The 288,358-nt window shown below is 46.0% G+C and overlaps 1 protein-coding gene across 1 annotated transcript; it reads left to right on the plus strand.

Moving 5' to 3' along the window:
- Positions 1-70,903: 70,903 nt before the first annotated feature.
- ZFPL1 (zinc finger protein like 1) lies at positions 70,904-208,207 on the plus strand. Its single transcript, XM_085625458.1, has 8 exons — positions 70,904-71,075; positions 98,832-98,956; positions 100,554-100,665; positions 101,610-101,803; positions 176,998-177,073; positions 194,675-194,854; positions 202,851-202,974; positions 204,905-208,207. The coding sequence occupies exons 2-8, from the start codon at positions 98,855-98,857 to the stop codon at positions 205,089-205,091; spliced, it is 975 nt and encodes a 324-aa protein (XP_085481584.1). The 5' UTR covers positions 70,904-71,075; positions 98,832-98,854; the 3' UTR covers positions 205,092-208,207.
- Positions 208,208-288,358: the final 80,151 nt, after the last annotated feature.

Below are 288,358 nucleotides of genomic sequence, written 5' to 3' on the forward strand. Positions count from 1 at the left end.
CCTCTTGTGTTATGGTGGAGTCTGCGTTGCCTAAAAAGACAGAAGGCACTTTGGACCCACAAGAAGAGAACTTCGGGCTCAATGGAGGAATTATCAAGTCTGGAGGATTTTGCTAGGTCAAAAATACGAGCCAGAGGACCGACAATATTCAATCATTTGTATTGACAAGTAGACTAGGCCTTTCCAATTCCAACTCCTTTACAGCAGTCCCTCCCAAATTTTGAAAATAATGTAAGCAAAGCGGGGTCAATGGAAGGTGTAACCATAATTTTGAAAGGGGAGAAGGTCGAGGACATTCCGATGCAAATTTGGCTCTTGCCTATTTGTCCAGAGGCAACACACTCGCCCGCATGTTCCACTGGAAACAACTCGAAGTTGGGGGTCAAACATGGGATCCCCCTCTGAGTCTAGTACTGTCTTGGCCTTGAAGGGACCATAAGAAGGGGAGGCCAAATTAGCTTTTTTAGAGGAAGGGGTTGAAAAAGGATCTACATCCCCAAAGCCATCTTGATCATTGTCTGAATCCAAGTTACCTGTATCATTTATCTGTGATATTACAATAGGAGACGATGGTACATCAAATGTTTTGACATTGTTTTACATTTGGTATTAGTATTAGTATTGATATTGCTCTTATTGTTAATTCTATTCCCCTACTTAACAGAAGGCCTGAGAGGAACCACATCCTCTGCCAAGAGTGAGGAAACCTCACCAGACTGTAGTGCAGCGGTATTTTTTGAATTGGGTTTAAAATTAAATGTCAAAGGAAAACCCATCGCTTTGCTCTTTCTGCTTTCCCCCTCAGAATGGGCCAAAATCGTCTTAGACATTAAATTTATGACATGATTCTCAATATTATTAGTACCTTTGTCCATAGATGCTGCAACAGCCTGTTCCACAGAAGACTGTATAAAGTCATTTAAATTGTCCTTAAGAGACTCCTCTTCCTCCTAATTGTCATATGGCAAAGGAGAGCTAACCATCTCCAAATTCAAATATGTAGGAAAAACAGTAAAAGTCAGAACTCGTTCACTGAGCATTAAAGAAATAATAGGAGGGAGAGAGAAACTAGTCTCCTCCTTATGGGCAAGGGCAGAGGCCAAAATGCCGAAAATGAGAGAAAAGAAGCTGGAACTAATGCCACACCTGTGGGCTGTCTAAGAGCTTGTGTCAGAGAAGGACACCGACCGGAGCCTGCGCGGAAGCTATAATGGCAGGGAAAAATGAAGAAAGGAAACTGGTTTCCAAATACCAGCAAGGCAAGGTAAAGCGGAGCTGAAGAGAGAAGCATGTGCCTCAGACTGTGCTCACAGTGGTGATCGCGGTCTGAGGCGCACAGTGCAGGAGTAACAGAGAATGAGGAAGAGAGCGGTCGAGGCAGTGCTGCAACGTGCCGAAGGGGGAACAATAAAACAGTAAGCGTAAGCAACAGCCCATAAAATAATGGTAACAAGCACTCAAAAACTAAATATATATTATAATATATTATGTCAACAAAGAGAGAGTGAGAAATACTTATTTTGACTGTGAGCAGCAAGAAAAGAGAACTGTTTGCAATCAAGCTAAGTAATATAGGTGTTGCTAGGTTGTTATTGGCTGATTATTGGACTACGTTCTTTATCCCATTGGCTGTTCCCTAAGCCTTATTGGATTTGTAGTTTTTTTCTTGATATCTTGACTGCTGCTGTTAAAAATAAAGCAAGATTAGAACGAATAATAGGAGCCTCCGGTTTTGCTGTTAAAAAAAAAGCAAGATTAGAAAGCATAATAGGAGCCTCTGGTCTTGCAATAAAATCAGGTCTAAAAGGTTTATAGATTGGGAATGCCAAGGGACCAGCAGATGCCAGATCACAGTGCAGAAGGGACTTGACACCTTATTTGGTTGTAGGTCTCTATATGGACTACAGAATTACAATGCTACAACAATATCATAGCAAAAACACAGACAATCAAAATATTAGGAGGTAAGTATATATTGGCAAGTATAGATCTACTATTCTGAACTCCAAGTCTATGTACACTAAATATCGAGAATCATGACTATGGCCAACAGGGAGAGTGGAGTGGACAAAAATGTGGCAAAAGGGATTTTGAAATTGATGTGTATGTCCATGACAATAAGAGAGAGATTATGTTTGGGGGCAGTGAGAGGGACTGTGTGACAGGTCAGGTTTCTGAAACTGAAGGGCAGATCATAATTCTTAAAACAAGGGGTAGGCTCCAATTCAAAGAAGAAGGACATGTTAACCCTTTTTTGCAAGCTTTTGTGAATCCTAATGGTACTGGAATACTCTTTGTAGCTGTATGTCAACAACTGGATCCCTTAGGAATAATTTGTGTCTCACACAGGAATCAACTCTGTCACCAGGGACTGAAGAAAGCCAAAACCTCCCTTTTTTATTTCCTGCAAAGGATATCTGTAAAGGTGTATATTTAATTTACTAGTTGTCTGAAGAAATGTATTTGAATTGTAACATTTGCCCTTGCAGGCTACAAAATATTCTTTAGAGCAGGAATCATTTATCAAACCACCATTGAAAGGACGGGACTCACTCAGTCTTTTTACTTGTTCAGTTATAAGGACAAAGTGTCTCAGATTTGTCCAACAAATATATTTGTAATGATATGTACCAGAGGCCATTGCGTTTAGACTCCCCTCACAAGTACATGTACAGCTTGACCTGTAATGTCAGTGCCACTGAAACCCAAAGAAAAGGGTTTCCCGCTCTCATGTGATCAGTCTGGGTAATCTTGGCACTAAGACACATAGTAAAAGCATGGCTGATGATCGTGAAGTAGCTGTAAAGCAGGATTTTGTGTGCGATGTCCCCCAAAATTCTCCACTTTTCCTGCTGTGTCACTCCTCTCTTAATATAGAGGTACCAGAGATAATGTTTCTCTGAGTGTGTCAAAGTTGCATGAACCTAGCTATCCAGATCTAAAAAGTGTGACACTAGCATCTTCTCATCTCTGAACCTACTGATGACCAAGCAAACGATGTGCAAGCCAGTCAGTAGTAGATTGTGGGAAACTGGAATGGCACAAGAGAGAGAGAAAAAGAGACACTATATATATCTTCACCTCGCCTGATCAAGGTATGGATATCTACAACAAGAGAATACTGTTATAGGTTGGCTAATGCTTAGGGAGGACAGCTGAGACAACACATCTGGAGGTACATCTAGATTTGTCAAGTTCAAATTCTTAAAAATTAATCAAGAAAAGGAGCACTAGAATCAGTGTTTTGCTTTTTTGAATATATGTTATATCATGCCTGATTTTGTAACACGTTTATTTATAATCTACATTGAATACAAGTTTCTGTGATGTATTATATTATTGATAGTGCGTTGTGCATTCATTCCATGTTTGTCCATTTGTAGCATTTGTTGAACAATTGTAACAAATGACGTTACCATTTGTAAAGCAATCTGACAAACCATGAGTTTGGTCCATGCTAAGTAAAATGATCATAAATAAATACATATTTTTCTTTAGCTCACAAATGTCGTTTTTGCACAATGTATTATTTACTAATTTAAAGAAATATGTATGTTCTAATAATGTGAGTCCTAAGACTGAGGCAGTTGGCATCTCTGATCATACAATAAATTTAGCGTTTCATGTACAAAGCGATTTTACAGTTACAAAGGTTCTGATTTGCAAAATCTGGCCTTTTGTGACGCAAAATAGCTTTTCTGTACGCACAAAACCCAAGTTGCCTTTTGGTAACAAGTTACAGAATCATAAAATAGGGTTTCGGGTACATACCAAATCACAAATTGGAAGGGGAGTGATTGGAACATCCCTTCCAATTTCTAATTTCTTAAGGTATGTATCAATGGCTTGCAACCACAATTACAGTAGCAAACCATTTATAGGTTACTGACACATTAAAAGAGGTGGTAACCCATTCGTAAATGGGATGGGGTACTTAGGAGACCCGTTCCCCTTTGTAAATGTTATCATTTTTGGGGAGTAGGCAGATGGATCACTACCTACTCCTAGAAAAGTTTGTAACATTTTTTGCTTTTTTAAATGTCATTGCTTACTCCTATAAAATGGTCCATTTTTAAGAATCAGGCGGTGGTCCAATTTTACTGAATGCATGCCCTTGGTTCCCTGAATCCCATTGACTAAACCTAGATGGAAAATCAAAAAAACAATGTCGAGAAGGAACATAATGAAGAAAAATGCTAGTATCACAAATTATTTTTCTGTATAACAAAATTAAAAATAATTTGCAAATTTTACTCCTGGATGAACGTAATGGCATTTTTACAGCAACAGCTAATTCTGTCATGTCCAGTGAAAATAGTTTGGGTTAATCCTAGTGTGTCTGATTTTGAGAAGCAAATTGCCAGTTATGTGCACTTTTTCCTATCATTCAAAGACTATGATAATGTGTTTCACTCCCATAAGGTTGGTTATGAATACAACTCTTTGCTGAGCTGCTTATTTTGTTTTTCAATACTTCTTTATTGGTGTTTTTGGATACATATTAATATGTACAAGAGTAGTAATTGCAACTAAGCTTTAAAACAAGGCAGCCTTATTTAGCTCCTTCAATGCAACCTTAATTCTTCAAATTCCTAAACTGGATCCAAATTGTGCACTTGTTACCAACTTCCTATGGTATGGCACCTGAATATGGACTTAAAAATGTTGTTTGACCATAGTATAATGGTCCACATATCCAGAACACACATATATCGAGGGACAACATGTATAAAGTGAGTATTTCATTTTTTAAACAATAGTAGCAATGTTTAAATATTGTTCATTAAAATATTGCGGTACTTAATCAAGTTTTGATTTATTTCACTTCGTTCTTTTTTATATTTATATATAAATATTGGTAAATTATTTTTTTTATATGGGGTTTTTTTGGGTTGCAAGTTTTATTGGGGGATTGGTTGTGTAGAGTTTTCTTATAAAAATGTATTAGTGAATGTGTACTTATGTGTGCAATTATTATATTAATGTTGTTATTTTCTTTATATGCTTATTATGTTATAATAAAAGGAATTTAGTTTTAATTTTTTAAGGTTGTGGGATGTATTTGGACATTGGTCGAGTAGTGTTTTATTTAAGAGATATATTAATTAATATTATTAATTTGATGTTATAAGTGAGTTTCATTTATTTGGATCATTTATAAATGTATTCATAAAAATATTGGGGTTCATTGATTTGTATTTTGTAAGTTTTTTCTAATATAGTAACTGGTTGTGTATTTTTAGGAAATTTGGTTGGCACTTCATTACTATTAGGTGATTATTGTTAGGTAAAGATTAATTTGCATAAATGTTGGGGAACTGCACTTATCTTTATAGTTTTGAAAAGAATGTTACAAATAGTGGTTCATGATTTAATTTAAAATATGCTGGTGATCTAATTCGTTTTGCTTGTTTTCCTTTTAGTTTCGAAATTGAAAAAAATAATTTAGGAACCCCATAATGATATAAAGATTTTAAAAATTATCAAACATGGTAATTTAACATTAACATATTTAACGGTTAAAGAGGTTGTCCTCGACGCTGGGGAATCAGGTTTGAGTCTCGGCAGGGACGCTCAACATGCTGTGATTCTGGACAAATCCCTTAATCTCCCTGTGCCTAACAAAAATTAATGTATCCATCTGTAACGTAACTGGTACTCATGTAAAGCACTCTGATACCTTCAAGCTGAGTTCGCGCTATATAAAGCTCCACACAATTCTTTTTTTATATAATGATAATTATCGAAATGATAGGATTGCTGTTAGAAGATTGATTTTTTATTTGCCTGATGTATATTTAATTTGGGACTGGAGTTGGCATTCTAAATCTATCTCCAAATATATGTACATTTCCTAATATTTGTAGGACTTGAGTTAAGATAAAAAATCTCACCTCCAATGTTCGCACATTCCCATTATTTATGAAACTGGAGTTAGGATACTAAAACTGTCCGCCTCCGAATGTATGCACTTTCTTCAATGTTTCTGGGACTTGAGTTAACATATTGACTATTACCCCAACTTCCGTATAAGTGCATTTTACCCAATGTTTGTGGGAATGGAGTGTCTATGGTATGTCATTCACAAATATATGCAGCTTCCCCACAGTTTCTAGGACTGGAATTACAATAGTAAATGTGACTTTTTTATTGATATGATTTCCCCAATTTCAGTCGAATTGAAATAGTAAGTCTCACCTCATTGAAGTATGGACTTTTCCATATGTCTGCTAGTTTAGAGTTTTATCAGTTAACAGTACCCTCCATCAAAGGATGTGTTTAATTTGAGCCTGTGCTTTCCCATCAAAGGATGTGTTTAATTTGAGCCTGTGCTTTCCGGTGCTCAGCACCGGCACTTAAATGGTTTCCAGTGCTCGGCACCGGCACCTAATTATCAACACCATACTTAGAACAGTCCACCACATGGTGGCGCTGCTCATCTAATTTAGAGATGAGCAGAACAACCGTTGTTTAGGAATACAATATACATTAAAATTGCTAATGCCTGCCTTCCCAGCCATTCCTTTAGCTATGGGGACCTGGAATAATCTGAACTGTTACATTTACATGCGAGAGAGATGGTTAGTAGTTGTTTTGGTAGAGATTGCAAGGGTGATGGGTGGTGCAAGCTGCAGTGACCTCCTGGTCAGAGCCCTTGAGGTAATTCAGTTTCCGATCTCGTTTTTATTTAGCCACCATTTTGTGTCTGTCTGCCATTTTGTGTTGCCCTCACTCAGGCGGCACGGTGAACGAAGAGTTGTTTTTCCTCATCCTACTGCAACGTGTCAAATAACCTCCTGCCTCTGTTTATAGCTGGTGTCAGGGTCCGGCCGACTCCACTAATCCTCGTCTGGCCTGACTGATCCCTGTTTCAACTATCTGCTGGTTCGCACCATTCTTTCCTGACTTTATCTTATCCTCTGGCCTTCGCTATTCTTTACTCGTATTCTCTCATTTCACAACTGTCCTCTAGGCCATATAAATGTGTCCTGCCACCTGCAAGTCGACTTATAAACACTACCATTGATTAACTTGTGGGGAAGGGTGACAAACACTGTTGGGAGAGGGGCTTAGTTGAGTTACTTAATATCTTGTTTTCTCATTCTTCTCATTGGTTGACCCTGTATGCATTGGGAGTGTTCTTCGTGAATATGTATGTTATTAAAGATTGTGCGCCACGAAGTAAAGCTGCAGTCTCCTGAGAACATACCGAGTGTACTTCTGGGACAACTGTACTTAGCTGCAGCAAATAAACCCTATCTTCTACGCCTCACGGAGTGTCCCGTGTCTCTGTTTGACAAAGCAGGTGAACTCAGGAGATTAAGGCGTACCCTGCACCGCCAGGCCCCTAAGGTTCCGGTTCTTCAATTGGCGCCCGAACGTGGGCCGGCTTCAGAGGTAGCAGTTCTGCCCGAGGATCGTGAGGAGCCCCGCAGGAAAATTCTGGAGAAATCGCGAACCACGTCAAACGACCCCTGCATGTCGAAGTGGTCCGAAGGTCTTTTGCAGCGCGGTTTCTCCTTTCTGACGGCTGCTGACGACTGCTGCCCTGACTGCTGCCCTGCTTTGGTCCCTTTAATGATATTTGGTATCGCGAGACATTAGACGGGCCTCTGTTGGCGTAAGAAGACACTTAGTTAAGTATTGGTGGGTAGATCCCACTATTTTTGTTTTGATTTGGGTCTTTGATTCGGGTATTGCAAAAGCCGAAGCCGAGGGGTGAGTACGTTTGTGCTATAGTATTTGAGTTAACCCCTTGATGTTTGTAAACAGTCCAGTGAAATAACGATGCCTGTTCTGAATAAGTTTAAGAAGTTCTGTTGCTTTGGTTGTAATAGGGATTCCCGGCTGGAGGACTCTTGTCCGATTCCTCCGGTTGGAACTCCCACCTATGAGCTTTATTCAAAACATGGTGTCGGCCCCATCGCCTTTAATAAGGCATGGATCCGATACACAAAGAACGATGGCGTTCTACAGTGGCCACTAAATGGTAGTTTTGAGCCTGACATATAAGACAATTTGGAAGCGATATTGTTCAAAATACAAACCCGGCCGGCAATGTTTGACTCTTTCCGCCTCTGGCGTAAGGAAGCCAAACAGAAAGAAATTAAGCAGGCAAAACGAGATAAGAAAACACAAAATATGACGATTATACAGGCTGCCCAGCACTTTAAAGATAATGAGATTGATAATGCAATGGAAATTTCAGAGAGACAGCATCGTATGGCAATAGATAGATGCTATCCGGTATTGCCTAATTCCCCTTCTGATAAAAGTAAGGATCTGGAGGAAGACCCTTTGATGTCTCATCTATTGAGATTGCCTCCACCCTATGTACAAGGTGCTAATGCAACCCCTTTGTTACAACCTGTTCAGTTGCCTGTTGTCCCCCCCACCTGTTCTGGTTCTTCCATTTTTGCCCCTTCCGGTATTGCCACCCCCACCTCTCGTGCCACCGAGTCCTTTGTCTCCATCTCCTGAACCTCAATCTTCTTTGCCTTTGGCTCCCCTTATAACTGCCAGTTCCTCTCCTGTATCGCCTAATACCTTGTCCCCTGTCCTTATGTCTAATTCTCCTACTGTGCGCAAACGAATATTTGGTTTCTTGTCCCTTTCTTTGAGACTCTGAACATGTCTCTGGCTTTTTCTCGAAGACAGTCTCGTAGTCAACTTCCAGGTTCCGACGAACGGGTGGTATTGGACTCTCTCGCTCGCAAATGGATCGAGAAGGGGCCCCAGTATAGTGTGAAAGATATCATGGCCACCTTTCATCAGTGGGAGGCACCCACGCAGAGCTATGTGCAACACTCTCGCTAAAGAATGGGAGGATATGGATTTGGGCTTACTTCCCCAGGGTTTGTTGGATGTTCAGGCTAATTTCGATAAAGGACTCATTGTGGGTTCTAAGGTTGAGGACGCTGTAAGGACACTTGTTACTTTTAGGTCGTTATTTTATTCACAAACTTTTCTTGATCCTGGTCCTGCTGTTCGGCAGACATTGATACATTACCCAATGAGAGAGGTTCCTCCGATATGGAGGGAAGAGGTTGCGCAAGCAGGTAATAATCCAGCTATTGCCGCTCACTTCCAGCGTATATGGGTACATGTGCCCTGGAAGAGATCTGATGTTTTGGCCCTCAAACAATCTTTACAGGATCCCCGTAAAAACCCTGCTGGTTACTATAAAGAATTGTCTCAGACTGTTGATGCCTGTATTATGAACTTAGCGGATATTGACATGCTGATGGGAAATGTAGTCCCACAAGCGTTATGGGCTCAGATTCGTAGAGAGGATCAAGCTCAAGAATTGGGTGGCACATGGAATGCTATAACTGCCTCGGATAGAGCACAAGTGGGGGGTGCTAAGCCTGATGTTTTGATCACAGAACTCCCTGGTAGGATTATTACCTTAATGAAAACAATGATGCCCGCCTTACGAGTTAATTGGGATAAATTAGCCGCGTGTAAACAGAAGAAAGATGAGAGTGTCTCCGATTTCATCACTCGTTTTGAGGAGACGTTTATTGATCACAGTGGTCAGGATATGACTACGGAGGGTGGACAGCGATTATTTGTAGATAAATTCGTATTTAATTTGCTCCCCGAGTTGTCACATAAATTAAAAGACTCTGAAAGTTCATGGGCTTCTTCTTCTTCGGCTCAGATATTGGCTACTGCCCAATATTACGAAAACAGGGACAAAGAGGAAAAAGACAAGCAAGAGAAAAAGACTAAAGAATTAAAAACGAAGGTTCTTCTGCAACAGGCTTATCCTCCTCGCTCTGCTCAGCGCCAGTTTCAACAGCCTCCCCAGTTTCAGAGGGTGTTTCAAAAACCTGAGCCCTATATTCCGCGGCCTTTGTTGGGTCCCAACCAATGCGCCTATTGTAGGGAGGAAGGTCATTTTAAGAATAGCTGCCCGGTTTTATTACAGCGTAATGGAGGACTATCTACTCCATGAGGTCGTGGTGGTTTCCAGTTAGCGCCCAGGGGTAGAGGTCGAGGTATGTCGCCTCAGACACAGCGTTCCCCTCCACCTCCACATTCTATGAACTACTTTGATCAACAAAATACTCAGTCTACACAGTATTACAATGATGATTACTATGTTGAAGGTGAGAATGACGGTCTTCACGCTAACTAGGACAGCCATAGACAAAGTAAGGGAGTTGTATCGATTCCAGTAGATCAGATTGGGCCTTATGTTAATGTCACTACAATGGGTGTTTCAGAGCCATTTCTTTTAGATACTGGTGCGATGAGAAGTTCTATTATTCACTCCAAACTCCCTGAGGCACCTTTGTCTGGCCTAACAAACGTATCCGTAGGATTTTCTGGCGCCCCAGTTCATAGCCCGGTCTCTTGTCCTCTGCCTATTTCAATTGGTTCTTATGATTTGGAAGCTCCGCTTCTTTTAACGACTGGTTGCGGCGAAAATCTGTTGGGTTTGGATTTATTGAAAAGACTGCATGCAACAATATATTGTTCTCCTTCTGGTGTACATCTCGTTTTGGGGCAGAAACTGACTTCCCCAATGTATTTGTCTAAAGATCAATTTCCACCTGAATTGCTCTCTCTCCCTACAACACTTTGGGCTACGGGTCCAAATGATGTTGGTTGTCTTGAGATCCCACCCTATGTTGTTACCCTCAAGCCCAATGCCAAATTGCCACACATCCCTCAATACAAAATTACCAGGCCCCTAAGGTTCTGGTTCTTCACCCTGGCACTCAATATTTCACAAATTAAGCACTGTATCAAGGTATATATTTTTAAAAGTTTGTAGGATTGTAATTGATAAATTCTATTTTAGAAACTTTGTTGTAGTTTGACTTTTAAAAGAATGTTATAGATGTTTCTATAAATTAGGAAAGAATATTGATAAAACATTTTGATTCGTAATAAATATTGTTCATGTTATTTAAAGTGGTTTAATGAATCACAGATTGTGATGAGGTCCCCTTAGCCAAAACACGTCGGTGAGCTCTAATGAAGGAATAACACTTAATATAGTGGACATCACTCACAACCTGGAGTGAGCTAATTTATTGTCATGCGAAAGCGGCTTTTTGGTTTGGGATGATGTCATAACCCCTTGAACTAACTCACACAGGAGCAGAAGGCCAATAATTCCCAATGCCTTTAGCTGAATCCCTCTGTTGTCTATATTTACAGAATGACATGTGTGCCCCAATGGGAGGAAGAGGGTGAGGAAAAAGAGGAGACTACCTGATTCTCTCTGGTCTTCTAACTTCTTGTGGACGCAACTGGTCTTCTAACTTCTTGTGGACGCACCCTATCTTCAGACACAAGCCATTTGTAGTTTTTACTTGCTTCTCTTTAGGTTGTTGAAGTTATAAACTGTAGGAAACACAATTAAACATTTACACAAAACATCTGTAAATTGATATCTCTTAACTAAAATAATAATCTTGATGCCATTACTACATACCCAGAGTTAATCAGGAATGTGCCTATTTGATGTATTGCCACTATTTATTATATACAAGTGGAAATAATTTCTCTTTTATTATCCAGGGAAAACAGATGATAACGGTTTCTGTTAAATTGCTCGATAACTCGTTTCCTAAAGGTAAGTCTTTTTTTACAATTCTTATTATAGTTCTTTTTTTGTTTTTAGAGTAACTCAAGCATAACACCAACCATCATTTTTTTTACAGAATTTATAATAGCTTGAGACATTTAATTGTCACTTAGCTTTCTGCACGAAAACGCCTAAAAAATGTGGCTGCTTGAGTTTCCCGAATGCCCCTGCTGCTCCTGGGTCTTTTTCGGTCTTCAGAGCCTGAGGACACTCAAGAACACTGGTCTTGTCTTTGGACAGCTGCAAAGATGAGAGACACTACTAACTGGAGACTTAGAAGGAGACACTAGCGCTTTGGTAGACAGAAATTAACCGCGACTATGCCCTACGCAACAGAGGAGACTTGCTACAATGGGCCATATGTATCAAGCCTTTTCCCCGTTTGCAAACGAGCAGATTCTCAGAATCGTCCCGTTTGCGAATTGGAAAAAGCCTTTTGGGATGTATCATCCCAAAAGGCCATCGCAAAATAGAGAATTGCAAAATTTGCGATTCTCTATTTTGCGAATGCAATTAAGGAATTGTAAATTGCGATTCCTTAATTGCAATTCTGGAAGCACCAGAAATTTGCTATTTGGCCTTAAGGAATTGCAAAATACCACCAACTTCAAGTTGGTGGTAATTTGCGATTTTCTTTAAAAAAGCACTATTTTTATTTTTTCAAAGTGCCATATGTCGCACATACATGCCCTTAGGGCATGTATGTGCGCAAAATGTGCACACATGCATATTTCAGGGGTGTAACAGGGTGTCCTTTTGGCACCCTTGAAACCCTGAAATTGCATTCTCAATTTGCGATTCTCTAATTGGTAATTGCAAATTGAGAATGTCTTCCCATTCATTCCTATGGGCCTCCTAGCCCTTAGGAATGAATGGGAAGGTATTCCTTATTTTCAAATCTCAATTTGCGATTCACAAATAAAGAATATGTAGGATTCACACATTTTTAGCAAATCCTACATACATTGCATTTTGCGATTCTCTAATTGCGAATCACTAAAAATCGCAATTTGAGAATCGCAAAACTCTTTTTTAATACATATGGCCCTAAGACACTAAACACTTAAGCAGGTAACTACCCTGACTAGGCCTTAACTTAGGAACTAAAACGACACCTTAAAATGACGTCTCTACCTTAACTGACTAACTCAATGAGAAAAACAAGAATTCCTTCCTCACGGGGGAAAACCTTAGTGAAGTGTGCAGAGTAGAATTTTTCCATGCTGAACATTCCACTCTAGGCTTCAGTGGAAAATCTTGGCAACACTAGAGTGGTTTTGTACTGTGTGCATTTTGGCAGTAATTTTGGAATTCCTCCGATTCCATTGAACCCTCCATTGGTTTGATGTAACCTTCCCTGAAGCGCCTGATTTTACTTGAAAGAGGATTGCGTTGAATGTCTAAACTCGGTTTCTAGGTGTCTTGGGGGATAGTTGACAGTACCTACTCGCAAAGGGGATCCTACCAGTCAAGGTTTGGTTGGAAACTTTTGATAAAAGGCCTTGATCTGAAAGAAACACGTTAGTTAGATTCCTCACCTTAGAATATCCCCAGGCGTCAGACTGGATCCGGAAGATTTTTCGTCAGCAATACCCCTTGCGCGTCGTTAGGCGTCGTCTGCGGCTCCACGTCCATCGTCGGCGTCGTGCGTCGGAATGACGTCGTCGGAGTACTTAGACGCCGCCCTCGCGCGCTGACGTCAGTTCTTCTTTTTTCCGCGCCAGTAAGCGCAGATCCGGGAGAGCTACCCCTTTTAGTCTTTTTTGACTACGTTTTTTTTATCCTTTTTGATCTTGTCTCGACTCCGGTGCCGGTAGGATGCCTGGTTTTAAAGCCTGTGCTGACTGCAACCGCTTGATGTCGGTTACGGACCATCACCGCCGGTGCCTTTACTGTTTGGGCCTCGACCACGACGCGGAGTCGTGTTCGGACTGCAAGGCCCTGACCTTGAAGGCTAGACGGGAGCGGTCCCGTAAGCTCCTCGAGATTCGCCACTCGGCTCCGCGCCCCTCTCGATCCCGGTCCAGGAGGAGGTCCAAGGATCGGTCGCGGAGCCGCAGCCGACGTCATCATCGATCGTCTGGCTCCTAGTCTTCGGGTAAGTCGAAGCACTCCAAGAAGTCCAAGAGGCGACACCGCTCTTCGGACTCCCCTCGCCGGTCGCGCGACTCGGCCGAGGGTCAGGGTGGTTCCACCCCCGCGGCTCCAATGGAGCCGCAGGCACCGCGCAAGTCCCCATACCCGCCGGTCCCTGGGACTGACGCGACGCCGGCGGAAGTCAGTGCCTTCCTCTCGGCCATGAGGAACCTGGCTCCGCCGTCGACGCCCGCTGGCGCGCCTTACGGCCCCGCGGACCCGACTGGGCAACCTTGCCTGCCGGCGGCTCCGGCCCCGGCGCCGTCGACGGCTCCAGCCTTGACGCCGCAAGTGCCCGAGGGACCCATTCCCGAGTCCCCGCCGACGCCGGTCGACCTCATCACGCCTCCTCCGCCGGCGTCGACACCGGTACCACCTCCGACGCCGGCTCCGCTCGGCGTCGAGCCCCAGTTCAGCCCCGCTCCGGGCCCGGCGCCGTTACGGCGTCGATGGACGCCGCGTTCGGCGCTGCTGGAGACACATTATGTCTATCGCCCGGCTCCGATCCTTCCTCCTGCATACCAGGAATCGGATGACGGGGGCGAATGGGAGGGATCCGAGGATCCTATGGCCGTTTAGGCTCAGCTGTCACAGGACTGGGCAGATGAACTGGGGGAGGCCAGTGGTCTGGATACCTCTCCAGACACTGGATTCATCTCTCCTCCGACTGTGGCTTCGGAGGAGGGTGCTGCTTTCTCTGTGGTGCTGCGCAAGGCAGCCGCAGCCCTTGGGCTGGAGCTACCTGCCGTGGCTGTGAGGACTAACGTCCTCACTGAGGTGCTTCAGTCTGCAGCAAGCTCCACTGAGCCTCTGCTGCAATTCAATGAGGCCCTCATTGACGTTCTGCAGGGCACCTGGTCCAAGGCCTCCACAGTTCCTCCTGTGGACAGTAACGTCGCCAGGCGCCACCGCCCTGCTCCGGGCGACCCCAGTTTTCTGTCCCAACACCCTACCCCCGAGAGCCTGGTTATCCAGGCCTCTACCTCCCAATCCTCCTTCCCGACCGCTCCGCCGGACCGGGATTCCAAGAGACTGGAACAGTTTGGCAAAAAGCTGTTCTCCTCCCTTAGTTTGGGCCTGCGGTCCTTGAACACCGCCTGTCTCTTGGACCGTTATTCCCACTCTCTGTGGGATACGGTGGAGGACGTGCTGCCCCTGTGTCCGGAGGAGGTCCAGACACGACTTACCCAGGCTCTGGCCGATGGGAGGGATGCAGCGCGACATGCTATCCGATGTGGGCTTGACACTATGGACTCGCTGGGTAGGGCGATTTCTACCACGGTGGCGCTTAGACGTCACGCCTGGCTGCGGTCCACGTCCTTTTCAGGTGATGTCCAGAGCACTCTCATGGACATGCCCTTTGATGGCACTTGCCTTTTTGGCGAGAAAGCGGACAGTGCGCTGAATCGCTTTAAGGACTCCCGGGCTACGGCCAAGTCCTTGGGCCTCTCGGCCCCGCGGTCGCAAACTTCCGCCTTTCGCCCCTTTCGTGGCCAAGGAAGGGGTGCCTCCTCACGTACGCCTAGCCACCAGCCGCAGAACCAACCTGCGCGTGGTCGCGGACGTGGTTTCCGCCGAGGCGGTTCTGGAGGACGACGCGGTCAGCCCACATCCACCCCGGCAGCATCCGCCTCAAAGCCTTCCTAGTCCGAGCTTTCAGGCCCATTCCACGCCAGTGGGCGGCAGAGTTTGCCATCACCTGCTCCACTGGCGGTCCATCACATCGGACAGGTGGGTGCTGCAAATCGTCCGAAGGGGCTACTCCCTCCCCTTCGAGACGACCCCTCCAGCCATGCCACCGCAGCACCACCGTATCTCGGGGGATCATTTGAATCTTCTCCACGAGGAAGTTTCGGCCCTCTTGGCCAAGGGGGCCGTCGAGCGCGTTCCGAGCCCAGAAGTAGGTCGTGGTTGTTATTCCCACTACTTTCTGGTTCCCAAGAAGGGTAAAGGGCGCCTACGCCCTATCTTGGACCTCCGGATTGTCAATGCCTTCCTCCGGAAGGAAAGGTTCAAGATGTTAACTTTGGCTCAAGTTCCAGCTGCCCTAGACCCGGGAGACTGGATGGTGGCGTTGGACTTGCAGGACGCATATTTCCACATCCCCATCCTGCCGGCCCACCGGCGTTACCTGCGGTTCACGGTGGGTCAAGAGCACTTTCAGTTTACCGTGCTCCCCTTCGGCCTTACTAGTGCCCCTCGGGTGTTCACGAAAGTGATGGCGGTGGTCGCAGCTCATCTGCGCAGATCAGGGGTTCCAGTCTTCCCCTATCTCGACGACTGGTTGTTGAAGGCAGGCTCGCCCCAGGCAGTCGTCTCCCACCTCCAGACTACGGCGGATCTCCTGCATTTGCTGGGATTTTCCATCAACGTGCCGAAGTCACACCTGAGTTCCTCTCAGAAGCTCCTCTTCATCGGAGCGGTTCTCGATTCTGCGCAGTTCCGGGTCTATCCGCCGGAACAGCGGGTCCGGGATATGCAGGCCCTGATTCCCATCTTTCGGCCTCTATCCTGGGTTTCGGTCAGGCTAGTGTTGCGGCTTCTGGGGCTGATGGCCTCCTTCATCCTACTAGTGCATCATGCCAGGCGGCGCATGCGGGCTCTGCAGTGGGACCTGAAGTTTCAGTGGGCCCAGCATCACGGCAACCTGTCCGACCATGTCTTGATCTCGGAGGGCACTGCACAGCAGTTGCAGTGGTGGCTCACGGACCGCGATTGGGTCAGGGGCAAGAGCCTCTCCCTTCCCCAACCGGAGCATGTCGTAGTGACGGATGCATCCCTCCTGGGATGGGGTGGCCATATGGGAGAGGCAGAGATCAGAGGCCTCTGGTCTCCGGCGGAGTCTCGTCTCCACATCAACCTGTTGGAGTTGAGAGCGATCCGACTTGCACTGAAAGCCTTCCTTCCCTCTGTCAGGGGAAGTGTCGTGCAGGTGTTCACGGACAACACCACCGCCATGTGGTATTGCAACAAACAGGGCGGGGTGGGGTCGTGGACCCTTTGTCAGGAGGCTCTGCGCCTCTGGACATGGCTGGAACACCAGGGCGTCACCCTAGTGGTTCAACATCTGGCGGGCTCTCTGAACGCCAGAGCAGACGAACTCAGCCGCCGGTGCATGTTGGATCACGAATGGCGTCTGAACTCCGAAGTGGCGCAAGGTCTCTTTCAGCAGTGGGGAGAGCCTTGGTTAGATCTATTCGCCACTGAAGAGAACGCGCAATGTCAGCAGTTCTGCGCGTTGGAATTTCCAAGGCGGCACTCGCTCGGCGACGCTTTTCGTCACGAGTGGAGTTGCGGTCTGTTGTACGCCTTTCCGCCTATACCACTTCTGCCCAGAGTGCTGAAGAAGATCAGGCACGACCGGGCCCAAGTCATCTTGGTGGCTCCGGATTGGGCACGAAGGTACTGGTATCCCGACCTACTCAGTATGTTGACCGATCCTCCGATACGTCTGCCTCTTCGGGAGGATCTTCTGTCGCAGCAGCAGGGGACGGTCCTCCATCCGAACCTGTCCAGCCTCCACCTCCATGCGTGGAGATTGAGCGGCGGCAGTTGATGCCATTTGACTTGCCTCCTGAAGTCTGTGATATCATTCTGGCAGCCAGGCGTCCCTCCACAAAAACGGTATACGCCTGCCGGTGGAACAAATTTGTGGCATGGTGCACAGCAAAGGCTGTGGATCCCGTTTCCGCCCCTCTTTCTGAGGTTCTGCTCTTTCTTCTTTCTTTGTCCCGGCAGGGCTCTGCCCTGGGCACCTTGAAAGGTTATCTTGCTGCCATCTCTGCCTTCTTGCGGCTTCCTGATCAGCCTTCTCTTTTCAAGTCCCCTGTAGTTACACGCTTTCTCAAAGGCATTACTCACACGTTCCCTCCTGTCCCTTTTGTAATGCCTCAGTGGGACTTGAATCTTGTTCTCACATTTCTAATGTGCGCTCCCTTTGAGCCTCTTCATAATTGTCCTCCTCGTCTGCTGACATTCAAGACTGCTTTTCTGGTAGCCATCACCTCGGCTAGACGGGTGAGTGAGCTCCAGGCTTTATCCTCAAAGCCTCCTTTTCTCTCTGTTCATCCGGACAAGGTTGTCCTTCGGCCTCGTCCCTCCTTTCTTCCGAAAGTGGTGACCCCCTTTCATCTTGGGCAGTCTGTCACCTTGCCCACCTTCTTTCCGCCTCCGCATCCTTCCAAAGAGGAAGAGAGGCTCCACCGTCTGGACCCAAAACGTGCGCTCTCCTTTTATCTGGACCGCACAAAGCAGTTCCGGGTGGACGACCAACTTTTTGTTGGATACGTGGGTGCTAAGAAGGGGAAAGCTGTGCACAAACGGACCATCTCTCGGTGGGTCGTTTTGTGCACCAAAATTTGTTATTCCTTGGCAAAAAAGGACCCTCCTATTGGGCTGCGCGCCCATTCTACTCGGGCCACGGCGGCTACTACTGCTCTGGGACGGGGTGTCCCTTTGCAGGACATCTGTCAGACGGCAACGTGGGCTTCGCTGCACACGTTTGCCAGGCATTATTGCCTTGACAGCCAAGTCCGGAGGGATGGCTTCTTTGGCCGTTCTGTCCTCCAGGACTTTCTGGTGTGATCTTGGTTCGCAGACCCACCACCGGGGATGGTATTGCTTGGGTATCTATTCTAAGGTGAGGAATCTAACTAACGTGTTTCTTTCAGATGAACAAGTTACTTACCTTCGGTAATGATGTATCTGTAAGAAACATTAGTTAGTTAGATTCCTCACCGACCCACCCATCCTCCCCGTTCAGCGAACTGACATCTAGGGTTAAGGTTATCCTTTTCAGGCCCCTAGATTTTATTTTTGGCACCAGTGTCGGTCTTTGCATGGCTCTGCGTTCCTGGCGCGGAAAGCTATGTACAAGAACTGACGTCAGCGCGCGAGGGTGGTGTCTAAGTACTCCGACGACGTCATTCCGGCGCACAACGCCGACGACGGACGCGGAGCCGCTGACGACGCCTAGCGACGCGCAAGGGGTATTGCTGACGAAAAATCTTCCGGATCTAGTCTGACGCCTGGGGATATTCTAAGGTGAGGAATCTAACTAACTAATGTTTCTTACAGATACATCTCTACCGAAGGTAAGTAACTTGTTCGTTAACCTGGGAGCATGCACATCAGAGTGCAACTCCCAAGACCTCGCTTCTGGACCATAGCTCTTCCAATCCACCAAGTAAAACACTTGACCGCTCTCTTCTTTTGAATCCAGGAATCGTTTCACTTCAAACTCTATTCGGCCCTCTATTTGTATTGGTTTTGGAGGTAGAATTCTTCTTACATTCTGAGATACCTTCTTCAATAGTGAAACATGAAACACAGGGTGAATTTTTACATGTGGAGGCGAGGTGATTCGAAATGTTACTGGATTGATGACCTTCTCAACAAGATATGGCCCTAAAAAACGAGGTTGAAACTTCCTCTTATCTTTGAGTCTGAGATTCTTTGCATTTAGCCATACCCTGTCCCCAACTTTTAAGTCTAGCGCCTTTCTTCTTTTCGGCATAACATTTGTATTTTTGTGGCCTGTGCTGGCTTTTCAACTGCTGATTTGTGAACGTTAGGTGCTGAACTATATCTTTAGCTGCAGGGACTGGGAGCTCTTGAAGTTCAACTAATGAGTTTGGATGCCTACCATAATTCAGATAGAATGGGGAATAACCCATAAACACATTTTTGGCATTATTATGTGAGAACTCAGCTGAAATTGTGGGGCATCTATGAGCTTAAATTGCAGATTTACCTTGTGCCCTTCACGCAAGAGTAGTTCAACTTGTTCAGTATGACTTATAATGGGATCAGATGACAAGTTTGTCCCATCGACTGCTCGAACAGCCTCACTTCTTGTCTTCTTGCTGGCTACCAAGTCTATCGTCTGAGCAAATTTTAGATCGCAAAAGTTTCCGGTAGCCCCCGAATCGACCATTACCAATATTTCAGATAAGGTGATTTCACAAAACTTGAGTGTCATACTGAGGACCAGATGAGATGATGACTGCAAGGTATTGGCCAATTGATGGGCCTCTTGGTCGCACTTCTCAGTCAAACTTCTCTTACTGATGGTGCCTCAAGTTTTCTTTCGGGGATTGTTTTGGCTTCTTTGGGCATGCATTCACAAAATGTCTATTATCTCTGCAATACAAGCATTTATTATTTAGCCTCCTCTTTTCTTTTTCCTCTTTTGATAGAGGACCTCGTAAGGCTCCTATCTGCATTGGCTCTGCACCATTTTGGGCTTCCGAGGCTCGTGAACCGTCCAGTTTGCCGCTGTCAAAACTTGATATACTATAACAAAATTATTTTCTTTTCTCTCCTCTCCTTTCATGTTGCTGAAAATCTCTAACACCAAATCTATTAATTCAGAGACTTCTGTTGGGAAGTTCGGAATTTGGGCCAATGCATCCTTTGACTCATCTTTCAGTCATCTATAGAAAACTACTGCCATCTTACTTTCTGGGCACTCAGTTTCTACCACTAATTTATTGAATTGTGCAAGGTAAGCGATCAGTTCTCTAATGCCTTGTCTCAGTTCTAATTGCTGTTGTCAGTCGGCTGCTACAATCCTACTCTGCTGACCAGCTGGCCATGCAGTACTTACCATAATTCGCTCCATGATTAAATAGGTGGAAACTACTGTGAATTCCATTGTCTTCCCAAAGGTGATTATTCCTGGCTTTTATTATTATGTAAATTTAGTCACTCTTTTTTTCTCTTTCTCCTTTCATGATTATGTTTTTTTATGCCTCAGGCTATATTGTCAGCACTGAATGAGGTTCAAATTATTGATGAACCCCCAGACTTGATTTATTCATCACCTTATCAGGCAAGCACTGGTCATCTATTCATTTAATGCAGGGTGTTTGGATTTTGAGCAATTTCTTAAGCAGAATTTCTCCTTTAAATTTTTAGATACTGGGCGCTCTTGCTCTAGTCCTGATGATGACCTCAAAGTGATAGAGGTTGAAATGCCAGTGACAACAGACTAATATAGACTACAATGACAGTGGAATATTTATATAGATAGCACTCATATGTTTTTGTAGTCTTGATGCATGTGGTTCTGCTTCTTCTAGAACTCTGCACTGTGCCTCTTTCCTTATTCACAGCATGAGCACCAGATCGCTTTCTTTGATGAGAAATAAACTGTTTAGATGATCCACATAAATGCATTTATTTGCTAAAGATTCTTTCGCTATTGGGCCTGTTTTACGTGCCTCTGTAAAAAATATTTTATCCGTTGGTTGTCTTCATATTTTCGAAGACTTTTTCACTTTGTTTAAAAACTTATTTCCCAGTGAACCATTGTTCCTTCTAAAGACTGACGTTGTTTTGGTCACAGGAGAGAGGAGAGGACGGGAAAGGGGAGTAGAGGAGAGAATGTGGCAGTATGGCCACAACTGCCAACTGAGAAACCAGGATCATGTCCTGGCGTCCTCCCAGCAGCCTGTGATTCTGAGCAACTCACTTTATCACTCTGTAATGAAAAAAACAAATGTGACCTTGTATAAGGCAACTGGGCTCATGTAAAGTGCTCCAAAACTCATTATGTAGCACTATAAAAAAAATAGCAAAAAGAGCATTTTTGTCATGGGCGAGAGGAGAGGGGGCTGTGGGGCTATAGTGGGGAGGATGTGGTGTTATGTCGAGACCTGCGGACTGGAAAACTAAGCTCGAGTCCTGGCGTTCTCTCAGACGCTTGTGATTCTGGGCACATCACTTACTCTCACATGACCTTGTGTAATGCAACTGGGGCTCATGTAAAGCTCTCTCTCCAATCCTGGTTGTGTAGTCCTATAAAAAATGTACACAAAAAAAAGTCAGGTTGTGCTGGGTACCACAAAACAAAGGGCAGTTGAAAGGAAGGGAGCCAGGTGAGATAGGTAGGTAAGCAGACAGCCTGGCACAAGAGGAGGGCCCTGTCAATTTCCAAGGAATTAACAGGTTAACAGACACGCGACAGAGGAATTTAACACCTCTTTTGCCTGGTAACCTGTTGCTTACCCTCCTATTATTGGCTCAGCATAGCAAAGAGCCAATAAAAGTAGTATGGGCATCAATGCTTTTTTTTTCCAAAAACAGATTTTATTGCGTCTTACAGCCATACACAGCTAGGTGGCACATGGAATATTGACACATATATATATATATATATATATATATATATATATATATATATATATATATATATATATATATATATATATATATATATATATATATATATATATATATATGTTTTCCCAAAAGTGTCCTGTGCACGAGGGAGCACTCACTCAGCAGTGAATTCTTCCGAATTATTTTTCATCACGGGAACCAGCAAGTAACATTCTGAGTTCATAACCTGCCGACGCGTTTCAGAGCCCCTGGCTCCTTTGTCTGAGGCTGCCTGCAGTTTCAGCAAACACAAGACCAAGGTTAAATCACGTTGTATAAATCAAATTTATTACCCTTTGATGGATTTCAGGTGAGTATTTACGCGAAGGATGCTGGTATCTGTAGTTAACCTTGTTCGTTTTCACCCTTTCATTCGGTTGTGTGCAGCTGCAGACACAGAATTTAAACCCTCCAGTGGGCCTCAGGGTGTCACTTATTTAGTCCATTTTAAAGCGCTGCTGTGTCGAAAAAGTCAATGAATAATTCTTTGACCTCACGCCCCATATTCATTTGATGGGGGGTTCTCTCCTCCACGGCCGGACTGCCGTTTTATTAATGTTTTCCCAAAAGTGTCCTGTGCACGAGGGAGCACTCACTCAGCAGTGAATTCTTCCGAATTATTTTTCATCACGGGAACCAGCAAGTAACATTCTGAGTTCATAACCTGCCGACGCGTTTCAGAGCCCCTGGCTCCTTTGTCTGAGGCTGCCTGCAGCTTCAGCAAACACAAGACCAAGGTTAAATCACGTTGTATAAATCAAATTTATTACCCTTTGATGGAATTCAGGTGAGTATTTACGCGAAGGATGCTGGTATCTGTAGTTAACCTTGTTCGTTTTCACCCTTTCATTCGGTTGTGTGCAGCTGCAGACACAGAATTTAAACCCTCCAGTGGGCCTCAGGGTGTCACTTATTTAGTCCATTTTAAAGCGCTGCTGTGTCGAAAAAGTCAATGAATAATTCTTTGACCTCACGCCCCATATTCATTTGATGGGGGGTTCTCTCCTCCACGGCCGGACTGCCGTTTTATTAATGTTTTCCCAAAAGTGTCCTGTGCACGAGGGAGCACTCACTCAGCAGTGAATTCTTCCGAATTATTTTTCATCACGGGAACCAGCAAGTAACATTCTGAGTTCATAACCTGCCGACGCGTTTCAGAGCCCCTGGCTCCTTTGTCTGAGGCTGCCTGCAGTTTCAGCAAACACAAAACCAAGGTTAAATCACGTTGTATAAATCAAATTTATTACCCTTTGATGGATTTCAGGTGAGTATTTACGCGAAGGATGCTGGTATCTGTAGTTAACCTTGTTCGTTTTCACCCTTTCATTCGGTTGTGTGCAGCTGCAGACACAGAATTTAAACCCTCCAGTGGGCCTCAGGGTGTCACTTATTTAGTCCATTTTAAAGCGCTGCTGTGTCGAAAAAGTCAATGAATAATTCTTTGACCTCACGCCCCATATTCATTTGATGGGGGGTTCTCTCCTCCACGGCCGGACTGCCGTTTTATTAATGTTTTCCCAAAAGTGTCCTGTGCACGAGGGAGCACTCACTCAGCAGTGAATTCTTCCGAATTATTTTTCATCACGGGAACCAGCAAGTAACATTCTGAGTTCATAACCTGCCGACGCGTTTCAGAACCCCTGGCTCCTTTGTCTGAGGCTGCCTGCAGTTTCAGCAAACACAAGACCAAGGTTAAATCACGTTGTATAAATCAAATTTATTACCCTTTGATGGATTTCAGGTGAGTATTTACGCGAAGGATGCTGGTATCTGTAGTTAACCTTGTTCGTTTTCACCCTTTCATTCGGTTGTGTGCAGCTGCAGACACAGAATTTAAACCCTCCAGTGGGCCTCAGGGTGTCACTTATTTAGTCCATTTTAAAGCGCTGCTGTGTCGAAAATGTCAATGAATAATTCTTTGACCTCACGCCCCATATTCATTTGATGGGGGGTTCTCTCCTCCACGGCCGGACTGCCGTTTTATTAATGTTTTCCCAAAAGTGTCCTGTGCACGAGGGAGCACTCACTCAGCAGTGAATTCTTCCGAATTATTTTTCATCACGGGAACCAGCAAGGAACATTCTGAGTTCATAACCTGCCAACGCGTTTCAGAGCCCCTGGCTCCTTTGTCTGAGGCTGCCTGCAGTTTCAGCAAACACAAGACCAAGGTTAAATCACGTTGTATAAATCAAATTTATTACCCTTTGATGGATTTCAGGTGAGTATTTACGCGAAGGATGCTGGTATCTGTAGTTAACCTTGTTCGTTTTCACCTTTTCATTTGGTTGTGTGCAGCTGCAGACACAGAATTTAAACCCTCCAGTGGGCCTCAGGGTGTCACTTATTTAGTCCATTTTAAAGCGCTGCTGTGTCGAAAAAGTCAATGAATAATTCTTTGACCTCACGCCCCATATTCATTTGATGGGGGGTTCTCTCCTCCACGGCCGGACTGCCGTTTTATTAATGTTTTCCCAAAAGTGTCCTGTGCACGAGGGAGCACTCACTCAGCAGTGAATTCTTCCGAATTATTTTTCATCACGCGAACCAGCAAGTAACATTCTGAGTTCATAACCTGCCGATGCGTTTCAGAGCCCCTGGCTCCTTTGTCTGAGGCTGCCTGCAGTTTCAGCAAACACAAGACCAAGGTTAAATCACGTTGTATAAATCAAATTTATTACCCTTTGATGGATTTCAGGTGAGTATTTACGCGAAGGATGCTGGTATCTGTAGTTAACCTTGTTCGTTTTCACCCTTTCATTCGGTTGTGTGCAGCTGCAGACACAGAATTTAAACCCTCCAGTGGGCCTCAGGGTGTCACTTATTTAGTCCATTTTAAAGCGCTGCTGTGTCGAAAAAGTCAATGAATAATTCTTTGACCTCACGCCCCATATTCATTTGATGGGGGGTTCTCTCCTCCACGGCCGGACTGCCGTTTTATTAATGTTTTCCCAAAAGTGTCCTGTGCACGAGGGGGCACTCACTCAGCAGTGAATTCTTCCGAATTATTTTTCATCTCGGGAACCAGCAAGTAACATTCTGAGTTCATAACCTGCCGACGCGTTTCAGAGCCCCTGGCTCCTTTGTCTGAGGCTGCCTGCAGTTTCAGCAAACACAAGACCAAGGTTAAATCACGTTGTATAAATCAAATTTATTACCCTTTGATGGATTTCAGGTGAGTATTTACGCGAAGGATGCTGGTATCTGTAGTTAACTTTGTTCGTTTTCACCCTTTCATTCGGTTGTGTGCAGCTGCAGACACAGAATTTAAACCCTCCAGTGGGCCTCAGGGTGTCACTTATTTAGTCCATTTTAAAGCGCTGCTGTGTCGAAAAAGTCAATGAATAATTCTTTGACCTCACGCCCCATATTCATTTGATGGGGGGTTCTCTCCTCCACGGCCGGACTGCCGTTTTATTAATGTTTTCCCAAAAGTGTCCTGTGCACGAGGGAGCACTCACTCAGCAGTGAATTCTTCCGAATTATTTTTCATCACGGGAACCAGCAAGTAACATTCTGAGTTCATAACCTGCCGACGCGTTTCAGAGCCCCTGGCTCCTTTGTCTGAGGCTGCCTGCAGTTTCAGCAAACACAAGACCAAGGTTAAATCACGTTGTATAAATCAAATTTATTACCCTTTGATGGATTTCAGGTGAGTATTTACGCGAAGGATGCTGGTATCTGTAGTTAACCTTGTTCGTTTTCACCCTTTCATTCGGTTGTGTGCAGCTGCAGACACAGAATTTAAACCCTCCAGTGGGCCTCAGGGTGTCACTTATTTAGTCCATTTTAAAGCGCTGCTGTGTCGAAAAAGTCAATGAATAATTCTTTGACCTCACGCCCCATATTCATTTGATGGGGGGTTCTCTCCTCCACGGCCGGACTGCCGTTTTATTAATGTTTTCCCAAAAGTGTCCTGTGCACGAGGGAGCACTCACTCAGCAGTGAATTCTTCCGAATTATTTTTCATCACGGGAACCAGCAAGTAACATTCTGAGTTCATAACCTGCCGACGCGTTTCAGAGCCCCTGGCTCCTTTGTCTGAGGCTGCCTGCAGTTTCAGCAAACACAAGACCAAGGTTAAATCACGTTGTATAAATCAAATTTATTACCCTTTGATGGATTTCAGGTGAGTATTTACGCGAAGGATGCTGGTATCTGTAGTTAACCTTGTTCGTTTTCACCCTTTCAATCGGTTGTGTGCAGCTGCAGACACAGAATTTAAACCCTCCAGTGGGCCTCAGGGTGTCACTTATTTAGTCCATTTTAAAGCGCTGCTGTGTCGAAAAAGTCAATGAATAATTCTTTGACCTCACGCCCCATATTCATTTGATGGGGGGTTCTCTCCTCCACGGCCGGACTGCCGTTTTATTAATGTTTTCCCAAAAGTGTCCTGTGCACGAGGGAGCACTCACTCAGCAGTGAATTCTTCCGAATTATTTTTCATCACGGGAACCAGCAAGTAACATTCTGAGTTCATAACCTGCCGACGCGTTTCAGAGCCCCTGGCTCCTTTGTCTGAGGCTGCCTGCAGTTTCAGCAAACACAAGACCAAGGTTAAATCACGTTGTATAAATCAAATTTATTATCCTTTGATGGATTTCAGGTGAGTATTTACGCGAAGGATGCTGGTATCTGTAGTTAACCTTGTTCGTTTTCACCCTTTCATTCGGTTGTGTGCAGCTGCAGACACAGAATTTAAACCCTCCAGTGGGCCTCAGGGTGTCACTTATTTAGTCCATTTTAAAGCGCTGCTGTGTCGAAAAAGTCAATGAATAATTCTTTGACCTCACGCCCCATATTCATTTGATGGGGGGTTCTCTCCTCCACGGCCGGACTGCCGTTTTATTAATGTTTTCCCAAAAGTGTCCTGTGCACGAGAGAGCACTCACTCAGCAGTGAATTCTTCCGAATTATTTTTCATCACGGGAACCAGCAAGTAACATTCTGAGTTCATAACCTGCCGACGCGTTTCAGAGCCCCTGGCTCCTTTGTCTGAGGCTGCCTGCAGTTTCAGCAAACACAAGACCAAGGTTAAATCACGTCAAATTTAATACCCTTTGATGGATTTCAGGTGAGTATTTACGCGAAGGATGCTGGTATCTGTAGTTAACCTTGTTCGTTTTCACCCTTTCATTCGGTTGTGTGCAGCTGCAGACACAGAATTTAAACCCTCCAGTGGGCCTCAGGGTGTCACTTATTTAGTCCATTTTAAAGCGCTGCTGTGTCGAAAACGTCAATGAATAATTCTTTGACCTCACGCCCCATATTCATTTGATGGGGGGTTCTCTCCTCCACGGCCGGACTGCCATTTTATTAATGTTTTCCCAAAAGTGTCCTGTGCACGAGGGAGCACTCACTCAGCAGTGAATTCTTCCGAATTATTTTTCATCACGGGAACCAGCAAGTAACATTCTGAGTTCATAACCTGCCGACGCGTTTCAGAGCCCCTGGCTCCTTTGTCTGAGGCTGCCTGCAGTTTCAGCAAACACAAGACCAAGGTTAAATCACGTTGTATAAATCAAATTTATTACCCTTTGATGGATTTCAGGTGAGTATTTACGCGAAGGATGCTGGTATCTGTAGTTAACCTTGTTCGTTTTCACCCTTTCATTCGGTTGTGTGCAGCTGCAGACACGGAATTTAAACCCTCCAGTGGGCCTCAGGGTGTCACTTATTTAGTCCATTTTAAAGCGCTGCTGTGTCGAAAAAGTCAATGAATTAGTTCTTTGACCTCACGCCCCATATTCATTTGATGGGGGGTTCTCTCCTCCACGGCCGGACTGCCGTTTTATTAATGTTTTCCCAAAAGTGTCCTGTGCACGAGGGAGCACTCAGCAGTGAATTCTTCCGAATTATTTTTCATCACGGGAACCAGCAAGTAACATTCTGAGTTCATAACCTGCCGACGCGTTTCAGAGCCCCTGGCTCCTTTGTCTGAGGCTGCCTGCAGTTTCAGCAAACACAAGACCAAGGTTAAATCACGTTGTATAAATCAAATTTATTACCCTTTGATGGATTTCAGGTGAGTATTTACGCGAAGGATGCTGGTATCTGTAGTTAACCTTGTTAGTTTTCACCCTTTCATTCGGTTGTGTGCAGCTGCAGACACAGAATTTAAACCCTCCAGTGGGCCTCAGGGTGTCACTTATTTAGTCCATTTTAAAGCACTGCTGTGTCGAAAAAGTCAATGAATAATTCTTTGACCTCACGCCCCATATTCATTTAATGGGGGGTTCTCTCCTCCACGGCCGGACTGCCGTTTTATGAATGTTTTCCCAAAAGTGTCCTGTGCACGAGGGAGCACTCACTCAGCAGTGAATTGTTCCGAATTATTTTTCATCACGGGAACCAGCAAGTAACATTCTGAGTTCATAACCTGCCGACGCGTTTCAGAGCCCCTGGCTCCTTTGTCTGAGGCTGCCTGCAGTTTCAGCAAACACAAGACCAAGGTTAAATCACGTTGTATAAATCAAATTTATTACCCTTTGATGGATTTCAGGTGAGTATTTACGCGAAGGATGCTGGTATCTGTAGTTAACCTTGTTCGTTTTCACCCTTTCATTCGGTTGTGTGCAGCTGCAGACACAGAATTTAAACCCTCCAGTGGGCCTCAAGGTGTCACTTATTTAGTCCATTTTAAAGCGCTGCTGTGTCGAAAAAGTCAATGAATAATTCTTTGACCTCACGCCCCATATTCATTTGATGGGGGGTTCTCTCCTCCACGGCCGGACTGCCGTTTTATTAATGTTTTCCCAAAAGTGTCCTGTGCACGAGGGAGCACTCACTCAGCAGTGAATTCTTCCGAATTATTTTTCATCACGGGAACCAGCAAGTAACATTCTGAGTTCATAACCTGCCGACGCGTTTCAGAGCCCCTGGCTCCTTTGTCTGAGGCTGCCTGCAGTTTCAGCAAACACAAGACCAAGGTTAAATCACGTTGTATACATCAAATTTATTACCCTTTGATGTATTTCAGGTGAGTATTTACGCGAAGGATGCTGGTATCTGTAGTTAACCTTGTTCGTTTTCACCCTTTCATTCGGTTGTGTGCAGCTGCAGACACAGAATTTAAACCCTCCAGTGGGCCTCAGGGTGTCACTTATTTAGTCCATTTTAAAGCGCTGCTGTGTCGAAAAAGTCACTGAATAATTCTTTGACCTCACGCCCCATATTCATTTGATGGGGGGTTCTCTCCTCCACGGCCGGACTGCCGTTTTATTAATGTTTTCCCAAAAGTGTCCTGTGCACGAGGGAGCACTCACTCAGCAGTGAATTCTTCCGAATTATTTTTCATCACGGGAACCAGCAAGTAACATTCTGAGTTCATAACCTGCCGACGCGTTTCAGAGCCCCTGGCTCCTTTGTCTGAGGCTGCCTGCAGTTTCAGCAAACACAAGACCAAGGTTAAATCACGTTGTATAAATCAAATTTATTACCCTTTGATGGATTTCAGGTGAGTATTTACGCGAAGGATGCTGGTATCTGTAGTTAACCTTGTTCGTTTTCACCCTTTCATTCGGTTGTGTGCAGCTGCAGACACAGAATTTAAACCCTCCAGTGGGCCTCAGGGTGTCACTTATTTAGTCCATTTTAAAGCGCTGCTGTGTCGAAAAAGTCAATGAATAATTCTTTGACCTCACGCCCCATATTCATTTGATGGGGGGTTCTCTCCTCCACGGCCGGACTGCCGTTTTATTAATGTTTTCCCAAAAGTGTCCTGTGCACGAGGGGGCACTCACTCAGCAGTGAATTCTTCCGAATTATTTTTCATCTCGGGAACCAGCAAGTAACATTCTGAGTTCATAACCTGCCGACGCGTTTCAGAGCCCCTGGCTCCTTTGTCTGAGGCTGCCTGCAGTTTCAGCAAACACAAGACCAAGGTTAAATCACGTTGTATAAATCAAATTTATTACCCTTTGATGGATTTCAGGTGAGTATTTACGCGAAGGATGCTGGTATCTGTAGTTAACCTTGTTAGTTTTCACCCTTTCATTCGGTTGTGTGCAGCTGCAGACACAGAATTTAAACCCTCCAGTGGGCCTCAGGGTGTCACTTATTTAGTCCATTTTAAAGCACTGCTGTGTCGAAAAAGTCAATGAATAATTCTTTGACCTCACGCCCCATATTCATTTAATGGGGGGTTCTCTCCTCCACGGCCGGACTGCCGTTTTATGAATGTTTTCCCAAAAGTGTCCTGTGCACGAGGGAGCACTCACTCAGCAGTGAATTGTTCCGAATTATTTTTCATCACGGGAACCAGCAAGTAACATTCTGAGTTCATAACCTGCCGACGCGTTTCAGAGCCCCTGGCTCCTTTGTCTGAGGCTGCCTGCAGTTTCAGCAAACACAAGACCAAGGTTAAATCACGTTGTATAAATCAAATTTATTACCCTTTGATGGATTTCAGGTGAGTATTTACGCGAAGGATGCTGGTATCTGTAGTTAACCTTGTTCGTTTTCACCCTTTCATTCGGTTGTGTGCAGCTGCAGACACAGAATTTAAACCCTCCAGTGGGCCTCAAGGTGTCACTTATTTAGTCCATTTTAAAGCGCTGCTGTGTCGAAAAAGTCAATGAATAATTCTTTGACCTCACGCCCCATATTCATTTGATGGGGGGTTCTCTCCTCCACGGCCGGACTGCCGTTTTATTAATGTTTTCCCAAAAGTGTCCTGTGCACGAGGGAGCACTCACTCAGCAGTGAATTCTTCCAAATTATTTTTCATCACGGGAACCAGCAAGTAACATTCTGAGTTCATAACCTGCCGACGCGTTTCAGAGCCCCTGGCTCCTTTGTCTGAGGCTGCCTGCAGTTTCAGCAAACACAAGACCAAGGTTAAATCACGTTGTATACATCAAATTTATTACCCTTTGATGTATTTCAGGTGAGTATTTACGCGAAGGATGCTGGTATCTGTAGTTAACCTTGTTCGTTTTCACCCTTTCATTCGGTTGTGTGCAGCTGCAGACACAGAATTTAAACCCTCCAGTGGGCCTCAGGGTGTCACTTATTTAGTCCATTTTAAAGCGCTGCTGTGTCGAAAAAGTCACTGAATAATTCTTTGACCTCACGCCCCATATTCATTTGATGGGGGGTTCTCTCCTCCACGGCCGGACTGCCGTTTTATTAATGTTTTCCCAAAAGTGTCCTGTGCACGAGGGAGCACTCACTCAGCAGTGAATTCTTCCGAATTATTTTTCATCACGGGAACCAGCAAGTAACATTCTGAGTTCATAACCTGCCGACGCGTTTCAGAGCCCCTGGCTCCTTTGTCTGAGGCTGCCTGCAGTTTCAGCAAACACAAGACCAAGGTTAAATCACGTTGTATAAATCAAATTTATTACCCTTTGATGGATTTCAGGTGAGTATTTACGCGAAGGATGCTGGTATCTGTAGTTAACCTTGTTCGTTTTCACCCTTTCATTCGGTTGTGTGCAGCTGCAGACACAGAATTTAAACCCTCCAGTGGGCCTCAGGGTGTCACTTATTTAGTCCATTTTAAAGCGCTGCTGTGTCGAAAAAGTCAATGAATAATTCTTTGACCTCACGCCCCATATTCATTTGATGGGGGGTTCTCTCCTCCACGGCCGGACTGCCGTTTTATTAATGTTTTCCCAAAAGTGTCCTGTGCACGAGGGAGCACTCACTCAGCAGTGAATTCTTCCGAATTATTTTTCATCACGGGAACCAGCAAGTAACATTCTGAGTTCATAACCTGCCGACGCGTTTCAGAGCCCCTGGCTCCTTTGTCTGAGGCTGCCTGCAGTTTCAGCAAACACAAGACCAAGGTTAAATCACGTTGTATAAATCAAATTTATTACCCTTTGATGGATTTCAGGTGAGTATTTACGCGAAGGATGCTGGTATCTGTAGTTAACCTTGTTCGTTTTCACCCTTTCATTCGGTTGTGTGCAGCTGCAGACACAGAATTTAAACCCTCCAGTGGGCCTCAGGGTGTCACTTATTTAGTCCATTTTAAAGCGCTGCTGTGTCGAAAAAGTCAATGAATAATTCTTTGACCTCACGCCCCATATTCATTTGATGGGGGGTTCTCTCCTCCACGGCCGGACTGCCGTTTTATTAATGTTTTCCCAAAAGTGTCCTGTGCACGAGGGAGCACTCACTCAGCAGTGAATTCTTCCGAATTATTTTTCATCACGGGAACCAGCAAGTAACATTCTGAGTTCATAACCTGCCGACGCGTTTCAGAGCCCCTGGCTCCTTTGTCTGAGGCTGCCTGCAGTTTCAGCAAACACAAGACCAAGGTTAAATCACGTTGTATAAATCAAATTTATTACCCTTTGATGGATTTCAGGTGAGTATTTACGCGAAGGATGCTGGTATCTGTAGTTAACCTTGTTCGTTTTCACCCTTTCAATCGGTTGTGTGCAGCTGCAGACACAGAATTTAAACCCTCCAGTGGGCCTCAGGGTGTCACTTATTTAGTCCATTTTAAAGCGCTGCTGTGTCGAAAAAGTCAATGAATAATTCTTTGACCTCACGCCCCATATTCATTTGATGGGGGGTTCTCTCCTCCACGGCCGGACTGCCGTTTTATTAATGTTTTCCCAAAAGTGTCCTGTGCACGAGGGAGCACTCACTCAGCAGTGAATTCTTCCGAATTATTTTTCATCACGGGAACCAGCAAGTAACATTCTGAGTTCATAACCTGCCGACGCGTTTCAGAGCCCCTGGCTCCTTTGTCTGAGGCTGCCTGCAGTTTCAGCAAACACAAGACCAAGGTTAAATCACGTTGTATAAATCAAATTTATTACCCTTTGATGGATTTCAGGTGAGTATTTACGCGAAGGATGCTGGTATCTGTAGTTAACCTTGTTCGTTTTCACCCTTTCATTCGGTTGTGTGCAGCTGCAGACACAGAATTTAAACCCTCCAGTGGGCCTCAGGGTGTCACTTATTTAGTCCATTTTAAAGCGCTGCTGTGTCGAAAAAGTCAATGAATAATTCTTTGACCTCACGCCCCATATTCATTTGATGGGGGGTTCTCTCCTCCACGGCCGGACTGCCGTTTTATTAATGTTTTCCCAAAAGTGTCCTGTGCACGAGAGAGCACTCACTCAGCAGTGAATTCTTCCGAATTATTTTTCATCACGGGAACCAGCAAGTAACATTCTGAGTTCATAACCTGCCGACGCGTTTCAGAGCCCCTGGCTCCTTTGTCTGAGGCTGCCTGCAGTTTCAGCAAACACAAGACCAAGGTTAAATCACGTCAAATTTATTACCCTTTGATGGATTTCAGGTGAGTATTTACGCGAAGGATGCTGGTATCTGTAGTTAACCTTGTTCGTTTTCACCCTTTCATTCGGTTGTGTGCAGCTGCAGACACAGAATTTAAACCCTCCAGTGGGCCTCAGGGTGTCACTTATTTAGTCCATTTTAAAGCGCTGCTGTGTCGAAAACGTCAATGAATAATTCTTTGACCTCACGCCCCATATTCATTTGATGGGGGGTTCTCTCCTCCACGGCCGGACTGCCATTTTATTAATGTTTTCCCAAAAGTGTCCTGTGCACGAGGGAGCACTCACTCAGCAGTGAATTCTTCCGAATTATTTTTCATCACGGGAACCAGCAAGTAACATTCTGAGTTCATAACCTGCCGACGCGTTTCAGAGCCCCTGGCTCCTTTGTCTGAGGCTGCCTGCAGTTTCAGCAAACACAAGACCAAGGTTAAATCACGTTGTATAAATCAAATTTATTACCCTTTGATGGATTTCAGGTGAGTATTTACGCGAAGGATGCTGGTATCTGTAGTTAACCTTGTTCGTTTTCACCCTTTCATTCGGTTGTGTGCAGCTGCAGACACGGAATTTAAACCCTCCAGTGGGCCTCAGGGTGTCACTTATTTAGTCCATTTTAAAGCGCTGCTGTGTCGAAAAAGTCAATGAATTAGTTCTTTGACCTCACGCCCCATATTCATTTGATGGGGGGTTCTCTCCTCCACGGCCGGACTGCCGTTTTATTAATGTTTTCCCAAAAGTGTCCTGTGCACGAGGGAGCACTCAGCAGTGAATTCTTCCGAATTATTTTTCATCACGGGAACCAGCAAGTAACATTCTGAGTTCATAACCTGCCGACGCGTTTCAGAGCCCCTGGCTCCTTTGTCTGAGGCTGCCTGCAGTTTCAGCAAACACAAGACCAAGGTTAAATCACGTTGTATAAATCAAATTTATTACCCTTTGATGGATTTCAGGTGAGTATTTACGCGAAGGATGCTGGTATCTGTAGTTAACCTTGTTAGTTTTCACCCTTTCATTCGGTTGTGTGCAGCTGCAGACACAGAATTTAAACCCTCCAGTGGGCCTCAGGGTGTCACTTATTTAGTCCATTTTAAAGCGCTGCTGTGTCGAAAAAGTCAATGAATAATTCTTTGACCTCACGCCCCATATTCATTTAATGGGGGGTTCTCTCCTCCACGGCCGGACTGCCGTTTTATGAATGTTTTCCCAAAAGTGTCCTGTGCACGAGGGAGCACTCACTCAGCAGTGAATTGTTCCGAATTATTTTTCATCACGGGAACCAGCAAGTAACATTCTGAGTTCATAACCTGCCGACGCGTTTCAGAGCCCCTGGCTCCTTTGTCTGAGGCTGCCTGCAGTTTCAGCAAACACAAGACCAAGGTTAAATCACGTTGTATAAATCAAATTTATTACCCTTTGATGGATTTCAGGTGAGTATTTACGCGAAGGATGCTGGTATCTGTAGTTAACCTTGTTCGTTTTCACCCTTTCATTCGGTTGTGTGCAGCTGCAGACACAGAATTTAAACCCTCCAGTGGGCCTCAAGGTGTCACTTATTTAGTCCATTTTAAAGCGCTGCTGTGTCGAAAAAGTCAATGAATAATTCTTTGACCTCACGCCCCATATTCATTTGATGGGGGGTTCTCTCCTCCACGGCCGGACTGCCGTTTTATTAATGTTTTCCCAAAAGTGTCCTGTGCACGAGGGAGCACTCACTCAGCAGTGAATTCTTCCGAATTATTTTTCATCACGGGAACCAGCAAGTAACATTCTGAGTTCATAACCTGCCGACGCGTTTCAGAGCCCCTGGCTCCTTTGTCTGAGGCTGCCTGCAGTTTCAGCAAACACAAGACCAAGGTTAAATCACGTTGTATACATCAAATTTATTACCCTTTGATGTATTTCAGGTGAGTATTTACGCGAAGGATGCTGGTATCTGTAGTTAACCTTGTTCGTTTTCACCCTTTCATTCGGTTGTGTGCAGCTGCAGACACAGAATTTAAACCCTCCAGTGGGCCTCAGGGTGTCACTTATTTAGTCCATTTTAAAGCGCTGCTGTGTCGAAAAAGTCACTGAATAATTCTTTGACCTCACGCCCCATATTCATTTGATGGGGGGTTCTCTCCTCCACGGCCGGACTGCCGTTTTATTAATGTTTTCCCAAAAGTGTCCTGTGCACGAGGGAGCACTCACTCAGCAGTGAATTCTTCCGAATTATTTTTCATCACGGGAACCAGCAAGTAACATTCTGAGTTCATAACCTGCCGACGCGTTTCAGAGCCCCTGGCTCCTTTGTCTGAGGCTGCCTGCAGTTTCAGCAAACACAAGACCAAGGTTAAATCACGTTGTATAAATCAAATTTATTACCCTTTGATGGATTTCAGGTGAGTATTTACGCGAAGGATGCTGGTATCTGTAGTTAACCTTGTTCGTTTTCACCCTTTCAGTCAGTTGTGTGCAGCTGCAGACACAGAATTTAAACCCTCCAGTGGGCCTCAGGGTGTCACTTATTTAGTCCATTTTAAAGCGCTGCTGTGTCGAAAAAGTCAATGAATAATTCTTTGACCGCACGCCCCATATTCATTTGATTGCGGGTTCTCTCCTCCACGGCCGGACTGCCGTTTTATTAATGTTTTCCCAAAAGTGTCCTGTGCACGAGGGAGCACTCACTCAGCAGTGAATTCTTCCGAATTATTTTTCATCACGGGAACCAGCAAGTAACATTCTGAGTTCATAACCTGCCGACGCGTTTCAGAGCCCCTGGCTCCTTTGTCTGAGGCTGCCTGCAGTTTCAGCAAACACAAGACCAAGGTTAAATCACGTTGTATAAATCAAATTTATTACCCTTTGATGGATTTCAGGTGAGTATTTACGCGAAGGATGCTGGTATCTGTAGTTAACCTTGTTCGTTTTCACCCTTTCATTCGGTTGTGTGCAGCTGCAGACACAGAATTTAAACCCTCCAGTGGGCCTCAGGGTGTCACTTATTTAGTCCATTTTAAAGCGCTGCTGTGTCGAAAAAGTCAATGAATAATTCTTTGACCTCACGCCCCATATTCATTTAATGGGGGGTTCTCTCCTCCACGGCCGGACTGCCGTTTTATGAATGTTTTCCCAAAAGTGTCCTGTGCACGAGGGAGCACTCACTCAGCAGTGAATTGTTCCGAATTATTTTTCATCACGGGAACCAGCAAGTAACATTCTGAGTTCATAACCTGCCGACGCGTTTCAGAGCCCCTGGCTCCTTTGTCTGAGGCTGCCTGCAATTTCAGCAAACACAAGACCAAGGTTAAATCACGTTGTATAAATCAAATTTATTACCCTTTGATGGATTTCAGGTGAGTATTTACGCGAAGGATGCTGGTATCTGTAGTTAACCTTGTTCGTTTTCACCCTTTCATTCGGTTGTGTGCAGCTGCAGACACAGAATTTAAACCCTCCAGTGGGCCTCAGGGTGTCACTTATTTAGTCCATTTTAAAGCGCTGCTGTGTCGAAAAAGTCAATGAATAATTCTTTGACCTCACGCCCCATATTCATTTGATGGGGGGTTCTCTCATCCACGGCCGGACTGCCGTTTTATTAATGTTTTCCCAAAAGTGTCCTGTGCACGAGGGAGCACTCACTCAGCAGTGAATTCTTCCGAATTATTTTTCATCACGGGAACCAGCAAGTAACATTCTGAGTTCATAACCTGCCGACGCGTTTCAGAGCCCCTGGCTCCTTTGTCTGAGGCTGCCTGCAGTTTCAGCAAACACAAGACCAAGGTTAAATCACGTTGTATACATCAAATTTATTACCCTTTGATGTATTTCAGGTGAGTATTTACGCGAAGGATGCTGGTATCTGTAGTTAACCTTGTTCGTTTTCACCCTTTCATTCGGTTGTGTGCAGCTGCAGACACAGAATTTAAACCCTCCAGTGGGCCTCAGGGTGTCACTTATTTAGTCCATTTTAAAGCGCTGCTGTGTCGAAAAAGTCAATGAATAATTCTTTGACCTCACGCCCCATATTCATTTGATGGGGGGTTCTCTCCTCCACGGCCGGACTGCCGTTTTATTAATGTTTTCCCAAAAGTGTCCTGTGCACGAGGGAGCACTCACTCAGCAGTGAATTCTTCCGAATTATTTTTCATCACGGGAACCAGCAAGTAACATTCTGAGTTCATAACCTGCCGACGCGTTTCAGAGCCCCTGGCTCCTTTGTCTGAGGCTGCCTGCAGTTTCAGCAAACACAAGACCAAGGTTAAATCACGTTGTATAAATCAAATTTATTACCCTTTGATGGATTTCAGGTGAGTATTTACGCGAAGGATGCTGGTATCTGTAGTTAACCTTGTTCGTTTTCACCCTTTCATTCAGTTGTGTGCAGCTGCAGACACAGATTTTAAACCCTCCAGTGGGCCTCAGGGTGTCACTTATTTAGTCCATTTTAAAGCGCTGCTGTGTCGAAAAAGTCAATGAATAATTCTTTGACCTCACGCCCCATATTCATTTGATGGCGGGTTCTCTCCTCCACGGCCGGACTGCCGTTTTATTAATGTTTTCCCAAAAGTGTCCTGTGCACGAGGGAGCACTCACTCAGCAGTGAATTCTTCCGAATTATTTTTCATCACGGGAACCAGCAAGTAACATTCTGAGTTCATAACCTGCCGACGCGTTTCAGAGCCCCTGGCTCCTTTGTCTGAGGCTGCCTGCAGTTTCGGCAAACACAAGACCAAGGTTAAATCACGTTGTATAAATCAAATTTATTACCCTTTGATGGATTTCAGGTGAGTATTTACGCGAAGGATGCTGGTATCTGTAGTTAACCTTGTTCGTTTTCACCCTTTCATTCGGTTGTGTGCAGCTGCAGACACAGAATTTAAACCCTCCAGTGGGCCTCAGGGTGTCACTTATTTAGTCCATTTTAAAGCGCTGCTGTGTCGAAAAAGTCAATGAATAATTCTTTGACCTCACGCCCCATATTCATTTGATGGGGGGATCTCTCCTCCACGGCCGGACTGCCGTTTTATTAATGTTTTCCCAAAAGTGTCCTGTGCACGAGGGAGCACTCACTCAGCAGTGAATTCTTCCGAATTATTTTTCATCACGGGAACCAGCAAGTAACATTCTGAGTTCATAACCTGCCGACGCGTTTCAGAGCCCCTGGCTCCTTTGTCTGAGGCTGCCTGCAGTTTCAGCAAACACAAGACCAAGGTTAAATCACGTTGTATAAATCAAATTTATTACCCTTTGATGGATTTCAGGTGAGTATTTATGCGAAGGATGCTGGTATCTGTAGTTAACCTTGTTCGTTTTCACCCTTTCATTCGGTTGTGTGCAGCTGCAGACACAGAATTTAAACCCTCCAGTGGGCCTCAGGGTGTCACTTATTTAGTCCATTTTAAAGCGCTGCTGTGTCGAAAAAGTCAATGAATAATTCTTTGACCTCACGCCCCATATTCATTTGATGGGGGGTTCTCTCCTCCACGGCCGGACTGCCGGTTTATTAATGTTTTCCCAAAAGTGTCCTGTGCACGAGGGAGCACTCACTCAGCAGTGAATTCTTCCGAATTATTTTTCATCACGGGAACCAGCAAGTAACATTCTGAGTTCATAACCTGCCGACGAGTTTCAGAGCCCCTGGCTCCTTTGTCTGAGGCTGCCTGCAGTTTCAGCAAACACAAGACCAAGGTTAAATCACGTTGTATAAATCAAATTTATTACCCTTTGATGGATTTCAGGTGAGTATTTACGCGAAGGATGCTGGTATCTGTAGTTAACCTTGTTCGTTTTCACCCTTTCATTCGGTTGTGTGCAGCTGCAGACACAGAATTTAAACCCTCCAGTGGGCCTCAGGGTGTCACTTATTTAGTCCATTTTAAAGCGCTGCTGTGTCGAAAAAGTCAATGAATAATTCTTTGACCTCACGCCCCATATTCATTTGATGGGGGTTCTCTCCTCCACGGCCGGACTGCCGTTTTATTAATGTTTTCCCAAAAGTGTCCTGTGCACGAGGGAGCACTCACTACACAAAAAAAAGTCAGGTTGTGCTGGGTACCACAAAACAAAGGGCAGTTGAAAGGAAGGGAGCCAGGTGAGATAGGTAGGTAAGCAGACAGCCTGGCACAAGAGGAGGGCCCTGTCAATTTCCAAGGAATTAACAGGTTAACAGACACGCGACAGAGGAATTTAACACCTCTTTTGCCTGGTAACCTGTTGCTTACCCTCCTATTATTGGCTCAGCATAGCAAAGAGCCAATAAAAGTAGTATGGGCATCAATGCTTTTTTTTCCAAAAACAGATTTTATTGCGTCTTACAGCCATACACAGCTAGGTGGCACATGGAATATTGACACATATATATATATATATATATATATATATATATATATATATATATATATATATATATATATATATATATATATATATATATATATATATATATATATATATATATATATAATGGGATTGCTGATAGTTATATTTTCAGGTTCAACGATAAAACAGACAGAAACTAGCGCCATGCCATTAAAAACATTACCCAATATCATCTTCCCGCTGGCCCCACCCAGTCTTTGCAACTGAAGATATGAACTAAGGATGCCTCCCCCTCAAACACTACTCCATTATCTCTGCATCCTGCGAGATGAAGGCGACCGGTTCCAGATAGAGACCTCGGTAATCAGCCCATTTTTTCCATATCTTAGAATGTTTCTGAGGACATCCTCTCACTTTAAAAATTGGTAGTTTCAAGCCCATACAGAAATCAATTCAACTCCTCCACACCTCCACCCGGGGAGGGGATGTGGCCTTCCACACCCTGGTTATGTCTCGCTTCGCCACTGTAAGGACAAAGAACAGTAAGTGACTTGTATACCTATTGCCTCCTATACCTTCTGTGATGTGCAGGAGAGCTAGTTTTGGCGAGGCGGGCACATCCCATCCCAGAAACTCTGAAAGGGAACTTAAGACCTTCTGCCAGAACCTCTGAAGTGCAGTACACTGCCAGACTGTATGAAACCAAGTGCCCTCCCCTGAATTACATCTCAGGCAAGTAGGGGAATCCACCAGGCCGGCTCTCCACAGTCTGTGCCTAGTGAAGTAGACACGGTGAAGGTATTTAAATTGTATGAGTCGAAGAAGTGATGCTATTGCTGCACCACGCGGGGACTCTAATGCTTCCGTCCAATCATCCCCATCTAACGGTCCCAGGTCACTCTGCCAGGTCTCTCGAAGTGTATCTAAAGTGGTGTGGCTGTTGGTAACTATTGTATTATATATTTTGGTAATCTTATGATCGGCTAAGTCTCCCATCAAAACCTTAGCTTCGATGGGGTTGAACTCTGGAAGGGCGTACAGGTGTAGAATAGAAGGTGAGAGGGCATGCCGGAACTGAAGATATTTATAGAACTGTGCATTGGGCATACCAAATTACCGCTGAAGGTCCTGGAATGATTTTATAATTGGTCTACACATGCCCATCCCCAGTGTGGAGATACCTATGTTCTCCTATCCACTGAATCCAGTCAGTGTCGAGAGTTGAGGTAGAAGATCGTTATGCCATAGGGTAGTCTCTACGATCAATCACCCCCACTATCCCAAGCGGCGTAGGACTAGCCTCCATAGTGTGAATACAGTCCTTGTCGCCGGCGGGAGGGCTCGAAGTGTCGCTCCTGAGTAAAGAATTGTGTGTAGTGTTGTATCACCCATTAGCCAGCGTTCTACCGGGTCCTGTCTATCGCCATACCACCAGTCAATCAACACCAGAAGATGGGACACTGCATAATATGACTGAATATCTGGAGTGAACATTCCCCCACAGTACGTAGATTGGAAACAGGTTCTCAGGGCAACCCGGGCGGATCCCCCACCCCAAAGGAATTGGCCCAACAATGCATTCATCTGCCTGAACCATGCGGTCGGAATTGTATAGGGGTGATACTGTATCTGATACAGTAAGCGAGGGAGGGAGACCATTTTAAAGAGTGCAGATCTGCTGAATAGGCATAGGGGCAAGTGAGACCAGGTTCTGATCTGTGCTTTAGTCTGCGTCATCAATGGGGCCAAATTTCTGTCGCATAAGTCAGATTGGGAAGGAAGTCAGAAACACTCCCAGATTTTTGAACCCCTCCATGACCACCTCTCTGGACCAAGTGCCCAATTCTGTCCCCCCCCCCCTCCCCCAGAGGCCAAAGGAACGATTTGCAGGCATTCATATAGAGGCCAGATGTTTCTCCAAAAATCTGCATGATGCGAAGTATCCTAGGCCCTGACCGAATGAGATCTGTGAGGAAAAACAGCACGTCATCCGCATAGAGCGCTTTGCAGTCGGAGACGCCCTTGGTCCATTCAAAGTCTTGAAGTTGGGCATCTATTCTGACCCAGCGGCTCCATAGCAAGAGTAAACAGATATGGGGAGAGGGGGCACCCCACCAATGCTTTTTTGTTACAATTTTTGAAAGCACTTTTGTAAAAAAATTAATCGCAAGACTTTTACAAAAGTGCTGATTTCGTCATTTGTTTGCCAATCAAAAATTGCGATATCCGGGGGTGGGTGGGGGGGGGGGGAACTATTTAGAAAACATTCAATGGTAAAGGCTCTTGATCAGCAAAATATCACTTTCCAGCTATTGATTAGTGGAATCTAGAGAAGACTTTTGTCAGGGGGCAGTAAGCTGTATCCAGGGTTGTGGCAAGGTATTCTGTTGTTGGGGTATTTTTCAGGTGCCTTGGATTTAACAGGGAGGTAAAGCAGAGATTTCAGTGTGGCCAGATGGCGTCCTCATACACTGCTTCCCCTCTACTAATCCTGTAGCAGTGTGCAGGATCACTTAGAGATGGGAGGTTGGCTGTCTGAACAGTCCAGGGTATAGCGAGTTAACTTATTTGGGAGAGCAGGTGGACTACTCTCTGACTGGCTTCAGGAGAGAAGGTGTCCTTGAAGGCAGTAGAAGTGGGAACATCTAGGTGTCAAGAATAATTTAGGAGTCAAGAATGACTTCCAATGTTTTCACCTAGGAACAGGAGGGGGTGACTGACTGGCCAAAGTTAAGTGCAGGGGATTTAGTTGAGTGGACGGTGGTAGTGTGCTTGATGCCAAACAGCCGAAGTTCCATTTTAGTTCCAATGACTTTCAGAAAACTCCATATCATGCATGGGCCAGTGCCAGTCAGACAGGATTCCTAGGCATGCAACTGGGTTTTTCTTGCTTGTGAATCCCCAGAATTGGAAAATATCAGCACTGGAGTGGGCAATTCAATCAGTTGGTACACAAGAGGGGAAATTTCAATGGGCGCCACTACAAGGGGAATATTTAGAGACCACTGGGCCTTAATGCTCCTCCCTCACCAGCAACAAGAGTGCAGTAGAAGGAAATTCAAGGAAACCCTTTCTTGATCGAGAGGAACTGCCAATCCATATGTCTATTGTGCACTTCCCTCGCCGAAGGAAGTGAGCGATGCCGCCCTAATCCACTGCATCACAATTATCAGTTACATTTTGGTTTGTGTGAGCTTCATATTGAGTTTCATGGTGCGTTTCCACATTGGTGGGTTTACAGGAAAGGGTTTCACTTGTGCGTGTAACCTGGAGAACATTTTCTTGTTTGAGTATATGTGGTTCATGTTTCCCTGTTTTTCGTGTTTTTGGATTGCAGGATATGGTACCTTATTGGTGGTTGACCTAGAAAATATTTTTGTGTTGGAAGTTTACCTGGTATATATTCTGCAACAACAAGGGAACCCATGAGAAGTTGACCAGGGACCTTGGCAGACAATTGTTTTCAACAACAGCGGTCCCCAGAAAGTGAAATGGAAATCAAAGGAATGAATATAGACTCAATCGTAGCTATATTTAGTGGACTTGTCCAGCCGGACAGAGGTCTGATATTTACTTGTAGGTTTAGGATATAATCATACAAAACAATACATAAAATGTGACACAATCCTGTGTCCTACTTAGCCAGTAGAGTACATAAACAAGGGAAAAAACGAACAACAGGGGGCTCAGGCAAAGCTTTTCCGGTTTGTTACACAAGGAGGATATACAGTGTTACAAGAACAAATCACTACAAAACACCTTTACAGTAGAATGAACTAAAGATTTTTTGTGTATAAGGTGTTTTAGGGTGTCGACGGCGTTTCGATCCGTTTGAAGGATGAGCGGATCATCATCAGGACTTAAATAACATGCCTGTTAAATAGAGCCTCATTAGCCTGGGGGAGCAAGGGGGGAAGGAAGATAAATAAGCGAAACAGTTAGGAGGATTACAGATAACTAGGAAACTTAATAGTGGCAACGCAGTGACAAAAACATGCATTTCAGACTCTGAAAGTTCTGGTTAGCATGCATTAAGATACGAGAGCCACATAGGAAGAGGTAGGTTGTGAGTAGTATTGGACGTGAAACAGGGCTGGTGTGCTCAAGTGGTATATGGACCATGTATATAATACGATGTGTAAACAAGGTGTGGTGGTTAACCTAGTAAGGTAAGGCCACGATGGGTCATTGAGAAGAATGGTTAGATAAGTCGTTGCGCCATGCTAAATAGTTAAGTGCACAGACAAGCGTATGCAGGAGTGTCAAACAAGGCGAGTGCAATCGCTGCGCAATAGGTAACAATCATGAGCCATGCTGAATAGCTAAGCGTACAGACAAGTGTATGCAGGAATGTCACCCAAGGCGAGTGCAATCGCTGCGAAATAGGTTAAAACACGTGCTAATTAAAGAACTTCAGTACAGTATAATTTCGAGATTCCATTCTGGAATTGCGGTAAGACATGACTCTATGAGCCCTGTTGCGTGTTTTTCTCCTCACGTTAGCACCTCCCCCTCACTTCTGATCACTTCTGACCACGCCATCGCTTATACTTATGTACTGTTCTCTATATGCACTGGCTATTCTCCATAATCCTATTGTTGTTAATGTTGTCATCTCGAAATTATACTGTACTGAAGTTCTTTAATTAGCATGTGTTTGAGACTATGTATGCAACTGGCTATTCTCCTTAATCAAAGTGCTTCTAATGCCGCCATCTCGAATTTTCACTGCACTGAGTTTCTTTATTTAGTATGTAACTGAGCCTATGTATGCAACTGTCAGAACGTTACAACCGTTCAATTGTTTCTGAATTACTGCCTAGATGCTACCTGCGCACTATTTTACCCTCCCACAGTCCTTGGTTAGACTCAACATCACCGCGGATACTATCGCACTAAGACACCTGACTAATTATGTGACCAGTTCCTACTCAGCCTTGCTGCCTCCAATGTATAATTGAGTAACCTCCACAGTCCAAGCATGTTCAACAATCCCCCACCCTCACTCGTCATAATTTTAACCTATTTCGCAGCGATTGCACTCGCCTTGGGTGACATTCCTGCATACACTTGTCTGTACGCTTAGCTATTCAGCATGGCTCATGATTGTCACCTATTGCGCAGCGATTGCACTCGCCTTGTTTGACACTCCTGCATACGCTTGTCTGTGCACTTAACTATTTAGCATGGCGCAACGACTTATCTAACCGTTCTTCTCAATGCCCCATCGTGGCCTTACCTTACTAGGTTAACCACCACACCTTGTCTACACATTGTATTATATACATGGTCCATATACCACTTGAGCACACCAGCCCTTTTTCACGTCCCATACTACTCACAACCTACCTCTTCCTATGTGGCTCTCGTATCTTAATGCATGCTAACCAGAACTTTCAGAGTCTGAAATGCATGTTTTTGTCACTGCGTTGCCACTATTAAGTTTCCTAGTTATCTGTATTCCTCCTAACTGTTTCGCTTATGTATCTACCTTACCCCCTTGCTCCCCCAGGCTAATGAGGCTCTATTTAACAGGCTTGTTATTTAAGTCCTGATGATGATCCGCTCATCCTTCAAACGGATCGAAGCGCCGTTGACACCCTAAAACACCTTATACGCAAAAAACCTTTCGTTCATTCCGCTGTAAAGGTGTTTTGTAGTGATTTGTTCTTGTAACACTGTATATCCTCCTTGTGTAACAAACCGGAAAAGCTTTGCCTGAGCCCCCTGTTGTTTGTTTTTTCCCTTGTTTATGTACTCTACTGGCTACGTAGGACACAGGATTGTGTCCCATTTTATGTATTGTTTTGTATCATTATATCCTAAACCTACAAGTAAATATCAGACCTCTGTCCGGCTGGACAAGTCCACTAAATATAGCTACGATTGAGTCTATATTCATTCCTTTGGTTTCCATTTCACTTTCTGGGGACCACTGTTGTTGAAAATAACGGCAGTTTACCTGGTGCACATTTCCCAGGTGTTTACCTTTTGTTGGGTTTCCTCACTTACATTTCAACAGAAGCTTCTATCCCCACGGGGTAATGCGCAGCATAAGTGTTCCTGGTGGTGAGCTTCCTGGCACACATTTCCTTATTGGTTAGTTACCTTTAGTGTTTTCCCTGTTGGTGGTTTATAGCATGTTGTAACCTGATGAAAGTCTTCACTGGCATGTGTCTCATTGCGGTTGGGTCCCTGGGATGAATGTTCCCTTTGGTGGGATACCTAGTATACCTTTTTCCCGTCCGTGGTTTCCCTACATTAAACTACAACATAGATAAAGGTATGGGGTTATATCCCAGTTGGCTACTACCTGGTGCACTCAACTGTTTGCCAGTTCTCTGGTGCTCCCTTTTAGGTTAGGGGGTTTTCTGGCTCAAGTTTCTGGGTGGGCATTTCTCCATTGGAGGTACTACGAGATCATTTCCCTGTTGGAGTTTACTTGGGGAGTGTTCACTCTAGCAAGTTACACAGGGAGAGACTCCTTTCTAAACCACAGTCCTCAAGCTATCCCAAGTGTGTATAATCCACTAAAAAACTGTTTCACGTCCACAAAAGTGCTAGAAAGGAATGCAGGCTCAACTGGTAATGTCATGTTTTTTAAACTTGAAGTAAGTCCAATTACAGAATGTTTGCACAGAACTTCTATGCATTATACAATCCAAGGACATCGGCTTATTTTAACTTGTGCCCGAGTACGCCATCTATGTACATTTTTTTGATTTTTTAATATCTTCCACAGATATGCATGTAAAACTGCTCGAAAGTAATTGATGAAGTATTACATACCCCTAAGCATTAGTCATTATATGTTTCCAGTTGGTTATCCCATTGAAATGAGTGACCGGTTTCTTACCAGTAATATTCATTACTTCGAGTCGTAGACCTCCCCGTCACAGTCATTAACGCATGAGAAATAGCTGCTCCCACAGAACTTCAAAGCAAAACTCCCTTAGCCCATCACTACCCTCCAGGCCACTCCCACATCCTGTGGCTCATAACCCCTGACCCACGGCAGCACATCCTGTACCACCAAGCACAAGAAGCTGAACAGGGAAGGACAGATGGGAACCAGGACTGTGACGAGGAGGTCTACGACTCGGAGTAATGAATATTACAGGTAAGAAACCGGTCATTATCTCCTCGTCAGACCTCCCCGTCACAGTCATTAACGCATGAGCAGATACCAAAGGAAGAATCGGCTTCACCCTAGAGCAGGAAAAGGATTTTATTAGCACAAGTAGAAAGTCACACCACCTGAACAGAATGCAACACAGCGTCCCCAAAACCAGCAGACTCTGTCCCACCCACCACCAAACGATAATGGGACATAAAGGTGTGAAAAGTACTCCAAGTAGCTGCCTTGCAGATCTAAGTCATAGACGCCACCTGAAAACAAGCCAAGGAAGCAACCACATCCTGAGTCGATCTCCCTTGCAGCGAACCAGGCACCCGCACCCCACTAGCCTCATACACTTCCCCCACAGCACACCTCAGCCACAGACAGAGTCACACTAGAAGGCTTCAGACCCTGGCCCGCCAGGACAAAGGTCACAAAAAGAGAATCCACCTTACGAAAAGGTTTAGTACGAACCAAGTACACCTCAAGAGCCCCCTTAACATCCAAACTGTGTAGGCGCACCTTTTCCTCCGAAAGAAGATCAGGACAGAACACATGCAGAACCAGATCCTCCGAGCAGTGAAATGAGGAAGGGACCTTGGGAACAAAGGAAGGATCAGGCCAGAGAACGACCCGATCAACAAAACGAAAAACGCAAAAAGGGCTCAGAACCAAGCAAGGAGCCCAACTCCCCAACCCTCCGGGCCGAGGTAATAGTGACAAGAAAAACAACCTTGATTGTCAGAAAATGCAGAGACACCTCTGCCAGAGGCTCAAAGGGAGCAGACTGTATAGCCCTAAGCACCAATGGAAGATCATAACCAGGCAAAAAGGACTTAACCCGGGGGTTTTTGAGGAAACAACTCCTCAACAACCGGGACACCAAAGGAACAACAGGCTCACAGACCAGAACCCGAAAGGCCCTCACCGCCGCCCACTGAGCCCGCAAGGAGGACACAGCCAGACCCAAGTCAAAGCCATCCTTCAGGAAATCTAAGACATGCACAGGATCCACCTCCATAGCAGACCAGCCCCGATCCATACACCAACCCTGAAAAGACACCCAATGCCGAGCATATGACTTAAGAGTCGAAGGGCGCCGGGACTGCTGGATAAACTGAGCCACATCAGGGAAACACCCCATAGCCACGAGGTTCAACCTCTCAACAGCCTCCCCGGCAGATGCAAGTGGACTAGACAATCCCTGGACAGAGGAGGATATGACAGGGGACAGGGAACCACCGGCGACGGCCAGCAAGGGCCCACTGCCAACCTCAACAACAGAGGGAACCAAGGCCTCTGGCTCCAAGCAGGCGCCACCAGGATTACAAAAGCCCGATCCAACTTGACCTTCAGCAGGACCCTCGGAATCAAAGCAATCGGAGAAAAGGAATACATCAAGCCCCTCTCCCACCGAAAGGACAGCGCATCCACTCTCCAAACCGAGTCGGACTGAACTAGAGAGCAATACCTCTCCCTCAAGGCGTTTTCCGGGGCAACAAACAGGTACACCACAGGGACTCCAAACCTCTGCATCAGCCCCCCAAACACCTCTGGGGTCAAGCATGTGTCTGACAGGGAGGGAAAAAACCTGCTCAAGCGATCCGCCTCAGAATTCAAAACCCACGGCAGATGCAACGCCCTCAGAGACAACAAGTTCAACTCTGCCCACTGGCAAATCTGTTGCGCTAACAAATTGATGAATGCCACCTTCACACTCCCCTGGCGGTTGACATAACACCACCACCGAGTTGTCCGTCCTCACCAGCACATCCCGCTGTAGGACACAAGGAAGAAAATGAGTCAAGGACAACTGAACCGACTTCAATTCCCTCCAATTGGAAGACGCCCTAGGACCGACCGTATCCTTGAACAGACTCCTGGGCCAACAGAGCCCCCAACCAAACTCGCTGGTATCCATAGTCAGCACCAACCATTCCTGGGACACAAAGGAAGAGCCCTGCAAGAGGTTCTGATCCTTTAGCCACCAGGACAATTCCCGGGAAATTTCCACACTCCCCGAAATCAACTGTTCGTAATTCTGAGACCCCGGACTCCAATGCCCCAGAACATGATTCACCAGAGGGTACAAGTGAAATCCAGCCAAAGGAACAATCATCACAGTAGCAGACATCAAACCCCGAACCCATAACCACTGCCGAGCCGTTGAAGAAGGGGAGACCAACACCTTCCTCAGCTCACGCACCAGGGTCAGTCTGCGAGGCTCTGACAGGGAAACCCTCCCCAGATTGGTGTAGAAGACCACCCCCACCCAATGAACAGCAGTTCCTGAGTGAAGCACAGATGGGACGTATCCAAGTTCAGAATCCACCTGAACTGCTGCAGGAGCTAGCAGACCTCCCGGGTATTTGATTGAGCCTTAAGGAAAGAAGAGGAAAAGATCAACCAGTCACCCAAGTAAGTAAACAACTGGATCCCCTGAACATGCAATAACCCCGCCAAGGATGCCAATACCTTAGTAAACACCCTAGGTGAGGCAGAGAGACCAAAGGGCAAAACCTGGAACTGGTAATGATCGATGCCCACACAAAACCGCAGAAACCTCTAGGATGCCTCTTGCACCGGCACATGAAAGTAGGCGTCCTTGAGATCCAGAGATGCCAGGTAATCCCCACAGAGAGGAAGGGCAGAATCATCTGGAGGGACACCATTTTGAAGTACCGATGAGGGATGCACAAATTCACAGCCTTCAGATCCAGAACAGGACGGAAGTCCCCATTGGGTTTTTGGATCAGAAACAAAATTGAGTAAGCCCCCCTGACCCTGCAGACCCACAGGCACCCTTACCACAGCCTCTTTGGAAACCAGGTCCTGAACCCCCCCAAAAGAGCCCGACACTTGACCGGAGATCTGCGAACAGGGGTAGCCCAGAACACGTCCCTGGTGGCTCCCCAAATTCTATTTGATATCCCAGTCTGACAATCCGGAGGACCCATTGATCCCTGACGAACTCCTCCCAGACTGGAAAAAAAGACCTGAGGCGACCCTGAACTGGAGCCCCTCCGAACTCCTCCCATAGTCATGATTTGGAAGGACCCGAAGAACTGGTGGCACCCTGCTGACCCCGGGATTTGTGAATGGAAGGGACACCCCAGCCACGTCCCCTACAACGAAAGGGCTGGGCAGCCATCTTCGATTGAAATGCCTGCTCAAGAGCCCATTTATAACCCACAAACTTCCCCTTCTGCGACGAGCGGACCGGAGCCAACAACTTTTTGTCCTCCCCTGTCTTTTTTTATCAAAGCTTCCAACGGTTCCGCTAACAGCTTGGAGCCAGTAAAAGGAATGTTCATGAGAGCAGCATTCTGTGCAGCCTCTGCTTTCCAAGGCTAAGCCACAACCGTCTCCTAGCCACCACCGAGGCACCAGCTGCCGCAGCACTAAGCGATTCAAAGGACTAGTCAGCCATGAAACGCAACTGCTGCTCCAACATTGTCAAAGACTCAGAGGGATCCTGCTCCTGCAACAGCTGCTCAGAAATACCCTGACATTCCTTCAGCAGAGACTGTACCAGATAGCTAGTGTAAGCGGCAGAACGAACCACAAAGTTGGAAGCCGCATAAGACCATTTTAAAGCCCCTTCAACACGCCTGTCCCCAGAATCAGAGGGAACAACATCCTCTGTAACCACTAGGCTCTGAGACACCAGTCCCGCCAGCAGGGAATCCACCTTCACCATAGAAGGAAACTCCTCCAAGAACTCCTGCAGAGGATATCTTTTATTTGCAAAACAAAAAGAGAGAGAGGGATTTTATTAATGGAACACCATTAACAGGGGGATCACTCCCAGTCCCCTAATGATATACTATCAAACAAAATAAGGGAGTACTTCCCAGAAGGCAGAGAACTGTCTATAAGATATTGGCATGAGGAGTAGGTGAAGAAATAATCTTTCTTTAGAAGACCCCTCACTCACCAACCTGGTTGGTGACATGCTTCATCATCGGGGTCCCACCCAGATAGCCGAGTGCCATCCGGGTGTGCTGCGACACCTGACTACAGTGGAGCTGGGTTTTTTTTTTAGTACATTGGTGCGGTAGCGACTCCCTAAGCACGCTTAAGCATGCCTGATTCCCCTGTATGTACATCTTACAATTTTTCTTCTATCTAGATTTGAAATCACAAATCGAGTGATCCCGTCTCCCTTGAGGTGCGCAATTCCTGCTCTCTAAGTAAGCGCACTCCCCTCCCCCTTCTCACTTTCGATCGTGGGTTTATCACAATTTTTTTACGTTTCACCACGCTATGCGATCTTGGATTTCACGTCGTTTTTAGCGGCACGCCCTCCGCATCAAGCGACGTTGTGGCTTGTTACCCACCACTATATTTTAGTTTTGCGTGGGTTCACTGTAACCATGGCTATCGGGATATTTCCCGTTTTACCCTATGGTTTTACTGGTGCACTAGTACACTCTTACTCTTTTTAGAGTATATAGACACCCACTCCTTTGAGACTCGTATGAGTGGGTTTGAATAGTTGTGTCTGATCCATATCCACTACTGTTCCTGATGTGTGATTACTGATCGCCTGCGTTAATTATGTTTGTGATTGCGTGTAAACACAAACATTTACCATCGATGGAGTTCGTCTAATATTTCACGTATGTGGCATCGAAACGGTTAGTATTGGCAACTAATATGAGTACTGATTGTGCGAACAGAATGACGACTGTATGTATTTTTATGTGTTTGTCTTGTGTTCGTCTGTGCTTTCTTTACAGATTTTTCCCTTTCAACGACTTGGAGAAAGTTTTCCTAACCGTGAGTAACAGGTTAGGTTTCTACTACTGACCGTGGACAGGGCACACCTTAGCGAGTGTGTACCTCCCGGGTCATGTTTTTTATGGTCCTGACGAAAACCTTAGCAATATCGAATTAATGGTTGAAACATGTAGACCTGCAACACACTTTTTTCACAATTTTTATTAAGATACCATAAGTCAATCTAACCTTTCGTGGTATCTTCACTAATTTTTAACCATTGTCCAAGTTACCCTAGAATAAATTATTTTTAATTGGGTTAAATCTGGCCAATTTGTATTCTAAAAATTCACTGTTCACCCCAAAAAAAAACCAGCTCCACTGTAGTCAGGTGTCGCAGCACACCCGGATGGCACTCAGCTATCTGGGTGGGACCCCGATGATGAAGCATGTCACCAACCAGGTTGGTGAGTGAGGGGTCTTCTAAAGAAAGATTATTTCTTCACCTACTCCTCATGCCAATATCTTATAGACAGTTCTCTGCCTTCTGGGAAGTACTCCCTTATTTTGTTTGATAGTATATCATTAGGGGACTGGGAGTGATCCCCCTGTTAATGGTGTTCCATTAATAAAATCCCTCTCTTTTTGTTTTGCAATTAATGGCAGCGCACAGCTGTGAGAGCTTTTCATTTTTAGTGTGATAAACCCTTCTATTGAGACGATGGGGGAGAATCAAGGACTATTGTATTCCTCTGAGGAGGTAGAAGCTATATTAGGAGATCCCTCTTTATTTGCTGATGCGAGCATCGCACAAACCATCTCACAGACTACTGATTGGGAAAAATTATCAGAAATGAAAAGAGACCGTATAAGAACAATATTACATGGGACAATATTAAAAGAATATCTGAGAAACAACATGGCACCCAAAGGCCTCCTTGTTACAAACGCTCCACGTATTTTCCTCGATGATGCAACATTCAGGAAAGACTGGGCCCAAATCGCGTGGCACTGTACACGCGATTGGATTGTACTGATTATTAAGACAGCTCTACGTCTGTCGGATGCAATAATGATTGAGATACAATTAACAGAAGGACAGATTAAGACCACAATATCTGGATATAAGAAACGACTGGATGAACTTAATAAAGAAATCAATGAGTACAGAGATCATCTGACTCAACAAAAAGTACAAAAGTTCCAGAAAGATCTTAAACGTTTCTCCTACACGAAGGTATATCCCTATTCAGACCCAGACTTTATTCCTTCCACGAAACATGAACAAGATCTAGATACTTCAAGTACCGACTCTACAGGTAGTAGTAACTCAAGCACAGGAAGCGGGAGACAACGGCAAAGGGGAAGAAACAAAACTCAGAACAATTGGCAAGGGTTTAATCCACATACGCCCTTTATCCCATCAGGATTTCAGGGCGCATTTAACCCACATCATGAACCTTATCCCGTCTATGGTTGGCAGCCTCCATTCCCGCAACCACTATTCCCTCACACTACCTACAGACCGCCTTTTTTAGGCAGAGGCAGGAGGGGAAGAGGAAGGAGAAGAGGCACGAGTCAAGTGCATTGGGAAGAAGACGATCCGGTGGGGAACAACACCAGAAGCAAGACACAAGCACCCCAGCCAGGACCGAGCACCAGCAGAGTCTAGTGACGAATCTAGCAACTAGACCCCTTAGCCCAGTTGAAGAAATGGTTTTGAATAAGGGACTCGGCTTTGTCCCAACCACACGATTTGACAAATTTCACCTTCATTGTGAACTAGCCGCTTTCTTTAGGAAGTTAAGATTGAAGGCTTTTTTCGAAAAAAAATGACTTGTCAACCAACACAGAGGAGTATAACGAAACAGGACTACGGATAAAGTCCACATTTATTCCACCTCCCCATACCACCCCTGTCGAATTGGCAGCATTCGAACAAGCAGTTTACAAAGACATTGAACAACTCACCGTGAAGAGACCTTTTACTAATATGAACAAAGAAGATCAAGCGTTGAAAAATTTGAAATCCTGTGACACAATAGTGATCAAGCAGGCAGATAAAGGCGGTGGAGTGGTAGTCCAAGACAAAGAGGCCTACCAAGCTGAGTGCTTAAGATTACTATCTGATAACAGGAATTACCTGCCCATTCGATCAGATCCTACTAATGAGTTGAGACAAGAAGTTTCCCTACTGGTAGAACATGCCGAAAGAATGGGTTTCATCTCAAGACAAGAAGCTACTTTTCTGACTAACAGTGAAGGCAAGATCTCATATTTCTATATCCTCCCGAAAATGCACAAAAATAAGATTCCACCACCAGGGAGACCAATCGTGTCAGGAATAGGATCCCTCCTGGAACCCCTTTCAAGATTTTGTGACTACTTCTTAAAAGAACTGGTACAGGAGACTTCAACCTATCTCCAGGATACAAAGAGCCTACTGAGACTGCTCGAAGACTTAACTGTGGATGAAGGCACAATCTTGGTCAGCTTAGACATTGAAAGTCTTTATACGAGTATCCCACAAGATGATACCTTGGAAGTCCTTAGAAAATCTCTTGACATGGCTACATGGACATATAGAACTCCCAAAAGTTTTATATTAGAATGTGCCAAACTAGCTCTGAAGAAGAACTTCTTCGAGTTCGAAGGGAGCCTATACCTACAGACAGGGGGTACTTCAATGGGAAGTACCTTTGCCCCTAGTGTGGCGGGACTTTATGTGTTTGATTTTGAATCCAAGTTCATATTGACCAACAATAACCCTTTCCGATCACATATCATTTTTTGGAAGAGATATATTGACGATGTCCTTGCCATCTGGCAAGGACCAACTGAACTTTTGAATGACTTCCTCCGTTGGATTAACACTTGTGATATCAACCTCAGGTTCACATACAATGTGGACCCTAAGACAATGATCTTCCTAGATGTGGTCATAACGAAAGAGAATGGCCGTCTTCAAACAAGAACTCATCATAAACCAAGTGCAAAGAATAATCTGTTAAGATTTGAGAGTTTTCACCCTAGAGCACTTAGGGAAAATTTGCCTTATGGTCAGTTTTTAAGATTAAGTAGGAACTGCAGTAAGATCACGGACTATCATAGTCAAGCCAGGGATCTGACTCAAAAACTCACTGAAAGAGGTTACCCTAAGAGAATCATCTACAATTGCCAAAAACGAGCAAGAAACCAACCGAGAGAAATCCTCCTGCAACCAAAGAATCTCCCAGAAAATGAACTACCCTTGACCTGTGTAACGACTTACAATACAGCATCTAATATGATGACAAAATCCATCAACAAGCACTGGTCAATTATCAACACTGGCAACTTACATTGGGAGAAGCCCCTTTTTTCATTCAAAAAAGCAAGGAGTTTAAAAGATACGTTGGTGAATACTCGTCCAATTACAACTGGAAAGTTGAATCCACCAACTGTATTGAATGCCTGGGGACTACCAGACATCGTAGGCCACTATCCGTGTGGTAACTGCAGTGTTTGCCACCTAACCAGTAATACAAAAACTCTCGATTTGGAACAAGGCAAGACTTGGACTCAAAGGACGCACACGAATTGTAACAGTACCAACGTGGTCTACCTGATCAGGTGCCTGTGCGACCTCAGATATATTGGGATGACAACAAGGAAGGTAAAACAGAGAATCTGTGAACACCGTAGTAACATTAGGTGTAAAAGGGTCACGACCGAGTTAACAGAACACTTCCTTGCGAATAACCATACCACACACGACATGCGATGGACCATCATCGAACAAATAAAGGATGGTTGGAATGTACAACAGAGGCTTTTTGAAAAGGAACAAAGGTGGGTATGTAGGTTATCAACCCAAACGAATGGCCTTAATGAGAATATTCCCTGGAATACTGTACTAACAAGATGAGTATATAGACTGCTATATTGACTTATGTTATTTGCTACTCAACTATTACACGTGTCGCTTAACTATTATCTGAAGTACACTACTCTAGTATATGATTCCTAAGTTCATTCTGGTATGAAACTATTTTCACAGGCTAAGATGCGTTAGACTGGACAGTATATATACACCTTAGAAACAACAAGCCATTCCACTTGGTTATTCTATGCATGGTTTAATTGTCCCAGATCACCACCAGTTGTGACTGAACGGTGTTGGATCTCCCTCCTCATCTGTACTATATGGTGTGCTGTAATTTTTATATTACACCCCTGTAGTTGTATTGCCATCCAATTCTGAATATTTTTCCTGTAGTATTGTTGAGTTTAGCCGAGGACTTCGGTAATTTTACATGGATTTACTTAATTCCTTGTTGGATCTCTAAAGACTTTCCCATCTCTAAAGACTTTCCCTTTATTTGTGTTGAGTTAAACATACTATTTCTCTTTCCCAGCTTTAGTCTTGTTTCCCAGCATGCAGAATGTGTTATTATCGAGCGTTTCTGTCATGCTTTAGAACAATTGGTTTTTGACATCACATATACGCTTTCAACCTGCCGGGTGTACAAACAAGCAGTATCACTCTTGTTGATTTACCTCCATTGCTGAAGTACATTCCTTGCTGTCAATAGTATATTGTAATTGTAACTTTATTGTTCGGCTTCACGCTACCTAAGACAAGCGGCTGACTTGTGTACCACATGACCTTTACGCAAGCGTCCCCCCACGTGACCCGGAACTATTCCCTCAATAGTGAGACGCTGTCCGGGGATTTTTCCATCGGGGGACTGAACTGATCACCGCTAGGCTAATACGCTTTTCGATTTGTGGGTCTGAGTGAGTACATTGGTGCGGTAGCGACTCCCTAAGCACGTTTAAGCACGCCTGATTCCACTGTATGAACATCTTACAATTTTTCTTCTATTTAGATTTTAAATCACAAATCGAGTGATCCCGTCTCCCTTGAGGTGCGCAATTCCTGCTCTCTAAGTAAACGCACTCCCCTCCCCCTTCTCACTTTCGATCGTGGGTTTATCACAATTTTTTAACGTTTCACCACGCTATGCGATCTTGGATTTCACCTCGTTTTTAGCGGCACGCCCTCCGCATCAAGCGAGGTTGTGGCTTGTTACCCACCACTATATTTTAGTTTTGCGTGGGTTCACTGTAACCATGGCTATCGGGATATTTCCCGTTTTACCCTATGGTTTTACTGGTGCACTAGTACACTCTTACTCTTTTTAGAGTATATAGACACCCACTCCTTTGAGCCTCGTATGAGTGGGTTTGAATAGTTGTGTCTGATCCATATCCACTACTGTTCCTGATGTGTGATTACTGATCGCCTGCGTTAATTATGTTTGTGATTGTGTGTAAACACAAACATTTACCATCGATGGAGTTCGTCTAATATTTCACGTATGTGGCATCGAAACGGTTATTATTGGCAACTAATATGAGTACTGATTGTGCGAACAGAATGACGACTGTATGTATTTTTATGTGTTTGTCTTGTGTTCGTCTGTGCTTTCTTTACAGATTTTTAACTTTCAACGACTTGGAGAAAGTTTTCCTAACCGTGAGTAACGGGTTAGGTTTCTACTACTGACCGTGGACAGGGCACACCTTAGCGAGTGTGTACCTCCCGGGTCATGTTTTTTATGGTCCTGACGAAAACCTTAGTAATATCGAATTAATGGTTGAAACATGTAGACCTGCAACACACTTTTTTCACAATTTTTATTAAGATACCATAGGTCAATCTAACCTTTCGTGGTATCTTCACTAATTTTTAACCATTGTCCAAGTTACCCTAGAATAAATTATTTTTAATTGGGTTAAATCTGGCCAATTTTTATTCTAAAAATTCACTGTTCACCCCAAAAAAAAAACAGCTCCACTGTAGTCAGGTGTCGCAGCACACCCGGATGGCACTCGGCTATCTGGGTGGGACCCCGATGATGAAGCATGTCACCAACCAGGTTGGTGAGTGAGGGGTCTTCTAAAGAAAGAATATTTCTTCACCTACTCCTCATGCCAATATCTTATAGACAGTTCTCTGCCTTCTGGGAAGTACTCCCTTATTTTGTTTGAGAGGATATCTTTTAGCCAGAAACCCGGGGAAAGGTATGTTTGTTCAAATCTTTCCATTCCCCCTCCAGCACATTCCTCACTGACTTATGAATAGGAAGGCACTCAGGCTCTTTTAGTTGATAATTGGCAAAAACGTCCTCAGACTCATCACCTTCCGAGGGATCAGGGAACCCCAAATTGTCCCGCACATGTTGAAGTATACTGTGAAGGTCAGCCCCTTGGACAAAACGACCCTTCACCTCCTCATCCGACTCCTCATCTTGATCAGGGACTGCTGGGGCAGCCAACTTTTGCCTTTTAGGTCCTTTGGATTCCCTAGCCAGAAAAGTCGCTGCCACTGCTGCTTCAAACAATTTCTGCACATCAGACAAGGAAGGCGCAGTGAAGGCCCAGCAACCAGCACCTCCTCCTCCTGGGTCTTACTCATCTCTGACCTTCTCCCATGATGAGCTATGGCCAAAGGAGCACACACCATCCATATATACAAACCAATCCACAACAGAGCCAGCAATAGCCAATCCGAGGCAGCCCATCCCGAAACTAGCCAATCCCAACAGGCCAGTGGGCTAACCACAGAAGACAGCCAACTTGAGTGGCCCAAACAAAAGTAAAACCAACGAGAGAACCAGGCCCAGGCCCTAAGTGTCAGAGGAGAGCACCACACGGACCAGACATGCTAACCAGCAACACCTGGGAACCACACGTAAGTTAGACTGGAGCCACCGTTAAGCAACCAGAACCCCGCTGAATCCAACCAACAGGAGCAATAGCTCCACCAATAACTAACACCAGCCCAGCGGGAATCTCAGACCGCAGCCTTCCCACAAGCCCTGAGACAGCACAACTGCTCCCGCAGACCAGCCCCTAGAAACGGTTGTGCCCTACGGAAGCCTGCTCACTGGTGCTCGTGTTCTCCAAGGAGCACCCCCACCAGAAAAACACCAATGGTGAGTCCACAGAGGAGGGGCCATCCCGCCACACCCCAGGTGTGCCTGGAAAACACAGCCACAGCCGCAATTGCTGTTCGAGCCGGCAAGGAGGCTCAAAACCCATAAAACCCCCCAGGTGGTCCCGTTAAAGCAGGGACCGTACCTGGAAGGAGGGAACCCCCCAGAAGGGGCCCAGGCATGCAATAAGAGGGCAACAGGCAGCCCAACAAAGCAAGCATAGTCCCGCTATAGCAGGGACTTGAAGCCTAACTCCCACACAACGGTCGCTATAGCAGACCGCTGCATACTCGCCTGAAAACATGAACTGAAGCAGAAATCACCTCCAGGAGAGAGTCTTGCACAGACCAGTCCGCAGAAAAAAAACCAACAAGATGTGCTATAGTGGGTCAGGGGTTTTGAGCCACAGGATGTGGAAGTGGCCTGGAGGGTAGGGATGGCCTAAGGGAGTTTTGCTTGTAGGTTCTGTGGAAGAAGTTATTGCTCATGCGCTAATGACTGTGACAGGGAGGTCTGACAAGGAGGTAATGGCCATGACCAATTGTTTTTTAGGTCTCGCCTAGGCAGCGCGCAAGCGCTGCTCTAGGAGATGACCTTTAGAAATTGGTCAGCTCTTTTCAAGCACTCGTGCTTGTGCTGGCATCCACCTTGCGGGAGCGAGCAGCGGCGCACGCGTTAATTGGAAACAGATGGCCCGTGCGCCGCTGCTCACTCCCGCAAGGTGGATGCCAGCACGAATGCTTGAAAAGAGCTGTTTGCATTTGCCTGCTCTTTTTTTTATTTCCACTGCTTGTCTTGGGGCCACTTCTAGCGCACGATACGTCTTCCAGTGTCACCGGCAGTGCCAGGCCGGGCACACTTGTGCTTACACAGCCTCGGCCTGATGACATCCGAACACCTCAGTAATGAGCGCACGCAAGAGAGCACAGACCCGTCTCATTTCCACACGCTCTGACACGGCTCTCTTCCTACAGTCTCTATCACTTGTAACTCCACCCCTTCCTCTCTCCCTCTTTCGCGCCCATACACCTGTCTCTCTAGGTCCCCTCTTTATCTCTCTCTCCTCCCCTCACCCCACCTCACTCTCTCTGTGGAAATCAAAAATAATTGCTGTTAGCATGAGCTGAAGCCATCTTGATTGTGGTGTCCATTTTGTTAGCCATGTGATTCTTCCGTCTTCACTGTTGCTTGCCTTACTATTCTGCTTGAGTCATCAGCTTTAGTTAACTCCTTCTATTCTAAGCTCAAGCAATGTATGAGCTCAGAGAGGCCTACAGCTGCTAGAATGCACCTGTTTGAGAATGTAACTGTCCATCATGTCTTACTGATGTAAGCAGTTCTGTTTCCCCTTCCACTTTGCTGACTAAGTGATTTCCCACTTGACCATGTTTGTCGGTAGTTATTCTTGTGTAGGCCTGTACCTTCTATTTGTAACTACATGCTTACTCCACAACAAACACAGTATATAAGCACTATGGTATGTGTATTCAAGCCACTACCTCTGGGAACACTTGAGGGTGTTGTATGGACGTGGTCTCACTCATGGGTGAATAAACTTGTTATTTTGCATTCCAGCTTCAGTGCCAGTCTCTTCTTTGTTGGTTTAAGGACCCGTGGACCGATTAAGGGTGAACCCCTGCACCGGTGGGCCCCTAAAAAGCCTTATTTCCACATCTCTACTGCCCTTTCCACCTCAATCTCACTCACACACACTGCACATTTCCCCAGTGTCAGCGGCTTTATAAGCATCTGTAATGTCCGAGGGCTTCTCTGATCTTTCACAAGCGTGCTCGCTTTGAAATAATTTTACCCCCTGCTTGCACCCTGGTCACGGAGACTGACCGTATCCAGGGGATACGTGCGTTTTCAGCTTCCTCTCTGACTCCTCAGCACTGCTGAGCATGCATACCATCGGCAACTGGAGGGTCGACAGCGCACTCTGCTGGCCATATTTCGAACTTGCTGCCCAGCACATTTTGCTGATGTTCTTCTAATGCTTTCTAAAATAAAAATTCGGATTGGCAAAGACAATTGTCTCTCCTGTTGTTTGTCATGTAGACCTATTATCTTTGCCAATACTTTTTACATATGTAGTGCAGCATTGGAAACAAAAGCTGAAAGTGTATTTTACCCTCACAGCTAGAATGACACACGTACATGCGCGCATCACAACTCATGAGCATACATACGAAATGAGAGAGCCTCCATTTTGTTTATTTTTAGGTCGAGGACCGTCCGGTCTGCCAAAGGCAGAACCGGAAGTCGGAGATTTAATGTTTCTGAGAGTGGCTCTTTAGCCCGCCTCTCTTTTTGCCTCTCCTCCTTTGGCTGGCTTCCTAAACGGAGGCCAGCCATTGGAGGAAAGAGCCGTCCCTCCAAATAGGCTCCGTCTTTTTCAGATTCGGGGGCGTGTTCCGTGCTGTTCTTTCCACTTTTTAGCCACGCCCTTTTTTAGGCGTGTTTTTCTCTCCTCCAGCCAATGGCAAGAGGAGAGAAAAAGAAACACGCCCCCGAATCTGAAAACGCCACTGTGTTTCTCCGAGGCATTTCTGCTTTGCCTCGGAGAACGGCGGTGGTGTGCTCGTCCTCTCCCCCTGCTCTGGTCTCCCTCGGTGCTCTTGTGTCCGGCTGCTGCTCTGGTCTCCTCCGCCTGTCCTCTCCGGCTGGCTGCTGTAGATCAGCTTGTAACAGCTCACGGGTGGCACTATCTACCAGGGCAGTCCTCTGTTCCCACCCTAAATAATGTTGGCATCATGCTTATTCTTGCCTGAGGGTGTTCAGCGCTGCCTCCGTGCTGCATACTTCGAGCTAGGCAACAGCATCGAGCACTAGGAAACTTCTGCGAGCGCCCAGCATGGCCACGTCGTATTTCACAGACAGAGGCGTCGCATTCCTTCTGGTTTATGCACGCCCGAATGCAGAAGGGTTCATGTGTGAAGAAAGGCTCCTTGGCATGAGTACTTTGCACGGTCTGATTTACTACCCGCCGCTGTTTGCAGAGCCCAGAGCTGGCAGGCACTGTTGTAAGGAGCAAGACAAGAGAATAACAGTTCAACTAATCAAACAGATCTGCAACAAATCGAACACGGAGAACGCGCATTAGTAATGATGACACGAGAAAAGTAAGAGCGCGTCAATAACACAGACTTTTAAGATTTTAATTGGGGGCTGTTAGATATATAGAACATGAAGCTGGACACGGGGGCGGTCACCCCAGTGAGTTAAAATGCAATGTGTTGGTGGGCGGTTCCTGAGTGGCCAGGGAGTGGTTTAAAAAGATGCATCAAAATATTGTTTTGCAAAACGCAAGTGTTATCTAGATAACGACTCGAGAGTCTTGGTAATATTTTTTTCTTGAGCTAGCTTTTCCATGGAGATCAGTCTCAGTCAGGAGGGGCCCTGGTGCTATTTTATTGCAAGGGGACGGAGGGTTCGTATATAACGAGAAGGTTAGAGGCTGAGCCACAAATGAAAATTGTATTTCTGAGAATACCCAAAGAGAGGGGAGAATATGCCTTGATCGCTCCCCGTCATCAAATGTCCACCATTTACCCTCGTTTTCGTCACACAATCAAAGTGTAACTCACAGATAATTATCTTGAAACCAGATGTGAATACATTGTGCTGTATTGTCAACCTCCAGGAGGGAAATTCGCCTGCCGTCTGGAAAGTGAGTCATTTTATCGGCCCATCTCTATGTCACTATCTACCAGGGCAGTCCTCTGTTCCCTCGTGTGCCCCTTCCCAGGGCAGCTCCAGAGGCCCCACCATTAAAATCAACAAAACGAATTACAGGGCACAGGGCTGGTGGGCAGGAGGCCGTCTGAGAGGTTAGGAGACATGTTCAGCTGCAGTACAGGAGTGTGAGGGGCATAGTGTTTTTCAGGAAACTTTGTTTCCGTTTCCTTTTTAGTCACTGTCCGTTGCTTGTTTTCTTTCTTTACCAAGGCTCCGCCCGTCGCACTATATGTTTGCCATTAATCACCTCATCTCCCCGTGGCATCCCCCACCACCTCCTGCATGTCGCTGCTGTTCCGACAAAAGAAATCAGATTGTATGTGCCCCATTTGAATCCTGAATCACGTACAGAAAATAGAATGTTGAAGGTTTTGGTAAATTGGTCCCTTTTGGAAGTGCTGCTGCAGAAGGAAACAGGCAGAGACCATTGTAAAATGCATATTTGCAGGCCCTGTTTAAACGTCATTTCACTTTTAATTTTCAGCCCCACTTCATCACAGTATGGCGGACGCTTCAATAGGCTGCGCACCTTTCTGTTTTTTTCTGCACAGCGCCTGCAGCTAAACTAGAGCAGGCTGCCTACACTGGCTTCCCCGGCTGCCAGCAAGGGAACAAGCGCTTTCACTTTACATTTTTATCCGTATTTCATCACAGCATAACAGCTGCTTAGGGAGGTCGCATACCTTTCTTTGGTGGTTACAAAGTCGGCAAGCTCCTGCTGGGTCCTGGGGTCCATAATATGAAAAATCAATAAAAAGTGTTTTTAAAGTGGCCAGATTGGTTTTATTCAAACCCCAAAAACATTAGCGTCACTTTACTGAGTTTTGCAGTGAAGCGCTGTTCAGGGACGGGCGGGGAGCAGAGAATGCCGCTGCCCGCGTCCCACGCAGTGGGACATCAGCAGGGCAGCTTTCTAGTGGCCGCCCGTCGCAGCCTTCCCCCTCCCCCTTCTTCTGCCTTGTGCGCGAGGCCGCGCCCAGGGAGGAGATCTCCCAATGCGTGTGCAGGTGGAGGCGGGTCGTTAAGGGGGGCGAGGCTAGCCCCCACCCTACATAGGCGTCCCTCTCGCCCAGTTCCTCCTCTGCTTCCTGCGCGCCGCTCCTGCCCGGACACAAATAGGCCTAGGTTGATGGTGATTAGGATAGTCACATGACATCAGATATTGGTTAAATGTTTGGATTTGGACTACCAATGTTATTATTGTGAGTTCCACGCTTGAGTCAGGAGATGCTGCTGTCTTTCATCTTTGCCTGGCTAGCCGAAAGCAGCTGGTGTAATGTTTTCTTTCAAATCACAGTCATAGCTTAGTCTATACGGAAAAGTCAGCAGCCTGAGCTGTTTTGAGACAAGCTGAAGGCCTGGGTTTGTGTCATACATAACATCTTGAAGGTAGATACCTTTCTTGATATATGGAGTCCGTAACAAGATATTACTCACATAGTTTCAGTATGAGCAGCCCCCTGTGCCAGCCGGTTAGTTGATAGCCCTAGCCCGGACTGACACAGCTAGATCCCTGCAGCAGCCGCCTGTGTCTCCAAAATACCGTAAAATAAGTCCTGTTTGACACCATAGGTGTGTGGGGGCAGTATTGTATTTTCGGTGACTGTTCTGTGCTGGCCGAAATATGCGGGGGTAGCGAGCTTGGTCTTACTAGATCAAAGTTGGAGACGGGTGTGTCAGGGAGGGCCGTGACACACTAAGCTAAGTGTGAGTGTGTGTGGTTCTTGGTGGGCTATGAGGCGGTAATATGTTTTCATTTGTGGAAGGGTTTTATTGGAAACATTTTGAATGAGACAAGTATTGGTATAGATACAGGTTGTTATTTGCAGGTACGGTAGACTGGCTACTTTTACCACCTGTTGTCGAACATAACGGCTTGCCAAAACAGCATGGTTTTCAGAGTCTGATGTAAGATATATAGGCATTGTTGTCCAAACATCATGCTCATATTGGTACCTGTAATGTAATTCGTGTTGCTGGTGGAACTACAATCCATGCAAGCAACCATGGGGCAGCTTCCCAAGCTCGAGTTGAGTTAGTGGTCTCTCTTAACTTGGAGGATGTTTCACTCCTGAAAGCCCTGGGCCTGGGGCCACCACCACTATTCACACCATTGTCCCCAAGCTCTCCTTCGATTCATGGCTTCATGTTTAAAATGCAGGGCTTTATATGTCAAATGTACTCTTTTGCGGGCCACTTGCCATTTTAATAAGGAAGTAGGCCTAGGCTGATGGTGATTAAGATAGTCACATGTGATATAACTTTGGTTAAATGTTTGGATTTGGAATACCGAGGTTATTATTGTGAGTTCCAAGTTTGAGTCAAGAGGTGCTGCTGTCTTTCATCTTTACCTTGCTATCAGAAAACAGCTGGTGTAATGTGTCCTTTCAAATCACAGTCATAGTGCCAGCTTAGGCTATACAGAAAAGTCAGCAGCCAGAGCTGTTTTTGAGACAAGCTGAAGGCCTGGGTTTGAGGGTCATACATGACATCTTGAAGGTATTTATTATTGGGAGTTCCACGCTTAAGTCAAGAGATGCTGCTGCCTTTCATCTTTAGCCTTGCCATTCGGAAACAGCTGGTGTAATGTTTGCTTCAACTCACAGTCATAGTGTCAGCTTTGTCTAGACAGGATAGTCATCAGCCCGAGCTGTTTGGAGACGAGCGGATAGGCCTGGGTTTGTGTGTCATACATAGCATCTTTAAGGTTGTTCTCCCTGTTCCACAGGGAGGCAAGGTAAAGCCCAGAGTGACATGGGGCCGGCCACATATTCCTTTAGCTCCAGCATGCTTTGCTGAATCAATTGATTAAATGAATAAAGTGCATGTTCTAGCTCAAACAGAGCAACAGTTACTAATCGCAATGCCATGGGTTCACATGCACTGGAGAACCCCCCCTTTTGCATTTATTCCCTGGTATCTTTGTCCCAAATTCAGCATTTATTAGGGTTATCCGGTACTAGGGGGGAATCTCTTTGGCATTAGTTCCATGCCTGAAGGGACGAAGTCATGTGTCTCAAGTGGTGCACCAGGATAAGGGAGAGTATGTATATATAGATATGTTACCTTATTCACAGGGAGGCCAGGGAAAGCACAGTGACATGGTTTACCGAGACTTAGCCTGGCTTGCCGCTTCTGCGACCTTGTGAGGTTGTTTATGTATTGTATGAAGGTGGCAGAGCCTGTCACTGTTGTTCGATAGGCACCAGGGCCAGGTGACATTTTTAGTGCATTGTGTGCTGGAAACTAAGGAGCGGGTCCATTTAGTAAGCACAAGGAGTACGGGGGGTGTTTCCAGCTCCAAAAGGGAAGTTTAGACAACCCAGTGAAGTTTCAGTGCAAGGCCACTTCCAGGCGTAAAGCATTCAGCCAGCCAGCCCTGGGAATTAGGCAGGCGTACGATTAGCTAAGATTTTGTTCAAACGGAGGGAGAGCATATCGACCACAATTAATTGTGGAACCAGAAAAGGCTTTACAAAACAATGCTTTACAGTTCCGGTAGAATGCTATATGGATAGGCTTCAGGGATAAGGCCATGACCGTTCTGGAAGGGGCATTCTTCTTCGACCTGTGTCGAACTGGGAAAGGAAGTAAGGCGGGCTGGATAACGCTTTATTCTACCCGCGTTGGCACATCTTGCCAGGAGTGATTGTCAAAGTTTTTGCCTTCAGCCAGCCTAGGTTAACACCCATCCACTCCAAGCTAATTGTTCATGGTGATATTGGGCCGCATTTACACAGCCCAGTATTTGGCCCCTGGGGTTGTCAGTGTCGTGAATTACTATTTCACTGAACTGGAGGTGTAGCCGGGTTTTACACTAGCAGAAGTTTGGGAGTGCAAGCCTCCACCTAGGGGGTGGCTGGCTGAATTTGATGAACTACTTCAAAGTTTCACAGCACTGCACATGGGAGAGTGGCAATGCCCTGTGCATACTTCAAACAGACACCCCAGAATGAGTGTCAATTACCTGTGCATACTTCAACCAGACATCCGGGAATGGCATGCCCTCATCTACATGGTAATAATTGAGAGAGCAGACAGCGACCATACCTCTTGAATTTTGCACTTGAACTTTCTAGTAATGGAAAGGGCTTAACACCTTCTGAAATAAGCATGACCAGAGTTGTGCTGCTCTCCACTGACATTTGGCAGGTTAATGGGCAAGGCTAGCAGAAAAGCCAGATGTATTGTCATGATTTAAGGCGGACGTGACCGAGGTATTGGCAAGATAGAGATACTGCCAACTATGAGGATATGAACGAAATCATAACTGGGGCTCACAACAAATTATTTGATAAAAATAAGAAGTTTCCTTTTCAAGCCACGATGTCGGTGCCACGACTTACCTATAGCACAGCAACACCGGTATAACAAGGACTGTAGGCAAACCTATAACTCCTTTCAGCAGCAATAAAGTCCAAAGCTAGCTTCTATTCAACAAGCAAGGAAATTGGATACGCTGTCCCAGTGGAGAGTAAGAAAAGATTGGGATAACAGCGGGACTAGTATAAGACTCTATCGTCCAATTTAAGGTAACTTAATTTGCAAGTAGAGAGGCTAAAACGAGGAGATGTGGCTAAGATATGGGTCAGTTTGTAGTAAACAATGGACTAATACGATGTGAAAGGAAGCAAATTTAGGTAACCGTGATGTCAGCTTGTGTTTATATACGTAGGTGAAGTGGTTAACTCACACGTTACCTTCACCCTGCTTATTGTGCTGTAGCTGTTGGGAACACAATTCCAAGCCAGGTGGCACCTAATTTGGCCAATTGAAGAATCTTAATAGGATTGCAGGTCCATAAGCGCCTATTATTGGCTTTATCCGGAGTCATGAAAAAAGAATACGTCCATTTAGCAGTTACGTAAAAATGTTTTGTCCTGCTAAAGAAATCATGCAATCCCCGCAGCAGCAGCAGCAATTCAGGAACCATGACGCTATCTATACATCACCTTTGTAGACAAAGTGGAAATTAACACCTTTGTGCTAGGATATGAAGGGAATCGATGGATTGACGAATTCAGCTATGGTTCAGTTCTGGCTCCATATGTAGGTGCTAGATCTTCCCATAATTACGTTAGGAAGATCTGCAGTGGCATCGCTAAGAAAGCTAGGAACTCCAGTCACGTCTAAGCTGAGCGGCAGTGGGGCCAAAAGACATTCTTTGCTAGTCTGCCCTGGGCTTCTGAGTAATGTTGCAAATTAATGCCGTATATTTACGGGTTACAGAACAGGACCCATAATTTAGCCCACTAAAAGCTGGCTCGCAGGGGCAGGGCACCTATAAACAGCGAAGGGAGGAAGGGGGGCTCTGGCAGCGACGGTAGCCTCCCCAGAGCTGTGGCGGAGTTACAGGGCGATCTGGAGGCAGACGGGTACAGTAAGGGTACCTCTGCGACAGGCGGTACAGTAAGGGTACCCCTGTCCGGCACAGTAAGGGTGCCCGAGCCAAGGTCCAGGAGCCGAATGGGGTTCTGGGAAGACCGCGACGGCGCCCCGTTAGTCCTTCGGGCGGTTGGGGGGCCTGACCAACCGGGGGGGTGCCACAACACGCTCCGCCCCTGTCAGAAGGGGCGGGAGTAGGAGACAGATCACGTGACCCAGTGGATGATCTGAAAATAAATATGTGCCGCACTGCCGGGCATCGACCCACCGTGCGTGCTGGCTCACCAGGCGGGCGGAGCAGCGAGGGGCTGCTTGCCCTGGATCGCCTGTAAGATAACCCATTTATCGTCATACTTATGTTGTATGAAATAAACCTGCAGCAGTTCTTCACCCACAATGAAAGTGTCAGTGTAATCCTTGGGTGAGGTCTGTGCATGCGTGTTGAATGAAGCGGATGACGGTGTGGTCACTATGCCGCTGCCCGCGTCCCACGCAGTGGGACATCAGCAGGGCAGCTTTCTAGTGGCCGCCCGTCGCAGCCTTCCCCCTCCCCCTTCTTCTGCCTCGTGCGCGAGGCCGCGCCCAGGGAGGAGATCTCCCAATGCGTGTGCAGGTGGAGGCGGGTCGTTAAGGGGGGCGAGGCTAGCCCCCACCCTACATAGGCGTCCCTCTCGCCCAGTTCCTCCTCTGCTTCCTGCGCGCCGCTCCTGCCCGGACCCGCGTATTCCCACCCTTTCCGCTTACCCTGCGTGGCAGAGACAGCGCGTTATTGGAATGTTTTAATGTTTTCTTTTGCGTTGCAGGCGGAGTTACAGGGCGATCTGGAGGCAGACGGGTACAGTAAGGGTACCTCTGCGACAGGCGGTACAGTAAGGGTACCCCTGTCCGGCACAGTAAGGGTGCCCGAGCCAAGGTCCAGGAGCCGAAGGGGGTTCTGGGAAGACCGCGACGGCGCCCCGTTAGTCCTTCGGGCGGTTGGGGGGCCTGACCAACCGGGGGTGTGCCACAACACGCTCCGCCCCTGTCAGAAGGGGCGGGAGTAGGAGACAGATCACGTGACCCAGTGGATGATCTGAAAATAAATATGTGCCGCACTGCCGGGCATCGACCCACCGTGCGTGCTGGCTCACCAGGCGGGCGGAGCAGCGAGGGGCTGCTTGCCCTGGATCGCCCGTAAGATAACCCATTTATCGTCATACTTATGTTGTATGAAATAAACCTGCAGCAGTTCTTCACCCACAATGAAAGTGTCAGTGTAATCCTTGGGTGACGTCTGTGCATGCGTGTTGAATGAAGCGGATGACGGTGTGGTCACTAGGAAAAGGTCTCCGTCTCTTGCTTCCTGCCTGGACGAGACAAGGAAGGTGTCCGCTTCTGCTCTGCCGCTGGCAGCTGCCCCCCCCCCCACTCTTTCTTACTCTTATTCCCTCTCTAACTCCTCCTCACTTACCGAAAACCATGACTCAAGAAATGGTTCTCACCCTCTCTTTCTTCCTGTCGTTCATTTGTTCCCCTGTGAAATGGATGCAAAAAAGAAAACTTTTGCTGGAAATGCCGTTTGTACATTTTTCTATTGCAAAGTGCAGCCTCAGAAATAAAAGGTTCATAATATGAAAAATCAATAAAAAAAACAAGACGGAGTGTTCTTAAAGTGGCCAGATTGGTTTTATTCAAACCCAAAAAACATTAGCGTCACTTTACTGAGTTTGCAGTGAAGCGCTGTTTTTCCCTGGTGGTGAAGTGCGCCAAACCTGGAGGTACTGCAATACCTGGTTGATGGGTGGATTGGAAAACAAAATGTATACGGCGGCTTTGTGTTCACGAATGTGGTCTTTTTAAACCATACTGCTTACATTTTGTAAGCATATAAGCAGTGGACATTGAAATGGGTCCTTTCTAGGCCCTGTAGTTTTCAGGCAAAAATACTCGTTGATTTCTGCATTATGACTGTAAAAGCGTTAAGTTCACCATGTTGTTTCTGCTTACATTTTACATGCTTTATTTAATTTTTCATTCCCTATGAGTGTTTGCTTTTTCCAAGATGTTGTTTCTTTTTCTTTTAGACAGCATATTGCTCTTGCCTACTGCGTAATTTGAATTGAGTCGCATCCAGTTGTTTATAGCAGGTCAAATTTTGCCCAAAATAAACTTTTCTGCTAATTCGACCGGAATACTTCCACGTTAGAATACTGATAGCGGCCATCTTGGATTGGAGCATTTTTATGGTTAAGGCCGTACTTGCACCCATTTTTTTGAATTGTACCATTTTCTCAATTAGTCTGACATCTCTTTCTATGCTGTCAGTATCGCATAGAGGTTGATGGACAATATCTCAAGCGGAGAATGACCACACAACGCGTGCTTGCTTCCCTGATGGCCAGACTCAGCAACGTGAGGTCTTACCAATGTGCTTTGCTGTTAGCTGCTTTTGCTGCTCTGCTCTATGGCAAACGAAAAGGGCAGGAATGCACTATACCTATCAGATACGACGCATTCCTGTCCTTTTCCCCTGCACTGGGCCATGATGGGCTGCCGTGTGCCAACACAGGTACCTTTGTACCATGGTGCAAGGGTGCCTGCGTTGAGGGGATGATTATTTTTGTGCAGGAAGTAAACCTGCACAAAAATAGGTCTCGCATTTGAGAGAGATTAAGCTATTGACATTGTAAATAACAATGCCGTTTCTTTAAATGTTTTAAAAACAAAAACATAAAAAAAATAATGTCATGAGCAATGCCAATAGCTCTAACTTTAACAATGCCGAGACCATTGCATTGTAAATGCTTGTTTATATTTACTAATCCATTACGGTAGGCACCAATCTTGGAACGATGAATAAAAATAAAACGAGCCTTTCCAAAAATGCATTGTGTAAAAGAAGAAACCCGGCAGCAAACTGCAGTTGGCAGGCCCTCTAAAAAATAATAATTAAAACAAGAATTGGCATAGCCAATAGGTCTCGCTTTTGGGACCTTATTAGTATTTAGTTATGCATCACAAAATCCTTGGCGCAACAAACAACATCAACCGTTGCATGGCTAAACACATATAAAGTACCAAAGGCAAGACCTATTGGCTATGCCAATGCTTTAGATAAGGCAAGTAACCCAATGAATATTGAAAGTACTAAAAACATAGCATATTGTGAGGGTGAAATTGATTCCACCGCCACGGCACCTTATCTACACACTTGAAATCGTGGAGTAAATACACTGAAAAGGCTATGCACGAGAATCCCCACATTACGAGCTCGACAGCAACAATGTGCTCTGAGATCTGCTACTTCTTTTTGTCTCCGAAGAAGACAAGCAACCGGGGGATATACGAAATCCAGCCAAAATGTGGAAAAATCACTAAACGGCGAGGCGTCGGTTTGCAACAGCACAGACTGGTCCACCCCCGTGCCCTGTGTGACCCTTTCCCATGGAGCGGCACCCGCAGCTGCGCTTTCAGCATAGAGTCGCAGCGGTTGTTGTCTAACCCAGCCCGTGACGTCATCTTTACGAGCCGTTCCCGGAAGAGACGTGGCAGGAGCTGGTGAACGGTGGAATGCTGGTGTTTACGAAGTACTGGTGGGAGTCAACCCACCTCTGATACCGGAATCAAACAGAGCAGCGCCCCGGTAAAAGGAGTGTCAAGTCGCGGCCGCCCTCGGGTCTGAGGTTAGTATTGCGTCCCTGTCTGACAGGGGATCAGTTGAGACAGAAGAGTCGGATTGACACTTGCACAGGAGTCTTTCACTATTGAGCCTGGGTAAATTGTGGCAGTGGCATCTGGTGCTAATATTGATTAACCCTCAGGAAAATCTTGATAAAAAATATTTACCGAAGTACGCACCCAGAACCAAAACTGTATTGTAAAAAGAAGCACTCTCATTGGTATCGTTTGAGTACTGTGGAAGATGTCAAAATACATTAGTACTGAAAAATATGCCATGCAGAGCCCTGCATATGGGGAGGAGAGATAACGCTCTTATGTAGTAATGTGACAACTAATAATATCACTGGCTTCTAGTATCAGGAAATGTAAGTGATGTTTCTGGAATGCAGGTCCTGGTGAAATGATGATCCACTGTTTTCTGTCAGATTAAATAATGCCAACCAAAATACAGTTCCAGCTGTCTAAATGCTGATCCTCTAAACGGTCCCTTCTCGGAATAGTGTTCGATAAGTAATATTGCCAACCATAATGTAGTGCCAGGGAAAAATAAACCTTTGGGACGCAGGGTAAAGATAAAGAATGCCTCTGAAATAATGAGGGGTTGCTGGCGGTGGGAAGTAGGTACGTTTTACATGTACAGTTCTCTGCATTTAAAAATAATACCCAAGAAAAACACATCCTGAGTGACAACCATCATTTTAATTTTAAAAGGTCAGTTAGAGGTGAATGTAAACCACTATAAAAAGAAAGCTGAACATGAATTCAATCATGAAATATGTTAATAGTTAACATATTATTGACCTACACAATATTAACTTAGTGAATGTGGTCAATTTTATTGGATAACCAGATTCGAGTTTCCAACATGCCTCTCCATACGTGCGTTCACATGGCGCTTAATGTCGTATTTCTACCTTTGCAGCATATTCCTGATGTTGATCATCCCAGAATTCTTATTGTAGATTACAGGGTGCAGAGTTATGTCTTTTAAGGAAATATATCCCTATGTACTTATGTCACTTCTGTACAAGATGTTCACTGTTGTACATATCTTTGATCCTTGTAACTGCTCCCTGTAATTTGTCTCACTCTGTACCGCGTGTTTCTGAATTATCCTTATGTACTTTTGCTTCTGAATGATCTCTGAATTTCTGTTTCTGAACTGTGCTTCTCTGAATATTTTCTTTTCGCTCCTCTAATTAGTTGCTTAGGCAGGGTGTTTTTCTTAGTTGTGTTTTTGTGAACTCTACTCCTTTAATTGTTTCAATCATAGTGCTGAAGTCACATCTGTATGTACATTTCACCCTTCTTGTGTTTCTCTCTGTTCCTCTGAACTATGCTCACAGGACCTGCGCTCTTTGAATTATTGCCTCTGATTTGCTTACTTGCTAGTTGTATCACATCCTGTCTAGCATCTAGTTCGGGATTACGTTCTAATGATATTTCTTTTTGTATCGCATAATAGTGTTCATTTGATTGTGTTCTTCTGAATTGAATAGAAATTAATTGAATCAGAATAGTTTGCATTATTCCCTTAAATTGTTGCTTCTGTAAATACTGCTTCTCTGAATGGTTTCCCCAGCAATGTGTTTGTGTCTGATCTGAGCCGACCTATACATCATAACTGTGTTTTCTCTATGTTGTTTTAACTTTCTACTCATGTAGACTGTGTTTTTCCAAATGGCCCTCCTCTGATATGTGTACCTGTGAATTCCTCCTAGCTCTTGAACTAGTATCATATCACAGTGGGTTTGCTCCTCCTACACGTGTTTCTCTGAATCCTCTCTTCCCAGATTATCTCTATCTTTATCACTTTCCAAGCTGAAGTGTCACTGCATCACATTCCTTTATTTGGTCTCTCTGCGATTTTTCCAGAGACCTTCCTCTTCTTTGTCTGTTCTCTGCTTTTACCAGTGTGGGTCTTGGAACCTGTCTCAACTCAAATTAAGCGCCTCTTGTGCTGGCACCTCTGCAATTTCACAGGGATATTTCTGGACTCCACCAAATTGCAGACAGTTTCTGTGAATCGTGCAGACACAATTTATCCTTCAGGGGTGTGGAATTTAATAAAATCTCATTATGTAAGAGCTCTGATATAGCCTCTCTGATTATTCCAGGGCTCATATCATTGTAGGGTTTGACTACTAGCAATATCCTTATGTTTCCACATATCTACATACTGGTGCTGAAGATAGTGGTAAGCAATAGCTTCAGGGTTGGCATGCCCTTTTGAGTTTATGAAACCTACTAACTCGCATGTTTTAAGGGTTTTACCAACTCTTCTCTTAACTTTTCCCATACTGAGAAAGGTTGGAAATTTACTCCTGACAATGGCAGACGTAAAACCTCTTCCAGGGCAAGGAAAAAAAGTGGCTGGAGGGAAAGTGAACTTGCAAACACTGAACAGATTTTCGTATGAGCAACTCTACACATTCATATTTGCTCATGCTAAAATGCAGTTCACAGATATTTTCTAGGAGTTCTATTTCTTAGCCTACTTATGTAAATTCTTGTGATTTCACGAAAGCTGTAAATCTGCACTTAATGCAAGGACATATACCATGGGTGTACTTTTAAGACTTTCTTTAATAATTGCACCCCTAATTAGGTCTGGCGTTAACCATGACCTTTTGTATTTATGACCTTTTGTGTTTATTAAAAGTCTCTCTCTCTCTCTCTTTTCCCCCTCCCATTTTTAGGTCTCGCTTAGTGTTGCAGCGCGAATGCGCTGCCATCGCTTTGCGAGGCATGCAGTATACACTATAGTGTGGAAGCTTTGTGGAAGCTCTGCCCACTCTCCGGCCCATCTTCTTCATTGGCTTAGGTTATAAATGCTGCCTTCCGATTGGTTTTAAGCTTGTTTGTCCCTCCCCATGACAGCCATGTCAGTCATATGTGTCCTTCCACGGCTACGCGAATGCGCTGCCATCGCTTTGCGAGGCATGCAGTATACACTATGGTGTGGAAGCTTCGTGGAAGCTCTGCCCACTCTCCGGCCCATCTTCTTCATTGGCTTAGGTTATAAATGCTGCCTTCCGATTGGTTTTAAGCTTGTTTGTCCCTCCCCATGACAGCCGTGTCAGTCATTTGTGTCCTTCCACGGCTACTGGCCCCTTCACAGCACAGACTACATTCTTCCCTATTGCATTGCCAATGCTTATTTATCTTCTCCTCCCACTTGGTTTCATGAGAAGGCTGGCTCTCCTTAGGAACAGCTGCTTACCCTGCCTTTCCGTTTTAAGTGCGAGTGAAAACAGGCCTGTATATCTTTTCACAGCGCCTTCCTCATGTTTACCATTGTGTGCCTTTAATTTGATCAGCATGGTGCCCTACAGCTGCTCCAATTACCAAAGGGCTGAATGCTGTGGAGACCGGCTGATTTAGCTGTCCTTGAAGAATCTTTTCTTCCGATGGAGCGTGCACTTCACAGTGCGCCCGGGGCACCAGCATGGACCAACTAGAGTACTCTCACATCAGCAGGCACGCTACGGTCCCCCCCCCGGGGTACATGCAGGGGCAATGGAGGCTGCGCACTAGTCTGCAGGCAGGAAGATGCATTATCAAGTCATTAAACTAAATGGTAACCCTGCCACTAAGAGCGTTACTGGTGCGACTCGATCGCCTGTCTGACAGTTCACTGATTTATGATCCACTGCCAGAGCAGTAAATAGGAGGGAGAGGAATTGTCTCTTTTCCCCTAGACTGCCCCTTTAAGCAATCTGGAACCTTGGCAGCTGTGGACTTTACACCTCGTTTTTAAAAAAGCGTTTTCATGTTTAAATTATAATTTCTTTATTTACTACTCCAAGATTAGCCTTAGCATCTTGGAACAGTTTTTGTTTGGATTAAGTGCGAGAGTGAGATGGTGGATAACTGTTGTGGGCCTTGAAAACGCGGCTATGGCTTTTCTCGTGCTTTTCTGTTTTTTTTGAGCAGACAAGACAGTGCCTGGGTGCATGTTTGCTAAAAGAATTTATATGACCATCACGCGGGGATCAGATAAAAGATTGGCTTGGATTCTCATCTCTACCAGCAGGACCATTCGCGTAAAACATTACTTTCTGATTTGGACGGAGATTTATTGCCTTCTGCTGTCCATTTAATGCAGACACCTTTCAACCAAAAAGAAATTAGAAGCAGTAACTGAAAATAATAGTCTGTTGTAAGTGGCACAAGGCATGCGTGCCATATTTGATTTAAAAGTAAAAACACTTTCATATCGGTCTGGCCTGCTGAGCTTGCGGGGAACTACTACATTGTATAAATCTGTTAACGTCCTGAAGCAAGCAGCAACCAAGTCACTATGTCACAGGTGACAGCGTCTATATCCAGCAAAGCACATAAAGTCTCTCCAGAGAATGAGTAGGAGGTCTGTCAATAAGGATCATTGACTGCTGCTTCCATATTTCTACAGGCTGTAATGTGCTGTGCCGGACACGCATAAGAAGGATATGTGTCAGGGGAGGGTTTTTCATTTTAAGGTTTTCCAAATCTGTTGAACTTTGCACATTCTTGTCTGTGTAAGTGCCCTCAACATCTTCCTTTATTTAATTTTGGGTTTTGTAAAGCGGTGCGTGCTACTGTAACACATCTCATCTTTTTGATTAGAGGGGATGCAGTTAGGTTACTTAGATGCATCACGTAACTTTCAACCTTACACATAATTGCATGTGCCAGTGTTGCTTTTTCAAAATTACTACATTGGTACACTGAGTCCATGGTATGCATCAGTACCTGGGACTTGTTGGAAAGGGAGACTCAAGACTGGTCCTTCATATATTATCCCCAGCTGGGTAAGAAGGAAGGTTTGGAAAGAATATAGAATGAGAACCATCAATGCTGCATACACAAGGTAAATCGGAGGAGAAAAATCACAAAATGAACCGGTGCTTCTCCTACTCAAAATCAAACATGGGAGAAGTGTTTTCAGTTGTGTCTGGCACTTTTCTAGGTCACTTTTGAGTCTGAGGTGATGGAGAGTCTAAAAGAGTGTGGATTCTCAACGCTGTATGGATCTGTCTCTGAATTTTCTGCCTCTTGCTGGTCAAAGGGCACGCAGATTTAAATGTGACCAACCTCATATCCTAGGTGGCTGGCATAGCTGGTGATCCCAGGAGAGATTTGCAAGAATGTAGGCCTACAGTATCTTGTACGCTAGGCACATGGTCATGTACTGCACTATCTGTCTTTCTAGGAGCCTTTACATGTATTTCAAAGCTGTTGCAATATTCTTGTGCCGCCTCATTCTAAATATTGTTAGGGAAGAATCTGCTTAAAAGCACACCCTTAAAGCAAAATAAGAGTAGGGATATGTCAAATACATCAAAAAGACATTTCCTTGAAATGGATCTGCAGGTTGTACTCGTAAAAGTCTTTGTAGATTTCACAAATAGCAATGACCAAACAGGATGCAGAAGTTGGCAAGATTTCCCCAAAACTCCTCTTTATTGATTGTGGACCGATTTTCAGATAAACGTCCAATATCCAAGGCAACAGACGTTTATGTTGAAGTGTGCTGGAATGTATCTACGGTGAGCACTAAGTAATTTATTGTTATTTTTCAGGGGCCCTAAGTTACCCTTCGAACTTTTGAGTTGCAAATGATGGTGTTATTTGGAGGGAGGGTGAGGAAACTGAGTTGTGGTCTAAAGACAGCATCTCAGCTGGTGTTATCGCTTGTAATCTAACCTTTTCTTAAGAGAAACCCTTTAATAGGCTAGTTTTCTTTTCTAATGATTATACAAATACCCAGTCACATTACTGACACCACAGCTAGTTCCTTTAGACATAGTCCAACATTAGAATGCTGGGACAGCGGCATGGATTGACTGTTCTCAACGGCCTGTTAAAACCTGTTGGCCAGGAGATTGTAGTTGCAAGGACAAGGTAACAAACTGTAGGTGCTAATAACATGGATCTGCACCTCCTATAGGTGAACATGTGTGAGGTGTGTTTAGGCCTCTTTCTGCAATGGGTTAATCGGTGTAATTTGTAGTTGCTGGATGGTGGGGTCTGTGATGGAAAGGACAAGGACAGAGGTATTGGTTCCCCTAATAAAAATCACAGATGGGCCTCTCTTCCCAGAGGAAAGGGCCAGGTCTATGTCCCGCCTCAAGTCTGCTTAAACACATCTTAATCAACATTCTATTGGCAATTACAAGCACAAATCTTTATTACCTACAAGTGAAATGATGTCATGATTGTTTTGAATTCACAGCCGTAAAAACTGCTTACCAGCTACAGCATTATTACTCATAGGTTTAGTCCCTACTCGAGAGATATTCATGTAGGCTGCAAGTCACTACCTGAAATTCTAGCTCACCAATACACCTTCAATTCTTTTTTTTTTTTTTTAAAACCTTTATTTGTGCATAGTGAAAGAACAAATACGGGCCTACAACCATCAGGCCGGCCACAATACGGTTGAGCACAGAGACAAACAATACATCTCCTGTGCGGCAAGGTCAAGATTAGCAACGATTCAGGGTTCATACACTGGAGGGATCCTTGACACCGAGGGAAGGAGAAGTGAAGGTTAATTTTAAGGTTTTCAAAAAAATTTTTTATCGAGAATAAAGTCAGTAAAGGATAGAAACAAGGAGATTCGAGTCCGCAAGTCGGCTTCATACACTGGAGAGCAGCAGCATCATTAAAACAGCCATAGAAAATCTCATACAGTAAGGCGATGCAATTAGATAACAGGATCATCACAGTAGCAAATACGCACCCCCTAAAAGCCGCCCCCACTCAATCCACCCCACACCCGGACCCCGAATCGAAACAAGTATAGCGCAGAGACATGAAAGAAAGAGGCCCATAGAACTAAAAAAACAGTAAATTACCCCCCCACCCTACACCAATGCGGAGGCTATGGCCTACCCCCCCCCCAGCATAGTGCCTGTCGCCCAATGAACCCGAAATATAGACGAGAGAGAAAGTAGGAATAGAGTAAAGAAACTAAGAGAAGAAAGAAGAGAGGAGGCGGGGAGGAGCCCACGTATCCTCAGGAGCGCCCGACACCACCGGCCAACCAAGCCTCCACACACTGAAACCCCACTACACCCGAAGGCGGTCGTGGGAAGATAGCATGTAACACCACGGAAATGAAGGCAGACAGATCGCGACGAGTGCGCACAACATAAGTAGACAATTCCCGTCCCAGTCCAGCCCGGCCGTGAAGCCATGATGATAGAAAGTAATCTAGCCCTGGCCCGATCGCGGGCATACGATTAGACCCGCCCCCTCGTGAATGCCCCTCATCCCGAACAGACAAAGACAATATGGCCACTTGGGAGAAGATGGAGAAGTAGAGTCACAAAATGGCCGCCGATCATCTATGGAGGTCCCCTTGCACACCATATAAAATCCAGACCTGGCTTGTAAAGTACATGAGTTCCACATAAAAGGAGTCATAGGCCACCGTGGACGGTTACTCGAGGTCGTCAGGTGTAGTTCAGCTGGAAACTCCTGCGGGCACGGTGAGGCAGGCAACAGCAAAGCAGGCAGCAATGACCGGGGAAACAAAGTATCTGCCATTGAGCAGGAGAGCGATTGATCCCGGGCGCCGGGAAAGCCAGATGCAGACACCAGTGTAGCACCGTTATACCCAGTCGTTGCTTCCCCGCAGGAGGACCACAGCACTGGCAGACTCACGTCTTGTTGATCACAAACGGGGCGCTCACGGCCCGCAGCAGACAATGTAGAGTCGAACCGCTCACTCAGCGTTTGCAAGCTGACACACAATTGCAGACGAAAGTCCCGCAGGGCAGCCAGAACGGAGCCGTATGTCAGCGGAAGCTGCGTCCCCCCAACGGCAGCAATCCGGGACGGCACTGGGGAGCTGGAGTCTGGTAGAGGGAGGGCGAAGCGGGCAGCGGGCGAGACCGGAGCATCTCCCCCCAGCAGCGAGCAGGCAATCAGCGCCATGTTTTACCGTTGAACGGTACCGTGGCCAGGGGGGGGGATCGTGACAAGGAGGCAATTCCCAACAGGTCTGCGCCGCAACAGGTGAAAGCCAGCAGTCTCTTCCCCTCCCTCGGGCTCTCTTTGCAGCCGACTAGACCATAGAAGAAGGGGGTCTGCAGCCTTCCACGACGTGGTCCACAGAGCGGGGTAGGAGACCCGCCACACCGGGGCTTACCCTCTGGCTCCAGCCCGTCAGATGCAGGGTACAGGAGGTGTCCGGGCGTCTCTCTCCCGGCTCTTCTGGCGACCGTACGTGGCGTGAGGCGGGATCGGGACCTCGGGCTCAGATTTGCACCAGCGGGTCCGGTGACTGCGACGCTTCCAGGGGGCCGGCCGAGGCCACAGTAGAGCAAGGGTCCAGGGCGGGGAACAAAGGCACCAAAAACTCCGGCATCCGGGCGGGCTAAGACTTCGGGAAAGCGGCGGCGCAGTCAGCGCGTCGTCGCACGCGTTGCACCTCGAAAATCGGCAAGGATAGGAATCAGGATGATAGTCCGAGGCCAAGGGCCGACGGAGCCGGGCGCTCAAGCGACTGCTCCGGTCGCCATCTTGGCTCCTCCTCACACCTTCAATTCTTGAGCTTGTGATCATCCTCCATCCCTCCACTATGCTTATCTATCCTAATAACATACAAACATATCCACGGCTCAAATTAATGTCATATTTCACTATACTAATTCACCACTAACTCTTTATGGGTTCTGGAGTAGAGTGTTACTCACCGAAAAAGGGCTTTGACGCCAAGTTATTCAAACAGTGTAATGCCACATGTGTCATCAGCCTAGCCAATGGGGCTAAGTAGCATCGGTAGTCATAACATAAGTTCATTATACTATCCCTACTTTCAGGCCTTAAAACCCCCCAAAATCCCGGAAGTGCCTCAAAGGAGCATTGGTTGTGCTGCATTCCGAGTGTACCTATGCAGTGTCTGCAGATCGTCAGACTGTCACTGCAGCAGGAGGCCACCACCATGGAGCATTTTCAAGGGGCGTGACAGGAGCCCATGCTACCAGGAGGGAGGTGGCTTTACCTTTCAGCTCTATGATGAGGTACAGCTGCTGCACTTTCAATTTATAAACTGAGATGCTGTCAACAATACTGTTATTGTAACACCCAGTGGTTGAAGTCGGATGCAGGAGGGGTTGAGTTACTACTGTCCGTGTTTCAGTGTTGTCGGAAACAGGTCAGAACTGTTTACTTTCGCTTTGAATTAAATAATCTTTGGAGAATGTAATGCAGCCAGCGCAGCAATATACCATGGCTAATACGTGGCCCAACATAGCATGATCTTGCAAAATAAAACCAATGCAGCATGCTATCGGGTGCGTTTGGAAGGAACTGTGCTTGTTAACTTCTGGCTAGAGTTTTTAGAATGTAGAGGGAGAAGGCATCCTGGCTTTCTTGCTAGATATGTGCTAAGATTTGTATTGTGTGCAATACCAGCTTTTTATTTACCTAGCGGTCAATTGGTCCCATAATCCCAGAGTGACTTCCAGGCAATCCTGTCTTTTTCAGGCCCTTCATGTTTAATACATTATCTTTGATACTCACCAGTAAATGTTCTAGCACCCAAGATAATATGGTGCATAGCTAAAAATGTATAAGGTCCCAAAGGCGAGACCGGTTGCATTGCAAATGCTTGTTTTTCTTGGCTGGCTTCGCTGTGAGTAACAGTATTCTGCTTTTTCACAAGGAGCCTAGCGGCACACAAAGTAGTTTTATTCAGTGCCAGGAACTACTGTGACAATCTATGCTTTTTGAGACCAAAAACAATTTTTGCTTTTGCCAATGTATGATATAATGGTGAGGGCCCGGCAGCTCCCACACCAATAAGATTTTACAATAAGCATTGAAAATGCAATAGGTCGCGCCTTTGATTAAGTTAAACGCCATTTGCTTTGCTAATGGTATTGTATAGCAAAGCAAATGGCTTTAACTTAATGAAAGGCGAGACCTATTGCATTTGTAATGTTTTTTATTTTTTTGCGAGTTGTTCCGACTGCATGCATGGTACCTGCCAAACCCAGCCGTATTCCTCAGAGAGTTGGTGAAACGGATGCCGTCAGTCTTTCTCATGAGGACGAAAGTGGCTTGCTGGTGACTACATTGCACCCGCTGGAGTATGGTAGTAAGAAGGGGAAAATAATCTGTCAAATTTTGTGCCCTGATGTGAAAGATTTTTACGCCAGATATGTTTTTTTTACAAGAATGCCATTACAGTGCAGCGCCAAGCACTGATGGAACGCACACAGGTACAGCGCCAAGCACTCATGGTAATAACACACCTTTGTGTTAATTGCAAAGTGATGCAAAGTTTTATATTTACCAGTTTTCAGTCAATCCTTATCCTGGATATTTTGCAATAATGAAACGCCGAGCTTAGCAGTTCCATGGCCTGCAACTGTGTTACTCAAGATAAAACGTTACAGAACACAGGCTTTGAAAACAGTTTATCTTTTCATATGTACTCTCGAGAAGAGTCGCAATTGCTCCAACTTTTATCTCTTCCAATACAGAACTAATGCTGTAGTTTGATTGTACCAAGCTTCAATGTGCTCATGCAAGTAAAAGACGTCATGCACGAAGGTGCGCTGGCTATATATGTATAGTGTAAATGTTTAACCTGCTGTATTGCACTGCAAGCATGGGGAATAAATGAGGGCTTGTATTTAGTCAGTAGAAGAAACCTACAAAGAGAACTTAATTTCCTATCCACCATCTGCACAGAAAGGGACGTCACTGGATTTCCGATCATCCATCCATCGTACAGGAAGTGACATAACTGGTTTCCGATTCCCGCCCACGGCACCCTGCACTCCTTCTCTTTCCCACAAACTACTTAATGGCAGCTGCAAAACAGATGATGAAAGGATGCGTGCAGCAGGCACAGCTGTGCCTATCTGCAACTGCACCGTGTCCAGCACCAGGGACCCTGGTTCTGTCCCAAGCCCTGCTACCGTGCTGCAGTCCTCTGTGCTTTCAGGCCCGGCTGCCGCTCACCGCACTGCTGCCACACTGCACCCCACAACGTTGAACATGTGTCTCCTGCAAGCTCTTATGATCAACCACTCCTACGCCAACAGCATCCAGCAGCCCACTTGCCAATAGCTCCAACTTGCGAAACGCGAGACCTATTGCATTGCAAATGCTTGTTTTTTCAACTATGGCAATTACAGGAAATTAAAGAGAAGAACTTTTTAATTAAAAAGTTGTTAAGAAAAATACAATTTAATCTTCATCACCAAATATGTATGTAGAGCCCCAAGAGATACAGTGGAGCAGATCTGCCACAAAGTACAATAACACAACCATTTGCAATGCAATTGGTCTCCCATTAGTGAAAGTTGAAGTTAATGGTGTTGTAAATGACAATGTCTTTTGTTTATGGAGTGGATGTATGTAGTGTGGAGTTTAATTATATGGATTGGATTGAACTTGTTAGTTGTGGAATTGTGTGGGGTGGAATAGTGTGTTTGTGTGTGTGTGTATTTGTGTAGTGGAATTATGTGGATAGTAATTATGTGGTATTAAATTAGCTGGAATTATGTAGAATGGGATTGCGTGTTATGGAGTGTAAATATGTGTATTGGTATGTTGTCTTGTGGGGTGGTATGGAGTGGAATTTAATAATGTGGTGAGGTGTTGAATCGTGTGACATGATGTTGAATTTTGAGGTGTGGATTGGATGCATTTGTTGTGTAAGTGTGTTGATTTGAATTATGTGGTGAGGTGTTGAATTATGTGGTGCAGAATGGCAGTGTGTGGAGCTGAATTGCATGGCGTGGAACTGTGTGGTATTTTGAGTGAAATTATGCTGATCGGAATTATGTGGCATGGTGTAGAGTGTATTTGTATGGATGGTTGCTATGTGGCATAGCGGTTTTATGTGAGATGTATTTATCTGGTATTTAGTAGAGTGTAATTAGGTGGCAATGATTAATGTGCACATATGTGCAAAGGCTATATTGAATGTACTTTATTATCCTTTATGAATAACGGTAAAAACAGCTGTAGGAGGACTGTCAAAATTATATGTGTTTGCAGGGCCTGTTTTAGCCTTAGTAAGTTGTTGGATGCAAAGTTACCAGACAGAAACCGCCACAACATTTCCAAAAAATAAATAAAGACAGATCCTGGAGATGCTGCCAGAAAGAGTACTTAAATGAAGAGTTTCAGGTGATATTACAATTTGGATGCAGCACTTTGTTTTTTAGGTCTCGCCTGACCCAGCGCATGCGCTGGTCTGGCGAGACTTATTGAGAGGGCTCCAAAAAGTGCTACCAGGCCAGCCTAGAGCTACAGTGCATGTGCGCGGGCGCGCGCGCCGCGCTTTACACCGATTACTTTCACTTTCGCGGCCCCACGGTCGCTTTGATGTTTGATCGCGATCACTTTCACGGCCGGCCGCTTTGCATAGCCAGTAGGTCTCGCTTTTGGGACCTTATAAGTATTTAGTTATGCAACTGTTGCATGGCTAAACACTTATAAGGTCCCAAAGGCGAGGCCTATTGGCTATGCCAATGCTTGTTAACAGTTCTTTTTATTAAACATCATTGACATAATTCACCATTGACATTCACGAGCAGTAAACCTTACAAGTTCCGAATTTCCAATCTGGTACACAGTAAATCAATTCACATTTCACAATGTAAGACCGATCAAGGGGTCTCAAGATTCTTCAGCTCCATGCAAAGGAGTCGGTGGAGTACAGATATCACCTCTGTAGTGGTTCCATGGCCCCCACACTCTATTCCATTTCCCAGGGCACCCCCTTACAACATAAACCAACCTCTCCCTGAACATACACCAGTCCAGGTCCTCCTTCCACCTCCCCAACGTGGGTGATTGACGGGCCCCCCAGTGCTGTGTGATGTTCCTTTTTGCAATCATTAATGCCAGAGTTGCCCATTGTGTAGCATAGGAGATGAGATCAGTGGGTTCCCAAATGTTTAAGAGACATCTGCGGGTCTCGGGCTGCAGGTCAATATGGTGTACCTCCCGTAGAGTGCGATGTATGGCTTGCCAGTAAGACCGTATGTGTATACAGTCCCATATGATGTGTATAAACGTGCCGACCTCCCCACACCCACGTCTGCACTCCCCATTATCTGCTCTGCTCACTGCCCATGCGTACCAGGCGCGGCTCCGTGATGTAGATCCTGTGCAGAATTTTGAGTTGTACTAAGCGTAGCCTTGCCTGGACTGCTACTTGTCTCGGGGAGAAGACCGCAACCTGCTAGTCTTCCTCGTCCAGTTCTAGACCATCACTAACCCATTTCTCCTTCAGCGATTGTAGCGGATCTTCCATGTTATTAATCAGTTTTTTGTAAATCAGGGAGATGGTCTTCTCTGGGAGATGGCCATCAAGTAGGGGGGAGGCTTCCGGGAGCGTGGATTTGCACTTGACGTGTGTGAGCAAGGCGTGCCGTATTTGAAGTTACCGATAATATTCGGCATCCGCCAATCGATACTGCTGTTGGAGGGAGGCAAAAGGAAGAATAGTCTCCTTACCCCAGATATCGTTGATCTGTGAGATTCCGATCACGTCCCATTTGTCAAAGCACTTGAATTTCCACAGGTTTCCCAGCCTCTCAGAGTTCCACAGTGGAGTTGCCAGGGTAAGTCTGCTATCCCAACCCAACTGTTTGTTTGCCACATGCCAAACATGAACTGAATGAGCAGTCGGTCCTGTGAGAGGGTACCTGCGGGGTCTGGCATAAAGCCATCTGCTGTACTCTATTTGGAAAGCTGGAGACTTGCGGTTGTTGACAACGACCTGGGCCATGGGGCTGGAGTACAGCAGGCGGACGCAGCTCTTAAAGTTGGGACCAAATCCCAATTTGTCCAGCACGGCGAAGAGATATGGCCATTCGACCATGTCCAATGCCATGGTAGCGTCTAGGGATACCAAGATGGCGGACTCTAGGATGGTTGGTACTCTGCCCACCACACCATGTAAGCGGCGTAATTTGGGATGCAGCACTTTAAACCATCCCTTGCCCATGACTTGGAAAAGAAATAACTTTTTAAACATAATTTAGGTGGTGAATGCAGATTTAATGAATAAAGCTTCAGCAGCATTTCAAATGTTTACAAATGCAAACTCTAAACATGTTTCTTGAAATAGGATTAGAACTCAGACATACAAAGTGCACAGAAATCTAAATACAAAGTCTTGATCTGCTGGTGTGCTGGGTTTATGACACTGCCCTGGTGACATTACATGTGAAGTCTAATGGCTCACTGTAGGAAGGTGGAGTAGCAGACGCAGCCATAAATCTCGGCAGGGAGCTCATTTATGGAAAAGAGCCACCTAGCGAAGCAAAGAGGCCCAGCTCGGCAGGTGCTCATGTGAGAAAATAAATAGTTGTTGTGTGTGAAAAGTATGGCATAGCAGAAAGAATACAGAGTAGCAGGACAGCATGCCAGGTCCGTCATGTGGGGGAAGTGCAGGGAGCATAGAGGCACACTGGCGAGAGAGCCATAAAAGCACAGATTTGGGGGGGAAGAGCAACAAAAGGGAGACCTCTGAAACAGCCCTGCCGCTGCGCATTGGGGTTGAACTAACGCCAATTAAGTCATTTTCCCCTCATTCTAGCACAAAAATGAGAAGCATTGAGCAATAGATCTTACAGGCTATAAATAAATGAATAGTGCGTTAAACACAAAACATGTACAACAAAAAGCACCCGTAAATGGTGCCTGAAAATGAAGTGACCGTTACGTTTAAAAATCGGAATGTTTTTATTTATGTAGCTAAAAGAAAGCCCTGCTTTGTTAATTTGCACACGCGCAGTGGCACACAATAATGGGTGCAGACTGCAAATAAACAGCGTGGTGCATGGTGAAATTTTGAAGAGTGCTTCACGTTTGCATTTAACCTCGAGACAAACGCTTTCGAGGAATACGAACCGCTGCAGTGCTGGGGCCAAGGTGCCCTCTGTTAGCCTCGGTCAGGGGCACACACGAGTGCACCATTAAAGACCCCGGCAGTGGGGTAGCAGGGGGGGAGCGAGGATCTGCAGCATGCAGCTGAAGTGCTCCCTCGAGTCAAAGTGCAGCAGCAGTAACCTGAAAAGTGTGAGGAACAGCGGCTACTTGCTCAGGCACACGAGGTTTTGCGTGCAGCTGGGGCCGGGAGAGACGCCCGAGGAGCCGGCCCAAGTACTAGGAGATTGAAAAGAAGTGGCACAGCAGGCCGCCCATGCGCAGCATTTCGCTCGACTCCTCTAAGTAACAAGATGAAAACACAAAACACAAATGTGAAACCATGATGGAGTAGCGTTTATTGCAGTTTTATATAGTGCCAACTCCACACAAATATATTGGATCACTGTGCATAAGCACCGGTTAAATTACACAAGATCACATTCATGTTTTGAGGCACGGGATGAAGTGATGTGCCCAGAATCACAGGATTTTGAGCACGCCGAGATTCAATCATGGTTCTCAAATTCCAAATTCTGCAGTTCTGGTTGTAACGCCACAGTCAACCCTGCAGCTGTACAGACATGGAGATTAAGACGCACAGCGCAATTAAAAAAGCGCGGTCCCGAAAGTGAAAGAGGACCGCGCTTCAGCCGGAGCATTGGGATCTCTTGTCTTTATGGGACTATGTGTTTCTAATTAGAAATATATCACCAGGAGGACAAAGTTCCTACAGGCGGGTGCAAAAAGTCACCCTAGCCCTAAAAGAGGAAAAAAGAGAGTGAAAGAGTTCCTAGTTAAAAACCCACTCAGGTCAGTGGAAGACCACTCTATGTCCTCTGTTGCCCTCACACACCCCGAAAGGTGTCATGCTTCACCTTTGAAGCATGACACCTTTCGGGGTGTGTGAGGGCAACAGAGGACATAGAGTGGTCTTCCACTGACCTGAGTGGGTTTTTAACTAGGAACTCTTTCACTCTCTTTTTTCCTCTTTTAGGGCTAGGGTGACTTTTTGCACCCGCCTGTAGGAACTTTGTCCTCCTGGTGATATATACTTAGTCTAGGGAGCATGGACACTGGACCTTTTTTTAGCTCCCAGATCCCTCCTCTTTTTTGTGATTTTTATTTCTAATTAGAAACACATGGCCCCATAAAGATAAGTAAGTGCTTTGCGACAGCAGCAAAGCAGGCGACCCAGTCCGGATCGGAGGGCAAAGGGCATCCACCAAACACCCTAATTTCCAATGGCAGGCCACCGTTTAGTATACACGGTGATGCCAGCCAATAGAAATAAGGGGCAGGGCTTCAAGCCCTTTTCTCAAACTCTTCATTAACAATAAATCTCAACGAGTGAGCAGCACATGCGCTGCCATGCTAGGCGAGACCTAAAAACCATGCCAAAACAAAACACACATTGACAAAACCAAAAGGGTGACCGCCAACTTCAGACTTACTGGCTTTTCCAAAGCTTGCTTATTTTTATGTTATGCTGGTATCTTTGAGACCACAACAACCTATATATAGGTCTTTTACCAATCCAGTGCTATAATTTTATGCCAGCTAATTTTATGCTTAAAAGACTTTACAGTAGAAAGGGCAAGCTAATTTTGCTGCTTTCTAGCTCAGTGTGGATGGCACTGTGCTTATCCTATGCTTAAAAACGTTACTAAAAAAGCAAACCTACGAGGTGAGCAGATTCAGAGTGTTGCTGATGTTGCAGGATACTCTATGTAGGAGCTGCTATCCACCTACACTTGAGATCTACCCAGAGTTCCTTGCTTCATTTTTGTATAATTTATGTGGCACTCTAACCCTTAAAGGCTATTGTTTTGATATGTTCTACTTCTTTCATTGTGGCTGTGTGGTAGCAGGGAGTATGGAGGTAGTTATTTTATTCAGGTGATCTTTGGCATTTAGTATTGCTCAAACTGATCTGTTCTGTTGGGACATCATTTTGTGGATTTGCACAGGGGTGAAGGTCATATTGGTGTCGGTTTATATCCCTCCTCAGCTACAAAATGTTCACTGGAAGGGATGGGAGGATTCATTAAGCAACTACCTGGGTCCTTACTTGTGATTGGTTGGGGAAATAAAGGAAAAATGTTACATTACTGGTAAATTGATGCTAAATAAATCAAACCTAAGTGTGGAGAATCAAAGAAGATTAAGTGAATCAAAATATTCTAGTCTCTTTATTACTTAATTTAAAATTGAGTAATTCCAGAGAGTTTTCCCTACAAAGTATTCGTATCTTATTTGTAGTTTTATGGGAAGCCCTGCAACTTTGCTGACTGCCGTTATCGCTGGGGAGAGGAGGAGCGGGACAGGACCACAGGTCCCAGGCTCCCCTGCGGCCGTCACAGCCGCCGACGATTGTTCCACGTGCCCGGAATCGCTTTAAAAGCACTACAGGGCTCCCGCAGGGCGGGAAGCGCTTCAACTTTGCTGACTGCTTTTATCGCTGGGAAGAGGAGGAGCAGGACAGGACCACAGGTCCCAGGCTCCCCTGCGGCCATCACAGCCGCCGACGATTGTTCCACGCGCCCGGAGGCGCTTTAAAAGCACTACAGGGCTCCCGCAGCACGGGAAGCCCTACAACTTTGCTGACTGCCGTTATCACTGGGGAGAGGAGGAGCGGGACAGGACCACAGGTCCCAGGCTCCCCTGCGGCCGTCACAGCCGCCGACGATTGTTCCACGCACCCGGAGGCGCTTTCAAAGCAATACAGGGCTCCTGCAGCGCCTGTGCAGATGGGCCCGGTGCAAAATTCTGGAAAAGCAACTGGGCTCCTCCTTATTATACTCAACCCACATTATGGTAGAGTGGTGCTCATGGTTCTCAATGGGGACGGAGAAAGTAGTCACAGAAGTGTTACATGCACTTGGAATTCACAAAATTGGAGACCTCTTTGAAGACAGTATTGTCACAAGTTGGGACATAGATGTCCAAGAATCGTCTGGATGGACCGCCCTAACTAGTTTTCAGTACTTCAGGATCCATCAGGCCTTGCACGCTCTGCTCAGCGACAAAATGCGGAAACCCCCGGAAATCCCTGCACTATCACGTCTTGTACACAACACTGTCCTAGAGAAACTAGTCTACAGGCTCTATGCTTTAGCACAGGAGGCTAGACGTCCGGCAATGCTCAAGGCATTGATAAAGTGGCAGAGAGACCTTGCGGTAACCGTAGATGACAAAACATGGCAATACTGCTGCGCTAGGAAAGATCTCTCTCAATGGTAGACATAGACTGATTCATTTTAAATACATAAATCTTGTTTACTATACACCTATGAGATCACATCACTATGGCCTACATGTTTCAGCAGGGTGTCCCTGTTGCCATATGCCCGATGCAGATTTTTCACACACTGGATGGCTTTGTCTACACGTCACTGCGTTTTGGGTAAAGATATTTCACGAACTGTCGATCATCACTGGAAAATTGTTAGACCCCGGTCCACTTCTAGCTCTGTTAGGGCTAGATAGAGATATCAGCAAAGGAGTGAGAAAATTGGTGGCTATCGAACTCCTCTTAGCTAAACGCATGGTAGTGATGAGATGGTCACGTGGCTCCCCCCCCCCCCAACTTTAGAAGCATTGCAAAAAGACATGACGTACTGTAACCCACAATCAGATGCTTACAATGCCCTCCTCCCCGATGCAGAGCCATCCTAAGAGTATTTATGGCCCTTATCAGGCTTATTTAGTAGGAAAGGAAAAAACGGTGGTGGCGGAGGGAGAACTGGAGGAGGTGCCAGAGGATTAAGGTGCTTTCTCACAGACACCATGCTATTGAGTACGATAATTTCACTATTTGGGTATTTCTACTCTTAATTCATGGTGGGGTCTAGTTGAGATTGGCTCAACATGGCTGTTAGACTGTGGTTACCTTTTGCAAATGGGATTGCTTTGCAATATGTTATCCAATTCACCTGTTCTGATTCTAGAACTAAATATTTGATCAATGTCTAAATGTTGTGACGCTCCTATCAATTGCTAATTGCACTTTGTTACCCATTGAAAGAATGAAGTTAATAAAATAAAAAGATTAAAAAAAACTAAAAAACTTAATTTTAAATATTATTAACCTGGGGAGTGGCTGAGTGGGCTTAGATGGTTGATGTCCCAGAGTAAGCTCTCAGATCCTAGGGAGATATTGCGCTGATATCCTGGTTGCTGGCTGTTATTTGGGTTCCACCGGGACAGGGAGGCCCCTGAAATCCTATTGGGAGGCCTAGAGAAGAGACAGATGCTGGTGAGGGGCGCCAGAGTTGAGCGGCCACAACTGAACGGGAATGAGAAAACACCGCGCAAAAAGGCGGCTGTCGCACAGTGTGCAACCGGGGGAGCAAGGACTTCCTGGAGGGTGGCGGAGCGTAGAAGGAGGCCACTTGCATCCTTGAAGCCTGGCGGCTGGTCCCAGGAACCTCGGTACTCTGCAGTATCCTGCAAGAAGGAGGATAGCTGGGGACTGGCAGCTTGGTCAAAGGGGCCCTGAGACAGGCTGGGCCTTTAAGTTGGCGTGGTAATCTGAGGCGGTGCAAGATGCATCCCGGAGGCCAACTGGCAGCACCTTTCACCTGGTGATCTTACGCATTGGTGCTAATGAATGGTGCACTGGGGTTCAGAAGCCGCATCTCAGTGAACTTCAGCGTATTACATGTGGTGCCCCCCTTGCCTCCTCATAGACCACAGAACATAATTCAATGGTGAGAACCAGGGCAGAGTAGAGGGACCAGAGCCCTAAACGATGCACAGGAGCCTACCCAGTTGGCCATATTACCACGGGAGGGCAGTAGAGGCTGCTTTGGAGCGCACAGGATGTAGCAGGCTTGTTAGTGGGTTGCCCTTGCAAGAATATTTGCAGACATAGCGGCAGATCAAAGGGAGGGCTTGGCTGCAGGACCCCTGTCCAGTGACTAGCCCGACTGCTCGTGCTACCTGGAATAGGAGCTGGGTCCTGGGGCAAATAGGTTGGTACCACAACCCACTGTGACTGGAACAAGGGTGACCTGCTGGAGGTGCAAGGGCGTTGAAAACTGAGCAGAGGGGAGTGGACCCTGGGTGGATTCTATCTGGATGTTAGCATTGGTTATAACAAATGCATCTGGCTAACGAGCCCTGAAAGTTTGGGTAGATGTTATACCCTATTGACACAGGACCTACACAATGCCATGAAGAGTGTCGGCCTGAGGGGCAAATTTTCCAAGCTGCAGGATACTGTTGCCACCCTCTGGACCTAAGTGATATGCATGACAACTATCTCCCAATGCGAAGGTGCTATTTGCACTTTGTGGGCTTCCCTGAGGGCTTGGAAGATGACTCACTGGAGTACTTACTTAACCAGTGAATCACAACGTAGTTACCCAAGGAGCAACTCCAACTGCATCATCGTCAAAAGGGCGCACAGATCACTGACACCTGAACATCCTCCAGAAGCACCTCCTTGTCCTTTGATTGCAAAGGTTCTGAATTATAGGGATAGAGACGGCCAGGAAGAAAGAGGTATTCGTGTACCAGCCCTCTAGGATTCTGATATTCTCAGACTACTCGGTTACAGTTGCATCACAAGTCATTTGATAGCATCAAGTAAACACTGAGGGCAATGAAACTGCAATATATTATCCTATTCCCTGCAAAGGTCAGGGTTATACATGCATCTAAATCCTTTTATTTTGATACCCCGAAGGCAGCCTGTGAATGGGCAATTGAGCAACGCCTCGTTCAATGCAATACCCTCCCATCCCAGGAAGGCCCTAGGGAGGAAAACGGGGACCCACCAAGAGCGAGTGCCAAGAGGCGCACTAAACGACGAGGCCCACAAAAGGAGAGAGATCCATAGAGGTTCATCCAACTTCTCGGCATCGGACATGAATCGCCCAGCTGCAAGGAAGAGACTCAGTCCAGTGGCCACTGGAGTCAACTGCTCTGTGTGAGACTTGGCCTCCAGCAACATACTAAGGGTCCCGGAAAGGGATTCCCTGAGGCTTAGGCTTCTCACTGACTCTACTTTTGCCGGTTCCCTTTTGCAGGAATGGGTAGAAGATGGCCAGATTGGGATATGGCAGGGACCCCTGCAGACCACCATACTTCTCAGAACTAATTTACACCCCACCATGAGGGTCTTAAAATCTAGTTCTAGGATTCATGAGACGCCGTTCACCAGATGTCCTTCTATAACAGGTAACTCACTTACTGGGTACAAAGTGCTCGTCTCTGGCTAGCTATGGCTATGACAGGTTGCTCCACATGGGTTACTCGAGGGGCTTCTAGGGGTTGGTGATCCTCTTGCATAAGCGGCTAGAAATGGTGGTCTCCCTTGTGGAGTCGGACACTCAGGGGCAGTATTTTGTATTCGAGGTAGCATTTGCTGGGGAGTTCTGTAGCTTGATTGGTTAATATGTACCTTCTCAGCTGAGGGGCCTATGTTGAAGGTGGTGCGATCAGTGGCTCTGTTGCTCCCACACGGGATAACCATTATTGGGGGAGATTGCAATGCGATAATGGCTACCCAGGTGGATTTCTCGAGAATCACTGGATCTGCCAGGGGTGTGAATTGAAGCTTACAGCATGGTCATCAGGTCTAGGATTCTGTGCATCTGGAACTGGTCAGCGATGGAGTACACTCACACATCCGTGGTTCATAAAATTATGTCTTGCATTGATCTCCTCTTTATGCCCGCTACAGATATGCTCCGTACAACAGGTACATATCTTCTACCTAGGGAAACCTCAAACCATTCTCCCATAGTCCTGCACATGGGAGGCCCGAGCCAGGAAACTGCCCGATCTGCCGACTTAGCGCATTATATTTGAATGACACGGCGGTGACCCTTTTCCTTTCACAGGAGTTGGGTGCCTACTTAGCGGGCAGCGAAAGGTCAGTGGAGTCCTTGGGGATCCTGTGGGCATCTGTCAAGGCTTACATGCGGGGCATAGCTAAATCTCACCTTCGAGTTGGAGAGAAACAGAAACAACAGCAAATAATGGTATTAGAGCCTCGTATTGTCTGACTGAAACAAGACTCAGAAGGCAAATGAAACAGAAAGCCGTCAATTAGAGATAGACCGAGCATCTCTATTACACCTTTGCCTCAATGGGGCACGCCAATGCTGGATCGCTTCAACTAGCAGCACATATGCGTAACCACAGAGGGAGATGGATGCTGTGCCTTGATTGCAGACCTGCTCCTACCAACTTTAACCATGTCTGAGAGAGAAGAACCCCCCCCCCCCCCCCCCCAGTTACCATCTGTCTATAAAGATGGGGATTGTGAGAGGCGGCATTTGATTTATATAAAGCAGGATGTCCCCTGGAAGACTGTGTTCCCTACCATCCTATTTCCCTTCTTAATAGCAAACTCAGAATTTATGCCAAAATATTAGCTAATAGGCTTACTACAGTGTTACCAACGTTGGTCCACCCAGGCCAATACTGCTTCATTCCTCAACAAAGCACCAAGCACTGTATTCACAGGTCTCATGCGGCCATAGCACACCAACATCGCCTTATCAGTCCCAACCTGTTCTTGTCAATTTTGAGAAGGCCTTTGACTCCATTGCTTGTGACTTTCTCATGAAGGTGCTTTCTCGCCTATAGTTTGGTCCCCATTTCATTTCATATGTGAGGATATTGTATGCCTGTCATATAGCTCAAGTACATGTCAGTGGGTACCTTTCCACACCTTCCTTATCCAACATAGCACCAGACAAGGTCACCCACATCCCCCCTGCTATTCGCCGTAGCAGTAGAACCCCTGGCGGCGTGTGACATGCAGGTGTGGAGGTATCTGTGGGGGCTGCATAGTGGACCGCATTGCATTATATGTGGATGACCTACTGTTCTTCCTGGCATGCCTATAGGCTAAAGGACTGAGACGCTTCCCGATCCTGGATCTCTATGGGCAGGCCTCATGTCTACACAGTAACTGGGCTAAGTCCCTACTGGTTCCCCACACGGGACATGCCGAAGTGACATCATGGCAGTCTAGGGTGCCCATTCGCAGGCCGAGCTTCCAATACTTAAAAAATACACAAACTAAGTCTACTTTCACCCCTTGCCTAGTCCCTTAATCTTGTGCCGGTGGTCTCCCAAATGCGAATGGATTTTCAGAAATGGGCCCACCTGCCGCTCACTATCCTAGGACGGTCGACCCAGCAGTAATTCGCTGAAGTTAAGGCTAAAATAATGTCCTTCCTGTGGGCGAATCAAATTTGGCAAATGTGTCCCATCCACCTTTGACGGGGGGCATGGCAGTTGCAGGCATGTGACCATATTAATGGGCTTCCCAGCTGATGGTCCACAATAACTGGATTAATGATGAATGGGTAGACCCAGCATTCAGAACCGAAATAGCCTTCATGGAGGTCGAATCCATCGTGGGCATGACCTACGGGGAGCCTGTTTCACGCTCCTTTCCGAACATCACTAGGGTGGTGTTCCTGGCCTGGCTTAGAGATTGGGTTTACTGTGGATTAGATGGGAGGGAAAGATTACCCTTGAGACTCCCTTCTGGAGGAGCCGTTGGTTAAGACAGTAGCCCAGTTGGACGGCTTCAGAAAACAGGACTTTCCAAGCCTGGACGTTTGCATATCTGCCCTCATTATTGGCCTGGGGTGGGACAATGGACTTGTGCATGAAAATGGAGAAACCCATTTATGTATCGTGATGCTGCCCCCACAAACCCAAGAAAATCTGGTAAATGGTGGGACTACTATGGACTATTATATTTGTTACTGGATTATAAACTATCTGCTACAGATGGACGTTCTTAATGTGTCTGCTTGCGAAGCACTGCTTATTATTCACATCTATACAATCAATAAAAGCAGATTTATAATAAAAAAATCATCCCTACATAGGCTAGGCCATGCAGCCCACAACGAATGTGCATAAAGAAAATTAATGATACAATCTCCATACAGTGACAGGACCCAAAATAGTGTGTGCACTGGGGCTTGCTATCCTATGTAAAAAACCAGAGCAAACATTAAACTAAGACTAGAGTATCTCAGTACGAGACTAGCTAGAAAAATAATTAAATTATTGTAATGGTTATTAAAAATCCAAATCATCGGTGACGTTTGATATTTGATAAGTATTGAGGCAAGGTAAGTTTTAGAAAGTTACCCGTTATGTGCAGTAGCCGTCAGATGGCTAATTGGCATAACCTGGTGTGAAATAGATATGAAATGCTTCCCAAGAGCAAACAATAGGCTGACCTGAACGGGCATAGACGACTCCTGAACACCACAAAATGTTCAGAATGTGGCCTAAATGCATCCTTTGACACCACATTGCAAATCCTCCTACAGGCCTGTTGAACCACATGTAACAATGGGGGCATACTTGAAAGGTAGAGAACAGGATGCCAAGACAATTCTTGTAGCTTCCTTGTCTGGTTTCTAAAGGACCCTGCTTTTAACTTATCAGATTAATGTCTCTAGGTTTGTTGCCAGTTCACTACCTGCTTCAAACTAGGTTTTAGTGTTCGATGTGGGAGGGCATTAGGATTACCATAGTACACCGCACACATTCCCCCCCCCCCCTCCCCTTCTAAGAGCCCAAGTGTAGGGTGGCAGAAGACTATTGCCATCTGGAAAATGCCTTGATGCATGTCATTTTGGGCCTGCTTGCATTAAGACAAACTGGAACTACTGAAAAAGTAGGTAGGTTTGACCCCAGAACCTTCACCCTGGCCTTTTGCCCACTAGTCACCTCATCCATTAGCTGGCACCAGCCATAAATGTGGCGCCCCCAGGCACTCTTTTAACAATTTATGGACCTGCGGAAGATTAGCGGAGCCCTGCTGGACTGGACCTTCTCCCTCTTTATGCAAGGCAAAGAAGTGGACTCCAAGGGTGACTTTTCAGACCTCCTGTGTGGCTATAGACAGACAAAAAGCTCCAAGAGGCCTTTTCATTGAGGTACCCAGCTGACCAGTGGCAACTAGATCTGGACTGTATCCTGCCTCTGCCTGGCCACTTTTGAGTCTCTAATGCACTCCCCTAAGTACCTGGAAGTATACACCTTGGGACTTAAAAGACTAAGGGGCCGATTTAAATCCTGGCAAATAGCCCGTTGTTCCACCAGGGTGACGGAGTAAATAACTCTGTTGTCCTGGTGAAGGGACCGCCCGCCATATTTATAAATGACTGCCAAGCTGGAGGTAATTTATAAAGCATTGTCAGGAACTGGCGTTATAGTGCTTTTTTTATCAATGCATTTCGCTGTTTGGTGCAGGGCTTTGTCAACATGAAAGAGCTTGGACCAGAGCTCGATACCAGACACTGTACTATGAGCATAACATGTAAATAACAAACATGCCCACTTCAACCTGATGGCCTCTATGAAGAACCTTCCTCAAGACTTCACACAGTGACTAACCTGAAAATATTCACATGGTACTCATTTTCTAAAAACAAAATATGATAATACAGGAACTCCTGGATAGACTTAATCTTACAAAGAACAATACGAGTTTTACAGAAAAGAAATTCTGTTCCAGTTTACGGAAACACGACTAACCAGTATTCACAATAGATTTTGAATCAGTCGAATTTAAGTTTATTCTTTTTTTTTTTTTTAACTGTTTTTATTGTTTTGTGCAGCAAAACATTACATTACTGATATAAGCATGTAATGACAGACATAATACAGAGGAACGAGGATAATGTCCGTGTCTCTCAAAAGCAATGTATTGTACAAAGATGCAATAGTGCAGTCCATAACGACTTCGACATTCACGTTTGGCACAGAAAGCAACAAGGCAGGTTTTAAAATACAGAATGACATTGAGCATGGCATTGACCATACATGAGGTGAAGAAACGAGCAGTAAAACACTGTCTGACAGCAACATCACAATACTAGTATATTATGCAGTGCATTGTATCACTAGGCATGTCATAAAAATAGATGAAATGTAGAAGGTATTCCAATATATGCCCTGCATACGTCCCACTCATTCTTTTACATTAATAGCACTATGGCGCCTCCGTTTCTGGAGTGTCAGTCGGGGCATCTTGTGGGTGCGCTAATAGGTAGTTTTTGAGAGGGTCCCAGATATCCTTAGGCCATGACGCCCGGGGGAGTGTTTCTGTATAGTTAGTCAGTTGCTCTTGACAATATATTAAGTCTCTAAGCCATTCTTTAAACTTGGGCGTACATCCTCTGCCCCATCGACAGGCCACGCAGCATCTAGCCAGCAGCAGAGCAGTATTGAGATAGCGGCAGTATGGTTTGGGGACAAACTTGGTGTAGCCTAACAAAGCTGTCAATGGAGTGCGCTCTAAGGAGATTGTTGTCATCTGTTCCATGGCCTCAAAGACCTGTCCCCAGTAATCACTCACCCCTGGACACTCCCAGGCCAAGTAAAGGAAGTCAGCGCCCGGGGTGCCGCATCTATCGCAGTGATCCGAGTTTTTTAATTTATATTTATACATTTTGACAGGAGTGTAGTGCAAGCGTTGTAAAATTTTTAAATGTGTGATACGCAATCTGCTACTTGCAGATATTTGCTCTGTTTGTAGACAACGGTATGTCCATTGCTCATATGTCAGTTCACTGCCTAATTCTGAGTTCCAGCATGCACGGGAGGGGCAAGGAGACTCCCCCTGTTGAGTATGTATGGTATGATAAAGCGTGGAAACCAGGTGTCCCGGCGAGGTGGCCTGCAGTAGCATATGCAAAGGGACGAGACTGAGGGGTTCCTGAGGGAACTGATAGACCTGACGCCTTGGCGGGGTCGTGTGTAAAGAAAGATATCTAGAGGAGAGAGTTGGAGCTCATTAAATATTTGATCTAGCGATCTAAACGTCCCGTTGTGGTAGAGATCCCCCCCATGTTACAATTTTGGCCCGTTCTAGAAGATTGAGAAACCTTTGCTGTTGGAGCAGTTATATGCGGGGTGGTATGAAAGGGGAAGCAGCGGTGAGTACAGCATGGGGTGTTGTAGAATAGCCAGAATGCGATTCCAAGCATCTATCGTGCATGTAATTGTGGTGGGCGCTTTATCCCTAGGACGAGTGGTGGCGCAGAGCACGCCAGCTAAAGGTATGGGATCTGCCAGCCACTGCTCTGCCGCGACCTGAGGCATATATCTAGGGGGGGTGGAACCAATAATAAGTATAATGGGCCTGCGCACAGGTATAGTAAAGCTCAAAATTCAGAATATCAAATCCACACTGCGCATAGGGCTTAGTAAGTATATTCCATTGCAGGCGCGGTTGTTTGTGCCCCCCCCCCCCCCCCATTTAAGTTTATTCTTTCAAAACACTGTCGACACAGAAAAAAGACAGACCTTATTTCTGTGTGAATTTACACTGAGATTTTACCTGCTGTATTTGAAATATATGTAATGCATTTTGACTGTCTTTTAAAGTAATAACCAATATTGCATGAATGTTTATTCACATTATCACTTTTTCTTTTTTTTTAATGGTTTTGGTTCTTTGCACTTGGGATTCTTGCCTAATATCTCTTTACCACTCACCTGACTGTTGACTAAGAATTTATGAAGGAATAAACCTAGATTTGGCTAAATTGAACTTATTGAGACGACTGTTTGGTGTTTCTTGCATTATCATATTTTGCTTTTAGAAAATGAGTTCCATGTGAACACTTGTCTCAAGTTATACACTTGATACCCATGTTCACAAGTACATTTTGGGTTGTGTGCTTGTTAATTTGAACCTAACCTGAAAATATAGCATGAATCCATCCCTCCTGAACCTGTGTTGAACACCTTTGCTCTAGGGTGTCACCTCTGTAAGCTACTGTTTTATAGGACAGCCTTCTCTGCATAGTTTTTCATATTTCAATATATTCTCTGAAAAGCCTTTACAGTTTCTTTTTGTTGCCCAGTCTAGCAGCATAACTTAAACAAAATGGGGCTATGCAAGTGTCCCAAGAGGAAAGTGACCAATCTGTTCTGTTTCGAGCATCGTGTCAACGTGTGCGAGCACTGCCTGGTGGCCAATCACTCCAAGGTAAGCCGATTGACACCAAGTATATCATTACTCGCAAAATACTCTGCAGTGGCAAATGTTCCCCCAAATGAACTGCTTGTATGCTCATTTTATCCACTGAGCTTCTCCAAACAGGTGCTTATTGTTGTGGTGGTTTTGTACCATACCTTAATGATTAAAGCAAATATCTTTGTACGTAGAGCCTTGTCCATTGCTTGCTCAAAAATAATTGTCCACCTGGCCAATTCTGAAAGTGCACTTTTGATCTTAAACCACATTTAGCCTGATTCCAAGTGTCCCATGTCAGATGTGATAATTATTTCACCAGATAAAATACAACTCTGATGTGTTTGATAATGAACACCTATTCTGAGATTAGCCGGCAAAATTGGGGCATAACATGTTTTTGGATCCTTGTGTCCCAGGTGGAATTCTACACCTATTAAATTTTTGCCGTTGTGAGGATCAAAATGTAATAAGGGTGGAAACTTTATTGCACCAGGTGTACTTGTGATCGCTGTGCAAATAGTTGTTTACACAGGTATGAGTATGTACTGAAATACATATAATTTGGCTCTTAGTGATTAACAGGACTTTAGGGTGCAGGATGAATGCAACTCTGTTCAAACCATAAACTGTGAATGGACAGATTTTTTTAGAATCTTTTAATGTAGAGCACAATTTTCATATTACATTATTTTCTTTAACACCAGCAAATAATGTTCACTTTTTTGGAAAGGGCAATGGACACATGGCATCTATTGATCACCCCCCCCCTCCCCCCTGGTGGTGTGTTTGTGGATTCATGCACTCTTCTGCATGGATAATGAAGTACTGCACAAACATTTACTGATAACACCAACAACCCAAAGAATGAGATGGGCATTGGAAGGGAGCACCTCTCCTTTGTATGTGGGCAAATATCAGCTTCGATCAAGCCACTTTTTTGTAATCATTTGTTCCTCTCTGCCACGTAACATACATGCCACATCTTTCATCCAATCTAAAATGGCTTGTTTTTATCAGGTCACATGCAAGTAATTGTAATAAAGCAATGACCAAATAGGCATGGTAACTGAGCAGAAAAGGGGACCTTTTCATCTGCCTTTCCCATTACTCTTTGCTCATCTTGTGGATGCTATCAATATCTCCGAAAGCTGCTTAGGAGTTTTCTGTATCTACTATGTCATGCTTCACTCTACAGTCCGATGAAAGTTTCCGAGAAACAAGACTTCATCGAACTGGACATATATGTTGCTTTTTCCCTTGGGGTAGTTGTTGGATAAAAAAAGTTCTCCTCCTGCTTGTTTACTCAGGGAATTCTTCTCTGAGTGTAAACTGAGATGCAGATAGGTCTTTGCTGCATTGTGGTTTATCTTAAGTGCTGCGCTCTCACCACTTGAAAAAATCTGAATTTGCTTCTGAATCGTAATTTCTTCACTGAAGCACATTATTCGGAAAACCTTAGTTTCTTTTGACCTCTGCGATTTCATAGGCAACTGGGCCCTGCCAATTGCTTTTTAGTGAAAATTGATGACAAGCATTGTTTTGCCTTTTTTTCAGGAATGACAATCTGCAGCTCATCATAAAGAGAATCAACTGTTCTGTTTTTTTTCAGTGCATTGTCCAGTCATATCTTCAGTGGCTGCAGGACAGCGACTACAACCCAAATTGTCGACTGTGCAACACACTTCTGTCCTCGAGAGAGACAGCACGACTAGTCTGCTATGGTAATCTGGCTTTTTTACTTCAGATCTCTTTGTTTGCCTATGCACTGCATCACTAGATTAGAACAATGGCTTAATCTATCAAGTGTTACAGGCTCAGACTGCTACTTCTGGAATCTGTCGTAACCACCTGCAGAGTGTAATATTTGCAACATATTCAACATTGTGATGGCAAATGTAACATGGTGTACATATACATCCAGAGCACTTGGATCATCTCTCCTACAGGCAGTTAGAGGCCAGGCCCTATGAGGTGCTCTCTCCACGGCTTTCATAAAAAGAATTTGCAGCAAATAACGAAATCGGAGTATCAAATGCACACAGCTTCTCCTTCCTGCTTATCTGAAAGTTGGGAAAGTTGTTTAAGGCAAATATTGGAAAGCGTAGGGCCTTTTCTAGTTTACAGTGAGCCCAAATTCAGTTTTCTGTGACTGAAAACCTACTTTGAAAAATGTATCTGTGATCTTAAAAAGAGAAGTGTTCTCTACAGAATGTTTATAGGAGTGAGAGATATGCATATAAGTTTTGATATTTATGCTGATAGCTATGTGCTTTTGTACCGACCAAAAGGCTACTGATGAATTGCTTTACAAATTTCTTTGGGCAATCTTTGGGTATTATAGCATTCTTATTTTCCCACTTATGTTCCTGGGTGACGTCTCTCATCTGACTCGCCACTGTTTTCTGATATGCTGTTACATTTGTGCTATTTTTTATTTCCCTGACTGCTTATTTTTCCTTTTTTTAAATGAGAGGGAGGAGAGAGTGGAATTTTCTTTATAGCTAAAATGATGTGGGTGTACGATATGTCATGGTACTTTAAGAGTATAAACATGAGTACGTTTTTAATGCTGAGTTTAAGAATTTAATGTATTCAGGACTCCTAGACCCTTCTGTATTTTAGAGAAATTCATCTACTCAGCCCCGTCTCTCTCCTTTTCTCCTAGACTTGTTTCATTGGTCATGTTTGAATGAAATGGCCAACCAATTACCGGAAAATACTGCCCCTGCTGGCTACCAGTGTCCAAGCTGCCAGGGTCCTGTCTTCCCTCCAGCCAATCTGGTGAGCCCTGTGGCCTCCTCACTACGAGAGAAGCTATCTACTGTCAACTGGGCCCGGGCTGGTCTAGGCCTTCCACTGGTGAGTGTTACGACAGGGCTACTTGTTATGTACACATGGGAGTCATAGTATTTGGTGGGTGGGGGCAATTTTATATACTCGGACCCGTGCTGTTTTATGGCCACATTAGGAGTGTTAGTCTGTCTTTTGCCTGTTTCCTTGCCAGTCGTATTTCTATCTCACATGTGGTTCAGTTACAGCATCTCAGGCTTGTTCTTAGGTTACTTCCTTTCCTTGCCTTGCTGATTGTATGTTAAGTTCATGGCTAGATGTCAGGGTTATTTATATGTTGCTATCAAGGCAGTCACAATTACGACCTTCCTTTTATTGGCTTCGGTGGTTGATTTCATGATACTGTTGAGAGATGCTGTATTTGTCACTAGTGCAGCCTCGTGTAGAGGCCATGGGACCCATTGCAGCAGCATATGTGCTGTGCGCTTCCAGTCCTTGGGTTCAGGCTGCCATTGGTTGTGGCAAATACAAGCAAATTAGATAGCTGCTCAACTTAGTTTCCCAGGTGCCAGTACAAACCTGGTGTTTTACTGTTACAAGGCTGCACAGCCACAAAGAAAGAGCGCATGGTCTGTACCAATGTCTGCGAACAGGTTCAGCCTTTGTAACTATCGAACCACCACTGAGCATCGTACGTCATGAGCTGCAGATGCTTTATGTCCGTTTAGGCAGAATGTGTGTACACCTGCTTGCTGCTTACTTCATTGAGCCATTATTTGTCCTTGGAGGAGCTAGTTAAGAATAAAAGCCTCTAATACCATGTACTGCATTCATGTGCTTGTTTTGTAACTATAAATTAACTCCATAGCACAAAGATCTTCTTTGGAGGCCTTAACTTGCTAACACTGACCTCTCCCACCGCCATTGCCAGTTTACTGCTGGCGCAGAGTATATATGCCAGTGCCTTCAGTGCTTGGCTACTAATGGCAGACTGTGGTGTAGCTGCCAGTGCTACCAGCACCCAGGGACTGCTGGTGATCTTTTAAAGCGATGGCGCATTATATATGCTGCAAATTGCAGCGAGGGAATGAGCCATCCCCACTTTCTAATGGAGCGTCCAATGAAAGGGTGTGAGGGGTAATGGAATTCCTCTCCTTGATGATTAGTTAATAAAATTAAGTTAAATAGTGCATTCTAAAACACATTTTTCACTTACGTTTGCTACTCAGATTTATGTTCTGAAGCTGGGTTTATTAACTATTTCATTCCTTTCCTGGTGTCATAACCAGTCCTGATAATACCAAGGAGTGCTGCAGGTGCTCCTACCTGAAGATAATTTTCAGAAAAAGGTGGCAAAACTGAGCATTTTCATACCATATCTGTAAAAAAATAAACCAAAATAAAAAAAATGGTGGTACTGATAGTTCAAAAAATTCAGTTTCACAAGACTAGCATTTAACGGCATTTCAATATTTAACTTTCGTTCATTTTTCCACCCTACATCTAACAAGTATATTCTCTGCCATATATTATGTTTACTGAGGATCAATCCTCTTGAAAAAGACAGCTTCAGCACTTTTAATTTTACCCTTCTGCGTTTGCCCGCCCAAACCAGATCGCCAAGCAAGGCAACCAACCTCCATAGTATTCTGGAGGATACAAAGACATTCTGGAAAAAATGCCATCTTTGCCAACAAGGTACAACGCATGATGGACACCGGGAGAGTCTTCCAAAACTCAACTGAACAATGCACTGAACTATGCAAACCTGCTACCACTCTACCTATATTTCGATATAACTGTGTTTTCAGGTCCCCGGATACCTTTAGCCCCAGATATCGAAATCCATCTGGGTCCCAATGCAAGCCTAATGCAGGTAGTTGAAAAACTGGAGTGCATGCCAACTGACCAAGCTGGAAAATACTTTACTTATATGCATTTGTGGGTAGCCCAGACAGTCTCACAAATCCTTATGGTTCTGTCAGCGCACATGGCACTGACTGCGCAGGGTCCCTCAAATATAGCAACGCATCATCGGCTTAGAGAGAAACTGTATGTTTCTTTGCCAATTAAGCCGATCCCTCAGCCAAAAGGCATATGGGAGAATGGTGATTCCTGACGTGTACCACGTTTTAGGATCCTTGCATCCCAGAACCATGCTGCCTGTCTCTACTCTAGTCCGTGGGTCCATATGAAATAGTTTAACCCAGCTAATAAAATAGCGAACAAGCGCCAGGAGCACCGATAGATATGTGCATCTACATTTAAAAGCACGCTCCACGTACAGAGCGGCCATCCTGTAGTCCTACGGGATTGAACGCTGTCTGATCCTCATGCACAAGGGACTGAATAACTCCCAGCAGTCTCAACACTCAATAGATTGACATCCATGTTTAACAGCGAGATCGGACGATAGGATGATATCTGGGTGTGGTACTTACCCCCTTTAGGAACTAAGACTACATAAGCCTCCTGCATCATAGGTGGCAGTTGTCCAACCTTTTGGGCCTCCTATAGTACCTTCAGCAGTTTCTCCAGGAGGAGCAAGAGCATTTTCTGATAGAGGCCTGCTGAGAGACCATACAACAACAGGGTTTTACCTAGGCTCATCCCGGCCAAATCTCCTTCACCTTAAGCAACCCAAGTGGGGCCTCAAGGGCCTCCCGCAGTGTGGACAAAAGCCACGGCAGCCATAACCCAGCAAAGAAGTTGCTATCTTCCTGTTCATTCACCATAAATCGATTGATTCCCCCTCTCTCTTAGTAATCCTTACAGAGGTTGTTAATGTGCTCTCTAGACCCCACCATGTTCCCATCACTCGCCTTTAGGGATAATATGCGAGTGTGAGGTATCTCCCAGTTTAACAGCCATGCTAGAAGGTGTCATGACTTGCCCCCCTCCCAAAATAGCCTGTGGCACCTACAGGTGTATATATCAAGCTGATACCAGGTGTCTTCAATCTGACGTTTAGTATCTAACGGCTGTTTTGAACACTCTGGATCTGTTAAAGCACGGAAGTCTAAGCCAGCTAACTCTGTGTCCAAGCCTAACAGGGTTTTATCCAGGCGATCCAGCATCCAAAGATCTTTGATATACATTCTCCTTGAAGAGCAACCTTATAGGACTCCTACTCCACTGCTCTACTCTCTGCAGACTCCAGATTTTCCGGGAAGTAATGTATAGTGAAGTCTTTGGTATGTAAAAGGAATGCCACATCCGCTAAAACCTCCATTCATAACCACCACATGGGTATCGGAGGTCTGCGCAACCGTATCACAATGGGGAAGAGCAGCGGAGATTGATATGATAGGTATCTATTAAATATAGTATGGGGACAAACCTCTCAATTTCTGCATGCTTGGTGACCACAAAATCTATCCTACTGTAAGTATCATGCACTGAGGAGTGGAAAGAATAAATCTTGTTTGTAGGGTACCAGTACTTCCAAATATCTAACTGATCAAATTCTGTGGAGATTTTCGAAAGGGCTGCCTCCATGTGAAATTTCAGTTCCAGCCTAGTGGTATGTTTACCCAATTTTCAGTCCTGTACACAATTAAAATCTCCTGCCCAAATAAATAGTGTGTCAATGTACCGAGAGGTAATTTGCATAAGAGGAAGGAAAAATTGTACATACCTTCAGTAGGAAGCTGGCTTTTTATATATAATACCAAAAGAGATATACTGTGCAAATACTCCAGGTATTCCCTTTTTTAGCGGACAGGGGCTTGATCTAGCAATCCCAAGGTGCCCTTTTTAGAGGGTAGTGTGGTTGAGTAGCCTCAGGCTTATCAGAGAGGAGTGTTAGACATCTGCAATACACACACAGTCAATAAAAGATACACACAACGCAATAAGGAGATAAACACCAATTTTAAAAAAACATGTGTATTTGTAAAGTGCATGTTCACCCGATGGTATCTAGTCGCTGAATAACAAATGTTTATTGTTACCCAACTCAATGGTACTCATTTTACTTGTAGCTTTTGTGGAGAAAATGCAAACGTCAGATTTTATACACCCACTTCGGTGATATTGTAATACTTCTCAATATTCTGGTCAGAACAGTAAATATCCGAATGTAAATTCTTTCAGGTAATGCATTTTGTCGGTTTCAAACTGTGTCTGCTTTATTTTAGATTGAAAACAAAACGTTAAATCACTGCTGTTCATGCGAGGGCTTCTTGGAATCAATACGGTTCCAGAAGTCGTGTCTCTGCTCCGCGTCGTTTTGCGTCATGGATTATGCAAAACACAGTGTAATGATTGCACCGTAGCCATTTTAATCCCTCCTGGTTGCCACCCTGTCCGCTTTTGGTTCCGCCCACCGGGATTAGATCTTTTACTGGCGCCGTGACACTCTCTCCTTCATTACTCGGTGTATGCACTTTTTTAGGTCTCGCCTGAGCCAGTGCTTTAGCGCTGCTCTGGCGAGAGCTTTAGTAAACTGAGGATTTGGAAGTGCAAACTAGTGCTTTTCGGCCTCCAAATGCAGTGCATGTGCGCCGGGCGCGTGCACCATTTGGCAGCCCGCCTGATCACTTTTGCGGCCGCTTTGATGTTCTCAGTGAGCCGCGCGGCCACTGAGAACATCAAAGCGGCCGCAAAAGTTTTCACCATTTGCCACCCCCTCCCTTATCCCACTTCCTGCGTGTTTGTTTTGTTGTTGTTTTAAATCTCAATTCTCGAGCGGCGCAAACAGCCCTCAACTCTTTGGCCATTTACTGCATTAACTTGTCTATAATATTGGTTAGACCATACCATCTCGAATTAAGCATTGCCTCTAAGAATGCATTCGCAAGGGGACATATCTGAAATTAAATTAAAAACAAAAGCGATCACACTTGAAAGCTTTTTTTCCAAACCCGAAATCATGCCATATCTTTTACGCATGTGGCTGGTTTGTTATCTAAAATGTGTCGAACAATTCATCGACCGTTTCACAATTTCTGAATGTCTGGTTTATGTAGCGTTTTTCTCATAGAATCGTCTTAAAATTCTTTCACTCGTAAAATGAAATCAATATTTCTGTTTATTTGAAAAGCGGCTGGGCTGTCGCAGTTTTAGACTGTTTAAGGGTGGAGAGTCGGAAGATGGTTGTGCAAGTGTGTCACCATTTTAGTAAAATTCCATATAACTGCGTGCGTCACACTTTTACTCCTCCCACAAGCACCCCCTCCCCCAAAAAATGAAGAAATTGTGCTAAGACATTATTTGTCACTTCACTTTGCTCAAGAAAGGAAGGAATATAGTGCACAGGGAAAAGTTTTGCACGACATTTTTAATATATTTTTGGGGAAAACTGATCTTTTTAGTGACGATGGCATGTATATTCCTTGCGTGTAAAATGCATGCATTTGTATGATTCTGATACATGGGGCAGTGGTGAGCGCGCTTGTGAAATTTATATTAATAACATAAATTGGTATGAGCCCCTGCTTCCATTTGTCAAAAACTTTGATGCACTTGCTTTTGTTATGATGTTTGTGTTAAGTGTACCAATAATATAAATAACATTATTGTGATTGCTTCAATATTTATTACTGCAGTTTTTAATGACCTTTTGTAATTTTTAACCTTCTTTTACGTCCCTCCATGTATTTTTAATTGTTCTGGATTGAGCTTGGGTATCATTTATGTTGTCTAACCCATCCAGTCTCCAATACCCATCTATTGTTACAATTCCTACGTATTTATGTTTGGAAATCTCTGGCAAACCTCGTATCTATCTAAAGTAGATATTTACGAATTGCCAAGCCTGATTGTGTAGGTTTTAGCCCTTCCCAGCATGTTTGTGTATTATCTGAACAACTCCCTGCAGCGTTTATGCAGTCTCTTTGCAGTGGGTGGATTTGTGGTTGTGTTCCTGTGTATTGTCTTTTCAAAATGAAAAATATTGTTTTGGTTCAAGACGACCAACCCAAGGAGCTTTAACCCTTTCGCTGCGGCGGGGGGCAGCGCGGTGGCGCTGTGCTCATGACGGAGCCGCTCCGTCATGAGCCACGGTTGAGCTGTGCTCATGATGGAACGGTTCCGTCATGACTCCGCCCATTTGCGTTGTCCCCCCGCACAGGCGGGGAAACAGCGCCGCGTAGGCGGAGCGGCCGCCAACGGCCGTGACATGACGGAACCGTTCCGTCATGAGCACACGGCAACCGTGGCTCATGACGGAGCGGCTCCGTCATGAGCGGGGAAGGGGTTAAATCCTAGAATGACCATTTTGAGTGAATACAAAGAAGGTACTTCTATGTTAACTTTGTGGTGTTTTGCTACCTCTTTCTTACTTCTAACCATGGACCACGATTAATTATCGGGCATCAAGCTGTCAATGTTAGCACATGTATGTAACCTGCTGACAGAAGTGATCGTCTACCAGAACGGTGTAGCTTTCTTGAATTGGGCTTGGTATACTTATTTTTTGGTGGAAGATGTAACTTGATTGATTTTACTCTATTTGGCAGCTGTAGGCGTACATTCTATCCATGTAGTTGGATGCTGTCCATGGAGACACAGGTGGAGGTTAATAAAATATCCCAACTCCACCTGTTTGCACATACAAAGTTGTTGGTAACAGAAGATTCTGAGCTATCGTTCACCATAGTAGAATAAAATAAAACTGAATTATGTAGGCCTTTGATCTAACATTCAGTGAGTGGCTTTTGTTGGGTTTGCCTGCTCAAAAGGTGAAGTGTCAAACATTCAACTGTTTTCATACCTTTTGGACTAACTGAAAAACGATGGTGCAGTGCATTAGCCAAATAACGTGATCAATTGGAAGTTCAGCATAGTGGGGGTATTTGTAGGCTTGGCCTCCCCCCGCCCCCCCCCCCCCATGCCCCCCATTCATTTGTAACATCAGGGTTGTCGCAGGAGTCTAGAATGGGGAAAGTACAAACCTATTTATATGAAACTTGCTGATGCAATGTACTTGTCCAGATTTGATTTCATTGTTCTGTCTATTCTGGATTAAATCACAGTACAAGTGACATGGCTCTGAAACAACTTTCGTGAATAATTTCTGATTTTAAAGACGTGTTTTAAGTTTGATACATTTAAATATGGAATGCACAGCTTTCATTTGAAAGTATGGTACCACATGTGCACATACATCGATTAGTATGTAAATGGTAACCAAAGAAAAAGTAGAATATTGACGCCTTATTTCCACATTTTGCATCAAGTGTCGACTGAGCTCAACTGCAATCATGTCGACAATGATGTTCAATATTGGTTGGAAAGCAGATGCGCATTCCAATAGGACTCACTACTTTTTGTGACTTAACCAAGCAAGCGTCTACAACTTTTCTCTCCCTGCATGAATGTCGCGCTGTGTTGCTCTTCTGACCTCTGCATCCAGGACAGGCCTCCTTGTTACCTTTGGTAGGATCATGGTCTCATTACCATACACAAGTGTTTGTGAGTTGTGGCGAAGATCCTGTTGGTCTAGATTTGTGCCTTTTGGCCCCTAAACTCGAACTGAGGGCAAGATTTAAAACACACTTGCCAATAAATAGCTTTCTCTTGTACCAACAAGTCTCACTATCGCCCCCTGCTGCAGTGTGTCAAACCCTACAGAAGTCTGAGAGCTTTACAAACTGAGGCAAATATAATTCTCGTTTTATTCAATTTTTTTATGATACTATGAACTATTGTATTTCTTTATAGCATAGCAAGGAAAGCATTAATGATAGACAAGTAAGAGCGAGTGCAATTTAAACTCTCCTTTGCATGCTGAGATAAATGCAATTTCGTGTTTCACGCTTTGTGCCCTGTAAAATTTCCATGTTTTATTTCATTTTTTTTTCTGTTTTTAATGTGAGAAAACGTCTTGCCTTTTACGTTTTGGTTGAGCTTTATTGTATGGTTACCTGGTGATTTACTAATGTCTCTTGTGTGGCTAGTGAATAAAATACCTTCAGAAAGCATTGCTTTGCTGAGCGCTAACAGAGCTTCCCTGTGTTTTTGTGGCTCCCCAACGTTGAACCTTGGCAGCAGCTGGCAGGCAACTGACAATAAAATCTAAATCTAAAACCCGTTCATGGGCTTTTTCTCCTGTGCCCGAGTAAAAGCTGCTCGCCTGGTCTTTGGAGCAGCAGGAAATAATTGAAGTATTGCTTAATTGCTCTAACTTCAGAGCAGTGAAAACGCGGATTGTCTTGACCTGGCTATGCTCTATCCACCAGTATCCTAATGAGCTAAATTGTAGACTTAGGAGGTATGGTGTTTTTTTTTTGTTGGGGGGGAGGGGGGGGGGGGGGGGGGTTGGAATATAATATATTTTAGGATTGCCCGGAAAAAAGGCAGGTATACATTTGTGCTGGCTTTTTTGAAGAACGTTGTTTAATGCAGACTGACTTTGTCTGAAGAAATGTTAATATTAGCCAATCAAAGTAGTTCTATCCTCTTGCTGTTTTTATTCGGGGATGAATTGCCTAATGCCCAATATTTCTGCTGCTTTTCTGGTCATTTTAGGAAATGACACATTCTGTTTAGCTGAAATTCTTCACCAGACCTTCAAGCTATCCACATCACTATCTTGATCCAGTAGAAGGTGCCTTTTAATTTGCCGATGACCGCCGTCATCACCACCTGGCCCTTTAGTAGTTGTAAGAATAAACAAGCATTGGCATAGCCAATAGGTCTAGCCTTTGGGACCTTATAAGTGTTTAGTTATCCATCACAATATCCTTGGTGCAGCAACATCAACTGTTGCATGGCTAAACACTTATAAGGTCCCAAAGGCGAGACCTATTGGCTATGCCAATGCTTGTTTTGGAGAGTGATGTAAACCAGCGTCTGCCGTTCCACAATGGCGACAGCTTGTTTTTTATTTTTTGTTAATAATTGTTTGATCGGCGCTGCTCCCGGTTCACGAGCGCCGCGCTGTATTTGCTTTTATTGTGTGTTCCCAGCACGCCTTATGTTTCACCGCTCACAGCGCTCAGAAGAAGCGGCATGCAATGCAATGGACCCTCGAGTATGTAAAAGTTTTTTACCCACAGCGCGCCACACGCTTTATCTTTAACATGGCTCCCTTGCGCCTTTCTCTTGTTGTACATGGACGCACACAGTCAACAATGCCCCCACGGCTGAAAGACCCTCATCCCGCCTCCAGGCGCCACGCTTTAACTTTTAGCACATCTTGCGCTTTTAGATTAATGACACGGCGCCGTGCTTAATATATCAGCAGGCACTTGCTTTTATTATTCATTACCCACATTCAACATGTCCGACCCGTGTCCTACTGCCTTTTCGCTGTAGCCTGTAGTTGTTCACGCACCTCGTTCCTGGCCTCACAGCCGACGCTCTCCCGAAGCTGTGGGCGGGGGCAGCGTAGGGCTCAGTGAATGCTGTAGCAGCAGCAGCTCCTCGTAGTTCTGAGCCTCGGCAGTACGCAGCACCTTGTCAGCGAGCACCAGCCTATGTTTCAGTCCTTACTGCCCTCAAGTATATCATTCCCTTCAACATCTGCACACATCTGTTCCCCCAAATGCAGAAGGTTGGCTTCCTGCACTTTCAATCCCTCAAATCGCTCTGTTTTCTGGTTATAAATCTGCTCAGTGTTTATCTTCACCATTTCTACACATCTAAACAGGGCTTTAAGTAGGATGAAATAACTGTGGGGGGTTTTCTCAAAGGGACGTCGCCAATGAATTTAAGGGTGTCGCTTAAAAACAGGTATGCTAAAATTCTGTGTTTAAGAATAGTATGCCGACCGACTTGTATTTTGCTACTTTTCTCATTACACCCAATCATTTGCAATGCAATAGGTCTCACCTTTTATTGAGTTAAAGCCATTTGCTTTGCTATACAATACCATTAGCAAAGCAAATGGCTTTAACTTAATCAAAGGCGAGACCTATTGCATTTTCAATGCATGTTAAAGTTTCTACCCTTCCCCACCATGTTATGAATTTCGGTGACCAAGAATCCAAAAGTTTTGTGATTTTTTTTTTTCCCAAAGTTACCTTTTCGTTATGATGCAGAGTATCATTAATATTGCAACCAAATTCAATCCCTAAATATTTGATATATCCCGATTGCCAAGCCAATCCCAAACTACCTAAAACGTCCCTGGTGCAATGTACATTCAGGGGTTTCACTTCTGATTTGTCTCTATTAAGTTTGTAGCCTGAATGTACGGAATATTCTGCAATCGTAGCTATCAAGGCAGCAAGTGAAGGACCCAGATTTTCAGTAATAATTAGGATATCATCAGCATAAGCAGCTACTTTAACCTGAATGTCTTTGAAGCCTACCCCCTTTATATCCGAATTCAACTTAATGTCCTGAATTAACGGTGCCAGAAAGAATAAGGATGGAGACAAGGGGCAATTCTGTCTAGTTCCTTGTTGAAGGGTAAAAGAGTCCGAAAGAGATCCATTAATCACAATACGAGCTGATGGTAAAGGGACATTACCATTTTTATATGAGTCTCCCAAATTAAACTTATACATAACACAGAATCTATCGAAGGCCTTTTCTGCATCTAAAGTAATAGCAATAGCCGGATCTGGTTTAAACGCAGCATTTTCCAAAACATGGCACAACAATCGAGTGTTGTTGTTAGACATGCGACTTTTAAGGAAACCTACTTGAGAGTTACTTTTTTTTTTTTTTTTTTTTTTTGAAACCGTTTATTACATAATCCAAAAAATATACAAAGATGGGCCTACAACCTTCAAGCCGGCCGCTAGCAAGCAGAAGGAGCATGTGATACAGACAATAGCACGCATGCTGCGGCAGAGGGAAAGTCACAGGAGTTGGAAAGCGTTGGCAGCCACACCATCCGGACCCCACATAACGGTTTATTTTTAATATAAATAACAGCAAAAAACAAATCCACAAGGCAACCCACAATCGGAAACAGCAGCATGTGCTCCCCGAGGAGGGGGACCCCACTAGTCCATAGGAGTATCGAGGGGGGGAAGAGGTCAGGACGGGGACTAAGTAAACTCATTACCCAGAACCGGAAAGACAAACTGGCTAAGGAGACGGGGCCGGTGACGGATCGGGCAATAACGGCGGGGTACAAATTCCCCCACGGTAGGCGTTCCAGGGGCCCCACACTTTCACCCATTTCCCAGGCTTACCTCTCGCAACATACACCACCTTTTCCCGGAACATGCACCAATCCATGTTATCCTTCCACGCCGAGACAGTCGGCGACCTCTGGGAACCCCACAGTTGAGCAATGTCACGTTTGGCCACCATATATCCCAGAGTCACCCACCACGTCTGCAGCACCGAGTAGTCGGTTGGCTCCCACACATTCAGAAGACATCTCCTCGCCTCGGGCAGCAGCGGCACACGCGTAACTACCCGCAATACCTCATGCACTCCACTCCAGAATCGCGCCACATCCGGGCATTCCCACAAAATATGGAGAAAGGTCCCCAAAGAGCCACACCCACGCTTACACAACCCGTCCACAGCATAGCCCATACGCATCAGCCTCGGCCCCGTAACATAGACCCTATGGAGTATCTTGAGCTGGACGAAGCGAAGGCGGGCCGGTATGGCCACCTCTTTCGGGGAGGCCACCGCAGACACCCAGTCCTCGTCATCCAGCTCCAGTCCATCGCAACCCATGCCTCACGGAGGCTAGTTAGCAGTCCCGAACGGTCATTGATAAGTTTTTTATAAATTAATGAAATATTGCCGTCCGGTACATGCCCATCCAGCACTCTATCTTCTAGCGGGGAGCACACCGGGATGGAGGCGACGTCCGGAAAAACAGAGCACAATGCATGACGAATCTGCAGATATCGAAAATACTCCCTGTCCTGCAGCTGGAATTCTGTCTGCAGCACATCGAACGTCTTGAATCCCCCCCTCGTCCAGAGGTCGCCCACCCTGCTGATGCCTATCATGTCCCATTTCTCAAAGCCCTTCGAGGTCCACAGAGAGCCCAGCCGCTCAGATGTGTATAATGGCGTCGCCCTGGTCAAGCGATCCTTCCACCCCATCGCCACGTTAGCCGTGTGCCACACCCGTACCATGACCCCCGTGGGGCCCGTCAGCCGCGCGTCATGCGAGCTATAATAAAGCGCCCGAGTATAGTCACCGCCCGGCAGCAAGAGTTTATCCATCTCAAAGGCCGGGTTCAGGGCGGGCCCGTAAAGGCAGTGATTGATCGCAGCCAGCTGGGAGGCCCAGTAATATCGCTTGATATCTGGGAGGGCAACCCCCCCGTCATACCACGGGAGCGTCAGCTTCGCCAGGGCGATACGCGGCCGACCCTCCCAAAACAGTCGGCGCTGCAAACTCTCCACCTCGCGAAAGTAGCGCGCCGGGACAACGTCCATTGTATTCTGCAAAGCATACAGGAAACGTGGCAGCGACATCATCTTAAACAATGCCACCCTGCCGAGCGGCGAGAGCGGCAAGCGCTTCCAACGCGCGACGTCCTCCTTCAGGCGCTGGAGGGGGGGAAGCAAGTTCTGGCTATATCGGGCCTCCGCGTCCAGGGTAATGAAGACACCCAGGTACCTAAATCCCCGCGGGGCGATCTGAATAGGACAACCCCGCGGAAGGATAGGATCCTCCCCAGAAAGGACATATACACACGATTTAGCCCAGTTGATGACCAGGCCGGAGTTGAGGCCAAATGAGTGCAATACATCAACCAGTACTATCAGTGATTTACGTGGGGAAGCCAGGTACAGAAGAATATCATCAGCGTAAAGAGAGACGCGGTCCTCATACTCGGGGGACCATCGGAGACCACGAATAGAATGTTCCCACCGCAGCCACTCCGCCAGGGGCTCCAGGGCAAGCGCGAAGAGGAGCGGTGATAATGGGCAGCCCTGCCGCGTGCCCCTGCCCAGCTCAAACGGAGCCGACACTCTACCGTTCACAACCACCTGCGCTAGCGGCCCCGAGTACAACAATTTCACCCAACCGATGAATCCCGGGCCAAACCCAAACTTCGCCAGTGTCGCCCAAATATATGGCCACTCAAGTGTGTCAAACGCCATAGTGGCGTCCAGGGATGCCAAAATGGCCGGTTCCCGTATAAACGGGACACGTGCGAGCACCCCATGCAAGCGCCGCAGGTTAAGCGCAGTGTTGCGATGAGGGATAAAGCCGGACTGATCCTGGTGAATCAAGTCGCACACCACGCCAACCAGTCGAGTAGCCAACACCTTGGCGAAAATTTTGGGCTCCGCATTCAACAGCGAGATAGGCCGATAGGATGTGACCCGGTCCCGCGGCCTCCCATCCTTATGAATAACCACAATAGTAGCCAGACGCTGGTCTAGCGGGAGGGAACCCGCCGAGTGGGCCGCGAGGAACATAGCACGGAGATGCGGCGCCAGCGTATCCGGTCGCAGCTTGTACAACTCGATGGGAAGACCATTAGGACCCATGGCCTTGCCGGAAGCGACCGAACGTATGGCGAGGGCAATTTCCTCAGATGTTGGGGCGGCGTCCAACGACACTCTGTCCTCCTCCGAAAGGGAAGGCAGCGCGATATCTCTGAGCAGGGCATGGGAATCCTCTTCCGAGCGGGAGGACACTGGGGAATACACCCCACGGAAATATTCTGCAAAGCAGTCAACAATTTCTTCCGGCTCAGTAACACACACACCATCCTGTTTCTCAATCGTTGGGACAACTCGACTCGCTCTCTCCTTTTTGTCCAGCCACGCAATCAATTTACCAGCCTTATCACCCACATCATACAGTCTCCCCTGTTGCTCTCTACTGAGGCCCCTGGCCGCCTCCGTGACGAGGGCCTTATAGGCCGCTTGCTTGAGTCGGAGAACATGTAATTTGTCATCCGTCACCCCACATTCTAGATCATTCTCCAACTCGGTTATCTCAGTTTCAATACGGGTCACCTCCTCCCGCTCGCGCCTCCGGGAATGGGAAATAAGGGACAGGGCCTCCCCCCGGAGTACCGTCTTGAAGGCCTCCCACAGAGAGACCGCCGATGACACAGACCCCACATTATCGTCAAAGAATCGCTTAAGGGATTTAACCAACTCTGCGCGAATGGTGGGGTCACGCAGGTACCAAGGATTAATCGGGACCACCCTACCCTCTCCCCTCGGGAGAATATCAAAGTGCAACAAGAGTGGGGAGTGGTCTGAAATACCCCGCGCCAAATGGCGCACCTCCCCTATCCTCCCCGCATGCGCCGCCGGCACCAGGACATAATCTAGCCTTGAGAGACTACCATGGGCCCCAGAATGAAAGGTGTACTGTAGCTGCGTGGGATGTTTTAAACGCCAACAATCCACCAGCCCCAAGGTATCCAAGAGGCCAGACAACCACGCTTGGGCACGGGGGAGATCCCTAGGGGGGTGACGATCCTCCATTCCGGAAACCACCGCGTTAAAATCCCCCCCAACCACTAGAATCCCCTCCGGAAGGCCAAGGAGGAGGCGTCCCAAATCCGCAAAGGTGGTCGTCTGCAACCCTGGCGGGACATAGATAGACACAAAAACGACCACTCTGCCCTCCATTCTACCCACCAGAACCGTGTAACGTCCCCTGTCATCATGGAGCACCTCATCAATTTCCAACGGGAGCGAGTTCTTGACCATGATGCCCACACCCCTTGAACCAGACGTGAAGCCCGAATGGGCCACAAGGCGGTAGCCCCGTCGATTCATAGCACAAAAGGAGTTACCAATGAGGTGTGTCTCCTGCAGAAAAACTATATCGGGTGAAATTCGTTTCAGGAACTGCAGGACCACACCTCGTTTTATCCTGTCCCCCAGTCCATTAACATTCCAGGACAAAAGACTCAGTCCCCTACCCCCATCATAAACGAAAGCAATCACCCCTCCCCCAGAGAGCACTTTAGAAATAGCACACCGATACTTTTGCCTTGTGGTGTAAACGAACAACACCCCACCCCAACCCAACCGCCCCAACAAAACTCCCCCCTCCCTGCACCCCTGCATGAGCCCAGACAGCCCCCCCAACTTGCAGTGTGCCTGTCGCCCCTATATAATGAAACTAGCTAGACCCCCTAGAGGAGGAAAGAGTACCCCTTCTAGACCCCGCACCACCTCCAGAGGAGGGAAAAACTAATACAGAAGAACGAAAAACCCTAAGCTTGGCCGAGAGTGGCATCATATCCGTCCAGAGTGAGGCCCAGTATCAACACCTCAGTGCCGGCCCAGTGGGCCTTCTCCTCCCGCCGCCCCCCCCCCCGCCATCCCGATCACGACCCCCAGACAGAGTGTCCAGCCAGTCCCCGGCCACTTCAGGACGATCAAAAAAGTGTGTGCGACCATCCACCTCTATCCGCAGCCTGGCCGGGAAGAGCATGGCGTATTTTAAGTTCATGTCCCGAAGCCGCCGCTTGACGCCCAGGAAACTCAGTCTCTGCTTCTGGACCGCTTGGGTAAAGTCAGGACAAAAGTTCACCTCCATGTTCTCCAATTTAAGCGGCCCTTGCAGTCTGGAGGCTTGCAGAATCGCGTCTCTGTCCCGAAAGTTAAAAATACGGGCAATGAGAGGCCGCGGAGGGGCTCCGACCTTCGGCTTTCCCCCGGGAACTCTATGAGCCCTCTCCACGGCAAAGAATTTACTCAGTCCCCGAGGCTGGAGATGGGTAGTGATCAGGTCCTCCCCAGTCTTGCGAGTCCTCCTGAGGCGGAAGCCGGGAGCAGACCTTTAGCAATTTTACCTTGATCAACAGAGAGAATTGTGTGTATTTTACTCGTGTACTTGCTTTTAATAAAACCTACTTTACCTGCTCATTTCCGGTTCCCCGCGCAGCCGATTCATCGCTGCGGCGGGAGGTCACCGACCTTTGGACAATACTTCACGCCACTTTGGCGAGCGCCGAGGCCACGCCCCCTCTCGGAGGCCACGCCCACTTTCAGCGCATTTAAATAGACGCTGTTCACGAGCGTCCTGCCCAGTCTTGCGAGTCCTCCTGAGGCGGAAGCCGGGAGCAGACCTTTAGCAATTTTACCTTGATCAACAGAGAGAATTGTGTGTATTTTACTTGTGTACTTGCTTTTAATAAAACCTACTTTACCTGCTCATTTCCGGTTCCCCGCGCAGCCGATTCATCGCTGCGGCGGGAGGTCACCGACCTTTGGACAATACTTCACGCCACTTTGGCGAGCGCCGAGGCCACGCCCCCTCTCGGAGGCCACGCCCACTTTCAGCGCATTTAAATAGACGCTGTTCACGAGCGTCCTGCCCAGTCTTGCGAGTCCTCCTGAGGCGGAAGCCGGGAGCAGACCTTTAGCAATTTTACCTTGATTAACAGAGAGAATTGTGTGTATTTTACTCGTGTACTTGCTTTTAATAAAACCTACTTTACCTGCTCATTTCCGGTTCCCCGCGCAGCCGATTCATCGCTGCGGCGGGAGGTCACCGACCTTTGGACAATACTTCACGCCACTTTGGCGAGCGCCGAGGCCACGCCCCCTCTCGGAGGCCACGCCCATGTTCCCCTTCCCTCAACTCCCATAAATCATGTGCCATTACCGGACGCGCAGCGGACGAGCGCAGCGGGCGCGCCGATTGCGCGCTGAAGGTGCGCTTAAGGCAAGCCCGTCTGCGCCCGTCCGCGACCAAACGCGCCTAGGGCCTAGGCCCCTTCTCCTGCCCGGCCCATTACAATACTCATCGGCACAGCTACTCGCTCTTCAAGCCAGCAGGCCCATTGAAGCCTCCCTGACCATCCATATCAAGAATCTGGGCATCACAGCCGCAGCAACTCCGATCGCCCCTCTCACTCCGCCCCTCCCTCCCCCCCCTGCCCTCTCCTCCCCGTCCTAATCCCCCAGCCGGCCCCAGTCAGGTCCCACTTATCATATTCTACCTCAACACGCGGTCCGCGGTTAAGCATTGCCACGAACTGTCAGTTTTGCTTGATATCCATAAACCAGACCTCCTATTCCTTACGGAGACCTGGTTCCGCGACAGCTCCCTCCCTAATCTCCTTGCCTCCCTTCCAGCCACCTACTATGCCCTCCGGGCTGACCGCCCAATGGGTAAATCCGGAGGGGTTGTCGCCCTGATCGCCAGAAAGGATCTACCATTCCAACCTATCAGTTTTCCCTCGATAGGCACGGCCGACTTCTTAGTCGCTCGCTCTCTTTGTTACCATACTCCCCTCACCTGCCTTCTTATGTACCGTCCTCCTCAACCGTCGCCTACCTTCTTGGACGGATTTCAAGAACTGGTGGCCTCCCTAGCTGTAAACAATTCATCCGTCCTGCTCCTGGGTGATTTTAATTTCTGGCCTTCCGACCCAGCTGAATGCTCCACTTCCAAGGAATTTTCTGAAACCTTACGCTCTCTTAATTTCATCTCGCATATCAATACCCCGACCCATATTCATGGACACACGCTCGACCAAATCTGGTCTCTGAACTGCCCTATTTCTTCTCTGTCCATCTCTCCCTGCCCCTGGTCTGATCACTCATTGATCTCTTTCTCCTCTCAACTCGGACCGCCTATCAAGTCCTCGCACCCCAAAAACATCTGGGCCCGTTCCTGGGGGCGGGTAGACCTGGCTGCCTTAGCCTCCTCTCTCTCCTCCTCCTGCCCCGATCTGTCCGGCCTGCCCTCAGCGGATCAAGCTAATTCCATCAACTCGTGGCTACTCTTAGCCTGCGATTCCATCGCTCCCCTGAGGCGCATTTCCTCCAAACGGACTAATGATTCCAACCAGTGGTTCAATAACGATCTGAAGGCACAAAAACTAGCGGTCCGCCACGCAGAACGAGCATGGAGAAGACAGTACTGCCCTCAGCTTAAATCACACTACACTTCCCTTTTGCAGCAATATAAGAAATCCATACTGTCCACCAAAAAAGAGTACTTCTCCTCCAAAATCCTAGTTGCGGAGAACAAATCCAGAGAAATTTTTGCCATCATTAAGAAACTCGCATACTCCGATCGAACCACCCTCACACCCTCCCCCTCTCAACCTCTTTGTGATACCCTGAACTCCTACTTTTTGAACAAAATTGCGACAATCAGGGCCAATATTCCGAGTCCCTCCTTGTCCCCCGATAGACGCCCGCCTTCACTCATTCCCTCCTTTAACAGAAGATTCTTTCCTTTCCCTCCTCCCTCTGGTCAAATCTGGCTCCCCTCACGACCCTTGTCCTGCTCATATTCTTGCTCATGTCTTCACCAACTGTCCGCTACCCCCCCTCACCTTTCTTAACAGTTCCTTGGCCCAAGGCGTGGTCACCCCCGCTCTCAAATCTGCCATAATCCTGCCCATTCTAAAAAAACCTGGATCAGATCTTTCCGTCCCTGCTAACTACCGCCCCATCTCCCTCCTCCCCTTCCTAGGGAAAGTCCTGGAGCGGCATGTCACCAAAGCACTATCTTCCTACGTGGAAGCAAACCGAATCCTGGCGCCCCGTCAGGCCGGCTTTCGACCGGCTCACTCCACCGAGTCGGTCGTGCTTTCTGTACTGGACAACCTTAGAGAGGGAATGGACACTGGCATCCCCCAGGCCCTGGTGCTACTCGATCTCTCGGCCGCCTTCGACACGGTAGATCACTCCATCTTACTCTCCCGTGTCGGAGCGGCGGGGATCGGAGGCACCGCCTTGGTCTGGCTGTCCTCCTTTCTAAGCGGACGCACCCAGGCAGTTCGCCTGGGGGATTTCTGGGCTGAACCACGGAAGGTAGCGTGCGGGGTCCCCCAGGGCTCTTCCCTTTCCCCCCTACTGTTTAATTTGTATATAGCCCCCCTCATCTTTGCTCTTCAACAGATGGAGGTCTCCGTATACAATTATGCGGATGACCTCCAGCTCATTTTTTCTCTGTCTCACTCCCCTGACTCCAAATCCAAATTCCAATCCACCATGCTTTTCATCCGGGACTGGATGAATCACAACCACCTGAAACTAAATCCAGATAAGACAGAGCTTGTTCTGACAGGTGGTTGCTCCAGTCCCTGGTCCCCCCTCTTCTGGCCCTCCTCACTTGGTCCTCCCCCACCCCCTACTTCCTCCGTCAAAACCCTGGGCATAAAAATCAATGATCAACTCACTATGCACTCCCAGGTGAGCTCGGTGGTTTCCTCCTCTTTTCTATCCCTCCGCACTATCCGTAAAGTCTCCCGCTTCTTCTCCTTCACAGCCCTGAAACTTATTGTACTGGCCATGGTCATCTCCCGCTTGGATTATGCCAACGCTCTTTACCATGGCATGCCAGCCTATAGCGTACGTCGTCTCCAGCTGGTCCAAAACCAAGGGGCCCGCCTGGTATACAACCTGACGAAATCCCATCACGCCACTCCCCTTTTGAAATCCCTGCACTGGCTCCCTGTGCGCGAACGCTCCCTTTTTAAAGTGGGCTGTCTCGCCTTTCAGGCCCAGCTAGGCAGGTCCCCTGCTTTTATTTCCTCGGAGATCATACCTTATGTCCCCCCCAGGGAACTTCGCTCCTCTTCTCACCACCTACTCACAGTTCCTCGCTTCCGTCGTAAGAAATGGGGAGGGTCTAAATTCTCCACCCTCGTCCCTGTGTTCTGGAACTCCCTTCCGATGCAACTCAGAACTTCCAATCAATACCAGCCCTTTCGAAAGGCCTTAAAAACCTTTCTTTTTTCCAAAGCATTCCCCTCATAAATTCTCCTCATTTTCTCTCCCCGCTCCATGACCTCAGAGACTCTGCCTACTGTAGCGCCATGAAACCTTTGGGTGTACGTGCGCTGTATAAATATTTTAAAATTCAAAGAGATCCGCCGCCGCCTCCTCCCGTCCCTCGGGTACTCCGATGATGCGGATGTTATTCCTCCGGGCCCGACTCTCGGAGTCCTCCAGGCGCCAATCCATGAGCGCACTCGCCTGACGAAGTCGGTGCACCTCCGTTTGGAGGGCCGCCACCTCAGTCGTGAGGCCCGACGCGGTGTGGGCCAAAGAATCGACCCGGTCGTTGGTCTTGGAGAGATCAGCCCTCACCAGGTTGACATCAACTAGGACCGCGTCGATTTTATGGGCTAAGGTGTCAAACCGCTGGCCCACCGAGGCCTTCATCTCAGCAATGGCGCCCATGACGTCTTGCAGAGTCAGCTCTGTGGGCAAATCCGGGGCATCCGGGGGGCACTCAGAGGACTTGTGCGGTCCACCGGGAGATCCCTTCGGGAGGGTGTAGCGGTCCATGACGTTGGCCTGATGTGCTGCGCCACGCCGGGTCGACTTGGTCTTCAACCGATTGCCATCTTGTTTCGTGGCCATCGTCGCGGGTCTCACACCCTCACCAGCCACGCAGTAAAAGGCCAGCAATCAAGGCCACGGGCTCCGGGGGGTCACCCCAGGACGGCGGAGCGGGCCACAGCAGGCAGGCAGGCTGGATCACCCAGCGAGGCCACCCCAACACAAAGAGTGCCGCGATCCCACCTGCAAAGACGGCAAGGGGGCGCGAAAGTGAAAGTGAAAGTGCGGGGTACGCGACTCGCCAGGCCCAGCCCGCCGTTGTTGTTCACTTTGCCACCAGGTCGCTCCCAAACGCGAGTCCGGGGTCAGGAGCAAGGCAGGCCGCAAACTTCAATCGGTGCTCACTCCGGCACCCGAGGTCCGATTCGAAAACGGGAAACGGGTACCACCTCGGCTCAAGCTCACCGACACAGTCCCCTCAACCGATGCAGGATGAAGACAGGATAAACGTAGGAGGTCACGGAGGTCCTCGGGAGCCTCGCACCTACGTGGCCATCTTGGTTGCGCGCTAGGCTCCTCCCCCAAGAGTTACTTATTAAATGTGGCAGAACAATGTTAAGTCTTGTAGCCAAGATTTTTTAATAGATTTTGTCATCAACATTGATGAGAGATATTGGTCTATAGTTCTTCGGGAGCAGGGGATCTTTCCCTTCGTTAGGTATGACAACTATATTGGCCTCTGTCATGGAGTCCGTAGTACGCCCTTCCCTTGCTATGTTATTAAAAACTCTCAACATGGTCGGCTGCATTTGGACTAAAAAGGTTTTATAGAATGTGGCAGAAAATCCATCTGGTCCCGGAGCTTTATTAACTTTCAAGGTTTTTATCGAATTCGCAACCTCCTCTGTAGTGATTGGTTTCCCTAGCTCTAGTCTGTCATGTTCAGTCAATTGGGGTAGTCTAAGTCTATTCAAGTATTGTGTACAGTTCTCCAAGTTAAGGTCCTGGCCCTTTTTTACAGAGATCTCCATAGAAGGATTTAAAGGTGTTTAAGTTATCTTTCCGTTTTGTGTGCACATGATCGTTGACGTCCTTGATGGACGAAATAACATTCTGGTTCTGTTTATGCTTAAGATATGAGGCGAGTAGTTTACCTGCCTTATTAGCTTCACAAAGATTAAGGGTTTTGAATGTATTTACCCATACTCCTGCCCGTTCGCTCAGAATTTTATTGTATTTATATTACTTATGCGTTAAGGATGTGAGGGTAGAATTATAATTTAATGAACTGGCATGGGAGGACTCTAGGGTTTTAATTTCGAGGTCTAATTTAACTAGTTCGGCATTAATGCGTTTGTTTATTTTCGCTTTAATTTCAATAACTATTCCCCTAATGGTGGCCTTCAAAGCATCCCATAGGGTATTGATGTTAGTATCTGTAGTGTCATTATGTTTAAGATTATCCATTATAACCTCTTCAATTTTCTTTTTGTCCTTGTGGTCTGATAGAACATCATTATTGAAGCGCCATCTTTTCGGAGAAGGTTCATTGTGGCTGCCCGCCAGTTTAACACTAATGCATGAATGATCCGAAACCAACTTAAGGGATATATCTGAGTGTTCAATTAAATGTGTGAATGAGCCTGAAATGAGGCTATAATACATTCTAGTATATGAATTATGTGGAGCAGAGTAAAAAGTATAATCTCTGGCATTAGGGTATTTAAGGTGCCACGCGTCTTTGAGATTAAATTTAGAGCATATGGTGTGAACTATGGCATGCGATCTGGTTGGGTGGTCTTTGTAATTGGATTGTCTGTCAATTATTGAGTTGAAGGGAATATTAAAATCTCCTCCAACTATGAGTAAATCCTCCTGAGATATATCCTCTATAGTTTTTGATATATTCTACCAAAAATCTGAATCCTCAATGTTGGGGCCATATATATTCACCAAGTGTATTGGGTCTTCTCCTTTCTTTAAAGGAGTAACTAATAGTTTACCATCACTATTGTGAGTTTGTGATTCTAATGAAACATTTGCTTTTTTGGCTATTTATGTGATCACCCCCTTCCTCTTGTGGTCTGCCGGTGAGCAAACAATTTGTGAGATCCAATTATACTTAATAAAAGTGATATCTTCTTTGGATAATTTTGTTTCTTGTACTAAAATGATGTCCCCTTTGGTTTTAGCTAAATAATCAAATGTTTTTCGACGTTTAATTGGGTGGTTAAGCCCTTTAACATTTAAGGAAATTACATTTAGATCTTCTGCAATATTGTGTGACTTCGCTTGTGCTAACATAAATACAATTGAGAACATGTGGCACTGAAAACGTAGATTATAAAAATAGTTACTGACTTCCGCATTAAATACTAAGTTATTTTGCGATAACCCAATCATGACAAAGAAGTGACTTGTCATGGCTGTACAAAAACTATACGTATCAACCATAGTTATGTATGAGATCTCACATAGGAACTCTTGTCTAATAGGGCCAAGACAGCCCGACTAATAATAGAGAAAAGATAGTGAAGAAAAGAAAAAGAAAGAATATACAAAATAATGGACAACAATAGAGGAATCCCAAAAAACCATACACATCCCAACTAATAACATTCCTCATGATCTGGGGTTCCCCCAAAACCAAACCCAAACACCCCTCACCCTCCTCCCTCCCCACCCATTCCCTGCAAACCTCGAATGTAGGAGGTGCATCGACAGGAGTGTCAAACTGCCTAGCGGATATCAAATAACATCAACATTGTCAAGATTTCCCAATATTTGCATATAAAACAAATCAATTTGAGTAGGACATCAAACATCCTAAAGAGCAATCTGGCCCATAAGCAAGGTTACTGATTAAGGAGAAAATAGAATGATTCCCCTTTTTGAACTAACTTATGATGTAATAAGTGTAGCACCTATAATCAAGCCCCTTGTTTGAAAAACACGTCTGAGAATAATTTTATGGAAAACAAGATTCTCAACCCCAGACAATCTAAGCAACCAAAACAACCGAAGTTGCGTTTATACAATGCTACAACCACTGACCAAACACGAACGGACATAGCTGTTATCCGGTTAATAAAGGATATGTAAGTATCATGATTTCCTTTTATTGGAGGAAGATTGGGTAGAGTCCACGTCCTGAGGAGGGGACCCTGCTAGAAAGTTCAGCAAGTCTTTAGAGTCCGTAAAGTAGTGACGGCGATTGTTGGCTATGATTCTAACTTTACTAGGGCCTACAGAGGAGAATTGAATGTCGTTAGCTCTGAGCTTGTCTTTCAGGATGAGAAATCTCTTTCTGGTGTCCACAGAAGACTTGGAGAAGTCCTGCGTGAAAATTATTTTGTGCCCATTCCAAATCAGTTGACGACTTTTACGAGCAAAACTGAGGATAGCTTCAGTGTGCTGGAATCTCAGTGGCTTGCAGATAATAGGACGGGTTATTTGACGTGAAGAACAATTAAAGGTAGGCACTCTATGTGCACTGTCCAACTCAAAAGGATTAAAAGAATGTATACCAGTAAACTGAGGTATCCAGTCCTCCAGGAAAGCTATACAAGAATCCGCTGAATCTTCGGAGCCTTCCGGAACACCTAAAATCCTTAAGTTATCTCTTCTATTTCTGTCTTCAAGTTCGGCTGATTGTTTCCTAAGATTGGCCGTAACATCACTGAGGAATTTCATCTCTTTGTTAGTTTTAATAGCAACATCCTCAACATCACTGATTCTCTGCTCAGCTGCTGCCACTTTGGAGTTAATTGCACTCATGTCTGCTTTGATTGCCGTGAGTTCTAACTGCATAACATCTGTATTCTGTTTGGTGGACTTAGCGAGATCATGTACATCTGCAAGCTTCTTAAGAATCATATCCATTGTACTACTCATGTCAGCTTTCGCTTTAATAGGAGAATCAGATGGTGAAGGTTCCCCTTTATTTTTTTAGGTCTCGCCTAGGCAGCGCGCATGCGCTGCTCTAGGAGGGCCTTTTGCCATCTGTCTTCACTTTTCAAGCACTGCACTTGTGCTTGTGGTGGCATCCACCTTGCGGGAGCGAGCAGCGGTGCACCACTAGCACGAGTGCAGTGCTTGAAAAGTGAAGACTGCTCTCCCGAGCGCGCGCGCACCACTCACGGGCTCACCTCCTGCTCCCCCTGTCTCTCACAACCTCTTCCTTGTCCTAAACCACTCCCTCCAGACAGGACAGGAGATGTGCGCGGACAGGAGATGTGCACGCGTACGGCCGGCTGGCTTTGCGTGCTTCCAGTTTCATTTTTTCTATTTCAGCATGCCATGCGAACTTTTAAGTTTTACAATGGCGGCATCCACCGCACATACCACTCGTGGGACGCTGCCCTTGTTTTCATTGTTTTGCAGACAAGCACTGCGATCTGAAATATAGTCCTGATGATGACATTATAAATTGAACTAGAAGGTTGAAACACTGTTGACATTTTTATTTGGCAGCCGGCAGACAGTCTAGTGACTATGCACAACGCTTGTAGCATACAGGAAATAATTCTGGGGACTACTAGTACAGCCTGTGCCTGGTCATCTTTAACTTTCATCACCCATGCACTTTGTAGTCACTATGTTCAGCACTTTACATTGTCTGACATGATGAATTTAAATATGTTTGATTGCCACCTTTGCTGGTTTTATTTAGCAGTGTTCTGAAACAATAAGTACATCTGTTATACGGAAATATGATAGTGTGGTATCTATATGCAATGTGCTGTGGGAAACAATCCTTTCTTATAAGTAAAGTATGACTATTTACAAATGAGTCCTTTCTGCCCCCCCCCCGTTTTGCATACATATAGTTTAACCAGGTTCACTATAGGAATGTTGGGTTGCACTTGTTACTTGGACAATAGTCTGCTAAGTGCTGGCACCTCCGTGTGTGATGCTCTACAAATGCCCTGATTAAAAGTACTCCAAGGGCGGTGGTAGGAGATCATTATTACACCCAGATAAAACCTGACACCCTAGGATTCAATTTTTATGAGGCGCGCCAATAGTCGCTTATTGTGGGTTTAGGCCTTCAAAATATGGATAACTTGCAGATTGTGGTGCTTTCTGAAACAGAAAATACATTTCCCATCATTTATCAGGCACGTTTCCCCTGTATGATCTGGGATTTAGACTTCATCACACATTAATTCTTGAAAGTGGTAAACCCCACACAGCATGTAATTCAGATCCTTCTGTGAAGGGGTCAGAAATAAACATTACCTTCAGATAAATATTCACATTCATTACAGGTCAGGGGAGGATTTTAACTGTATGTACCCAGAGTGCCCTGCTCTGTATGCCACTCCCAACCCAGCCTCCTCATTCAGCCTGAGTTACGACCCAGCCTGAAGGCCAGTCTGTTCTCTCTCTCTCTCTCTCTCCCTCTCCCCCTCTCCCCCCTCTCCCCCTCTCCCCCCTCTCCCCCCTCTCCCCCCTCTCCCCCCTCTTCCCCCCTCTTCCCCCCTCTTCCCCCCTCTTCCCCCCTCTTCCCCCCCTCTTCCCCCCTCTTCCTCCCTCTTTTCCCTCTTCTCCCCCTCTCTCCCTCTTCTCCCCCTCTCTCCTTCTCTCTCTCTCTCTCTCACAGCAAGTCATGCCCTCACACCTCTCCTCCCACTTTGGGGTCTTAGCTTAGATCCTGTTCCTTCGCCTGCTTTCGCTAACCCTCTCTTGCAATTCCCGTCACAGTGGCCCCTCCCCCACCCTCAGATATTTGGTTTCAATTGTACCGCTTCCTTCATCGCTCTCTGTCCGCCTTCTCCCTCCTAAATACCTTCTCTTAGTTTTTCAGTATTAACTGGGAAAGCGCAAATGTTCGATAGAATTTCAAAGAAAGTATTAAAATATTGGGACTTTAGTATTTCAGAGTGCACAAGCTCAACAGGGGCGTGTGTGGTGCACGTAGAGGGTAACTTGTGGCATTAGAGGGAGACCTTTCAGTTTTATGGTTCTGTGCGAAAATAACAATAACCTTTTAGCAGCTTCCTACTTGAAAGCTAATTAGCTATGCCCGCTCCCTGGCACTTTGTCTGACAGTTCTGCAGCAACAAGCATTTACAATGCAATAGGTCTCGCAATCAAAAAAACAAGCATTGGCATAGCCAATAGGTCTCACCTTTGGGACCTTATAAGTGTTTAGTTATCCAGCACAATATCCTTGGTGCAACAACATCAAGTGTTGCATGGCTAAACACTTATAAGGTCCCAAAGGCGAGACCTGTTGGCTATGTCAATGCTTGTTTTAACTGCATCCTAGACTCTTTCTCAGCCATTATACCAAAAGGTAATCGGAAGAAAAAAATTCTCCTCAGTTTAGGTTTTATTCGCACAAGAGAAACTGTAGATAACAGGGTGGTGTTAATAAAGCCCTGTGTAACAGATCAATACCCACTTTATCGCTCTACTGAAATAAAGCCACTCTTCAAAGCATGTACCCCACTGAATCTCACAATTAGTAAGAAGGGGGTGATCTGACTCCGTCGGCCTCCTTTATAGGGTAAGAGACATCAAAGGCTATTTTTGCAAATGTTCCAGAAGGAAATCAGTATATGACCAAATGCAACACACCCTTGCAAATCAGAAGCATGGTCCTGGTTTAATATACATCCCCTCTCTTATCGAACATGCTAGCCAAGGAAAGGAACAAGCACAAATTAGCTCACCATTTGATAACGAAGAGCTTCAAACAACTAACCTCTCGTAAATGCACCATGTCTAGATGAGGCATTAAACCACATTGCAGTAGTGAGTGCTACAAAGTGGCGCCTCCCAGAAGTAATTCAGAGGTACGTAACCAATATTCACCCAAATCAGCTCACCATGACCATTTTCTTTACTTGCAGCATGTCCGTGCTCTTAATTCGGCAGTCATCACAACCGGTGTCCCCATACACACTCCTCTCTCCTCCTTGTCACTCAGCCACCATCGCTCAGCCCCACTCACTGTGTCGGAGCCAAACACTCACCCTTCTTCAGTTGTGAGTGCTCGCTGATGGAGGGGAAAACGAGCGCTCTACCGTCTCCTCAAGAAGCTTATAACCTGGATCCAACGCAGTTAATCACCAACAGCTAAGAGGAGCCGGGCCGACCACTTATGCCGTTTGATAGCAGATACGTCGTCTTCCCGTTGCTGCTATGCTGTTGTCGTCGCTCCGTTCTGCAACTGCGGCTGGGGAACAAAGAGTCTTCTCGCCGAGTGCTTCATGCCGCCATTTTAGAGTCAGGCTGGAGAACGCGCAGTTCCATAATTAGCCCTTCGGCAAGAAATAATCTACAAATGTCTCACTGTACTTCACTAAAAGTTGTAGAAGTGTGGAGCCGATCCTCGGCAGGGCTCAGAGTTTCATCATCTGTCCGCCCTGAATCCATCCGACGAGCGGCTCCATCCGCCATTTTAGGTCACCGCACCAGGAAGCTCAAACACGGTCCGATGTCGTGATTCTGCCGATATTAAGTCCATATAAAGGCAGTGTTAGATGCCGGGAGTGCTCTGATCTCGATTCCCATTATCACCAAGACTGGGGAGTGCCGCCATTATGGGAAATCAGGCGTTGAAGCTCTGCACCCGACAGAGCGACGGGATCAGGCTGCCATCGGCTCTGCCGTCCAAGCCACGCCCCCCGAATATCTACTTTCTGACATGTACTGCAATCACCATCACACACTTTGAGAAAGTTTGTGGGGCCGACCTTCAGCCCTAATGGTAGGACCATGAACCAGAAGTGATCCTTGCCTACCACAAACCTCAGGAATTTCAAATGTTTCTTTACTATCAGGATGTGAAAATGGGCATCCTGAAAATCCAAGTCACACACCCACTCCCCCTTTTGTAATTGAGGGTAAATCTGGTGTAAGGTCAACATCCTGAACTTCTCTTTCCTTATCCGCTTGTTTGCAGTTCCAAGACCAAGCATGGATCATGACTTGGAACTTTCCTTTGAACCAGAAAGTATCAGGAATACATTTGTGTTCCTTTTCTGTGATGAAGGACCTCCTTTTTTTATCTGGAGGCATCTCTAATAAGGTGCTCACTGCCATTCTGAGTAAGTCTTAGTGATGCTGATCGGCTTCGGAAGTACAGCAGGATGAGGAGGTTTGAATCTTAGAAAATATCCATTCTGAATACAAGTACCATATGTAAATTGTTATCTTCTTCCACTCTTCCAGATGAAATACATCAATCTCTGTTAGTCATTCTGTTGGAGAGAAGTAGGAGAAGTGATATGTCGCTGCTAAGGAAGTGGCTTCCCTGTGGCTGTGGATCGTTTCTGGCCTTCACTCCCTTTTGTTAGTTTTCCCTGGTAGTTGGCCTGTCTCTGTTAGTGCTGTTGCTGTTGATACTATCATTGAGGGACTTGAACCACCTATGAGAAGAAATGTTCCTGACTTCATGCTAGTCACTTCATCATCGACATGTGAATCAAACAAAAACTTTCCTAAAAAGGGAGCTTCAGGATTCTTTGTTGAGCTACCAGTTTGCGTCTAGTAATTTTCAGCCAGGAACTGCACCTTAAGCATTGATCATGACGGTACCTATGGGCTGGCAAGTCAGATGAGTCTGCACCAGTGAAGATGACCTGGTTTGGAAACGAGCATTCCTTCTTAAAGGATTTCTTGGAAATCCTAAATATCTTTTCTCTGCAACTTGCCCGTGAATCGTTGTAGAGAATACCAGAGGGTTCTTGTGTAAAAGCCCAACAATGCTGTAGCACTATGACAGAACACCTTCATCTCACCCCTCTGACCTTCGTGAAGCTGCCTCCCGGTGCCTCTCATGTAGGCAATCCAACCTGTTGTCCTGCCCTGCTTGGCCTTCAGTGTGCACTTGGATGTCTTCAGGCAGTGGCTACAGTCATCAGGGCAATGGTCTTCTAGAAGGCATACTGTGCAGAGGTCATGGGGTTCTGACTGGACATTTTTCCTGCCACAGGTCCTGCAATTCTCTGAAGAAAAAAACGGAAATTCCTGTCTCATAAGCACAAAATCATACTCCTAGCATATAGGGCAGTGAGTGAAGGCACTCAAGCAAGGTTACCAAAGGGAAAAAAGCCAAAATGTCTGAGCTCAGTTTTCTAGGATGTTACCAGGAACTAGGAAAATTAACTGAACAAACTTTCACCTGCCGTGCATGATGGAGCTCAAGACGAAGTGTAAATCCCATAAAGGCACAGTGCCAGTTTTTACTCTCATTTTTTATGGTAGGCTATCTGTTACACAAACATTTTTTAAATGAAGGTTAATGTTAACAGGTTTCCAGTCACTTTTTGTTAATGTAATTAATTTTTTTGGTTTAATTTCCTCTTATTTTTAAAGTGAAAAATGAAAGAAATGTTGCAATTATTAGCCTATCAATAGGCTGCAAAGCGTTTTTTCCCTATTTAAGTGCACTTCTTTACTAAAATGCATAATGAACATGTATATAAATGTGTGTGTGTGTGTGTGTGTGTATGTGTATATATATATATATATATATATTCACTTAAAAAAACCATAGGTTTCACACATGTTATAGTTAGGTGGATATTTCACTCGTAAAACACCAATGAAATTCCCCCGTTATAGTTAGTTCAGATAACTATAACTTGCGCGCCCGCAATCCACTGCTCATGACGTCACATATTACATCACTCATGACATGGTCAGTGGCATCACTCATGACATCACTGATGACATCATCCTTGTGATAGACTGGCGGTCGCGCGAGTTATAGTTATCTGAACTAACTATAACGGGGGAATTTCATTGGTTTTTTACGAGTGAAATATCCACCTAACTATAACATGTGTGAAACCTATGGTTTTTTAAGTCAATTTGCAAGGTTTTTTAAATGCTAATTCCTAACTATAACGTGTGTGAAACCTATGTTTTTTTCAGTGAATTTGTACGGTTTTTTAAATGCTAATTTATTTATGTATTATTCATTTTTTTAATATATTTATTTTACAATAAAATACGCATAAATTTTTTTGGGGGGGGTTTCACCGCGCCCCCCGCGATTTAAAAAATAAATAAATACAAAAATGTCTTCCTTCGGGGTCCTTCAGGGACCCCCTGACAAAGGCTAGGGGGTCAGGAACTCTCTACCCTGCCCCCTTTTCACGTTCGCCACCTTCCTTTTTCACTCTCGCACTGAAAACAAACAAAATGGCAGCCGACACTTCCTGATTTCGACCGATTCAAACGTTGACTAACATGTAACCACCAATCAGAATTACGCTCGCGCACGTTAGGGTGCTCGCACGGTGCGCGCTTATAGATATTTATATGCTTTTAAATGCTATTTTCTCAGGAACTACTGAACAGATTGACACCAGACCTGCAAAAGGCACTTCCCTGACCTGAGGACTACCTCTCTGCCAAATTTCAAGTAATTCTGTTCAGCCGTTCGGGCTGTACCTTCGACTAAAGGTCCTATGGAAAAATGCATGGGGAAAACGCGTTTTGGGACCCCCCTTTTTTCTCGGCTCCCGCTTGACGAATCACCCCGAGACTTTCAGGGTAGGAGCTGAACGGAGCGCCCCATTCGTTTTGAAAATTTCGCGAGGATTCGTCAACCGGCGCCAAAGTTATTCAAAATAGAATTTTCAGATTTCCTATGGAAACTCGGTCCTACCTATAACTATCTACTGGCGACCGCCAGTAGATAATATATACAACGAATCTCATTCTTGCGAAAGAGCAGGACCCAGAAGGGAAGTTCAAGGAAGCCTTTATTGAATTACAGATGACATGGCGAATGCATTTCGGCAATGACTGCCTTCCTCAGCGCCCAAGTTCACAGGTGGCTTCCATCGTTATCGGATTAATGTTCCTGCCACTTTTATTGGTCATCATGAAAGCTCCGCCCTGTAGAACGAAGCTCCCCCTGCTAGTAGTTCCCAAGGTGGTCGAGAACTCCAACGTCCAGAATGCTGTGCTCCGCTTCAGGTAAGTGGTGGATGGGGGGCATGTTGCACCATGTGGTAAGGCGGAATGCAGGATTCCGATATGGATGTTGACCAGAATGTCCTGCTTGTGGTGTCCAAGAAACGCTTCCCTGAGCCCCCTCACCGCTTCAGCCCCAAGTCTCAGGATTTTCATCAGCAGGGGCAGCTGTGCAGATTCACGCCGCCCAAAGTACAATGAAATCACCGCACCACTGCTCCGGAACTCCCAGTCCTCGAGGCGGACACGAACCAATTCACTACCGTGAAGTAAACAGAACAGCCGAAGCAGCGCCAGTTTCGGTCCAGTCCTTAGTGAAGCGGGGGTCGCAGAAATGTGTCTCTGGCTGACACAGACTAAATACAACGAATCTCATTCTTGCGAAAGAGCAGGACCCAGAAGGGAAGTTCAAGGAAGCCTTTATTGAATTACAGATGACATGGCGAATGCATTTCGGCAATGACTGCCTTCCTCAGCGCCCAAGTTCACAGGTGGCTTCCATCGTTATCGGATTAATGTTCCTGCCGCTTTTATTGGTCATCATGAAAGCTCCGTCCTGTAGAACGAAGCTCCCCCTGCTAGTAGTTCCCAAGGTGGTCAAGAACTCCAACGTCCAGAATGCAGTGCTCCGCTTCAGGTAAGTGGTGGATGGGGGGCATGTTGCACCATGTGGTAAGGCGGAATGCAGGATTCCGATATGGATGTTGACCAGAATGTCCTGCTTGTGGTGTCCAAGAAACGCTTCCCTGAGCCCCCTCACCGCTTCAGCCCCAAGTCTCAGGATTTTCATCAGCAGGGGCAGCTGTGCAGATGCACGCCGCCCAAAGTACAATGAAATCACCGCAACACTGCTCCGGAACTCCCAGTCCTCGAGGCGGACACGAACCAATTCACTACCGTGAAGTAAACAGAACAGCCGAAGCAGCGCCAGTTTCGGTCCAGTCCTTAGTGAAGCGGGGGTCGCAGAAATGTGTCTCTGGCTGACACAGACTAAATACAACGAATCTCATTCTTGCGAAAGAGCAGGACCCAGAAGGGAAGTTCAAGGAAGCCTTTATTGAATTACAGATGACATGGCGAATGCATTTCGGTAATGACTGCCTTCCTCAGCGCCCAAGTTCACAGGTGGCTTCCATCGTTATCGGATTAATGTTCCTGCCGCTTTTATTGGTCATCATGAAAGCTCCGCCCTGTAGAACGAAGCTCCCCCTGCTAGTAGTTCCCAAGGTGGTCGAGAACTCCAACGTCCAGAATGCAGTGCTCCGCTTCAGGTAAGTGGTGGATGGGGGGCATGTTGCACCATGTGGTAAGGCGGAATGCAGGATTCCGATATGGATGTTGACCAGAATGTCCTGCTTGTGGTGTCCAAGAAACGCTTCCCTGAGCCCCCTCACCACTTCAGCCCCAAGTCTCAGGATTTTCATCAGCAGGGGCAGCTGTGCAGATGCACGCCGCCCAAAGTACAATGAAATCACCGCACCACTGCTCCGGAACTCCCAGTCCTCGAGGCGGACACGAACCAATTCACTACCGTGAAGTAAACAGAACAGCTGAAGCAGCGCCAGTTTCGGTCCACATCCATATCGGAATCCTGCATTCCGCCTTACCACATGGTGCAACATGCCCCCCATCCAACACTTACCTGAAGCGGAGCACTGCATTCTGGACGTTGGAGTTCTCGACCACCTTGGGAACTACTAGCAGGGGGAGCTTCGTTCTACAGGGCGGAGCTTTCATGATGACCAATAAAAGCGGCAGGAACATTAATCCGATAACGATGGAAGCCACCTGTGAACTTGGGCGCTGAGGAAGGCAGTCATTGCCGAAATGCATTCGCCATGTCATCTGTAATTCAATAAAGGCTTCCTTGAACTTCCCTTCTGGGTCCTGCTCTTTCGCAAGAATGAGATTCGTTGTATTTGGTCTGTGTCAGCCAGAGACACATTTCTGCGACCCCCGCTTCACTAAGGACTGGACCGAAACTGGCGCTGCTTCGGCTGTTCTGTTTACTTCACGGTAGTGAATTGGTTCGTGTCCGCCTCGAGGACTGGGAGTTCCGGAGCAGTGGTGCGGTGATTTCATTGTACTTTGGGCGGCGTGCATCTGCACAGCTGCCCCTGCTGATGAAAATCCTGAGACTTGGGGCTGAAGCGGTGAGGGGGCTCAGGGAAGCGTTTCTTGGACACCACAAGCAGGACATTCTGGTCAACATCCATATCGGAATCCTGCATTCCGCCTTACCACATGGTGCAACATGCCCCCCATCCACCACTTACCTGAAGCGGAGCACTGCATTCTGGACGTTGGAGTTCTCGACCACCTTGTGAACTACTAGCAGGGGGAGCTTCGTTCTACAGGGCGGAGCTTTCATGATGACCAATAAAAGCGGCAGGAACATTAATCCGATAACGATGGAAGCCACCTGTGAACTTGGGCGCTGAGGAAGGCAGTCATTACCGAAATGCATTCGCCATGTCATCTGTAATTCAATAAAGGCTTCCTTGAACTTCCCTTCTGGGTCCTGCTCTTTCGCAAGAATGAGATTCGTTGTATTTAGTCTGTGTCAGCCAGAGACACATTTCTGCGACCCCCGCTTCACTAAGGACTGGACCGAAACTGGCGCTGCTTCGGCTGTTCTGTTTACTTCACGGTAGTGAATTGGTTCGTGTCCGCCTCGAGGACTGGGAGTTCCGGAGCAGTGTTGCGGTGATTTCATTGTACTTTGGGCGGCGTGCATCTGCACAGCTGCCCCTGCTGATGAAAATCCTGAGACTTGGGGCTGAAGCGGTGAGGGGGCTCAGGGAAGCGTTTCTTGGACACCACAAGCAGGACATTCTGGTCAACATCCATATCGGAATCCTGCATTCCGCCTTACCACATGGTGCAACATGCCCCCCATCCACCACTTACCTGAAGCGGAGCACTGCATTCTGGACGTTGGAGTTCTCGACCACCTTGGGAACTACTAGCAGGGGGAGCTTCGTTCTACAGGACGGAGCTTTCATGATGACCAATAAAAGCGGCAGGAACATTAATCCGATAACGATGGAAGCCACCTGTGAACTTGGGCGCTGAGGAAGGCAGTCATTGCCGAAATGCATTCGCCATGTCATCTGTAATTCAATAAAGGCTTCCTTGAACTTCCCTTCTGGGTCCTGCTCTTTCGCAAGAATGAGTATATATATATATATATATATATATATCTCCAAGAAGCTGGCAGCTTCTTGGCACTTTGTTAATTAATATATATATCACTTAAAAAACCATAGGTTTCACACATGTTATAGTTAGCTGTACATTTCACTCGTAAAAAACCAATGAATTTCCACGTTATAGTTAGATCAGGTAACTATAACTTGCGCGCCCACAATAAACTGCTGATGACGTCACATATTACATCACTCATGACATGGTCAGTGACATCACTCATGACATCAATGATGACATCTGAAATTACACATTGTGGATTGCGGTCGCGCAAGTTATAGTTACCTGATCTAACTATAACGTGGAATTTCATTGGTTTTTTATGAGTGAAATGTACAGCCAACTATAACATGTGTGAAACCTATGGTTTTTTAAGTGAATTTGCAAGGTTTTGTAAATGATAATTCCTAACTAAGGTGTGTGAAACCTATGGTTTTTTCAGTGAATTTGTACGGTTTTTTAAATGCTAAGTTATGTATTTATTTTTTATTTATTTTTCTGGTTTTTCACTGCGCGCACACCCTTCGCGCACCGTGCGCGCGCTGTGGGCACTCGGTGCGCTTCACGCACCGAGCGCCCACGTTGCGCAGTCCATGCCGTTCGCGCCTCTCCTTTTCTTACAAAGTTACATTTGTTTTGTTCTCCCTTGTGGGTCCTTTAATTTATTTAATAAATGTGATTGTTACTTATTTTTTTTTTTTTTTTCCCGTGCGCGTACGGTAAGCTTACCGTACGCGCACTCCGCGATTTTTTTTTAAAATATTAAATGTCTTTTTCGTACTTTTGGGTCCTTCTTGGACCCCCTGACAAACACTAGGGGGTCTGCAACTCTCTTCGTTGCCCCCTTTTCACGTTCCCCACCTTTGTTTCTCAGTGCGAGAGACAGAAAATGGCGGCCGACACTTCCTGATTTTGACCGATTCGAATGTTTACAGTCATGTAACCACCAATCAGAATTGAGCTCGCGCACGGCACCGTACGCGTACGGTAAGCTTACGGTAAGCGCATGGAGCGCGCTTACAGATATATATATTTATTTAAATGCTATTTTCTCAGGACCTACTGAACAGATTTACACCAGACCTACAAAAGGCACATCCTTGACCTGAGGACTACCTCTCCGCCAAATTTCAAGTAATTCTGTTCAGCCGTTCGGGCTGTAGCTCGGACTAAAGTCCTATGGGAAAATGCAAGGGGAAAACGTATTTTGGAACCCCCCTTTTTTCTCAGCCCCCGCTTGACGAATCCCCCCGAGACTTTCAGGGTAGGAGCGGAGCGTAGCGCCCCATTAGTTTTGAAAATTTCGCTAGGATTCGTCGACCGGCGCCAAAGTTATTCCAAATAGAATGTTGCGGATTTCCTATGGAAACACGGTCCTAACTATAACTATCTACTGGCGACCGCCAGTAGATAATATATATATATATATATATATATATATATATATATATATATATATATATATATATATATATATATATATAGATATAGATATAGATATATATATATATATATATATATAGATATATATATATATATAGATATATATAGTGCTTCTGTATCCTGCATGTGTGTGGGGACAGTTCGGTGCTTATGACAAGTGATGAGGGTTCCTTGAAAGAGAACCGTTATTATCACTGATTATATAGCCTGCTCTGGGTAGTGGGTGCTCATGACTATCACAACTAAATACCTTTGCGTTCTCTTTGAAACTCATCCTATTAATATATTTTGCCACATACTTTTCTAAACAGTCTATTTAACACATATTCTCAAGTAATAATTGTGGAGGTGACGAGTGACAAGGTTAAAAATCATTGTAAACTTCTGTTTGCATCTTCTTGGTGATGGTGAGTGTAGAGAACTGTACACATTTTGGGGTATTAAATGAGAGTGGAGCAAAGGTGGCAATAATTTCTTGAATTAGTGTCCAGTTCTACCTTGACATTCTGTGTAAATGAGGTTATTCCATGCTTACACAGTACTTTGTGTCATAAGTAACAAATGGGCACATTGAAGGGGAGTGACTTCATACTAGACTGATTTAGGGGTTTTGGGTAGTTATGATCTCATGATGGTTTTTACTATTTTGCTAGACCTAAAATATTCCAATTGTACACCTTTTTGTTTTGAGTACATATTTGCTAAGATCTCTCAACAAACTATGCATATTTGCAATTATAAATCTAAGACTGAGTTGTTATGGTGAAAAACTGTTAATCAAGCCTATATGCCTGATCTTTTTGTTATGAAAAATTATGGCAAAGGGAGGAAGACAACTTATTTATTGTGATGAGAATATGATAAAACCAATTTTATGATGAATTGTTATTACTTTGTGTTATAGCCAGCAGTCAGGTTTTTTTGTTTCTAGGAATCTCACAGATTAGCATAGTAGGTAAGGGTTTCCATTTTCATTACCCCTGCTAACAAATACAGTGTATAAAATATTTGCATTGTCGGAACCCTTGTTAGGCTCCCACAAGATTGGTTGTATATTATTTTCCCAACTCTAATTTTGTTCGTATTTAGAGTTTTATGGCTGATGTTTGCCTTGTGTGAGAGTTTATGCTCCATATTGCAGGCTTGAGTTGAGCATGATTATAAGCCACTCATAGAGGCTATTTGTTGATTGTTAAATGCATAGGCCTGATCCTTTTATCATAAAAGATTACAAGGCCGGCAGTAGGCCTGACTTCTTCTTTTTCTTTTTAAAGCATATGTTAAAGTCAATTAGCCTTTAAGGGTGAATTGGTATAGCACTTTCTTAATGTCTTTAGACGGGAATTTCAGTACATGGCGTCTGAAAGATTATCTTACGGTGTTGGTTACCCCCTTTGATAAACCTGGTGTGTCAAAGCTTTAACTTTGCATTGTTATAATCCCTCCTATACTGAGTCAAGAGGGCCTGATGAGTTTCATTGTCTGTCAGGCTCTCGTAATCTAATAAATTCATAAAAGGATAGTTATGTACATAAATATACATATGCTGCCATGACATGACATCAAAAATATCAAATAAATAAAAAATATTGCGGCAAAAAGTACTTTTCTAAATATAGACAATACATCAGTAATTATTTATATATATATATATATATATATTCAAAGGTATATAACATTCTAATAACATTAAAAAAAAAAATCAATAATATATAAATATATATTGAAACTCTTCCCTCGTCATATAAAACAGAATGGCACTCCTCGTAGTCTTTGATCAAAATGGATTCACATAATGGATTTACAGTGCAAGCGTCAGACGCATTTTGGCTAACCTAGCCTTTTTCACAACGCCTGCGCACAGGAGGCACCTTCCTTGTGTAAACACTGAAGAGGGACAATCTGTGTGATTCCATTACAGTGGCCATCTTTAAATGTTTTTATACCTATGGCTAGTATGGAAAACCAAAGTGCAATGTCTAAATCAGCCCCATTGGGCACATACATTGATTTTGTATACACAAAGAGTTTCTATGTTTATGTACATTTGAAAAATTTTGTACAGGTTATTTGTAAATGTACACACTATTTTCAAAACTGCACCAAATATTGTAATATATGCTCGCCTGATATAAGCATAATATCCGACCTTCAGTGTTTTGCATAATTAGATTGCTTGAATGAAATACAATACCAAGAGCATTCACCTAATTGAATATTGTATTAACCAAATAGAAACCAATTGGTTACCAGTAGCACATAATTTTCTGTAACGGTCTGCCACTCAATCACAAATCTACTGGGTCACGCCTCATTGGGCCTAATCTATTTAATTCTGATTTTTCTCTTCAAAAATTCTGGTGTGTAGACAACTAAATAAGAAAAAACAATCTATGACAGTGAGGGAACAAGTGAGAAAACAGAAAGAAAAAATATTTGAAAGATTTGATATCTTAGCTCTTTTGCGTTCCAATTACTCTGCATTCCTGGGTGTCGACACTTCAGCCAATAACCCTGTAAATAAATAAGATATTTCTCCATTAGATCTATACACAAAAGAACCCCCAGTGGCAGTTGTAAAATCATTCTAACAGAGCCTCTACTGTGGAAGATGAAAATACAAAATTTAAAAAAATTATCTGAGGCTAGAGCTACTTTATTGAGTGTTCCTAAAGATATGTCTATTTCTATTCAGCTACGTTTAATCCTGGTACCTGGTAATCCTTGGTACCTAATCGTAGGATATACCTACATTCTAACTGTCAATGTATTTTCTCTATCCCCTCCACATGGGGATTTCACTATCTGATTGATCACACTGTAAGTTAAAAGATTAGAATTGCTCGCATGATGTTCTTTGAGGTGTCTTGCTACAGGATATGTTTCATCTATGTTTTTTATAGCCCGAATGTTCTGTAAGATACGTTTATTACGTAATATAGTGCTGTCAATATACCTCTTAAGACAAGGGCATGTTAGCATGTATATTGCAAATTCTGATTTGCAGCTAAGTGGTTCTCTGATCGCTATTCTTTCACTCATATCTGTATGGTTCTCTGTAGTATTCTCCCCTTGAAGGCAAGCTTTACATTTACTGCATCTCCTGTAACCATTTTGGGCTTCAGCCAGCTGCCTTGAGTATTGATCTGACTGTTAACTAGAGTATCTCTGATAGAGAGCGATTTTCTGTAGTTAATCGATGGTTTACCGTTGATCTATAATCCAACCACTGAATCACGTTGTATCAGATGCCAGTGTCTCTGTATGGCTTGTCTTACTTTGTTGTGCAGCTTATCATATGTCATAATGAATCTACACTCATTTTCCTTTTGAATTCTTTGTTCAGGTTTTTTGAAAAGCATGTTTACTCTTCTTTTTGTGGCTACCCTTATTCTGGTTCGTCTAACGGTTGTCTCACTGTAACCTCTGTCGCTCAGTCTGCTGATCATCTTATTTTCTGTCTGTCTGAAAAGTGTATGTGAACTGCAAATCCTTCTAGCACTTAATAATTCTCCATACGGTATACTGTTTTTAAGTGCTGATGGATGTGAACTTGTAGCATGTAGTGCGGCGTTACCTGAGATTTCCTTTCTAAATACTGTGGATGTAATTGTAGAATCTATGACTTCAAGTTTAACATCCGAAAACGTTATGGTACTATTGCTAATACAGATATTGAAAGAGAGGTTCAACTCATTATTGTTGATCTGCATAACCCATTCATTCCCTGATTTCTGATCCCTTTTCCACCTCGGGAAAAGGTCATTGGTGTATCTTAGCCATGTTACAATATTGGAAGACCAATCATGTAGTACAGTATTATTGAGCACCTGCTCCGTCCACCAGCCCATATGCAAATTTGAATTACTGGGGGAGAAGCAGGTGCCCCTTGTAGTGCCTTGTAGTTCTTGAAACAATTCATTGTTGAATAAAAATACATTTCTTTCAAGGCACCATTTAGTCATACTTCACAGCATTTCATTGTTTGTGAAAATAAGTCGGGCTAGTTTTCAGAAAGTGTCGTACCACGTTTAGTCCATCAGTGTTGAATTAAAATGATTCATGGGTGCAGTCATTTCACACCTGATTCTTCAGTCCATGGTGGTCTAGTTGGATGATATTCTAATTTTTTGCAGAGTGCCAGCTCAACACATTTTCCTTGTCAAGCTGATTTTACAACTTTTCAGGGAAAACTAGCTATTGATCAAGCCAGAAAAATGTCTCTTCAGAAAAGATTATGTTGACTACTTGGGCTATATTCTTTCTTCACAAGGATTTGCCATGGATTCAAAGAAAGTTCAAGCTATCTTAGATTGCTCAATTCTGTCACCTGTAAAAGAAACATCACATTTCCTAGGTGTGCAAACTGCTATCCTAAATTCATTTAAAAAAACTTCATTAAACAAGTTTCACCCATTACTGATCTGTTTAAAAAGCAAGACCTTTTACTGTGCTCTGCATTTGAGAAGTTAGTCTTAATTTATCAAAGCTTCCATATTACAGCAGTCTGATGTCTCTAAACATGTTATTGCTGCAACTGCTACCTCTGACCTTAGCTGCAGAGTCTGTGTTAATTCAATCTAGTCAGGATGCAGAGGAACAATCTTTGGCCTTCCTATCCAAAACCTTTTCCCCAGCTGAAAGTAATTATTCAGTTCTAGTGAATGAACTCCTGCCCATCAAATTAGCCTTTTCGAATGGAGGCCTTTTTTATTGGACTCTCAACATAGTGATTGTTCACACCAATCATATTAATCTCTAGGTGCTCCTACAAACTGAGTGCAGACATAGTTGACAGGCTCGATTGGCGTTTCACCAATTTGATTTTCTATTTACTTACATTCAGGGTTCTGAAAATCTTATTGCAGATTCCTTGTCAAGCCATTATCCAGAGAATGACAGTGGTAAGCCAGTAGAACGGATTATTGCACCTCAAGCCTTTATAAACAACGTAACCTCCACATTTCTTGAGTCCATCTTTCTTGAAAACAAAATATTTTAAATTAGACAAATTGAAGCAACTGAAACCTCATTCACAAATAAAGACAAAGGTTAATATTTGTTCATGCTATACTTTATTCCTACAAAACAAATCTCAAAGGCATATTCTATTGCTGTGTCATGATGCCCTCATTTCTGATAACCTAATGAGTATCTGCTCAGAAGATAATTCTGATGGCCTTGTCTTCATCATTAAGTCATAAGGTTCATCAAAACCTGTGATCTTTGTGCACAAGGCATATCTGAAACACAAAATAGCTGGATTACTATGGTCTCCTGAAATTCCTACTGATTTCATTGTTTACTTATCTTCCTCTGAAAATTGCACGACGATCATGGTAACAATAGCTTAATTCACCAAGGTGGTCTATTTTTCTGCTCTGCCTAAACTATCAAGTGCATTGGAAATGGCTGAAATCTTTAATTCAGATATATTTCCTCATTACGGCCTAGCTGTGAAAATCATTTCTGATCCAGGTCCTCAATATACATCTATATCATGGACGTGTTTAGGTCAAAGACTGAACATTCAAAGGACTTTGACCTCTAGTTTTCATCCACAATCTAATGGTCAAACGGAAAGGCTTCGTAAAACTCTTGAAGAGTTTCTTAGGTGCTTTATATCTTGTACTCCGAACAATTGGACGGCTTTGTTACCCGCAGCCATATCTCCACAGGGTTTCACATTTCTTTGTGCTTTGACTAGATTTCACCCTCAAACTTTCCCAGATCTCCTTGGCACTGAAGATCCCATACCAGCTGTACAAGATTAATTAGAAATGTAGAAAGAGGTTAAAAAAACACTACTTCATATCTTACAAAAGACCAAAAGGTAGCAGACTAAACTCACTCCAAGATATTATGGGCTTTTTTAAATTTGTAAGATTATAAACCCAGTAAAGGTCCGACAGAGACTTCCTTCTTCATGGAGGATTCATCCATCTTTTCTTGTGTCCTAACTTAAACCTTATCTCAGACAAAAAGGGTTATCTGAAAGAAAGCCTAACCCTATATTATTTGATGCACAACCTGAATATGAAGTACAAGAAATCTGTGGCTCTCGTTACTTTAGAAGTAAACTCCAATATTCCCTATGACCGCTCCTGGGAGCCAGCACATCAGGTCCATATGCTTCATCTAAACAAGCTTTTCTATTCCAAGTATCCTCGTAAACTAGGAGCTCCAATTTTCTGGAGCATTGTTAGACAGCGTGTTTCCATTCTGGTGTCTGGCATTGCCACTGAAGATAAGGCGCCATTTCCCTGAGCGAAAGAGCTGATCCAAGCGTCACCCAGAAGACCAGTCCTGGACACCGTGCCGTGTCACGTGACATAACGTCCTAGCTTTCAGTCGCATCGCTTAGCAACCAGTCTTAACATTGGTTACGTATTCTTTGGCACCATAACCTAGTGGCCATCCTCACTACTTGAAAATCTTTTGCAGCAGTTACATCTTTGCTTACTTTGACCCCTAGTGCTCATTTATGCCTCCCTACTACTTTTCCTTCTGTCAGGGACACTCTAGCAAGTTTGACCCCTTCCAACAAATTGGTCCCTCCAGTACCTTTCACTTGAACGCTTGTCTTCCCAAAGACCAGACCTCCTCTCTGCCGCATGCTGGTCTGGCCCCTCTTAATCCAGGAAAGAAAAGGGCTCAGGTGATCACAATTGTAAACACGTCACCTTTGACTTAGCTTAAAAAAGTCAACTTTAATGTATACCATTTTCTGTTTCCCTGACATATTTCCAATTCTGAAGGACAATTATTTATGTACCTAGCAAGTTGGCATCCTCAACCATATAGGGCATTATTCCTTAATTTTCCAGCCTTTGGAGACATTGACAACGATGAGCCATCTTCCATGGCACTCTCCCTGCGCTTCCTACATAGGGCCTTTGGCCTCTGGAGCACTCCAGATTCAATCCATCAATGATAAGACACTGAAAAAAGTGATTTCTATGTGGCTCACCTCCTTTCTTAATACCTCTCAGGCCACATCAGCTCCATACCTCCCTGGAACTCACCACAATGCATTATATGAGTGCAGGCACCTGCACAGTGCCTTCCACTGGCAAAAAGAGACGTCGCACTTCGGTTCCCCTCACCAGAAGAAATTGTTGTTTTAGATGAGGATGCCTCCGATGTCTCCTCGGACAGTCTCTGATATTTCTATCTCAAGTGAAGTTGATTCTGTGCCTTTTGCTTTGCCTCTACACATACTAGATTCCTACCCTTCAATCTCAAAATCTTACATTTTCTATTTGCTGGGCGACCCTATGTTTGACTCATCAGAGTTAATGCACCCAAGCTCTAAAGAATGACAATCAACCCATGTGATGTATTTCATCCGCCACTACTTCGCTCCCCCCAAGATAAATATATCAAGGGCATCCTTCACTCCATATGGCTACCTCTCTATTTCAAGTCAGATGAGTCTCATCTCACCGCCCCAAACTTGACCCTTAACTTCTAACCTTCCTAGAACAACAAGGCGATCTCTGAGGGCGTTTGTCCAGCAGTTTCAGAGGTCTGTTCTCTAGCCGCAGTCGCTACTGAGGTCGCCCAGACCGCACCTTCAGTTCTCGCTCCTTGACCTTCTATTCAAGAGGTCCCCACTTCACCAGAAGTGCTGCCCGTGGCTTTAAACAGCCATTTCTGCAACCTCCTAACCAAGGTAAGTCTTACCTTCTTCTCCACCACTGCTGCCCCTCAGCCACCCATTAGCAGGCAAATCACCCTTTTCTTTCCAACATGGCACGCCATTATTTCTGACCCCTAGTTTCTTCATGCAGTCTCCAGCTATCGGGTAGATTTCTGGACTATTCAATCCCAGACCCACATATCCCCTTCTGTTCCCGTCATACTCATCTGCCCTTATGGATCAGGTGGTCATGGACACGGTAAAGAAGGGCACTAATATTCCCGCTGCCTCCAAAGATAGATTTTGTGAGGGCAATATTCCCCATTTGCAAGAAGGAGTAAGGCCTTTGTTCGTTGATCAACTTTCAAGCCCTCATTTGGTGTCATTTCAAGATGGAGGACCACCACCTCCTTTAAGACACACTCCTCCCCAGAGATTGGCTATTCAGACTTGATCTTAAAGATGACTGTTTCTCTGTTTCTTTTGGCTGAGTTCGTCAGCTGTTCCTAAAATTGCAGCCTGAGCATCAGATGTGGCAGTTCTACTCGGATCCTTTTGGTTTGACCTCATCCTGGTGGGTTGACCAAGGTGCTGTGTGCGATCATGTACCTAGACAACCTTCTCCTCATGCACTAGTCTTAAAACAGTCTCTCCCAACATCTGGATTTGACTATCACACTTATTCGCAGTCTGTGTTTTCTGGTCATGTTCAAGAAATATTTTTGCCTCCCCACTCAGATAATGGACTTTCCAAGTTTTTCTGTAGACACAGTTTCTTTCACCCTATGTGTCCTGGGGAAAAACTCACTGTAGGCAAGTAGCTCTTTTTTTTTTTTTTTAAATAACAATTTTATTGAAAATAAAATCCACAACATTGCAGCAGTAATGACACTTAAATAACTCCTTCGCCGGCAAAATATACATCCGGACTTTGGAGACAGCAAGCAATACACCCAGGGTAGTATGCCTGGAATCAATCCGATCAGTAAAACATTACAGAGGTGGTTACATACACATATTAGGATCGGGGAGCTCCCCATACACAACATTTGAATGGTGGTCTTGAGCTATTAGGTCACAGCGTCTGCCCCTACTTTATCCAGGATAGCTTGCCTCTCCCTTCTAAGTTCCACCGTTGGAGAGATACAAATGTCTCCCCGATATTTATTCCAGCGCCCCCACTTGCGATCCCACCTCCGCGGACAGCCTCTACTTTTGTAAACCGTTTTCTCTGCCACCATGGCCTGATCCATATCTGTGGCCCAGTCGCGCATGGTGTCTACTCCCCACTTCTGGGCAATGTTCCTTTTTGCAATGGCCCAACCCCCCCGCCACCCACTCCTGTTCCACCTGAATGAGGTCTGTATCCTCCCACACATTAAGGAGGCAGAGCTGGGGGGAAGGGGCGACGGGTTTATCTATCGCCCTCACCATCTGTCGGGTGACTTCTATCCAGTATTGCTGAATGTGGGGGCATGCCCATAGTATGTGCAGAAATGTACCTGTCTGGTGACAGTGCCGTAGGCAGAGTGCGTCTGGACGTCTACCCAATTTATACAACAGTTTGGTATCGAAATACACCCAGGGCAGAATTTTGAGTTGAACCAGGCGAAGTCGCATCGGTATCGCCACCTCACGAGGGGAAGCTAGAGCGTCAATCCAGTCGTCATCAGCCATTTCCCCCAAGTCCGCCTCCCACCTGCCCCGCAGCTTATGCATTGGGTCGGTACGATTATTAACTAACTTTCTATAGGTCAAAGAGATAGCCCTGCGGTCCATTGGATCCAGCAGCAGCCTGTCCTCCAGAGGAGAGGAGTCCGGGAGGGGGGTGCCGGCGGGGTGGGCGCCGTCGATAGCATGGCTGATTTGAAGATATCGATAATACTCTGAGGGCGCGAGTTGGTATTTGAGCTGAAGCTCTGCGAATGACGCCTTTTTGCCTTTAATCCATACATCCCCCACCGTAGAGATACCAATAAAGTCCCATTTATCGAAACCTGCGCAGGTGCTCAGACGCCCCAGACAACCAGGCTCCCAGAGTGGGGTGGCCTTAGTCAGCCGCCCATGCCAACCCATGCGCCGCTGGAGCCTGTGCCAGGTTTCCACCGTCCGGGCCGTAGGGCCAGTCAGGTCTAGTTTTTTGTGATTTGAGTATAGTGCTCTGTTGTACCCTCCCTTCCACAAAAGCCAGTGGTCAGTACGGAAGCTAGGATCATCGTGGGTTCCGAACACCCACTGGTTGATCGCGATCAGTTGCGATGCTTGATAATAGAGGCGTATGTCCGGCAGTCCTATCCCACCATGGTACCAGCCCATTGTGAGTTTGTGCATTGCGATTCTGGGCGGTCCAGTATCCCATAATAGACCTCGCAGTGCCGCCTCAATCTTCGAGAAATAGGAGTCGGGAATCAGGATGGGCGTATTTTGTAAGACATAGAGGAAACAGGGGAGGGCTAGCATCTTGAAAAGGGCTGCCCGACCCTAGAGTGTGAGGGGCAGCGTCTTCCAATGGGCCACATCCACCCTGAACCGCTGCAATGGGCCCCTCAGGTTGTGCTCATGAAATAGGGACGGGTCCAGTGTTATAAAAATGCCGAGGTATTGGAAACCCTGTGTTACCACCGGAATGTTATATCCCCTGGTACTATGAGGCGGGTCACCCCAGAGGGGGTACATCTGCGATTTGGACCAGTTGATCTGGTACCCGGAGTGGGCCCCAAAAATATAAAAAATATGGAGTACCCGACGGACCGAGCGCGCTGGGGAAGCCAGGTACAACAATATATCGTCCGCATATAAAGACATGCGGTCTTCATGATCTGGTGTCCATTTAAGGCCTCTGATTTCGGGGTCCCCCCGGATCCAGACCGCAAGCGGTTCAAGTGCCAATGCAAAAAGGAGCAGCGACAGTGGACAGCCCTGTCTCGTACCACGGCACAGGGAGAAAGTGCTCGAGCGGCGATTGTTAACTGAGACGTGGGCCGTTTATATAGTAGTCTTGATCCATCCAATCAGCCGGGGGCCCAGCCCCACACGGGCCAAGACAGCGAAGAGATACTCCCACACCACCGTTTCAAACGCCATCCTGGCATCAAGGGCGAGCAAAAGTGCTTCTTCTTGGAGTGTTGCAGCACGGCCCAGTGCCCCGTGAACAAGGCGCAAGTTACGCGCAGTGTTACGGCCCGGCATGAACCCCGACTGGTCCGGGTGGATCAATGCAGTGAGATACGGAAGCAGCCGGTTGGCCAGCAACTTGGCCAAGATTTTGGCCTCAACTGTAATCCGGGATATAGGACGGTACGATGCACATTCGTCCTCAGGCTTACTAGGTCTGCGGATAACCACTATGGTGGCAGTGCGAATATCGGCTGGGAGAACGTCAGTATCATAGCACTCATTATACAAGTTCAGCAGGTGGGGCGCAAGGGTCAGAGCCATAGGTTTCAGGAGCTCTATCGGGATTCTGTTGAAAGTAGCTCTTTTTGACATGATCTCCTCCACTACTTGCCCTGTAACTGAAGTGATTTTGAATGAAGTGCACTGGGTTCCTGCTAACCAGGTCCCCAGTGCCAGCGCTCTTTCCCAAAACTGTACAATTGTTTCCCAATTGGCAAAACCTTTAGCACCCTCTATAAGTCCCTAGTAAATGGTACCCCTTGTACCTAGGGCCAGAGGTACTAAAGAGGGTCCCTAACGGCAGTAGCAGAAATTGTGCCAGCCTAATTGACCCCTCATCAAGCACATGCAATGCTGCCAATGCAGGCTGCTTGCCTTGGTGCAGACAAAAGTGAAAACACAACATGTCACACATCACTGTGTGCCCTGTCCCCTAACACCACATGTGATAGTTGTAAGTCACCCCTACAGCTGGCTTGACCTCCATAAGGCAGGGTGCTGAATATTACCTTTGAGGGCATACCTGCATGATCAGATGCCCTTGTGCTGGTCAGTCCTATTACTACCAGTCCATGTGGACAGGGAAATCAGTTTAAAACATGAGCAGGACACTAGTGAACACGAGTTCCCTTACTACATGATTGTTTCACTGAAAATAGGGATATTTGATTTCAAACATCTCGTATTGATAAACCCAAACTAATTCCAGTGATGGATTTACCAATACATGCACCCAGAGTGCACCTTAGAGGTGTCCCATGAAAACCTATCAGACTCTGGTGTCCTCCCAGGCAAGTTTCTGCCAGCCTGCCAGCTGAGACGCTGTTCTGACCTCCTAGGATGAGAGCCTCTGCTCCCAGGAGGCCCTGAACGAAAGCCTATCCATGAAAAGGGTATAACACTCCCTCCCACAGAATGACCTGCTGATTAGCCTTCCTGGGCCGGCAAGCTTCAAAGAGCTACCGCACATGCAAATCTGGCTCCCCTCACTGGAGAGGAATCTGCCTCCTTTGGCCCTGGGACAGGTGGTAAATTAGTTAGTCAGGTAGGCATGCCACCTCAAGCTAGTACCACCCCTAAGGTGGGCTACACTGAGGTGAACACCATTTTTCAGAAGTAGCCATCTTTGTGATGGCATACTTAGGAATTCTAGGACCTGGTTATGCCCACTTCCCACTGAAAGTGGTCATAGACGATGCGTAGTGACCCCAAGTATAAGTAGACTATTGGCTACTACCCTACACTTCCTTACACCCCTAAATTCAGTATTATGGGGTGTCCCTGGCACCAAAGAAGCAGATCCTGATGACCTAAGAAGAGAGAGGACACCAAAGAGTCGCAACCCTGCTGGCCAGTCTGCCTCCCTCATTGAAAACTGCGCCAACATCACCTCATCCTGCAGCTGTTGACTCCAGAAACCTGGGAGGCCTGCCTGCCTTCAATAAAGATCCAAGACCTCCAGTGCACAAAATACCTGTTCTCCTACACCCTGCAGGAACTCCAAAGCAAAGACTCTGAGGCCTCCGGAACTGCCAAAACCCAACACCTGAAGCAACCACTGCAGCCTTCACCCCCAGCCCGAGTTGAAGTGGGCCAACATTGTCAGCAATGTCCCCCTGCCCTCCAAATCTCAAGTCAATTGTGGTTTTTACCCCTCATGGACTCTCTGACACCACCTGCAGCTTCTGCACGCAGGCCCCCTCGACCGTGACTGCTCCCTGTAAGAATACCAAACGCCTAAAGTCATCTCTGCATCCGTTGCCCCCGGGCCATGAAGAAAGGGACCACAGGTGTCCATATGTCCCCGAGCACCACAAGACTTGAAGCCCCCTGTTGGTTCAACCCGACTGCCTTCCAGCCAGAGCCTGCACCCTCCTTCTGCAGTGAGTGATCTCTATAGAAACCTATTGGGCTCCCAGTGCTGTTTTGCACCCTTCACCCAGCTGCCCTGTGCAGCTGGTGGTGTACTGATGGTGCTGCTTTGGACCTTGCCCACCATTCACCTTAAACTCCTGGAGATTGGTCCCGTAAGTTGCTGTACTGTTAACTGTTTGCAGAACGTTTTCTTCCTTCTATAGGATAACATTGCAGAACTCAAAAATTGCACTGTGTCCACTTTTTGTACTGAAAAGAATGCATATTTAAAAACGTACTTACCTGAGCGATTTCCTCTCATGCCTAAACATATAAAGATATTTGCTATTTTTATAAATTGGCGTGTATCTCCTTGAGTCATGTGTGTGATTTATTGATCATTGCGTGTATTTGCAGATGCCTTGCACTTGTCTGTGTTAAGCCTAAGACTGCTCTTCTACACTACCCCCTATCATAGCATTTTCGGATTGCATAACAAACCTCTGTCCACTCATAAGGGAACCCCTGGACTCTTCACACAGTATATCAGATTTCTGATATATCACACAAAGCTTTTTACACTCACCCTTCTCAGACTGGAACTAAACTCTGCCGTATCGACTGCCTCCTTCCACTTAAGATCCCCTGCCAGGCTCTTCGGTCTCCTAGCAGCCTTAAATTCAAATTCAAGCAGTCTTAACAGCCCTGCTATACTATCTATCTTTGCAGGCACTTTTACCTTAAACGTCTCAGCAAGAACAAGTCCCACTGCTTCATTCCCCTCCACATGAGCAGCGTGTCAGCTGTAAGATACATCAACAAGCTAGGAGGAGGCTCCAACGACTGGATGTTGCATCCATCTGTTTTGTAGACTTTGAATCTACCCTGAGGTCTCCTGGACATAAACCTCTTCGCTTTGCACCTGAATCACCAGCTTCCCATCTGTTGGAGTTCGTACCTGGCCTTCCTTCTGTTTGCTCTTGTGAGAAAGTGGCTCTGTATATACTGTTCCCAAATAGGTACAGTGTGTACAGAGTCCACAGTCCCCAGAGGTTTGGCAGAGGCTAAAGTTAGATATAACCTTACTCTCTAAAGTGGTAGCTTGGTCGAGCAGTAAGGCAGTATCGGAGGACAGTGTAAAGCATTTGTTGCACACACTCAGTCAGCAAATGGTCTCAATAACTGAACTCTAGGCCAATGGTTCATATAGAAGATATATGTCTGTTTTATTTTAGAACCAACAATTGGTATTAAAATATACTTTCTCAGAATGAGATGCTTTAGTTAAATACTTTTGCAATATGCAATTGACTTTTGTAGATAGTTACAGGTTGTTGCAAGAGGCAAAACAATTTCAAACACAATAATGCATTGAGCTCAATGGAAGATTTAGTTATTTGCAATAGATTACTTTTGTAACTCCAGGACTGGATCCTAGTTTCAGTCCTGGGACAGTTCTTAGAAACAAGTGATAAAAGTCGACTAAGTTACTGTTGTGATTTTTAGGCAATATTTTGCTATTTTAAAAGTTGACACTTAGAAGAAATTTCATAGAAAAACAGTCAATGATTCCCTATGGAAGAAAATTCAAGTTGCAGGTAAAGTATGTTCTCGTTACTTTTGTAATCCAGTACTGGGCTCCTAGACTCAATACTGGGACCTCTATCTAAAACAGGTAAGTAATTACGTTTTTACAGTTAGCACGATTTTTAAAGAATATTTGAAGTGTGCAAAAATCGACAGAAGAAATTTCACAGAAAAACAGTGATTTCCGATGGAAGAAAATTGGGTTACTGGTAAGTACGGTTGTGAATATTTTTCAGGGTCAGTGCTGGGCACCAAGATGTATCCAGCACTGTGATCTCTCCTAATAGCAGGTGAGTATTTTCGTTTCCGTTACTCGGCTGATTTTTGGTGAATATTTTAAGTTTTAGAAATTCCACACTTAAAAGAAATTTCAGAAGAAACCAGTCAGTGTTACCCTATGGAGAAAATTGTGTTATCGGCTTTTGGGTAAGTACTCGACTGGCAGAGTTAAGGTTTTGGGCAAAGACTCAGGGGTCTCCCAGGGTCAGGTAGGTACAGTTGTTACACCCTCAGCGGCGCAGGGGCAGCCGGGTGCAGAGTGAGTTAGGCCCAATGTTATCCTATGGGAGGCAGGGGGGCCTTGGTTGGTGGCTGCTGACTAGCAGGCCACGCGGCTGTGGGAGCTGGGCTCCTGGTCACTTCGTCAGGGCAAATGGGGAAGTAGATAGGTGTAGAGGTTACACTGCCAGGGCCACTCGGGCGGCTGGGTGCAGGGTGCTTTTGAGCCTTCGGGCGCTCAATTGATTTCAATGGGAAAGATCCTGGTTGAATAAAGGCTGCAAGCTCGGGTACGAAGATTTTTCAGATGCCACCACCACTTCGAGAGATAAATTGGGTAGTTGGAGGACAGGTAGGTACCTAGGAGTTGGGCACAGGGGGCCGCAGGGCGCCGGGTGCAGGGGTGCCTTTTGGTGTCAGGAAATCTTACTCTCTGTTGATCGCAGTTGAGGGGGTACCTGGTTCTGAGGCTGCAGGCGTCGTCAGGAGCGTCGAGGGAAGTCCTTGGGTGCCGGACTCGGGGTCGCAGCTGCCGGGGTGGTCGTCCTCGTGGTCTTTGTTCACTCCGGCACAGGCCAGGCTTAGCAGGTGCAGGGTTCGCGGTTCCGGGCTGATGCCAGGGATTAGAAGCTGATTTTGAGGAGAGCCTCTGCTCATGGGAGTCCCAGGTGCTTAGAGCTAAAAGGTAGCCAGGTCCACCGGGGTTTGTGAGGTTACTGGCCACAAGAGGTGCCGGGATGTAGCAGGAGCAGGTTTGAGGGTCGACTGGCCGGTACGGCTGGGGCCAAAGCAGTTGGTGCCTTCCTCTTCTTAGCAGCTGCACGGCAGGTCTTCTTTCTCTTCTTTGTATTTTGGAATCTGGAATCTGAGGAAGGAGAATTCAGGGTGCCCCTAAATACTAGATTTACGGGTGTTACAGGTAGATAAAGGGCAGGGACCAATGGGTCCCTGTCCTGGGGTGGGTTCAACCCCTATTCTGCCACTCTCCTGTGGGAGGGGGGCAGTAGCCTAGTCCTGATTGGGCAGGGCCTCCCATCTTCAAGATGGCGAGCGCCCGGAGATGTGCTTCACCTCGCCTCCCCCACATGAGGGGTGGGGTTGGCAGGCTGGCACATCCCCTGTCCTTATTTGGGGTTTCCGGCCAAGCTTCCCGCCACAGTGGGGGCTGCAAGTGGCCTGGGGAAGCTCACAGAGGCCGCATGCCTTTGAAGCTTCCCCCTGTCCATCCTGGGGGAGGAGACCTAGCACCTCACCCAGGATGTGCATTGTTGCAGGCCCAGGAGAGCAGGGGCTCTCCTACCCAGGGGTTCAGCAACATGTCTGCTGTGCCTAGGCAGCCTCCCAGACCAGACGTGGATTGTAGGTTAGCTTTCAGGGGGCATCTCTAAGATGCCCTCTGTGGTGCTTGGTACATTAAATCCCACACTGGCATCAGTGTGGGTTTAATGTACTGAGAAGTTTGATACCAAACTTCTCAGTCTTCAGTGTTGCCATTATGATGCTGTGGAGTTCGTGTTTGACGAGCTCTCAGCACCATGTACTCTTAAATGGCAGCACTGCACTTACAGTGCACAGGAATGGACCTGGATGCTGTAGGGGCACAGGGCTCATGCTCCTGTGCCCACACCACTGGCATAGGGCACCCATCTAAAGGGGTGGCTGATGTATGCTAGGGCAGTGTAGGTGGTGGGCATGGCACACAGGGATGTGTGCCATGTCGACTCTTTGTTTTGTCTTGTACCCAGACACTCAGCCTGCAAGGGCAGTGTGTGTGTGTTAGGGTACAGGGCCGCTAAGGGTGGCACAATGAGTGCTGCAGCCCTTAGAGGCCTTCCCTGGTCACAAGGCCCTGGGTACCTAGGGTACCATTTACCAGGGGCTGACGTGGCCAGGGTTTGTCAATTTGGGTTGAGGTTTTTAGGGAAAGAACATAGGCCCTGGGCACCTGATTGGCAGGAGTCCAGGGCACACTCAGTCAAAGTACATTCAGCAATTCAGCAAAAAGTGGGGCCATACCATGCAAGAAAGATGGCACTTTCTCACAGCTCTTCTTCGCAAAGTTCTCCTTCTGTCAAGGCATTTTCTTTTGAAAAGGCAGGTAATCATGCCCTCATCGGCCCTCTCAATTCTGGTTGCCTCACCTTTTGGGACTATCTAAGGACATGCCTTGCCTCCTTACCCCGTTAATTGCTTGTTAAGGGATGCTTGGGGGGTCCACAACCATCTCATCCTCCTAAGGTCATCACCACTTCCTTGCTTAGAAAATCTCGAGAGATCAGGGAGATGGGCTGACCATTTGGAGGTCGCTACTGACCTGGGTAACTAATCCTGGGCCTGGGGCCCTCCACGAGCTCATAATTCATCCTGGAAGCCCTGAGTTCACTGGTGCTTTGAAAGGAACTTTAATCCTCTTGCTTACTCTCCAATAAACCTATCTAACCTTCTCTCCTCTCTCTTCTCTGATGGCATTTCTTACAGGACAATTAATATCTATCATTCAGTCATTGCAGAACACCGACCCTTGAAAAATTCTATCTCTTTGGCTAGAGACATCCCCGTCTGTCATCATGACATGACAGACCAGGATGTTTTTACCCACTGAGATAGAGACCCTCTCAACCTCATTGTTCCTCTTCCTGGGATGTTCTCTCATTACTGGTCTCTTGTTTTCCCAATTCCTGTGCGTCCCTGAAAGATCTGTGTCTCAAACTAGCTTCGCTGCTGTGCTAGACCTCCTTCAGAAGAGTTTCCAATGTCAAAGTTCTTTCAATTCAGGTCTACACTTCTCACCGGACAGTTTAATTTTCTACCCCTTAGCTCAGTCCTAAACGGTATGCTACTCCAGCCATCCGGGTGCTTTGTGTAGTTTCTTGCCTTCAGGAATATAGCTTTCACACATACATTCATCCTCCATTCTTCAGACCAACCACTTCTTTACTTCAAATTTCCTCACAGCCCAGATTCTTTCCCCACCTTGTCTAGCTTGGTCAGACTAATCATGATGTCTCTGGGAATTGATTGATACCTCCTCCTTTGAAGCCCACTCCACTCATGGCACAGTGGCTTTCAACCCTTCTTCACTCGCTCCAGACTCCGAGACATCCTCAAGGCAGCTGAGGGGTCTTCTGCAGCTATCTTCAGGACCTTCTGTCATAAGACAACTGAACATATATACACGCCAGGCTTTGAACCCGCATATTGAACTGTCTTACTATGTAGAAATACAATGGAGATTTTCCTAGCTTCAGTGAAGAAGAAATCAGAAATTTTATTTAAGATAACGATTTGTGTATAATATACCAGAAAGTTCTATATCCCAAGCACTCACTCTTATTATCATAAAAATATGTTAACTTTCTTATAACAATATTCAAGAGAAAATCCCAACCTTTTCTTTCTGTTCTCCGTTTTATTATGTTCAAATTCTCTTATTTTTAGCCACAAGCCAACACGTGTTTCGTCACTGAATGGGATATTCCGGCAACTTCGTCAGGGCTGTCAATTTCTCCAGAATATGTTTCAATCTTCTGGCCGGTTCTACTTCTGCCCGATCCATCCATAAAATATTTCTAAAGTTTGGTTTTGCAGCGTCAATACTTTTCTGGATTCACATGCTGTGCATTATTCCGCCATCTAGTGGTTGGTTCCGAAATTCTTTGGTTTTTTTTCTTGTTTTGGTCGCTGTCGACCACCATTTGGTGCCAGGTACGTCCCCTGTGTGACGTCAGACGGTATCCTAGAGGACGACAAGAAAGAAGAAGATTGGCGAGAAATATCATCAAACATCGACGTCGGACAAGAAAAGCACCACTTCAGTCCACAGATGGCGAGGTAGGGGTCATGGAGAATACCCCCTTCAAATTCTGCCCAAAGTGCCACCACAAGTATGCACAACGCGACCCACACAACATCTGCAACCTCTGACTACCTGAAAATCACCAGGACAAGGACTGTGAGGCCTGCACAGCGTTCCTGAACAAAACGCTGAGAACACGCCAGAAACAAAGACAGGCCCACTACGCCATAATGTCGTAGACATCGAAGAAAACTTCCTTGAGAGACCTGGGGTTCTCGAGCGACGAGGAAGAACATGGGGCACCAGCGGAGTCGACGCATGAGGGATCTGACGTCGAGGTCCTAGGAGACACCGAAAAAATCCACGTCGAGAAGAAGGCGAGAGATCCGAAGAAGACGACGGAAAAGGTAGGACACCTTAAAAATCCATCAGAACCTAAGGACCTCGAACATAAAACGCACAAGGCAGCCCCGACGCCGACCAAAAAGGCGATCGAGGGTTAGCCGCGATTAAAAGAACTCCAAGGAATCCAACCAAAGGTTACCAAGGAGGGAAAATCACCTAAGACGTCGAAACCAAACCCGCAAAAAAGGGCACAACACCGTCAAAGACAACCGTCGGCGTCAGGAAGAAACAAAAATCCCCGGCCTCAGACACCGAGAGGACCCTCGAGGTCGAAAGGAAAAGGAGAGGCTCGAGGAGGAGATGACAGCGATCCTGCAAAAGAAAAAGGACTGTGATGCCTCACTGAAGGATTTTCGAATCCCAAAGACACCGGTGACCGAACCAGACAATGTAGACGCCGAAGAGGCAGAAGACGCAGAGGGAAAGGAAGAGTGTATTTTTGACTCCCCTCCAACCCCGGAACCTTGAGGTGAAGAACCCGTGGAATATAGAGATATACCCGAAATCGAGGAATACTCCAAAAATTTTGAGGATACGTGGAACAACCTCGACACCGAGAGTCCGGAAGAAGAGATTTGCAGCTACTCTTCGAAAGCTTCACCTCCAGATGACATAGCTTTCTATAATGACATTGTTAAACGGGCAGCAAATCAATTTGGAGTACCCTTAGAGGAGGAAAAAGGGGACACGTGTTTCTTGCTAGAAACAGTGGCACCAGCTACAAGAGGAACACTATATCTGCCTATGCTGGCCAGTATCCTGGACCAAGGCAAAGAAGCCTTCAAGAACCAGCTTCAAACAAGGGGGTGTCCCCCAGGGTGGAGAACAAATATAAACCCTCCTCAAAACCCCAAAATATAATCAGGGAATTACAATACCTGACTATTATTGTCATCACAGCCAGGAGGAGAGCGAATGCAGTTTCCAACACAGGGCCACCACCAGAAAAAGAAAGTTAGAGGATGGACATGGTGGGGATTTGAATGGAGAAAGAGGCAGCAACACAATGGCGTATTGCTAACTCAAATGCCCTACTAAATAGATATGGACACCAACAGTGGGATGAGATCGAGGAAATCTTGAACAAACGTCCTGAAGAAGACAGAAAGAGGGCAAATGCTATTGTTCAGGAGGGGAAAAACATGGCTAACACCTGTCTAAAGTCAGTTTTGAATGCAGCAGACACTGCTAGTAGGCAGATGTGCACAGGAACCACACTTAGAAGACATGCCTTGCTCAGGATCTCAGGTTTCAAGCAGGAGGTTTAAACCTCCCTCATTAATAGGACATTCAATGGAGTAGCACTGTTTGGCAAGGAGGTGGAGGAGTCCCTTCAACAAATAAAAAAGGACAACAAATCAGCATGGGCAATGGGTGCCTTGCAATAGAGAGGTTCCTTTAAAAGAGGGGGATTCAATAACAGAAAACCCACAGGTAGAGGCACCTTCACACAAAGACAACAAATGTCGCAGCAAACTCACATGCAAAACCCAAATCAGCAAATGGGTCAGCAGTCAGGATACCAAGGTTGGCAACAACAACAGAAACAGCCCTTTCGAGGAAGAGGCAATGGAAGAGGAAGAGGCCAATCCTCTAGAGGAAGAGGAAATGGGTCAAACTGAACTAATCTTAAACAAGGACCCACACATAACACCTGTGGGGGGGAGAATATCCTTCTTCCAAAAACAATGGAAAAGGATAACAACAGACAAGTGGATATTAAATTTGATAAAGTATGGGTATTGCATAGAGCTCACACACGTACCTCCTGCAAACCCACCAAAAACAAGACAATTAGGGAAGTCAGAACAAAAATTGTTAAACGCAGAAATCAAGGAACTATGCCTAAAACCGGCAATAGAAAAAGTAGAAAGACAGAAGTGGTTCACAGGAAACTATTCACCATATGTTCTAATACCCAAACAAGATCAAACTCTAAGACCAATCATGGACTTAAGGTTCATAAACAAGTCCATACTGACACAACGCTTCAAAATGTGCATGCTCCAGGAAATAATCCTGCAGATTCAAAAAGGGAATTACATGGCAACAATAGACCTCAAAGACGCTTACCTTCATATCCCTGTGAACAAAAAACACAGAAAGTACCTAAGATTCCTGCACAATGGAACACACTACCAATTCAAAGTACTTCAGTTTGGAATAAAATCAGCTCCACGTATGTTCACAAAGTGTCTGGCCGCAGTGGGGGCACACCTGAGAAGAGAGGTAATCCATGTCTACCCCTATCTAGACGACTGGCTCATAAGGGGAAATACAAAGCAAACATGTCACAATCATGTGCAAAAAGCAATCCAAACATTACAAACACTGGGTTTCTCCATAAACCACAAGAAATCTTCAACAACACCGGAAAGAGAAAAAACCATCCTGGGAGCAAAGTTCAACACAATCAAACAAAAGGCATACCACACAAAAGCCAGGATACAGGCGATCCATCAAGAAACGAGCCTTTACCAGAGGGGTCAGTCTCTGACAGTGAGGAGGGTCATGAAACTGATGGGCATGATGGCATCTTGCATCCCACTAATCCCTCATGCCAGACTGCACATACAACCATTCCAAGAATGGCTTACCAACAGCTGGTCACCAGCCACAGGAGGTTGGGAGGATCTAGTGGTTGTTACACAAAGGGTGCAAGCGGAGATACAATGGTGGGCATCCAACAACATAGCATAGGGGAGACCTTTCAGGAACCCAACTCCAATGGTGACAATCCCCATGGACGCATCCCTCAACGGTTGGGGAGCGCATTTCAACCAGCTGAAAGTACATGGTCAATGCAACAAGCAGGATTCAACTTCTTAGAAAGGAAAACAGTGTTTCTAGCCCTAAAAGCATTCCAGAAACAGATTCAGGGAAAAACCATCCTTATCTAAACAGACTATAACAACAATGTTCTACCTGACCTAGCAAGGAGGGACAAAATCATTTCCCCTAAGCAAACTTGCAAAGTAAATCAGGGAATGGACAAATATTCAAAAAATCAACTTACAAATTGTACATCTACCAGGAGTAGACAAAATTACAGCTACCCCCACGAATGGAAGTTGAAGAACAAAACAGGACAGTATCTGTTCAGAATCTGGGGAACCCCAGTGATAGATCTGTTTGCAACAGCGCAGAACAAAAAATGCCAATCTTTTGCCTCGAGGTTTCCACACCACCTATCAAAGGGAAATGCACTTTCACTCAACTGGTCACAGACATTTGCTTACCACCGATACCCCTGCTGCAAAGAGTGTTACAAAAAGCAAAAAACCCAGGAACAAATATGATTGTCGTTGCCTCTCAATGGCCAAGGCAAACATGGTATTCAACTCTTCTAGAACTATCCAAGGGAGAGATGGTCAGGATCAGAGCAGAAAATGACCTGCTAACAATGAAGCAGGGTCAAATCTTTCACCCAGAGCCAGCAACACTCCACCTAGCAGCTTGGCGCCTGAATACATAGAATTTGACCACCTCAATCTGCCTCTACGAACCATGGAAATTCTAAAGGAGGCAAGGAAACAGTCCACAAGAAAATGCTATACTGCAAAATGGAAGTGCTACACCACATGGTGCACCGCTAATAATAAACAAAGTTCAATCAACACGCGAGAAACAGTTATTACATACCTTACCTACCTCTTAGACAGTAACATCAACTACTCAAGCATAAAGGTGCACCTTGCGGCCATAGTAGCATACACAAAAGGAAGAACATGTAAACGTTTTTTTACAAGACCAGTAATTAAAAGGTTTTTGGAGGGAGCAAAAAGAATTGCACCACCAAGAGCAGCTCCAGGACCCACATGGAGCTTAAATACGGTACTTTCGCAACCAATGGGAAAGCCCTTCGAGCCCAAGCATACAGCGGACCTCAAATACATTACTCTAAAAACAGCCTTTCTCATTGCTATAACATCTCTACGAAGAGTAAGTGAACTGCAAGCATTGACAATACAAGAACCATACTTACAAATACAAAAGGAGAAAGTGATTTTAAAAACGAACCCACAATTTGTGCCAAAGGTGGTATCTAAGTATCACTTAAATCAGAACATTCTCCAACCGTTTTTTAAACTAAAGGAGAAAGAAGCCTCCATACTCTGGATGTAAGGAGCGCATTATTGTATTATTTGCAAAAAGCAGAGCAAATCAGAAAAACAAAACAATTGTTTGTCGCCTATGCACATACCAACACAGGATCACCTGTCACAAAGGCAACTATTGCAAGATGGATAGTACAAGCCATCCAAGTATGTTGTGCCAATGCCAAGAAGGAACTAACGGTTCAAACAACAGTTCACTCCACTAGAAAGTAAGGAGCAAGGCTAGGTTTTATGACCAATGTACCCATTGACTCAATTTGTGCAGCAGCAACATGGGCATCACCACACACCTTTACAAAACATTATTGTGTGGATCTACAAATGAATAAGGAAGCTCAAATTGGACAGAAGGTGCTTCAACACCTGTATGCAAGGCCTTCCTTTCATCACAGCCTCCCAGTCACGGGAGAAACCGCTACAAACTCTAATGCACAGCATGTGAATCCAAAAAAGGATTCATGCTGCAAAACAAAATGGTTACTTACCAGTAGGAGTAGTTTTGCAGCTTGAAAAATGTTCTGGATTCACATGCGACCCACCCGGCCTCCCCTATATAGAAAACAAACAGGTGAGGAAGCACATGATTTCATCAGTTATGATATAACCATCTCAAGGATTACACACAAGAACAAAAACAGGAACAAAGAATCCGAAGATGGCTACTACGCCCGTCGACCTCCAGAATACCGTCTGACGTTACACAGGGGACTTACCTAGCACCAAATGGTGGTCAACAGCGACCAAAACAAGAAGAAAAAAAACCAAAGACAATTCCGGACCCAACCACTAGATGGCGGAATAATGCATAATGTGCTGCTCATGCTTGTGGTTGTGTTGTCTTAGTGGTTTCCTCCTATTGATCTCCTTTTCAGGTTCACGTTGAGTTCAGCTAGCTTCTAGACCAGCTCTCTCTCTCTTCATACCCATGATGATTAATATTTCATGATAGTCCATATGCTTCATGTCCATGAAGCTTCTCCTCCTCCAGTGTATCCCAGTTTGGATCCATTTACTGTTCCGTTTCGGTCTTGGCCTCCTTCTTGCAAGAAGAGAAGGTATTAGCACCTTGACAGTGTCTTTTATAGTGCATGTGACAACGTTTTCTTTGCTGTGGCACCTCTCGTTGCTACTGAAAATCCATAATCAATAGATTGAGGCATATTATTCACCCCTTGTTATCTTTAATAACATTTCTGATTTCCTCATCACTGAAGCTAAGAAAATCTCCGTTAAAATAAAATCATTAATAAAAGAAAATTTACATCCTAAATTCAACATAACAGATTGGAAAAAAAACAACAACATTTTTTAGGAATAAAATGTAACCCTCCATTTCAACATAAACAACAATAGGAAAAGTATTGGACTTTTGAGGCGGGGTTTATTCCCACTCTAAACTAGGTCACACTGTTGAAAGTGTTATACATTGGAGGGTTCAGATTTTCTATTCCCACTCCAACCTAGGCAATAGTAGGTAAGTGATGCAAAAAATATATGATAATTAATTTAACATAGTTTTAAAAAATCACTCCCTAAACAATATCAGAAAAACATCAACTAAAAATACATAAAAATAAAAACAATTTATCCGTTTTTATATACAGCCAAAAATTCTTAAAATGTACTTGAACAAATATTTTAGAAAGGAATTAATTAAAAAATAACGAATGTAAACATTATGTAAATCAACACTTATGTAAACAAGTGTAAATAAACAAGTAAACAAAACAATCTTACAGGCAAAATTCGGCTCCACGATGATATGGCCATAACAATATTTTTCGACAATCTTTGTGTCAGAGGATATTTTTTACACTGATTATTTTTATTTCATATTTTTATATTTGTTACACAGTGTTAACCTAGTGACCCATACATACCTAGGCACGCTTGGAGGGATTTTCAGTCAGCCCACTTCTGCCATTGGTCTGTTTAAGTATTGGTCACATTCTTCTTCTGGCTATGACAAAATACAGCCTGGCACAATAAGTTGGCTCATTACAGCCATTGACTCTGTTGCCCTGTTGCCCAAAACTGCATTTTGCCTGATCACATGTGCCCATCCACTGGAAAATGAGTGCACTTAAGAAACATGACTGGTGGACCAGTCCTTTGGTTTTACATTTTCTCTTTTCATAGGTCCACTTTCATGTATTTCCTTTTCCATTTTTAGCACATCCTGCAGCTCCCCAGACAGTGCCACCAGGATACTTACCAGTCACTCCATCTGTATTGCTTTGCATCCTGGACTGCCGTCTTGGAATGATATTGTTCAGTGTGTGTTATTCTTTTAAGTTGCAAGATGGCTGCCTTTTACATCTGTACCACGTACTATGATGAGAACATTAACTAGAGTGTACTAGCGACCAATTGCACTTAATAGAAGAAGTGTTCCACACACTGCCCATCTGCACATTGATACATGCCACACTTAGTTAATGGCTGGGTGTCCTCGACACCTGGATTGATGGCCATCTCCGCAGTAGTAGTTTGACTGGTTTCTCCAATCCTAGATATAGTATAGACATTTCTTGTGAAATCACTTCCTATTTAAGGCATATACAAAGGAGGCCATTAAGGAAGGAAAATGAAGTTCAACGCATTATTTCCTTGATTTGTCATCCCAATCTTCATCCGTTGTTTCTGTTTTTTGTCCCCGATTGTCACTTTGTGCATCATTCTTCTGGAATCTACTCCTCAGTTTGCTGGGATTTTTTCTCCTTTCCGATGTCTGGAGGAGTTTTGTTCCTTGCTGTTACTTAAGTACTGACTCCATCATGTTTTTGTTGTTTTATTTTTTACTCTTAGTAGTGTTTATTTTCATCTAACTGAGGCCCTCTTAAGGAGATACTTGACAACTTTCACATATATTACTGTGTCAGGGGTATTAAATTAATATCTAACCAAACAAGTCAGGCAAAATTGGTTAGGCCCTGGAGTAAAGTCAATAGAAGGGTTCTAGTAAGGAACCTAGAGGCTTCTCAACCCATCTTTATTGATGACACTAACTTGGCGGCTTCTGATTACGTTAACTGGATTCAGGATATAGGAAATAAACTGGGCCTGCTTAAGAAGGTTATTAATCATAGTCCCTCTGCTTATTAATCATAGATTGCGTCCTTCGGCCCATTGGTACTCCCCAAGCTCAGGGTTCTTTTTTTTTTTTTTTTTTTGTTGAAACCGTTTATTGCAATCTCAAGTATATACAAGTATGGGCCTACAACCTTCCGGCCGGCCGCTAAAGTGACAGAAGCAAATGACATACATACAATAAGGCACCTGACTTTGCAGAGACGATAAAGAGGAGGTATCAACAACGTAGGCCACATGACTCTGAGCCCACAATACGGTTTCGTTTTATACAACACAACAACATAAAACCACACCCGCAAGGCAACCCGCGATCGAAAATGACGACACGTGCTCCTCCAGTGGGGGACCCCAACCATCCAAAGAAATCCAGAGAGGGGGAGGGAAACAGATCCGGGACTGGGAGAACAATGTGCCCGGGGCTGAGGGAGGGGGTCAACTAGGGGGATGGAGCTGGTGAAGTGGGAGGCAACGACGGCGGCTCGCAAATACCCCCGCGGTAGGCGTTCCAGGGGCCCCATATCTTCACCCATGCCCCAGGCTTACCCCGCGCCACATACACCACCTTTTCTCGGAACATGCACCAATCCATGTGTTCTTTCCAGGCTGACACCGCCGGGGGCCTCTGGGATCCCCACAGTTGAGCAATGTCACGTTTAGCTATCATATATCCCAGAGTCACCCATCGCGTCTGCGGAACCGAGTAATCGGTCGGTTCCCACACATTCAGCAAGCATCTCCTCGCTTCAGGCAACAGCGGGACATGCGTAATCGCTCGCAGGACCTCATGCACACCACGCCAGAATCGCTCCACCCTCGGACATTCCCACAGAATGTGCAAAAAAGTCGCCAAAGCACCGCACCCACGCTTACACAATCCATCCTCGGCATAGCCCATACGCAGAAGCCTTGGCCCCGTCATATACACCCGGTGGAGTATCTTAAGCTGGACGAAGCGAAGGCGAGCCGGGATGGCCACCTCCTTCGGAGAGGCCACCGCGGAAATCCAGTCCTCGTCGTCCAACTCCAGCCCATCGGCAACCCAAGCCTCGCGGAGGCCAGTCAGTAAGCCCGAGCGGTCATTTATCAATTTCTTGTAAATGAGGGAGATCGTACTGTCCGGAACGTGGCCATCTAGCACTCTATCCTCCAGGGGGGAGGACTCCGGGATGGAGGCCACGTCTGGGAAGACGGAACCCAGTGCGTGACGGACCTGCAGGTAGCGAAAGTATTCACTGCCCTGCAGCTGAAACTCCGCCTGCAGCGTCTCGAATGTTTTGAATCCTCCCCTCGTCCAGAGATCTCCCACTGTACTGATGCCTATCATGTCCCACCTCTCGAAGCCCTTCGAGGTCCACAAAGAGCCCAGCCTCTCCGACGCATACAACGGTGACGCTCGGGTCAAACGGTCCTTCCATCCCATAGCTGCATTAGCCGCGTGCCATACTCGCACCATGACACGCGTGGGTCCCGTCAAGCGGGAATCGGGCACGCTAGTGTAGAGCGCTCGATTGTAGTCGCCACCGGGCAGGAGCATTTTGTCCATTTCAAATGCCGGGTTTAGGGCGGGCCCATAGAAACCGTGATTAATTGCAGCTAACTGGGAGGCCCAGTAATACCGCTTAATATCCGGGAGGGCAATCCCTCCGTCGTACCACGGGAGCGTCAATTTTGCCAGAGCTATACGCGGCCTCCCGTCCCAAAACAGACGGCGCTGCAAGCTTTCCACCTCACGGAAGTAGCGCGCCGGGACCAAGTCCATAGTGTTCTGAAGAGCGTACAGAAAGCGCGGCAATGACATCATCTTGAACAATGCCGCCCGGCCGAGCGGCGAGAGCGGCAAGCGCCGCCAGCGCGCGACGTCCTCCTTCAAGCGCTGGAGGGGGGGAAGCAAATTTCGCTCGTAGCGGGCCACCGGGTCCAGCGTAATATAGACCCCCAGGTATCGAAATCCCTGCGAGGCAATCTGGATCGGACAACCCCGAGGGAGGACAGGAGCCTCCCCGGAAAGCACATAGACACAGGATTTAGCCCAGTTGATGACAAGGCCCGAATTACGGCCGAAAGAGCGCAAAACATCGACCAGGACAATCAGTGACTTTCGCGGGGAGGCTAAGTACAGAAGGATATCGTCAGCGTAGAGGGACACGCGGTCCTCATACTCGGGGGTCCAACGGAGACCACGGATAGAAGGGTGCCACCGCAGCCACTCCGCCAGGGGTTCCAAGGCCAGTGCAAAAAGGAGCGGCGACAGGGGACAACCCTGTCGCGTGCCCCGTCCCAGCCCGAATGGGGCCGAGACTCGACCATTCACCACCACCTGTGCCAATGGGTCCGAGTACAACAATTTGACCCAACTGATGAATCCCGGGCCAAATCCAAATTTCGCCAGCATCGCCCAGATGTAGGGCCATTCGAGCGTGTCGAACGCCATGGTGGCGTCTAAGGACGCCAAGATGGCCGGCTCCCGCACGAACGGAACACGCGCGAGCACTCCGTGCAAGCGCCGCAGATTAAGGGCCGTGTTGCGATGGGGAATAAAGCCGGACTGGTCTTGGTGGACCAAATCGCCCACCACGCCGACCAGCCGGTTGGCGAGCACCTTGGCGAGGATTTTAGGCTCCGCGTTCAAGAGCGAGATAGGCCGGTAGGATGTGACCCGGTCTCGCGGTCTCCCCTCCTTGTGGATAACCACGATGGTAGCCAGACGCTGGTCCGGCGGGAGGGAGCCCCGCGAGTGGGCCGCCAGGAACATTGCGCGGAGATGGGGTGCAAGTACATCCGGTCGCAGTTTGTACAACTCGATAGGAATACCGTTCGGGCCCATGGCCTTGCCAGAAGCGACCGAGCGGATGGCGAGGGCAATTTCGTCCGAGGTGGGGGCGGCATCCATCAACTCCCTGTCTTCCATTGAGAGGGAGGGCAGCGCGATGTCACGCAGCAGGGCATGTGAATCCTCTTCCGGGCAGGGAGAAACCGGGGAATATACCTCGCGGAAATAATCTGCGAAGCAAGAGACAATGCCTTCCGGCTCAGTAACACGTACACCATCCATTCTCTCAATCAGCGGGACCACACGACTAGCTCTCTCCTTCTTATCCAACCACGCAATCAACTTGCCAGCCTTATCACCCACATCATACAATCGCCCCTGTTGCTCTCTGCTGAGGCCCCTGGCCGCCTCCGTGACGAGGGACCTATATGCCGCCTGCTTCAGGTGTAGAACGTGCAGCGCAGCGTCAGTCACCCCACTCCCCAGATCACCCTCCAGTTCAGTAATTTCGGCCTCCACCCGGGTCACCTCCTCCTGTGCGCGCCTCCGGGCATGGGAAATAAAGGAGAGGGCCTCCCCTCTAAGCACTGTCTTGAAAGCCTCCCACAGGGAGATGGCCGACGAGACAGACCCCACATTCTCCTTAAAATACCGTTGCAAGGATTTAATCAAGTCCGCACGAATAGTGGGGTCGCGCAGGTACCAGGCATTGATTGGAGCTACCCTGCCCTCCCCCCTCGGGAAGACATCAAAGTCTTGTATGTATTGAAGCTGAGTGGGATGCTTTAGACGCCAACAGTCCACCAATCCGTGTGTCCAAAAGTCCCAGAGGCCACCGCATTGAAGTCCCCCCCAACCACCAGAAGCCCCCCCGGAAGGTCAAGCAGGAGGCGTCCCAGGTCCGCAAAGGTGGTGGACTGTAACCCCGGTGGGACGTACACTGAGACAAAGACGACTACTTTGCCCTCCATTCTCCCCACCAAGACAGTGTAGCGTCCCCTCTCATCATGGCGCACCTCGTCTATTTCTAGCGGGAGCGAGGTCTTGACCATAATGCCCACCCCTCGTGAGCCAGATGTGAAGCCCGAGTGGGCCACCAAACGATAGCCACGCCGATTCATGGCACAAAAGGTGTTACCAATGAGGTGCGTCTCCTGCAAAAAGACCACATCAGGCGAAATCCGTTTCAGATATTGCAGGACCACACCCCGCTTAATCCTATCACCCAGTCCGTTAACGTTCCAGGACAACAAAGTCAGGTCCCTACCCCCATCACATACAGAAGCCATCATTTGTCCCCCGGAGAGCATCTCAAAAACATCAATACAATGAAGGGTTTGCCTTGCGGTAGAAACGAACCACACCCCACCCCAACCCACCCATCCCAACAGAACTCCCCCCACCCTGCACCCCTGCATGAGCCCGAACAGCCCCCCCAAAGTGCAGTGTGCCTGTCGCCCCATAGAAAGAAAACTAACTAGTCCCCCAGAGGAGGAGGGAGATCCCCCAAGAGACCCCACACGACCTCCACAGGAGGGGAACTTACCCTAACAGTCAATGGTGACAATAACACAGTCCCGAGCAAGGCCTACCATTAGTCCCTCAGTCCTGATCCTGCGGGCCCTCCCCACCAACCGCGGAGGTCCTCGGGAGCCTCGCACCTACGCGGCCATCTTGGGTGCGCGCTAGGCTCCTCCTTCTCAAGCTCAGGGTTCTTAAAGAAGAGTTGTCGACAAGAAAGAGTAATTATGCCTCAGATGAAAATATGAAATAAAAATTACGTATCCAAGATTGCAAAAACCTGATAATCTCAGAGAAAAACAACTACTTTTCTGAAAAGATTAAGTCCACCACAAATTAGCCTCGAGAACTGTAACAAACAGCACAGAGATTATCCACTCACCTTGCTGCCACCAAGATACTACCCACACAGTAGCTTTGCGATAATTTAGCAAATTGTTTTATAAATAAAGTAGAGGCAGTTTACAATGATTTTAACCTTTGCAAGGGTACTGAATCATTACCTCAAGCGCCCTCCCTGTTAGACCCCAGCCTTCCCGCTCTCTTAGAGATTCCCATTATCACAACAGTACGTATGTATGAGTTGATAAATTTAACTAAGTCCATAGCCCCATCGGACACCTGTCACGCTAAGGAGTTGCTAGAGATAGCTGAATTCATCGCACCCCCACTGGGTTTATTGCTTAATAACATATTGCAGTCTGGATGTTTTCACACAATATAGAAAAAGGCCTCTATTCTGCCTTTACTAAAAAAGCAAAGTGTAAATTCCTTTGAGGAAAAGAACTACCGCCGATTTCCCAGCTCCCCGCGCTTGCTAAAGCTCTAGAAAGACATTTAAACATCTCTTGCTCTCTGAATTTTTGGACCAGAATGGCATCCTGGATAGAGCCCAGTTCAGTTTTAGGAAAACTCACAACACTTTAACAGCACTGGTACTATTTACGGAGGACATAAGGGGCATAATGGACATGGGTGGCTTATCCACAGCCTTTGACATGGTGAGTCACATGTTTTTGAAGCACTGGCTGACCATGATCGGTATTCAAAACTCATCTTTCAAGCTAGTATGCTCCTTTCTCGATGAAAGGGAGAAAATAGTTAATATGGGTTTTAACTAACCCTGTGGCGTCCCACAAGAGTCCTCATTAGGTCCCACACTATTTAATATATATGTGTTTCACCTTCTGAAATTGCTAAGATCGTATGGCTTCTCCACTGTCTCCTATGCTGCTGATACCCAAATTGTGGTATCTATGAAGAACAACTTAGATGAGGGAGCCTCTCGATTTCTGAAAGTGCATGAGTGCAATAGTCAATTGGTTGAGCTCCCACTGTCTTAAATTAAATTCCGAAAAGACGGAGGTGCACCTCTTTGGATGGGATTTCTCCCTTTGGAATGTTGCGTTGTGGCCACAGTCCCTCTACTCTCTTGCCCATCCCAGTATCAAAACCAAGGAACCTGAGAATCCTCTTTAATTTCAATCGCTCTTTTAGGGATCAGATCAGTCAACTCACTTCCTCATGTTTCCGTGTTTCGAAATCCTTAAGGAAAATTCTTCTCTTTTCTGCGTTTGACCTTCAGAAAACAGTGGTCATTTCTCTTGCATTATAAATGTTGGACTATTGTAATGACCTTCATATTAGTGCTCAGCAGAGATTCTTAAAAAACTCCACAGACTGTAAAATGCTGCAGTCGGACTTCTTAAAAATATTAAGAAATTTAAACCAAGAGTAGCTTTCAAAGCGCTCTGCCTAACATACAAAACGCTTAATCACTCTATCCCTGCTTTTCTTAAGAACAAAATCTCCTGATACTCTCCTAATAAATTGCTTCGATCAGCCACAGCTAGGAAAGTGTCTGTTCAGTTAATTCACAAAGCCTCTTGGGGGTGTGTAGAGGTGTGGGAGGAACAGCGCGTAGACCAGGTCGTTTAACGTAAGGTTTTATTGAGGATGTTACACGTCTCAATCTGCTGGGCAGTCTTTCTTCCTTCTTTGCGGGCTCCGTGGTTACAGCGGGGTGTTTGGTCTTCTCGCCAGCTATGGGACGTCCTCTGCGGGCACTCCGGGGGAACTTCAGGATCCACAGGGCGCGTGTAAAAGAAGGAAAAGGGGACCGTTAGGACTCAACGTGTGGCGTTCTGAAACCCTATAACCGGGACCGGGGGTGAGGAAACACCTTCTGTGGTGCTTTCTAATAGTGCTTATATCTCGGTTCTCTTCTGTGCGACGAGTGAGTGGTTTTAGTGAGGGGGCAGGTAAGAAGGGGAATACGGCGTTCTAATGACCCTTTCGCCACCCCATCCAGCCCTTGACCCGTTCGCGTACCTGGGGTAGCCACACCCCTCCAGGAGTGTGGCTCGGCGCTGCGTGGGTACGTTGGCCTCCTGGCTTTACACCTAGCTCCGTCGTGGAGTCTCCGTCCCGAACCTCCGCTGGTACATCTTCTCCGCTCGCCGTCCTCGTTCTCCGCTCCTCGTCTCCGGCACTCCACTCTTTGGTGATGTCACACGCCTCCGTCTGGTCTTCCGGCCCAATATCCAATCCGGTGTGTTCACGTGACGAGGGGGGCGTGGCGACCGCAAACAGGCAGTGCGGCTTAAAGGGATCCGGCTCGTTCTCACAGAATGCTTCAGCAGTCCCGTAAGTATCCCAATCGTCCTGTGAATGGGTAAAAGAACAAGGTAGTGGGGGTGCAGGTGTCCACCAATCCAGGCTATCCCGTACTTCATCCTGAGACGCCATGACCCTGTTACACACCTCCCTCCCTAGACTCTCCCGATGGGGGAGAGTGGGAACACGGGAGAGAAAGTCAGCGTTAGTATGGTCTTTACCCTTATGATGTTTGATGGTGAACGAGTAGGGCTGTAAAGACAGAAACCATCTTAGGACTCTGGGATTCTGTGATTTGGACTTGTTCAACCATTGGAGTGGGGCATGATCAGTGTACAAGAGGAAATGTCGGCCATCCAGGTAATAGTGTAGTTTGTCTATCGCCCATTTTATCGCCAAACACTCCCTCTCAATGGTCGAATATTTCACTTCACGAGGAAACAGTTTCCTACTGATGTACAGGATAGGGTGTTCAATCCCATCCTCCCCGAGTTGTGACAAGACTGCCCCTAGACTGCTATTGGACGCGTCTGTGGCCAGTATAAATTCCTTGTGAAAGTCAGGCGAGACCAATACAGGTTCGGTTGTTATGGCGTTTTTCAATGTGATGAACGCCTCTAGCATTCTTTTCGAGGGGTGTGTTAAAACGGTTTGTTTTATCTCTTTCCTCAGTACATCGGTCAGCGGACTGGCAGTGTCCGCGAATCGAGGGATGAACCTCCTATAATAGCCGATAAGACCAAGGAATGCTCTGAGGTCTCGTTTGGTGGAAGGGAAAGGGACAGCGTTGATGACTTTCACCTTTTCGTGTTGTGGCGCTATCACCCCGTCCCCCAGGACATATCCGAGATACTTCACATGTGAATACCCTGCACACGACTTCTTTGCATTAATGTGCAGCCCTGCTCTGCTTAAGGCTGTAAGGATGGTGGTGAGATGTTCCAAATGCTCGGCCCAAGAGCTACTGAATACTACAAGATCATCTAAATACGCCGAGCTGAAGGTGGCATAAGGTTGCAACACTGTATTCATTAATCTTTGAAAAGTGGCCGGGGCTCCATGTAGGCCAAACGGCAACACATTAAATTCGTACAGTCCCTCATCAGTGATAAAGGCGGTTTTCTGTTTGTCCTGTTCCCTTAATGGCACCTGCCAATATCCCTTTGTCAGGTCCAATGTTGTGATGTACTTTGCCTCCCCTAATTTCTCTATAAGATCATCTACTCTTGGTAGCGGATAGGCATCCAGGGAGGAAACGGCGTTTAACGCTCTAAAGTCCATACAGAAACGGGTTGTGCCGTCAGGTTTAGGGACCAAGACGATGGGTGATGCCCAAGCGCTCTTGGAGGGTCGAATGACCCCGAGCTGTAGCATGTCTTCTACCTCTTTTTTTACCACCCCTTTTCGGGCTGCGGGTATGCGGTACGGTCTCTGTTTGACAGTCACCCCATCCTTTGTGTTGATTCTATGTTCGGCCAGGGTGGTTCTGCCAGGAAGATCGGAGAAAAAGTCCGAAAAGGGGCTCATGGCTTGTAGTAGGGCAGACCGCTGGTCGTTGGAGAGCTCCGGATTTACGGGCATCTGTGGTAGAGTGGATTCTCTTCTTACTGCAGGCCATATTCCGTGAGCAGTTTTGGGAGGGGGACCTATCCATTTTTTTAACAGGTTTATATGATAACACTGCCTCCGTTTGGGTGTCACTTGTAGCCGGTATGTGGTGTTTCCCAGTATTTCTATCACTTTAAAGGGACCTGTCCACTCGCTCTGGAACTTCTTCGTAGAAGAGGGCAGAAGAACTAGGGCCCACTCACCTAGTTGTAGGGTTCTAAGTTTTTTTCCCTTATCATATTGCACCTTTTGAGATGTTTGATGTTTTTCTAAGTTTAGGTGTGCTAGTTCTCGTATTTTACCTATTCGGGAACGCAGTTGGGTCGTGTACTCTAGGAAGGTTTTTTGATCCTCAGTGGATTCTGTTTCCCATGCTTCTCTAGTAATTTCTAGCAGCGATCTGGGCTGTCGGCCATACAACATTTCAAATGCTGAGCAGCCCAGGCTGCTTTGCACTTGTCCTCTAATTACATAAAGGGCAATGGGAAGCAAGCGATCCCAATCCGTATTTTCGAGGGATAGCATTTTTTTCAAGGTGGACTTGAGGGTACGGTTATATCTTTCGACCAGCCCGTCAGTTTGTGGGTGGTACACAGACGTCTTTAGGTGATGTAGGTTGAGCGTGCTGCACACTTCTTTCATCAGTTTCGACACAAAGGGTGTCCCTTGATCAGTTAAAATTTCTCGAGGGAAACCCACCCTGGAGAATAGTTCGATCAGTTTCTCCGATATATTCTTGGTTGTTGGGGATTTTAGGGGGAAGGCTTCAGGAAAGCGCGTTGCGTAGTCTACAATGACTAATGCATACGCGTAACCCCTAGGTGTCTTAGGCAGTGGACCTATAAGGTCCATACCTACCCTTTCGAAGGGTCTTCCTATTACCGGTAATGGTTGTAAGGGAACGGCGGGGGGCCGCTGATGGTTTTTTAATTGGCATATGTCGCAGGCCTGACAATATCTCTGGATATCTTTATAAATACCAGGCCAGAAAAAATGTCGCAAGACATTCTGGGTGGATTTTTCTGCGCCGGTATGTCCGGCTGTAAGATGCGTATGGGAATAAAACAAAATTTGTTCTCTAAAGGGCATAGGTACCACTAGCTGGGGGTGGTCACCTTCCCTCCCTTCTCTGTATAGCAGCTCGTTGTTGATTACAAAACGAGGGTAGACCTGGCGGGGGAAATCGGTATTAGCCTGTCCGTTTTCCCAGGCGTTGATTAGTGTCGGATCGTTTGCTTGAGCAAACTTAAAACTCCGGTCCAAGAGCCAGGGTTCGCGGACATTATAGGCGGCACAAGGAAGAGACAACAATGGCTTTTGAGGGTGCAATTGCGCTTGAAATATTTCTATAAAGTGAGGATTGTCTACCCCTATAATCAGATCTTCAGGCAGGGAGTCCACCACCCCAACCCTTACAGTACAGGGGCTTTGACCGTCTACTTCTATTGTCAGGATTGCTACAGGGTAAGGCTTCATGTCCCCGTGGACACACCTAATCTGTAACAGGGTGTTCGGAAGGGTGCTTTCGGGGGTCACTAACCCTTTTTGAGCGACAGACTGCTTGCACCCAGAGTCTAACAGGGCTTTTACTGTTTTGCCGTTGACCTTGGCTCTTACATGGAAGGAGGGTCCCATTTCGGCGGAATACAGGACCGCTTTGGGTAGGTAACCAACTTCCATGGGTTCTTCGGATGGTTTTTTTCGGGGGCACATTCTCGCTACATGGCCCCACTCCCCGCACTCAAAACACTGGGGTCCTTTTATCGCTGGTGTTTCGATCCGCAGAGGCATCGTCTTTCTGTGGTCTAGTTGGCCTCTCGTTTTCCTTTCTACTTTTGGGTTTAGTCCGGTCTTGGTATGTCTCTCTGTGTCCCACGGGAGGGTCTTTGGTTGGGCCCTCGTATAGGTACTAGCCATTTCAATGGCTTGTTCGGGGGTCAAATGTGTATGCTGCCGTAACCATCTCTGAGTCCCATAGGGAAGAGCCTCCAAGAATTGTTCTAAATAAATGTGGGCCATGATTTCTTCTTTCGTACTGGTTACCGGTTTTAGCCACTTATCAGCTGCCATTTTCAGGCGAAAAAATCGTGTTTTTGGATTTTCGCCTGGGGTTCCCTTCTCCTTACGAAATCGCACCCGGTAAGCCTCTTCATCTAGCCCCAAGTGATCCAGAATAATCGTCTTAACCTCGTTATACGGGGACGTCCCCGTGGCGTTGGCAACCTGGTACGCGGACTGTGCGTCCCCCGAGAGCAGGGGGGCTAAGAAAAAAGGCCATTTGTCCTCGGGCCACCCATAGGCCCTTGCAGCTCTCTCAAAGTTAGAGAAAAAAGCATCAAGATCTTCTCCTCCTACATATTTTTGTAGCGTCACTCCAGTTGGGTGTGGTACATGGGGTCTTCGGTCCGGGGCTGCGGGGTACTCAGGGGCTGTTTGAGCCGTACGTAGGCCTTCCATTTGAGCTGTGATCAGCTTTTGGAGTACTTCCCTGTCTTGTTGTGCCGTGGCCATTTTCTGTCCTACTGCCCATTCTAGCTTTTCCTGGCCTTTTATGAGGTGCTGAATGACGTTTCCCATCACAGGGGTACTGACGGAAGGATATCCCACTTCTGACACCAGTTGTAGAGGTGTCGGAGGAACAGCGCGTAGACCAGGTCGTTTAACGTAAGGTTTTATTGAGGATGTTACACGTCTCAATCTGCTGGGCAGTCTTTCTTCCTTCTTTGCGGGCTCCGTGGTTACAGCGGGGTGTTTGGTCTTCTCGCCAGCTATGGGACGTCCTCTGCGGGCACTCCGGGGGAACTCCAGGATGCACAGGGCGCGTGTAAAAGAAGGAAAAGGGGACCGTTAGGACTCAACGTGTGGCGTTCTGAAACCCTATAACCGGGACCGGGGGTGAGGAAACACCTTCTGTTGTGCTTTCTAATAGTGCTTATATCTCGGTTCTCTTCTGTGCGACGAGTGAGTGGTTTTAGTGAGGGGGCAGGTAAGAAGGGGAATACGGCGTTCTAATGACCCTTTCGCCACCCCATCCAGCCCTTGACCCGTTCGCGTACCTGGGGTAGCCACACCCCTCCAGGAGTGTGGCTCGGCGCTGCGTGGGTACGTTGGCCTCCTGGCTTTACACCTAGCTCCGTCGTGGAGTCTCCGTCCCGAACCTCCGCTGGTACGTCTTCTCCGCTCGCCGTCCTCGTTCTCCGCTCCTCGTCTCCGGCACTCCACTCTTTGGTGATGTCACACGCCTCCGTCTGGTCTTCCGGCCCAATATCCAATCCGGTGTGTTCACGTGACGAGGGGGGCGTGGCGACCGCAAACAGGCAGTGCGGCTTAAAGGGATCCGGCTCGTTCTCACAGAATGCTTCAGCAGTCCCGTAAGTATCCCAATCGTCCTGTGAATGGGTAAAAGAACAAGGTAGTGGGGGTGCAGGTGTCCACCAATCCAGGCTATCCCGTACTTCATCCTGAGACGCCATGACCCCGTTACAGGGTGTCAGAAGTTTTTCCCTTGCTACTTCCCATCTCTGGAATCAAATGCCATGACATGGCATTTGAGAAATCAGGCCAACTTCCTTATTTTCTGAAAACTCATTAAAACCTGTCTGTTTACTCTTCCATTGTAGGTCATATTTAGGCAGACTTTAGGCAGCTCTCTTACCTTCAAGCAGATGGCAGCACTAAGACACCCACAGGCAGATGCAGAGCACTACAAAACCCAAATCAAAGCAAATCATGTTGACTACTGGGAGGCGTCGCCCTTACCTCCAGCATTCAAGAAGGGTTCTCGTGAGACATTCTCTGCATTCAGTCCTGAAGCTGTCTCCTTTTGACTTGTCCATCTTGGATCAGTACAACAGTTCTACATTTAGCGCAATACCATTCCAAGGTGGCTGACAGTGCAATGTTCACTGAGTAGCCATTTTTGAATGGTACTGTGCATAGTGTCTTATTGTTTTATTGCTTTTAGTTGGCTAGCGCATTGCTTCTAAATGTGACAGCCATGTTGCAACTTTGAAAGAATGATTCAGAATGTACAATACCATTGTGAGGCAGGTGCCTAGTATCTATACTTAGATTTTTTGTTAAATACAAATACCCATCACATTTATGCTGCAGCATGTGTTCTTTTTTCTTCTTTGAATTCATATTGCATACAGTAAGTTTCTGAGTTTGTTTTTTGTTTTGGGTTAGTAAGCGGGTTAAGTATTAACTAGTGGGTGAATGGATGGATGAGTACAAGAATGAGTAATGGAGCTCATCTCCAAACTTACTTTGGACTAAACTGTACTTCATTTATAAGATATACTGATTAGCATTAATATCTCTTGATTCTCTTTGGAATGATAGATTAATTAACATTTTCTTTTGTTTTATGAAAAAGTCATGAGGTTTAATGTGTCTGGAACATTTAATTTGCATGTGTGCATTTGTTTGAGACCAGTGCTACGGTGATGACAATTTTTACAAACAAAACAGCATATATCTGATCTAAACCATGTAATTCTTTGAAATTTGAATAGCTTATAATTGACTATCTTTTTTCCATTTGTGACAAAACAGTATATGCAAAGATATGAAAATAGGAGTGCCTAGACTTCGGTAAATGTTGCTTACAGAGTTTTCATTTGGTGCCTTACGTAACCTCTTTGTCTTTGCAACCATTCAGATTGAAGAGACTGAGCTAATCCAAGAGCTGGAGCCTCAGGACACCACTGACTACACAGACTGGTCCAGCTTCAACTGTGAGTGTTTTGAGCCCTTTCAAATGTAGAGGAGCACTGACTGGCTTTCTCATTATATCTATTAGAAAAAAGAGGTATCTGTACTGTTTCCTAGCCCTTCAGACCTGGGATTGATGTAAAGTCTCCCTCAACGAGGTCCATGATCCACAGTAAGGCTTATAATAAACTCAGTTGGCTAAACTGTAACTTTTCCAACATCTCGTACAGAAAGCTAGCTTTTTGAACTACACTTCGCACAAGCAGCTTAAAAGGTTCTCTAAAGAATCTAATCTGACTGGCAGTAGCACCCCAAGTAGCCTGCCACCTCACAGTCTTTGGTCAAAAGCCTTCACGGAAGCCTTGGAGTTAAAAGGCGCTGTCACTTTGTGGAACCTACACTTGCCTCACCAACAGTTCAAAGCAGCTCTAAACAAAGAGGTTCAGATATCCTCATTCATGACTGATCACATGAACCTCATGAGAAGAAAGCATACTGACCTTGTCATCAACAGTTATGCTGAAAGAGGAGTCCAAAAGTAGATCACCAAATCAATCTTGGTATTTTACAAAATTAAGTTCTGTCAGCTACTCATAGGATGCTTTTCATCATTAGATCATCTGCCTCCCAGGATGATAAAACCTGCTACCAATAAGTGCCGTTTATGTGGCTTGATCCAGAAGACTCTGTCACATCTTTGCATCTGTCCCTCTTCATTTGAAGAACGCAGAAGGTTTCTTCAATGTTTCCTGATCAACCACGGGATACGTTCGATCGAGGCGGCTTTTAAACCTCTCCTGGATAAAGCCCATCCGCAAGTAATAGCTAGTCTTATAAAATACCTGAATAGAGTTGATAAAGCACTAAGGAATACATCATATCCTCCACTCCCTCAGATATCTAGCCTTTCTTCCTGTGGACATTATCTGACGAACAAAGAACATAACCTTGAGCCTCATGCTCCCCGAGCAAGTCAGAAGCAGTGTCATAGAGTCTTGTGTTCCTGACGCTTTAGAAATACAAAGTCTAGCGTTAACTTAAAGTATAACCTCTAACTCATTTTTAGTAAACTCACTCCTGAAATGCACTTTTCTATTTTCAGGTGTGCACTAGGCTTAGCACCTTATATTTCATGATCATAATACTTTACTTCTATTTTTGCTGCTCCACATTGGTTCAAGCTCTTTAACTTTTTAGAGTCCGGCACTTTACTATTCTGTATATTGGCCATAATCTCAAGTCTCGACTGACCTGTCTTTTATCCTGGACACGTGGCTAGATATAATTAAATGCTTTTTATTTTAGCCTTAGAAAGTCTAGACCAAAAATGTTACAATGTTTAAAAATCTTTTACGTCACCGTTTTAGCCATGATATTAATGTCTAAGGTAAAAGTTAACTGTATTTTATTTGTGTAAGCACTTTGAGGCTTATCTTGTTTTTTAACATTTGGTGAAACGGACATCTCTCACTCACTCCAACAGAATTAACACTCTTTCTACCTCTTTAATTAAATAGTAGGAATGCAGGGACATTGCTTACCAGCTTATCATATTTTAATGTCATAATTTTATATCCTGTTTGGCACTTTAATGGACTTAAATGTCTAAAGTATTTTTTCAGTCTATTCTGTAACTTTGTAAATTTGTCATGCTCCCCCATCCCCTACTCTCCATCCTCATCTAACGCCTACATGACATTGGAATCCAGGGACATGCACTCCCATGAATCTGCTCCTTTCTGACTGGAAGGACTAGTTAGTCAGCCTGTCATTGTAGACCTCGGACGCCCCCAACTTCATCAAGGGAGTTCTGCAAGGATCCTTCCTGATCCCTCTAGCCAGCATTATCCACTCTCAAACATTAACATCCCCTCCTACTCCGTAACATGCAACTCATTCTCTTCCTCATGGACAAGGCACTTAGTACTCAGATCAAGTTCAATGCCTGGAAGATTGAAATCGCCCACTGGATGAAGACCAACTGTCTACAGATGAACACTGACAAGACCGAAATTGAGATCTTTGAGAAGAGCCCATCACTGTTGAACTCCTCCTGGGGACCAACAGAGCTAGAACGGACATCCTCCATCACCACCCATGCCATGAACCTCTGAATCATCATCAACAGAAAACTCCAAATGACCGCCCAAGTCAGGGTTATCAACGTCCCATCCTTCCATGCCCTAAGTATGCTGAGAAAGATTTTGAAATGGCTCCCAATTAGCACTCAGAATACCGTCATGCACAACATGGTCACAAGCAAGATGGACTGTGGGACATTCTAGGATCAATAAAAAAAAAAAATCCGAAGGCTACTAAACATTCAGAAGTCTGGAGCCATAATCACTCTCAACCTCCATGCTGCGCTCAGCACACCTAAAGGATTTCCACTGGCTCCCCATTCATAACCAAGCTCAATTCAAATTTCTCACCCACACATTCAAGGCACTGCATAACTCTGACACAGCATACCTCAACAATTGCACCTGCTTTCACAAACCGTTCACACACCTTTGCTCCTCCGAAGTCCTGCTTGCACAAATCACACACATACGGAGAACCAGATCTAGTTGGCGAGCCTTCTCCTTCATTGCTCCTTAAATGTGGAACCAGCTGCTGCTAAATTTAAGAGTATCCTCCTCCCTTCATGCATATCCCAAGAAGCTGAACATTCGGCTTTTCAAGTAGTCCCACTGGGCCCTAGGTGTGGCTAGGCTCACATCTGTTCAGGGTCAGGATAACCTCCCAAATGATAGTGCGTTCTACAAAACTGCATAACATAACAAACTACCTGCATCTCTTTTAACTGGTACAAGAAAACGTCAGGACCGCCAGTGAATAAAAGTGATGTCATGGCTAGAAATATTCATGTATCACACACAAGAGGGTCTAGAGTAGGACAATGCTACAGGATACACTTCTTATCCTATACCACTACTATATAATCACGACTCACACTATGTATAGGGTAGTAAGAACTGATGAATAGAAAACAAGAAAGCTTCGGGCACAACCAAGTTGTGGACTAAAACCCTCACTCACCCGAGGGTGACATGCTTCATCATTGGGTTCCGCCAACACATAGGGACAGCAAGGTACCCCATGTGGGCTACGACTTAACCCCAGGGGGAAGGAGCAGGAGTGCAAAGCACGTGTTGGATCTACCAACTCAGAATGGTAAGGAGGGAACCTCCCAAAAGGTTTTTAATAAAGTCTTACCGTGGGTCTTCTAAGGAGTGAAGCCCCTCTGACAAACATTCTAAGAAACATAGGAAGCATGATGTCTCAACAGAGAAAACCAAGAAATCAAAATAGGAACCTATCACACCCTCTCCTCAGGTTTCCCATAAATTCAAACAAACGTCGTCAGCACCATCAACAGAGAAATGGTCGACAAGAACACCATCGACAAAGAAATAGTCTACTCTGCAGTCGGCTGAGGCATTAACCACGACGCCAGTGATGACGGTGATCATCGTCAGTTCTCCGACGACGACAACTACGTTGACAACCACACAGTCGATTGCGACAATAACGTCGATGGTCAAGTTAGTAGTTTCTTCATCGGCGGCAACACTGTCGACCGTAGAAACAATACCATCTATGAAGAGTATAGGCCATCGTTGACGGCATAGACGACGACACCGTTGACGACGGAAAAACCAGAAGTAGAGAAAGCTGTTTCTCTAATGCCAGAACACACATCTCCTAGTAGAGTATCTTCTTTACTATCTAGTCATCTTCTAGATGAGCACGAGACTGATGAAAATGGTCCATTTGGTGTGGCACATAGTCCATCTGATCTGCACTTTAATTACCAGCAGGATGAAAAGGAAGAAGAAGATGATTGCTATGGCCAGGAGTATTATCCTCCTCAACAAGAGGGACAAGATTACGCAGATCGATTCCAATCGTAGCCACTACTACAGTTTCAGGAGGACATGGTATGTGTACCAAAAGCACTAATGACAGACTTACAATTGATGCTCACAGACTACTACAAAAGATACCCTACTACATCTGCCTCATCTAGGCAGGTTACAGTGCCTCCCCTATCTCCACAAATTCAGCCTTCGACTCCACAAATGCTGCATATTATACCAACAGGCACTTCTCAAAGGCATACACCGCAATGAAAAATAATTCCAGCGGATGATAGTGTGTCTTCAGAGGTAGAAAGAGAGGAAGGGAAAATGAGAGACGTAAATACTGAGTGGGATGACTACTTACTTCCGGTTCCATAATCTCCAGTAAAGCAACCTGCCAATTCTCCGCCAGAAGATGTAGGAGGATTGCATAATCTTCTAGAAAGAACAGCAAAGAGATTTGACTTCCCAATGACTACAAAACAATCAGACTGTTTCTTGTATGATTTCAAAGAGACATCTCGCAAGACCATAAGAGCGATTCTAATTGTGGATTATATGTATATGAGGAAAGTATTCGAACTATGAAAAATCCTTCATCAGTAGCTGCAGTGTTGCCACGTTTAGATAAAAAATATAAAGCTCCTGAAAATTCCCCAGCTTGCCTGATTGGACACCCGAGACCTGACGCAAGCCACCCAGCGCCGTTCGAAAAAAAAACATCGGAGCCATTATTCGCACAATCTGATAGAGATGGAAGGCGCTTGGGCAACATCATAAAATGCTTTTCCTCTATGTCAGCATTAATGGTGTGAGCGGCTAATTCTTTTGCAATGTCCTTCGCTGTGACCTACAGATGTGGTCAGACATGGCACCATACATAGATAATCTGCCAGAAGGCAAGAACTCTTGGAAGCAGGAGAGCAAGCCTCCTTTTAAATCATTACCTGTGCTATGGACATTGCATTCACAGGTTTCAGACTGGAATCAGGAGCAGCAGTCCTACGGAGGCAAGGGTGGTTAAAGGCCACTTCTTTCAGACCTGAAGTGCTAAGTAAAATATTGACACTACCATATGATGGTGAAGCTCTGTTCGGGAAGCATATTGTCAAAGCTTTATAATCTATAAAGACAGATACTGATACAACAAAGTCCTTGTGTACTGTGCAGTATAGAAAACTTCCTTTTTGTGGAGCATGAGTAAAGTTCTCTTATAGGGGAGGTTATTAAATATGCAGCTATCAAGCATACTAACCTATTTCACAGCAGTTCCAAACACAATAGCAACAGAAACCACCTCCTTCAGCAGCCTACGCAAGGCAAGCCCAGAGAATAAAACAAGGCCCACAGAGCAAGGACACAGGAAAGCGACTGTTAGGAAGACAGAAGCCGGCTACAGCTCCATCTCCTCTTTCATGCCTCTGAGGCAAAATTTCCAATCACCTATCTGATTGGACAGAAATAACAACAGACCAGTGAGTGTTGGACCTAATTACATTTGGTCATACATTGGAATTCATTCAAAAACGACCTCCACCCCTAAAATCACAGCGAAAACATCTTCATCTTCTTAGGTTAGAAGTTCAGACCATTCTCAGCAAAGGGACCATAGAACGAGTCAGTGAACACCAGAAAGGAAGATGTTACTCCCGTTTTTTCTTGATCGGAAAGAAGTTGGAGGAATGGGGAGCCATCATGGAGTTGTAAAACTTAAGCAAATCTCATTTTTTTAAAACAGGCATTTTGCATGTTCACAATTTAAGACATCCTTCAACTTCTGAACCATGGAAATTATATGACAGCATTAGCTCTCCAAAATGCTTATTTTTATATTCAAATTCACCCACGCCATTGAACATATTTAAGGTTCATAGTGGCCAGCAGCCATTATCAGTTCAAAATTATCCCATTCGGCCTCAAATCAGCCCCCTGTATTTTCACAAAGTGCCTAGCTCCAGTAGCTGAATTCCTGAGACAGAAAGAACACTAAGTCTTCCTAGTCTTCGCCAATTGGTTTGTCAAAGCACCTTCTCATCAAGCTGCAAAGAAACCAACCAAGGCATGTGTACATATTTTTCAACAAATTAGGACTTGCGTTGAACCCACAAAAAGCAGTCCTTCAACTGTCCACAAAAATAACGTTCTGTGGGTCTACTCTGGATAGAGTGAAGGATACAGCATAAACAGCTGCAGAAAGACAAATTAAATGAATGCACTTGGCCCGTATAATACAAGAAAAGAGTCCCTTTCACTTTACCTATTCAAATCCCTGCTAGGGATGATGTCCTCATGCATTCCTTTGGTACCGTTCTGCCGAATTCGAATGCAACAATTACAAGATGAATTGGGCAGGCCATCCATCCAAAGTCAAGGTTCCTTCGACAATACAATTTGTGTCACTCCAGGAATACGAACAGCATTGTATTTGTGGATTCGAGAGACTAATCTCTTCAAAGGCCTAACTTTCATACCCCAAGTTCCACAATTGGTAATCACATCAGATGCTTGCTTAGAGGGTTAAAGAGCTCATTTTCAAAATTTGCAAGATAGTAGCAAATGGGAACCACCTCAGTTAATTCTGCATAGGAACCATTTAGAACTCAAAGCAGTACTCCTAGCTTTACAAGCATTCCTGCCTAGGATACAAGGATCAGCAATGCTCATTCACACAGACAACACCACGACTGTGCATTATATCAACAAGAAAGGGAACACATGATCCCAAGCACTGTCTCAAAAGGCACAGAAGAAATGGGAGTGGTCAATCAGTCATCAGTTGAAAGTAGAACATGTGCCTGGTAAACAGCATGTCATAGCAGACACTCTAAGCAGGATGAAAAACAACTGACACAAATTGGAAATCAGTTCTGACGGAAATCTTTCATCACTGGGTCACACCAAATCTGTTTGCAACTTCCCAAATCAGAAATGCCGATTCTACGCAAGCTAGCATCCACAACCAGGGTCATGGGGGATGTGTTTTCGATAGCATGGTCAGGAATATTTGCCTGTGCTTTTTTCCTGACTCCCGTCCTAACGATGCGTCTCAGAAAGATCAAGGCGGAACCTTGCAGGAAAATTCGTATACCTCCAAGATAGCCAAGGCAGCATTGGTTCACAGAATTACTTCTCCTACCAGAGTGAAAGCACATCCAACTACAACCACTTTCATATCTACTGACGACGAATTAAGGCCAAGCACTTTATCTGGACCCGAAATCCTTACACTTATCAGCTTGACTCCTGAATTCAATGAGTTTGCACACTTGAACATCCCAAGAGAATGCAAAGACATTTTGGCCAGAGCGAGAGCAGAAAGTACAAACAAGACTTATACTCATAAACGGAAGCGGTTTTGTATCTGGTGTCAACAGTCAAAAATACATCTTCACCAGAGAAAATTCCTCTGTACTTATTACATCTGGCACAGTCGGGTCTCCCTCATGTCTCAATTAAAGTACACTTGGCAGCCATATCTCGTTTCAGAAGGTCATCACCATCGTTATAGTCTAGCAGGATCATCAAGAAATTCTCAAAGGGCTTTTTAGAGTTCTTCTGCTTGTAAAGCATCCTCCTCTGGCAATTGAATACAGTATTCTCCAAGTGATGAAGACCCCATTTGAGCCTATGTACAAAGCTGAAATTGTTTCTTTTTTGGAAAATGGCACTTCTACTGGCATTAACATCAGCAAGAACAGTAGGTGCACATTCACCATTCAGGAGCCTTTTATGCAGTTCAGAAGTGATAGAGTGATCCTATGAACAAATCCAAGATTCATTTCAAAGGTGCCATCAGAATTCCATTTAAATGAACTCATAGTGTTATAGGTATTCTTTCCAGATCCAAAAGATGTAGCAGAACTAACATTACAATGGATGTTAAAAGCGGTATGAAGTTTTACCTTTACCGGACAAAACAATGTATTTAATTGGATCACTTCGTAGTAGCCTACAGTGCTTCTAGGAAAGGGTTTCTTATCTCCAAGCAAAGTATAGAAAGGTGGATAGCGACAGTGTAGGAAGCTGGCTCTATATATAGTATACCAAAAAGTGGTGTACTGTGCAGAAAGTCCAGGTATCACTTATAAGCAGACAGGGGCTTGCTTTAGCTATCCCAAGGTGCTCCCTTGGGGAAGGGGGGGGAGGGGGGTATTCGAGCAGCCTTAGGCTTACCAGAGAGGAATTTCAGACATGTGCAGTACACACCCAGTAAATAAATGGAGCACACAACTCACAATTGTTATTTGTTTTATAGCAATTATCATTATGTAATATTTGGCTCCAAGATCATCAAAATCGGGTAAGTACGTTTCTAGTTAGAAATATTTATAGTTTTCAAAAAGCAACTCTTAGTGCAATTTCTGAAGCTGTAATGTTAATCTTTGGGGGCAAGGCATACTGCATACAGGTACTTCACAACGACTTACGGGACCAATCTTCAGGACTTAAGGTGAGTATGGTGCAAGGTACAAGGCAGAACCAACAGGTCACCTCAGCAGCTCAGAGGTGGCCTGGTGCAATACAGTGTCAAGTACCCCATGTAATGAGGATCAGTCCGTTGGCAAAGGCAGGCAAGGACTGAAAGGCCAGTTGGGCTGAACCACCAAGTGGGCTCATGTTTCACGATGGTCGGGATGTGGGGATACCTTTGGTTCTCTTCTCCACAGGCCGGGGCGGCCGGGTTAAGAGGTGTTTTTAGGCGTTGGGTTTTAGTCACTGGAGACACTCACGGTAGAGAGGGCACTCACAAAATGGCTACAGGCGACGTCGAGAAGTCTACAATTGGCAAACCCAAGGAGGGCTTCGTCTCTGGAGGGCCTGGGGACTGTGCTGATGCTGTTGGCCCACTTCAAATCGGGCTAGGCAGATTGGGTGCAGTGGTGCTTGCCTGTATCTGAAAGAAACACGTTAGTTAGATTCCTCACCTTAGAATATCCCCAGGCGTCAGACTGGATCCGGAAGATTTTTCGTCAGCAATACCCCTTGCGCGTCGTCTGCGGCTCCGCGTCCGTCGTCGGCGTCGTGCGCCGGAATGACGTCGTCGGAGTACTTAGACGCCGCCCTCGCGCGCTGACGTCAGTTCTTCTTTTTTCCGCGCCAGTAAGCGCAGATCCGGGAGAGCTACCCCTTTTAGTCTTTTTTGACTAAATCTTTTTTGATCATTTTTGATCCTTGTCTGTCGACATCTGGTGCCGGTAGGATGCCTGGGTTCAAGGCTTGCGAGGATTGCCATCGACTGATGTCGGTGACCTATCACCACCGCCGGTGCCTCTACTGTTTAGGCCCCGACCACGACGCGGAGTCGTGCTCCGATTGCCAGGCCCTGACTTCGAAGGCTCGGCGGGAGCGGTCCCGCAAGCTTCTCGAGCTTCGCCACTCGGCTCCGCGTCGTGCGCGATCCCGGTCCAGGAGGAGGTCCAAGGATCGCTCGCGGAGCCCTAGCCGACGCCACCATCGATCGTCGGGCTCCAAGTCGTCGGGTAAGTCCAAACGCTCTAAGAAGTCCAAGAGGCGACATCGCTCTTCGTACTCCCCTCGCCGGTCGCGCGACTCGGCCGAGGGTCCGGGTGGTTCCACCCCCGCGGCTCCGGCGGAGCCGCAGGCGCCGCGCCCGTCCCCATACCCTCCGGTCCCTGGGACTAACGCGACGCCGGCGGAGGTCAGTGCCTTCCTCTCGGCCATGAGGAGCCTGGCCCCGCCGTCGACGCCCGCTGGCGCGCCTTCGGGCCCCGCGGACTCGACCGGGCGACCTTGCCTGCCGGCGGCTTCGGCCCCGGCGCCGTCGACGACTCCGGTCTCGACGCCGCAGGTCCCCGCGGGGCCCATGCCTGGGCCCCCGTCGACGCCGGTTGACCTAACCACTCCTCCACCGGCGCCGGCGAATGAACCACCGACGCCGCCACCGGCGCCGCCGGCGCAGACGCCTACACCTCCGGCGCCGTCGACGCCTTCGGTGCCGACTCCGGACGGCGTCCAACCCCAGTTTAGCCCTATTCCGGACCCGGCGCCGCAACGGCGTCGACCGACGCCGCGTCCGGCGCCGCTTGAGACCTATCATCTCTACAGTCCGGCTCCGATCATTTCTCCTGTTTATCAGGAATCGGAAGACGGGGGCGACTGGGAGGGGTTCGAGGACCCTATGGCTGTTCAGTCGCAGCTTTCACAGGACTGGGCAGATGAACTGGGGGAGGCCAGTGGTCTGGATACCTCGCCAGACACTGGATTCACTTCTCCTCCGACTGTGGCTTCGGAGGAGGGTGCAGCATTTTCTGTGGTGCTGCGCAAGGCGGCCGCAGCCCTTGGGCTCGAGCTGCCTGCCGTGGCTGTGAGGACTAACATCCTCACTGAGGTGCTTCAAACCGCAGCAAGCTCCACTGAGCCTCTGCTGCCGCTCAATGAGGCCCTCACTGACGTTCTGCAGGGCACCTGGTCCAAGCCCTCCACAGTTCCTCCTGTGGATAGGAACGTTGCCAGGCGCCACCGCCCTGCTCCGGGCGACCCCAGTTTCCTGTCCCAACACCCCACCCCCGAGAGTCTGGTTATCCAGGCCTCTACCTCCCAATCCTCCTTCCCGACCGCTCCGCCGGACCGGGATTCCAAGAGACTCGAGCAGTTTGGCAAGAAACTGTTCTCGTCCCTTAGTTTGGGCCTGCGGTCTTTGAACACCGCCTGTCTCTTGGACCGTTATTCCCATTCTCTGTGGGATACGGTGGAGGACGTGCTGCCCCTGTGTCCGGAGGAGGTCCGGACACGTCTTACCCAGGCTCTGGCCGATGGGAGGGATGCAGCGCGGCACGCCATACGATGTGGGCTTGACACCACGGACTCGCTGGGTAGGGCGATTTCCACCACGGTGGCGCTCCGCCGCCACGCCTGGATGCGGTCCACGTCATTTTCCGGGGATGTCCAGAACACCCTCATGGACATGCCCTTTGATGGCACTCGCCTGTTTGGTGAGAAGGCGGACAGTGCGCTGAACCGCTTTAAGGACTCCCGGGCTACGGCCAAGTCCTTGGGCCTCTCGGCTCCGCGGGCGCACACCTCCGCTTTTCGCCCCTTTCGTGGCCAAGGAAGGGGCGCCTCCTCACGTCCGCCAAGCCACCAGCCGCAGAACCAACCTGCGCGCGGTCGCGGGCGTGGTTTCCGCCGTGGCGGATCTGGAGGACGACGTGGTCAGCCCACATCCACCCCGGCAGCATCCGCCTCAAAGCCTTCCTAGTCCGAGCTTTCAGGCCCATTCCAGTGGGCGGCAGAGTTCGCCATCACCTGCTCCACTGGCGGTCCATTACATCGGACAGGTGGGTGCTGCAAATCGTCCGAAGGGGCTACTCCCTCCCCTTCGAGACGACCCCTCCAGCCATGCCACCGCAGCACCACCGTATCTCGGGGGATCATTTGAATCTTCTCCGCGAGGAAGTTTCGGCCCTCTTGGCCAAGGGGGCCGTCGAGCGCGTTCCGAGTCCAGAAGTAGGTCGTGGTTGTTATTCCCACTACTTTCTGGTTCCCAAGAAGGGCAAAGGGGGCCTACGCCCCATCTTGGACCTCCGGAACGTCAATGCCTTCCTCCGAAAGGAAAGGTTCAAGATGTTAACCTTGGCTCAGGTTCTAGCTGCCCTAGACCCCGGAGACTGGATGGTAGCGTTGGACTTGCAGGACGCATATTTCCATATCCCCGTCCTGCCGGCCCACCGGCGTTACCTGCGGTTCACGGTGGGCCAAGAGTATTTTCAGTTTACCGTGCTCCCCTTCGGCCTCACCAGTGCCCCTCGGGTGTTCACGAAAGTGATGGCGGTGGTCGCAGCTCATCTGCGCAGATCAGGGGTTCCAGTCTTCCCCTATCTCGACGACTGGTTGTTGAAGGCGGGCTCGCCCCAGGCAGTCGTCTCCCACCTCCAGACTACGGCGGATCTCCTGCATTTGCTGGGATTTTCCATCAACGTGCCGAAGTCACACCTGAGTCCCTCTCAGAAGCTCCTCTTCATCGGAGCAGTTCTCGATTCGGCGCAGTTCCGGGTCTATCCACCGGAACAGCGGGTCCGGGATATACAGGCCCTGATTCCCATCTTTCGGCCTCTATCCTGGGTTTCGGTCAGGCTAGTGTTGCGGCTTCTGGGGCTGATGGCCTCCTGCATCCTACTAGTGCATCACGCCAGGCGGCGCATGCGGGCTCTGCAGTGGGACCTGAAGTTTCAGTGGGCCCAGCATCACGGCAACCTGTCCGACCATGTCTTGATCTCGGAGGGCACTGCACAACAGTTGCAGTGGTGGCTCACGGACCGCGATTGGGTCATGGGCAGGAGCCTCTCCCTTCCCCAACCGGAGCATGTCGTAGTGACGGATGCGTCCCTCCTGGGATGGGGTGGCCATATGGGAGAGGCGGAGATCAGAGGCCTCTGGTCTCCGGCGGAGTCTCGTCTCCACATCAACCTGTTGGAGTTGAGAGCGATCCGACTTGCACTGAAAGCCTTCCTTCCCTCTGTCAGGGGCAGTGTCGTGCAGGTGTTCACGGACAACACCACCGCCATGTGGTATTGCAACAAACAGGGCGGGGTGGGGTCGTGGACCCTTTGTCAGGAGGCTCTGCGCCTCTGGACGTGGCTGGAACACCAGGGCGTCACCCTAGTGGTTCAACATCTGGCGGGCTCTCTGAACGCCAGAGCGGACGAACTCAGCCGCCGGTGCATGATGGATCACGAATGGCGTCTGAACTCCGAAGTGGCGCAAGGTCTCTTTCAGCAGTGGGGAGAGCCTTGGTTAGATCTATTCGTCACCGAAGAGAACGCGCAATGTCAGCAGTTCTGCGCGTTGGAATTTCCAAGGCGGCACTCGCTCGGCGACGCTTTTCGTCACGAGTGGAGTTGCGGTCTGTTGTACGCCTTTCCGCCTATACCACTTCTGCCCAGAGTGCTGAAGAAGATCAGGCACGACCGGGCCCAAGTCATCTTGGTGGCTCCGGATTGGGCACGAAGATACTGGTATCCCGAGCTACTCAGTATGTTGACCGATCCCCCGATACGTCTGCCCCTTCGGGAGGATCTTCTGTCGCAGCAGCAGGGGACGGTCCTCCACCCGAACCTGTCCAGCCTCCACCTCCATGCGTGGAGATTGAGCGGCGGCAGTTGATGCCATTTGACTTGCCTCCTGAAGTCTGTGATATCATTCTGGCAGCCAGGCGTCCCTCCACAAAGACGGTATACGCCTGCCGGTGGAACAAATTTGTGGCATGGTGCACAGCAAAGGCTGTGGATCCCCTTTCCGCCCCTCTTTCTGAGGTTCTCCTCTTTCTTCTTTCTCTGGCCCGGCAGGGCTCTGCCCTGGGCACCCTGAAAGGTTATCTTGCTGCCATCTCCGCCTTCTTGCGGCTTCCTGATCAGCCTTCTCTTTTCAAGTCCCCTGTGGTTACACGCTTTCTAAAAGGCATTACTCACACGTTCCCTCCTGTCCCTTTTGTAATGCCTCAGTGGGACTTGAATCTGGTCTTGACATTCCTGATGTGCGCTCCCTTCGAGCCTCTTCACAATTGTCCTCTTCGTCTTCTGACTCTTAAGACTGCTTTTCTGGTAGCCATCACCTCGGCTAGACGGGTGAGTGAGCTCCAGGCTTTATCTTCAAAGCCTCCTTTTCTCTCTGTTCATCCGGACAAGGTTGTCCTTCGGCCTCGTCCTTCCTTTCTTCCGAAAGTGGTGACTCCATTTCATCTTGGGCAGTCTGTCACCTTGCCCACCTTCTTTCCGCCTCCGCATCCTTCCAAAGAGGAAGAGAGGCTCCACCGTCTGGACCCAAAACGTGCGCTCTCCTTTTATCTGGACCGCACAAAACAGTTCCGGGTGGACGACCAGCTTTTTGTTGGGTACGTGGGCGCTAAGAAGGGGAAAGCTGTGCACAAACGGACCATCTCTCGGTGGGTCGTTTTGTGTATCAAAATTTGCTATTCTTTGGCAAAAAAGGACCTTCCTGTTGGGCTGCGCGCCCATTCTACTCGGGCCACAGCGGCTACTACTGCTTTGGGACGGGGAGTCCCTTTGCAGGACATCTGTCAGGCGGCGACGTGGGCTTCGTTACACACGTTTGCCAGGCATTATTGCCTTGACAGCCAAGTCCGGAGGGATGGCTTCTTTGGCCGTTCTGTCCTCCAGGACTTTCTGGTGTGATCTTGGTTCGCAGACCCACCACCGGGGATGGTATTGCTTGGGTATCTATTCTAAGGTGAGGAATCTAACTAACGTGTTTCTTTCAGATGAACAAGTTACTTACCTTCGGTAACGATGTATCTGTAAGAAACATTAGTTAGTTAGATTCCTCACCGACCCACCCATCCTCCCCGTTCTGCGAACTGACATCTAGGGTTAAGGTTGTCCTTTTCAGGCCCCTAGATTTTATTTTTGGCACCAGTGTCGGTCTTTGCATGGCTCTGCGTTCCTGGCGCGGAAAGCTATGTACAAGAACTGACGTCAGCGCGCGAGGGCGGCGTCTAAGTACTCTGACGACGTCATTCCGGCGCACGACGCCGACGACGGACGCGGAGCCGCAGACGACGCCTAGCGACGCGCAAGGGGTATTGCTGACGAAAAATCTTCCGGATCCAGTCTGACGCCTGGGGATATTCTAAGGTGAGGAATCTAACTAACTAATGTTTCTTACAGATACATCGTTACCGAAGGTAAGTAACTTGTTCGTCAGGTTGTGTTGGGCCGGAGTCCTCACAGGTCTCTTGGGGTGCCTGCAGGGTGCAAGGGAGCAGCACCACTACTCCACCGGAGATCCTTGGTCTCTGGAGAAAGGATGGCAGTCCTCCCAGGCTTTTGGAGGTACAGCATCTTCAGGCCAAGTCGACTTTGACGCAATGGTCAAAATCAGCCAGCCTGCCGGCAGAGTTGGCACCAAGTCAGTAGTTGCTCCTCTGTTCTTGCATTTAGGGCTCTTCAGATTCCATCTTCTTTTAGGTCGGCAGAATCAAATTTCCTGGTGCTAGGGGCTCCCCTTAATACTAGATTTAGGGTCGTTAGTGGAGAGTAGGTTAGTAGCCAATGGGCTACTTACCATTTGGGTCACTACACCCCCTATATGACCACTTCCTGTGGAAAGTGGACACAACCCTGTCCCAGAGTTACTAATTCTGCCATCACCAAGATGGTAGAGTTTTACAGTTTGCATCCAAATCAGGTAGCCCACCTTAGTGGTAGAACTAGCCTGAGCGTGGGCGCTCCTCTCTGGTTACTAATTTTCTCATCTGTCCAGGCACCAAATGGTCCCTGGTCAGGGTGGTTTGGTATTCCCTCATCCTTGAGGGAAACTAGATTTGCATACAGAAGGTGGTGGGCTCTTTGAAGATCCCTGCCTTGGAATGCTAATTTACAGGTCATCCTGTTGGAGGGGGTGTAAAACACCCTCTACAGAGTAGGCTTTTGTGCTGACATCCTGAGAGTGTAGGCTGTCACCCCTTGGGGTCAGAAACCTGTCTGTGTTAGCAGGCTGGTCTACACCGGTCTCCAATCACACTAGTAGTTGGTAGGTTTTCTGAGGGCACCTATATGCTGCTTTCTGGGTGCATGTATTAATAAATCCATCACTGCAATCCGTGTGGGTTTATTAATACAAGATGTTTGATACCAAACATCTTTAGTTCTTTAGTTTCAGTGAAGCCATCATGTAGCTATGAAACACCTTTTTGACCAGTACCCAGCACATGTCCTTAAAATGGCTTCCCAGGTCACTTGTACTGGCAGTAATTGGATTGACCAGCACGGGGGAATAGATACTCATACAGTTATGTCCAAACATGTAGCATAGTACGCCGTGCCTTGGGGCTGTAAGTCCTGCTATAGGGGTGACTTACCTATCCTGCATGCAGTGTCTGTAGGCATGGCACACAGGGCTGTGTGCTGTGTCATGATTTCACCTTTGTCTGCACCAAGACACGCTTCCTGCGGTGGCAGTCTAGACCATGCCACCCCAGATCTCTTGACTTTCACTTGTTCCGCAATCCGTCCATTGTTTGTGTGTTGTTTTGTTGAAAGAAAGAGCATTCTAAATATTGAGAATTTCGTATTGGTCTACAACAAATTAATCATTCTGTTGGATAAAGTAATATATGATATGATAAAACAAGAAACTAACATTTAGCTAACATAACAGGTTAAACTAAAAACTGATTATGGGCGATTTATTGACTGCATGAATGTGTGTGTGTCACTTTAGGTGATTTCTGCCTCCCCTCCTTCGCTTTCCCAACCTAGAGATAGATGTCTAAATTGCAAGAAACCAGATGACTGGGATAGGAAGAAAAACATTTTGGACGACTGAAGTATCTTATCTACAAGAATTCAGAAGAGCCAATCCTTACTGTGTGGCTCGCCTCATTGTTGTTAATGCTTTGTCCTGCAGGCAGTGCTGTCACTTAGATGTTACAGTCAGTTGCATTTGCAAGTTCAGTCATTTGAATATCGATTTATGCTTCAGAGTTGATAGTGACATATCATTTTTTATTAGCATCAGTTTCTGGCATCGTACTTCACTTTATTTAACCTCTAATGAACAGGAGCCTCTCAGCAGTACATAAGAATATTAGGCTCCACATTCCTCTATTTTTCATGTTTACTAAATCTGGTTTGTTTTACACTTTCCACACACAACCACCAACCACTCCTAATGTGACAGGCAGACAGTGATGGTAAAGCTCAAACAACAAACCTGTTTAGAAAGTAAGCCAAATTTCCACACCTGATCTCTGTTCTGAACTAGTGCACAAATCTGGAGCTGTTGGGTTGTGGAAGCAAAGGGATTTATGTCTAAAGTTGTATAGCTAAAACACCTTAAATGTTCAAAGAATTGAGTGTCAGCTCAGTTGATGATCAATGAAATAGATTATCATAGTCTGTGTAGATTTTCTCCTAGGAAGAAGTACCTCAGTCCCGTCCCCACCATCTCTGTTCTCAAATAAAAGCTATGGAAACAATGTATTGAGCATGTAGTAATACCCTACTTTAGCTAGTCCGTGATGGCACTCCTTCCTGCTTACAATGCCAGGCCAGTTGTGTCCTAATTTTGCACAATCTCTCCTCAGTAGAATGTGTTATTTGGAATGTTAATTCTCACATCTCCCGCTCTGTGACAGAGAATTGATTGTAACAATGCCACACTACACCTTACCCAAGTTTCTGTTTGTGATTCTAGAGTGCAGTGCATTTAATGTGCATTCTGGGGTCCACTTTCTGCTATGGATATTGCTTAAAACTGTTTTGTAGCTTTTTGTAAATTGCATGGTCCGATTTTACCTGCCAATGGGTAAGGATGGGTTTCCCAGTGGTCTGGCACCCAACTGCCTAAACTGTCCCACCCAAGATTAGATACGTTTTTCATCTTTCATAAGTTAGTGTGAGGTTAATAGAATTACTCCTAGGTGTTTGGCGGAAAAACCTAAGTGCCCAAGGGTATTCTCAGACATGGGTCCCTTGCTCACTGGAACCAATCTACACCAAACGGTAGAGTCAGGGCAAAACCGGTCTTGGGTCGCTTGTGTTCCTGTTCAGAAAGGGCCTGGCTTGGCAGATCGGGCTAGACTGTCACTTCTGGAGCAGATTCAAGACTGATTTGCATATGGCTGGGTCTAATCTGAGGTGGCATGGTGAGCAAAAGAACAATGGGTTGGAATGCTTCATCAAGCCATTTTTTTTAGGGGTCAGACTTATTGCAAGCACCCTCCCATCACCTTATGGGTTTACAGGAGTCACATAATTCCTCATTTTCCTCTTATTACAGCAACTTTGAATCATCACAACAATGAGGATGCATCTCTACAGGCAACACAGCCTCCTTCCTCTAATGCAACCTCAAGCCACCTTTCGCAACATTCTGCAAATAATGGAGACACTAAGGAGGAGTTACACTCTGTCATCAACATGAATAATGTGAGCAGTGACGCAGTCTCATTCAATGCAGGTGAGTATTTGAGGGATGTGTGGGCATTTGTGGGTGGACTGACAATCTGACAGAGGCAGGCTAAGCTACCCTGATGTGGGGAGAGGATGTGGCCTAATGGCTAGAGCGGTCGACCTCAAAGCTGGGGAACCGGGTTCGAGTCTCGGCAGGGACGCTCAACATCCTGTGATTCTGGGCAAATCGCTTAATCTCCACGTGCCTAACAAAAATGAATGTGTCTATCTGTAACGTAACTGGTGCACATGTAAAGCGATCTGATTCCTTCGGGTCGATTTCCCGTTATATAAAACTCCCCCACTTTTATTTATAAATCATTAAATTGACTCCCAAACATAGGATCCCTTTGTAGCTTAACAGTCAACATCCTTCACGACAGCATGGAATATTAAAGAATATATGGAAGTCTGGAAAGGGCAGGTCATTGTCTGGGCCTTTCCCAAGGTTCTGTCTTGGTCCCTTAAATTTCTCCCTTCACACCTCATCCTTGTGTATATTTATTCTTTTGGCTTTTCCTTCTGCCTTCACTCCCATGACCTCCAAAATTATTTTCGCTTTCCCTTTATTCATGCCTCCTTCTGTCACACAAACTTGACTGCTGTGAAGCATTAGATGGTTCTCTGGTCCCTCATTCTAACCGCAATTTTGATGTCATCAAAATGATCTTCCTCCTTGACCCCCTCTAGTCCCTTGATGTTGTCAACCTTCTTCTGTAATATAAATCATAGAGTACTTTTTAATTCTAAAAGTAAAATTCTCCTTCATCACCATCTTGTCTGCCTAGGCACGTTACCAACTATTTGATATCTGTAAAGCCCACACCCCTTACAGTCCATCATAAACATGCTTGTTACAAGCAAACTTTACAACTACAATAGTCTTGTCTCAGTCTTCTAAAATAATTATTTGCCTACTTGACAAAAACTTTGCAACCTGCATTCTCTTCACTCTTCTCCGTCACTAGTCCACACCCTCCTATTGCCAACGACCATGCAGTAGTTCCTAGTACCAACTACTTATCTTGGTGTGCAGACCAATACATATCTGCCTGACACTCTCTTTCTGCACTTCCAACCTCCTCCACCTTAGTAATCGCAAACACCCCCTGTAAAGTCTTACATGCACATGCATCAAAGCATTTTGCGATCGCAATCGGTGCGGTTCGCAAAAATCGGCCGTTTGCATTAAACAACTTCCCACTCGTAATTTAACAAATCGCGATTTTTTGCGATCTCTTAAATTGCGATTGTATTTAAGGAATCGCAAAAAGCCATTCCTTAAATGCAATGCAAGAAGCCTTTAAAACTAGCGATTTCGCTATTTGGGCCCGCTATTTACCGTGGAATCATACCACATGGGAAATAGCGAAAACTTTGAAAAATGCACTAAATTGCATTTTTCAAAGTTGTAGGTTACACACACACACATGTCCTTGGGACATGCATGTGCGCAACATATGTGCACAGTTCAATTTCAGGGGCGCAACAGGGTGTCCTTGTGACACCCTTGCACCCTTGAAATTGCATGCGCAATTTGCGAGTACCTATTGGTACTCGCAAATTGCGCTTGCAATTTCCCATTTATTCCTATGGGCCTGTAGGCCCATAGGAATGAATAGGAAGCCATTCGTTATTTGCGACTCGCAATTTGCGAGTCGCAAATAAGGAATGTGTAGGAATCGCTATTTTTATAGCGAATCCTACATGCATAGGATTTTGCGAGTCCTTAATTGCGATTCCTTAATGATCGCAATTAAGGACTCGCAAAATCCGACCTTGATGCATGTGCCTGTTACTGTCACTGTTTAGACCTTCTTACTTTGAAACATTTCCCTCAGAGCGCCCCTTCTCCCTAGTTAAAAGCTGTCCCTCTTTATATCCCCTTCACCAGAAGCACCTCAACAATGCCAAGGCGGAATATTGTTTCCTCTGCGACAAGATGAGGAAAGTATTGTTGACAGTAACACTAGTAAAGGAAGCCCTTCTAATAGAGGGGCACTTACCTGACATTGCTGCACATCCAAACCCAGATACACTGGCTAAAAAAAACTTTTCAAACCATGGACTTCTGGGTTCTGAATCCCCATTACCTTTGTTCCTTGTACTTTGTTAGATCTGCTTGGCTCCACTATTTGGCTAATAGTAATTTTACGCGCGACTTTGATATCTGCTTTTTACTCGTTTTAGGAGTTTATATTACTTCCGCTAATTTTAATTAGGTTTTGCATTCCCAGTACGACTACTGTTTTGAGGGCTGATTGGGCAGTTCAGGAGTATTCCTGCTTGGGTTGTCTTTAACTTCTTCCTTTTAATCCTGGTGCCTCATTTAGCGCACTAGTGGTTCCTCGTTTGGGCCATGCCCCCTTCTAATGGAGGGATACTTAACTGGTAGTGATCCGTGCCACTAGAGTGCCAAAGGCAAGCCTGTCTGCTTCTAGAACGATGAACCCTGCTTGTTTCACTCCAACCCCCCCGCCACCTCACCAGATTTCACCTACTCCGCCAGCTACCTTCAAAGCCTCCATCTGGGTAAGCAGCATCCGTGTAGCATACTAAAATCTCATTCATTAGAACGCATTTTTAGTTTCTATTATAAATTCTCACCTTCTATAACTATGAGCAAATCACTACTTCAGTATGTTTGGCCTACACACTGTTCATACTCTGAACTGCTTCCATATGAATGTTCGCTCACTACCCAAATATCAGAAAATATTTGAGACTTCATTTCGTCTAAATATATTTTTTGCTAATGAAAGACATTTTTACGACCCACTTTTAATCCTGACATAGCCCCACTACACCGGACGCCACTCTATCTGACACGGTGACCATTCAAATAAACTTGTGGCAGCCTTGCAGTTATTCAGCGCTCCTCTGTTCTGTGCAAAATCATGGGCTCTCACACCTTTCAATGAATTGAATGTATGTTTTTTAACCTGGAAGTTAATCCTAGTACATCATACTACTACTGGATCCTTCAGTGATCTCTCTATCTGATACGATGTTGGCCTGTAATCGGACTCCACTTATGTTTGCCCCCACACATAATAGGGGCCATACTCTTGACCAGATTTTCTACAAAACAGAACTGCTGGCAGATCCGCCATCCTCCATTACCTGGTCTGATCACCTTCTTATCAATTTTAAGATACCTAGATTAGGCATTGGCACAGGGACAGAACACCGTTTCAGAGCTTTACACATAATATCCTTTCCAGTGCTGGCGGAGGCTCTAAAACTCTCCGTCTCTGCGCTATCCGGCAACCCTGAATTTAATGCCCGGCGCTCATATCCTTGCTTAGGTCCAACATTGACCACGCTGTTCCCCCATGACCTCTCGTCCTTCAAGGAGAACCAGCCCCGCCGGTCCATGGTTCAATAAATCCCTAAGAACTGATAAAAGTACTTGTAGAGGTCTTGAAAGGAAATGGCGGAAATACTACACACCTAAAGATTGGAAGATTTATAAGGCTGCCTTAAAATCCTATCATTGTCTGTTGAAAGAGGGCACGAAGAACTATTTGCAAGCTAAGATTGAAACGGCTCACAACAAGGGAACGGAAATTTTCAATATTGTAAAATTCTTTACTTCGCCTAAGGCGGTTAGGAAAGAATCCGTGCATTCTGCTGATTAGACCAAGCAGGGTGGTTCTATCCCTCCACTATAAGATTGCTACAATCCAAGTCATTTTATAAGGTTTCGGAGGAGGACCAGTTCTATCAACCATTGAACGAAAAGTCTGGTACCTTGCAGCCTCCTGCATTATTAGAGTTCCCTGAAATACAACTGGACGAGTCACTTACTTACCTTAAAGGCCTTAAGTCCGGCTCCCCAATAGATGCCTCTCCAGCTAAACTGTTAGCTCCTCTAGCTCCTACTATCAATCCCACAGTCAATAAGGTGCTTAATCTATCTCTCTCCACTGACAAAATGCCACATATTTGGAAGCAGGTAAAAATCCTACCACTCCTTGAAAAAACGACCGCAGACCAGAATGATCCGGCTAACTATAGGCCTATCTCCCTCCTCCCAGCCCTCTCTAAAGTTTTAGAGAAACATGTTAACAGAGTAATTTCAGAGCATGCAGAAAGCCACAATGTGCGGCATATGTCCCAATCTACCTTCAGGGCAAATTATAGCACAGAGTCTGCCCTGTTGGAAGTGACAGAGCACATAAAGGAAAAACTTGATCAGGGAGGTAGGACAGTTCTGATATTACTCGATCTGTCGGCGGACTTCGACACGGTCACACATGTGAGACTTCTTGATAGATTGAGGAATTTGGGCATGAGTGGGACGGGACTGGCCTGGATGACTTCTTTCTTGAAAGACCGATCTCAGGAAATATGGATACCCCATTTTTCATACCATATGCCTAGCATGAATGTAGGTGTACCCCAGGGCTCCATTCTCAGCCCTACACTCTTCAATCTATATATGTCATCTCTTGCACCCTTAGTAGAGTATTACGGTGCAAAGATTATTTCCTACCAGATGATACAAATCTGATTTTCACCGGTGAAAAAGGAGCCAACTCTGATAGAGACAATATTAGATCTTGTCTCACAAAGGTGTTCAACTGGCTCCAAAGGAATCAGTAGAAGTGCAATCTGGATAAATCTGAGATTGTCTTTTTCAGCCAGCCTGTAGTGAGCACTTGGAGTTTATGGTGGACGGAGGAGCTGTCTGCCCTCCCCACCCCTCCTTTCAGCCCAAAAGATGGTTCAAAACTTGGGCATTTTCATTGACAGTGCCATCTCCTTGAGTTCCCAGGTTCAAGCATTGGTTGGCTCCTGTTTTGGTATCCAGCGTATGCTAAAAGAATTGCTTCTATTTTTGTCATCAGATACCTGGAAGAAAGTGGTTCAAGTCTTGGTGACATCAAAACTGGACTGCGCTAACCACTTGTACCTGGGCCTACCCAGTTACCTCATCCAGCGCCTGCAAGTGGGGCAAAATGCAGCTGCTAGGGCAATCCTTAGACCTAAACCCAGGTCTCATATGGGCCCCATCCTTAATACCCTACATTGGCTACGAATGAAGGAAAGGATCAAGTTCAAAGCCCTGGTGATATTGTTTAAAGCCCTCCATGGCATAGGAGCCAGCTATCTTAATGAGCGCGTAAACCGCTACATTCCAACACAGACCTTAACATCCTCTTCCTCCAATCTCGGCCGCACCCCTAAAGTATGCTTGGCCCGCATGGGGGCAGATCTTTTGGGATTTTGGTTGCTCTGGCGTGGAACAGACTGCCTGCTGCGCTGAGAGACACTGCTGACCTGGCAATTTTTAAAACTTGGCTCTTCTAGAACTAGATGCACCTCAGAGTCCTCCTGACACTTGTTCCTCCAGCGCCAGGACACTCTTGTTGAGTAGCTGTGTGCTGTATCAAATTCATCCATTCATTCATTTATTCATAAGGAGAAATTGTCTGCTGCCATTCTAGTTCTCGAGTGGGCTATAGCTCTTAACTTTCATACCTTCTCCGTCCCTATTTTGTTAAGGCTTCCAACTTTTCTGTCATTGGTGATCTCAGTTTAAAACTCAGTAACCTCCAAGATCGTGATTCCATATACTCGCTCTCCGATATGGACTCTGTGGGACTTATCAATAGTTCTATCATCCCACCTATTCTACAGGGTACACACACAATCCCGTATTCACCATTCTCGTGGTAACACCACTTCAGCCCTGTTACTTGTACTTTGAAGGGTCCATTCAGCTGCCCACTTCCAATGGCCTTTTCAACCATCAACATTGGTCCACTGATTCCACCTCTACTACTTTTATCACTCACACCTAGGCCAAAATAGATTTAGATAAGTCAAAACAAGTTCTTAATGTTAAGGTACCTATTCTTAATCCAGACATAGAAATTGCTACAAGAAATGCCAGTGTCTTTGTCTAACGCTCTTAACATCCTTGCCCCTTCTAAAAATGTACAATTGCATGACAGAGCTTAAATATAACCAGCACTCCAATGTAAGGCCACAGAGTGCAATTGGAGACGCTCAAACTCTGATACTGACATAGCAGATTGCAAAGAGGCCATCAAATGCTGAGAACAAGCATTAAGAGCCTTGCTCCATTCCTACTAACCTGAACAGGTGGGCTGTAATAGTAATACTTCTTGGAAAACCTTCACCATTGCCAAGTATTCCTGTATCCTGAGTTTTGAAGCACTGTCACCCAGCCTTCCCAAGAACTGTGCACAGTGCTCGCTAAGTATTTTGCAGATACAATCAACACCATTCAATGTCATTTTGAGCCTTAGCCTTCCCTGGACTCCTTAGACCTCCTCAAATCTAACTCTTTTGCTCTGAAGCTGTCAAGATCCTTCCCACCATTTAGTCTGATTCACTTTTAGGCCCTTGCCCTCAGGTTTTGATTTTACAGAACCAGCTTCAGTTCACAAACTTTGGAAACCAACATTAGTTCTGCCACTCCTGAAAATCCATCTGCCAACCTGTTTAATCCCACAACTACTGTCCTATGTTCCTCCTTCGTCTACCTTCAATATTTGTTGAGAAGTTAGAAAATAAACGGCTTACAACCATCTTGAGTCCAGCTCTCTACTAGCTACTTCACAATGTGACCTTCAGTATGCCTTACTTGCCCCCACAGTCGACCTCTGTAGTATTTTAGACCAGGTTATCTCTGCCGCCATCATTCTACTAGACCTCCCTGCAACCTTCAAGCCCGTATCCCACCCCATATTGTTTAAGCATCTGCTTAACAGTCTTAAACTGGCTGAGCTTTTGATTATCTTCCAGTTCAGAGAATGTCTTATCTAGTTCCATATTGCTCATCTGAAATGACGATATCTTGTGGTGTTGCTCATAGATTCTCACTGAGCCCCCCCTCCACACTTTTTTTTTAATGTTTACATGTTTTTTAATGTTATCCTCCAGTTCAGAGAATGTCTTATCTAGTTCCCTATTGCTCATCTGAAATGACAAAATGTTGTGGTGTTGCTCATAGATCCTCACTGAGCCCCCCTCCCACATTTTTTTAATGTTTACATTCACCCTCAGGCCAGTCTAGTTAGGTCATTCGGCTTTGGAATAATTTACTATCTATGTGACACTGAAATTATTGTTTCGGTTTTTGAAAACTTGTTCTTCATCCAAATAAACTGTATGTCTTGTATGTCCGGCATTGCGTTTCGAATGAGGGCCAGTTGACTGGAACTGAACAGTGATAAGACTATGGTCCTACTGTTTGACAAGCTCCTCCTCCAGCTGTTCCGCAACTTCTCCTGCATCATCTGTCTAAACATTTGGTGTCATAATTGATGTTAATCTTTGCGTTATCAAACAGGTCAATAAAATCAACCCGGACTGTTTTCTACTCTTTAAGTTTTCATTTTGCTGGCCCTATCTGTATGCAGATCTGTCATCCTCTCCCTGCTTATACTGCACTGTTGCTCTTTACTATGGTATTCCAGACTACTTAATACAAAGATTGCAGTTGTTCCAAAATTCAACAGCCAGACTCTTCCCTAAAATTGTGGTTAGATCCCACATCTCGCAGCATATTAAAGACCTTCACTGGCTCCTTATGAAAAAAACGCTCTCTTTTAAAAATGTCTGTTTCTCACAGAACACCTACCACCACACTGGCCCTGCCTATCTTAACAAAGACTCATACCTTATCACTCCAGGCAGACTCTCACTTCTGCCAATCTAGCCATAAATCACAGTGTGACACATCTAAAAGATGAAGCGGGCTGACCCATTACCCTGTATTCTTTGCTGTGTGACAAATGAACAGATCAATGGATGAAGATGGCTTATCGAAAGTCACTGTATGTTTGTGTATATGTATGTATTTTTATTATGTTTTTGAAAAACATGAGCCAGGCAAGACGACTGCAGTTGTCTCTAGGTCAGACCTCTTAAAGTAAAGTGCAACCATTAAACCATGTAAATTCTACAGTACATGATTTACTAATGAGTTACAAAGTTATTATTTGCTCTTCTCTCTCACTCAATAGCCTCTACGCCAAGAAAAGTGTATGACACACGGGATGGAGGCAACAGCATAGATACAAAGATTGACTTTGATGACGACAAGTATCGAAGAAGACCTGCCCTTAGCTGGTTTGCACAGTTACTCAAGTAAATCATTTTCTCTTGTTTATTTGGCTGTGTGGGGGTTGGATGGGATGACCTTGCCATGCAAGGGATTGTCTTATAAATAATATTCAGAGGACAGGGAGAGTACGAGAATTTGATACCGGTGACCGCCTCCCTGGTGAAAGCTACCTTAGGCTGTGCAGGATACTATTCTGAGTAATTGTTTCAGTTTTTGTGGCAGGTTGGGTTTATGTCGAGTTGGTTGTTCTGACACTGCTATAGCGGAAGCATGGAAACTGGTGGTTGGCAAGGAGATTATTAGGACAGTCCCCACTCATGATATCTGCCCCATCTCCCACTTTTCCATCACCAACTTGCAGCTGATCGCAGCCCTCCCTACAGCTCTATATCTGTCCTAGTCTGGCCTAGCATCTTCCAAACCTGGCTTACTGTTCTTTTTTTCAGAGCCGACGTTCACTCTTTCTTTAATCGTCATTGCACAGTACCGACGAATTGTTGCCAAAGAAGCAAAACAACTTTTGGATTCTTCTCAGATTTCTGAAGAAAAATGCCAATTCAAGGCACGGCATAGGATCATCTCATAATTGTGTTATACAGAATGCATTTATACCAAGATCCTTCACTCCTAAGATCTAATTGAAGCTTTTACAGACAATCTCATCTCAAAAGCCAAGACCCTTAAACACTATTTTAGAATCAAGTTATCCAGCAACCCACATTTTCAGGCACGAATGACAAGAATATATCCTCTGGCGGATAACAAATCCTGGCCACCTTCCAGCACTGCCCCCAGCCAGTTGAAGGAACTGCTTATGGCTGGCAGTCTGGCTATCTTACTGTCTTCTAGTCGGGCCCTGTCAGACTACCTTTGGTTCAAAATGCTGTACACTCAGTGGTAGACAGTTTCCCTTAAGATTAACTGACTATTCCCTAAATTGTGGCTGGATTATCTTATTGTATGAGTATTAATGCAATACTTTCCATAATCCTTGTGAGGCCTAAAGTGCTCTGAATTCATGGATAAGTTGCCACAGAAGTCATTGATGCACTTCACCTTTCAACAGGTTCCCCGTTTGGCTTTTTGTCCATTTGGTGCATGGTTGAAAGGGTGTTGGTTACAGGTGGGTCTAGAAAAGTTGGTTGATATGCATGTGATATGTAGGTAGGTTACAGGTATTCTGTGAGGTTCAGGGTACATCAGATGACATGTTGTGAAATAATGTAAGGCTAGACGCAGCAGTCTATGCTGCCACTTAACTTCACAGTGTAGTGGATTTCACTTTTAAAGCTTGTAAAATAACACTTTTAGTTTGGGGTGCACTTGCTAGTAAAGAGTTAGGAGTAAGTGTCCAGTAGTTTTCATAAACTCAGTGGGGTTATTGACATACCGTTAACCCCACTGCCATAACGCCGATAGGGTTGTGATCCCTACAATAAAGGAGCTGCCCTCTATTAATACAAGTCCCTAATCACTGAAGTGTCCACATTGATGTGACGGGTGAAAGGACACACCGCTTGCCTACTGTGGCTGCATGTGCAAACATAAACCACAAGTGTGGACGCTCACCATGTATGTCCTTTCTCTGATTCTCAGTACTTCTGTGGATGGGAAAGAAGTCTATAATTAACAAATCAAACAAATGTGCAGCTCTAGAATAAGGGGTTATGATACATGACAGGACGTGCCTTAAATGGGAAAGCTCAGTTATAACAATGCTCTCCAGAAAAAGCATGCTGAAGGTACCAAACTGTCTTCCCTGTGTACTGTTAAGGGCCAAATTATTAAGTCACTGGTACAAACAAAGTGGTAATTGGCGTGTGACAGCCAAAACAGAGCCTGAAATGTACCAGGGCACAGAAGGAGACAAGATGCCATCAATGTCTGTTTCTTTAGGTTCCCACTGAAGGTGTGTGTTTGTTTAATCTAAACGTTCTTTTGTTTGCCCTACAGAAACCGTTCAGGATCCAAGAAGCGCCCGGCCTCTCGGATGCAACGCTGCCTGGTCATCTTGATAATCGGCGTCATCGGTTTTCTCACCCTCATCCTTGTCATGTCTAAGCTGGGGCGGGCGTCTGCTGACAATGACCCAAACTTAAACCCATTGATGAACCCTAACATTCGAATTGGGCAAGATTGAAACTGGACTGTGCCGAGTTGTGATTTATAGACTTGAATGGGGGATTGGCAGGAATTAGTAAAAGCGCCGGTTTTGGCGGCCCAGAATAGAGTGGGAGCTACTCTTCAAGTATCTCCCTCCCATCTCAGTTTCACAGCTTTGGGCGTGTTCTTATGGGATCTGGCTGTGTTTTTTCGCAGGCTTTTGAAATATCGATGCAGGGGGAAAAGTTTCTTTCTGCTTAGATTAATAAACGAAAATAGATGTAAAATAAAAAGAGGCTGGGTGAAAAAGGTAGAATGGCCAGGTGCTCTACACTACCTGCACTCCTCCTATGGAGGGATGTTTGGGATTTAAGAGGACGTGGGTTATGCAAGCACATACCAAGGTATATCAGTTAACGGAAGTCAATGTGAGGCTTAATGGAAGCAGAAACAATTGGTGTTGACAGTGAGGTTTCTTTAAATGTTTCTTTCTCAAAAGCACTGGTTCTTTTTGTCACTACCTGTAATTTTCAGCTGCACTGAGGTCAGAACAGCTGTGTTGCGAGACAAGTGCATCATAAATATGGACGTGGAACGTCTACAACTGTTGTTCCTGGCACAATAACACAAGTCATAGTGCCTTAACAGACAGAACCATTCAACCAAAATGATGTCTAACTTCAGCTGGGCACCATATGAAGTGAATCGAACATACTATGTAGAATTCATTCGGGACACTAGATTGGATAAACATACGGTGACTGGTTATTCTATCTATTACCCTGCTGCTGTCTAACAAGGCGAAAATGGGTCTAAGAATGCCAAGAATCTGTCACCCAATACTGGTGCCATAGAGTATGCTAGATATACTAAATCTCTTTATGCAGGAGGAAAAACAGATAATACTTAGGCTTTGTTTTGCCTCTGTTGATAAGGGATCACACTATCTTAATTTGGAAATGATTATCTTTCACATTTTTGAAAAAAGGTTACAGAATTTACTTAACAATATAAAATGCTCTTTTCCCCACCCACCCGCTTATCTAACTACATAACCCCATACCCTAACCCCATACACACATATGGCCAGTCTTTCACATCAGGGTTTAAAAAATGAACACATGTACTATACATGTGCAAAGAACCAGCCATCATCATCAATGTCTTTCTGATCACTTGTTTTCCCGTCAAATGTGGATTCCTAAGCAGGGTTCACTATTCTCATAAAATTATTTCGTTAATTTGAAATTATCTTTAGCAAGATCACCATAGGCAATCACCTCTTAGTTGGGCAGTAATACCCTTATGTATAAAGTGTATGTGTAGAGAGATCTCACAATATCATATATCTTTAAACCGTTAATGTTCTCTGTTTGTCAGTCAACCAGGATTCAGTGCTGATTGCTGTAGATCTTACTGACTTATTCGCTTGGGGACATTTACATAGTGGCTGAAAGTAGGTTCTCTTTGTAGTAGAATAAACTAGAGCTCATACTTTTACTATGTTTATTGTTGTATTTTTGGGCTGTAGACTTCTCTAGGGAGACCTAAGAGCCACTGGCACTGCCCCACCCACTTTCCTCTGTGTGCTACAGACTCACATCCACCTATGGGTTAACAGCTATGATGGAGACCTCAGTTCCTTGAAGTGTTTCAACGTAAGGTTTGTTGGAGGAGAAACGCTTACAGATCCAAAATGGACAAACTTATCTACTGCCTCTAATTTGAATGGCAAGATATCCGCTTGCTTGTTGTTGAAGTTTTACATGATTTGTATAAAAAATTGAAAAAACTACGAGTCTGGGGAGTATAAAAGATGTATCATGTTATTTTTCTTTCACATTCTGCTCTACCAGCCTCTTGCCCTAAAATCTCTTGAACACAAAAGTCGTAGTTCAAAGGCCTCCACCTATAACGGACAAAGGGATACTGGTAGCCGTACATAAAGATTTCCCATAATTCTGCTTTTTGTTTGCCTCTTGCTGGTTTGCAGTTTCTAACATTTGAAGCTTGTCTGGACTGCTGTCTGTAAGCTCAATTTTTGAGAGGCAAACACAGTGAGACGTGCTAACCTTAAATGATGCACCCGGCAATGAGAATTGAGTCTGGAAATAGCCTCGCTTTTGGATTCCTCGCTGTCATAAATCTCCATGGTTTGTTTAACATGGTACTCTCTACCATATGAATAAATCTACCTGTGTCCTTAGGGGCCTGTTATGACAAAATGAGAGCTTCCCTTGTTCTCCACACAACACATGGCTGGAAAAATCTTAAGCAGCAGCTTGTTTTCAGCTGACATCTATACTTCCTCGAAAGTTAGGGATCTACGCTTTGCAAACCATGTTCTCTGCTATTTTAATAATGAGGTGAAACAAGAAATGGAAACAAACTAATTGAATACCTGCCTTGTTTTACATTTTTACAGCTATCAAAATATTGATAAAATGTGCTTGCAACATTCCTAAGAAAACGTTTGCGCCAAAAAAGAATATGCATTTTTTGCCCATTCCAGTTGCATACTAAATGGTCACCCACATTACTTCTTGAAAACATCTAAAAAAATAAAATCTCTGCGAGTCCAGACCAAACTTCAATCAATTCCTTTATCACAAAATGTTGAAGTGTTCCAGACAGGAAGTGACTAGTTCATAAAAAGGAGGATTGGTCTTTTTCGAAAAAAGTTGATTTAAGCAAAGGTGTGGTTGTGCTCAAGAACATGGCTGTAAATAGGACTGAATATGACAAAAGGTGCACGGTGTTACTGACGACTCTCATATTGGTAGCTGGGTGGATAGACCTACTTCTGTCCAACTCTGAATCCTGCTGCAAGACTTGATTCTTGCACTACTGAGATGTGATCTAATTCTATGGACTGTTTCAAACCCCCATGGATTCTCAACATGTAAAGTCTGGCAGAAGGGGTGAACAGTGAAGACAAAAAAGTAAATTTCTTCCAGACAATATTATGTACTTCTTTCCAATCAACTGTGTAAAAGGCTATTATTTTAAAATTTAGTTTTGTGCACTTTATTGCCCCAAATCCTGCTTTGCAATATTATATTTATGTTTGAATTTTGTTTTGAAGGACTGTAACTCTTCTTACGGTTTGAATAAAATATGAATCCTTGGCTGGTGGTTGCCAGGAGCACGGTGTACATGTGCCTGTTAATTTTTTGGGCTTCCTGTCTGTTGGTTCTCCTCAGTTTATTGTTTATTTTATCACATCAGCAATAAGACTTTTCTTCCTTTCCATATAAAAAAGTGTAATTCACTATGCCTTAAACAGGGGCTGTTTAAGGCATAGTGAATTAAACGCAAGTGTCAAAACGCAAACCGGAAACAGAGGACATTTATCACATTCCTCTTAAGAGGATAAACTTGACACTAACCCTTCTCCACCTCCTCTATCACCTCCTTCCCCACCAAACCCGAATTTGTTAATAACACCCACAAATTCACCACCACCACAAACACCTGACAACCAGGATGATGGGGACAAAGTAGATGATGATAGTCCTGATCCAGGGACTGATTATAACACGGATCCAAACACTGATAATGATCCAGACCTATACACTACAAAGCCCTCTCCACCTGATGATAATGTAGGGTATATAGAACTAATAAATAGGGCTGCTGAATATCATGGAGTTCAGCTTCATAAGAGTCACTTGAATAGTATTATCTCTTTGAAACACTGAGCTCTTCCCAAGGATCCACTCGCGCATTCCCTATGCTTAAGGGTATGCTTAGACACACGGACGACATCTTTAAAGATCTGGTTCGCGCACAAATCCTTACACCAAGGGTAGATGAAAAGTATAAAGCTGCACCATCGTATCCAGTTTACATCAAGGGTCAATTACCTTTAGATTCATTAGTGGTTTCTAATGCCCATAAACGGGCAAACTCACAAGCATCGGGGCATGCCCTTCCTCCAGATAAGGAATCTAAATTAATAGATGCCTCAGGGAAAAGAGTAGCTGCTCTGGCAGCCAATCACTGGCGTATTGCCAATACCCATTCACTCTTAGCCAGATATGACCGAGCGCACTATGACAAATTTGAACAATTGCTCCAATTTCCACCTGATGAACAGAAGTCTAAGACACACGACCTAGTTCAGGAAGGAAAGCTAATTTCCAACACATTTATTAGATGCGCTTTAGATGCAGCTGACACTGCAGATCGTGCAATCAACACCGGTGTCTTACTAAGAAGACACTCCTGGCTTAGAATTTCAGGGTTTAAACACGAAGTACGGGCTTCTATTTTAAACATACCCTTTGAAAAGGAGCATCTCTTTGGTCCTGTTGTTGACATTTCCTTAGAATAGATGAAAAAGGACACAGACTTGGCAAAATATTTGGGAGCCCTGCAGTCCCCATCTAATAGGGGTTCTTTTCGTCGCTCCTTCTGCAGGTGGGACTTCAAAAACATACCCACAGACAGCACCTCTACATCATATGAAGGTAACGCCCGTTCATCCTCTTCAGGAGGTTACTTTCTAGGCGGATTTAGAGGCAATAATGGCAAGGGAAGAGGAAAAGGTTCCGCAACCCGCACCTCCCCCTCAACAAACAAACAGTGACTTGCCTCCCCTTCCACCGATCATTCCACACCTGTAGGGGGACGTCTCTCTCAATTCCTCCCCGTCTGGCATGCCATAACTTCAGACAGATGGGTTCTAGGAATTATCCAATATGGTTATTGCCTGGAGTTTACAGACAATCCCCCAAACATCCCTCCACGTTCACACAAAATGTCACCAGACAATCTACACCTCCTGAAAGAGGTTCAGTATATTTTGCAAAAGGGAGCCATAGAGCCCGTACCATTACAATATCAAGGCCCGGGCGTGTACTCCCTATACTTTCTCATACCCAAAAAGGACAGCTCTCTCAGGCCCATATTAGACCTCAGAGAACTAAATAAATATATTCACTCAGATCACTTTCATATGGTAACTCTTAAACAAATGCTCCCACTCCTACAGCAAGGCGACTTCATGTCTACTCTAGACTTAAAGGACGCATACTTCCATATTCCAATACATCCTGCTCATCGCAAATATCTCAGGTTTGTGGTAGCGGGACAACCCTACCAGTTCAAAGTGCTTCCATTCTGAGTCACCAGTGCTCCCAGAGTATTCACCAAATGCCTAGCAGTAGTTGCTGCTCACCTGTGAACACAGCATATTCAGGTCTTCCCATACTTGGTAAACTGGCTATCAAAGCCAGTTCTTACCCAAGGAGTCTTCAGGACACCCAAATAACACTGCAATTGCTGCAAAAGCTCGGGTTCACAGTGAATGTGTTTAAGTCCCCTCTCCAACCCTCCAACATACAAACGTATTTGGGAGCCAATCTGGATACTCACAAAGCTCTAGCCTGTCCCAATGCAGGCAGGATCTGCAATATTCAGGCTCTAATCTCCCAGTTTTAGCCCAACCACTCTCTACCAGCTTGGGTATACATGCAGCTGCTAGGAATGATGGCGTCTTGCATCATGATAGTTCCCCATGCAAGATTTCACATGTGTACCCTTCAAGAATGCTTAGCACGTCAGTGGAATCAGTCTCAGGGTCAATTAACAGATCTAGTGTTGGTAGACTGCCTCACCCATCGCTCTCTGCAATGGTGGAGTCCACAAAACGCATCCAAAGTGCGGTCCTTTATCCACCCAGTTCCACAGACAGTGCTAACAGCAGATGCATCGCTCACTGGTTGGGGAGTTCATTGCCAAACTCACACAGTTCAAGGTTTATGGACCCAGAAGCAAAATTAACTTCACATAAATCATCTAGAGCTGCTAGCAGTGTTTTTAGCAGTCAAAGCTTTCCAGAATCACCTTGCGGGTAAAGCTGTCCTAGTCCATACCGACAACATGACAGCCATGTATTACATAGAAAAATGGGGGACACACTCTCCCCAACCGTCACGCCTTGCACAAGTCATTTGGAAGTGGCCCATACGTCACAATATTTATCTACTGGCAGAACACCTTCCAGGAGTAAACAATCAAATTGCAGACCTTCTCAGCAGGCAGAGACAACAGATTCACAAATGGGAACTTTACCCTCAAGTTATCCTCCCATTCTTTCAGATGTGGGGTTTTCCACAAATAGATCTGTTTGCCACACACAAAAGCACAAAATGCCTATACCTCGACTCCAGATATCCAAAAGCAATGTACTGTGGATGAATTGGTCAGGAATATCTGCCTGTGCTTTTCCGGCTCTCCCACTCATTCCACCAGTGGTTCGGAAGCTCAGACAAACATCCCTCACACTGATCTTAGTAGCTCCCACATGGGCCGGTCAGCCTTGGTTCACTACCCTGTTGGACCTCTCAGTAGTTCCTCATCAAAAACTACATCTCACACCCAGTCTCCTCACATAGAGCCATGGAGGCCTAATGCACCCGGATCCCAAAGAACTGAACCTAGTGATCTGGCTCCTGAAATCATAGAGTTTGGTTATTTGAACTTTCCACCAGACTGTATGAATCAATAAAGAGGCCAGAAGGCCTACTACAAGGGCTTGCTACACAGCTAAATGGCAGTGGTTTGTTATATATTGTAATAACCATAAACCCGTTAGATGCTTCCATTCAAAATATAATTTGTTATTTACTACACTTGCAGCAGTCAGGATTGGCTTACACATCCATTCGTTTACATCTCGCTGCAATAGCTGCATACCTTCAAAATAGCATCTGTTCCTATTTAGAGTACTTGTTATCAAAGCTTTTATGGAAGGACTCAAGAGTTATTCAACCAAGACTTCCACCTGCTCCAATGTGGAATCTTAACATTGTCCTTACCAGACTAATGGGTCCACAATTCGAGCCATTACATAGATGTTAACTGCAATTTCTCACTTGGAAAGTTGCTTTCCTCATTGCTATTACATCACTGCAGAGAGTCGTTGAGCATCAGGCACTAACCATAGAGGAACCATTTTTCCAGCTCCACAAAGACAAAGTGGTTCTTCGCACTAACCCTAAAGTTCCTACCTAAAGTAGTATCTGCCTTTCACATCAATCAATCTGTTGAGTTATCCGTGTTCTTTCCTCAACCAGATTCAGTAGCAGAACAAGCTCTACACACTTTAGATGTTAGAAGAGCGTTATTATATAACATAGAAAGAACAAAACCATTTTGTAAAACAAAACAACTCTTTGTGGTTTTTGCTCCACCACACAAAGGCAATCCTATATCTAAATCAGGTATTGCTCGGTGGATTGTCAAATGTATTCAACCATGTTATGCTAAACCGAAAAGAACTTTAGCAATACCCCCTAGAGCGCATTTTACCCGCAAACTAGGGGCTACTATGGCTTTCTTAGGAAACATCCCCATAGCTGACATCTGTAAAGCTGCAACATGGTCTACTCTGCATACATTCACCAAGCACTACTGTGTAGATGTTAGCAAGACAGCATGCAAATGTAGGCCAAGTACTTAGAACACTCTTTCAGACAACTGCAACAGCTACAGGTTAGCCACCTCTTAGGGAGAACACTGCTATATAGTCTATGCAAAGCATGTGATCTACAGCTCACATGCCTCAAACGGAAAATGTTACTTACCCAGTAAGCATCTGTTCTTGGCATGTAGAGCTGTAGATTCACATGCGCCCACCCGGGTACCTGTACCAGTTTCTTACTCATATACATATGCAAGGACATCTCTATTCTACTCTTACACCCTCTACGGGAAAACACTCTTAACAATGGAGTCAGTGCCCATGTGCACTATCATCGAAAGGAGGAGTCGGCTTACCTCATGACTAGGAAGACTTCTTCGAAGAAAAACAACTTGCAAACATCCGGACCCAACACTAAATGGCAGTAGTATGCAAAGCATGTGAATCTACATCTCTACATGGCAAGAACAGATGCTTACTGGGTAAGGAACACTGTCCATATGAGAATGAGACATGTTCATCTGTTCCGAGTGTTGCACATCCTTCCAACTCCAAGTTTTCTGTGACCTGTGTGCTGAGAACACATTTGAAGTTATTCTCACTCAAGAAGTTTAATCTGCCTAAGCTCACCTAAGAAGGTACATTCCTTGGTGTTTAGATAGGCTTCAACTTCTTCTTGAAAACACTCATTAACGCACAGTTAAGTTAGCCAGAGCAGCTATGTTTTCTTTAAAATAAGCTTAAAATCCAAACAGACTTCGGTACTGTTATTCATACCATTGTTATAGCCAAAATGTAAAGAACAAGTTACTTACCTTCGGTAATGCTTTTTCTGGTGGATACAGTATCTGCCTGTGGATTCCTCACCTTGTGAATATCCCCTGCGCCAGCAACATTCGGAAACTTTTGTAGCAGTCCACGTCGATGAGGTCGAAGACGACGTCACAGAGACACGGCTCCGCTCGCGACTCCGCTGACGTCACCGGCTCCATAAGAAGACCTCGTCGGCGTGATGACGTCAGTTCGGCCCTTTTTTCCGTGCCTTCGAGGCACACGGACGGACTGACAGCAATATATACACAGTATACACAGTACATGATATGCAAAGCAACACACACAGTGTGGAGAATAAATAGAAGGCACAAGAAATAACATAATGCCTTTGACAGTAACAAAACACATTTGAAATACCATCAATATAATTACAGGTATAGAAGGATGGACAACGGGGAGGCGGGTGGGTCAGTGAGGAATCCACAGGCAGATACTGTATCCACCAGAAAAAGCGTTACCGAAGGTAAGTAACTTGTTCTTCTGATGGATACATCTGCCAGTGGATTCCTCACCTTGTGAATAGATTCCACAGCAGTCCCCACTCCCGGAGGAGGGTGTCCACCCTTCTATACCAGAAAGTCCTGAAGGATGGATCGCGTAAAGTGTCCGTCCCTCCTCAGTGTCTAAGCAATAATGTTTTGCGAAGGTGTGGAGGGAGGCCCACGTTGCCGCCCTACAAATGTACTCCACAGGAACACCCCTAGACAAAGCAGACGTGGAAGACTTTGCTCTAGTGGAATGAGCTCTCAAACCCTCCGGAGGTTCCTTACCAGCCAGGGAGTAGCAAATCTTGATGCACAAGACAATCCACCTGGAAAGGGTGCGCTTGTGCACCACTCGACCTTTCCTGCAGCCAGCAAAGCCCACGATGAGCTGGTCATCAACCCTGAAGTCCTTTGTCCTGTCCAGGTAGAAGCTCACCGCCCTCTTAGGGTCCAAGCGGTGAAGCCGCTCCTCCTCCTTGGAAGGGTGAGGGGGAGGATAGAAGGAAGGAAGGGTAATGGACTGCCCCAGATGGAAGGGAGTTACCACCTTAGGCAAAAACGCAGCCCTGGTCCTGAGTACCATTCGTTCAGCATGAACAGTCAAGAATGGGGATTTTGAACTTAGAGCTTGAAGCTCACTTACCCTCCTTGCCGAGGTGATTGCAATGAGGAATACTGTCTTAAAGGACAACAGCCTCAAGGGACACTTGTGTAAGGGCTCGAAGGGAGAACCCATAAGATAAGTTAATACAAGGTTTAAGTCCCATTGAGGCATAATAAAGGGAGTTGGAGGAAACTTGTTTGTAAGGCCCTTTATAAAACGAAGAACAATAGGTGATTTGAATAATGACGGCTGATCCAGCAAACAAAGGAAAGCCGACAAAGCCGATAAATATCCTTTCACAGTTGCCACAGCAAAGCCTTGCTGAGCAAGAGAAAGGGCAAACTGTAGAATGTTAGATAGACGAGCCTTCAAGGGATCAATGGACCTCTCTCCGCACCAAAGCACAAATTTAGACCACCTATATGAATATATAGATTTGGTGGAGTGTCGCCTGGCCGATAAAATAACATCCACCACATCTGGCGGGAGAGAGAAAGAATTCAGGTTGCCCCGTTCAATCTCCAGGCATGAAGGTGTAAGCTCTGGAGGTAGGGGTGTAGAACCTGCCCCTCGGACTGCGAGAGGAGGTCTGCCCTCAGAGGGAGACGGAGCGGAGGGCACGAGGAGAGGTGGAGAAGATCTGTATACCACACCCTTCTTGGCCAATCCGGGGCGATCAATATGGCTTGGGCCCGGTCTTGGCGAATCTTCCTCAGAACCCGAGGAATCAAGGGAATGGGAGGAAACGCGTAAAGGAGTCGAGATCTCCAACTCAACTGAAACGCATCCCCCAACGCTCCCTGCATCGGATACTGGAGACTGCAGAATGACGGGCAGTGAGCATTCTTGTGAGTGGCGAACAGGTCCACCCGAGGAGTTCCCCACATCCGAAAGACGTGACGAACTACCTTCGGATGAAGCCTCCACTCGGCAATTTGCCGTCCTTTTTGGTAATCAGGAAATACCGGGAGTAGCATCCCCGACCCCTCTCCTGCTCTGGAACCACCTCTATCGCACCTTTTTGAAACAGCTTCAGGACTTCCTCCTGTAGGAGAAGACGGTGGTCCTCCGAGCAAGCACCTTGACAAGGAGGGTAATTCGGAGGGAACTCCCGAAAGGGAAGGGCGTACCCATTTTCTACAAGATCCAGAACCCAGAGATCTGTAGTTACAGACTCCCAATCTTGCAGAAAATGGGTAAGCCGGCCCCCCACAGGACCAGCATGATCCGGAATGGCGGATCTAGGGCTGCTTTGCAGTGGTGGGAGGGGCTGAGGAGGAGGAAGAGGAGGAGGAGAGCTGACGACCACGTGAGCGACCCCTGATTCTTCCTCTGTAACCTCTAGACGAGGAACCTTGCTGCTGCTGCTGCTGGGTCTGCCTATAGGTTCGAAAAGATGTCCTTCCGAAACCTCTATATCTTTTAAAAGACCCCCTCGACTGAGACTGCAGGCCCAGAGATTTAGCTGTCGCCTTGCTGTCTTTGAATCGCTCCAGAGCAGCATCTGCCTTTTTGCCAAACAGGCCAGAACCATCAAATGGCAGGTCCAAAAGAGTCGATTGCACATCCTGTGAAAACTCCGAAGATCTTAACCATGCACTCCTTCTGGTGGCGACAGAAGATCCCATGACTCTCGCCACCGAATCCGCCGTGTCCAATCCACTCTGGATCACCTGGCGTGCAGCCGCCTGGGCATCCGACAAGATCTCATTGAATCCAGCCCTATCCTCCTCAGACAGTTTTGGCGCCATTTTCTTAGCCGAATCCATAAGCGCATGCACATATCGTCCCAAGAGGCAAGTTGCATTTGTCGATTTAAGTGCCATGCTGGCCGATGAAAAGACCTTCTTGGCCGACTGATCTAATTTCTTAGCCTCTCTGTCACCAGGCACCTGAGGAAAAGCACCCCTGGACTTCCCCGAACAAGCTGCCTGAATCACCAGGCTCTCAGGTGAAGGGTGTGAGGTTAAAAACTCAGGGTCCCCTGGGGCTGCTCTGTATCTCCTAGCAACAGTCTTGGAAACCGCAGGAGCAGAAAAAGGCTTACGCCAGACCTCTAAAACAGGGTCAACAATAGCCTCATTGAAGGGAAGCAATGGCTCTGACACTGCCGTAGGAGAATGCAATACCTCAGTTAATACTTAAACTCCGTAGTTGGCAACTGGAGATCAAGCAGCTCTGCAGCCTTCCTAATAACCGCATGATACGGCGCTGCATCCTTTGAGGGCTCATCTGATGGAGGAGTGATCTCCCACTCCGGAGACAAATCCAAACCACTTGCGTCCTTTAGCTCCTCATACACCTCATCTGACTCAACCAACTCTCCCTCTTCAGGTTCAGCTTCCTCCAAAAGATACCTCCTTTCATCCACCACTCTCTGTGCCTTCCTTCTGGATCGAATCCGCACCAGCGGCGTCGGCGGCGCCGTGTTCGAATCCGACGGCGCCGGCAGCGGCGTCGAATGTGGAACCACAGGAGCAGCCGGCGTCGAACGAGGTCGAGCCGGCGCCGGTGAAGAGGGAAAAGGAGTCGACGTCCTCGGCGCCGGCAGACGCCAAGACGGCGTCGCTTGAAAGAACGGCATGAATGTAGCTTGAGGATAGACCTGCGGCACTCCCAAGTTAAAAGCCATTGGACCAATCGGACCCGCAGGTGCACCAGTGGTATACATGGCCCTCAAACACCCTATACATCGCATTCAGATAATGCGAGGGGTCCTGACCTGGTCCAGGGAAGGCAGGGTACTGGTCAGGCATCATCGGACTCGGGCCTACCGGCGCCGACAGTGGAATAAGCGGCGTCGCAGGCTCACCCGGGACTGGAAGATCCTCAACCGGGGCCGGAGACGGAGCCGGAGATGAATCCGGAGCCGGAGATGAAGCCGGCGTCGGGGATATCACCGGAACCGGAGATGAAGCCGGAGCCAACGAAGCCACCGGAGAAGAAGGAACCAGAGGTGATCCGGGACTGGAGATGGAGACACGGATTCCCTTCGACGCCGAGCCGGCGACTTCGACTTCGGAGCCGAACTCTTATCGGAGTGATGCCGTGAAGAATGCCTCCTCATCTTCTTATGCTTCTTGCCTTTCGAAGCATGTCCCGAAGTCGATTTGGACGCCGACCTCGACCTGGACTTTCTCCTTCCTCTCTTTTCTTTCTTCATCCTGGCGATGAAAAGCTTCGCCTCCCTTTCTTTAAGAGCCTTAGAACTCATCTTCCGGCAACAAGAACAACCATCCACATCATGGTCGGACGAGAGACACCAAACACAGTCTTCATGTGGGTCTGTAATGGACATGTGCTTGCCACATTCCCACAGGGCTTGAAGCCCGACTTCCTTGTCGACATATTTCTCGAAAGAGAAACAGAGAAAACCAGAAAAACACAAAGTAACAGTGAAGCTACCAACAGCAATTCCCGAAATCCGTTGGCGTCGACGGCGCGGAAAAAAGGGAACTGACGTCATCACGCCGACGAGGTCTTCTTATGGAGCCGGTGACGTCAGCGGAGTCGCGAGCGGAGTCATGTCTCTGTGACGTCGTCTTCGACCTCATCGGCATAGACTGCTACAAAAGTTTCCGAATGTTGCTGGCGCAGGGGATATTCACAAGGTGAGGAATCCACTGGCAGATGTATCCATCAGAATACAAAGTTCTTAAAAGCTCCCTTGTACCACTAAAAGCTCTCCTAATTTCAGCGGCCATACCGATCTCTCACTACAACAGTTACGCCACATTACAAAGTCCAATAAGCTGTACTGTTGGACCACGGAGGGCTGACAAATGTAGAATTGCCCAAAAAATCTGTCATTTTGGACCATTACTTTCCACAGTCATTCCTCATTTATCGCTCGATAATTTTTCACCTGGAAATTCTACCTTCTAGCAGATGGAGTTTCTGGGTGAGATATTGCCGATCTGCAAAGTGATAGCAGATCTTGTAATCCCTATTTAGACAGTAATTCCTGTTACTGGCCGAATTGGGATTTCTGGGAACCATGTAATGAAGCTTTAGAAGATCTATGCATGGGACAGGAATGGGCCAAATTTGTGATCATGTGAAGACCACATAAACACTATATTACCATCACACAGTCACATATGTGGTCTGTTCCCGTCAGTTACGATAGTTCCACCTTCACATTGTATGTGCTTTTTGTATTGGTAAAAGTGTGAGAATACTGAGTGGTGGGAATTTTGTCTTTCTGTCACAGAAATGTGAGGCAAAACGTTTTTGTGAAGCAAATGTTTGGTCAGTGCAAGTAATTGTAGGTAAGAAAAAGTAGTGGCGTCCTCACAAGGTACACTACCCGAGGCTCCTTCACGTGACTGGTGTTCAAAAATAGTTGGAGATTGTAGGTTTCCCTGGGGGCCTGATGATGCCAGGACCAGACGTATGTGTTGACCGGCCAGCAAGGGCTTCTGAGGAGAAGAAAACACTCAAGTAATGAGCAGGCACCTCATAGGGATACAAAACTGTGTATCTGTGCAACAGAAAGATGTCTGATACTTTGGATTTATTCTCGGACTAAAGAAAATCCAAACAGCATCTGGCTCCTTGCTGAAACACAGACACGAAATGTGTTACTCTCCCAATGCTTCTCTTGAAAAGCGAAGCATTACCAGGGATTGAAAATGTTAGTGGAAGGATTAGGGAAAATGTTTGCCCATCCCTTTGCAATACCATCTACTGGTTTGCCCCTTCAACAGCCAACGTATGTTTCGGAGAGTTTTATCTCTTCTGCTTCCTCATGGCTATCATTTAAATCTACATCCAACTTGAATCTACAATTTGTAGATGCATGTTCTTAAAACTCTATTTTCTATGGTTTCCTTCATATGGCCCAACATCTGTATTGTTTTGGCCACCATCCTCTAATGTTACTACACTCTCATTACAGCGCTCTATACCGAAAAGCGCTGCCTTGTATCTTTCCCAAACGATCTCATTATACAACAAGTCTTGACTCATCCAAATTCACCCCAAATATCGGTGCAACCACTAGTCTCAAAGAAACGCCCCAATCTCTAGAACAAACAAATATTTTCTATTTATCCATATTTGCTAATCTGAGAACATCAGGTCAAAACACCATCACAGACACTAATCCAGTCCTGTATGGATTTTGAGAGGCACATCTTCGTCATCATTCAACCTGAACTTGTAGTAATACCTTCTAGCCCAGTATAGTAAATCGTAATTGTCACAAATATCCAAACACCAAGAAGCAGCGAAAGCCTTGAATGACACCATATGTCTGGATGAGAGGCTTATGATTGGTACTATTATCCAACTCCTCAATTCACCTCCCAATGGATGCACTTGCAAACATTTGGCTCAGCGGAGGAGAGCCACAAGCGGTAGCTGCCCCCACTAGTTGGAGTGGCCAGGAATTGGGAAACCATTACTGCTGTGAAAAGAGACTGTGTCTAGCCTATGTAGCCAGATGCAAAGAGAAGCATGTCACAAGGAACAGAGAGTAATATTTCAACAGATGTTTACTTCAAAGACCATAACCAACCATTTCATATATTCTCTGCAGTACTGGGGTGGAATGGGCTCAGCATTATGATCCTGCTAGCTGAGAGTAGGAGAGAGGTGCACATATAGAAGATAATGAGAACACTAGCATATAGAAGTTGCCTTTTTAGAGCTTTGCACGCCTAATGAAAGAGGCAGATGATACGGGACAGAAAGAGACATTCCAAAATAAAGGGGCCAGTTGTCCAAGGTTGGGAGTCGATGACACCTGCAGCTCAATACGAGGTATGCAGCAGATGGAAGCAAGCTGGTGTACAGTTACACATGGAAGAAAGAGGACAACTGAATGGCCAGGAGGCATGGAAAGAAGAGAGGAAACCGTGACCACAGGAAAACAGTTGCTCTGTTTTGGAGACCAAGGGTTGGAGATAAAGAGCAATGGTACCAAACAGCAGGAAGTGGAGGAGCAGACACTGTCAAAGACTCTACAGCTATGCAGAATAATAGTAAAACCCAAATCTTACAAAAAAATAAGGAAAATCCTTATTGTTGTTGATTACCATTAGAAGCCCATTCAACCTATTGTAGCTCGAATTAAAGCCACTGCTAGCGTTATAAAAGAAAAAGCGGAAATTGAACTGAAGACCAGAAACACATTCAATTTCCATTAGTGACAGAGCTATCTAAGAGAAAAAGTGTGCGCAATGGGGAGTTCAGAATATCATGAAACCAAATTGATGCAATAGTTTGAAATCTAAGATTTTGCTCTCAAGTAAAATAAGCATTGGTAAAGACAAGAAGTGTGAGGTGAAGATTCTAACACGTGCACTAAAGACAAAGAAAAGAATGACTGTCTAACTTGAAGGTTCCCTTGTCTTCAATACAGTCCTGTTTTTCTGTTTCTATGTCAAATAAGGGTCAGATAGCCAGGGGACCATCATTATGGTCATTATTTCGATTCTACGATTGTAGAGTACATGGGATAGGTGAAAGAACAAGAGGTGGGATAGGCGGAAGATATCACATACAAGACACACAGGGGAAGGGAGGGACAGGAAGGAGCCGTCTGATGTGGGAGCTGAGAGACCTCTAGTTGTGAAATAGTCCTTTATGCAGTTCAATGCAATCACTACGTTGGAGGCAGAATGACACATGCTTACAGCCAATAGCACCAGGTGAGAGAGTGATGGCCCTGTGGGCTGAGGCAAGACATAATGGACAAATTCTGAAACCCTTGGTTATAAGAAGTTGGTGAAAAAGCCAGTGTTTGAAGGCGGAAGACCCTCTCTCAGTATACTTTAATTGAAAAGGCTACTTGTCTGCCTAGACCTAATACTCAAGATAGATTTAAATACAACGTGAACTTTATAATCCCAAACGTCCCCATAAACACCAAAGTGGAGAATCTTGGGACACTCTGAGAAATGGTATCCTGCCCTAATTGAGTGAGGAAGTATGCAATTGTAGGTGCAGAATTTGAGGTTTACAAAGGTGTCCCCAACAAGACGGATCCCTCATCACCATAGACAGCTGAATCATTGGAAGAAGGCAACAAAATGTGCCGAGCTTACTGAGGGGAAAATGCAGTCTTCCTTGTAAGAGTTTCAACTGCAAGATAATATTTCTAGTATTTATGCTTTTATTTTTGTTTTATACCAGCGCCAAGATGCCCTGTGCCCTGGGGATAGCGTGATTTATAAATTGCATTAACTTGTTTGTGTTTTAGTGCATAACGTTTCATGGAATTGGCTGCAAAACTGACTTAAATGAATGTGTTAATTCTGGCAGCTTTTCTGGGACTGCAGTTTTGAGGTCTGCCAGGGCAGTCATACGTTACTGAGCTCCAATTTTAATAACTGAGGCCATTAACCATTTTTTTTCGAGGCCCACAATTCTAGTGCAGCTCAACTGAATATCCAGCTGATACAATTTAGCACTTGACTTGCACAGAGGAGTAGAGTGGAGTTGTCATGGCTAACCCAGGTAGTGGTGTAAGATCACACACTTATAATGTAGTAACTTAAGGAGTAACAGTTAATAAGACTTATGTCCAATCAGCTTTTTCATTCTTTAACATGGGATGAATAATCTACGCATAAAGCTACGATACAGGGCAGATACCAGAAGTGTCAATCACCTTTTGAGGCTGAGACCTGACTAAAGAAAAAGTATAGCATCTGCATCCTAAACTCTAGGAATCCAGTTAACATATAATCCTATGAAGCATATTAGTATATGTGGGAGAACTCTAGGATCTTCCAATCTGCTCAGAAGAGTTTTGGGTTCAGTAGTAGTTTCAATAAGGTAATCTAGTTCTTACTTTCAAGTCTATGCTGTATTTAGCCACACATTGCTCACCTTTAGAATATCCCAGAGTGCTAGATTGGTTCTGGAAAACTTCAACAGCAGTTCTCCAGTGCAATGGCAGGTGGTTTTGTGCGGATCCACATTGGCTCTGTTCTGCCGCATAGAGTTGGAGCTAAACTCCATCACTCGCCCTGAATTCAGTTTCTTGTCCCTTTCCCATTCTGTTACCTTAGTTGAGCAATGTGGCAAAATTGTTAGTGACGGGGTGCCGTTCTCGAACTTGGATCCCTTTTAGATGTTAAACGGGCAATGAACCATGAGATGGGGGACAGTGAGTTATCCGCAGTTAGATGAATGTTATGAATGTCACTTCTGGAATGTTTCAGTCTTCAGACACTCATGTTCCTTGAATGTAGTCAATCAGCATGCAGTATTGTCCATGAATAATAACTGCATACATAATTATTTCTTCCTGAAGGAGATAACTTGGTTGGCATCGACTCTAGCTACTAAATGAGAGGCTTGCCCTAAGCTCTACCAGCCTTACATCTGCTTCAGTGTTATAGTTTTAACATTCGTAAGAAAATAGGAAGGAAGGTGAAAGCCGTAACTATAGGACTACTTCTAAATGACTGACTGGTACAGACTCTATTTGTAAATAACTAATCTCCATAATGAAATTGTGAAAGGCAATGTCTTCTGGGATGAATAACCATTTCCCCAAAGATGCCATCTTACAAAATCATGTACGGCTCCCACAGACCAACCCACACCAGCCCCCCAGACTGGAAACCACAGAAGGAGCCACCAATTCATTAACTGGTTAGAACCAGAAGAACTTCCTGGGTGCAAATGCATGTGCTATGTTCAGGCTCGAGTTATGGCCACTCAATGCATACCTTAGTAGCACAAGTTCTAAAGCTCCAGATTATCTGAGGAAGTGCTTGGGCTAGATTTCCAGATACCCAGTTTCTAAGTAAATATGTTCTGATGAACCTCATTGACAACCCGGACTAGGCACAACTCCGGATGAACCATAACAATGTAATAGTTGCTCCATTCACCTTGACACCCCACTCTAATAGCCTACATATCCAAGGAAAGCCTGAACCAAAGGAGGGACTGAACATGGCTTGTACACCTTGCCGTGGGACTCCTACTGGTGGCTGGCCGAACTCGGTCCCACACCCAGTACCCATGCCTGGAATTTCAGAATGAACAGCAAACTGACATGACCGCACAAGTCAAAGATGTCACTTCATCTTGCTTCCTCACCCTGAACATGCTTGGAGAAATCTTGAAGGGCACCCATGCAACTCGCAAAATTGTGTTAATACATGGCCATACCAATTTTAGCTAACCCGTTTGCGCATGCTAAAATTGGTTGTGCATCTGGCCCTTGGTACCCACACGCTTTTCCCCATTGAACAAAGATGTATTTTCCACTGTTCTATAGTTAAGACCAGAATAGAAGATGCAATAACATGGTGTTTTACTATTATCTGAATGGCACCCATGTCACTTAACCTTGTAAATGTGACGCATACAATGATCAGCATAGGATCCTTTACCACCTGAACTGAATACTATAATCTCGACCAACCCAAGCTATAATACTGTTCCACAACTCTAATGTATTTCTGTAGAGGATAGATAGATAGATAGATAGATAGATAGATAGATAGATAGATAGATAGATAGTATTTACTGTGCTACATTATCCAGTATTCATATATATATTACATGGGTATTTCAATATGCACTTCCACTGTGATTAAACATTAGTATATTGTCCCCAAAGTAGATAATTACGTCAAGCCTTAAAGATAGTACTCATTACTGCATCCATGGTCAATGTATTATTTTATGAAAAATAATATTCATAATAAAAGAATTCATTATTAAAATTGACTGTGTCTTGCTCTTATAAAAGTCCAGAACCAAACAGAAACTTAACTTAGAAGTGGCCTGATTAAGAAATGCTTTAAGCTGTGCAATCAACATGGATGAGGCTGTACTTAAATCAAGATCAATTTGCTCTAATGCATATTCAGAATTCCTAAAGAATAAAGCTTTGTCTCTTTTCATTTCTAAGATCTCTTTAAACATAAAGTGTTGAAGAGAGTTACAATCACTGTTCACAAAGCAATGACCCCATTGTACCACTTCCGCTAAACTTTGTACAAATGAACTATTTAGACCAAATTCAAATCTTAATGTAGCCTTTGGTCTAATGGTGTTGACTGATGGCAATCTCCTTAAAATTTTACCCTCCGTTTTGTCTCAAAAGCTCCATTTTGCCACAGCAATTACTGCAACAGCATTTTAACTCGATACACAGAAAAAAGATTGGAGAAATGCCTCTGGCCCATGGCCTTATAGATGGAGCTAAGTACCCTGGCCTGTGATTGTGCTTTACAGATACTTGTATGAATATGCTCTGAATCATCTAGTGAACTGCTCATCACTTTGCCTAGGAAGGTACAGGATTTATCTACTTCCAATTTTTGTTAACTTATATGCCATAAATAACTAGGATGGGGGTGGGCTCTTTTCCCCCAGAAACAAAACACCTCACTTTTTAAGACGTTTATTTTCAAGAAGTGGGCACCAGCTTACTGGTGCAGGGTGGCTAGGTGTCTAGCTAAACCTTTGGGGGTTAGATTGAGATCACAATGTGTGGCGGGGTATCGGTGACAGAGTCGGAAACCAGGCTAGAGTATTGTAATGAGGGCTTTATTTTTGACAACACTTTCTTTTGACGACTTGTCAGTCTGTTGCTAGCACATGAAGAAGAGTCCGTTTTGCTCCGTCTTGGGGATTCCAGAGTGAACCAGTTCGTATTCAATCGTGTGGACTTAAGCTTGTCGTGTCCTCAGGATATCGACGGTTTCCAGGACCCAAGAGCAACGAACCACACGAGAGAGAAGAAATAAAGAGAGAAAACCAAGGATTAGGACAGTCGTCCTATGCTGAATTTGAAGGGGCCGGGATTGAGGGAAACCGAGTGCTCGGGTGTTTATACAAACTTCGTAAGAAAATGTGCTCAAGTGCTCGGTGAAAAGGGGAGGGTAGAAGACTGTACAATATTTACAAGAGAGAGTCACGCTGATGTGGGATAGTGCTCTCACACGGACGGGTGGCTCCTTCTTCCCACCCAATCCGCTACTCTGCCCCCTACCTGTTCAAGCCACGCTCCTCCCCTGGGAACGTGGCAGGGCGGCTCGAGGAGTCCGTGGCCTCCTGGCTCGTCGGGTGTTTCTCCGGTACTTCTCTCTCCGTACGCGTCGTCCGTTTCTTCCCTCCGGGTCACAGTTTTCGCCTTTCTTCTCCAGCCCGGTTCTCCTCTCTCCTCTAGGAAAACGCCGTCCGACCTCTTCCGGGATTCTCCTATCTTTGAATGCCCCACAAATGTGACGTCACTCAGGGGAGGGGTTTCGTCCTGCTGGAAAGCAGCGTTAAAGGAACCGCGTCCTGCTTCCTTTTCCGGAGCCCAGTCTTGCGGGGAATACGAGAACCACTCGTCCTTTTGGTAGGGAGCATCCGGCTGCTGTAAGGGGATACAATGGGGTAAAGGTTGATCACCAGTTCCAAGATGACTCTTGTGACTCGGGAACATCACCCGCCCCGTCACATAATGTCATCCGCACATAACAAGCAAATCACTGAGTGTCCTCCATTGCTGAGAGGAAAACCCACACTTTTAGCTAGAGAACTGGGTAGGTCCAATATGTAAAGGGAAAGGAGAAGTGTTGAACCAACACCCTTGTTTCAAACCATTTTTTGTAGGAATAACTATAGATAATCCCAGATCCCAACCTAACACTATCTGGCACCAAGTGGAAGAATGAAGGGCAATTATTGAGCATGATAGGAAGCTAGGCTTTCCAAGATTTTACAGTTTTTTCTACAGGGGTTGGCCAATAAAGTTTATCGAAACCTGTGGAAGCCAATAAAAGAAGCATAAACAGGGCAGTTCCTAATAGTCATGTATTTTTCAGTACTACGTTGCAAAACCACAATATTTTACAGAGTGCAATGCTTTTTCCTAAAACTAGATTGCTCTAGTAGAATAATCATGTTATTCTCAACCCAAGAGTTTAGGCGCCCCAAAAGTCATCTGACAAATACTTTACCCACAGCATTTAGGAGAGCGATTTGTCGATAATTTATCGGTAAATTGTGTTCACCTGTCTTAAAACGGGGGACAGTAACAATTTCGGTCCAGATAGGAGACACATATGCATTGCTGAAACAGTGATCAAAGACTGGAAAGAAAATCCATTGCCAAAGTTTTATTTCCCTTTTTATGATCAAGACCTGGACTTCATCCAAACCCATTGCACTTGAGGCCCGCGTTGACTTGATTGAAGTCTCAATCTCACTCGGGAAAGGCGGACCATAACTTGCCAGTGTCATGTTGGAGTTGATGGAGAGATCCTCAACATGAAAGCCAACAGCAGTGTTCTCCTCATATAGTTCCGTAATAAAACAACCCCTTGTTTCCTCACTAATGGTCAAGGGATGGGATTTTGTTCTAGTTCCACTACAATCAGTAAGGATTTCACAGAATTTTCGGGAATTTATTTTAAAGATGGCTTCTTAAATCAATCCACTTAAGGAATATAGGTCCTTACAACGCATGCGATTTGATTGCATGCCATTACAACGCGGTCGTTACCACAACCGCGTTGTTAGTATGCAATACCATTAGATCGCAAGTCATTACAACGACTTGCAGTAAGGGTCGTGATGGACTTAGGAATAGTGTTATTTATTATTCCTACTCCAGTTTGCGCAACAGCAGGGAAGGTGTTGGATTTCAAATCCAATACCAGTACGCACCCTACTGCAAGTTGTTGTAATGACTTGTGATGTAATGGTATTGCATACTAACAACGCGGTCGTTGTAACAACCGCGTTGTAATAGCATTGCGTTGTGGAGACAGCGTTGTAAACACTGTTTCCCCACTTAAGATCACATTTTTGTTTTTGTAAGCCAGCCTTTAGACTGAGTCTTCTCCTTTCAAGCAAAGATAATAATCTGACTCTTCCTTTAGAGAAGGAGACAAATTGAGTTTTAATCAGTTGATTTATCTCTTTAGGGTACAGTAGTGACCAGCATTGAGAATTTTGAGTGGCTTTGGCATAGCTTCAGAAACCAGAGGAAGTAATCAGTTTAATAAATTTACTGAAGTGATCACATATATCCTCTTTTCAAAGACCTATAACATTAACTATCCTTTCTAATAGTTTGTTCACATTAAATATCCTGGCAGGAGACCATTGTGTTCTCCCTGTCTTCTTGCTAAACTGAGACTTACGACCCTCAAGTTCCCACGATCCTACTGAGGGCATAGTGCAATCCACAGAGAAAACGAATATTCTGTGATCGCTAAGCGGGGTATCTGTGACTTTCAGAACAGAAGTGAGATTGTAAGTGGAATATGAGGCAATAAGGTAATCAATTATGGAGAGCACCATGGAAGATTTGTGAGTAAATTGGGCAGGTGAGTAAAGAGAATGTCTACCATTTAGGATGATGCCATCATTCTTCCTTGGTAGACTGAGGAGCAAATGCCCTCTCTTATCGGTTTTCATTTTTGTGAGTAAAAGGATTGGTGGAATATGGAATGCTTCTTCTTTGTCGACGTATGCAAATAGGCTAATGGAATGATTTGAGACTATGCAATTTAAATCTCCCATCAACACAATTTGGAGATCTTCCTCCAGGGCCAAAGCCTCACCTATAAATGAAAAAGGCCATTTAACAGTGTATTGTAGTGTGGGTCTGGGGGGGATATACTCATTAGCCCTCAAGAAGGAAGTGAGAGGTACACCAGGATCCCTGGATGCGGATTACATCGACCTTCAAACTATTTACAAATTCAAGTTTCTCAGGAATTTTCAATAGGCTTGCTACATTCCAGGAAGCCACTATTAACATATTGTTAACTATGCTGTTTAAACAAAGGACCCGTACATAGGCAGCGTTTAAGGAACCATCCACCCAACCACATTTGAAGCGTTCAGCTTCCATTGTCAGAGGTGTGAAATAAAATCCTATGAATACCAAGATTAACTACTTGCTTCCCTCCATCCCCTTCTGAAATCTGCAGGAACTTTAGATTTTCGTCAGATAACCTATTAGTAACCAGATAACATTTTGATGAGAAATGAATCATATTGTCAAGGAGTTGATTGTAATCTTTACCCACCCAAAAGACAGGAATACCATTGATACCTCTAGACTGAAGTGAATCAATGTTCTGCAAGATCAAATTTGCAGCTATCTTAGACTGAAACAGAACCCTTGTTTTATTCCCTGTTAGGGAGTGCAGTAGCTGTGCAAGGGATATGTCGCTACTTTGGAGCATCTTTAAATTTTCAATTTTTACAAAACACGATAATACATGAGAACGATTAAAAATCACATCGTGATCAAATGGAGTAAAAAAGTTTTATGTAGTCTAGTGTAAGATAGCAGAAGGCGATGAGATCCCCGCCCTCAATCGGGATTACATTACATGAAGACTCAACATTAAAGGGATCCGCAGCTGGATTAAGATTAGTTAACACAGGCTTTAAAGGGGGAATAGTGGTTGAAACAGCTGCAGGCACCTCGACTCATCTCATGCCATGGGAATTACATAGGGCACAGGGGAGGACACAGCTGGTTTTAAAGAGTGAGCATCAGTGATCATTAGAACTTCACTACTTTCATTATTTGTTTTAATTGCAGGGGCCTCATCTGGGGTGCTCCCACTGATGTCTTAAAAATCCCATTTTTGGGGCCTTATTTTTTAAAATCTTTTGTGTTTTTGTTTGTTTTTGCAAGAGACATCTTATGGTTTTGGGTTTCCCTCTAGGCTGAGTGGTCTGTGGGACTTCATCCACTTGCAATTTTGGCAATTCTTTAAGCCTGAGAATTGGGATAGTCTTGGGCATCGAGCAGGCAACCTTATCCACTGATTGGGGTGCTTCTAGGTACGGGTAGCCTCGGTTAAAGAGAGCTTTTACAAAAGGTGTCGGACTTTCCTCATTCTTCTGTGTCCTAAGACCCCCTCGAGGAGTTCGGAATCAGTGGTTTGTCTGCTTGGGAACTACAGCTTTTAAATTTGTCTTTCATCTCCAGGAGCTGTGAGGAAAATACGTATCCCTCACACACCGATGTTTCATCATATGTCTTACGGCCTTTAATACCCAGCTTTGCCTACAATATCAAATCAAATAGCTGGAGACTTCCCCTCTCATTAATCATTAATTGCGCAGCTGGATGTAAGGGCGCTTCATCACTTTTACAGCCCAGAATCGCTTTCGAAATCACAACTAAAGTGTTGTGAGTGTGATCAGAGCTATTTACAGTTTTTTCAGGAAGAGCTAGGATAGAAGATAAGATAAATTGGCAAGATCTTCCAAGCCGGGAAGTTCCGAAGTTCCCAGACCTACCAAGGAAAATCCTGATGGGTTGCTGCTATATAACTTCGGCCCTGGAAGCTGACATTGTGGTTGACCAGGTGAAAAAGACGCAGAACGTTTGTCTTTCAGAGAGAGATTTTTCACAACTATGTCAATATCTGGGATAGTAAGGTACTCAACGTGATGTATAGAGTCCTCAGCCAGATGGATGGAGGCATCCCCCAAAGCTTCCTCTACCACTAAATTTGAGGGATCATTCCTCATTAGGGGTGAAGGAGGGGGCAGTTGGATAGGGGTTGGCTCTTGAGTCCGAATTTCCAGAAGAGTCCCCTGGTTGTAGAACCCGGGTATCAACACCTCCTATTGAAAAAAAGAAAAAAATAGTATACAAACTTTTCATTAGATTTACATATGTTGCCTTATTCCGAAGGGGGATTGATTTAATTTTTTTACAGGCTCTTATATGAATCAGCCTGCCTGACTGAAGTTTCCGTGCTGTTATAGTCTCTCTTGAAGATGTTTGATACTAAGCAATGCCACGTGATAGATAAGGGAGAATAAGGTGTAGGTGATTCCTCTGCACCACTCCTTTGCAAGACCAAGCACACCAGCCTACCACCAGCTGCTTCTGTTCACTGCAGGAAGCCAGGTGACTAGCCCCGAATGATCTTTGTCAATTACCACCAAGAGAATAAGGCATAGGTGATTCCTCTGCAAGGCTTCTTTGCAAGAACAAGCCGCGCCATCCTACCACCAGACACCTGCGTTCACTGCAGGAAGCCTGGTGCCTTGTCCCGAATGCTCTTTGTTAATTTCCACCAAGTGAAAAACCAGGAGCGTCTCAATGAAGAATGGCCCACTAAAGATGCCCCGACTTTAAGGAGCAACGTGCAAATCAAAAAGTCAGTTCTCGTGCTGCCGCCGCCTCCACCATTATAGGATCAAAGCCTTCCAATGTCTCAGCTGAGAGGTGCACACTTTGTTTTAGGAACTCACAGATCTAGACAAGGAACAACCTCTTGGGTATCCATGCCCATGCCTGAGTCTAGCCCATATCACTGGACAGTCCAGAGGAGCCGGACACGCTAGTGGTAAGCCAGCGAAGTGCAAACTAGATCAGGCGAGGTCAGTTTCCCATGTGCAACAAAGCACCAACAACGACTCCAGAGCACAACAAGCATTTGCAATGCAATAGGTCTCGAATTACTGATAGTTGAAGGTATTGGCGTTGCAAATAATAATGCAACGCCAATAGCTCATACTTTCAGTAATGCAAGACCTAGTGCATTGCAAATGCTTGCGTAGTGAGCCAGGAACCAGCATTGTATGTCTCAGAGCAGTACAACAAGCTGTTCCTAGAGGTCCCTCGTGAGCAAGGCACCAGCACTGCATGTCTAGGTGCAGTACCGCAAGATGCTCCTAGAGGTCCCTAATGAGCAAGGCTCCAGCACTGCTTGTCTAGTTGCAGTACCGCAAGCTTTTCCTAGGAGGTCCCCAGTGGGCATCATACATTTTTGGTCACATATGGTACTGCACCCTGCAGCAAGGCACCAGCACTGCATGTCTATGTGCAGTACCGTGAGCTGCTTCTAGAGGTCCCTAGTGAGCAAGGCACCAGCACTCCTTGTCTAGGTACAGTACCGCAAGCTGCTCCTAGAGGTCCCTAGTGAGCAAGGCACCAACACTGAATGTCTAGGTGCAGGAATGCAAGCTGCTCCTAGAGGTCCCCAGTGGGCATCATACATTTTTGGTCACATATGGTACTGCACCCTGCAGAAGATATGGTAAATCCACCCTACCCATAATACATTGCATGCAAGACAATACCACAAGTACATTCAAATAGCTATGTCCATGTATACAATTAGTAGCTTTGAAATGTAACAAAAGAATTATTATATTAATTCCGGATTAGCTTGTACTCTATGTGGAGCTGATGAAGGGACATTTATAGAAGGTCTAATATAAATGTGAGATGTACAAGTGAGTAAAGTAACCACTGCCAACCTAGTTTTGGACCAAGTGAGTGTCCTGTCTGAAGGCCTTTAAGAAAATAGAGCCTTGAGGCTGTAATTAAAACACAGGATGTAACAACACATGTAACTTATGGGAGGTTACAAGAAGAGACAAGGTGGTACTAAGGAGGGACTCCTAAGCCTAATGACCAATGAAAACCCACCATTTACAAAGGACAGGTACAGGAGCCAATTAAAAAGATGGGCGGAAAGTAGGTGGCGCTTTATGCCCATATCCTGAATACAGCATGTATCGAAGAGACAGCGCAAGTGCTGCCTAGGCAAGACCTAAAAAGGCAGTGCAGAGACCAGAAATGCAGTCCGAAATGCAGCTCCAACTAATTCTGCTTCAAATTTAGTTATGTGACAGTACTTTCAAACATGTCCCAACGTTAGGAGTTCTGCAGCAGCCAGACAGTTCAGTTGACTGCAGGCACAATAGACTTGGCATCCTCGAGTCCTCAGCGATCCTCTGACTAGCAGAAGTGAGTACTATGTGAATATCAAGGACCCCCTATGAAACAATGTAGTTCCTGGGACAGGGCAACGACACAATAGAAAATACAGTTCCCAGGCCACATATAGTCAAGTAAATATAAATGTGACACAAGGAACTTGACTTAAAAATATGTGACGTTTTAGACTTTACACAATGTAAAGAACCTAGGATATAGGGGAAAATTCTCACTTTTTAGGTCTCGGCTAGCGAAGGCTACGCTTGCGCAGTCTCGCTGGCGAGATTTTATGTTTTCCAGTAGTGGGGCTTGAACCCGCCCCTCTTCTCCATTGGCTGGCCTCTTAAATAATGGTCAGCCATTGGAGATAAGCTTTGTCTGTCAATTCAAGCCCCGTCTTTTTCGGATTCGGGGTGTGTTTTTTTGGCTTCTTTCTCTTTTTTAAGCCCCGTCCCTTCTACACTGGTGGGCGTGTTTTATTTATTTATTTCTTTTTTTACAGGGACGTGTTCGTGTTTATTCGTGTCTCTTGCTGGGATGTACAGAGTGATTTCCGAACATCTAAGGTAAGCTATCTTTGTTTACTTACATTTCTTGTTCTTCCAAGGTGCTAATACGGTCATGTGCCTGAACTTATATTAATCACCCCAGGTTATAGTGATCACCCCAGATTTCACATCCGCCCCAAATTTGCCACGCTCTCTCGACCAGGATGTGGCTGTGTTCGATTACTAAGCCGACGCGTAGACTTTGCGCCCTTGCCTCACTCACCGTCAGCCCGGTGCCGAGCACTATCACGTCGTACTCCTCATTCATGGCTGTTGAGTATGAAGGCGCAGGTCTTCCGGTGTTATTTTTGGTCTTGGCTTGCTCCTGTGTGTCTCTGACCGTCGCAGTTCCCGCGGGCGGTGGGAGAAAGAAAATGGAGCTCGGAATAGGGCAGGGGAGAAGGAAACGCGGAGTCGGTCGTGAGTGCTCTCACGGCTTCCGTACGGAAAGGCACTGTCTGCGGACTGCAGTGAGACAGATGGGTGGGGCACCATGAACATTGGCGAGCGACTAGCAAGAGCAACCCTTTCGTGGAAATAAGCGAAAGACACATTGACTAGTGTATACAGCACATGTTCCCTCTAACTTCTCAACGACTCCATTACCAAACCCCGCGTGGGAGTGAAATGTGGTGACTCCCCCTTGATCAGTGTTGGTCAGAAGTTAGAATAGTTCATTAATCCATCCTTTATTATCTGTTTGACGTAAAGCGCTTAAACGCCTAGTCAAGGGTGGTAAGCATTATATAAATGCTAATTTAAAAAAATCCAAGGGAGCATATTTCTGCGCAATTGACTCGTGTATAAGAACTGCACTCTGTTTTTCGAGGCGGCGGATTGGGTAGGTAAAGCACGGTTGCATTCAGTCCTCCGGGGGCACTAGAGAGCGAATACAGCCGTACAGTGGCAATCCACGCTGGTCTTTACTTCGCGAGAGGTGGAATGTAGCTGAAATCTTTTGTGGAACAAAATCACGTCTACACGTTCGGATATCCTGTAATGGAGCCAACTTGTTAAATATAGACGGTGTGGTGACCATTTTGGTTGGGTATACGGTCTTAACAGAGGCAAAACATAGCCTTCGTTTTGGAATTTTTTTAGACGATAAACGTGAGCCTGACACCTTGGACGGAGCATTTTGCTCGGTCATCAAAGTGAGTGCCTGGGATAGAGCCTTTCTTTGGCGAGGGTAGTGCAAGGCTCCGTTATGTCACGGGATTATGTGTCGCTGGCCTCTTTTTTGGACCTTATTTTTATTTGCCAAAAATAAAAATTTCTGCTAATTTGACCGGAATACTTCCACGTTAGAATACTGATAGCGGCCTTCTTGGATTGGAGCATTTTTATGGTTAAAGCCGTACATGCGCCCATTTTTTTTTAGTTGTAACATTTTCTCAATTAGTCTGACATCTCTTTCTATGCTGTCAGTATCGCGTAGAGGTTGATGGACAATATCTCAAGCGGAGAATGACCACACAACGCGTGCTTGCTTCCCTGATGGCCAGACTCAGCAATGTGAGGTCTTACCAATGTGCTTTGCTGTTAGCTGCTTTTGCTGCTCTGCCCTATGGCAAACGAAAAGGGCAGGAATGCACTATATCTATCAGATACGACGTATTTCTGTCCATTTCCCCTGCGCTGGCGCATGATGGGCTGCCGTGTGCCAACACAGGCACCTTTGTACCATGATGCAAGGGTGCCTGCGTTGAGGGGATGATTATTTTTGTGCAGGAAGGAAACCTTCCTACACCAAAAGAATCAGAAGAGGCTTTTTCATCTTTCTAGAAAAAGGAACAAACATTGGCATAGACAATAGGTCTCACCTTTGGGACCTTATACGTTTTGAGTTATGCAGCACAATATCCTTGGTGCAACAACATCAAGTGTTGCATAGCTAAACACTTATACGGTCCCAAAGGCGAGACCTATTGGCTATGCCAATGCTTGTTGGTTGAGAGACGTTGATGCTGATAAAAGGCCCGAAGGAAGGAACTTCTCATTCTGATTTTCTTTGTTTAATTAAAATCTTCTAGTGAGAGGTGAGCAAAGATATATAGTTATTTAAACACAGCATCAACTGAGGTCAACTGAGCAATATCCACGCCAGTACGAACCCGGGATTTACACACATCAGAAGGCTAATACTTTTAAAGATTTATTTTCCGTTTAAATAAAGATGACAAGAAGACTACAACAACAGCGATGCTGTGTTTAAATAACGATATATCTTTGCTCACCTCTCACTAGAAGATTTTAATTAAACAAAGAAAATCCAAATGAGAAGTTCCTTCCTTCGGGCCTTTTATCAGCATCAATGTCTCTCAACCAAAAAGTGAGAATTTTCCCCTATATCCTGGGTTCTTTACATTGTGTAAAGTCTAAAACGTCACATATTTTGAAGACAAGTTTATTGGTGGCAACTCCTGACGAAGGCACTCTCAGTGCCGAAACGCGCGTCGAAGAATTTATTTTTGCCACTCATTACTTTTTAATTACAATATATATGTTTATGTAATACAGATTTACTTATGTCAAAAATTTGATGCATTCTTAATGAAACATTAATGTATTTGTTCTTTTGATTAAATATAATTGGTTTTATCAGCTACCTTTTGAACTCATTCCTTGTATCACATTTATATTTACTTGACTATATGTGGCCTAGGACCTGTATTCTCTATTGTAGCAAAAGTGAGTACACCAGCATGGCGAGCACGACAATGGTATTTTCATGAAGACCCATACAGGTAAAATATTCTTTCACTAGCATTCAGCCATGCTATCCATCACAAGCTCTACAATATCCAAAAACAAACCCCTTTGCTGAAGCATGGCACTTATTGCAGTTGAGTGTGAACGGGGTCCTTTGTATAAAAAGAATTAAACCACTGATGCAGGTTCACAAATAGCACTAAAATGGCGGGTCAAAGTCGATTTCGGTCTTGATAATATACAGAGCTAAGGGCAGGGTTACAGTACTTTGACTGATTTTTTTAGTAATCTGCAACGATGATCTGGATGTAATATTGTGAGAGCCATGGTTCCATTGTACAATATTCTTGGAAGCAGTAAAGTTGCCATTGTGAGAGGCTGGCCTGGTATATGATGTCCACTAATATAAGTGGGCACCCTGCACCAGTCCAGACAACCCTTATGGTGATTTTAGTGGTCTTAGACAACCTTAGAAAGCTCTCCAAGTGGTAGCTGTGGAGAGCAGCCTTCAGGCTTAGTCCAGAAGGAGTGTAAAGCAGATGTTTTCACCAGAATGCAATCTTACAGTATAGATTAAATGAAAAAGAACCACACAAGCTATTAATAAAAATATTTATTTATTATATGATACTCACTAACACGTTTAGGTATCTCCTACCAGGAGATAAACACAATGCACACAATACTTTGTATAGAAATCAAGTAAATAGCACAGAATAAGGGTGGACACCGGGGGGGGACCAAACCATATACTTTAAAAGTGGTATAAGAAACACAACTCGTGTCAAGACAGTGTCCAGAGGACGTGAAAGTGCGGGGGACCCAAGGAACAACCCAAGGTGAGAGACTAGGAGCCTCACGGAGATCATGTGCAGTGTGGGAACATGACTGCATTCTCCATGTGTAAGTTGAAGTTGCAATTTTAAAGATTAGGGACCCTTCCCAGTGGACCCTGAAGAAACCCCATGGAAGACAGAAGGTTGGAGAGCCACCCCACCCGTGGATACCCTAGTACCCATGTTACCTACACCAGGGAAGCCGGGTGCATAGGTGTGAAGTGGTGTCTGAAACTGCCGTCGAACCCAGTGAAGGACTTCAGGAAAGTGCCGTTGCCAGGGAAGGAGAAATTGTCCGGTGGGATCCGAAGGTGGATTCAGGATGAGTAGTACCTGCAAGCAGAGGGGACAGAGTTTGTGTCACTTGGGAGTGACCCGGAGACCTGGAAGACGAATGCCCACCGATGTTGGGTGTTGCAGGAGAGTTGACGTGAATGTGACTGAAGCTGTGAGGACCAGGCAATGCTGAGGAAGACCAGGAGCTGGGCATGAGCTGTCCCACGACGGACGTCGAGTGCTGAGGGATCGGTGTCCGCCAGAAGCACCAACAAGCCTTGGCAACTGCACACAACGTGGATGTCGAAGAAGATGCAATGTTGAGACCAGTAAGGTCCAGGGAACTCACCACAAGCAGGGGAGTCAGGGCAGGCCCCGAGCTATCAGGGGAGCCCAAAATAAACAAACGTGACCCTCAACAGGACCACAGGCCGATGGCACTGGAATCTCAGGAGGACCTCGAGCAGCTTACCAAAAAGATGCAGACCACGGTGCAAGCAATGCAGTGTGGATGAAGATTCTGATCACTGGCGATACTTGAGGTTAGGGCTACTTGGAGCCCGAAGATCTTGGTGAAAGGAAGCCAACAAGCCTTTCCAACAGCAAGTCGACACGGTTCACAGGGGTTCGGTTCCTGCGGCTCCCACGAGGGATACTGGCCTCAAACTTGGTGAGAGGGCAGGGCAGGCCTCGAGAGCTGTGGAGCATCACCACCTGTGTTGTCGAATGTAGGAGAGTGGGATCTGCACTTATGTTGCCCCCACTTTTTTTCTGATGTATACACTGGTTTCTGGCTATAGTCAGGCTGGGTCCCTGCTAATCAGAGCCCCAGTCTCTCTGTTCTCTCTAAACGACTTGGAGTGCATATTAGATGCACTAGTGATTGGTTACTGTGGTGCCTTATGAGCCTCTAGTATATGGTACCTTGGGTACCAAGGGCATAGGTACTTTACAGGCCTACCAGGGGCTGAAGCATGTATTATGCCACCCCTGGGAAGCAGACTAAATCTGACACCTCAGGCCTGCTACTGCAGCCTGGGTGAGGTAGTGTTAGCACTCCTCACTGAGGTATAGGTTCCTATATCTCACCATACACACACACATATAAACCTATCAGTCACCCCTATGGCAGGCCCTATCAATCCTGAGGGCAGGGTGCTTGGTTTACAATGTGAGGGGGTGCCTCTGCCTGAGCAGGGCCCCTCTGCAGCTGGCAGTGTCTATTCCCTGTGGCCGTTTGTGGATGCGGTTAAACCATATACTCTTAAGTGCATTATAACCTCCCGGTTAATGCTAACTTTGGAATGACTGCATCAAAACATGTCGTGTTTAGTGTCAAACAACTTGGAATCATACCCCCACATCAGTCCATGATGTGGGAGTATGATCCCACCCTTCTAGAGGGGATGACATGTACCCACTGTAGTAAAACGACAGAAGTCTGAAAGAGCCCTGGCATCACAAAATGGATGCCACCAGCACAGACACTGGGCTGCCCTTCTGCTGCTGACTGAAACTCGCAGTGGAGGAGGCCCAACAAAAGGCATCCTGTCACAGGGAGGTGTCACCACCTTCCAGACAGGATTTAGTGTATTGGAGCTAGGTGGGTGCACTCCTAGAGTGCTTTGAAGTCCTGCACTGGGGGAGCAGTAGGCTCATCTGTGCATATGCCAGTTCAAACCGGTTCAGGGGCTACCAGCCCCTGCTCTGGCGCGAAACTGGATAAAGGGGAGTGGGTGTAACCATCCACCCCCCTGACCCTCCTAGAGGAGTGGTCATAGAACTAGTCCCTCCCTTTCTTTCACTATAAGATAGGTACACCTTGCCATTGCAAGTTAGATAACCCCTGGACGACGCTTTACAAGAAGAATCCTGGCCCTTCGACGTTCCTCTACCTTTGGAAGACAGAAGAATCTCCCTTGGAGTCAAGGAGTGACTCCCCTGCTTGGCAGGCACCAAAACTTGAAACAAAGGTCATAAACTTTCCCGCTCCCGCCAGAGTCCGAAGTCCCTGCAACCCCAGAAGCAGATTTCCTGACATCTCGTCGGCCATTTTGAGTCCCCAGCGAAGCTGTGGCGTCTGGACCCCACGAGTGACGAGGAACTGCAATACCTGGGAACCATGCACTATTGTCGAGTGCAACCCCTTCACGACGTTCAACAAACTTGTGCTTTGGACCATTTGTGGCCCAAGCCTCCAGCAGGTTTTGCAGCAAAAATCAGAGGCCTACCACGTCCCGAGTGACCGTGGGATCCTGTGAAGCATTTCCTCAAGAGGCGTCTTCGTGATCCCTTGCCCGTTGGCTAGTGGGTCCCCCGAAGACTTTCTTCTCGACTCAAAGGGCTCCCCTGGTTGCTTCAGGCCTGTCCTCACTTACCCTCGCTGGATAAGTCCCTCAGACCTTGCTGGCCTGCACCATCGACTTTCTTCACTCTACACGAGACTTGTTTTGCCAAGGCTTGTTGGCTCCAATCCGGTTGCCGACATCGCCATCAGCTGCAGACGTCGTTGGACACTCCGAATCCAGCTGCTGGTCATCTTCGATCCCTCCTGGACCTCGTGAGCGAAGAGTCAAAACACCATCGACGACCTGAAATCACCCAACATCCGTGGGCATCCATATTCCTGGCCCCGGGTCACTGGCAAATGACTGTGAACACTGTCCCTTCAATTTTCAGGTCTTCTACATCTTGAATGCAGCCTTGGATTCCACTGGACACTTCTTCAGTCGTCGCAAGCAGCAAGTCTTCTTTGGTCTCCATAGAAAACAGTGACGCAACCCGACACCAAAAGACACCTATGCACCCGGCTTCCCTCGGTGAGGTAACTCGTGCACTCCGGTGCCCTAGTGTGTGTTGGCCCTCGAAGTACTTACCTTGTAAGTGGCTTGCTTGTAGACTTCCTCAAAGTACCCTAAAACTTTAAAAATCTAACCGCGACTTGCTCCATTATAATCAATAGGGAACCCGCGTCTGTGTTCTCACTTTGCACGCGTCTCCCGTGGGCCTTTTACTTACCTGCTATCACTGCAGTCTTGAAGCCCAAGCGATTCTACAGGCCCTAGGCCTTGTCATTTTGCAAGTTGACTTTCCTAACCCATTTTTTTAGTATATGGTCTGGTACGCCCCTAGGGCCACAGCCATATTTGTGCTTAACTTATTGAGAAACGTTGATATTTGAATGTTTACCTGGCTTCTAATCTCATTAGTAGAGTGTGTCTAGAAATAAATACATATATATTTGATATATATACCTGTGTGGTGTCCTTTCATTTGGTAATTCAAGAGATTATAAGGTAAAACAAGCTGCTTTACATTCCTCTGAGACTTAGCCCGAAGGCTGCTCTCCACAGCTACCACTAGGATAGCTTTCTTTAAAAGGTTGTCTTAAACCTATCTACCATAAGAGTCGAATTGGACTGGTGCAAGGTGGCCACTATAACTAGTGACCAGCATATGCCAGGCTAAGTTCTCACATCGAACCTTTCGGAGTTCGTAGGAGCTCAGGATCTGTAGACCGGTCAGCTTAGTTGCGGTGCCTGCAGATGTAGGGAAGTGACTCCTTCACTTCAAGGGAGAATCCTTCAACTGTTTTGGATGCCCACAGGCCTTGGAATGTTCCTGTATCGTGCACATGCTCAGATGATATAGCAGACTGAAAGGGGGACAAAGTCAAGCCCAAACGAAGTCTAGCCACGTCCAAAGTGCCCAGGTGGTAGAAGAAGAAGTGGTGTCTGATCTGAATCTCAACCCATGACGACTTTAGGGACCCAACCACAGGTAAGCCCTTAAGTACCCTAAGGAAAGGGTTGGCACGATTTAGAGGACTCTCCCGGGGGAGGGTCTGGATGGGGGGAGGGGAGGGGGGGGTGTTTCTCCCATGTTCTTTGTCCAGTTTCGCGCTAGAGCGAGAGCCAACGGCTACCATAGCTGGTTTGAACTGGACTATGCATGGGGACACCAAATGTGCCCCATATGCAGACTGAGTGGCCCTGCAAGCGCACCCATCCGGCCCCAATACACTAAATCCTGTTTGGGAGGTGGTCACAGCTTGGCTCTGCAGCAGGAGGGCATAATCGTGTCTCTGGTCGGCAGCAGACATGTTGTGCTGTTGGGGTCTAGAAGACTGGTACCTGGAGGACTGGGAGTCTAACGGAGGGCTCTTCTGGTGCTTGGAATCACACCTACCACACCGTTTACGGTGTGGGGAGTATGATTCCAACATGTTTGGTACCAAACATGATAGGATTCATTGCAGCCGATTTCGAGATGGTCATCGCGTACTTACGCGGTGCCCCTGTTTATAGTATATGGCTACTTCACTTACAACCCAGGAGAATGTTGTAGGCTATAGGGGTGTCCTGCTCATGAAGGGGCACCCTCACATTTAGAACCAAGCACCCTGACTTCAGGATTGATAAGGCCTGCTATAGGGGTGACATACAGGTTTTAAGTGGTGACCCTAGATATAGGAAACCTATATCTTTCCTAAGTGATGCAAGCACCAGCTTACACAGGCTGCAATGGCAGGCCTGTAGTTACAGTTTGAAAGGACTCCCATGAGTGGCAAAATACATGCTTCAGCCCTTGGGGGACCTCTGGGTTACCTATTCCATGGGTACATTAGTACCATATACTAGGGATTGATAAGTGTACCCCAGTATCCAATCTGGGATGTACCTACGTACTGAACATGACAATTTAAGGGAGAAAGCAGAGAGACTGGGGTCTTGATTAGGAGGATCCCGGTCAGACTAGTCAAAATCAGCTTAGCACCAGGCACAAAGTGGGTGGTAACCATGTAGAAGGATCCTACCTTCCTGCAGCCATCATATCAACTTAACACACTGTATTTCCATTGGGAATACTTGTTGCATGATATTGCTCATGGACAATTTTAATCACTTTTTATCTCAAAATACACTTGTACTGCTCTATTTCTCCCACCATTGCATTTACAACCTGGCTCTCCTCCAAGTAAGACCAGTAAAAAGAAAAGAAATATATTCGTTTTTGTATGGACTATAGAAGCCTTAATGCTGTGACAAAGTCAGCTGCACACCCAATCCCTAGGACAGATGAACTAATTGACAGGTTATGGGGAGGCAAATATCTCAGTACCATTGATCTCACATCTGGGTACTGGCATATATGTCTGACCCCTGGAGCAAAAGAAAAATCAGCATTCTCAACCCCAAATGGGCACTTCCAGTTTACTATCATGCCCTTTGGACTAAAGAATGCCCCCGCCACCTTCCTGTCATTGGTGAACAAAGTCCTTGCTGGGCTGGAATCATTTAGTGCAGCTTATCCTGATGATATTCCTGTCTACAGCTCCACCTGGCAGGATCACCTAATCCACCTTGGCACAGTCCTAGAGGCTCTGAGAAGGCCTCACTATCAAGGCAAGCAAGTGCCAGATAGGGCAGGGAAAGGCTGTGTACTTGGGTCACCTGGTAGGTGCAGGGCAAATTCAGCCATTCAAACCCAAGATCCAGACCATTCTGTACTCGGTAGCTCCCACAACCCAGACCCAAGTCAGGTTAATCCTTGGCCTGACTGGGCACTATAGAAGGTTTGTGAAGGACTATGGGTCCACAGGCACACAGACGCATAGTGCAAAACGGTCCTTATCTGTACGTCACAATTATTGAAAATTATAAACACCATACCCGCCTGAATCATTGTTAAAGCCTCCGTTACTGTGCCAATATGCCTCCTCCCATAATGCCATGTCTCACCTCTTAAACCACAAGCAAACTGCTACATGTACAAAGACGTGTCGGGTGGGAGGTTGCAACGCAACAACTACAAATAAATTCATGAATATATCATCCTGCTGGGAGGAGCTACTAATCTTTGTATGCTAGCTATTACCAATTGTATAGTAAACACACCATGGTGCATTTACACTTTTGCATATGTAAACAAGCCTATTTCTGTGACTTGAGCGTGTGACCTCTAGAGCAGAACCCGTCATTGCGATGTGTGATCTTTTATGAAGCGCGCATACATTAAAAATGTATGTTATTGTGTACTTGCTGTTAAGCATTTACTGTTGGCTTCTCCAGTAAATAGTACCATATTCCTGCGGAGCTATTACACAGGAAACCCTTAGCAAATTGTACGCGTGCATGTATGTGTTTGCCCCCTCTGTGTGCGCGTGTGTGACGGGAAAGGCTTCTCCATAACTCTTGTGGGTGAATAGTTTTATTTCCCACAGCACTTTTAATTGGTATGGTAGATGTGCGTGTGAGAGCGTGTATATCTTTGTCTCTGTCTGTATGTGTTGCACGGGCTCCCCGGTGACCCTTCTCTGGGGATACAGAATTGAGTGTGTACTCCATCACACACCACACCAGCAACACCCATGTTTCCGCTTGTGGCTGCGCTGGTGACTGCGCTGGTGGTGTCATGACCATGTTATAAAAATTCACTTCTTTGGCTGCAGTGCTTACAATGTAAAAAAGAACAATAGAAGTGCGGAGTCCCAAAATCTTTATTTAGCAATTTCAGCTTTGACCACTAGCGCTGCCGCCTTCCACTACTGGCGCTGCTCACTGCCTGCAGAGACTTAAAGCTGGTTTGCTACGAGCACCACCTATTTTCAGCTGAAGTTTGGGGGGATTCTCCCATGATTAAAACAAGCATTGGCATAGCCAATAGGTGTCGCCTTTGGGACCTTATAAGTGTTTAGGCATACAACAGTTAATGTTGTTGCACCAAGGATATTGTGCTGCATAACTAAATACTTATAAGGTCCCAAAAGCGAGACCTATTGGCTATGCCAATGCTTGTTTTTATGTGGTTTCAAATGTAGTTCTCAGGAACCTTGCCAACCAGGTCCCCTGTGCCAGTGCTTCTTTCCTAAAAACAAATCTCCAATTGGTACTTCTACCCCCTGTCAGTCCCTAGTAAATGGTACCCTGGGTACCTAGGGGCCGGGAGCTCAAGAGGGTCCCTTAGGACCCCCTCCTCACTGGGGCCACGCCACTGCCCTTGCAGCTTGCATGCCCCTGTGAGGGAGAAAACGACCAAGTCAACTTGGTACTCTGCCTGGGTGTCATGTCAGCGAACACTGCTTGAAGGCATAACTAAGTCACCCCTGTTGCAGACCTCACAACCCTATGGCAGGGTGCACTGGTGAGGGTATATCTGAATGAGCAGATATGCCACTGCAATGTTGGGTTCCATTTCCTAATATTGTAAGTGCCAGGGAAGCCATAAAGAGTACATGGGCTGGAAACTCGACAACTCGAGTTCCACAGCACCATGATGGCTTCACTGAACGCAGGAGTGTTTAGTAACAAACTACTTGCAATAAATCCAAACTGATGCCAGTGTGAGATTTATTGTACCATGTACTCAGAAGGCACCTCAGAGGTGCCCTCTGAAACCCTGGTGCGGTCTCTGACCGACTGTAAGCAGCCAGCCGCCACCAGACATGTTTCTTGACCCCTGGGTAGAGTGCCCCTGCTCTCTGGGACCAGAAACAATGCACATCCTGGGCAGAGGTATCATATCTCCTACCCTAGGATGGGCCAGTGCTCGAAGAGGGAAGCTTCAAAGGCCTTCCGCCTCTGTAATGCGACCCACAGCCTTTGCTGTTAGCAGCAGATAGCAGCCCCTGGTTTACACCCCGTTTTGGTGGGAAGACCAGCTGGAGAAATTCTAAAGAATAGGAGGTGTGCCCACCTCTACCAACCCACCCCTAAGTGGGAAGGGGGGCAAAGTGAAGCACAACTTTTAGTCCCCACCATCTTGAAGATAGGTAGACCCCTCCAAACAGGGCTAGGTTTATGTCCCCCTCCCACAGGAGGGTGGCATAATAGAAGTCGTTGTCATCACAGGTAAGGTGCCCATTAGCACTTCCTGCTACTCCCCTAAAAGATCTCCTAGAGTTAGCATTTAGGTGACTACCCCAGACCTAGAAACGAGATCTGCATGACTCAAAAAGAAAGAAGACGACCCTGCAGAGAAGACTCAAGATGACAACTGCCTTTGCCCCAGCAGTACCACCCTGTCTCCAGCTTCGGGGTGCCTGCAACCTGTCTTGCAGCTAACGACCTCTGAAACCCCTGAGAGGACTACTGTCTTCGAAAAAGACTTGAATCTCTCGTAGACAGTGGATCTGTCCTAAAGAAACCTACTCCAAGGATTCCGTATCCAGGCAGATCTGCGTCTCCTGCCCACTCTGTACCCGACACTCATGGCTCAAGTCTGAGTGGCTCACCTGTGCAGTGAAGTCACCCCAGTGATCCTGACTTCATGTCAGCATTGGCTGACCACTTCCAGCCTCCATGACGGCGCCTGCAGTGTGAATCCAGAGGCTCCCTCTGACTGCGACCAGCTCCGGTAAGAATACTCTGATGTCTAAAAGCACCCCTGCACTTGAATCCCCTGGGCCTTGGTGAGCTGAACCAATGGTTCCTCTATGACCCTCTACATCTCTCCATTCCTCTGCTGTCATCGGGCTTCCTCCTGCAACCTCAGGTGCCACGCCTGCAGCCTCTTTGCCGTAAGGAGAATGCCAATTGAAAAACATTGGGCGCCCGATGTTGAAATTGCACCCTGAACCTGGTCGCACCTGTGCCGCTGGTGGTGAATATTTGAAGCTGCTTTGTGCACCCCCTTGTGCTTGACCTAACTCCCACTGCTTGGCCCCTGCAACCGATCTACTTACCTGCAAGCAGTGTGGCTCCAGGCACCCCATGTCTCTATTAGAAAGCATTGGGCTGAACTCCGATTTTGAGATGTGCACCCGGCTGCCCCTGTGCCGCTGGTGGTGCAGTTTTGGTATTCACCTGACCACTTGCCTTTACTGGCTGTTGGCTCCAAAGACTGGGGTTGTAAGTGCAGTACTTACCTGTTTGACCGCAATATTGTTTTCCCCATAGGATAACATTGGACTGTGTTGAAAAGTTTCCAAGTGTGGGCTTTTCAAAGTGAAAAGTATTTTTAACAAAAAACGTTCTTACCTTATTAAGAAGACCTTGGTCTTTAAATAAAATACAAACAAAGTATATATTTCTAAAATTGGTCTGAACCTCCTTCTTGAGTTGTGTGTTCATTATTGATCACTGTTGTGCAATAAATGTCTTACACTCCTCTGTGTTAGGCCTAAGACTACTTGCCCACACTAACACTAATAGAGCACTTTAGGTTATACATTGAGCCCTCTACACTTTTAGGGAACCCCTGGACTCCGTGCAGGCTATTACCAACTAGTGGCAGTATCATATACAGAACCAGCTTCCTATGAACAACAAGGACTCATTGACAATATTCAAAGCATCAACGACAACATATCATCTCTAGAATGCAGAGTAAAACCTACAGGGCAAAAAACAAAGAAAAAATGTGCTTTACTATCTAAAAGATGTAAGTAGTTTGTCCTATTACTCCAAACAACCACTCTATGTCCCTTCTTACCTATTCATTAGGGCTCCTCACCCCACGCCATTGTATAGCCACAGATTATCTCAATGAACACTCCAAACTAAAACCCCAACAGTCAGATTAGTTCACATAGTGATTCTCAAGATCCATCATCCTTGAGGCCTTAAACACAAAAGCCAGAAACAATCAAACTTGTGAGAGCCTCACTTACTCAGAACAAAATTCACAAAGAAGAGAAGCGATACAGGAAATTTAGGTGATTCTCTACTTTTTACAACAGCAATGTTTTTTTCCATGAATTATCTCTAGGGGATCTCCTCGCTGAAATAAGAGCTCAAGGGCCGGACTTGGGAACAAGAACCAGAGTCAGTCAAGGTAATGGGACAAAGCATTGTAGTATGAGAGGGGTCGGATGAAAGTATATCCTCCAACACACGGAGAGAACCCTGAGGTTTGATGATTTTCACTAAAGGGGACAACGGATCTTATTCACTGATGAGACCTCCAAGGAAGGGGGAGCAGTCCAATCCCCAGCGATTTTCAATTATTTTGAGTCCTTGAGCAGGGCACGAGTCGGGGTACACGAAGGTACACTGCGTCCACCCACTCTTTTCACAGGGTGGACGCCGCCCCCCCTTGCTAAGAAGTTGGGCCTCACAGAAATATGATGAACTTGTACCAATGTAATTTTGAAACACCGGGACACGTTCATCAGCTCCTGCGCGTTGTCTGCTTTCGATTTACAGCAGCAACGTGCAGGCAGGGATGTTTTTTTCCCACCTCCAGCTGGGCAATGATAAAGACAGAAGTTAAGGGGCCATCAGACCGGCTCCTTTTGATCGAGTAAGGGACTGGAGGCATCCTGGAATCTCACAAATGCAAATGCACCAGCGAGAAAACAAAAGCACACCACTTGTTATCTCTTCACAGGTACTTAAGAGATGCATGCTTTTTACTTTGTTGTATATAAGTGAACGCACTGTAAGAATGTCAGATGGGTTGGTCTCTCTCAGTTTTTACACAAATAACAATTTAAATAGCACTATTTTATTTCTTTTATAGCGCTACTCATCCCAATGCAGAGTGTTAGAGCACTTTACATAACATTATCCATTCCAAATAAATTATGTAAGTGTGTAAATTAATTTACAAGATGTGTTACATGAGACAGTCAGGGTTATAAGTTGTAGGAGTCAAATATACTTCATAGCTCACTGTGGTCGACTAGAAGGATTACAATGTATTAACTGAAAGATAAAAAAGGACCTCTGTGTTCATAGCAGTAATCCACTAACCTATCTACATAAAATAAATGTATGTAATCTGCATGTTACATGATGTGCTTTGCAAGAGCCATTTGTTTTAAACATATTTTATTGCATTTTCAGTTGGCATGTGTTATAAAATACACATATCAGAGTATCACTTCCAGTGAGGTCACTTCCTGTGATGCCACGTGGAATGTCACTCATCATGACGACATGTGCTTTGATAGCACGCATCATGATGTCACTTGCATACTGCATTACTTCTTTTTTTAGGACTTGTGCCCTGCCTGCGAGTGTCAGGCTTCCAATGGTGCTGAGTGCTTATTGGTCCCAAAGTCAATGAGGACTTGCTTTTAGTATCTGAGCTTAGAAATTCCACGAAGTTTTTGGGGATGGCAGGAGCTCATCCAGTAAGATCAGACTTTCGTCGTCAAATAAGTTCATGAATGAAGAGTTCTCATTCAGTGGGCACACTTCAATATCTGCTACCGTCTCAGACGAGGCACCTTTTATAACTGCAGGGAGTAGACCATCCGACTTTGAAGTCCTCACTATCTGAGGGGGGGCAGCAGGCTCAGGCTTATGTTGTGAGCTATGCATTCGCTGCAGTCAAAGTCAATTTGAGGAGTAAGAGCATCAGCCCACCCCGCTCCCCCCAGCGCTCCTTCCTCATTATGTCTACATTTAAAATATCTCTTAATGCCCTCACTTCGCTAATCAGTTTTCATAAGTGTTGCTGCCTCACTTGTTTGTGGATGCTGCGCTTCAAAGATTGGGGAATTCAAATGGATGGTGGTCCGCCGGGGTTGATGAAAGTGACGATTTCTTCCTCCTTATGGCAGCCTTTGAATATTTTTTTTGTTTTGTTTTTGGGTATCCAGATTGAATACTGGGGTACCCTTATAAGTCCCTACTATATGGTACTAAGGTACCACGGGCATAGGTACCTCAGAGGTCCCCCATGGGGCCGAAGCATGCATTATGCCACCCATGGGAGACCATTTAATATGGAACTACAGGCCTTCCATTGCAGCCTGTGTAAGCTGGTGCTAGCACCACTTACTAAATATATAGGTTCCCTAGATCTAGGGCCACTGCACTTAAAACCTACAAGTCACCCCTATACCAGGACTTATCAATCCCGAAGGCAGGGTGCTTGGTTCTAAGTGTGAGGGTACCCCTGCAGTCTACAGAGTCCATTCTCCTGGGTTGTCAGTGAAGCAGCCATATACTATAGAGAGGGGCACCGCGTAATTATGCGATGGCCATCTCGAAACTGGCTGGGCTGAATCCTATAATGTTTGGTATCGATCATGTGATTCCAAGCACTGGAAGAGCGTTTCGTTAGGCTCTCAGTGTTCCCGGTACCAGCCTTCTAGACCCAGACAGCAAAAAATGGTTGCTGCTGACCAGAGACACGATACTGCCCTTGTACTGCTAAGCCAAGCTCCAGCAGGGGAAGGCAGAACAATAGGCATCCTGACACAGGGAGGTGTGACCACCTCCCAGACAGGATTCAGTGTATTGGGGCTGGGTGGGTGCACTTGCCAGCTCCACTCAGTCTTCATGAGGGGCACATTTGGTGTACCCATGCATAGTTGAGTTCAAACCAGGTCTGGGAGCCATTGACTCCCGCTCTAGCGTGAAACTGGACAAAGGACATGGGAGTTACCTCTCCCCCGGTCCAGGCCCTCCCCCGGGAGGGTCCCCTGAATCATCCCAACCCTTTCCTTAGGGAACCTAAGGGCTTACCTGTGGGTGGGTCCCTAGATTCGTCGTGGGATAAGATTCAGATCAGACACCACTTCTTCTACTGTCTGGGCACTCTGGACTTCGCTGGACTTCATTTGGGCTCAACTTTGTCTCCCTTCCAGTCTGCTGCATCGTCTGTGCATCATACAGGAATCTTCCAAGGCCTGTGGGCATCAAAGACACCTGAAGGAATCTCCCTTGGAGTGAAGGAGTCACTCCCCTACATTCGTAGGCACCACAAAAAAGTTGACCTGATCCTAAGCTCCTCCGGTCTATGAAAGGTTCTGCAGCACAGGTGGTTGTTTTCCACAGCACTTGAAGCCTGTCCTGCCCTCTCACAAAGTTTGAGGCCAGTATCCCTTGTGGGGGGTTACAATAACCGAACCCCTGTGCATCGTATCAACTTGCAGTTGCAAAGGGTTGTTGGCTTCTTTCCAAGTAGATCTTTGGGTTCCAAGTAGCCCCAACCTCGAGCATCTCCTGTGACCAGAATCTTCATCTACACCACATTGTGTGCATCGTGGCCTGCATCTTTTGGTGAGCTGCTTGAGGTCCTCTTGTGACTCCAGTGCCTCCGGCCTGTGGGTCCATTTGAGGATCACCTTTGCTTATCTTGGGCTCCCCTGATTGCTCGGGGTCTGCCCTGACTTCCCTGCTTGTGGTGAGTCCTCTGGATCTTGCTGATCCCGATGTTGCTCCTTCTTCAATTCCTGCGTTGGTTGCATTTGCCAAGGCTTGTTGGTGCTCCCACCGGACATTGACCCCTCAGCACTAGACATCCGACGTGGACATAGAGTTACTAAAGCTAAAGTTTTTACTGCAATGGGGGATTAGTGTCTACTGTACCCTCTTTTACATATCTAGGGGTAGTATTTGATGAAAGAAGTTCTTGGGTACTCCAGCAAAAAATAACAAAAAATGCAGTTATTAGATATACTAGGGTTTGCACAGCGTCTGGGTGCCAGACCCGTGGAGGCCATAATTAAGATATATAGATCCAAGTGTCTGGCTATAGCGGCCTATGGCTCATCCATATGGGGATTTAATCAACAGGCAGGGTTACAGATAGTTGAAAATAGATTCCTGCGTAATCTCCTCTCAGTACCGCAATCTACTCCTACTTTTTCCATACATCAGGAATTGGGTTTGGGTTATGTCTCTGATATTTTGAGTACAGCACCGTTACTCTGCTGGCTCAAGGTATGGCTTAATCCAGAACTAACCTTGAATCATCGGATATTGCGGGACTGTGTCAAATTGGATAAAGCATGTAACATCAAGTGGATAGTATATGTTAGAACTATGTTATCTACAATAGGGCGGCAGGAATTATTTGACTTTCCTGAGAGGATCAAGAAGAAAGATTTGAAATGGGTTAAAAAGAATTTTATTAATATGTTGATGTTGGAACGGGAAGAACATGAGTTGCAGAAACCTTTAGTTAGGGCCCACTTTTTGGTCAGAACGACGTCTTTAATTAAGCCGTATTTGAAAATTGTTACCAAAACCCTTCCATCGTTGGCTTCTGACTAGGTTCCGTTTTAACTTGATTCATTTTATTTTGGGGGACTATGCGGGGTGGTGTAAACCAGAGGAAGCAGGACCGTGTTCTTGTGATAACCATTCTACACAAGAGACTCTACATTTTATGTTGTTCTGCAAACTCTATACCGACATTAGGAAGAAGTTTTTGGTCCCTTAATTAAATAGAAAGGGATTCCTACAGACCAAACCTGCACTACTTTACTTGCAAATGTTAAGTAATACGTGGGATATTTTTAATATTGCTTCCTTCTTAGTTGCTGCTGTTAGGATTAGGGGGGAAATTATAAAAAAATAAACAAAAGTAATAATATATTATAGCTTAACGTACCCTTATGAATTGAATAACTTTATTTGCAAAAGTTGATTCCCTTGAGAAGTACTTTTAATATTTCTAGTCTTATTGCTGCTATTATATGGAATAGGGAAATATTGTAATAGTTCTACATTTTTAATGAATTTTCTCTTTTATTGTCATGAAATAGGCTTTTGTAAGAGACATGTTAATGTAGTTGAACATAATATTGTTATTTTATTGTTGTATATGTCTATGAATATATTTGGTGTTTTTGTACTTTTATGATTTTAATTAATCAAATAAAGTGGATTGATTGATTGACATCCGACGTGGGACAGCTTGTGCATGGGTCCTGGTTCTCCTCAGCATCACATGGTCCTCATGGCTGCAGAGTCAAGGTCACCGTCAGCCATCCTGCAACACCCGACATAGGAGGGCATTCGTCTTCCAAGACTCCTGGTCATCCCTGAGCGACATAGACTCTGTCCCTCTGCTTGCAGGTACTTCTCATCAAGAATCCACCTTCGGATTCCACCGGACACTTTCTCCTTCATCAGCAGCTGCACTTTCCTAAAGTCCTCCATTGGGTTTGATGGCGGTTTCCGACACCACTTCACATGTATGCACCCAACTTCCCTGGTGTAGGTAACGTGGGTATTAGGGTATCCACGGGTAGGGAAGCTCTCCAACCTTCTGTCTCCCACAGGGTTTCTTCAGAGTCCACTGGGAAGGGTCCTTAATCTTTAAAAATCCAACCGTGACTTAAACGTAGACTGGTACGGAGCACGCGGTCGTGTTTCCACACTGCACACGCTCTCCGTGGGGTTCCTATCTACTAACCTTGGGTGGTTGCTTTGGTCCCCAGCCCTTCTATGTCCTCTTGACCTTGTCTTGACCCGAGTTGTGGTTCTTATACAACTTTCTTAGTATATGGTATGCCCCCCCCGGTGCACAATGTGTATTTCCTGCTATTTACTGTTTCTTTGCTAAAGTTTTGTGTAAATTGTGCATATCTCTGTGTAGGATATATTTCTATGTGTTAGAGATTATTATAAAATAAATACATATTTTTTTTTAAATACTTTGTGTGCTTCTTTTTCACTTAATCTATACTATAAGATTGCATTCTGGTAAAACAAGCTGCTTTAGACTCCTTCTGGACTAAGCCTTAAGTTTGCTCTCCACAGCTACCACTTAGAGAGCTTTCTAAGGTTGTCTAAGACCTCTTAAGTCACCATAAGGGTTGTCTGGACTCATGCAAGGTCTCAACTTACATAAGTGTACATCATATACCAGGCCAGCTTCTCACGGACTCTCTGCATACCTTTGTGAGGCACGAAACTATTCGAGGGTTGTCTGTTGGAACTCAAACGTGAAGAGATACTGACTCCCTTCATGCAATGACTGTAAACCACCCTGCTTCTGAGGGAATTTGGAACAAAATGACAGCAGGGTTTGGTACTGCAGGATAGCATGGAACGACAATCTGATGAAGCTTTCAGAGGTCTTGGACTATCCTCCATTTCCTATTTGATTTTTGTAAGGCCAATATAGGTGAGTTGCGCTGACTTCCAACTACTTCCTTTAAGATTTTTTGCTCTCTCATATTTTCAGTAACCCTCCTTCATCGCTTCCTTTAATGGCTTCTGGAGTCGTTCTATATGGACAAATCTGAGGAAATACCGCTTTAAGTTTAAGGGTAATCTTAAGAGTCTGGGCACCTTTAATCAATCCAATTTCTGTTCCATTAAAATCCCAAACTTTCTCCTTACCTGTCTGCTTTAAATCAATAGGCCAATATTCTATAGTGAGGACAGGATAGAGTCTGACAACAGAATCTGGTGACTGTAGTTTAAACTCACCATCCTGCGAACAATATATGACACCGTTCAACTTGCAAAGAAGATTCCTACCTAAAAGTTTTGCAGGACTCGAATCACAAATTACAAATTGATGGTGTTCTTTGATATCTCCTATTTTTACTGCCACTGGGGCAGTGATTTGATTAGTACGCTTCTGATTAGGGATACCTACAACTTGTACTTCTTTTCCTTTAGAGGGGTAAGTTAGGCACCTCAACTGTTCTCACTGTCAAACGAGTAGCTCCTGTGTCTATTAGGAAAGATGCTGGATGTCTATTTACCTCTCTGTTATGCCTCATGGTTAGGTTTAGAGTGTTAGCCTGCGTGGCAGGGTTTCATTAAGAATGTTCATGGGGTTGCTGGGTGATGGTGTCAGAGGATTCCAGGTATTTCAAAAGTATGCAGAGACGTTTATTGCTGAAGGTGGATGTCTTTTGTTGCCTCTGCTGTGTAGACCTGTAATAAACCAACTTAAAGGATCCATGACTCCTGAGGTTATTACAACACTCTCCTTTAACCTATGGTCCACTCTGATCCATGAATGAACTCCTCCTTCCGTAAGGCAACATCATTGTCCTGATTTAGGGTAGTTCCAAACATCATGGGGACTGGGCCTCCTTGCATTGGGGAACTCTGTAATTTTTCTGTTGGTGCTGGTGTTGGTAATATTATCTTGCTTCTTTATTGGATTGTAGCTGTTTGTGAGCACACCAGCTTCTGGAACTTTCTGAATGGTCATTGGGTTTTGGTAACATTTCTTCTTGACAAATCAGGTTTACCCCTTGGGAATTTACTGCAAATCGATCTGGATTGTATCTACTTTCCCTCTTCCAATGCCTAACCTTGTGGCATATGTGACACAGGTTAACTTTCTTCAAGGCACTTATGTTAGCCCCTGTCACATTTCCCCTATCTCTTCCTATTCCAGGTATATTTCCCCCATAGCTTGTTCGAACTCCTTGCATTTGTGTTAATCAATTTGCATCTAACTCAGGTACCTGTACTGTAGACTTGAATCCCTTTGTCCCTTAATTCTGAGCTAATTGGGTCCGGGCAATCATAACCTTTATTTCAATCCTTTTTGTTTTGCTTCTAGATTCTCTCTACAATACTTGGCATACTGTAAGATCTCATCTGCTCTGCCAACAAATAACACCTTGCGTAATTTGATTACTAATTTCTGGTCTCAACCCATACACAAAAGAAGCAAGAAATCCTCCCATAGGTTTGCCAATTAAGATCATTCATTCCATTATGCTCTCTATACACCTGAATTAATCTCTCAAAGTATGCATTCACTGATTCCTGTGGTTCTTCTGAAGTTCAAAATATTCTTGGCCAATTAATCTCATTTTGTGGAACTTTGGAAGTTTTGAAAGAGTGTTATTAAAATGGAAAAGGTCTGAACAAGACCATGAAACATGCACTTATGCTCCACCCTGAACCTCTCATAGTGGAAACTCTTTTAACTTTTCACCCATTTCTAGTTTCTTCTCCGTCTTTTTTGTTTTTTTTTTGATTTTCAAAAACCTTTATTAAGATTCAAGGTACACAGCAGAGAGCCTACAACCCTTATGGGCCGGCCGCGGTAATTAACTTGCATATGTCTCGAAGCACACAGCCCTATGCCGTCAACCCGGAGGTACGGCGGCGTTGAAGGATACCGGTGTACCAAGGTGTAGCCAGTATGTGGCAGATCTAGTGTCCTTCAGAATGTCCACCAAGATATGGGCAGAGTGCCCCAAGTTGCATTACGGTGCCAAACAATCGAACTAACAAACTCAACAAACTCCCCCCCCCCTCCCTCCCCTTAACTACCGGTCAACACCACACTTGTCTCCCGTGTCCAAGGCTCGGGGCTGCAGCCGCCGCCCCCCTCCCAGCACCCTAACCGCACCAGCAGGATACTAGACATCTCCGGGTTCTTCCTGCGCGATGGCGGGTGGTTCACAAATGCCGCCCCTGAAATCGTTCCACTTGGTCCATACCTCAACCCATTTACTAGGGCACCCTCTCGCCACATACACAGTTCTTTCCTGCAGCATGCACCAGTCCATATCATTGTTCCAATCTGATAGTTTTGGTGGAACAGCGCTTCCCCAGAGCCTAGCTATGTTCCTCTTCGCAACCATTTGGCCAAGTGTGACCCAGAGCCTCCCTTTTGGCGGCAGGTCGGTTGGTTCCCATATATTAAGGATGCATCTTTTAGCCTCAGGGCGAATCTCCACCTCCCACACCTCCTCCATACACCGCACCACTCTTCTCCAATACCTCTGAATCTTCGGGCAGCCCCACAGTATGTGGAAAAACGTTCCTGTGTCCCCACAACCCCTCCTGCAGCGTGCTGTGTCCGCCCTCCCCATCATGTGTAGTCTCGTGCAAGAGATGTAAACTCTGTGTAGGATCTTCAGCTGAATGAGCCGCAATCGGGCCGATATCACGACTTCACGCGGGGAGGCCAGGGCATAAAGCCACTCCTCGTCATCTATCTCCAACCCTTCCGCGACCCATTTTTCTTTTAGGGGAAGAAGCATATCTGGGGGGTTATTGATAAGTTTTTTGTAGGTGAGGGAGATGGCGTGCTCCGCGAGATGCCCGTCCAGCAGCCTATCTTCGAGGGGGGAGGTGGGCGGCAGCTTGGCCTCCGGTGGGATATTGGCCTGCAGGGAGTGACTTATCTGCAAGTACCTATAGTGTTCAGTATCTGCCAGCTCGTATGCTTCTCTCATTTGGGCGAAAGTGCGGACCCCTGTAGGCCCCCAGATGTCTTTGATCTGGGAGATGCCAATCAGGTCCCAGTTACGGAACCCCTTGGTGCGTCTGAGATTGCCAAGTGCTTCGGAGGCCCAGAGTGGCGTGGCCATCGTGAGGACGCCAGACCAGCCGAGTTTCTTCTGTGCGATATGCCATATCTGCACCGAGTGGAGCGTCGGACCGGTGAGTCCGCGCGCCCCTCTTTTAGAATAGAGTGCTATCTCATAATTCCCGCCGGGAAGCAACCACCTATCCATACCATACGCTGGGTCGTTCCCGTCCCCGTAGGTCCCTTGATTAATCGTGGACAGGTGAGCCGCCCAATAGTATTTACGGATGTCGGGGAGAGCTATTCCACCATCGTACCACCCCAGCGTGAGCTTAGCCAGCGAGATACGCGGCGTCCCGGCCCAGAGGAGGGTGCGTACCGCGGTCTCGATCGCTAGAAAGTAGCTGTTCGGAACCAGGTCTGGGTAGTTTTGCAGCGTGTAGAGGAAGCGCGGGAGCGATAACATCTTAAAAAGCGCCGCTCGGCCCAGCAATGACAGTGGGAGGTTTTGCCAGGATTTTGCCTCCCTCTGGAGCCGGAGCAGCGGCGGTCTGAGGTTGTGCTCGTACAGCAGGGCCTTATTGGTGGTGACGTACACTCCGAGATATTTAAACCCATCCTTTGCCACCCGAATAGGACAGGAGGCAGGGAGTCTGGGAGGGTCCCCGTGCAAGACGTAGAGATGCGATTTAGCCCAGTTAACTCTGAACCCTGAGTTGCGACCAAAGCTAGCCAGTATGTCCAGCGCCGCTATCATGGAGCCACGCGGCTTAGAGAGGTAAAGAAGTATGTCATCAGCATACAGTGATATTTTATCCTCCCACCCCTCCGCCCATGCTATGCCCTGCACAGTGGCAACCTGTCTTATCCAGGCCGCAAGCGGCTCCAGAGAGAGGGCGAAAAGAAGTGGCGAAAGGGGGCAGCCCTGTCGAGTCCCTCTGGCCAGCGCGAAGACTTCTGACACCTTGTTGTTTACCAGCACCTGCGCCAGGGGTTCCGCGTACAATAAGCGCACCCCGAAACCCAACTTGCGTAAGACTGCGAACATATACGGCCATTCCAAGGTGTCGAAGGCCATGGTGGCATCCAATGAGACCACCACCGCGTCCTCCTGCAGCCTATGACATTGCCCTAGCACCCCGTGGAGTCTCCTGATATTGAGGGCCGTGTTGCGGCGAGGCATGAACCCCGATTGGTCGGGGTGTATTAGTGAGGCTAGCACCGGCCGGAGCCTATTGGCCAACGTTTTCGCCAGTATTTTGGGTTCAGCGTTGAGGAGCGAAATGGGCCCGTATGAGGCACATAAGTCTTTGGGTTTTCCCTCTTTTGGAAGCGCTACAATGGTCGCTATGCGCTGATCCCGGGGCAGCAGCCCCATTTCCCTGCTACGGTCGAACATGGGTTTAAGGTGCTTACTAATGATGTCTGGCTGGAGCTTGTAGAGCTCAATGGGAATTCCGTTTGGACCGAGCGCCTTGCCCGGGCGGAGGTCCCCAATCGCCCGCTGTAGCTCCGCTCCAGTGAGAGGGCCATCCAAAGCTTCCCGGTCTGTGTCCGAGAGAGTGGGCAGACGTATGTCAGCAAGGAGGTCAATAGAGTCCTCCTCTGGCCGGTCCGATTCCCGCCTATAGACCTGCTGATAGTGAGCAGCAAACTGTTGTACTATCTCCCGCGGCTCTGTAACCACTCTTCCGTCTTCAGCGCGCAGCTCAGGCACTACCTGACCGGCACGTTGTTTCCGCTCAAGCCAAGCAATGAGTTTCCCAGCTTTATCGCCTTGGTCATAGATCCTGCCGATTTTGTGCCGCATCACCACCTGGGCTTCGTGGATCGCCAGCGCTCTGTATTCCGCAGCCTTAAGATGCAGCTTGTGCCGAACCTCCCGGTCCCCGCTAGCCAATGCCTCCCTTTCCAGTTCTTCCAGTTGCGCCTCTAATGTCATGACCTGCTGGGTTCGGTCCCTCCGTCTAGCCGCTATGGCCGACAGCGCCTCACCCCGCGCCATGGGTTTAAATGCCTCCCACAGGGTGACCGGGGAGTCCACCGACCCCTCATTCTCTGTCAAGTAACGCGATATGGAGGTGGAAACGTGTTTCCTAGTAACCTCATGTTTCAGGTGCCAGGCATTTATTGGTGCAATGCAGCCCTCTCGTCTACTTCCGAACACAATGTGGGCAAGGACCGGTGAATGGTCAGAGATGCCGCGAGGGAGGAGCACAGCCTCCAGTACCTCCATCTCATGTTGCAGCAGGGTAAGGATGTGGTCAAGCCACGAGAAGGAGTGATGTGCCCCGGAGAAAAAACTAAATTGATTTTCGGTGGGGTGGAGCATGCGCCATATGTCAGTAAGTCCAAAGGACTCTAGAAAGTCCGCCATCCACCTCTGCCCCTGTGGCAGTTCTCTAGGGGGCTGCCTGTCGCGCGATCCCGATACTACTGCATTAAAGTCCCCTCCTAGCACCAGCTGCCCCTCAGGAAGCGAAAGGAGAAATGCGCCCAGGTCTGCAAAGGCCCCGGTCTGGAGGCCCGGGGGGACATAGACTGAGAGTAGATTGAGCGTCCGGCCCTCCCAACGCCCCGACACCGCCGTAAAGCGCCCCTGCGGATCAGTCTTGGTGAGGTCTATGTGAAGAGGCAGCGAGCGGCGCAAGAGGACCCCCACTCCCCTCGACCCCGTGGTGAAACCTGAGTGCGCCGCTAGCACGTAGCCATATCTGTTTAAAGCCTGACAAACATTCCCCAGCAACTGCGTTTCTTGCAATAGCACCACATCTGGCTGGTGTCGTTTGAGAAATTGTAATACTATAGTACGTTTTAGTCTATCCCCCAATCCATTGACATTCCAGCTGAGGATCTTCAAACTTTTTTCCCATCTCTTAGCCATTGTATCGTCTCAAAAAGGTGCCAAGTCCCACCACCCCGGAATCATATGTGTCGACAAGATTTGTGTGACCGTACCAATTCCCCAACTCCCCCCCCTCCCTGGGTCCCACCCCACCATGGCAAGACAGGTAATGTACAACAAGGCCAGTAAACCAGTCCAGCCACCCCCTCCCTCCCGTGTCTGACCCCAACATCCCTACCCCCTCCTGCAAAAACAAACCCCCCCTCCCTGCCCCCTGCTCCGTGGGTTCCGAACTACCCACCACCCCAATTAGCAGAGCGCCTGTCGCCCAACCCTGCCCCGGTGCACCCACCGGGAAACTGTACTTGGGAAGTTCGTGGGCCAGCCCCTCCTGGCCGCCCGTCCGTGGTGTCTCAGTTCGTTCAGTCCCCGAGGCCTGGTGCCAAACGGAACTGGAGCCGACCCCCAAAGGACTTGCAACCACAGCGCCCCAGGGCCAATTAATCTCAAAGTGAGGGCACATATGTTATACGTTACTGTCCGATGCCTTCATGGTGTCAGGTGTCTTGGCTTCGACGCGGCGTTCCTTCTCCCAGCGAGTCCCAACGGGGACTGTTCGACCTGGAACGCCAGGACCGCTGACTCAGCTCGCCACCCTCCGGGCGTCCTGCCGCCGACTCTCGATCTGTGGCGGGAGGGCCCGCGTTGCGCCACCGCTCATTTTCACGCCGTGAACCCTGAGCCGCCTCTCCGGCATCCAGCCACTCCTGTACAGCCTCCGGTGAGTTGAAGAAGAGGGAGCGGCCGTCAGCGATAATTTTCAGTTTGGCGGGAAAGAACATCATGTATTTGATGCCACGATCTCGCAGCGCCGCCTTGACCCCCTGGAAGGAGCGCCTCTCCCGCTGGACCTGGAGCGTGAAGTCAGGAAAGAATCGGACCGTTGCCCCTTCGTACTTTAGATCGCCCTGTTGTCTCGCCGCCTGGAGGATTGCGTCCCGGTCGCGAAAGTTCAGGATTTTCGCTATGATCGTCCGTGGCATAGCCCCAGGTTTGGGTCGTGGGACAGGGGCTCTATGTGCCCTCTCGATCGTGAAGAACTTGGAGAGGCGTTTGGGTTTCAGGTGCCTGAGGATCAGGTCCTCAAGAAAGAGCTCCATACAGTCCCCTTCAAGCCCCTCCGCCACACCAACGACGCGGACATTGCTTCTCCGGGCCCTACCTTCCTGATCGTCCAGGCGCAGGGCCATCAGGCGGTGCTGGTGCACTAGCTCATTTACCCGACCCTCGAGCCTCTTCTCCGAGTCCTGCAGTGCCTTGATATCGACTTCATTGGCTTTGGAGCGGTCCGAGGTTTTCCCAAGGTCGGTGCGGAGCAGATTCACTTCAATAGTGATTTTGTCCATCTTTGTTTCGAGTGTCGTGCCCAGGGTTTGAATCGCGGCCATTATGGACTGCAAGGACGGTTCCGCCAGGCCTGCGGCCTCCTTCGTGGCCCCTTCCGTCTGGGGCGGCACCCTGGTCACCGTGTACTGGTCAAGTTTGTTGGCCTGGGTCGCGGCGCCGCCCTTGGGCCTCATGGTGGCCCCCTGGTCCGTACCAGCGTCCTCCGGCGTGTCCCTGGCTCTCTCAAGGCCAATGTGGAAGGGGGCCTTCGTCGCACTCAGGTAGGTTCGCGATCGGGCGCGGCCGCGACGCCCCACTCACCGGCTCCCAGGCGGCAAACCGTCCCCGGCCGCAATCAGCAGCCTCCACCCGGCGTCTGTGCTGGGTAGTCCTCGGCAACAGCCCCGACCGGGCCCCGTCACCCCGCTCCTGCGGCTGGAGATGGCGCCCTCTCCCGGCCCGGGAGTCACTCCGCACCAGCCTCGATCGCGGTGTCGTGTCCCTCACTACTGCTGGTCGCCGGATCCAGGAGCGATCAATCGCCGCACACGCGGCCGCGTCCCTCCGCGCCGGCGCCCCTCCGCTCAGGTCACCAAGCAGGCCGCGCGCCGGGGCCTCGAGTCACGCCCTCGGCCGTCGCGGAGCTCCAGGGCCTATGCGTCCTGCCGCCGCCGTCCGTCGCGGCCGATCTCCCGGGCGGTGCGGTTCTTTCCGGAGGTCGCCGAGCAGCTCTCTGGGGCACCAGATCAAGGGGATCCGGGGGGAAGCTCAGGGCGCTCCCCTCCGTGCGGATTATGGCCGGATTGCAAAGAACACCAACGGCCCCGGCGGAGCTCCGGGACCAAGCGGCCATTTCCCACGGCGCCTGGCCACGCCCCCTCTTCTCCGTCTTTTCACTTTAGTTTCGTTATCAACTTGACTTCTTTGACCATAAGTCTCTGAATTTATATGTGTCATTGCATTCTCTGATATTCTCACTGAACTCCTTTACTTGCATTCTCAATCCTCTAACATTTGCAGCTCTTTTTCGGTCGCATCCATTCTAGCTTTCCTTTGCAGCTGCATCCGTTGAGTTATGTTAACACCACATTCATTCAACACTTTTTCCATCTTTTTTTATACAGCTCTCAACGCTCTTGCTGCTTCCTTACATAAATACAGCATTTTGTTTCCCCATGATATCCCAGTTAGTTAATTCCCACATTGACACACTTAACAACTTAGAAGCAGTGGACTGACTGAGCATAGAGGGTTTAGACCAGGTGGGAATCTTGAATAGCGTAGATTCTGTCTCTAATAAGAATCTGCTTGTATAAGGAGCTAGTAATTCACTAGTGTGAATACAAGAGAGAGAGCCACTGGAAAAAATACAGATCACCGTGGATATAGTCCCAGACACTTTGGTAGAGCAAACCCCACCCCTGCCTGTACAAACACAGCGTAAGTCCCCATCGGGGTGGATGGGCTGGGGGGCATGGGAACAAGGGTCTTGCCAAGAAAGATAATTGATAAATCCCATGTTCCTTTTTTGGAAGGTGGCACGACTCAAGTCTAAAGTGAGTAATAATGCTTGGGCTGATTTTGTCAATAAATATGAGGATCTCAGTTTTCACGAAACTTGGTTGAAGGATCCTAACCACATTTGCGGGTATGAAACTTTTCAAATGCCAGCTTTAAGATCGCCTCATGGTAGAGCTAAAGGGGGCCTTTGTACATATATTTCCAACTGCTTGAATTTGAGGAAAATTGAATTGATTGTTTCATGTCGGTATTATCAAGTGATTAATTTGCACGAGGGTCAGGATTCCTGTTTTGTATTGATATATTTTTACAATAATGTCCCTCCGGAAATTCTCGAGGGTACACTGCGAAAATTGGTTATATGGGGTGGAGATTTTATTTACCCTGTTTGTCAAAGGGAGGCTAAGGGAGTTTGTGGTATGGTGTATGAAAAAGGTTCTGGTCTTACCCACTTTTCTCATACTCCCTACGGAGACCTTCTGAACGCCATTTTGTTTGCTTATGATATGCGTTTTGCTAATAATTTATGTGCTCCTATGGTTCCATTCCATCCGACATTTAATGGTCGAGGCACCTTTTCTATAATTGATTACATACTGGTCACACATAGGCATTCTTCACGCATTATTGCTTTTACCACTCAAGACATTGCTGTCAGTGACCACTATCCACAAAGCATAGACGTGTTATTATATAAAAAAGATCTTAATCTGAGAGGTAATTCCACTCAGTTATCGACAAACATCACTTTAATTAGACAAAATGGGTATGCCTTGAGATGGGGGAAAGTGGACCCAGAAGTTTTTGTTACAAAAAATGTCTCAACGTGTAAGCACATGATTAATCAGTGCCTTGATGACGCATCCTCTTACCAAGTAATTATAGAGAATTTTCTAATCATCTCTAATGAAATAAAGGATACGCTATATATTAAAGCAAAAAGGAATAACATACCCAGCGAGGGTTGGTTCGATTCCCAATGTACAAAAGTTCATACTAAACTTAAACATGCTCTAAACGCTAGAGAGGGCCCTGAAGGACAGGAAAAAAAAAGCTGAAAGAGGAGGCTTGGAGCGCTTTGCGGGAAGCCTCAATCAATCGAGATCCTTCTGCTTTCTGGAAGGCGGTTAACGTGCCTTTCTTGTCCGAGTACAAAAAAGCGACCATAGAAATTGCAATAAGTGAATCAGAGTGGGTCTCGCACTACTCAGAGTTATACAATAATCAAACTAGTAATGCACAGACTATCGGGGAGAACGGGACTGACCCTGGACCCCTCCCCCCTTTTAAAAAAACTAACCCTGGATATCACTTTGAGCAAGGTTAATGCCGCCATAAATGCAAGCCGTGGCGGTAAAGCCCCGGGGCCAGACAGGATTCCAGTGGACTTATTTAAATCAAATTTGGCATTATGGGGACCACTTTTAACTCAAGTTTTTAATGCATGTTGCACCAAGGGATTTTTCAATGACCTGGTACGACTCAATAATTGTCCCCATTTTTAAGAAGGGAGATAGAGCAAATCCAACATGTTACCGCCCGATTTCTCTATTGGACTCAACAGTGAAGATAATAGGACGGATAATATTAGAAAGACTGCAGGGGTGGGCGGAGGAGAAAGGAGTTATTAGTGATCTACAATACGGTTTCCGCAAGGGCCGGGGGACAATTGAACAGGGACTGAATTTACATATCCTGTTAGAGAAATATACCCATGCTAGAAGGGAAAGGATGTTTTTAACTTTTGTTGATTTAACGGCCGCATTTGATTGCTTCGTTCATGAAAAATGATGGCAGATTTTAGAGGGACAGCGGGTAGACATTTTATTGATTTCCTTTTTAAGGCAACTTTATTCAGGGGCAAGGGCTAGGGTACGTTTTGGTCAGGATGGTGATTGCTCAAAAAAAATTTGTGTGAAGAAAGGTGTTAGGCAAGGTTGCGTTCTTGCTCCTTTTTTATTTAAATTGTAAATAAATGATCTGGAGTCTTGCCTGATTAAGGAGCGCAGATATTTACCATTAATAGCTAACCGCCCTATTCCTGCACTCTTATATGCAGACGATGCTGTCCTTATGGCCCGCACGCCTCTCGGCCTTCAAAGGTTAGTTACTTCTTTTACTAATTTTATGTCTAACCTGGGGCTGACAATAAACTGTACAAAAACCTTTGCAATGAACTGCGGCAACGGGTCTTTTAAAAGAGCAAGAGTATTTTTATTTACAGTAAGGCTATAGAGTGCACCAAAACTTTTTCTTACTTACGGATTTTATTTGATCAAGCAGGTACTTGGACTAGGGCAGTCAGATTAAGAAGGCTTTTGTTCAGCAAATCAGTGATGGGGTTATCCAATTTTAGTCGCAAACTGGGTAAACGAGATCCTGGGGAATTACTTCACATTTATAAAGCGAAATGTGTTGCGATTGCCACTTATGGTGCGGGCATATGGGGCATCGCAAATGTAAAACTACTACAGACCGTAGAAAACACATTCCTCAAATTTCTTTTATCAGTACCCTGACAGCACAACTCATTTTAACTGCCATGTTGAACTTGGTCTGCCCTATCTGGAGGATGTGATTAAGATCCAGCCAGTCCTTCTTTGGCATAGGGTGTGGACCACAGAGGAGACAGCTTTTTAATCGTCAAATTTTGAAAGATATTCTGGGGCTGAAGGGTGTAAAACATATTAGATGGCTGGAATATGTTACAAAATGTTTAGGTTGTCTGGGATGTCAAGAATACTATAAGGACCCACATACCATGTATAATTTGACTAGAAACGATATTAAGGTCAGTTGTATGAGGTACCTGAGTGAAATGAGATCTTTGTCTGAAATAAAGAAACCAATGGTCCAGTTACACCATCTTACCCTGGCCTTTGAAAACATACAAACGTATGTTTTATTAGTCTCCAGCGATTATGAGAGATTTCTGTTAACGCGCTTTAGATTGAACATTATCTATAGAGCGCTAAGTTTTCCTGAACGTAACGATTGGTCCAGAATCTTATGTAAATGCCTGTGTCACGACGTTTCTTCACAATCCTCCCTACATATCCTATTTTTTTGTAAATGTTATCTCATTCCCAGGAAAAGATGGATTATGCCAGTGTTAATATGACAGGGACTGAGACAATGTCGTCCGGCATTTTTGGCATTACAATATCTTGATAATGAATTTACCATTACCTCTATTACTGCTTTTCTAAAAAATTTATTTTTACAACGTAAATCAATTGTGATATAACATTATGTATATTTGTCTAAAAAGGAAAAAAAACGCATAGAGATTGTTTTAATGTGATTTTATGAATTGTTCTTTTATGGTTTACTTTATACAGTAACCGAATAAAGTTATTTTGATTGATTAAATTCCCACATTTCTTTTCACCATCTCTTCAAATTCTGTTTTTAACTGTGATCGATTAATTCTCTAGGTTGGTATCCCTAAACAGAGAGAAGCAATAGATACATTTGTACTAGTTGATTGTCCCAGACTTTCTCTGCTGATTATATTTCCCCCTTGGTAAGAAACTATAGCATACTTCCTGCACTTGAGGCTGCATGTGGTATACTCGGGACAGGTTGCCTTTGGGCAGGGTTAGAAAAAGTCTCAATTATAGAAGCTGGAAATATGTTAGATAAGGGTAAGGTACTTATTACAACTGTTACAGGGGTCGGAGTCAAGACAGAGGTCTCCGAATAGCTTGGGGGCTCACAAGGATCCCACAGTTACTGTATTCTTGGGCATTACCAGTGCCGTGGCAGCCGGCACTTCCAAAGTAGTGGCATTGTACGGGGGTCTAACACTAAGCACTTCTTCTATCAGGGTGTCTTCTTCCTCACTTTCTATTTCTGCTTCTTGCTTGGGTTTCTCTTTAACGCTTTCAGTTTCTTCCTTTTCCAACAGTGGATAGGTTCCTACAGTCTCGATGACTTCCTCTCTCCATTTTCTCTGCCTTTCCTCATCTTGCGCCTTTCTCCATGAATGAGCCTGTTAGACCTGACATCTTTTTTGCACGGTTCTCCCTGTCTTATTGCCTCTGATCCACTGATTTTTACTGTGAGCTGGATTTAATTTGCACTGGCTTTAGGACCTTGAGCACTTTGCCACTGCAAACCAGTGCTAAAGTGCAAGTGCTCCATGTCTAAAATGTAATGGTATTTGGTTTCTCCATGATTGGCCTATTTGACTTACTAGTAAGTCACTGGTACAGTGTACCAGGTGTGCCCAAGGCCTGTAGAGTCAAATGCTACTCGTGGGCCTGAAGCACTGAGTCTGCCACCCAAACGAGTAGCCCTGCAAACATGCCTCAGGCCTGCCACTGCAGTGCTTGTATGTGGTATTTGGTTTCTCCATGATTGGCCTATTTGACTTACTAGTAAGTCACTGGTACAGTGTACCAGGTGTGCCCAAGGCCTGTAGAGTCAAATGCTACTCGTGGGCCTGAAGCACTGAGTCTGCCACCCAAACGAGTAGCCCTGCAAACATGCCTCAGGCCTGCCACTGCAGTGCTTGTAAGTGCAGTTTTAAACTGCCATTTCGACCTGTCAAGTGCATCCACTTGCCAGGCCCAAACCTTCCGCTTTATTAAAAGGAAAGGCACACCTAAGGTAGGCCCTAGTCCCTGGGGTGGGGTGTGTGGGTTTCAGTTTTACATGTCGTGATAGTGAAAAAATGCTAAATTCGTTTTTCACTACAGCAAGGCCCATGTCTCCCATAGGTTAGCATTGGAGCTGCCTTGTAACATTTTACAAGTATGTCTTCCAATTGGGAGCTGAAAGAAAATTGGAGTTTGGTGTCTCTGGATTAACAATTTTAAAAAACATCTTTTAGTGAAGTCACAAACTTTGAGCTTAGGCTTCTCAATCACCCCTGGGTGTGGTGAAGGATTCTATCCTAAATATAACCATAACAAATAATTATACTTACCACAGCCTTCCTCTTTTCCCGAGACTCCGGGGTAAAACTCTCCTGAAAGAAGAAGATGATGAGCTAGAGGGAGGGAAGAAGGAAAGGATCAAAAGAAAAGGAAGAATACCTCTGATCGTGTTAATAATCACTATCTGTCCACAAATAAAACACGCCAAGATTAAGAAGCCTCCTCGCTTTTTTTTCCGCCCATCCCTCCCACAAGAGGTCTCTGATCCATTGTGAGAGAAATGCACACTCTTATATAGGACTTTGACCAATGTGGTTCATACATTCGGTGAAAATACATGATTCATTATGGTTAACAAAATAGAAAACAGTCTAAAGGAAACATTTCTACATAGAATGCATTTGATGGGGGGGCGTGGCTAGCGCCCGCGGACGATAGCGGCTTCCTTGTAGCTCTCCCGGGCGGCGCGGAGGATGAGGACCCCAACGGGACTCCCTGCGGTCTGTTAACCCTTAGAAGTCATGGTCTCCGACTTCGGAACGGGTGGAGAACTGATGGGGTGATTTTGGCTGCCCGACTTGACCTGTGGGTATACTTTTTCCTTCAGTAACTGCGTGAGGCGCCGACACTTAGTGCAGCGGCCGCCATTTTGTATTCATGCTGCCGGAGATACGCTCCTAGCGTCTTCCGATGAACTCAGCTGCTGGCGGATTTACTTGTTAATTCTCCCCACTGACAGCCTGCTGATTAACTCGCAATGCCCTCTTAACACCTTTGGATCGATTTGGCTTCTGTTGGAGCGCTTTTTGGGTGATTTACGTTTCCTGTCACTTCTGGCTCTTGCTATCGAGTCACAGTGCTGCTGCAGTCTGACTTGTCATTAGTTGGACAATACTCCCTTCTGTACTTCACCAACGATGGACCATCGGTTGTCTCCACACCTCGGTGACATGTTTACATTTATTTTGTGATCGTGTGAGGTGTTTACTTTTGTACTCCGGCCGCCATCTTGTTGAAGCTGGTCTTTGAGGTCTTATCCCAGTGAGCTCTACAGTGTCAGAATGATTCCTCACTACACTTTATGCTGACTAGTCCTCCATGTATAGCATAACTGGCCTGGCTCTTTGAATTGTAGTGTTACAGTGTTGATTTATCCACGCTTTTGGATGCCACTAACATTTTTCCTCGCAGCCCATTTTCCTTCAACTGCTGTAACCACATATTTGATTTATGTCAGGTTCAACAAGTTTATGTATCATATTTTTGTTTCATGCTCTCTATACTGTGTTATTTACTTCTCAATGCACTTACCTGTACGCAATTCAGTTTTCTAGCGCTATTATGACGACTCATTGAATACTTCATAACTGCTATTGTATGTGGACATATCTAACTCTTCAGATTTCACCCATGTTGTAAACCTTATGTTGCTCGTTTACCAGCTGTGGTATATTTTAGTCGCACTTGTCATCTCCTCTATGGGTAGAGTATATAAGGAACTACGCAAGCCTTCTTCAACTCCTCGCAAATTTCTCCTTCACACGAGCTCTAGATATCAGTGCCTAGAGATGGATGACTACTCTGATCCTGCTAAAAGTTCTTCCTCTGCTTCAGCTCCACATACCAGTGGCCTCACCAAAGGTTCAACCAAACGACTAAAAAAAGATCCACCTTCTCCTCCCAAACAAACCTCCTCAGTAACAATGGATGTCCTTTTGGATGAAATTAGGGCATTACGCCCTTTTATTGAGGAAACTAAATCTACTCTTGAGGTAACCAAGACTACTCTTCAGTTGCTCTCCGACAAATGGTCTACTATTGATGGTCGTGTGACCCTTCTAGAACAATCTGTGGATACTCTTACTTCCTCTGTTGCCAAGGTTGATCCACTATGTCTCCAAGTTTCTGCACTCCACAAGCAGATTGAGAATTTAGAGAACAGAAGTAGGAGGAATAATCTTCGCATTTATGGCCTGGCGGAAAATTCAGAGGGGTCTGATGCCCTTGCTTTTTTCAAGTCCTTTTTGCCGAAGATTCTCCAGTTGCCGGAGTCCACTAGTCTCAACATACAAAGGGCTCACCGTCTAGGTCCTCCTCCTACTGGATTCTCCACTACTAATGTCAAAAGGCCGAGAGGTGTTATCCTCTTTTTTCTGGAGTATACAGATTTACTTACCGTTCTGTCTGCAGCCAAGGCTCTTCCTCGCCTTACATGGTCTGGCAATCAGCTTTGCTTTGCACAAGATTATGCTAAATCCACTGCTGACCGGCGCAAGGAATTCCTTTCACTAAGACCACAGCTTCGTTCTTTGGGAGCGAGATATGGGCTTTTTCATCCCTGTCTTTTCAAGGTGACTTTCAACAACAAGACTACTACTTATGATGATCCGCTGAAACTAAAGAGTTTTCTGTATTCTCAATCTGCTATCAAAATGGACATTGCGGCTTCCTCTAGTTCTTCTTAATTGGTGACCACTCACCTATTTCATATTAATGCTTTTACGCCTGGTTCCTTGTTGGTTTTCATGATTGTTATGACTATACTATACCGGTCCTAGGAAGCTTGTTTCCGGTCCAGGGAAGACATGGCTTGGCAGTTCGGGCTGGACTGATCCCATGAGGCACAGGGTCAGACTGATTTGCATATGGCCATGTCTGAACTGGGGTGGCAGAGTGGGCTAAAGAACGGTGATGGATTAAACCCAGATCAGTTGACTGGGGGTGAGTGCTTGCAATGTTCAACACTCCGTCCATCATTTCCTTTGGTTTTTACTTTGTTCGCCATAAGTTGGCAGGGTATGCTCAGACGTGAGTCCCTTGCTCACTTTGCCACTGGATTCAAGCAAGCCTGGCTGAAGACGGCTGAAATGCCAGAAACCGGTCCTAGGAAGCTTGTTTCCGGTCCAGGGAAGACATGGCTTGGCAGTTCGGGCTGGACTGTTCCCATGAGGCACAGGGTCAGACTGATTTGCATATGGCCATGTCTGAACTGGGGTGGCAGAGTGGGCTAAAGAACGGTGATGGATTAAACCCAGATCAGTTGACTGGGGGTGAGTGCTTGCAATTTTCAACACTCCGTCCATCATTTCCTTTGGTTTTTACTTTGTTCGCCATAAGTTGGCAGGGTATGCTCAGACGTGAGTCCCTTGCTCACTTTGCCACTGGATTCAAGCAAGCCTGGCTGAAGACGGCTGAAATGCCAGAAACCGGTCCTAGGAAGCTTGTTTCCGGTCCAGGGAAGACATGGCTTGGCAGTTCGGGCTGGACTGTTCCCATGAGGCACAGGGTCAGACTGATTTGCATATGGCCATGTCTGAACTGGGGTGGCAGAGTGGGCTAAAGAACGGTGATGGATTAAACCCAGATCAGTTGACTGGGGGTGAGTGCTTGCAATGTTCAACACTCCGTCCATCATTTCCTTTGGTTTTTACTTTGTTCGCCATAAGTTGGCAGGGTATGCTCAGACGTGAGTCCCTTGCTCACTTTGCCACTGGATTCAAGCAAGCCTGGCTGAAGACGGCTGAAATGCCAGAAACCGGTCCTAGGAAGCTTGTTTCCGGTCCAGGGAAGACATGGCTTGGCAGTTCGGGCTGGACTGTTCCCATGAGGCACAGGGTCAGACTGATTTGCATATGGCCATGTCTGAACTGGGGTGGCAGAGTGGGCTAAAGAACGGTGATGGATTAAACCCAGATCAGTTGACTGGGGGTGAGTGCTTGCAATGTTCAACACTCCGTCCATCATTTCCTTTGGTTTTTACTTTGTTCGCCATAAGTTGGCAGGGTATGCTCAGACGTGAGTCCCTTGCTCACTTTGCCACTGGATTCAAGCAAGCCTGGCTGAAGACGGCTGAAATGCCAGAAACCGGTCCTAGGAAGCTTGTTTCCGGTCCAGGGAAGACATGGCTTGGCAGTTCGGGCTGGACTGTTCCCATGAGGCACAGGGTCAGACTGATTTGCATATGGCCATGTCTGAACTGGGGTGGCAGAGTGGGCTAAAGAACGGTGATGGATTAAACCCAGATCAGTTGACTGGGGGTGAGTGCTTGCAATGTTCAACACTCCGTCCATCATTTCCTTTGGTTTTTACTTTGTTCGCCATAAGTTGGCAGGGTATGCTCAGACGTGAGTCCCTTGCTCACTTTGCCACTGGATTCAAGCAAGCCTGGCTGAAGACGGCTGAAATGCCAGAAACCGGTCCTAGGAAGCTTGTTTCCGGTCCAGGGAAGACATGGCTTGGCAGTTCGGGGTGGACTGTTCCCATGAGGCACAGGGTCAGACTGATTTGCATATGGCCATGTCTGAACTGGGGTGGCAGAGTGGGCTAAAGAACGGTGATGGATTAAACCCAGATCAGTTGACTGGGGGTGAGTGCTTGCAATGTTCAACACTCCGTCCATCATTTCCTTTGGTTTTTACTTTGTTCGCCATAAGTTGGCAGGGTATGCTCAGACGTGAGTCCCTTGCTCACTTTGCCACTGGATTCAAGCAAGCCTGGCTGAAGACGGCTGAAATGCCAGAAACCGGTCCTAGGAAGCTTGTTTCCGGTCCAGGGAAGACATGGCTTGGCAGTTCGGGCTGGACTGTTCCCATGAGGCACAGGGTCAGACTGATTTGCATATGGCCATGTCTGAACTGGGGTGGCAGAGTGGGCTAAAGAACGGTGATGGATTAAACCCAGATCAGTTGACTGGGGGTGAGTGCTTGCAATGTTCAACACTCCGTCCATCATTTCCTTTGGTTTTTACTTTGTTCGCCATAAGTTGGCAGGGTATGCTCAGACGTGAGTCCCTTGCTCACTTTGCCACTGGATTCAAGCAAGCCTGGCTGAAGACGGCTGAAATGCCAGAAACCGGTCCTAGGAAGCTTGTTTCCGGTCCAGGGAAGACATGGCTTGGCAGTTCGGGCTGGACTGTTCCCATGAGGCACAGGGTCAGACTGATTTGCATATGGCCATGTCTGAACTGGGGTGGCAGAGTGGGCTAAAGAACGGTGATGGATTAAACCCAGATCAGTTGACTGGGGGTGAGTGCTTGCAATGTTCAACACTCCGTCCATCATTTCCTTTGGTTTTTACTTTGTTCGCCATAAGTTGGCAGGGTATGCTCAGACGTGAGTCCCTTGCTCACTTTGCCACTGGATTCAAGCAAGCCTGGCTGAAGACGGCTGAAATGCCAGAAACCGGTCCTAGGAAGCTTGTTTCCGGTCCAGGGAAGACATGGCTTGGCAGTTCGGGCTGGACTGTTCCCATGAGGCACAGGGTCAGACTGATTTGCATATGGCCATGTCTGAACTGGGGTGGCAGAGTGGGCTAAAGAACGGTGATGGATTAAACCCAGATCAGTTGACTGGGGGTGAGTGCTTGCAATGTTCAACACTCCGTCCATCATTTCCTTTGGTTTTTACTTTATACTATTTTCTTGACTGCTTGTTTTTACATTAAATCTATGTGTTCTTAACATTTAACTTCCATCCTCTCTCCCCCTTTTCACAGATTCTTTCCTTCACATAACTATCCTCCTTCATGTCCTCGGAGTCCGTTGCGTTTGGCCTTCTTCGCTGCCTTCCCTTTGGAGCTCATGACCCGTCATTGTCTCATGTGGCCTTCACCCTCCTCTCCTTTTGTTTGTTCTCAACAATATGTAAGTTTTTTATTCTCCTTCCTATGTTCTGTTGTTCTTACATTTCTTTCTCTCTCTTCTTTATGTTCCTTAGCACATTACTTCTCTTTTAGTTATGCTTTTCCTCAGCTCACTTTCTGTTCTTTCTTCTTGATTCAGTCTTTTCATCTTCCCTCTCTATTCCCCTTCTTTTTTATTCTCCCTTTTTCTCTTCATCATGTAACTGGCTCTCACTTTGTTGTTTTATATGAATTTCTCTTCCTTTATTTCTGCTGTCTCTTCTTAATATTCATACATGCTTTTAGTATTTTTCTTTCTCATGCTTTTTCCTCAATTGGTCCCTTGATATGCTTTTTTAACAATGTTTTATGCCATTGAAAATATTTTCTTGGAATGTTAGAGGTTTACATTCGCCAATTAAAAGACAGAGAGTATTATCACATTTGACCAAACTCAATGCTGATATAGCCTGTTTACAGGAATCCCATCTATCGGCAAACGAGTCTGCCAAATTGAAGAGAGGTTGGGTGGGTGAAGTGTACTTCTCCCCAGGGGATGGTAAACGCAATGGCGTTTTGATTTTATTAAAAAAATCTCTTCCAGTTAAGTCAGTGACGCATTTTGCTGATATTTCAGGCAGATGGGTGTTAGTTAATTATATTTTAGACAATGTTCCCATTTCCATTTTAAATGTGTATGCTCCAACATGTGGGGACGCCTCTTTTTGGGCCTCTTTAGCTCCATTGATCACTCAACATTATGTTGATAACTTCATTTTGGTGGGTGATTGTAATGAAGTTTTTGATCCCTTTTTGGATAGATGTTCAGCTAGCACTTACATTCCACATAAATCACAAAAGTCTTTCACTCACCTCATTGCACAATACAAACTTACTGATGCCTGGAGACTCTGCAACCCCACCTCGCGAGAATACTCGTTTTTCTCACCCACTCACCAAACGCAATCTCGACTAGATTATTTTTTTATCTCACACCACCTTACCCAGTCCCTTATTTCTTCTGACATAGGTTCCATTTTAATTTCGGACCATGCTCCAGTTTCTATTACTTTGGATGTATTAAGGAAGCCTCTTTCCATTAAAAAATGGCGTTTTAATAACGCTCTCCTTCTTGATGCACAATTTGTCTCTTCTTTTACATCTTTTTTTCACGATTATTTTTTGCTCAATCATACAGGTGAAGTTCCATTTCCTGTAGTTTGGGATGCTTTCAAAGCCTCAGCCAGGGATTTTATGATTACCTATGTTTCACGTAAGCGAAAGAAAGCCCAACAAGATACTAATGTTCTACTCTCCAAAATTAAACAATTAGAGCACTTATATTATACTTCTAAATCAAAGGATTGCTTAAACGATCTCATCTCTGCCAAACTTCAATTTAATAAAGACTCCACATTTAATGCCTCTAATTTTCTCTTAAAGACTAGCGCTAAATTTTATGGTGGGCAGAATAAGGCTGGTAAATTGTTGGCCAATTATTTAAAGGTGAGACAAAACAAAGTCACCATTGAATCTGTTTATGGTCATGATGGGTTATTGAAACATAAAAGCGATGACATCTTACAAGAATTTTTACATTTTTATGAAACGTTGTATTCTTCAGAAACATCCTCGTCTGAGCAGTCCATTTCCCAATTTTTGTCAACCATTGCTTCTCCTTTCGATACTCCTCCAGACCTCTCTTCTTTAGAATCCGATCTTACTCACAGAGATCTCCTTCACGCTCTCCACACTCTCAAACATGGGAAAGCTCCGGGGCCGGACGGCTTTACTGTTGAGTTTTTTTTCTGCTTTGCAAATTTGCTAATCCCCAAATTACATCTGCTTCTCTCTACCTTTCTTCAAACTGGTTCCGCTTCTGTATCCTTCTCTGATGCCCTTATTTGTATTATCCCGAAACCAGGTAAGGATCCACAGCACTGTAAAAATTATCGCCCTATTTCTCTAGTAAATATTGATTATAAAAATTTTTCCAAAGCATTAGCTTTACGTTTGGAGTCTTTCCTACCCGAGCTTTTAGGGAAAGAACAGTCTGGCTTTGTTAAGGGCAGATTGTTGTCACACTATCCCCATTCCCTCGCAGCAATAGCTGTGGATGCGGAAAAAGCTTTTGATCGGGTTGAATGGCCTTATCTGTTTAAAACTCTGAAGTGGTTTGGTTTTGGATCAAAAAATTCTACCCTGATTTCCTTCCTTTATTCTTGTCCTAGAGCAGCAATTTCGGCAAATGGGGGCTTATCCTTTTATTTTTTACTAGGGAGAGGGGTTAGACAGGGTTGCCCACTTTCACCCTTTTTGTTTAATCTTGCTTTAGAACCCTTTCTTTTGCGAATCCGTCAGAATGATAGTATCCATGGTTTTACCTTTCATAATTCCAACATTAAAATGGCAGCTTACGCTGACGATGTCTTATTATTCGTATCCCAACCAGATACCTCCCTCCCAACATTTTTAGATGAAGTTCATTCTTTTGCTCAGGTATCTGGTTATAAACTAAATAAAGATAAGTGCGAAATCCTACCACTTACTAAAATGACTTTTAAAGATGACTTCTCTGCTTCAGGATTTACTTGGAGTCCTAATTCTATTAAATATTTGGGCCTTAATTTTCATTCCTCTCTTTCGGGTACTGTCACTAAGTGTATGGACGACTGTATACAAAAATTATCTACTCTTACTAATAAATGGCATCCTCTCTACCTATCGTGGTGGGGAAGATTAGACACAATTAAGATGATGCTCTCTCCCATTGTTTTGTTCACTATATTCAACATACCTCTTGCTATTCCCTTGAAATATTTCAAGAAAATTAACTCTATTCTGTCTTCCTTTTTGTGGGGACATAAAAAATCTCGTATGTCTTTATATAAGCTAATGCGCTCTAAAAGAGAGGGTGGGGTGACTTTCCCAAACTTTTCCTTGTATCATAAGTCCTTCCTATTACATCAAATCTCTCATTGGATTGAAGACTCCTCATTATCCTCCCCTCTCTGGTTGACCTTAGAACAGTCTTTCATTTCTCCTTTTTCCTTCAAAGAATACCTTATGTTTTCACGTAGACCTCAGTCTATTTCAACTCCCATTCTTAAACACACTTTTAAACTTCTTTCCTGTTCACTAGATTCATCTTTTTTTAATCAACCTAGCTGGCATAACACAGCTATTTTGATCAACAATAAGCCAATTTTTTGGAAAACCTGGAGAACTCGTGGCCTTATTTGGGTGCGGCAATTGTTTCAGCATACTCAGATTATTTCCTTTGATTTAGCTGCCAATTCTTTCAATTTACCTCTTTCTTTTCGAGCCAAATATTTGTTACTGACTCGTGCTGTACAGCAAGCTTACGAGGCTCATCTTGCTGTACCTTCTTCATCAATCCACGCACCTTCTGATGTGTCCTTGTTGAATTCCTTACTACTTAAACATTCCAAAGCTTCAAATATATACGCCCTTCTCCACACTCAGTCCTTCCCCCGCATTAAAACCGCGACAGAGGAAGAGTGGGAAAAAGATTTTACATCCTCTTGGTCCATTCAGTTATGGGACAAACTGTGGTTAAAGATTCGTAGATCTTCTAGAGCTGCCAACACTACTCAAACATTATTTTTTATTTATAATCGTTTATTGTTTTCACCACTCACCCTTAGCAAACACTTCCCAGATGCCTCTGACAAATGTTGGTCCTGCTCCTCACCATGTGCAGGCCTTTTCCATATGCTCTTTGGTTGTCATCATGTACTTAGTTTCTGGCAGCAGGTTTGGTCTCAAATTAATAAGATTTTTTCCTCCACTCACTCCTTTTCCTTATCTCACATTTTTTTAGGAAGTCTTTCTCCTATCTGGGATCATTGCACTTGTAGTGTTAGGATAATTGACTTGCTATTAGCTGTAGCATTTCAACAAATAACTAAAAATTGGAAAGATTATACTAAATTATCCTATAAGGCTTGGTGGTATGCTGTTTGCTACAATCACAGATTGGACACGACTTTTGTTTATCCCTTAACCTCAGCTAGCAAGCGAAGAGAATTGTGGAGCCCAGTTACAGTATTTTTTGACTTAAGTGCTTGTACCTCTCTGTCCTTATCTCCGTTACAACAAGAAGTTTCTAAACCTCCATAACTTCCTGTTATTGTTAAACAAGGTTTTCTTTTTTCGTTCTTTCTTTTTTAACTTTCCTTTGCTTATATTGTATATCTCATATCCCTTTTTATTACCTTATTTCATATCGAGTGCCTGTTTTTGCTTCTAATTATTTTGAATCTTTGATGTTTCATATTACAGCCTATGTTATTGCCATTACTTATCCTGATATTTGCTTTTGTTGTTATGCTTTTCTTATTCTTATGTCTTATTTTGTAACATTTGAACATTTTCTTTCAATAAAAACTTTCTGAACTTAAAAAAAAAAGAATGCATTTGATGATTTTCCCACCACTAATAGCTTGTGGTTCATCGTTTTCCCAGTTTTGTTCATACAGTTTAACTGATACAATGTTGACAGCACTAGGAGGAGCAATTGTTGTCCTTGACTTAGTACATTCAGGAAGCTTTTTCTGCGAATGTATTCTGCTGACTTGTGCAAAACGATTAAAGATTTTTTAGAAGCAGAATCAATAATAATATCAAGTGACATAAGATGACGTCAAAACAAGATGGCAGACGATATGAACACAGTTCTGTATTAGCAGTAGCTCAAATATAGCACGATATTTTAATAATGGAAAAGTAGCGCTCATGTGTCTGTGAAAGTTTGGGTTTGAGGGCGGGTGGGTGTTATTATAACGGGCCACAATTGAGAGCTGAGGAGTTCAGGTCGTAGGCAGAGCTAATTTCTCTTAATATCCATTAGTGAGTCATAAATGGGATCAGAATACATGGGCATCCAATTATTTTACCCCTCAGCAGAGTGTACATAGCAAGTAACAATTGTAATTGTAATTCTATGCGAAAACATGTTTTCCATCTGGTTGGTTTCTTTTGTACAAGCATGGCCAGGTTCTTAATGTCATTGCTGGGACAAAAGTAAGCTAAATGACTTAAAGTTGGTCTTTGTCTTTTTTCCCCTTATCAGTACATGCTTAAAACAGTAAATGTAATAAGAAAGCACTTTACAATTTATTCTAGAGTTGTCCTAATGACCCTCGACTGAAACAAAGACACACGTGAACAACGGCCACTATTTCTCCTTGGGAAAGATGGCAACCCTATGCAAAAGTGTGTAAAGGAGAGGTACAAGCTGTTGAAATATTGGCAGATTGAAAGTTAAAAGAAAATGCATTACTTACAGGTGAATGGGTGCCTTGTGTGTGTGAGGATGATGAAGTAAAGGAAATGCAAGGAAACACTTGCAGCAGAGGTTCTACAATAGTTACGCCTGGTTGTTTTTGTTTCCTCTGTTGAGAGGCACCGTCATTTCCCAATACTCTCTGGCCCTTCTGTATTTATAGTCCCCCCCACACCCACCCCCCCCACCACATCCCTCCTCCACCCCATCCCCCCCGAACCCTAAGGTCTATCTTGGGGTGGTTACTTTCCTCTTAAACCTCCTTTACAGCTTAGGCGATCTTTAATGTTTTAACTGACTCATGTTTCGTACAGTGTGCACCCCGCCTTCCGATCTGTTTATATCTTATTTCTGATAATGTGTTCTTAGTACCCAGGATGCACTTTATATTTATAGCTGCTTAATTGTTTTTGTGTTTTGCTGTATCATAGGGGTGTCATGGTGCTACCATTCTACTCTAAGGCTGCTGCGTTTTTATGTGATTTTATCTGATGTTGTTTCTTAATAACTGTGTGATAGAATTACGCTTTTATGTTTTATCATCTTAAATCAAAATAAAGCTGCTGCTGATGATGAAATCAAGGAAAAACTTGCAGGGGAGTGAAAAGACTGTGGTGAAGAGGAACGATGCAGTGTTAGATATTTAGAATGAGGGTTTTTAGAAAGATATCAGAAGGAAAAGGGCATAAATGTCTAACCGATAGACTGCAGAAGAAAGCTGTGCGAAGAGAACAGGAGTGACTGAGGCACTGAAGATCACTTCCCGCTCCAGTCCTGAGAAATGGCTATTTTGCAATCTGCTTAAAATGTTTAAATTAAAATGTATCTATGTGTGTCGGTATATATGTATAGGTATATTTGTACGTATAACCTCTCTAACAGAGGGGGCCCCTTGCCTGAAATCTAGGTAGAGAACAGCAGGGGAAATAGGCAAACTACTCAAACAAACATTCTCTACCTGTATGAATACAAATGCGCAATGCGTCACTAATTTATAAACACGTAAGAAGTTAGCCTTCTGATAGAGACATACCACAATGGGAATATCAAAACATATAAAAATGTATTTATATTCAATTCATAATATTTCATTATTAAATAGACAGTTGATAAAGACAAAGCACATCCCACCCCACGCACACTCAGTCATTCAAACAGCCAAACTCATACCCACACATACTCATACGTCCTGACGTTCAGGAATCCAACAATATACACATCATCAGTAAAACAACACAATGACAAGTGGACCAATATCATCATATAGAATAGACAACGGAGTCAATACATAGAACAACAAAACTCATTTTAAACAGAAAGTACAAATGATAATGAACTCAACATATGAGAGCGTGAAAAAGACAACATTTTATGATCAAATAGTCCATGAATTTGAGATCAGAAAATTTAGAAGTAAAATTAAGGGGTTGGTCATGGATGTTTGTGGTCCACGAAGATACTTCAGAGCCGACGCGCGTTTCGGTGGCCGACCCCAATGTGGGTCTCACCTTCTTCAGGGCTTATGTACCAAAGGCAATGGCCGTGTGACGTGCCTGCGCTCAGCACAGAGCGAGCCAAACAACAGCAAACAAAGTCCTAATATAAACACAGTTGAGATTCAGACTGGTACCGCAAACTGGAGGCAGTGCTCAAATTAAGCAGACTCTGACGTAGATGAATGTCCTATGCGGTGGGACTGGAGCGCTGAGGGTAGCATAATAAGAATATCAGAAAGAATCCATCGAGAGTGACTATAGAAAAAGACTTGTGGAGGTAGCGCGAAGTGTATAATCCGGATAGCAACCTTCCAGCACCTGTCAGGATGAATTGAATATAAATACATTTTTATTTGTTTTGATATTCCCATTGTTGTATGTCTCTATCAGAAGGCTAACTTCTTAGGTGTTTATAAATTAGTGACGCATTGCGCATTTGTATTTTACAGCTGGAGCGGAGGCGAGGATTATGCATTTCTTTCCTCACATTTATTCAACAGCACGTTCAAAGAAACAAAAAAACATGAATTTGAATTTGAAAGTAAATTTGTAGAGTGCGAATTGCTGCCCGGGGGCGTCCAAGCGCTGGCAAATAACAGAGGAAAACCTCGTAGAGTGATTAGCAGAGAGTTAATGGGGAGAGTTGAATAAGAAAGTCTTTAACTGCTTGCGGAAAGAAGAGAGGTTGGGGTTGGCTCTAAGATGTATGGGAAGAGTGTTCCAGGTATTGGAGGCATTGTAGGAGAACGTCCTACCGCCAGTCCTTGTCTTTTTTATTCTGGGAGCCTTAGCCATAAAAGTCTGGCTTGAGCGAAGGTTTTTGTTGGGTTGGTAATGGGTGACTAAGTCACGAGTAATTAAAGGACCTGTGTCCCAAAAGGCCTGATGGGCAATGCACATGGCCTTGAAGAGAATTCTTTGACGCACTGGCAGCCAGTGAAGGCTGACCAGACCGGCTCTTACTGATTGCCTGCGAGGAAGTTCAAGCAGCGAGCGAGCCGCGCAGTTCTGCACTGTCTGGAGTCTGCGTAAGGTGTAATCTGGGGCGCCAAGGTAGAGTACGTTGTTAAAGTCTAGGCGAGACTGTATTAGACCCTGAATAGCTACCTGTTTTGCCTCCATGGGTAGAAGGGGGAAGATTTTTTTTAGCGTTCTGAGGAGGCCAAAACAGGTGGCTGAAAGTTTTGTGGCCTGAGTGTTGAAAGAGAGAGTACCGTCAAGCCACACCCCAAGGCTCTTGATGTTGTCCTTGGGTACTGGAGGGGTGCCTAGACAGGGGGGCCACAAGGAGTTGAAGAGGCTGGGGTTGGAGGGACCCAGGAGCTTCAGCTCCGTTTTGTCCCCGTTTAGTTTGAGGGATGATGAGGACATCCAGTTCTTTACTTCCTCTAGGCACTTTCCAAGTCCGCCTGGTATTGGCGTGTTGGCCTCCTGCGCCAATGAGACCACCAGCTGGGTGTCGTCTGCATAAGAGATAATCTTGACCACAAATGGACGGACAACCTCAGCCAATGGCCTCATATAGATGTTGAAAAGTGCGGGGCTTAAAGAGGATTCCTGAGGGACTCCACAACATCTCAGTGGTCTACTTTTGGATACAGACTCGCCATCGAATACTCGAAAGGATCTGTCCTCCAAGAAGGATTTGAACCAAAGCCAAGCTTGGTCCTTGATGCCGACACTAGACAGACGGTACAGCAAGGTGTCATGGCTGACCGTGTCGAATGCTGCGCTGACATCAAGGAGGATCACTGCCACTGATCCTCCTTGATCCAGGATTTTTCTGGATTCCTCGGTGACCATAAGGAGGGCGGACTCGGTTCCGTGTTTGGGTCTGAAGCCCGTTTGAGTGGGGTCTAACAATTGGTGATCTTCTAGGAAGTTCACCAGTTGGAGATTGATATATTTTTCCAGGATTTTACTCACCCAGGGGAGCAGGGAGATGGGCCGGTAGTTGCTAAGATCTAAGGGGTCCAGATTGTTTTTTTTTAACAGTGCTCGGACCTTGGCCCGTTTCCAAACAGAAGGGACAGTGCCGGAGGTGATGGATGCGTTCAGGACATCCCTAATGGTTGGCAGCGTGATCTGGGATGCTGACATTATGATGTCTGGCGGGGCTGGATCGTCAGGGGAACCGGATCTAACTTTCCGAGCCATGGACTCAAGGGTTGCAAGATCCATGAGGGGGAAGTGGTCCAGAGTCGATGAAGGCTGAGGGGGGGGGTTGCTATGATGGTATTGGTCTGGGCTGTGGGAGTGGTGAGTATGGGGAGGAAGGATGAGTAGATTTTGCCGATTTTTTGGTGGAAAAACTCAGCTACGTTGTTGCAGTGAGTAGTGGATTTTGAATCGTGCAGGCTAGGTGGGGGTTTGGTAAGTTTTTTCACAATTTGAAAAATTTCTTTTGGTTTTGATTTGGTTTTGACATAGAACTACAACTCCCATGAACCTCGGGAGTAACCATGGCCACCAACAGTCCAATCATAAGAGGTAGTGAAGTCCATATACAGTTGCTGAAATCGTAGTCCCTCCTCTTACTTCACTGCTGGCCCGTCAGTTAAGTCCCTTCACTCCTTTCCTGGTGGTTTTGGGATTTTGGCTTGGTGGGCTGCTTTGGCGATAATATAGTGGATTTGTTGCCTGTATTGCCTTGCTCCGCTTTACCTGCGGTCTCCGTTAGCGGGCGGGTGTCATTCCCGGTTCAGCAGAGCGGTAGGCTTCGTTCCGAGCGTGTTATTTTTTGATTCAGCGCGGGTGCGCTAGGTGGCGCTGTTTCGCGCCTTCACCGCATCTCCTCGCTCCACAGCGCCGGTTGCACCGCTGGTGGGCGAGCTGCGCTGAGGAATCTGAGCGGCCTCCCGCTCGTGCCTGGATTCCCTCTCCCCCTCGCCTGACACCGCTGTGGGCAGTAAGTTTTACGGGCTTAGCCCTTTTGATATTTGCATATTTGCCGGTTCTCGGCTCGCGCTGGATCTCGCCTGTGAGTGACAGCTTCTTTGGACACCAGCGAGGGGGTGGGCCCCCCTTAACTAAATTGGGGTGTTTTTTCTGGGTGTCCTTGCCTCCTTTCAGCATGCAGTCTCAGCGTGAACATGACTCCTCTTTGTCCTCTGAGGAGGATCGGCTCCCCCAGGCACGCAGACCTGCAGAGATGGACAGGCTCCTCTCTTCGACCATTGCCCAGGCACTTGCGTTGACTGTCTGTCCGCCCACGTTTTCAAGGGCACTGGAATACTGGGGGACGGGGGAGCCGGGCCTAGCGGTGTGCTTCCTGTTCACCCGCGCAAGGCACCTAAGCGTAACGCGGGGCACCTTGAGGGCTTCAGTCGTCTGGCAAACGTCTTCCAGAAGAGTGCGCGCACGCTTCGTGATGCACCCTACCGGGAGGAGGAGTTGCCCAGAGAAGCTGGCGACGATGGCGCCATGGATTTTGACCCCGAGGAGGGGTTAACCGAGATGGGGGAGGTGGAATGTGAAGATGATGGGGATTTCTCAGACGGGTTCCAGGAGCCCGAAAGGTCTTGGCGCCCTCAGTCTTCAACCTCATCCGTGGGGGAAGGGGAAGGTCCTTCGTCTGATATGTTTGACCCCCTATGCATATACAGGCCCCGGTCCACGGAGTGGGTCCCGTACAAGAAGGTAGCCGACTACGTTGCCGATAAGATCAGGCAACCCCTCAATAAGGAGGTTAGGGCCCGGCTTCGGTCAGAATGTCCCAGGCCGTCCCTTCCCAACAGAGTCACTCTGACCCCTGAGATTGACCCAAAGTTGTCTACTTTTTTCTCCAAATATATGAAGGACCCCCAAGAAGGGGATAGATAGATCATGGCGAGCTTGCCAGGACAAGCTCTTAGATGTGGTGGGGCCGCTGACCAAGGTTATCGAGTTAGCGGAGAGGTCCCGAGATTCTGGTGAGCCCCTTCCCGCGGACGAGGTGGCGGGATGGGCGCAGCAAGCGATGTGCCTTCTTGGAAACGCAAACTGCGCTCTCTCGGCCAAGCGCTGCCGTTCCCTGTTGCTATAGATTGATCCCAAGCTGAGGGAGCTCTCTTCCTCGAAGGCGGGTGCCGATAGCTCAAGGCTCCCTCTTTGGCGATCCGTTCGCCAAAGAGTCAGGGAAGTTTGTTGCTACTTTTTCGGCCCTAGACAAGGCGCAGGCTTCTATGAAGAAGATTGTCCCGGGGAAGGTTTTCGGTGGGGCCGGAAGAGGCAGGGGTCGCTCCTCCGGCCGTCAATCGAGTCAAGGCCCTAACAGAGCCCAAACCAAGCGAAACAACGGATGGCAGGATGGTCGTCAAGGGCCTTTTACCCCTCCCGGGGTGGCAGAGGGAAGAACAGCCGAGGCCGGGGAGGAGTCCACAACAACTCCGGTGGATACAGCGGTAAGCATTGCTTTGTTATCCCCAGGTTTGGTGGGGGGGGAGAATCTCCCTGTTCTCTCACAAGTGGGCAGAGATCACCTCAGACCCTGGGGTGCTAGAAACTGTCAGAGGGTTTCACATAGAGTTCTACGGAACGCCAGTACAAAGTGTCAGACCCGACCGATGGTGTTTTCTTCGCAGGACGAGTCTCTTATAGACGAAGAAGTTCAAGATCTTTTGTCCAAGGGGCAATTTGTCTTACAGAGCTTCATCCCACGGGTTTCTTAAGCAACATCTTCTTGGTGGAGAAGAAGGAAAAAGGCTATCGGCCGGTTATCAAACTCAGGGCCTTCAACGAGTGGCTAGTTTATCGCCACTTCAAAATGGAGGGGATTCATCTCCTCAGGGATCTTCTTTTGCAGGACGATTGGTTGGCGCGTCTGGATCTCAAGGACGCCTACTTCTCGATTCCCATTCCCCCCCCCCCCCCCCCCCCCCCCCCCCACTGCAGGTTCCTCCAGTTTCAGTGGAGTGCACAGGTTTTCGAGTTTCGGACCCTGCCTTTTGGCCTGTCCTCGGCCCGTGGTGCTTTACGAAGTTCCTCAAGCCAGTGGTGGAGCACCTCCGGACTATGGGCGTTTGGTTGATCATTTATCTGGACGACATTCTGTTGTTGGATCAATCCAGAACGCAACTGCTCATCCACTTAGAGATCACAATCTCCCTCCTTCAGAACTTGGGGTTTACCATCAATCGACAGAAGTCGGACTTAGTCCCACAGCAGAGCATGACCTTTTTGGGCTTCAGGATAGATTCCAGAGCGGCGACCCTGAATCTGCCGGAGCAGAAGCTTCTCAAAATCAAGAAAGAATTGAGGAAGGTCCTCAGGAGGGACAGGATCTCCTTGCGGCAACTAGCCAGGATAGTTTGGTTGTTATCTTCCTCGATTCAGGCCATATTTCCGGGACCCCTGCACTACCGAGCACTTCAAAGGCTGAAAGCGTCCCATCTGCGGAGGGGCCTTACCTACTCTCAGTTAGTCTCTCTGACTCAGGAGGCCAGGATGGAACTCCAGTGGTGGATCGAACACATGGAGGCTTGGAATGGCAGAGCGATCTTTGGGTCGCAGCTGGATCTTGTGATAGAGTCGGACTCCAGTCGCCTGGGATGGGGAGCCAGATGCGGCTCGACCTCCGTGGGGGGCAAGTGGAGGGAGGAGGAACTTTCCCTTCATATCAACTGTCTGGAGCTTCTGGCAGGCTCCTTTGCTATTCGATGCTTCACGAGGGACAAGGTGTCTTGCTGTGTGCTCCTCCGGATGGACAACACGACGGCGGTGCAATACATCAATCGCTTAGGTGGAACGCGGTCCAGGGCTCTGGCGGAACTAGCCAAGGACTTCTGGCATTACTGCCTTCAACTTCAGATTTCGGTGACGGCCGAATACCTCCCTGGAACTCTGAACTTGGTTGCGGACTGGAACTCCAGACACTTCCGGGATGCCAGCCATTGGAGGCTGGATGCAGCTGTCTTCCGAACACTGATGGACGCTTGGGGCCCCTGCCAAGTGGATCTCTTTGCTTCCAGATGGAACGCCCAGCTCCCCAGATACTTCAGCTGGAGACCGGATCGCGGGGCGGAGGCCGTGGATGCTTTCCTCAAGGACTGGTCGTCGATGCTGGCTTACGCCTTCCCTCCATTCTTGTTCATGCAGCGTGTGGCGGAGCAAGTTCGTCGCCAGAAGGCCTCAATAATCCTGATAACCCCCGAACTGGCGATCTCAGGCGTGGTTCCCTTCTCTCCTAGAGCTGACTTTGGACTCTCTGATTCGTCTGCCATTGTTCGACAGAGTCCTATTGGACCCCCTGGGCCATCTTCCTTCCCTTCGTTCTCCAGGGCCATCTTCATCTTATGGCTTGGAGGATTTCAGGCGACGTTGGTCGGACAGCTCACTTTCGCAGGATGCTGAATTCCTCATCCAGCAGACATGGGCCCCGGGGACCATCAAGAGATACAAATCAGCCTGGAGGCGATGGGTACGTTGGTGTATGGAGAAACACCTGGATCCCGTGGGCTCCAATGTTTTGAATGTAATCAACTTCTTAACGGAGCTTTTTCGGGAAGGACTGGCTTATTGCACCATTAACTTCTTCAGATCGGCCATTTCGGCAGGCCATGTTCCGGTCAACAACGCTCCGGTGGGGGAGCACCCCTGGGTGAGTAAGCTCCTGAAGGGCATTAGGATTTCTCGGCCCCCTGAGCCTCGTTATGCGGGCCTTTAGGATGTCAACCTGGTCCTACGTTTACTGTTATCCTGGCAGGACAATCAGTATCTGTCCAGAAAGGAAATTTCAGCGAAACTAGCAATGCTATTATGCCTCATTTCGTGTAAGAGGGCGTCGGATGTAAGAGCCCTATATCTTACCGCACAAATTTTTACCCCGGAAGGGGTTACCTTCAACATATCGAGGAGAACCAAAACGAGTACAAGGTCAGTAACTTATCCTGCTTTCCCTGATTCCCCGAAGTTGTGCGTTGTCAGATGCCTGAAGGCCTATGAGGATACGACATTGGAGGTACGGCCTCCGGGTGAGCGGCAACTCCTGATTGCCATTAAGAAACCGTTCAAGGCGGTATCTTCCCTGACCATTGCAAGATGGGTCAGATGGATAATGACAGAGGCTGGTATTGACACTAGCGAATTTGGCGCACACTCTACCAGGGAGGCAATGGCTTCCAAGGCTATTCAGGTAGGGGGTAGATTGGAGTACATTATGAATGCGGCGGATTGGTCTTCAGATTCAACTTTTAAAAAGTTCTACTTTAAACCAATCCATGAGGCAGCCGCATTGGTGGTAAGTAAGCTTTAAAAATGCATAATCTTCGCCTCCGCTCCTGCTGTAGAATGAGAAATTTCCTAGTTATCACACAGGAAAGTTTCAATTCTAATAAGGAGACGAAGGCGAGGATTATCCCCCCCCCCCGGGCAAGTTACACATATGCCTCCCCCCTAGGGAAGCTTTCGCAGTATCTCTAAGGATGGACTGGGTTCAGAGTTTGTCGTACCAGGGAAGTAACTTCTTAGTCTTCTTTTGACCTTGGATCTCAGTGATGTATGATGCATTGTTATGTATATATTTGTCTATGCTTGGTTTCTATATCATGTTATTGCATTATCGTGAGATAGTATGCTTTGTAGCTTATTGCTTTTACTGAATTATAGAATTGTCTTATTTCCATAAGCATTTTGGTTTGGTTTTGGTCTGTGTTGAGGTTTCATAAACAGTCCTCAATATCTTCTCAATATCCTCCTAGGTTCTGACTCCAAGGCAGAATAGGACCCACAGGGCTTAACTTCCTGCAGCAGAGAAAGAGGAGGGACTACTATTGCAGCAACTGTAAATGGACTTCACTACCTCTTATGATTGGACTGTTGGTGGCCATGGTTACTCCCGAGGCTCATGGGAGTTGTAGTTCTATGTCATGTTTTTCTGTTTCTTTGAACATGCTGTTGAATAAATGTGAGGAAAGAAATGCATAATTCTCGCCTCCGCCTCCTTATTAGAATTGAAACTTTCCTTTGTGATAACTAGGAAATTTCTCATTCATACAGGTAGAGAGTTTTTGTTTGAGTAGTTTGCATATTTGTATGTATATACATACTTATTAGACACATATAACAATGTTCTGATTGCACGTTTTTGGCGGCACCACCAGTTTTATCTGTGGCCCTCGTGCCTCCCTATAAAAATCACTTAAGACACTCTATCGCGGTAATTGCAGATAAAAGCCTAAGTGACTGTTAAGTACTCGCACACAACTGTAGTTGAAGTTCAGAGTACTTTATTCAAGTATGCGCCAACCGTTAACCGGAGCAGATACGACGTCTAGGCGGCAACGTGATCAGCTGTCAACTGTCAACAGACAGATGACAGCTGATGACATCACAGCTGGTACGGAACCCCAGCTGGAACAGAACATTAGCGAGGGTGCTATGGTTTCCACGCAGGGACACAACAATAGAGAACACAACACATCCTCCCCCTTAGGAGAAAAGAGAGGGAAGGGGGGGAAGAGCGATGAGGGGAGAAGAGGAGGAGTCTACTCACAAATGTAGTCTCTAAACTTTGCCGGCGGGCCAAGAAGCCTACCCGCCCTGCTAGTAGTTACTGGTTCTACATTGTCCTGTGCCGGTGGAGTGGGCAACTTCCGTCTGACTCTTCCCGTGGCAACCTGAGTGGATGAAGTCGAATAAGCGTACGGATAGTCAGGCTAATCTCGGGGAGGCTGTGTACTATCCCTTGGTGGTGAAAACTTTAGTCAACAGTTTGTGATCAGTACACAAAGTGAGCTTCCTGCCCCATACGAAATGCCTGAAATGTTCCAATGCCCATACGCATGCAAGGGCTTCATGCTCAATAACACAAAAGTTCTCTTCTGATGGTGAGAGCGAGCGTGAAGCGAAGGCTATGGTATACTCTATGCCCTTTGAGTCTTTTTGGGTGAGTACTGCACCCAAACCCTTGTTATTCGCATCTGTAGTTATGAAATTTTTTAGAGATGTGTCAAATCCTTGTAGAGGTAGTGCGGTGCACATATCCTTTTTGATGTTTCTGAAAATCCTGTCACAGTCATCTGTCCACACAAATGTATTCTTCAACTTTCGAAGTTGTCTCAGTTCGTAAGTTTTATGTGAATTTTTTTTTATAAACCTTGCGTAAAACTCCACCATTCCCAAAAAAGATCGCAGTTGATCTTTGTTGGTGGGCACTGGTGAATCCTTTATTGCTTTCATAAGTTCTTTTTTTGGACTTATGCCATCTCCTGTTATCTGATGTCCCAGGTAGTTGACTGAGTTACTTGCAAATTTGCATTTAAGATGTTCTGCTGTTAACCCCTTTTCACTCAGGATTCCAAGGACTTGTTTGACCCTCTTGTCATGCTCCGCCCTTGTCCTACCCATGACAAGGATGTCGTCCTGGAAAATTAAAATGTCAGGGACCCCATCAAAAATGTTATGCATCAGTCTCTGAAACATAGCCGCCTCGGAGGCGAGACCAAATGGGACACGTGTAAACCTGAAACACCCAAAAGGTGTTATGAATGTCGTAAGTTTCTTGCTGTCCTGATGAAGTGGCACCTGGTGATATGCCGACTTCAAATCAGTTGTGGAGAACCACCTAATTTCCTTTAATCGTGGCCAGCATCTCGTTGATTATGGGAAGTGGGTACTGCTCTACGACTATGTTTTTATTTAAGTCACGCAGGTCCACGCAAAGTCTCAATTTTCCATCGGACCGTTTTGCGACAACTAATGGTGCGACCCACTCAGACGCCTCTACCTTTTCAATTATACCCCCTTCAAGAAGTTTGTCAAGCTGATCCTTGACATCCTTTCTTACTGCAAAAGGAATGTTTCTCACTTTATGTACAACAGGGGTCGTGATCGGCTTGAGTTTGATTTTATGTTGGTACCCTTTCAAGGCACCAACTTTTCCGCTGAATACGCGCGGAAATTCCTCAAGTAAGCACTTTGCGTAATCTCTATGCTCTGTTACAC

Source organism: Triturus cristatus, chromosome 9 (genome assembly GCF_964204655.1).
Source record: "Triturus cristatus chromosome 9, aTriCri1.1, whole genome shotgun sequence".
Lineage (NCBI taxonomy): Eukaryota > Metazoa > Chordata > Amphibia > Caudata > Salamandridae > Triturus > Triturus cristatus.

Excerpts from the sequence above, each read along its gene's own strand:
- ZFPL1 (XM_085625458.1), top strand. The coding sequence starts at position 98,855 with ATGGGGCTATGCAAGTGTCCCAAGAGGAAAGTGACCAATCTGTTCTGT. Across the intron at positions 177,074-194,674 it reads AGACTGGTCCAGCTTCAACT|CAACTTTGAATCATCACAAC; the intron begins GTGAGTGTTTTG and ends CTCTTATTACAG. Across the intron at positions 202,975-204,904 it reads TGGTTTGCACAGTTACTCAA|AAACCGTTCAGGATCCAAGA; the intron begins GTAAATCATTTT and ends TTTGCCCTACAG.